The sequence below is a fragment of the Scyliorhinus canicula genome, chromosome 25 (assembly GCF_902713615.1).
Source record: "Scyliorhinus canicula chromosome 25, sScyCan1.1, whole genome shotgun sequence".
Classification (NCBI taxonomy): Eukaryota; Metazoa; Chordata; class Chondrichthyes; order Carcharhiniformes; family Scyliorhinidae; genus Scyliorhinus; species Scyliorhinus canicula.
This window is the reverse complement of record NC_052170.1, coordinates 9,313,443-9,599,858: the sequence shown is the minus strand read 5'-3', so window position 1 is coordinate 9,599,858 and position 286,416 is coordinate 9,313,443. Positions and strand designations below refer to the sequence as shown.

Here is a 286,416-nt window from a genome sequence, read left to right as displayed (position 1 = left end):
TAAGAAGAATGATGATGAAATATGCAGTTAACATAACTGGATATCAACAAGCTAATCTGTCCTACCCTCTACCTACACGCACACAAAACAGACAAATTTGGGGGGGGGGGGGAAATAATATTGCCAGTTATTAAAGTTTGACCCAGTCGCAGTTTTTCTGTGTTGTTGATACAGGTGTAGTGAGCTCGCTTTTCGAGCTACTTTATGTTAAGAATAGGGTGAAGGGGTAACATGGTGGCGCAGTGGATAGCATTGCTGCCTCACGGCGCCGAGGTCCTAGGTTCGATCCCGGCTCTGGGGCACTGTCCATGTGGAGTTTGCACATTCTCCCTGTGTTTGCGTGGGTTTCACCCCCACAATGTGCAGGGTGGGTGGATTGGTCACACTAAATTGCCCCTTGGACAAAAATGAATTGGGTAACTAAAATTATTTAAAAAAAAAGAATAGGGTGCGAGAGTAGCACTGCAGGGGAGACTTGTAACTACTTATGGATGTTAATCCTCTGAATGTCTTCCTCTCTTATTCCTTCTAAATTCCAATTGTGTCATTCTACATACTCTTCATCCTTGCGATATTGAAATCAACACTTGCCATGTCATCTCTTCCTCTAATTCTTTCATGTGACCTCAGAACTGTGTGGGACTCATAATTCTTAATCTCCCCTTCCACCTTTAACCTAGAGACTTTATAAACTCTATTTTGACATTGCCTAACCTCTACGTCTTGATCAACCTTGTCGCTTTTCGTCTTATCTGTGGTGGTCTGCACTGTGAGCCTTGACCTCTGGCGTTGCTTATTAATAATTTAAAGGAAAGAAAATCAAATCTGTTGTAAAAGACCACCAAGGAAAAATGGCCTTTAGCAGGTTAATCTCGAAAGTTTTAAAATGCAAACTTTTTTATATTTAAAAAAAAAACATTTGTGGGGGTGGAGGGGAAGTAATAAGATTGAAGGTCAAAGGATAATTCTTTGCTTCAACTGGTTCTTGACGATTTTCTCACAGCATGCTTACTGATTAAAGTCTCTGGTTTACAGCCGGTAATGGTCTTCCTGCAGAGCCATTCATTCCCGGACCCAGCAGGTTAGAAAATTTCGTACTCGCTGGCAGCTGGCTTTCTCGAGAGGAGCTTGATTTCTTATCAAAATGGGTCTTCCGTTTGAGGTTAGGTTTAGACCTATATCTTTCTGTACAATTTATTTCACACCTACTTCCAGCTCGTGGTTTGACTTCAAACCTTGAGAGAATGACACCCAGTTTTGCTAAAGAGATAGTCAGCAACCACAGTGGGGAGGATTATAGAATTTACAGTGCAGAAGGAGGCCATTCGGCCCATCGAGTTTGCACCGGCTCCTGGAAAGAGCACCCTACCCAAGGTCAACACCTCCACCCTATCCCCATCACCCAGTAACCCCACCCAACACTAAGGGCAATTTATCATGTCCAATCCACCTAACCTGCACATCTTTTGACTGTGGGAGGAAACCCACGCACACACGGGGAGGATGTGCAGACTCCGCACAGACAGTGACCCAAGCCGGAATCTAACCTGGGACCCTGGAGCTGTGAAGCAATTGTGCTATCCACAATACTACCGTGCTGCCCTCTTAGTTGGATCTTTATTGAGAGAATTAGTTAGATTCCTCCATCCAGGCGGCAGAATCAAAGGAGAAACCAAACTGGAACCTCATGACTCTAAAAACATTACAGTGGGATCAGCGTCAATCAACGCCCTTTACCAGGCAGGGCACAGCCCTTCTGGCCACCAGCCAAATCAATCAACCAGAGCATCATTGATGTCAGCCCTGCTGTAATTACCAGCCTAAAACAGCACAGCCTTCTGGATCTTCCTGTTTGAATTAAAGGTAAAGGCTGCTTTGCCTTCAAGCCACAGGCCCATTAAACATCCATGGATCTAAAATGCAGCGGCTAAAATAAAGAAGTACAAACCGGAAGGACTCTTGCACCATACATACTCATTCCAGGGATCCATGTCAGTTATAGCATCCTTGGCTGGCATCAACTAACTCAACGTGGACCAGAGGTCTGTCACTGCGACTCAGCACCGTGTTTGCCCATGTAAGCTATTGGACTGTTCATGGGATCAGTAATAATGTGCTGACTTCTCAAAGCCTGAGTTTTCTGCAGTTAAAAGCGGACGTGGCCAGGCTTGCCAATTTTAGCCAAGCCTAACTCTCGTGTGGAAGCACCAATTCTCGACTAGTGACTATTGGTTGACGTACTGTGGACGCCGTCTCGACAGTAAGCATGCTGTTCTCTCTGAGGAATAACCTCCGGGAGGTTACATATGAACCTTGCCCTTCGCCCGAGATGTGCAGATCCTGAGGTTAAAAAATCACCACCAGTCAGCTCTCTCTCTCTCTCTCTCTCTCTCCCCCCCCCCCCCTTCAAAGGGGAAGGTAGCCTATGGTCATCTGGGACTATGGCGACTTTACCTTGCCTTGCCTTTTCTCTACAAGGAGGAATTGCTGTCCCTTCCAGGGGGTCTGGGAGGGCAACAGTATGATGCAGGTGACTTGGATACCAGTCACCACAACATTGTCTGTTAATTGCTTCCTTGTGTCCAGGCACAGGAGCTAGACAGTTGAGCTACCTTGCCCTCTGCGTGCCCACCGTTCGATGGTCCTGTGGGTTGTGATGGTGGCCAACGTCCACTTGTGCCAGCTGGGGTGAGGGGAAGAGGTGGTTACAGCAGCAATCCGAATTGTATTGGAATCGAGGACTGGAAAATCTCACACTACTGCGGGGGGGGGGGTCTGTTCACAACTGGGTATCCATGCAAGTGTTATGGTTTCTTTATAAAATATTGAATCGACACGGCTGATAACTGTGCCAGTATTTCAGACCAAGAAGTTTTAATAAAGCATATCGCAGGGAATTGGAACAAGTCCCTTCGAGAGGTTGTCCCCCAGGATTTCCAGGCACCGTTGCAAGAGCAGCATGTGGTGAGTAGGAATTCGCTGGATGCTGCACTGTATTAAATCACTCGTCCAAGTTAGGTTTTTTTTTGAGTGCTGCTTTGCTTTACCAGCCAAAAGTCTTTCTAATCCTGTGACAAAACACATTTTTTTTTTTTTTTTTTCTTTTCTTTTTTTTTTTTTTTTGTCACAAAACACATTTTTACATGCAACTCTTGACTGCTGCCATTGTGCCCAGCGGTCAGGGGATGAGACTTGCTGACTTAACGTGCGTGGAAACTGGTCAAAAAGCACTTGTTTGGAGCAAACCAAATTTGCCAGGTGTTCACCAGGCCCGTGCCAGTGTTGAGAGTAGGTGCGGAGAATTGCGACCCTGGAGATTATTCCAAATATGATGGGGTTGAGATGAGAGGAAGGATTTTGAGGTGCTCCGTTGCAAGAGAGATTTGGGGGGGGGGGGGGGGTCCTCGTGCGTGAGTCACAAAAGCTAGCAAGCAGGTCCAGCAGATGATGTCTCGAGTCTTGATCACTCTTGTCAAAGTCATCCAGACCCTTGACTTTAGCTCCGCTCTCCCCAGATGCTGTCAGACCTACTGAGGTTATCCAACATTTTCTCTTTTCGTTTCAGATTCCAGCACCCGCAGTAATTTGCTTTTATACAATTTTTAGATTTGAATCTGGCGGTGGGTGACACAGTTGCACAGTGGTTGGCACTGCTGCCTCACAGCGCCAGAGACCCGGGTTCAATTCCGGCCTCAGGTGACTGTATGGAGTTTGCACTTTCTCCCCGTGTCTGCCTGGGTTTCCACCGTGTGATCCGGTTTCCCCCTAGGTTAGGTAGATTGGCCATGATAAATTGCCCCTTAGCGTCCAAAAGGTTGGGTGGGGTTGTGGGGATAGGTTGGAGGTGTAGGCTTATGTAGGGTGCTCTTTCCAAGGGCCGGTGCAGGCTTGATGGGCCGAATAGCCTCCTTCACTGTAAATTCTACGATTCTAGTTGGAATGCTGGAAAGGTGAAATTTGGTGGGTAAATCTATCTGATCATCATTCCTGCGAAACGGCTTGGGATTTCTTAGCTATGTTAGAGGAGCTACACAAATACAAGTTGCAGAATGTCCTTATCTTTGACTTCTCGCCATTATATTCACAAACGTGTTGGCAAAATGTGCACGCACATACATAACATATATGATTACTTATTGTCTCCTGTTATATCAGGAAATACATTGAGGATTCGAAATGCCACGAGTAAACTTGACCAACTTGTTGACATTATCAGTTTCAAGAAGCCAGCTGGGTGGCGATGGCAGCTGATGCCATTGACATGAGTTTGGTTGGTGTGACTGACGGGATGAGGATGTTGCTGTTTCGAGCCCTCCGTGGTGAAGCCATCCCTCCTGTCCCTGTTTCAGAAATCACGTCTCCAGCGGCAGATGCAAGGCCTCCTCTTCAGTGATTTGGACCCCTTCCTGATTCTGCAGGGGGTGCAAAGGCGTTTCACGTGTGATGCACTTCAGCTCATCGCCGGTCTCGGTGCTGTGCTGCTGCCTTGGGCCAAATAAGCAATCTGCGGGGAAAGCGTGAGAAGGAAGACAACTTAAAGTGGATGTGATTTCTACCATTTAAAATTATACGTTGATCCCGTGCAGGTTGAGCATCCCTTCTCCGAAAAATTCCAAAATCCGCACTTCCTTCGGAGCGCCGACATGTCGTCACGAGTGGGAAATCCCACAAGGCAATATATCGCATCCAGTGGCTCCTCCTTGTCAACTCTACTAGTCACTGCTGCTGGGGCAACATTCTGGAACTGATCTCTTTTTTTTTCTTTTTTAAAAAATTTAGATCACCCAATTATTTTTTCCAAATCAGGGGCAATTTAGCGTGGCCAGTTCACCTACTCTACACATCTTTGGGTTGTGGGGGCGAAACCCACGCAGACACGGGGAGAATGTGCAAACTCCACACGGACAGTGACCCAGAGCCGGGATCGAACCCAGGACCTCAGCGCCGTGAGGCAGCTGTGCTAACCACTAGGCCACCTGGAACTGATCTCTAACAGCACTGTGGGTGTTCCTACACCTCAAGGACTGCAGCGGTTCAAGAAGGCAGCTCACCACCACCTTCTGAAAGGCAACTAGGGATGGGCAATAAATGCTGGCCTAACCAGCGACGCCCACATCACGTAAATACATTTTTAAAAATAAATATTTTATTGAGGTATTTTTTGGTATAACAACACAATAAACAATGTATATGAAACTATACACAGTTCAAAAGCCGTCTCCCTCCCTTACAGGTCCCACCTTTGTTAACTCCCTACTCTAATATAAACTAACCCCCACCCCCTCCAGACGATTAACTTTCCGCAAAAAAGTCGACGAACGGTTGTCACCTCCGGGCGAACAATAACAGTGACCCTCTCAAGGCGAACTTGATTTTCTCCAAACAGAGAATGTCCGATAGGCAGGTCTCCGACTTCGGGGGCTTTGAGTCCCTCCAAGCTAATAGTATCCATCTCCGGGCTACCAGGGAAGCAAAGGCCAAAACGTCTGCCTCTTTCTCCTCCTGGGTTCCTGGGTCTTCTGACACCCTGAAAATCGCCACCCTTGTTTTTAACACCGTGGACATGACATTGCAAACCCCTGCCAAAATCCCCTAAGCTTCGGACATGTCCAGAGCCTGTGGACATGGTTCGCTGGTCCTCCCGCACATTTTGCACATCTGTCTTCCATCCCAAAGAATCTGCTCATCTGGGCCACTGTCTGTGAGCCCGGTGAATGACCTTAAATTGTATCAGGCTGAGCCTGGCACATGTTGCGGATGCGTTGACTCTACTCAATGCGTCTGCCCATAGACCATCCTCAATCTCTCCTCCCAGCTCCTCCTCCTATTTGCGCTTTAGCTCCTCAGTCTTCAGCTCCCCCGAGCCCATAAGTTCCTTGTAAATGTCCGAGATGCTCCCGTCTCTGACCCATCCTCTGGAAACTACCCTGTCCTGAATCCCCCTTAGCGGTATGAGCGGGAAGTTTGACACCTATTTACATAGGAAGTCCCGCACCTGCAGATACCTGAATTTGTTTCCCGTCGCCAACCCAAACTTCTCCTCCAGTGCCCTCATACTCGGAAAGCTCCCCTCTATAAACATATCCCCCATCCTCTCAATCCCTGCTCTCCACCATATCCGGAACCCCCCAGCCATACTGGGGGCAAACCGGTGATTATTACAGATTGGGGACCAGACCGATGTTCCCTCCGCTCCCACATGTCTCCTCCATTGCCCCCAGTCTCTCAGGGCCGCCACCACCACGGGGCTGGTGGAGTGCCATGCCGGCGGGAACGGCAGAGGCGCAGTTACCAACGCCCCCAGACTGGTGCCCTTGAATGAAGCCGCCTCCATATGCTCCCATGCCGATCCCTCCCCCACCACCCACTTCCTGATCATGGCTATATTCGCCGCCCAGTAATAGTTACTAAATTTGGCAGCGCCAGCCTGCCCTCTCCCCAACTCCGCTCAAGCGTTACCTTCCTTACCCGCGGGGTCTTGCCCGCCCAAACAAAGCCAGAGATCACTTTGTTGACCCGTTTAAAAAAGGACCGCGGAATAAAGATGGGGAGACATTGAAACCCGAACAGGAATCTCGGGAGGACCATCATCTTCACTGTCTGCACCCTCCCAGCTAATGAGAACGGGAGTGCGTCCCATCTCCGAAAATCGTCCTTCATTTGGTCTACTAGTCGGGCCAGATTTAATTTATGCAGCTGGTCCCATTCCCGCTCCACTTGAATGCCCAGGTACCTAAAGCTTCTCCCTACTAATCTAAACGGCAGCTCCCCCAATCGCCTCTCCTGTCCCCTCGCCTGGACCACAAACATCTCACTTATTCCCTAGATTTAGCTTATACTCCAAAAACCGGCCAAATTCCCCTTGAATCCTCACGATTTCTTCCATCCCCTCTAATGGGTACAATACATACAGAAGCAGGTTGTGCAGTCTAAAATAGTCCAATGTTGTCCTATTCGTCCGTACGCTTGCCACAGGAGCCTGATACAGCAGCATGACCCAGTCAATAAAGCCTCGGCCAAATCCGAACCGTCCCAGTACCTCCCACAGATAATCCCATTCTACCCGATCAAAAGCCTTTTCTGCATCCATTGTGATCACTACCTCCAACTCCCTACCTTCCAGGGCATCATGGTCACATTTAACAACCTGGAAATACATTTTTATAAAACCCTCAAAGAATTCCAGTGGATTTGTCAAGCATGATTTCCCCTTCATAAATCTATGCTGGCTCTGCCTGATCCTGCCGCTATTTTCTAAGTGCTCTGCTATAAAATCTTAAATAACGGATTCTAGAATTTTACCCACTACCGACATCAGGGCAAAATTCTCCGACCTCCAGCAGGGTCGGAGAATCGCCCGGGACCCCGAAAATCCCGCCCCCACCATGGCAAAAAATCTCCGGAACCCGGGAATTGGCGGGGGCGGGAAACGCGCCACACCGAGCGGCGAGCCCCCTGCGGCGATTCTCCGGCCCGCGATGGGCCGACGTCCCGCTGCTGGGAGGCCTCTCCCGCCGCCGAGGTTTGAACCACCTCTAGTGGCGGCGGGATCGGCGCCGCGAGCGGGCCCCTGGGGCCCTGGAGGGTGCGCGGGTAGATCGGACCCCGGGGGGTGCCCCCACGGTGGCCAGGCCCGCCATCGGTGCCCACCGATCGGCGAGCAGGCCAGTGCGGTGGGGGCACTCTTCCCATGGCGGACGTGGAAGAGAATCCCCCAGCGCGCATGCGCCGATGGTGATGTCAGCGGCAGCTGCCGTAACCACCGGCGCATGCGCAAACCGGCGAAGGCCTTTCGGCCAGCCCGGGCGTCAAAGGCCGCTGGTGCCGGTTTTGGCGCCAGTCGGCGTGGTGCCAACCGCTCCGGCACGTGCCTAGCCCCTCAATGTGAGGGCTTGGCCCCCAAAGGTGCAGAGAATTCCGCACCTTTGGGGAGGCCCGACGCTGGAGCGGTTGGCACCACTCTGCTACGCCGGGACCCCCCGCCCCGCAGGGGAGAATCCCGCCCCAGGTCTATAATTCCCTGCTTTCTCTCGACCCCCCTTTTTCAATAGTGGGTTACATTAGCCACCCTCCAATCTGCAGGAACTATTCCTGAGTCTATAGAATCCTGGAAGATGACCACCAATTCATCCCATAGTTCTAGAGCCACTTACATCTGGGATCCAGATTATCAGGCCCAGGGATTTATCAGCCTTCAATCCTATCAATTTCCCCAACACCATTTCTTCACTAATAATGATCTCCTTCAGTTCCTCCCTCTCACTAAAGCTGGAGTCCCCTGACATTTCTGGTATCTGATTTGTGAAGACAGAACCAAAGTATGTATTTAGTTGCTCGGCCATTTCTTTGTCCCTGTTTCCGACTGCAAGGGACCTTCACCAATCTTTCTCTCTTCACGTGCCTATAGAAACTTTTATAGTCCGTTTTTATGTTCCCTGCAAGCTTACTCTCTGTGGTAGTCGCTACTAACTGTATTAGATGTATATTAGATGTAGTACGATAAGACTCCTGTATTAGAGGTACATGGGCGTCGTATAAATGTGTGTGCTCGCCCGAGCTGCTCCCATTCTAGCAGCAGCTACAAGAGGCCACACATCTTTGCTCAATAAAGCCTCGATTATTCACTACTCTCGTCTTTGTAGTAATTGATTGTGCATCACTCTCGGACTCTTCTTTTCCCTGTCTTAATCAATCCCTTGGACCTTCTTTCCTGATTTCTAAACTGCTCCCAATCCTCACACATGGTTTTTCTTGGCCAATTCGCATGCATCTTCCTTGGATCTATTTCCCTTGTAAGCCATGGATTAGCCACATTTTCCCATTTTACTTTTGTGCGAGACAGGAATAAACAATTGCTGCTTTGCCTATCCACTGTCATCCCTTGAAGTAATGTTTCCCAATCTATCATAGCCAACTTGTGCCTCATGCCACCGTAGTTTCCTTTATTAAGATTCGCGACCCTGGTCTCTGAATCAATATCTTGTCTCTGTCTCAGTTCCCCAGTTATTTGAAAGTTTTTGTTTGAAATTAGGGGGCAAAATTGCATTTCTATAGCGGCTTTAACACCCCTAAAATGTCCTAAAACACTTCACCCACAATTTGCAAAATGGGTATTAATTATGTTAAAACAAAAGATGAGTAACCAATTGGCGTCAAACACCGTCTTTGCAAACTGCAATGAGAGAAATTATTATTTATTCTGGTCTGCTGGTTGAGCGATAAATGGTGGGCTGGAAATTGGAAGAGTTACTTGTTCATCATTGAACTGGGCCATGGCGGGTTGGTCTAACCTTGCATCAGTACTGCATTGCAGTGCCAGTTTAGATTCTGTGCTGGATCCATAACTTCTCAAAGCTATGACTGTCATTGACTAAGTCATTTGTAACTTGGCTCCTGGAGCACAGGGCAAGAGAACAGGAGAGGGAGAGGGATGCTCAGCCTCGCGTGACTTCAGGAACGCGGATTTATATATCCCAAAGAGCTGAACATCTAATGAATTGTGATCAACTGTCCTCCAGAATGGCCCAGGAAGCCACGCAGTTGTGGCAATCAGGAATGGGCAACAAAGCTGGTCTTGTCAGCAATGGCCACATCCCATGAAAGAATAAAGAAAAACCTCAATAAATAGGGGCGCCGTCACTGTCTGTGGAGTTTGCACAATCGAGGTTATTCAAGCAGGGAATTGGGCTGCAATCTGAAAAGGAATGGGCAAGGTAACGGGGATAAGGCAGGGGTGTGGGACTAGGTAGAATGCTTTACAGAGAGCCTGTGCACACTGGATGGGCCAAATATCCTCTGCTGCATTGGAAAGATTCTGTGACTCAACTGTCTCTGCTCCATGAGAGAAGCAAGGTGATCCCCGCTGCCAAGTGTCAGATAAAGGTCCCACCAACACCTTGGCCCCCACAACACAAAGATGTGCAGGGTAGGGAGGATTGGCCATGCTAAATTGCCCCTTAACCAGGGGTGGACGACCAGTGCAAAGCCTTTGCCAGCGTCAAAGTCCCAGTTGGCTGGGATCTCCCTTCATCACAGATTGTCGCGGGTGAGACCGGATATTGGATGGTAAAGCCCTAGGAGATCCAGACCTGCTCGCTTGCATCGCAGTTGCATTTTCTAGGCATTGGCAGCAATCGCATCTCAGATTGAAATGCATCAGTTACTGCACAGCACCATTCCCCTGCTCTCCCGCCATCAGAAGTGAGGGTTTTGGGGGCAGCACGGTGACGCAGTGGCTAGCACTGCTGCTTCACGGCGCCGAGGTCCCGGGTTCGACTCCCGGCCCTGGGTCACTGTCCCTGTGGAGTTTGCACATTCTCCCCGTGTCTGCGTGGGTTTCGCCCCCCACAACCCAAAGATGGTGCAGGCTAGGGAGGATTGGCCACGCTAAATTGCCCCTTAATTGGAAAAAAATTGGGTACTCTAAATTTATTTTTTAAAAAGAGATGAACTGGTTCTAAACACTTGATTCTGCTGAGAGATTAGCAAGAGGGGAGAGGGGGGGGGGGTATTCATAGATGTGCGCAGTGCAAACAATACGTTTGCAGATCAAGCGTCAATTCTTTGATCATAACCAACTATGAATGAGAACAGACCCCCCCCCCCCCCCCCCCCCCGACCAATGGTGAGATGATTACGCTGTTGCTTCTTTGAAGCAAGACTTGCACAATATCTGGGAAGCTTTCAGTGCAAATGAGCACAGATTAAGCACAGGTCCAGCAGCTCCTTGATAGCAACGCAGCTCACAGTTAACAGCAGCAGGGTGAGACTGAATAATTCAACTTCAAAGCCTTCGGTCTGTACATGAGGTTGTGATGTACCTTCTTGCATTAATTGGATGTTGAGGTCTTAAAGGTGAGATAACTCAACACAAGGAAGGCATTGATGGTTAAATGCACACGCACACACACACACACACGCACATGCACACACTAGGACCCTCCTCGATCAATCTCTGTCGAGTTGGCTGGTCTCTCCTAAGGTGTTGACCTTAGCCTCCTGGGGCTAGGGATGTGGATCATGTTTCGTGTCTAACGGGCAGCACGGTGGTGCAGTGGTTAGCACTGCTGCCTCACGGCGCCGAGGATCGATCCCGGCTCTGAGTCACTGTCCGTGTGGAGTTTGCACATTCTCCCCCTGTTTGCGTGGGTTTCGCCCCCACAACACAAAGAGGGTAGGTGGATTGGCCACACTAAACTTTTTTAAAAATAAATTTAGAGTACCCAATTCATTTTTTTCCCAATTAGGGGGCAATTTAGCGTGGCCAATCCACCTAACCTGCACATCTTTGGGTTGTGGAGGTGAAACCCACGCAGACACGGGGAGAATGCGCAAACTCCACACGGACAGTGACCCAGGGCCGGGATTCCAACCCGGGTCCTCAGCGCCATAGGCAGCAATGCAAACCACTGCGCCACCGTGCTGTCCATGGCCATGCTAAATTGCCCCTTAATTGGAAAAAATGAATTGCGTACTCTGCATTTATTTAAAAAAAAAATTTTTTTTAATGTTTCATGTTGAACTTAGGGCAGCAATTTAGAACAGGAATGGACCTAAACTATAACGCTCCCCATGGCCAAATAGCCTGCTGATTATTCAAAGGAGTTTGGATGGGGCGAGATCCTGTACAACTGTACCTTGGTGAGACTCATGCCTTCAGGTGGAGAGAGAGAGAGATGATTGGTACTAAATATTGAAGTCTTTCTCAATTGATGGTGTCCTGATTGACCAAACTGCAGTTAAAAGTGATAGCTACAACCTGTTTAAACAAGCCGTCCATTGCTTTCTCTGCCTCTCCCTCTCAAAGTGGCTCCTTGCTCTTAACGCCTTGCAAGTTCCATCTCGGTGTGTTATCCGACTGTGAGAATTTTGTCCTCTTCCGACAACATCTCATTTCCCTGTGGTGAACCTAGCTCGGGAGGTTGAGGGAACTCTATCAAACATCCAGTAGCAGATCAGGCAACCCTAACTGACTGGGCTTGCAAGTCTACAAAGAAGATTTGTTTCTTGAGCAAGGGAATCAAAAACACTGGGTTGCAAGTAGTTAAGTACTTGGATTTTTTTAAAAGCTCCTTGTTATGTCAACATTTATTTTTGCAGTGTATTAACCTTTCGTAGGCAACGGTGATTTAATTTATTCTTGTGGGAGTGGGGGTTGCTGTCAATCACGTTGCTGACCATTTCCTATCCGTCCTTCATTGCCTTTGGAAGGTGAGGGTGGGCCGCTACCTTACAGTCTGTGGAGCGTCAGCACACCCACTTAAGCCCACGCTTTCACCCTATCCCCGTAACGCAGTAACCCCACCTAATCTTTTGGACTCTTAAGGGGCAATTTAGCACAGACAATCCACCTAACCTGCACATCTTTGGACACCAAGGGGCAATTTAGCACGAGCAATCCACCTAACCTGCGCATCTTTGGACTGCGGGAGGAAACCGGAGCACCCGGAGGAAACCCACGCAGACACGGGGAGAACGTGCAGACTCCGCACAGACAGTCACCCGAGGCCGGAATTGAACCCGGGTCCCTGGCGCTGTGAGGCAGCACACAGCCTCAGAAACATTCTGTCTATGTCTACCCAGACCTCTCAGTATCCTGTAAGTTTCAATAAGATCCCCCCCCCCACTCTCTTCCTTCTAACCTCCAATCAACTAAAATCTCATCCCACCTCTCTGGCAGTGCAGCTGTCTCACAACCCGAAATAGGACTGTAAATTGTGCAGAAGTAGAGTGGTGGAAAAAAAAGTTAACTAGGCTCCTGACTGCTCTTTGACCTCAGCCCTATGGGTTCGACCTGCGACATTCAGTTGAAAGACCCACTCTGCAATATAAACCGCGGAAAGAAACCCGCGACTCGTAACAGCGGAGACCTCACCTGCCACCTCGTGCGTAAGATCTTTGATGAGATGCCCCACGATGGCATAAGCCACTGCCACCACCACGAGGGCAGCCATGAGTAGGTAGAGCACGGCTTTGGGCAAGGGGATCAGCTCCCTCTGAGGTGGTTTATAGTCGCTGTAGAGCACATGGCTGGAGGAGAGCGAGTATTGAAACGCGTGGCCCAGCGCGTCTGTGAAGTTGGTAGCGTTGCCCGCCAGCAGAGTCGATTCTTGGTCCATAGCTGCAGATTTGTCGAGGAGTCAATTGAAGTCAAACAAAAAAAAAGGCTACGTTGTGTTAAAATGCGACCACGGGAAAGGATTTCCAGATGCGAAGGGTGCTGTTGATCTTGTTCTACGAGGTGGAGATCAGTGCACTGTTTGCTTGAATTCTGCTTTGCTTTATAGAACATAGAACAGTACAGCACAGAACTTTGCACGCTTGAGAAAAATGAAAAGCAGAAACCCACTCCCCCTCCCCTCCTCTCCTCTAGGCATACTCAGATTCCAGGTCCCCGAGTCTCTTTAAAAGGAGCCTCCGTTCTGAGCTATCTGCCGTTTGGGAATATTGAACTGGCAGTTTCGACAGCCGGCTGCACAATGACTGAACTCTCCTCAAGACACGCCAGAGCTGACTCCTTCAGCAGTTCCCTCCCCGGCTCCCGGTGCCAGTCGATGAGCTTATTCATGTGCTCACCCAGGCTGTATGCATCCCGACACTTCAATTGGCTGCCGACCCAGCCAATCATCAAGCACGGGTGGTCCTTTTTAATTCTTTGGGTTTTATCCAAGCAGAAGAGAAATACAAAATAAGATCAGGAGAAATAGAGGAGACGACAGGGAGATAGCTGGAAGACCCGAGAGCAGCTAGGAAGAGAAAATAAAGGGTTAAGTGGTGATTATAAATAGGAACCCGGGTGTCATAAATAGAAAGTGGGGGAAAGAAATGAAATGAAAATCGCTTATTGTCACAAGTAGGCTTCAAATGAAGTTACTGTGAAAAGCCCCTAGCCGCCACATCCCGGCACCTGTTCGGGGAGGCTGGTACGGGAATTGAACCGTGCTGCTGGCCTGCCTCGGTCTGCTTTCAAAGCCAGCGATTAACGAGGCAAGCAGAAAGAGACAAGGAAATAATCAGAAGAAGCTAACAATGCAAATTAAAGTTTCTTCTGTCCTCCTCCAGCTTCATTTTCTGAGACTTGTGCTTCAAGTGTGCCCCTAAATGGGCAGCACGGTAGCACAGTGGTTAGCACTGTGGCTTCACAGCGCCAGGGTCCCAGATTGGATTCCCGGCTTGGGTCACTGACTGTGCGGAGTCTGCACGTTCTCCCCGTGTCCGCGTGGGTTTCCTCCGGGGGCTCCGGTTTCCTCCCACAAGCCCCGAAAGACGTGCTTGTTAGGTGAATTGGACATTCTGAATTCTCCCTCTGTGTACCCGAACAGGTGCCGGAGTGTGGCGACTAGGGGCTTTTCACCGTAACTTCATTGCAGTGTTAATGTAAGCCGACTTGTGACACTAATAAAGATTATTATTGATTATAAGCCTCACTCCAGCTGACTCCCCACTGCACAGCTGAGGGAATGCTGCATTGTTAGACCGAAATATAAACCGGGGCTCTGCGTGCTCAAGAGGGAGGTAACACAACCCACTGCACAATTCAAAGGTGTGTTGGCCAGCGTTTATTATTCATCCACCAAGGCAGGCAAACTGAGGATGCAGATCCCGTTCTCCCCTAGCTTCTCCTGAAGCTGAAAGAAGAGAAAACATCCGTTAATATGGACCAAAGCATCATCAGGCCACCGCAGACTGCTTCACGTCTGGCAAAATATTTTTCAAATGGTGCCACTGCTCTGGTGCAGCATCTAGTTTGCGCACAGTAGAGGTAAGCGGCAGGTTCATCTGTTTACAGCGGAGTTAGTTGCAGGGAGGAATGTTGGCCGGGACTTGAGGAGAACTCCCTGTTCCTTCTTGTTTTTTAATTTTTTTAAAATTTAGTGTCCCCAATTCATTTTTTCCAGTTAAGGGGCAATTTAGCGTGGCCAATCCACCTACCCTGCACATCTTTGGGTTGTGGGGGCGAGACCCACGCAGACACGGGGAGAATGTGCAAACTCCACCAAAATCGGCGGGGTGGGGGGGGGGGGGCATCTTGGAAAAATTTTCCAACGCTTGTGTAGAGCAATGTTTCCTCATTTCACTCCTGAAAGGATTGATCCTGGGTGCATGGAATCCATGGCTTAGCCCTCTCCACCCCTCCTTTGACCATATACCTGACCTCCCCGGGCTGAGGTTAGTACACTGCCCTGGCACAAGATGCCATACTACTGAATGCTCCAGATGTGATTTGACCAGTCAAGGTTCTTCTTGACTGACTTAAGCTCTTCCAATTTTGCATTACCGTTGGCCATTTATATCTATTAATTACAGTGCGCTGACTAGTTAAGCGCCCTCGAAAATAACTTCACACAGACATGCCACCTCAACCTGAACAAATACACGTTTCTTTATTGCCAACATAGTTCAGATTCGCTTACTCAGCACTTTGTTGAGAATGGGCAGCTCCCATGAGGTCGAGTATTGTCGCACAACAGGATTGACGGTGGCACATTTCCTATCGTAGTTACGGTTAGCAGCTGATGGTCTTACCAATTATTCTGATGTCTCCAGGAGGTGAAATAAATACCAGAAGCATAGCAAGGAATCTAGTCCTGGAATGGACACCAAAGCAGATTCTGCTGATGCTGATGTCGCTCGGGCTTTAAGAGGGATGTCTTAGGTGTCTCCAGGGTATCTGTCCACTGTCACGGAGGGCACAAAAGTGACACCGATGCAGTGGGATGGGGGGAGAGGGGGAGGGAGGGGGGGCTGTTCTTCTGATGTTGAGGTTTGTTGAGGCTCAGACATTAGGATTAATTTAGGAAGCAGCCAGTTGCTATGACGGGAAGATGGTGACGGTTGGTAATCTGGACGGATGTGATCCATTGGGGTTGAAAAAGGTCCTTCAGCTTTATCCAAAACTATCTTGAACAGATGCTACACAGCGTGCTTGCCAGCTGACTACCCTCCACACGACCTCGATGGCTGCTGTGAGGTAAATATTAGACGTGGCGGGGTTGGGGGGGGAAGAGATGACACTTTAGATGTTGGGATTAAGGCAGTCGGTCCTGGTATGTGATGATATTTAAGGGATTATGGAGCCAAAACGGGTGGATGGAGTTGGGATGTACATCAGCCACACTGGATGCATGGATGAATTACCATCTCCTGTCCCGATATTCCCGTTATTCTTTTGGCACCTAGGGGCGCCATATCTGACAGCGAACACTTTGTCTCTAGGGTGGAGAGGTATTTAAAATTCTGATACTGACAGATGAGCCGAGATTTCACACAGTTAGTGAAGACGACAAGGGATCTTACGATGCCAGCCTTTCAGTCAGGGGTCAAAGGTTGAGTATTTGGCCACCTCATTGAAACTTCCTTTCATTTTGAAGACTCTCTGGCAGGACTTATCTTAGTTACCCGTTAACTTTGCCTTCATGCTCCGAGATTTCCAGCAAGTCACTGATCTGTCGTAGCAGCAGCGTGAGGGTGGGGGTAAACAGATTCTCTTTCAGTTTGTACAGCAGGAAGATGCTGACGCATTCGGGCACAGATCTGCGTGACGGGCAAGGCGAGAGGTCGATCTGTTCAGACTCCACAGGGAGTGGAACCTGATAAAAGGGAAACCCACCAGGCCTCTCCTGTTGGTGAGATTGATAACCATACTACGCATTCTGCTTCATGTTATCCTTTTACAGTATATAGTATCGCTGGAGTGCACAAGCAATCAGATAGTCGCCCAGATGTCTACACGTCACCCGTGATAGATCTCGGCTCTTGTTGTATTGTCATCTCAAAAGACTCAAATTGAAAGAATGGTCATCTCTCTCTGCCATTAATCCAGTAATCGTCATCAGCTTAAAAGGGATGGAGGGGTGTGGGTGGTGGGTTCAGTAAGAATTTGTTGCTGTGCCTCAAAGTGTTGGGAACTAGAACATGAAGTTAGTCAAACCCCATGTTGCAATGGTGTCACACTCTTCCATTTCCTTTTTGCAAGTGATTGGTCATTAATTAGCAGCTAAACCTTTTTGTTTTGTCTAATATCGGCAGGTCGAAGGTCATTCGACGGTGCAGGCCCATTCCGTAAGAGAAGCTCGGTGAAAAACTATCCCAAATCCGCTTCACGTCGGGCATTCCTGACGCCCTAATGGTGCGAATGCCCGCAGGGTTTGGTGGGTTCTGAGTGCTTGTTCCCGCAGGCGCAAACTCCCGGCTGTGCCTCAGCACACGTTTTGGCCCCAGACGGTTTTGGGTTCCCGCAGCTGCAGAAAGATTCCTTTGCATTTGGACACGCGGCGGCTTTTGCGTTCCTGTCATTGTTGTCTCTTGGTTCCTTCCACTTGCATCCCCCGGAATCGGCGGGCTTTGATTGGGAGCTCCTGTCGTTGCTCGCTCCCGCTGATGAACTGTTGCAGGTACAGACTTTCTCTTCCGGTTCCTTTTGTTTGTTGCAGGTGCTGGAATCTGCCGGCTTTGCCTTTTCCTGTTCGGTGTTTGATTTGCCGCACGTGTCGTCAGCCTTTTTCTCTTCTGACTTTGGCTTTGCGCCACTGTCTTTCCTTTTCTCCTTGTCTGATTTTGCGTCTGTGCAAGCACTCTCTAGGGGTTTATCGTGTTCTTCATCTGCTGCTTTTCCTTTCTCCTCCTTCGATTTCGGTTTCTCGCAGCCGTCGTCCGCCTTTTTGGCTTTTTCTTTCTCCTCTTTCTCCTTCTCCTCTTTCGATTTCGGTTTCTCACAGCCGTCGTCCGCCTTTTTGGCTTTTTCTTTCTCCTCTTTCTCCTTCTCCTCTTGCGATTTTGGTTTTTCACATTCCTCCGCCTTTTTGGCTTTTTCTTTCTCCTCTTTCTCCTTCTCCTCTTGCGATTTTGGTTTTTCACATTCCTCCGCCTTTTTGGCTTTTTCTTTCTCCTCTTTCTCCTTCTCCTCTTGCGATTTTGGTTTCTCGCATTCCTCCGTCTCTTTGGCCTTTTCTTTCTCCTCTTTCTCCTTCTCCTCTTCCGATTTTGGCTTTTCGCAGCTTTCCCCCTCCGCCGGTGCCTCCTCTTTCTTCGCCTCCGCCGGTGCCTCCTCTTTCTTCGCCTCCGCCGGTGCCTCCTCTTTCTTCGCCTCTGCGGGTGCCTCCTCTTTCTTCTCCTCCGCGGGTGCTTCCTCTTTCTTCTCCTCCGCCGGTGCCTCCTCTTTCTTTTGCTCCTCAGGTGGTGCTTCCTCCTTTGGGGTTGCCGCAGGTGGTGTTGCTTCCTTGGCTTCCGCGGGTGGTGCCTCCTCCGCGGGTGGTGCCTCTTCCGCGGGTGGTGCCTCTTCCGCGGGTGGCGCCTCTTCCGCGGGTGGCGCCTCCTCCGCAGGTGGTGCCTCTTCCGCGGGTGGTGCCTCTTCCTCGGGTGGTGCCTCTTCCGCGGGTGGTGCCTCTTCCGCGGGTGGTGCCTCTTCTTCAGGTGGTGCCTCTTCCTCGGGTGGTGCCTCCTCCGGGGCTTCCTCGGGTGGTGCCTCCTCCGGGGCTTCCTCGGGTGGTGCCTCCTCTGGATTCTCCCCTTCCTCAGGGGCTGGAGCCTGCTCGTCGTCCATTTCCACAGGAGCTGGTTGGCCTACAGCTGACACAGGTCTTCATGTGTAAACATGGTCAGTGGGTGCTGGCAACTGGATGGACCCTGGGACATCACAATGAAGCTTAGCCCTTTTGTCACCTGATGCACACCTTGTTCTGACTGCAACAGGCAGTCACAGGCCTGAAGGGGAGGGCTGGGGAGAAATTGATGTTACTCCTCCAATTTACAGATGCTGAGGCCTGTTTTAATGCCCCTTCCTGTCACCCCGCTGAGAGTTGCTCGAAGCACCAAAGTAAGGGCTAGAAACTGGAACCCTCCTGAGCTCACTAGGTGATGCTTATTACATCGGTGAAGCGTCACACACAACTTTGTTGCTGGTTCCTTAGCAACCTTCTCTCTCTCAGCACTCTGTTTCTGAAGCATATTTACAGGTTAATGCCACACACGGCATCCCGACAGTAACGAAAGAGGCCATTCGGCCCATCGAGTCGGCACCGACCCCGCGAAAGACCGCCCCCCCCCCCCCCCTACCCAGGCACTATTCCCCACCCTGTAACCTCACCCTGAGGAGCATCTCCAATTCACCTAACCTGCACACCTTTGAACTGTGGGAGGAAACCGGAGCACCCGGAGGAAACCCACGCAGACATGGGGGTGGGGGGGGGGGGGGGGGGGTGGAATGTGCAAACTCCACACAGACAGTCACCCGAGGTGGGAAACAAACCCGGGTCCCCGGCGCTGTGAGGCAGCGGTGTTAACCACTGCGTCGCTGTGCCGCCCACATAACTAACTACTGTCTTCTGACTTTGTCATTATTGCTTTCCCTACGTTTTTGTGGATGACCGGTCCTTGCACGTGTAGAGCCACCTGTTGTGCTTTCTAACCTGGCTGTGTGATTGCACACCAGGCCTGCCTTACCACAGTACGGGCAAGATCGAATTGTCTGATTCATACTGAGGCCGTTCAGTCAGTCTGGCTTGTCTTTTGTCCTTTGCTACCTATAGTTCTTGAAGACAACTATGCTGCCTGCTTGAGAGTGCTCCCCAGGCAAGTATTTCTTGTGCTTGTTCACTACAGTCTGCAGTGACCTTAATCTCAGCCTACGACACAGGCAGTAATCCAGGTTTAAGTTGCGTATACATGACCACCGTAGGGACGTTATCATCAATTGGACATACTACATGTCTACTCCATCTGAGCTGGGTTCTGATAGTGAGTGCTTCAATTCCATGCATTTCTGCACTCTAAAGTATTGGGTGTTTTGACCTCGCTGACCATGATATTCTCATGCGGAACCTGCCCAACTGCTTAATACGACTGAATAAGTAGCCCATGCCTCTCTAACTCTAGTCCTAAATGGCCTATTCCGTATCCTCATGGCTGTGATCCCTGGTTCTGGGCTCCCCCACCATCGGGAACGTTCTTCCTGTATCTCCCTTATGAAATGAAAATGAAAATCGCTTATTGTCACGAGTAGGCTTCAATGAAGTTACTGGGAAAAGCCCCTAGTCGCCACATTCCGGCGCCTGTCCGGGGAGGCTGGTAAGGGAATCGAACCGTGCTGGTGGCCTGCTTTAAAAGCCAGCGATTTAGCCCGCTGAGCTAAACCAGCCGCTAGTCCTCTTAGAATTTTAGCGGTTTCTATAAGATACCCCCCCCCCCCCCCCCCCCTCCAATTCATTCTCCTGAACTCCAGCAAATATAATCCTTTAACTTGGGGCTGGATTCTTCCGCCCCGCCCACCACAAGACGGCCATGGGCGAGACACGGAAAATGGAAAAGTCCATTGACCTCGGGCTGGATTCTCCGGTCGTCAGGCGGACTCCGCTGGAGAATCCCACCCTTGATCTCTCGCTCTCTCAAGGGAGAGAAAAGAGCTAACGTTTCGAGTCCAGGTGACCCTTTGTCAAAGCTCTGACATAGTTTTCCTCATCTCCGCCTTATATGGGCGACCCTCTTATTTCAATCCCCTTATTTCAATCATTGTATTCCATTTGCCAGCTCTTTGTCCACTCACTTAACCTGTATGTCGTTCTGTAGCCTCTTTGTGTCCTCTTCACAACTTACTTTCTTTTTTTTTTAACAAACATTTTGCTGAGGTATTTCTTTGGCATTGTAACAGCAACAAAATCAACAATGTACATAACAAGGAAAATATAAACATAGTGCAAATACTGCCTCCCTCTCCCACAGGTCCTACCACTGCTTAGCCCCCTAATCTACGCTAACCTAACCCCCCCCACCCCCCGCGCCTTCTGCTGACGATTAATTCTCTGCGAGGAAGTCGACGAATGGTTGCCACCTCCGGGCGAACCCTAACAATGACCCTCTCACGGCGAACTTAATTTTCTCCAGGCAGAGGAAGCCAGCCATGTCCGATAGCCAGGTCTCCGATTTCGGGGGCTTTGAGTCCCTCCATGCGAGTAATATGCACTTCCAGGCTACCAGGGAAGCAAAGGCCAGAACATCGGCCTCTTTCTCCTCCTGGATTCCCGGATCCTGCGACACCCCATAAAACTCCACCTCCGGACTCGTTGCCACCCTCGTGTTTGATACCGTGGACATGGCGTCGGCAAACCCCTGCCAAAACCCCCTCAGCTTTGGACATGCCCAAAACACATGGACATGGTTCACTGCCCCCCGCTGCCCACCCCCCCCCTGCACACTTTGCATCCTCCACCCCAAAGAATCTGCTCACAACTTACTTTCTAACCTATCTGTGTGTCGTCAGCAAATTTGGCGACCATCCGATCCATCCCTTCATCCAAAGATCTATAGATGGTCAAATTAAACTTGATGGGGTTAATCGCTTGGCTTCAAACCAACTTCACATCAATAGCATCTTTTACTTCAGTAACTGGGGCCAAGAGGAAACGCGATGCCTCCACACATCTCTGCAATTCTCTTTTCCCATTGCCACTCGCGCACTATCCTCTTGCCTCATTCATGAACTCGCAGATTGTGAGGTCAAACTATGTTTCTAAAGATTAAAGGCTGATATTGAGAAATTTATTTGAATAACAATAATAATCTTTATTATTGTCACAAGTAGGCTTACATTATTAACACTGCAATAACGTAACTGTGAAAAGCCCCTAGTCACCACACTCCGGCGCCTGTTCGGGTACACGGAGGAAGAATTCAGAATCTCCAAATCACCTAACAGCACGTCTTTCGGGACTTGTGAGAGGAAACCGGAGCACCCGGAGGAAACCCACGCAGACACGGGGAGGACGTGCAGACTCCGCACAGACGGTGACCCAAGCCGGGAATCGAACCTGGGACCCTGGCGCTGGGAAACAACAGTGCTAACCACTGTGCTAGCCTTTATCTTTGGTGGGTCAGTCCAAGATACCCTTAAAATTAACATTAGAGCCAGACTGTTAAGAGGTGTTGTCAGGAAGCATTTTGTTACACACAGGGCCGTTGAAATCTGGAACTGTCATGATATGCAAACATGCAACCAATGAACACTCAGAATAGGACACAACCAATGGGCAGTTAGGACACTCAGAGGTGGCATGACATAAATACTATAAAAGGAATGAGGCACTCTCACCCGGCCTCTTTCCACAGACAGACATCTAGCGAGTTAGACAGAGTTGATCAGCAGCATCACACCCCAGCACGTGGCTTAGAGCAAGCTGGCACAGTTAGACTGAGTTACTACAGTTAGATTAGCAGAGAGTCAACCTCATTTGAGAACTGTGTTAATAGTTCAATAAACGCATTGAACTCATTCTGGAGCATCCTTTAGTTAAGACTGCATCAAGTAGCAGCCTGTGTTATCCCGTACCAGCCTCCCCGAACAGGTGCCGGAATGTGGCAACTAGGGGCTTTTCACAGTAACTTCATTTGAAGCCTACTTGTGACAATAAGTGTTATCTGAAGCAGCAGAACACAACAGGAAAGCTATTCACAGCCACACCCAAAAGATGTGCAGGGTAGGTGGATTGGCCACATTAAATTGTCCCTTAATTGGGAAAAAAATAATAATTGGGTACTCTAAATTTTAAAAAAAAGTCTGGAATTATTGTTTCGCCCCCCCACAGGTGCTGACCGACCTGTTGAGCACTTGCTGCATTTTCTCTTTCGCCTTCCGGAGACTGCTCAATTCGAACTTGAGCGACCTGTCTGTCGGTGCTGCGCTTTTTACACTCTTCTGGCCTCAACCTTCACTTTGTAACAACTTCAGGTCGTTATTGCTGCTTCCAGGCTGGTGATAATTCTGCATTTACACTTTCCCCGGATGCATCTGTTGTCTGTTTACTTGTCCCATTGCCACCCTCCTTTATCTTGCATCATCATTACTTTTGTCATTTAATCCCTCCTGTCCTTCACCCCATAACAGACCTTCCCCTTTTGTCCTTCCTTCCCCCTTTACCCCAACTTGAAGAGCTGTTGAATCTCTTGTTCCGACAAATGATGAGACGTTAACTCTGTCTTTCTCCCGTTCTTCTACTACTGGGCCTGCTGAGGGGTTTTATCTCAGATTTCCGGCAATCACAGCATCGCCCTCTCGGTACTTTTCATCCTAATTCTCCTGGGTTTATGAGGTTGGGTTAACCCTCCCTCGCAAGCCGCTCCAAATTGTGCCCTGTAATTTGTGCGAGGCATTGTTTATGAACTTTGTATCCCAATGAAGATTAAGACCCCAAAAACAATTGGAAGGAGTTAGAGCTCTAAGCCCTTGGCTCCCCCTGTAGATGTGCCACAAGTTGTTTGGTCCTGAGCTTGATGGATCAGAAGTTCTCAGCTTGCACTGAAGCCATGTTGGCACCTGGAGGGGGCTACATTTGACCTTTCACCCCATGAGCTAGGGAGGGCAACTTCAAAAGATGGAGGAGCAGAAGTAGGCCATTCGGCCCATCAGGTCTGTTCCGCCATTCAATGAGATCATGGCTGATCTGATATGGTAATCCCCAACTCCGCCTTAACCCCGTTACCCTCGATTCCCTCACTGATTCAAAATCTGTCTAACTCAGCCTTGAACATACTTAACGACCCGGCCTCTACCGCTCTCTGCGGTAAAGAATTCCACAGATTCACTCCCCTCTGTGAGAAGAAATTCCTCCTCATCTCTGTTTTAAATGGGCGATCCTTTACTCTGAGATTACAGGGCAGCACGGTGGTGCAGTGGGTTAGCACTGCTGCCTCACGGCGCCGAGGTCCCAGGTTCAATCCTGGTCCCGGGTCGCTGTCCGTGCGGAGTTTGCACATTCTCCCCGTGTTTGCGTGGGTTTCGCCCCCACAACACGAAGATGTGCGGGGTGGGCGGATTGGCCACACTAAATTGCCCCTTAATTGGAAAAAAAGAATTGGACACTCTAAAATAAAAAAAAATACTCTGAGATTACACCATCTACTCCTAGACTCTCCCACAAGGGGAAACAACCTCTCAGCATTGACCCTGTCAACCCCCCTGAGAATCCGATATGTCTCAATAAGGTTGCCTCTCGTTCTTCTAACCTCCAATGAGCACAGGCCCAACCCACTCAACCTCTCCTCATAAGAAAATCCCTCCATACCCGGGAGCAACCCATTGAACCTTCTCTGCACAGCCTCTGATGCTAGTATATCTTTCCTTAGATCAGGGGACCAAAATTGTTCACGGTATTCCAGGTGAGGTCTAACTAGTGCCTTGTATAGTTTTAGGAGGATTTCCCTATTTTTATACTCCATTCCCTTTGAAGTAAAGGCCAAAATTCCATTTGCCTTTCCTGTCACCTGCTGAACTTGCAGGCTAGCTTTTTGTGATTTGTCCTCGAGGACCCTCGAATCCCTCAGTACTGCAGCTTTCTGCAGTTTTTCTCCATTTACATAACATTCAGCTCCTTTATTCTTTCTACGAAAGTGCATAACTTTACCCAGTGTCGGTGAGGGGTAGGCATTGATGGCATCAAGGAGGGAATCGAGCTTGGTGGTCAAAGAACCAGTCAAGGGGCAGCACGGTGGCACAGTGGTTAGCACAGCGGCCTCACGGCGCTGAGGTCCCAGGTTCAATCCCGGTCCCGGGTCACTGTCCCTGTGGAGTTTGTACATTCACCCCGTGTTTGTGTGGGTTTCGCCCCCCCACAACCCAAAAACGTGCAAGCTAGGTGGATTGGCCACTCTAAATTGCCCCTTAATTGGAAAAAATGATTGGGGACACTAAATTTAAAAAAAACAGTCAAAACCTCCAGTCAGAAAATGGGCACTTGTCACGGTCAAGGGTGCCTTGGAAAGGAAACAAACCATAGGATTCCCACTCCAGGGGCGAAATTCTCCCCTACCCGGCGGGGCGGGGGTCCCGGCGTAGCGGAGTGGCGCCAACCACTCCGGCGTCGGGCCTCCCCAAATGTGCGGAATTCTCGCACCTTTAGGGGCTAGGCCCGCGCCGGAGTGGCTCCCGCTCCGCCGACTGGCGCCAACGGCCTCTGGTGCTACGCCAATCGGCGTCGGGGCTGGCTGAAAGGCCTTCGCTGGTCGGCATGAATCCATGCATGCGCCGGAGCATCAGCAGCCGCTGACGTCACCACTGGCGCATGCGCGGTGAAGGGGGTCTCTTCTGCCTCCGCCATGGTGAAGGCCGTGGCGGCGGCGGCGGAAGAAAAAGAGTGCCCGCACGGCACAGGCCCGCCCGCCAATCGGAGAATTCCGCCCCAGAGATTTGAGCATAGAAAAATGTCAACCAAGGCGCTCCAGTGCAACACTGTTGGAGGTGCCAGTTTTTGGGTGAAACAGTGAACTGAGGCCCTCTCAGTTGGAGTAGAAGATCCCTTGAGAGTATTTTGAAGGAGAGTAGGGAGTCCTTCTCCCGTGACTTGGCCAAAGCTTATCCCTCAGTCAACATCACGAAAAACAGACTATCTGATCATTGTTGTTTTGTGGGAGGTTGCTGTGTGCAAATTGGCGCTGGGATTCACACATAACAGTGACTCCACTTTTATAAAGTACCTCGTTAGCTGTGAAGTGTGTCGGAAAATCTCAAGGATGTGTAAGATGCTAGATAAATGCACATCTTTCTTTCTTCGTCTTCAGGACTGAGAAAGAGAAAAACATGCCTTTTTTTTAAAAGGATGATGTTTCATTTAATATAAATTTAGAGAACCCAATTATTTTTTTTCCAATTAAGGGGCAATTTAGCGTGGCCAATCCACATCTTTGGGTTGTGGGGGCGAGACCCACGCAGACACGGGGAGAATGTGCAAACTGCAGACGGTCAGTGACCCGGGACCGGGATCGAACCCGGGACCTCGGCGATGTGAAACAGCAGTGCTAACCACTGTGCCTCCGTGCCGCCCTAAAGGATGGTATAATTGTCCTCAAGGGCAATTAGGGATGGGCATTAAAAAGCTGACCCAGCCAGCTATGCCCACGTCCCATGAACGAATAAAAAAAAAATCTGAATTTGATCCGCAAAGGATTGAGCTGAATATATCACAACTCACTACCGATGACGCCCACATTGTCGAATATCTCATCCCCCCCCCCCCCCCCCCCCCCCCCCACCAGTGGCTCGATGCTGCAGTTGCAACAGCTGCCAGAATTGGCACACCCATTCAAGCAGAATTGTTCCGGAAGCTTCCATCTAGCAACATGACACAAGATCTTCGCAGACTATTGATTAGCAGAGGAGAGCGAAGGAGAAAAATCATACACCTTTTATTTCTGTGGCACCTCATGCTGTAAGCGTAAAAAACTTGGTTACATTGTAAAGGAGGGATGGAACAACTGAAGCTTTTTAAATGGTGAAATTTAAATACGCCATATGAAATTTAAGAGCCGGAACCATTGAGAGCAAGTTGGGGTTGAGCATGAATTTTCCAATCTCCGGATAGCAAACAGGATAAAAAAATCCAGCCTGGTTTCTTAATTTCTTCCTACCTCGCAGAAGAAGCATATGAAGAGTGGGGCAGTTTGCAATTGCAACATTGAGATGAAACAGTTTGGGCTCCAACATCGCTGGAGTTCAGAAGAATAAGAGGGGATCTGATCGAGGGATATAAAATACTAAAAGGGATTGATAAAGTAGATGTAGACCAAGCGTTGCCCCTTGTGGGGCAATCTAGAACAAGAGGTCACAGATAAAGGGGTAGCACAGTGGTTAGCACAGTTGCTTCACGGCTCCAGGGTCCCAGGTTCGATTCCCGGCTTGGGTCACTGTCTGTGCGGAGTCTGCACTCTCCCCGTGTCTGCGTGGGTTTCCTCCGGGTGCTCCGGTTTCCTCCCACAGTCCAAAGATGAGCAGGTTAGGTGGATTGGCCATGTTATGTTGCCCTTAGTATCCACAAAGTTTGGGTGGGGTTACTGTGTTATGGGGATAGGGTGGAGGTGTGGGCTTGGGTGGGGTGCTCTTTCCAAGGGCCGGTGCAGACTCAATGGGCCAAATGTCCTCCTTCTGCACTGTAAACTTGATGATTCTAGAAGCTTCCCCCAATTCTGTGTTACTTCCCCTCTATTCCTTTCTATGATTCGATATAGGCTGAGAGGCAGTAGATTTTTTATCTGAGGAAGCACTAATTCTCGCAAAGGGTGGTGAATGTGTCGATCTCATAGAGTAATGGAGTCCGAACCATTAAATGATATCAAGAGGGAGATGAATATATTTCTGATTTTAAAAACGGACTAAAGGGATAAGGGGAACAAGTGGGGATGTGGAATTGAGACCAGGAAGAGATCAGCAATGATCTGATTGAATGGCGGATCAGGCTCGAAGGGCTGGATTAGGTACTTCAGCTCCTAAATCCTATATTCCTATGTAGACGGAGCCGCGTATGGATGCATTGTGGAGACGGCCAGATCACAAAATTGCCTTTTATTTAACCTGATGGGTAGGTGCGCCTGACGGGTGTTCATGTTGATATGATTTTCATTGACATGTTTAACGAGATAAATGGTCTGACAATATTAAACTTTTTTTAAATATAAATTTAGAGGACCCAATTAATTTTTTCCAATTAAGGGCCAATTTAGCTTCGGCAATCCACCTGCTCTGCACATCTTTGGGTTGTGGGGGGTGAAACCCACGCAAACATGGGGAGAATGTGCAAACTCCACACGGACAGTGACCCAGAGCCGGGATCGAACCTGGGACCTCGGCGCCGTGAGGCAGCAGGGCTAACCCACTGCCCTCGACAATATTAATTGAAGCAATCACTTTTTCAAAATGATTTATTCAGGGTCAGTACCTATTGCCCTTGAGAAGATGGGTGGCGAGCTGCCTTCTTGAACCTTGAACCTTTGAGTCTGGAGTCACATGTTGGCTTGACTAGGTGAAAATTGGCAGGCTTCCTTCCCCAGTAACATGATTGGCAAAACCATAGTTTCAGGGTCACCACTACTGATGCTGGTTTTCATTCCAGATTTAATTAATTGAATTTAAATTCCCCGACTGGCATAGTTAGACTTGAACTCACATCTCCAGATAGACTAGGTTTTGAGATTGATAGGTCCAATAATATATAAGGACCATTCCTTATGACTCTTGTCACATGAGATAAGTTGAGATGAATAAACTTGCTGAGCTCACGGGACAGATATTTCTTCATGCTGTCAATGGATCTCAAGTGGCACTGCTCAAGACGGGCTGTAGGACAAGGTGTAAATTCAGTTCATGTAATATAGAGAGGAAGGCGCCAAAGGCGGCGAGCACACCTGGGATTTGGCACAAGTCAGGACTGCGATGGAATACGCGACACTTTCCTGGATGAGTGCAGCTCCAAACAAACTCAAGAAGCTGGACACCATCCAGCACAGAGCAGCCGTTTGATCGACACCCCATCCAGCACAGTGGCAGCAATGTGTACCATCTACAAGATGCACTGGCGTACACCTAGATGTACATAGCATCACCAATCTGTCCTGGTCCACCCACGTCAACGCTAGGACCAAGAAAGCACAACAGCGCCAGATACTTACTCAGGAAACTTAGGAAATTTGGCATGTGCACATTGACTCTTACCAATTTTTACAGATGCACCATATAAAGCATCCTATCTGGCTGCATCGCAGCCTGGTATGGCAACTGTTCGACCCAAGGCCCTAGGAAACTACAGAGAGTCATGAACACAGCCCAATCCATCAAGCGAACCCGCCTCCCATCCAATGACTCTGTCTACACCTCCCGCTGCCTGGGGAAACCAGGCAGCATAATCAAAGACCCCTCCCACCCGGGTTATTCTCTCTTCCAACCTCTTCCATCGGGCAGAAGATACATAGTCTGAGAACACGCACGAACAGATTCAAAAACAGCTTCTTTTTTTTTTAAATTTAGAGTACCCAATTAATTTTTTCCAATTAAGGGGCAATTTAGCGTGTTCAATCCACCTACCATGCACATCTTTGGGTTGTGGGGGTGAAACCCACGCAAACACGGGGAGAATGTGCAAACTCCACACGGACAGTGACCCAGAGCCGGGATTGAACCTGGGACCTCAGCGCCGTGAGACTGCAGTGCTAACCCACTGAGCCACCGTGCTGCCCCAAAAACAGCTTCTTCCCCGCTGTTACCAGACTTCTGAATGATCTCTCATGGACTGAACTGATCTCTCTATGCATCTTTTCTACCGTTGCAGCTCATTTTCCATATGCATCACCCAATGTCTATATTCATGAATTACATTGTGTATTTATCGTATGTCCTATGCTTTTCATGTATGGAACGATCTGCTTGGACTGTACACAGAACAATACTTTTTACTGTACCTTGGTACACGAGACACTAAATCTAAGTCAAATCACTGCAGCAATTCCTTTGTTGGCACCTTCAAAACTCGCAACCTCTACTGCCTGGAAGGACAAGGGCTGCAGACGCATGGGAGCCTCACCATCTGCAAGCTCCCCTCCATGCCACAGACCATCCTGACTTGGAACTATCTCGCTGTTCCTTCACTGTTGCCGCATCGCAAACCTGGAGCACTGATAGCACAGTGGGTACACCTGCACCAGGTGGACTGCAGCGGTTCAAGAAAGCAGCTCGCCACCACCTTTTCAAGGGCAATTAGGGATGGACAGTCAATATTTGCTTAGCCAACGAAACCCACATCCCATAAATGAATTGAAGAAACGATTTTGTAGACAATCAATGGATGGATACATGGACAAGTGGATACATGTCAATGTCTTCCTGAAAGTGTAATATGAAAAATACCCCTGCACATATTTCAGTGAGTTCTTATGGTCAGTGATTGAGACGTTAAACTAAGGACCTGTTTGCCCTTTCAAGTGGATGTGAAAGATCCCATGGCACTATTTATAAGACAGGGCAGTTATTCCATGTCCGAACCAATATTCATCCCTTAGTCAGTATCTCAAAGACGCCTTATCTGTCATGATCACATTGCCATTTATAGGAGCTAGCTGTTTGCAAATCGGTGGCTTAATTCCCTCCTTTACAACAGTAACCAATAAAGCACTTACGCAAAAACCGTAGATACAGCCCTGAGAGGGTCGGTACAAGGGTTCTTTAGGCGGTGGCAGCCTTTTCTCGACTTTCTGGCTCAACGATAGGGTACGGGGACAGCAGCAGCAGCAACCCGGGGAGGGAAAAGGGGAGGGAAAAGGGGGGGGCCGACAATGACTATGTTTGTTTATTTAATTTTAATATTTTTTAAGTTCTTTTGTTGTTCATTAGGGTTGGGGGGGTGGGGGGATGTGATACATGCGCCGATACGGTCTGGGGGTGTCACAGTTATTATGGGTTATTTTGTTGCATTTCATTGTTTGTCGTTATGTTTTATATTTTCTGTAAAAAATTCCAATAAAAATTATATTAAAAAAAAACCGTAGATACTGCAGATGCTGCAACCTGAAATACTGTAAGAACAAGAACAGCTGGCAAAAACTCAGCGGGTCAGGCAGTGCCTGTGGTTCTTAGTTAACATCTCAGCTGCATGACCTTTCTTCTCGCCGAGGGTGGTGAATTTTTGGAACTCGCTACCCTATGGTGCGGTGGAGTCCAAATTACTAAATGGTTTCAAGAGAGAGATAGGTATATTTTTAATTTAAAAAAAAAGAACGGGTTAAAGGGATATGGGGAACAGGTGGGGAGGTGGCTTTGAGACCAGGAAGAGATCAGGCATGATCCGATTGAATGGCGGAGCAGGCTGAAGGGGCTGGATTGCCTATTTCTGCTCCTACTTCCTATGTCCTATCATTAGAACCCCTGTTCTGATAAAAGGTGGAGCCCTAACACTCTTGCCCCCACCCCCTGCCCCCAACACAGATGCTGCCTGAGCTGCTGAGCATTTGCAGCTTTTAAAAAAAATCTTATTCCAATGGGGGTGCTTTATTTTGGGAGGCACTGTGGTCCTAAACAGGTGCTAGCTACCTGGAGGCATTTTTAAAAACAAATCTGGCAGGGTGCAGGTGATGCCATTTCATTACTTTATTGAGTGCAAAAATAAAATAAAGGGGAGGGAAGACAGGACCTTCCCATCTGGAATATTGCCCACCCTCCCAGAGCTGGCTAACACTGCACTCACTCCAGGGCTGTGGGTTGCAACTTTGCCTGGGCTCCACGTGGCGTGGCTGCGCGCCAGGGTGTCTGACGTCACAGAGGGCGGTCACGTGAGGGGCGGGGCCCCGTCGCTAAAGGGGGGCGGGGAGAGATGCGGCCCTTAGCAACGGGCCTGGGCAGCCAGAGGCAGCGGGCCAGAGCCTCACTAACCCGCCCACTAACCATTCCTATGCACACATTAGCTTATATAAATTAGGCAGAAGGTAAGGCGCCAATGCAAATGGTTTCAGTGTCGTGCAATGGCAGTTACCTGCTGTGAATTGCATTTCAATAACTGAATAAAAGAAAAATAACTCCTTATCTGATAACCAGCACAGTGTATCTGCAGGGTGGCTCAGTGCAGGGGCCTTGTCAGGGTCAAGGAGGTCTCTGCAGGTTTATATGGTCAAAACTGGCCCAGGACATATCACTGGATTGTTCCCAGGCAGGAAAATGCACAACCCCCCCTCAATTTGTCTCCCCCTGCCTCGTGGCGGGTGCTGTCTCAAGGGTAAACCAGCGCCAAGCATGTGCCACCCCCCTGAGATGGATGGGCAAGGGTGGGATCCTCGCCCATCCCCACACCACCTTAGCGGCTAGGGAGCTGCCTTGCGGCAAAGTTATCCGCGGCCGCTGGCAAGCAAGTCAGAGCTCTGCTTGACGTTTCTACCTCTGCAGGTCTTCAGGGCGGTACGGTAGCACAGTGGTTAGCACTGTTGCTTCACAGCACCAGGGTCCCGGGTTTGATTCCTGGCTTGGGTCGCTGTCTGTGCGGAGTTGGCACGTTCTCCCCGTGTCTGCGTGGGTTTCCTCCGGGTGCTCCGGTTTCCTCCCACAAGTCCCGAAGACGTGCTTGTTAGGTGAATTGGACATTCTGAATTCTCCCTCTGTGTACCCGAACAGGCGCCGGAATGTAGCGACGCGGGGCTTTTCACAGTAACTTCATTGCAGTGTCAATGTAAGACTACTTGTGACAAAGGTTCTTATTATTAAAAGAAGAGAGTGGAGGCAGTGGTTAGCACTGCTGCCTCACAGCGCTGAGGTCCCGGTTTCCATCCCGGCTCTGCGCCACTGTCCGTGTGGAGTTTGCACATTCTCCCCGTGTTTGCATGGGTTTCGCCCTGACACCCCAAAGATGTGCAGGGAGGTGGATTGGCCACGCTAAATTGCCCCTTGATTGGAAAAAATGAATTGGGTACTCTAAATTTATTTTTAAAAAAAGAGAATGGCATATTGGTCGGCATTGCTGCTTCACAGCAAAATGGACCCGTGTTCAGTTCCGGCCTTGGGTCACTGCGTGAAGTTTGCCCGTTTTCCCCCTTGTCTGCGCGGGTTTCCTCCGGGTGCCCCGGTTTTCTCCCACAGTCTAAACATGTGCAAGTTAGGTGGATTGTCCATGCTAAAACTGCTCCTTGGTGTCCCGTACCAGCCTCCCCAAACAGGCGCCGGAATGTGGCGACTAGGGGCTTTTCACAGTAACTTCATTTGAAGCCTACTTGTGACAATAAGCGAATTTTCATTTCAAAAGATGTGTAGGTTAGATTAAGGGTTAATGGGATAGAATGGGGCATGACTCACTTTCAGAGGGTCAGTGCAGACTTGATGGGCCGAATGGCTTCCTTCTGCACTGTAGGGGATTCTATGAAATTCAGACAGGGCTACCGATCAATCGTCAGTTGTATTCTGGAATGCTGAAAATCCCCTCCAGCCTGTTCTTCCATTGAGCTATCGGCTGGTCTGATCTGTGTCCCAGTTCCATATAACAGCCTATATCCCATATCTTTAATATTTTTGGATGAACAGTAACTTATCAGTCACAGATCTGGCATTAATTGCTGTTTATGGCAGAAAGTTCCGCCACCCTTTGTGTGCAGAGGTGTTCCCTTGTTTCGCTCCTAAACTAGGGACACAATTATAGGACTACAGTATTGAGTTTGTCACAGAGCGCTGGTTTGGTTCAAAGTTTCCACTGCCCCCAGTTGAGCTGCAAAGCAAACAAATGTAAATTATGAATGAAGTACTGCTCCTAGAATCATATAGCACAGAGCAGAGGCCATACAGCTGATTGTTCCTGATGCATGGCTCTTTGAAAGAACAATCCAAGTTGGACTCTTCATTTACCCTTCCCCATAGTGGTGATATAGAATTGTATATCCAGGGCGCAGTGGTTAGCACTGCTGTCTCACAACACTGAGGACCCGGGTTCGAATCCTGTCCCTGGGCCACTGTCCGTGTGAAGTTTGTGCATTCTCCCCTGTCTGCGTCGGTCTCACCCCCACAACCCAAAAAGATGTGCAGTGTCGGTGGATTGGCCACGCTAAATTGCCCCTTAATTGAAAAAAAAACAATTTAAAAATAATTTTATATCCTGTGACTGACAGGCTCACTTGTTCTGATTTGAGGTGTTGGACCTTGATTGCTTCTCTGCTAAATCATCTGATTTATGGTCCCCTACTAATCAGTATGGACGCCAGTAAAATACTGTGGATGCTGGAATTTTACAATAAAAAGAAAAATTCTGGAAACACTCAGCAGGTTAGGATAGAGGAGCTGAGTTAATATTTCAGGCTATGACATTTCATCAGGATTGAGAGTTGGGAATGGAATTGGGTGAAGGCTTAGACTGATTCCTGGAATGGTGGGACTGATGTATGAGGAGACATTGAGTGAGTTATATTCGTTGCAATGAGGGGGATCTCGCAGAAACCTATAAGGTTCTAACAGGACTGGACAGGGTAGATGCAAATGTTCCCGGTGGTGGGGTGAGTCCAGAACCAGAGGCCACTGTCTAAGCATACATAGAATTTACAGTGCAGAAGGAGGCCATTCGGCCCATCGAGTCTGCACCGGCTGGAAAGAGCACCCTATCCAAGGTCAACCCTATCTCCACCCTCCACTACCTCCACCCTATCCCCATAACCCAGTAACCCCACCCAACACTAAAGGCAATTTTGGACACTAAGGGGCAATTTATCATGGCCAATCCACCTAACCTGCACATCTTTGGACTGTGGGAGGAAACCGGAGCACCCGGAGGAAACCCACGCACACACGGGGAGGATGTGCAGACTCCGCACAGACAGTGACCCAGCGGGAAATTGAACCTGAGACCCTGGAGCACGGACAGTGACCCAGCGGGGAATCGAACCTGGGACCCTGGAGCTGTAAAGCGATTGTGCTATCCACAATGCTACCGTGCTGCCCCAATACGGGGTAAACCATTTAGGACTGAGATGAGGAGAAATCTCTTCACTCAGAGGGTAGTGAACCTGTGGAATTCTCTATCAAAGGAAGCTGTTGAGGCCAAAACATTGAATGTTTTCTCTTTGTTTTGCAATAAAGTTAAAGTACCCAATTATTGTTTTTTCCAGTTAAAGGGCAATTTAGCATGGCCAATTCACCTCATAGAACATAGAGAAAAACAGCATAGAACAGGCCCGTCGGCCCACAATGTTGTGCCGAACGTTTGACCTAGGTTAATCATAGATTATCATAGAATTTTGGACACTAAGGGCAATTTATCATGGCCAATCCACCCAACCTGCACATCTTTGGACTGTGGGAGGAAACCAGAGCACCCAGAGGAAACCCACGCACACACGGGGAGGATGTGCAGACTCCACAGAGACAGTGACCCAAGCTAGAATCGAACCTGGGACCCTGGAGCTGTGAAGCAATTGTGCTTGTGACCTCAGCTGCACAACTTTGGGTTTGTGGGGGTGAGACCCACGCAGTCACAGGGAGAATGCGTAAACTCCACACGGACAGTGACCCAGAGCCGGAATCGAACCCAGGTCCTCCACGCTGTGAAGCAGCAGTGCTAACCCACTGCGCCACCCCAACACTGAATGCTTTCAAGAAGGAGTTGGATATAGCTCTTGGGGCGAAAGGGATCAAAGGATATGGGGAACAAGTGGGAACTGTTTACTGAGTGAGATGATGAGCCACAATCATAATGAATGACGGAGCAGGCTCGAAGGGCTGAATGGCCTCTTCCTGCCCCTATTTTCTATGTTTCTATTGATGTGAGCTGTTAGAATCCTGCTTCTTGTTTTAGATCATGATGTCGGACAAGGATCATGACAGTGAGCAAAAGCTGGCAAGTGTCAATGAAAGCACACCAAAAACTAGTGGCTACAGGAAGAATCTCTACGCAGAGTTGGATTCAAGGTGAGGGAGAATGGAGTTGTTATTTTTCGTGGGAGAACGGAAGGCCCACAATGCAGTTATTTATCAATGGTGCTGGAACATTTGCTTTTGGTAGTTTGGGTGCAGTTTGTGAGCCACTTGGGTCTAGGTTTTCCACTTGAGTTACACCTGGGTGTGTCTGAAGGACACAAAGGCAAGCCTAGATGCCAGGAAAGTATACTAGTCGGTGTAGCAATGGGCGGCTGGGGAGCCTTATAAAATTTAAATAGCCATAAAGCTTATGCAATAGCCCTGAGATCGATCAGTTGCTTGTAGTGTTCCAATTTAAAAAATAAATAAATTGAGAGTACCCAATTAATTTTTTCCAATTAAGGGCAATTTAGTGTGGCCAATCCACCTATCCTGCACATCTTTGGGTCGTGGGGGTGAAACCCACGCAAACATGGGGAGAATGTGCAAACTCCACACGGACTGTGACCCAGAGCCAAGAGTTCCAATTTTTAATGTTTGCTACTTTAAAAAATATACACTTTAGAAGGCAGCAAAGAGGTAGTGAATTCTGCCGAGGTGATTGTAGCACAGTGGTTAACACTGTCACTTCACAGCGCCAGGGTCCCAGATTCGATTCCCACTTGGGTCACTGTCTGTGCTGAGTCTACACGTTCTCCCTGTGTCTGCGTGGGTTTCCTCCGGGTGCTCCGGTTTCCTCCCACAAGTCCCAAAAGATGTGCTGTTAGGTATTTTGGGCATTCTGAATTGTCCCTCTGTGTACCCAAACAGGCGCCGGAATGTGGCGACTGGGAACTTTTCACAGTAACTTCATTGCAATGTTAATGTTAGCCTACGTGTGACAATGGGCAGCATGGTCGCATAGTGGTTAGCACTATGGCTTCACAGCGCCATGTTCGATTCCTGGTTTGGGTCACTGTCTCTGCGGAGTCTGCACGTTCTCCCTGTGTCTGCGTGGGTTTCCTCCGGGTGCTCCGGTTTCCTCCCACCAGTCCCGAAAGAGGTGCTAATAGGTAATTTGGTCATTCTGACTGTGTACCTCAGTCTGTGTACACAGTCTGTGTACCCAAACAGGCGCCGGAATGTGGCGACTAGGGGCTTTTCACAGTAATTTCATTGCAGTGTATTCACAAGTATGCCTACTTGTGACAGTAAAGATTAGTATTATTAGAGATTATTATTATTTCTTTCTTGCTTCCTGTTTTGGGGGATATTAAGAGAAGGAAAGGAGATTAAAGCTTAATGAAGATTGGCATAATTTACTGGAATAAAACACTTATCATATAGGGCTATATTTTTCCTTTGATACGTAATATAGAAAAAGCAGATATGAGCTGCCTATAAAATATTAGAGGGAAGATTTACTTACAAAGGACTGAAAAGGTTTTGTTAAAGAGCAATAATGAGTAAGGTGTGTAGTTGTCCCTGAAAGGGGATGCAGTTAGGAGATAAACCAAAGATGGTCCCATTCTTCCATTAAACAGCAGAGTTACTTTGGCCAAGTTTAAACTCTGAGTACAGCTAATGCTTAACTCTATAATCAGTCACTTCGTAGTACATAACTTGAATATTGCTGAAAAAAGAGATGTTTTGAAACGTTTTGTCTTGTACGCATCAGGATAGACACAAGAATATCAAATATCAAAGGGAACAACAATTTATACTGAATCAGAAAAGAGTGCTGACTGGTTGGCAAGTGAACTCTGATTGGCAGAGATGTTGCCACGGAGAATGTACCAGGAAACATTCCACACACTGCACTGTTCTCAGCTAAACAAAACCTGGGGGAATAGCCATTCCTTGGTCACTAAAATGTCCATCATTTTAGGCATAGTACAATAAGTAAAGTTTGCTTATGCTACTCCCCCAATCGATGACCATTTGGAATATGGAGCTCTTTCAATATCCAGAGCTCTGGATTGGCATCTCATCCACCATCAAATGGACTGCAGCGGTTCAAGAAGGTGGCTGGTGTGGATGGGAAATAAACGCTGGTCTAGATGCCCACATTGCATGAATGCATAAAAAGAAAATGGAGTGTCTGAGATACTGAGACGAATGTGTGTAAGAGACCGGTGATTAATGCACAGTAATTCAGTGTTTTTGATGTGCACAGTATCTTAACTTGCATGATTCCAGTGTTGAATAAATAATCAAATTACTTCCTATGGTCTAGAAAGATGCCCAATGATTGAGAATGTATCAATGCTTATTGCATTCCATATTAAACTTATTTGTCATTTTAATGGACATGTCACCCTTGCATTTAAGGGGTGTTTAAGAAATAGAAGACTATGCAGCTAGAAATAGATGAAAAAGGGTAGTAGAAGGCTAATATGGATCAAGAAAACTAGCATGCAGTCTTTGGATAGAATGGCCTGTTAATAATTCAATGTGGTCTGTCTTCTGCAAAGCACGCAGCAGTTCCAGCAGGAAAGAGTTCTGCCTCTACTTCCACTGGGAAGACTCAAGTCTCCAGACGTCACATCATGTGTGTACCCTTGCATCAACTATTGGCTTGTGTTAGATTGCACACGGGTGTAGCCTACAATCTTGGTGCCATGTGTGTTTCAGACTTGTGTTCTGCTGGGACCATTCAAATTTCAATCATCCAGAAAAGGGTCTTCCTACCAGGAGTCGGATTCCAGAATGGGAAACAAAGGAACTGTGAGAATCTACCTCAGAGTGATCGCAATGGTAACCCTTGCCATTCCCCGGGTTAGATTGTCCATTAAGTGCATTAGCCTGAGCTTGGTGACACAGTGGTTTATGAAGCGCTCTCTCATACACAGTGGGTGTTAATGACCGATGACCATAAGAGATGGGAGCAGAAGTAGGCCATTCAGCCCCTCGGGTTTGCTCCGCCATTCATTGAGATCATGACTGATGATCAATGATAGAACAAGTCACGTTGGTCGAGCTGCTTTAACCTTCCCTCTTCCTATGGATCTTGACCACTGATGTTTGGGAATATTCTTGGCTACCACATTGAACCAAATAAACAGGTTAGACTTTATGCAGTTTGGCTGGTGATTCAGTCCATCTAGTCCAAGGTAATAGAGTCATGGATGTTTACAGCATGGAAACAGGCCCTTCGGCCCAGCTTGTCCATGCCGTCCAGTTTCTATCACTAAGCTAGACCCACTTGCCTGCATTTGGCCCATATCCCTCTATACCCACCCTGCCCATGTAACTGTCTAACTGCTTTTTAAAGGACAAAATTGAACCCGCCTCTGGCAGCCCGTTCCAGATGCTCACCACCCTGTGTGAAGAAATTTCCACTCTGGTCTCTTTTGTATCGCTCCCCTCTCACCTTAAAACCTATGCCCTCTAGTTCTAAACTCCTCTACCTTTGGGAAAATATGTCGACTATCTACCTTATCTATGCTCCTCATTATTTATAATGCTATAAGATCACCCCTAAGTCTCCGATGCGCCAGGGAAAAAAGTCCCAGCCTATCCAGCCTCTCCTTCTAACTCAGACCATCAAGTCCTGGTAGCAGTCCTGGTAAATCTCTTCTGCACTCTTTCTAGTTTAACAATATCCTTCCTACAATAGGGTGACCAGATTGAACACAGTATTCCATGTGTGGTCTTACCAATGTCTTTTACAACTTCAACAAGACGTCCGAACTCCTGTATTCAATATTCTGACCAATAAAACTTAGCCCCTTTATTTGTAGTTTTGATTAAATTGCTCCTCTTTTTTTACGGGGACTTCCTGGGTGACTTAAACTTCTTGTGATTCCTTTTTTATTCATTCATAGGATGTGAGGGCGGTGGCTGGGTCAGCATTTATTGTCCATCCCTAATTGCCATCAAACGGAACAGCTTGCTAGGCCATTTCAGAGGGCATTTACAGAATCAGAGTCATTGCTGTGGGTCTGGAGTCACATGTAGGCCAGACCGGGTAAGGACGGCAGATTTCCTTCCCTAAAGGACATTCGTGTATCAGATGGGTTTTTATGACAATCGGCAATGGTTTTGTGGTCAACATTAGACTTTTAATCTTTGTTGGATCGATTCTTTAGTCTTTTATTGGATTTAATTATACCATCTACCATGGTGGGACCATCCCCACACCCACTTATGCGACCACTCCCCCCCCCTTTTTATTCACAGAGAACAAGAACTAAAGATGATGGCTCGAGGTGCCTTTATACAGTCCTAAGAGGCGATAATCCCTTCTCTAAAAGGTCAGATGGTGTAACCGTCTCCTATACTGTAGTTGGAAGGTTTAGGGCATAACTATGCTGTGCCAACCTTCATTTTAATCATGATTTAACTACAGGTATTATGGCCACCGGCCGATCTGTGATTTATTTTATTATTGTGTTTTATTTTCTCCAGTAACAGAGCAGAATCCAGCAGTTTAGTTGATGAAGTAACGGCAAGCTCCGATTTTCAGGATTCCACACTTGATTTCAGTAGCGAGCCCCCAAACTGCTTTGCAGCATCAGATTCCAGTGTCGACGCGCTATGTGAACGAACGAAACTGCTGGTTAACGAAATAAACAAAAGTAGGATAAAGGACCACAAGTTGATGAGCAACTTTAAGGACACTCTTATTCTAAAGGTATTTATACATTTCTGAAGCCAACCAGCCGCTGAAAAGCTCTAATTTATGTAAGGCAGCTTTTTGCGTGAAGAATGCTGTGTGTTTGTGAGTCAAGGCAATTATTTATTTCACAGGACTTTACTCTTCATGCAATCCTGTAGCTCCTGTAAAGAACAGCCGAGGTTACCCACCAGCCGCTGCTCTTGGGTGTCACATGTAGCAAAGGTGTGAACGTGTGAACGAAGGGATTACCGTGCATGGTAATTTACCGATATACAGCATTGTGGTTAGGAGTCTGTGTAGCAGTCTGTTCAATTCCAATTCAGACCAATGCTGAGTTTGTTAATCTTAGCCGTCGCGGAAGCTGCAGTTTGCCTCCGTATTCCTAGCTGAGGAAGGGTCGGCTAAATCTGCCTCGAAATCATGGCCCTTCTGGGAAGTTTTTTTTTTCTCCTTTTTAAAATAAATTTAGAATACCCAATTTTTTTTTTCCAATTAAGGGGCAATTTAGTGTGGTCAATCTACCTACCCTGCACATCTTTAGGTTGTGGGGGTGAAAGCCACGCAGGCACGGGGAGAATGTGTAAACACCACACGGACAGTGACCCAGAGCCGGGATCGAACCTGGGACCTCAGTGCCGTGAGGCAGCAGGGCTAACCCACTGTGCCATCGTGCTGTCCCCTTCTGGGAAGTTAGTGTGCAATTGCCGGGTGGAAAGTGGATTGGCATCAAGCTTGATGATGGCCGCTCATTCACTATCAAGACCCACATGTCAAAGGTGGCACGGTGGCACAGTGGTCAGCACTGCTGCCTCGCGGCACCGAGGACCCAGGTTCGGTCCTGACCCTGGGTAACTGGCCTGATGGAGTTTGTACATTCTCCTCGTGTCTGCATGGGTCTTACCTTCACAACTCACAAAGATGTGCAGGGTAGGTGGATTGGACACACTAAATTGCCCTTTAATTGGAAAAAAAAATTGAATACTCTAAATTGATATTTAAAAAGACCTGCATATAAAGACTTGCCACACGAGTGGATGGGATTGGAATAGAATCGCAGAATCCCTACAGTGCAGAAGGAGGTATTCAGTCCATAGGGTCTGCACCGACCCTTGGAAAGAGCCCCTGACCTCGGCCCATGCCCTTACCCGATCCCCAAAAATTTGGATGATAAGGGGCAATTTACCAAGGTCTATCTACCTAACCTGCACATCTTTGGACTGTGGAAGAAAACCAGAGCACCCGGAGGGAACCCACGCACACACAGGGAGAACGTACAAACTCCACACAGACAGCCAGAATTGAACCTGGGTCTCTGGCGTTGTGGAGCAGCAGTGCTAACCACTGTGCTTAATGGTTGACGCAGTCACGGTGGGCCGAAGGGCCTCTCTCTGTGCTCTATGACTATAACTCCATGAGTAGGCACAAAAAGATGGCTGACAGTGATAACACCAACGCCCTTCTGGGAAGTTAGCGTGCAATTGCCGGGTGGAAAGTGGATTGGCATCATGCGTGATGATGGATGATGTTGGCTGTGAGAACCTGGGAGAAAATTGGAGAAAGGATATATAACATTTTACCGTTTTTAAGGTTTCAGAATTCTCAAAGAAGATAGAAGAAGGGTTGTTTGAAATCTACAGCAATGAGAACAAATTGATTGAGGACACTCTGCAGGAGCTGCTGGGCATCCTGGATAAGATCAGGTGTTTAGAGTCAGAACTTAAACTGACCTGCAGTGCCATGGCGACAGTCTACAAGGACATGTGTACCCAGCCGGAAGTATAAGTATTATTGTACGACATAATGGGCTCTGCAGATTACGTATTCACATCTTTTCTCTTCTTTTTTTAAAAAAGAGTTCAATTTGTATGTATAAAAAGAAGCAATTGCCGATAGATTTCTTGACGGCCAGTTGGTTTTCTATCAATTAATGGATTTTTATTTTTATGCAATGCATTATAGTTATGATTTGGACCACAAACTCCGCAAATATCCTGGGTCGATTTTAGCCTACTCAAAACCCATCTGTTTGCACGGGGTTAAACTTGGGCCTCTCCCCCAGTGCCTGGATGTAACTATATTTAACGAGCAGTCACTCAGTGTGGAATTATACAACAGTTTCTGCCTGGCAGATGTTCCTGTACTAACAATTGTAAAATAAATTCTTGTTTGGAAACAACATTAGAGGGTGTTGCATTTAATAAAAGAGATACAAAGGCATCGTTATCTTAACACTGTGTGCGGTGGAATGGCTGACGCACTTTCAGAGTCACGATTCTCACACAGCCTGGTCCCAATCTTGACCATGTCCTCAAGGAGTTGCAGGCAAATAGGTGGCAGCAACCCCAACACTCACTCTTACACATACACCATAAACCGCAGGCACATAGTAACTTGAGGCTTAAAAGGGAGGTTACACATTTAAAAATATTTAGTAACGATTATAAATCCTGTTGTGTAACCTCCTTTAAATTAATGATGGTTGTATTAAGAGTTTTACAGTTTCTCATGACCACTAGGTAGTACAGAAATTTAGAAGAACTTGTCAGGATAAATGCAAGAATGCCAAATTTCAAACATTTACACCAATTTAAACTGCAGGAGAAAAGGGTGTTAGTTGATTGGCTCATTGACCCTGATTTTTAAAAAAAATTAATTCATGGGATGTAGGCCTGGTAAGCAAGGCCAGCATTTGTTGCCCTTGAACTGAGTGGCATTTTTTAAAGAGTCAACCGCATTGGTGTGGACCTGGAATCACATGTAGACCAGACGAGGTAAGGACAGCAGATTCCCTTCCCTACAGGGCATTAGCGAACCAGGTGGGTTTTTTATGACAATCTTTGGACTTTTAATTCCAGATTTGTTTTATTGAATTCAAATTTCACCATCTGCTGAGGTGGGATTCGAACCTGGGTCTCTGGATTACTAGTGCAGCGACAATACCACTACACCACCACCTCCAAGGTGTTGCCATGGAGAAAACTATAGTCTCCCCAAACCTCGGATAATTAAAAAGAGGCGCAAGATCCAGAACATATTTGTTTTCATAGAATGAGACAAGTGCGTGAGAATATATTTCACGTCCAGCGAGCTTAAATGAACCTGGTTATGACCGATTGTCCAAAATTAGTAATTAGCGTTGTAGTAAAATATAGTTCGGAGTTACCTTGGTGGGTTGATCTCCATGCATGTGATAGAAACACACATCATGCAAGACCTCTAGAATATCCTTATTTCTTTTTATAATCTTTATTGTCACAAGCAGGCTTACACTGCAATGAAGCTACTGTGAAATGCCCCTAGTCACCATACTCCGGTACCAACGGGGAGAACGTACAAACAAACAGTAATCCCAGTAGATTTTTCTTTTCGTTGCCCTTTTCTCTTCCATTTTCATTCAGTCATGTTATGTTTTGAAAATGAAAATCACTTATTGTCATGATTAGGCTTCAATGAAGTTACTGTGAAAAGCCCCTAGTCGCCATGTTCCGGCGCCTGTTCGGGGAGGCTGTTACGGGAATCGAACCGTGCTGCTGGCCTGCCTTGGTCTGCTTTCAAAGCCAGCGATTTAGCCCAGTGTGCGCAGCATGGTGGCACAGTGGTTAGCCTGCTGCCTCACGGCGCTGAGGTCCCAGGCTCGATCCCGGCTCTGGGTCACTGTCTGTGTGGAGTTTGCACATTCTCCTCGTGTTTGCGTGGGTTTCGCCCCCACAACCCAAAGATGCCCAAAGGGCAGCACGGTAGCATTGTGGATAGCACAATTGCTTCACAGCTCCAGGATCCCAGGTTTTATTCCGGCTTGGGTCACTGTCTGTGTGGAGTCTGCACATCCTCCCCGTGTGTGCGTGAGTTTCCTCCGGGTGGTCCAGTTTCCTCCCGCAGTCCAAAGATGTGCAGGTTAGGTGGATTGGCTATGCTAAATTGCCCTTAGTGTCCAAAATTGCCCTTAGTGTTGGGTGGGGTTATTGGGTTATGGGGATAGGGTGGAGGTGTTGACCTTGGGTAGGGTGCTCTTTCCAGGAGTTGGTGCAGACTCGATGGGCCGAATGGCCTCCTTCTGCACTGTAAATTCTATGATAATCTATGTGCGGGGTAGGTGGATTGGCCACACTAAATTGCCCCTTAATTGGAACAAATGAATTGGGTACTCTAAATTTATTTTAAAAATTAATGTTCTCTAGCAGTTAAAGTGTTGTGCATGATAGGAGGACCATTGCAAACCGGGCAATGGATTTAACGTTGCATTGCAATGATAAACATCATGGGTGACTTAAGTGTCCAGTTTCTAAACCTGCTAGCATCACCCAGTGGCGATGGTTGGGTACTACATAAGCGAACTGGTAATTGTCAGAATATTGTAGTGCCCAGTAACAAGCCATTCAACCCAGCTAGCCTGTGACAGTATTTATACTCCGCACAAGCCTCCCCCCCGGCCTATTTCATCCAATCATGCGCTAAACTATTATCTGTAAAATATTAACTTTGGCAGAAGTAAGGGCAGCACGGTGGCGCAGTGGGTTAGCCCTGCTGCCTCACAGCAGCGAGGTCCCAGGTTTGATCCCGGCTCTGGGTCACTGTCCGTGTGGAGTTTGCACATTCTCCCCGTGTCTGCGTGGGTTTCGCCCCCACAACCCAAAGGTGTGCAGGGTAGGTCAATTGGCCACATTAAATTGCCCCTTAATTGGAGAAAATGAATTGGGCATTCTAAATTTATTTAAAAAAAACTTTGGCAGAAGTGAATTGAAGTGCTGTCCTTGGGTTAAAGTCGAAACAGGTCGCAGCGCTCACTAATTGTCTCAAAGTCTGACTGCGTGTAGATTAGATTAAGAGCTGTGCGCTCCAGGTCCACCAGTCTTCTATTATTTATATTTGTAGACCCTCGCATAGGGTGTACCTTACAGCATTGAACTCCTCCCCCCCCCCCCCTCCCCTCCTCCCTTCCCACTCCCCCCTCCACTGTTGAGTTACAAGTCCTCCTTGTATTGACACGGGGACGCAGAACAGAAGCTTGCTCAGTCTGGCTTTGGCATAAACCCAAGAGCTCACAGTCTTCTCACCTTGCCTGCAAGAAATGCAAATCCCAGATGGACGGAGGAGGAAATGGAGGTATGTTGTATTGTCAAACAGTGACTCTTATGAAATGACTTCTTTTCTTCATAAAGTAGCATTCTGAGAGTCTACGCAAGCCCACATGGCTCTGTCCCCTTGGAGCAGGTGCAACATTCTTTGAATTTAAAATGATTTTGTTTTAAAAGAATCGTTAAATCAGCTGGTTTCAGTTATAATAATCCTGTTATATATATTTTCCCCAGAGCCACTCGTTACTTAGGAAACTGGCCATGTTGCAGATAGAATCTACAGTGCAGGAGGCGGCCATTCGGCCTAATCGAGTCCGCACCGGCCCTTGGGAAGAGCACCCCACCTAAGCCCCACACCTCCACCCTATACCCCTAACCCAGTAACCCCACCCAACCGTTTTGGACACCGAGGGCAATTTATCGTGGCCAACCCACCTAACCGGCACATCTTTGGACTGTGGGAGAAAACTGGAGCACCCGGAGGAAACCTACGCAGACACGGGGAGAACGTGCAGACTCCGCACAGACAGTGACCCGAGCCAGGAATCGTACCTGGGACCCTGGAGCTGTGAGGCAATGTGCTAACCACTGTGCTACAGTGCTGCATATATTGTTGCTGCCGGTTGATGAAGGAAGACCTGCTGGACATCTATATTTGAGACCACCAGGTTTTAAACTTTGGATCGGAGAAGCAAATCATGCTATTGGATGATCAACATTGTACGGTTGAGTTGTATTAAACCCATCTTATCGAGGTAAAAGATAAAACACTATGCAATGGTTGGCATCCAAGTCAGATTTGAAAATAACTAGTAAATAACCCCCTTTTTAAAAAACCGATATCCCCTCCACCCCGCATTTAACCCAACTCTATACTTTGTTTCTTTCTCCTCAGCATCTACTCTTGGTCCTTTTCTTACCTGGGTCGTTTAGCTACACGGGTTGTCACAATGCACCTTTGATGCTGTCATTCCACAAGGCAACAGCTCTGATAGTGACACATCTCTCTCAAGCACGCAGGGTGGGAACTTCTGGTCCCACCAACAACGCCCCCCCCCCCCAAGCCGCGGTATTCCCCGGGCGCAAAATTATCAGGCCCTGGGGTTTTATCAGTATTCAATCCCATCAATTTCCCCAACACCACTTCCCTTCTCAGTTTCCCTCTCTCGCTAAATCCGGTGTTCTTCCACATTTCTGGAATGTTATTTGTGCCGTCCCTTACGGTTTGTGAATAACCGAAGTGTGTATTTCGTTGACCAGCCATTTCTTTGTTTCCAATCACAAATTCCCCCGTTCTCACCCAATCAGCCGTTTCCACTTGCCCTGCGTCACTTTCAAAACCTGTCGTTCCTTCGAGAGCTCCAAACTAGCACTCTGCTCTCAGCTTCACTCTTTCTTGCATTCCTTTATCCACCCCGCTCTGCTCTTTTTCGCTCGGTCGCTCCTTTATCCATCCAGCTCTACTCTCAGTCTCACTCTTGCCCCTTTATCCTCCCGACTCCGCTCTCCAACTTTATCCTAAAGAACAAAGGAAAGTTCAGCACAGGAACATGCCCTCGGCCCTCCAAGCCTGTGCCGACCATACTGCCCGTCTAAACTAAAATTTTCTACACTTCCGGGGTCCGTATCCCTCTATTTTCATCCTATTCATGTATTTGTCAAGATGCCCCTCAAATGTCACTATCGTCCCTGCTTCCACCACGTCCTCTGGAGGTGAGTTCCAGGCACTTTGTTTATTTTCTAAACTTATTTCCCCTTAACTTGCTTAAATTTTATTTCCCTATGGCTAATGTTCCTTACTGAAATTCAAGGAGCTCCTTCTTTATAATTGAGGTTTCTTTTATAGTTAAAGTAAAACACAATCCTGAACAGCAGCTTCTGACCAACCAAATACCTTACTATTTTACTGTGATATCACTCCTGGATTTCTTTTTCCAATTCATCCTGCTGCCATTGTACATGGCTGGCTGTCTCCACTCCCAGAAAGTAAAAACCTATCGATCTCAGCTTTGAAGATGTTCAAGCACTCGGCCGCCATAGCTTCCAGGTCCTGCTTGTCCAGGCCCCCACCGCTCGCCTTTCTGAGGAAAGGTAGAAAATGAAAGGATGACCTCATTCCCTCCGTCACCAAACTCCCTCCGTCACCAAACTCCCAATTTACGCACTCTACTGTTGTCCTCTGGAGCACTCCAGTGCAGACACCAGCACGTAAGAGGGCCTGCTTTTATACTCTCTGAATCCCAGGGGTGAATTCTCTGCCTCCACAGCCGCATGTTCCTCAGCCTGTACTGTCAACGGACTACTCCCCGCCCGCAGCCAGCGAATGAGATTTCCCATTGTGGCCACACCACACGACCGGGAAACCCATGGGTGGGGGTGTGCTGCCAGCGGAATGGAGAATTCCACTGACGGAGAATTCATCCCCTAGTCTCTGACAACCTGAAGCAATTATCTAATTAACTAGATGTAGCTGCAGGCAGAGACTGTATAAACGTTGTTTTAAAACTGGCCTAAAGCTCACATTCTTCCAACCCAAACGACTTTTAGTTAATTACTAAATCAAATAGACTGTAGATAGAAATTTACCCTTAAATGTCCTCAAACTCAAACTTTAAAAAAAATTAGTGTACCACATCTTTGTTTTCCAATTAAGGGGCAATTTAGCGTGGCCAATCCACCCACCCTGAACATCTTTGGGTTGTGGGGGCGAAACCCACACAGACACGGGGAGAATGTGAAAACTCCACACCGACAGTGACCCAGAGCCGGGATTGAACGTGGAACCTCGGCGCCGTGAGGCAGCAGTGCTAACCACTACGCCATCGTACTGCCCTACCAAACTCTTAACTTACGCACTCTACTGCAGCCCAAAGCAGAACTCTGGTGATAACTTTAATATCCAGAAATCTATCAATCTCTAAATACACTAATTGTCTGAGAATTCTCTGAAGATAAAGAATTCCAGAGTCACCACCCAGTGACTAAAGGAATTCCTCCTCATCGCAGTATTAAATAGCTTGCCACTTATCCTGAATCTCTGGTTCTGGACCCTGCAGGCAAGGGAAGCATCCTTCCTACCCTGTTGAGCCCTGCAACAATTTTTTGCATTTCAATGAGCCCACCTCTAATTCTTCTAAAATCTAGAGAATGTAGGCTCAGTCTCCTCAATCTTTCCTCATCGAACAATCCCACTAACGCTAGATTAAGTCTGATGAATCTTGGTTGCACTTCCTCTATGACAGGCCTACGAGGTGAGAATGACCGCCGTTGGCATCAAGGTAGCATTTGACGGGGCAGCACGGTGGCGCAGTGGTTAGCATTGCTGCCTCACGGCGCCGAGGTCCCAGGTTCGATCCCAGCTCTGGGTCCATCCTGTGCTTGTACTCTAAATTTTAAAAAAAGGTAGCATTTGACCGAGTACGGGGTCATGAAACCTTAGCAAAACCAGAGTCAGCGGGAATCTGGAAAACACTCTGCTGGTTGTAGTCATACCTCGTACAAAGGAAGACGGTTGTGGTTGTTGGAGATCAATCATTTCAGCTCCAGGTCATCACTGCAGGAGTTCCTCGGGGTGGTGCCCTAGGGCCTACCATCCTTCAGCTGCTTCATCAATGACCTCCCCTCCAACACAAGGTCAGAAATGGGGGTGTTCACGGATGATTGCACAACGTTCAGCACCATTTACGACTCCTCAGATACTGGACAGTATCTAGGATTAGGCTGACAAGTGGCAAGTTACATTCACGCCACACAAGTGCCAGGCCTTGACCATCTCCGACAAGAGCAGACGGCCCCCGCGGTTGGATGGACGAGCCATGCAAAGCATCGCAGATATCGGCAACATCTTACGCTCCAGTTGGCAGCCAATGGTGATCTGCCTCTCCTGAAAAAAAGGGGAACGTACCACATAATTGGGACAAAGTGTAGCGGTTAAAACAAATAGATTTATTTGCAAGAAGCTGTGAGATACAGTGTGTGATGTTGAGAAAATAAAAATAGAATCAGTCTGCAATAAGTCAGTAGATCCTCTTTATTTCATGTACTGTGTAATAGCCAGCAGCACCTTTGTTGACCTTCATGGTGTCATGCCGTACGTGGGGAGGCCCACTATGTGGGAGGCCACCTGAACCCCATGGAGATCACATCAGTAGTCAGGGTTCTTTCTCCTCTATGTTCATCAGCTGACACTGTTTCTCTCCCATTTACTACAACAATCTCCCAGTCCACCCCGCCCACACGTGCCGCACCTCCAGCCAACCGTACAAATTTCTGATTGCGGCCAGCAGGCGAGACACCCGACTGCAAGTTACGCCCACACCTTACGAATTGAAGAGGGGGAAGGAACCGAAAGAAGTGGTTTTCGGGGCAGAAATGTCCGGGGGGGGGGGGGGGGGGGGGGGGGGGGGGGGGGGGGGGGGTGGGGGGGGGGGGGGGGGCGTGGAGGCCAACAGGAGAACAAAGCTTCAAAGAAAACACAATGAACACTCCAAGTCCGCACGAAGAACCCTCATTGTTCACTTCTCCAGATTGCCACAAATGACCAAGAATTAGTGTTTCTCTTTGTTTCTTGAGGGAGTGGGGGGAAAGAAAAACAAAAAGCTGAAGTGGCAAAATCCAAAAAGTGCTAATCCACAGACTCAGCATCAGGAGACAGCACGTTGAACTCGCGTTTGAAATGTATCATGCATGACAAGATTTGCAAAAGGAAATTTACTTTAGAAATACGCGCAAACAGCCTTTTGTTTGTTAGGTTCTTTACAAACAACACTTTTTTTCTCTTGAAAGTCAGTGTGGGCAAGCGTCTTCTGAAGGAAGCTGGCACCATCTGCCATCCTACACCGTGAGTGAATGGTAGGGCACGGGCTTAGCACCAACATAGAGTCAGCTTTCATTCATAGTGGGAGGTGGGAACACCAAATGAGTGAAGCACCCCCTGATTCCGTGCGGAAGGGAAATTAATGAGTTGCCAACTTAGAAGCATGCTGGGAAATGCTTGACTATAGTTCAACACTGCTTTTGAATGAAAATAAGTAGGTCAGATACATAAACAAAATACTGCTCAATATTCTGGTCTCGGCCTTATTATGATAACCCATTGTCCTCCGAAAGGTAACAAAATGTGTACTCGAGTTGTTTTCAGCCAAGGGCACTAACATACGTCCTACGTATTTCAGCTTACGTTACTTTCCAAGGTCTATTTAATATAAACATGGCTGTTTACTTCAAGCTGTTATTTAAGACGATAAAAATATGCTTCCTTCAATCGAATCTCAGAGTGCCGTGCCCTGGCTTCGCAGCTGGAACCCTCTCTCTCCGCAAATATATTTGTGTAAATAAATTGCCTTAAATCGAACCTCGAGGAATTTGTCTTTATTATAACTTCCGCGACATTCCGCAAACACAAAGCTCCGCGTAGCTTCTGTGCACCTGGGAAAATGGCCTCAGGCTTGTCCTGTGCGCCTGGCAGCTGAACGCAGAAGGGGTTTTGAGCAGGTTGGGTGACTCACAAACGTTCTCGGCGACCAAGAGCCACGTGGTGGAAGCCCGCTTTTTGTTGTTGGATAAAACGGAACCCAAGCGTCGACCCCAAAGCGTCAACTCCCTCGAGGTACGGGTCTCGCCAGTCGGGCAGCCATTCGGCCAGCTTTATTTCACGTGGCAGAAAAGTTTGCCCTTTTTCCTTTCGTCGCCAAGGGGCCTTCCTCAGCTAGAAACCTATTGTGATGCCAAAAGGGTCTCCCGAGGACTGCCACTCCGAAGCTCCCACGGGCAGTTTCTGTTTGCGACGTCTACTCTTTAGTCTCGTTGCAGAGACACTACCAACCCCCTTTGTCCACCCCGAGTCAGGAACAAGGACCTCGCGGGAGGTCACCCCCAGTGCCAAAAATTCCAGTCACTAACGCACAAACCTAGTGTTGAAATACTGAAGCAGTCTGGCTCAACAGCAGCGCCCTGGAGCGCTCGAGGGCCTGACTCGTTCTATTATTGGAAAAGCTGCCCCTGATTTACAAGAGGAGATTCTGTAACTTTTAACAGGGCTTTGTTTGGGGGGGGGGGGGGGTTGTTGAGTAGTGTTATTGTGATTTTCCCTGCAAGCTCCCCCCCCCCCCCCCCCCTCCCTAGCTTTACTTATGGGCTCCAAAAGCAGGGAACAGTAGCCAATGACAGGCCAGATTTATTACGTGGGAGAACAGGATTCCTTGAGGCAGAGGAAAGGGGCAGAATCACCGTCTCAACTCTGTGTAGAGACTAGGGACTTGCAAAAGATGCTCACCCTATCACCTCGTAAGCGTGTGCATGGTCAGGAGTGCTAGGGTAAACAGCAAAGAACCAATGTAATTTAAAAAAATAAAAATTTAGAGTACCCAATTAATTTTTTACAATTAAGGGGCAATTTAGCGTGGCCAATCCACCTAACCTGCACATCTTTGGGTTGTGGGGGCGAAACCCACGCAAACACAGGGATAATGTGCAAACTCCACATGGACAGTGACCCAGAGCCGGGATCGAACCTGGGACCTCGGCGCCGTGAGGCAGCAATGCTAACCACTGCGCCACCGTGCTGCCCTAGAACCAATGTAATTAATAACTCGTGGCTGAGGGCCTACCACGGTTTAAGGCACAGACAAGAAGGGGCAGGAATATTCCAGCTTCTGGCTGATGTAGTGTGAATCCTTCCTCGGACCAGTTAAATTCTGGGAGTCGCTGCCCACAAATACACGGCTTTCCGTACACGGAAACCTTAAAATTAATTCATTCAAGTTATCCATTTGCAATGAAAGGGTCCCGACGAAGGAGAAGGCCCCCCCCCCAAAAAAAAGGATAAGGTTTTGAAAGACTCTCAAGCGGAAAATATGAAATTCTTTAAATCTTGTCCTCTCGCCCTGTTGAGTTGTTGATTGAGAAGCACAAATTAGATTCAAGTGAAGCACTTGGAAACGGATGAGGAAATAAATACGGGGAAAGAGGAAACGGCAGCGAGATCAGTCCTTCGTTGCTCGATCAAAGATCCAAGACAAACAACGGATCTAATGGCTGCCTCCTCCCTATGATCATTATCCCGCAACACTTTGGTATCTGTGCCTGTACAGTTAATAAAAGTTCCCATAAAATAATCGTTAAAATGTAACTTATAAAGTAAAGGAAATGTTGGGAGATGAAATTTTCTCTTTTTTTTTTGTAAAGAAAAGAGGAAGAGTCCAGATCTGGAACGCACCCCCCGAATAGGGTGGCAGTACCTTTCAAAACGATATTTGGATATACATTTCTAAAGGGAGAAAGTGACAGAGCTGTGGAGAAAGAGCAGGATTACTCGTGTAGCTCTTCCAGGAATGGGGCACCGGCCTGAAGGGCCTCCATCTGTGCCGTGTGATTGCATAATTAGGAAAACGGGGGGGGGGGGTTCTGAAAGCGGAGCGGCCTCGGTACTCGAGGGAGGCCAAATTATTCAAAACGCTGGCTGAGCCACGGGCTGACGTGCAATTTGGTTCAAAACAGACTTAACTATGAAATCGACAAAGTGCTGATCTCCGGGAGTCACGCCGCCGCCCAAGCGGGGACTATTCCTGGACGGTGAAGGATTGCAAGCCCGTGATGGCCTTTCCAAGGATCAGCGCATGGATGTCGTGAGTGCCTGAGGAATGAGAAAGAAAAAAGGCAGCGAACATTAGGCTCAAATAGAACGCAGATATCTCAAAAACATTCCATCCTTTATTAAAGAACTCTCTCCTCAATGGTCATTGAACTAGCCATCAGTGTAAATCGGAGTCTTCCATCGGGATTGGATCTGGATTTTTGTTTATCGTCACGTGTACCGAGGTACAGTGAAAAGTATTTTTCTGCAAGCAGCACAACAGATCATTTAGTACATGAAAAGAAAAGGAAAAAAAGGGTCTTTAGACCACGAGACAAAGAAGCAGATGTAGGCCACTTGGCCCATCGAGTCTGTTCCACCATTCAACGAGATCATGGCTGATCTAATATAATCCTCTGCTCCACTCTCACGCCTTAGCCCCATTATCCTCGATTGCCTTATTGATTAGAGATCTGTCTATCTGAACGGATTAAGAGGAGTTGAGTGACCTCCCTCCTTGTGTAGATTATCACCCGTCTGCAGTGATAGCTGGTGAATGCTGGAGATAAGCGAGGCTTGTCAGGCTGCACAGCAATTTGCTACCAGGGGGAAAACAAATACTCACCACTCATTGTATGGCGGGCAGTCACACCTTCAGACGCACGAGAGCCATGCCCATACTTACATTATGATCATACAGTCACCCGGTGTGTTCTGGCAACACCATAGGAGAAAGGGAGAGAAGGAATACAAACAGGACAATGTCTGGACCACCTCCTATTGTAAGCTTTGTGCTGTGCTGCTCGCTCACGGCATGGTAGCATAGTGGTTAGCACTGTTGCTTCACAGCTCCAGGGTCCCAGGTTGGATTCCCGGCTTGGGTCACTGTCTGTGCGGAGTCTGCACATTCTCTGCGTGGGTTTCCTCTGGGTGCTCCGGTTTCCTCCCACAAGTACCGAAAGACGTGCTTGTTAGGTGAATTGGACATTTGACTTCTCCCTCTGTGTACCCGAACAGGCGCCGGAATGTGGCGACTAGGGGATTGTCACAGTAACGTCATTGCGGTGTTAATGTAAGCCTATTTGTGACAAAAGATTATTTAAAAAAAGTACTTGACTGTTGCTGAAGAGAGGAGGGACAAGTTTGCTGAGGATTTCTTGTCAATCAGGACAAAACGCAAAGAATGCCAAATAACAAACAATCTCGACAGTCTGTGAAATGGTCTTACTGTAGGTATGGGCATAGCATTCATTTAAAAAATAAATTTAGAGTAATCAATTCTTCCCCCCCCCCCCCCCCCCAATTAAGGAGCAATTTAGCGTGGCCAATCCACCTACCCTGCACATCTTTGGTTTGTGGGTGGGCGAGACCTACAGAAACACGGGGAGAATGTGCAAACTCCACACGGACAGTGACACGGGACCGAACCTCGGACCTCAGCGCCGTGCTAACTATTGCTCCACAGTGTCGTCCCAGGCTTAGCATTTATGCACAAAATCGAAGGTGCGTTTGCCATACGGTGTGGGTGGCACGGTGGCAGTGGTAATTGCTGCTGCCTCAAAGCTCCAGGGACCCGCGTTCAATTCCAGCCTTTGGTGTCTGGCTGTTTGGAGTCTGCACGTTCTCCGTGTCTGCGTGGATTTCCTCCGTGTGCTTCGGTTTCCTCCCATAGTCCAAACATGTACAGCTTAGGTGGATTGACCATGCTGAAAATTGCCCCTTAGTGACCAAAGGTGGGGTTACAAAGATAGGGTGGGGGATTGGGCCGAGGTAAGGTGCTCTTTAGTAGTGTCAGTGCAGACTCGATGGGCTGAATGACCTCCTTCTGCATTTTAGGGATCCTATGATGATTCAAAAGTTATAGACGTACAATGGGTGTGTTTTTTTCCCCCAGATAGAATTGGGTTGCAGCCTCACTCCAGCATTCACAATTATGGGTCTAGTTTATTAATGCTATCGTGCAGTAATGACACAAGAGGGCCATTCAGCCCATTTTAAATCTACCCAGGAAGGCCTTGCATTTCCTCCCTCACTATCACCACAGTGTAGTTCGGAATTGTTGTTTCCATTACATTGTGGGATGTGAGGAAAAACCTTTTTCCCCCCCAGAGGGTGGTGACGGTCTGGAACGCACTGCCTGGGAGGGTGGTAGAGGCGGGTTGCCCCACATAGTGGGGGGAAAAAAATACCTTGGCCCATCAAGGCTATGGGCCAAATGCTGGCAAATGGGATTAGGCAGGCAGGTCCGGTGTTTTCATGTGGCGGTGCAGACTCGATGGGCCGAAGGGCCTCTTCTGCACTGTGTATTTCTGTGATTATTCTCTTTGGATCATGGCTGCATGGTCTTTTCATTCAATCAATCCACAACTCTAATCTTAACAAAAAGTAAGTATTAATCTCAAGTGTTGAAATTTTCTATCGTCAACCCCTTCCTTGCCAGCTTCAACAACATTTTAGGGGAGAGGGTTTCAGATTTCTACGACCCTTGGTCTGAGGTAGTCCATCGTGACATTACCCTGACCCCGTCTAGCTCTAATTTTAAAGTTATATCCGCCCCCCCCTTGACTTCCCCAGCAGAGCCAATATTTATAGAGCCGTGAAGAAGGCTTATAGTGAGTTACCGTTTATTAACAGGGGGCTTGAGTTTAAGAGCCGCGGGGTTATGCTGCAACTATACATGACCCCGGTGAGACCACATTTGGAGTATTGTGTGCAGTTCTGGTCACCTCATTATAGGAAGGATGTGGAAGCATTGGAAAGGTTGCAAAGGAGATTTACCAGGATGCTGCCTGGATTGGAGGATAGGTCTTATGAGGAAAGGTTGAGGGAGCTAGGGCTTTTCTCATTGGAGCGGAGGAGGATGAGGGGTGACTTAATAGGAGGTTTATAAGATGATGAGGGGGATAGATAGAGTGGGCGTTCAGAGACTATTTCCTTGGGTGGATGTAGCTGTTACAAGGGGGCATAACTATAAGGTTCGGGGTGGGGTGGGGGGGGGGGGGGGGGGGGGGGGGGGGGGGGGGGGGGGGGGGGGGGGGGGGGGGGGGGGAAGATATAGGAGGGATGTCCGAGGTAGGTTCTTTACTCAGAGAGTGGTTAGGGTGTGGAATGGACTGCCTGCTGTGATAGTGGAGTCGGACACTTTAGGAACTTTCAAGCAGTTATTGGATAGGCACATGGAGCACACCAGAATGACAGGGAGTGGGATAGCTCGATCTTGGTTTTGGACAATGCTCGGCACAACATCGAGGGCCGAAGGGCCTGTTCTGTGCTGTACTGTTCTATGTTCTTGGCCCACCAGGTCAAATCCTTTACTCATCCCAACCAACAGATGGCGAGCAGGAGTTGAAAGCGGAGAAACCCGTCTCGCTCGGAGTGACGTTGCTCACCTTCATACGTGTTTACAGATTCCAGATTCATGACGTGCCGAATTACGTGGTATTCATCACAAATCCCGTTCCCGCCCAGAATGTCGCGTGCTTGCCGGGCGATATCCAGAGCCTTGCCACAGGAATTTCGCTTCAGCATAGAGATCATTTCAGGAGCCGCCCTACAAACGAACACACACACATATATTTTTAAAAGAAAGAACATTACTTGGGACATCCCACTGGGTCGTGGTCTAATCTTGGTTACGGTGACAGAGTTCCTCTTCCTGCAGATATCGTGCCCCCAACGGGGTGCTGGCACCCATGGACTTCCATTGGATTGGCCCATGGTTGGCAAAGTAATGCAGGAAGTCTTCCATATCTTGCTGCCTGCCTTCAGGCGTATCGGAGGGATCTATCGGCTGATAATCAGCCCGTTTGACCGCGTTACGAACACAACTTGCGTGGACACCAAGTACCGAAGCAAGAGGAGAAATAAATTGGGGAGTGTGGAGTGAGGCACTACGCAGGGCAAACGCAACCTCCTCGCGTGCGAGGATGAGCCTGATACAATTCAAGGTGGTGCGCAGGGTGCACATGACTCGGGTGAGAATGAGTGGGTTCTTCCAGGGAGTGGCAGACGAGTGCGAGAAGTGTGGGTGGGGGAAAACCAGCAAACTGCGCACACTTGTTCTGGGGTTGTGAGAAGTTGGAGAGATACTGGGCGGGAGTGTTTGCGACGCTAACCAAGATTTGTGGGGGAGGAGGTTGAGCTGGACCGTACGGTGGCGACATTCAGGGTATCAGACAAGCAGGCAGCACGGTGGCACAGTGGTTAGCATTGCTGCCTACGGCGCTGAGGACCCGGGTTCGAATCCCGGCCCTGGGTCACTGTCCGTGTGGAGTTTGCACATTCTCCCCGTGTCTGTGTGGGTTTCACCCCCACAACCCAAAGATGTGCAGGGTAGGTGGATTGGCCGCGCTAAATTGCCCCTTAATTGGAAAAAATAATTGGGTACTCTAAAATTATTTTTAAAAAAAGGATATCAGAGAAGCTGGAGCCGACGGAGGGGAGGAAGCCGACGGAGGGGAGGGAGCCGGCGGAGGGGAGGGAGCCGGCGGAGGGGAGGGAGCCGGCGGAGGGGAGGGAGCCGGCGGAGGGGAGGGAGCCGGCGGAGGGGAGGGAGCCGGCGGAGGGGAGGGAGCCGGCGGAGGGGAGGGAGCCGGCGGAGGGGAGGGAGCCGACGGAGGGGAGGAAGCCGACGGAGGGGAGGGAGCCGACGGAGGGGAGGGAGCCGACGGAGGGGAGGAAGCCGACGGAGGGGAGGAAGCCGGCGTTGTGGCCTTCGTGTCTCTGGTTGCCCGGCGAAGGTTCTTGTTGGAATGTCGGTCGGCAACCCCGTTGGGGGTGGCGGCCCGGCTGGGAGGCTTGTACGACTTTGTCGGGAAAAGATCAAATATGAAAGGAGGGGTTCAGCGGAGGGCTGCGAGGCGAGGTAGGGGATGTTCTTGGCCGTGTTTTAGGAGCTGTTCGACCCTGGGTGGGGGGGGTTAAAATGGGGGAAGACCTGTACAAACGGTTGATTTGTGATGAGGGAGCAAGTTCCCTGGATTGTTCATGTTTGGTAACTGTTTGAATGCGTTTGGAATAAAATACATTTTTTAAAAAAAAAAGTCCCGAAGCTGGACTTGGACCCAGATCTTCCGGCCCGGAATTACGGACGCTACTCGCTGCTCCACAAGACCCCCCTCGATACAACAGTTATTAGCAATTGCAATTGATACACACTTATTTTCCTCCTTTAATCGCCCCAGCTGGATGCAGGCATGAAGGCCCAGGGTGATCTCCGTCGACATGTCCGCCAATTTCTTCTGGATGAGTTGGTTTCGAGCCAGTGGGACCCCAAACTGAATCCTGAAAGGAAGGGGTGGAAGAGACGACACTCAGCTCAAGGCAAATAAAGGCACTTCACGTTCCAACGGGGAGGCATACATACTTCCCAATTGCGTTAAGCCTTAAACATTCCGTACTCCTCTTGGTCTCCACATGCATCAGCTGGGATTTAGCAATGCCCAACATGGGGTTTTCTCAACTTTGGCTTTTTCCATCCACTTTGCCTGGATTGAGGCAAATGCAACTGTTTCTCTCCACAGTGCGAGTGAAGCTACTCTGTACGAAGCAAACAGAAGCTGCCCCTCCCTCTGTGGAAGGGTTTGGAGACGTCTATTTCTGCATGCAACAGACTTGAACAAAAGACGAGTAAATTCAGCCAGGGAGACAGACTGCACTGTTGCCTAGCAAGGCCGCTCTGTAAACAGGCCAATTAGGTGACTGCAAGAGCAGGCGGTGCTAACTCTTTTCATCTTCCACAAGAAGTGCCAAGTTTTTGGGCAGATTGGCGGTGGAAAGGGTTAGTCAGTTAAGGAGGTCATAGCTTCATACAGCACAGAAAGAGGCTCTTCGGCCCATCAGGTCTGTGCTGGCCATTAAGCACCCATCTATTCTATTTTCCAAAACTTGGTCCGTAGCCACTTCCGAGTGCTCATCTTAAATGTTGTCGGGGTTTCCGCCTCTACCACCCTTTCAAGCAGCGAGTTCCAGATTCCCACCACCCTCTAGGTGGAAATGTTTTTCCTCAAGCCCCCTCGAAACCCCCTTCCCCTTACCTTAGATCTATGTCCCCTGGTTATTGACCACTCTGCTCAGGGGAAAAGCTTCTTCCTATCTACCCTAGGGCTGTCCCTCATAATTTTGTACGCCTCGATCAAGTCCCTCTCCTCAGCCTTCTCTGCTCCGAGGAAGTCAACCGCAGCCTCTCTATGTAGCTGAGGCGTCCCGGCCCCAGGCAACATCCTAGTGAATCTCCTCTGCAACGCCCCCTCCAGTGCTCCACCAGTGGCTGCTTATACGGAGTGACATTGGCAGAGCTATCTACGACTGTCAAATGAGTGCCTGCTTTTGGCATATTAAAAAAAACTCCAAGAGCAGCAGGGTGGCCTAGTGGTTAGCACTGCTGCCTCACGGCGCTGAGGTCCCAGGTTCGATCCCGGCCCTGGGTCACTGTCCGTGCGGAGTTTGCACATTCTCCCCGTGTTTGCGTGGGTGTCGCCCCCCACAACCCAAAGATGTGCAGGTTAGGTTGATTGGCCACGCTAAATTGCCTCTTAATTGGAAAAAATAACTGGGTAATCTAAATTTTTTTTTAAACTCCAAAATAGCTGAGTCATTTAGATCAGGAACAGTTCAGGTTTGATTGGCAGATGCAGTTGGGTGATTAAATCCAGACGGTGTCACATTACTTTGAAGTTGAGCCCCACCAAAGAATAACAATGTTGACTGCGTTGGGCCAAACTAAATAATCCTACTTAAGTCAGTTGCTGGTTGCAAAACATGAGTTTTCTGAAAAGAAAGACAGGGTTTGCCGAAGTTTTTCCATCTTATACTCACCAGGAGAAACACAAGAACCCCAAATCGGTCAGATCATCTGAAATTTGGCATTCTTGCGTTTGCCCTGATGGGAGCAAGACGACTTCAGCAACACGTCTCTCCTTCCAGCCATTCTACTTAAGATCAGCCCCACAAGGGATGTTCCCAGTTAGCGGTGAACGGATTGTGGGCGATTTCCCATCGCTCATTGCTCTCATGTTTTCATGGCCTCTGGTGACTTTCACTCCTCTTCAAAATTGCAGCAAGTACAGAAATTCCTCAAACGTCATCACTACAGGTGCTGCAGATGCCCCATGGAAAGGGGGGAGATGACATTCCCAGTCACTATTGGGTGCTGGATCAGGGCAGTATTGGAGTCAGCGGTGTTGACCGCTGTCGTCAAGATAGCCTGCTGCCCATTATAATCAAGGTTCTCAAATCCTAGCCATTGGTCAACCAATGCCTGTGGAAACCATTCCCAGTTGGGGAGAAGCCAAACTGAAGGTATGTCCTGCTATAAGACTGTGGGTGTAGTCACTCCTGAATGAGGTTTGTAGCACTTCCTCCTCTCTCTCCCCCACGCCCTCCTCTCTCTCTCTCCCCCCACGCCCTCCTCTCTCTCTCTCCCCCCACGCCCTCCTCTCTCTCTCTCACCCCCACGCCCTCCTCTCTCTCTCTCCCCCCACGCCCTCCTCTCTCTCTCTCCCCCCACGCCCTCCTCTCTCTCTCTCTCTCCCCCCACGCCCTCCTCTCTCTCTCTCTCTCCCCCCACGCCCTCCTCTCTCTCTCTCTCTCCCCCCACGCCCTCCTCTCTCCTCTCTCTCCCCCCACGCCCTCCTCTCTCTCTCTCTCTCCCCCCCCACGCCCTCCTCTCTCTCTCTCTCTCCCCCCCGCCCTCCTCTCCTCTCTCTCTCCCCCCCACGCCCTCCTCTCTCTCTCTCTCTCTCTCCCCCCACGCCCTCCTCTCTCTCTCTCTCTCTCTCTCCTCTCCCCCCACGCCCTCCTCTCTCTCTCTCTCTCTCTCCTCTCCCCCACCTCTCTCTCCTCTCCTCTCTCCCCCCCTTCTCTCCACCTCCTCCTCCTCCCCCTCGCTGCCCCCTCCTCTCTCTCTCCTCCTCTCCTCCTCCCCTCTCTCCCCCCCCCCCTCCTCTCTCCTCTCCCTCCTCTCTCTCCCCCCCGCCCTCCTCTCTCTCCCCTCTCTCTCTCCCTCCCCCCACGCCCTCCTCTCTCTCTCTCTCTCTCCCCCTCCTCCCTCCTCCTCTCTCTCTCCCCCCACCCCTCCCTCCTCTCTCTCTCTCTCTCCTCTCCCCCCACGCCCTCCCTCCTCTCTCTCTCTCTCCTCTCTCCCCCCCACGCCCTCCTCCTCTCTCTCTCCCCTCTCTCTCCCCCCCCGCCCCCTCCTCTCTCCCTCTCTCTCTCCCTCCCCTCTCCTCTCTCCCCTCTCTTCCTCTCCCCCCCCCCCCCCCCTCCTCCTCTCTCTCTCTCCTCTCTCCCCCCACGCCCTCCTCTCTCTCTCTCTCCCCCCACGCCCTCCTCTCTCATCTCATCTCTCACCCCACGCCCTCCTCTCTCTCTCTCCCCCCACGCCCCTCCTCTCGCTCTCTCTCGCCCCCAAGGCGCCTCCTCTCTCTCTCTCCCCCCACGCCCGACTCTCTCTCTCGCCCCCCACCGCCCTCCTCTCTCTCTCATCCCCCCACGCCTCCTCTCGCTCTCTCCCCCCCGCGCCCTCCTCTCTCTCTCTCCCCCCACGCCCTCCTCTCTCTCTCTCCCCCCCACGCCCTCCCTCTCTCTCTCCCCCAACGCCCTCCTCTCTCTCTCTCCCCCACGCCCTCCTCTCTCTCTCTCCCCCCACCCCTCCTCTCTCTCTCTCCCCCCACGCCCTCCTCTCTCTCTCTCCCCCCACGCCCTCCTCTCTCTCTCTCCCCCCACGCCCTCCTCTCTCTCTCTCCCCCCCGCCCTCCTCTCTCTCCCCCTCCCCCCACGCCCTCCTCTCTCTCTCTCCCCCCACGCCCTCCTCTCTCTCTCTCCCCCCACGCCCTCCTCTCTCTCTCTCCCCCACGCCCTCCTCTCTCTCTCTCTCCCCCCACGCCCTCCTCTCTCTCTCTCCCCCCCCACGCCCTCCCTCTCTCTCTCCCCCCACGCCCTCCTCTCTCTCTCTCCCCCCACGCCCTCCTCTCTCTCTCTCCCCCCACCCCTCCTCTCTCTCTCTCCCCCCACGCCCTCCTCTCTCTCTCTCCCCCCACGCCCTCCTCTCTCTCTCTCCCCCCCCCCTCCTCTCTCTCTCTCCCCCCACGCCCTCCTCTCTCTCTCCCCCCCCCCACGCCCTCCTCTCTCTCTCTCCCCCCACGCCCTCCTCTCTCTCTCTCCCCCCACGCCCTCCTCTCTCTCTCTCTCCCCCCACGCCCTCCTCTCTCTCTCTCCCCCCACGCCCTCCTCTCTCTCTCTCCCCCCACGCCCTCCTCTCTCTCTCCCCCCCCCACGCCCCTCCTCTCTCTCTCTCCCCCCACGCCCTCCTCTCTTCTCTCTCCCCCCACGCCCTCCTCTCTCTCTCTCCCCCCACGCCCTCCTCTCTCTCCTCGTTCCCCCCACGCCCTCCTCTCTCCTTCTCTCTCCCCCCCGCCCTCCTCTCTCTCTCTCCCCCACCCCCTCCTCTCTCTCTCTCCCCCCACGCCCTCCTCGTCTCTCTCTCCCGCCACCCAACGCCCCATCCCTCTCTCTCTCTCCCCCCACGCCCTCCTCTCTCTCTCATCCCCCCACGCCCTCCTCTCTCTCTCTCCCCCCACGCCCTCCTCTCGCTTCTCTCCCCCCACGCCCTCCTCTCTCTCTATCCCCCCACGCCCTCCTCTCTCTCATCTCCCCCCCCCGCCCCCCTCTCTCTCTCCCCCCCCGCCCGCCTCCTCTCTCTCTCCCCCCACGCCCTCCTCTCTCTCTCTCCCCCCCACGCCCTCCTCTCTCTCTCTCCCCCCACGCCCTCCTCTCTCTCTCTCCCCCCACGCCTCCCTCTCTCTCTCTCCCCCCCACGCCCTCCTCTCTCTCTCTCCCCCCACGCCCTCCTCTCTCTCTCTCCCCCCACGCCCTCCTCTCTCTCTCTCCCCCCACGCCCTCCTCTCTCTCTCTCCCCCCACTCCTCCTCTCTCTCTCTCCCCCCACGCCCTCCTCTCTCTCTCATCCCCCCACGGCCCTCCTCTCTCTCTCTCCCCCCACAGCCCTCATCTCTCTTCCCCCCTCGCCCTCCTCTCTCTCTCCCCCACGCCCTCCTCTCTCTCTCCCCCACGCCCTCCTCTCTCTCTCCCCCCCGCCCTCCTCCTCTCCCCCCCCCCTCCCCCCCTCTCACCTTCCCCCCTCTCTCCCCACCACCCGCCCCCCTCTCTCTCCCCACCCCCGCCCTCCTCTCACCCCCCAGCCCCCCTCTCTCTCCCCACCCCCGCCCTCCTCTCACCCCCCACCCCGCCCTCCTCTCTCTCCTCCCGCACCCTCCCCCCCCGGCACTCCTCTCTCCCCCTCCACCAGCGACTATTCTTCAAGCACCTAGAGCAATGGACTGTGGAATTTTATAGAAAACTATTTTGATCCAAACTCCTGCGACTGTTCATTGTCGCATCCCCCCCCTCACCTGTCCAAAGCGTACTGCCTGGCTGTTTCCAGACAGAACTCTGCCGCTCCCAGGGCTCCCCAGGCAATTCCAAATCGAGCATTGTTCAAGCAACCAAACGGACCCTGGGTCAGAGAGAAAGGATAAAAATGCACAAGTATTAGAACATGGCTGTATTCTGGGGGGAACCGAGGAAAATTGGAGTCCAAGACATTTGAAGTCTGTCACGCTGGAGAAAGGGAAAGTCATGGCTCCAATCCCCATGTGGCATTTGTAAAAGGTGAAGAGCGACCCTCAAGGGTCTGAAGCCATCCCAGTGATCAACACCGACAAAAGCCATTTTTGAAGTGCGACCACTGTTCCACTGTTTGCGATTAGCAAGTTCCCACAAACAGCAATTTGAATATGCCAACTTTATTTCGGGGTTAGGGGAGAGATGTTAATTGGCCAGGACAATTGGGGAGAAAATCCTTTGCACTCTGCGAAATAATGCGGTGGGATCTTCAACGTGGGAGAGCAGAGTCTCGGTTCCACGTCTCATCCTTCCAAGCAAGACCCTGACCAGGATCGAGGACTTTTGAAATTGTTCCCAAAGCAGAACCCATTGTTACAGGGGAGAACCCATGTCCCCATTCCATATACCGTGATTTAGAGAGTTTTTAAAAAATGAATTTAAGAGTACCCAATTCTATTTTTCTCCCCCAATTAAGGGGCAATTTAGCATGGCCAATCCAAGGGTGTGCAGTCCAAAGATGTGCAGGTTAGGTGGACTGGCCATGCTAAATTGCCCTTAGCGTCCCAAGACGTGCATGTTAGGTGGGGTAACTGGGTTGCGGGGTTAGGTTGGAAGTGTGGGCTTAAATCGGGTGCTCTTTCCAAGGGCCGGTGCAGACTCGATGGGCCAAACGGCCTCCTTCTGCACTGTAAATTCTATAAGGATGACGGGAGGGGTCTCTACTTGGGGCAATTTTCAGCGGTCAACTTTGACCTTTAGTGGGTCAGAAATTAAGCCAGCAAACACATAGCAAATCATAAGAAAGTGGGTTTGGGGGAGTCTTCAGTCAACAGTATAACATAATGTTCTGATAAGGAGCACATTCTGTTCTTTTTGGGTCTTTCTGCTAATTCTGTTACTAATGAAATTAGAAGGACGCTCAACGTACCCAGTTTTAAGAGAAAATAATTGAAAAAGGTGAGAAGCAACTGATTACCCTCTCTCGTGACATTTTTGCTCTATCAGACAGTACTACATGATGAACGTGGGAATTTCAGATGTATCGTATTGTAGGTATTTGGCGCAGTAACCTGGGTTAGTGTGTGAGACTGCTGCAGTCACGTTTCAAAGGAAATCCCAGTTTGAAAGATAGCAAAGCTTTCGGGTGCCAGGGGTGCAATTAAGCCGTCGTAAAAAGCTTGGGCTAATGCAGTTTTGTTTGGATTAAGGGGGATTCTCTGTGGAATGAATTAGGTTTCAGCCTGGTAAGATGATGGAGCCAAGGGATCAGACATGTTGCAGAAAAAGGTCAGTGGAGTTCTAGATGGAGCTGTGAACAGACGTCAAGCCGCTTGCTCTCACTGCAGTTCAGTTAAGAGATTAACAGTCTTTCCAAGCAGTGCAGACTTGTCCCGAGAACAAGGGGGAGCTAAACAAGCTGAGAATCATCTCCTGAAGACAGACAGCCAGAGTTTCTGCTTGGTTCTGACAGTCCTTTCTTTAAAGCAGAGTCAAACGATCGCTCTTTATTAAAAGAACATCTCTGCATTCCTTTGGTAATGGTATCTAAGTGGGTTGAGCCCCAAGATGGTAATTTGTGCAGTTTGATTGGGAATAAAGATAGCAGTTAAGGGTAGTGGATTCACTATATTGTTTAATTTTTTGTATTTAAAAAATAAATAAATTTAGAGTACCCAATTCATTTTTTCCAATTAAGGGGCAATTTAGCGTGGCCAATCCACCCAGCCTACACATCTTTGGGTTGTGGGGGCGAAACCCACGCAAACACGGGGAGAATGTGCAAACTCCACACGGACAGTGACCCAGAGCCGGGATCGAACCTGGGACCTCAGCGCCGTGAGGCTACAGGGCTAACCCACTGAGCCACCGTGCTGCCCTCGATTAGCATTGTTTAAGGGGTAATTGTAAGCTATTTATCTGATGTGAAGTTAAAGCTATCTTAATTGTGTGTGTGCGTAAAATAAAGTTTGTTTCTGTGAAATCACTTCTGGAGTGAGGTATCCTCACAAAATTAAAATAACATATTAGTGTTTCTGCCCAGTATCCTAGTCACGGTCAGGGTCTGGTCTGGGATGGTAATAATGAGTAATCACACAACTTCAATGCCTTCATTTTTTTTTTCTTTTTAAATGATGGTACAAACTTACTGAGAGACCCGCTGCGTTGGGCAGCAGGTTTTCTGTAGGCACCTCTACGTCCTCCATCAGAATCATCCCCGTCAAAGAGGCTCGCAGCGAGAACTTCCCTTCGATTTTTGGCGTGGCCAGCCCCTTCATTCCCCTCTCCAGAATAAAGCCCCGCACCTTCCCGTCTTCACACCTCGCCCAGACCACACAGATGTCGGCCATCGGAGAGTTCGTGATCCTAGTCGCAGAATCGGGTTCACATTATTCGGCACGAAAAACGTCCATCAGCGACATTCCAAAGTGAGCTCCCCCCCCCCTCCCCCTCCTCCCACCCCTCCTTCCACGCCTCCCCCCACCCTCCCCTCCCCAGAATGCCTCAGTGCAGGAAATAAATCGTATGTCCAGCTTTAATCGCCAGTCTGTGTGATGAATGGTTCTCAGCCAGGACACGTTTTTGGGGATACGAATAACCCCAGAGGTCACAGGCGAAGAGGAGAAGCCGGGAAAATCCGACATTCCTGGTCCTGGTCACCCCTGTGACTGGACGTGGAAAGTGTGTTAATGGATCGGACACCCAAGGAACAATACATTAACAACTTTCCGGGACAGCATGCAGCACAGTGGTTAGCACTGGCACTGCGGCGCTGAGGATCCGGGTTCGAATCCTGGCCCTGGGTCACACTGTCCATGTGGAGTTTGCACATTCTCCCCGTGTCTGCGTGGGTTTCACCCCCACAACCCAAAGATGTGCAGGTCAGGTGGATTGGCCACGCTAAATTGCCCCTTAATGGGGGAAAAAAATAATTGGGTACTCTAAATTTAAAAAAAAAATACATGAATAACCTTCCTCCATCTACCCCCCTTCACAACTTCAGGAGCACCTTCACAGCCAAAGAAGTACTGTGAAGTTTAGTGGCTGTCGTAATGTGGGACTCGGGCACAGCAAGCTCCCACAAACAGCAACGTGGAAAAACGACCAGGTAATCTGTGTTTCAGTGATGTGGGTGGAGGGATAAATATTGGTGAAACCACCCCTCGGAAAGAAACTTTAAAAATTTATTCAAAAGAAACAAAAAAAAATACTTCTGGCAGTGCCCTCCAAACCCGTGACCTCCGCCAACTAGGAGACGACGAGCGGGGGGCAGCAAAGGCATGGGAACACCACCACGTCCAAGCCACACACCATTCCAATTTGGAAATATATCGGCTGTTCTTTCACTGTCTCTGGGTCAAAATCCTGGAACTCCCTAACAGCACGGTGGGTGTACCTACACCACATGGATTGCAGCGGTTGAAGGAGGCAGCTCACCACCGCCACCTTAAGGGCAACTAAGGAGGGGCAATAAATGCTGGTCTGGCACACATCCCATTAAAGAATAAAGAAAGGAAATTGGAAATCTCAAACGAAAACAAAGTGCTGGAAATGACAGGTCCGGCAGCATCCGAGGAGAGAGACACACAAGAGTTAACTTTGAGTCGAATATGCTGTTGCTGTGAGTAAACTATACACAAAACAACAGATGAATAACAGTATGATCGTGCACAAGCAACCTCTCTGCAGCTTCCTCCAGCCAGTCTGAGGGGTCACCTGACTCTTAACACTCACTTATATACTAATGAGACTCCTAGTGGTCAATTGGTGAATTACAACACAACCATGATACAACACAACCATGATACCACTTTGGGGAGTAAGGTTGTGCACAGACACAATTCCTAGTAGAGGTTACTGAATAGCGATTATCGCAGTAACCCCACCCAATCAGCACATCCCTGAAACTAAGGGGCATTTTACCATGGCCAATCCACCTAACCTGCACACCTTTGGACTATGAGAGGAAACCGGAGCACCCGGAGGAAACCCACGCAGACACGGGTAGAACATGCAAACTCTACACATTCACCAGAGGTCAGAATCGAACCCGGGTCCCTGGCGCAGTGAGACCGTGGTGTTAACCACTGCGCCACCTTAATAATGTTTCAGAATATAGCTTAGAACTATTGTTCCCGTTGGCCATAGTATGGGAGAAAATATATATTTTTTAAGCTTTCATGACATTAAATATCTTTTAAGTCTTAAGTCTATGTTTGGTCAAGATTGCTCCTGTGTTATGGATTGCTCCTGCCTCCATCTAGGATATTTCACAGTACCTAATATAATAATAATCGCTTATTGTCACAAGTAGGCTTCAATGAAGTTACTGTGAAAAGCTCCTGGTCGCCACATTCCGGCGCCTGTTCGGGAAGGAAGAACTTCATGCGGCAGGGTGGAAGCAGTGGTTAGCACTGCTGCCTCATGGCGCCGAGGACCCAGGTTTGATCCTGGCCCCGAGTCACTGTCTGTGTGGAGTTTGCACACACTCCCAGTGTCTGCGTGGGCCTCACCCCCACAACCCAAAGATGTGTAGGGTAGGTGGATTGGCCACATTAAACTGCCCCTTATAAAAAAAAAGTTTAAACTGTTATCTGTCCAAGTGTATGATAGAATAATTCAGCACAGAAAAAGAGGCCATTCCGTCCATTGTGTTGGCTTTTGGTAGAGCTCTACAATTGCTCCCACCCCTTCGGCCCTGTAAATCTTCCATTTCAAATACAATTGAATCTGTTGTGACCAGCCTCCCAGACACCCTCCCTCTCATTTCCGCTACTTTTGCCAGTTAAATTTGCTTGTAGACACTATCTAACTTTATCTCAGTCAGCTGACTTCATTCGTTTGAACACCTATCAGATTTCATCTTGGTCTCTTTCATACTCTAGCGAGAACAAACCCAAGTCCCTGATCCCTAGGATTACCTTGGTAAATCTCCACTGCATCGCTCTTTAGGGCCTTCACATCCTGCCTAAATTGCTGAGCTATAGCTGGGGCCTAATAAGTGATTAAGGCTTCAGTGCAACGACTGTCCTCCCCAGACTTTTGTTTGTCTTTCAGTGCCGCCCCATCTTCAACCCAAAGTCCTTTTTTAAGCAGGTGATTAGGATCATAACGGGCTTTGTCTGGGCGAATAAGGAGATCGCTGTTGGGTCACAGTCGGGGGGTTGGCGCTGCTGAACTTTCGCAACTACTATTGGGCGGCCAATATAGCTATGATTAGGAAGTGGGCTATGGGGGGGGGGGGGGGAGCAGCTGGAGGCGGTGTCATGTAAAGCTACTAGTCTGGGAGCTTTGATAACGGCTCCTTTGCCGTTCTCGCCGACCCGTTACTCCACAAGTCCGGTGGTGGTGGCGACGGTACAAGAAGATGGAGGGATCAATGGTGCGTAAATGGGTGATGGAGGGGGGAGGGGCGCTGTGGAAAAGAATGGAGATGGCGTTATGTAGAGGTACGAGCCTGGGTGCCATGGTAACGGCGCCGTTGCCGCTCTCCCCTAAGAGGTTTACCACAAGCCCGGTGGTGGTGGTGACCCTAAGAATCTGGGGACAGTGGAGACGGCATCGGGGAGGAAACAGGGGGCTCGATGGAGGCTCCACTGGGTGGCAACCATCGGTTCATCCCAGGGAACAGGGATGGGGGATTCAGGGGGTGGCAAAGGGCGGGCATCAGCAAATTGAGGGACCTGTTTATTGGCGGGAGGTTTGCGGGCCTGGGGGAACTGGAAGATAAATTTGGGCTTCCCCAAGGGAACATGTTCAGATACTTGCAGGTAAAGGCGTTTGCTAGGCGACAGGTAGAGGGATTCCCTTTGCTGCCCTCGCAGGGGACGATGGACAGAGTGCTTTCGGGGGTGTGGGCCGGAGAGGGGAAGGTGTCTGACATTTATAAGGTAATGCAGGAGGTGGAGGAGTCGTCAGTGGAGGAGCTGAAGGCTAAATGGGAGGGGAACTTGGGGAGCAGATAGAGGACGGGACTTGGGCGGATGCCTTGGAGAGAGTCAACTCTTCCTCCTCATGTGCGAGGCTTAGTCTCATCCAATTTAAGGTGCTGCACCGGGCCCACATGTCCGGGACTAGGATGAGTAGGTTCTTCGGGGGTGAGGACAGGTGCACCAGATGTTCGGGGAGTCCTGCGAACCACGCCCATATGTTCTGGGCATGCCCGGCACTGGATGAATTCTGGAAGGGGGTGGCGGGGATGGTGTCGAGGGTGGTTGGATCCAGGGTCAAACCGGGCTGGGGACTCGCGATTTTTGGAGTTGCAGTGGAGCCGGGAGTGCAGGAGGCGAAAGAGGCTGGTGTCCTGGCCTTTGTGTCCCTAGTAGCCCGGCGGAGGATCTTGCTGCAGTGGAAGGATGCGAGGCCCCCAAGTGTGGAGACCTGCGTCAATGACATGGCGGGATTTATAAAATTGAAGAGGGTCAAATTTGCCCTGAGAGGATCAGTGCAAGGGTTCTATAAATGGTGGCAGCCTTTTCCGGACTTCCTGGCTCAAAGATAGGTAACTTGGTCAATAACAGCAGCAAAGGTGCTAGAGGACAAATTTAATCTGCCGCCAGGAAACGCCTTTTCATATCTGCAAGTACGAGCCTTCCTGAAAAAACCTTTCCGACGCTGCCACCACCGAGGATACTGGACAGGGTGGTCTCCGGCACCTGGGTGGGGGAGGGGAAGGTGTCGGATATCTACCAGGAACTACAGGAGGTGGAGGAAACCCTGGTGGAGGAGCTCAAGGGCAAGTGGGAGGAGGAGCTAGGTGAGGAGTTGGAAGCGGGTCTGTGGGCAGAGGTCCTGGGCAGGGTTAATTCCTCCTCATCATGTGCCAGGTTCAGTCTAATTCAATTTAAGGAGGCCCACCGGGCACATTTGGCGGCAGCGAGAACGAGCAAGTTTTTTTGGGTAGAAGACAGTTGTATGAGGTGCAAGGGCAGCCCTGCAAACCATGCCCACATGTTTTGGACATGCCCAGAGCTTAGAGTGTTCTGGCAAGGGTTCGCGAGGGCAATGTCCAAGGTGCTTAACACACGGGTGGTGCTGAGTCTAGAGATAGCGATTGGACTGTCAGAAGACCCGGGAGTTCAGGGGGCGAAAGAGGCCGACGTCTTGGCCTTTGCCTCCCTAGTAGCCCTGAGACGGATTTTATTCATGTGGAGGGACTCAAAGCCCCCCCGAGTGTAGAGACTTGGGTTACCGACATGGCTGGGTTTCTCAGCCTCGAGAAAATAAAGTTTGCCTTAAGAGGGTCTACGCCAGGGTTCTCTCGGAGGTCATGATGTGGAGATGCCGGCGTTGGACTGGGGTGAGCACAGTAAGAGGTCTTACAACACCAGGTTACAGTCCAACAGGTTTGTTTCAAACACGAGCTTTCGGAGCACTGCTCAGAGGTGGCAGCCGTTCGTCGACTTTCTCGGGGAAAATTAAAATGTCAGCAGCAGCAGCAATCCGTGGGGGTGGGGTGAGTGCTTCATTGGGATGGTGTGGGAAGACTGGGTCGCGTGGGGTAATGTCTATTTAATTGTTATTGTATATTCTCTTTTTGTACTACGTTAATGTTCACTCTAGTTTGTTTTGTTATTATTTTTTTTTTAAAATTTAGATTACCCAATTATTTTTTCCAATTAAGGGGCAATTTAGCGTGGCCAATCCACCTACTCTGCACATTTTTGGGTTGTGGGGGCGAAACCCACGCAGACACGGGGAGAATGTGCAAACTCCACACGGACAGTGACCCAGAGCCGGGATCGAACCTGGGACCTCAGCGCCGTGAGGCGGTTATGCTAACCACTTGGCCACCGTGCTGCCCTTGTTTTGTTATTATGGTTACTACTGTTTTATTATGAAAAATTCTGCAAAACCTTAATAAAAATACGTTTTTATTTAAAAGGGTTCAGCGCAACATACTGGCTGCATAGTGCCCTCAAGGATTCCCCCCGGTGTACATACCAAGTCTTCGATCCATTCAGTGTGTAGGTGTTACTGCTTGGGTTGAACCTGGCCTTGGTGTCCATGCTCGAAGGGTCGCTCCCGTGATTGGGCTCCGTGAGACCGAAGCAGCCCAGGATCTCCCCTTTGGCTGTGAGGACACAAAGGGACGGAATCAGCTCACCTTGCAGCAAGCTGCAGCAACGGCGCTGGATACAGGGGACAGACGTGGTCACTGACCTAGCTTCGGGAGGTACTTCAGCTTCTGCGTTTCTGTCCCGTAGGCAGCGATCGGATGCATCACCAGCGAGGACTGGACGCTCATTACTGACCGGTAGCTGCTGTCCACTCGCTCCACTTCCCGTGCAATTAGTCCGTAAGACACATACGAGGTTCCAGCACACCCATAGCCTGGAGGCATAGCAACATTGAATGTTTACGCATCCAATTCCTTTACTCAAAGCAGCAAGAATCAGAGCAAGTCAAATAAAGAGAGGAAAACGAACAGCAAAACACAGAAGAAGCCAGATGGTTATAACTTCTGTAGCAACCCATTAGGGTTAAATTGTTCTAAAGATAGGAGGTTTGTCTGAAGAGTGTGTTACCTTTAATCGTTGATCCCAATACACCCAATTCTCCCATCTCGTGCAGAATCTCACGATGAAACACTAGGAAGATTTAAAACATTAGAAATTGTTACAGTGCAGAAAGGGGCCGTTCGGCCCATCGTATACGTCGAAACTAGATCAGAAGAGAAGAAAAACTCACTCGCATACAAACTAAATGTAAATAAATTAGAATACGAGTTGCGTTGCAAGTATCTTTCGCCTGACAGTCTGCCACTCAGGCCATGGGGTAAGGACATCACCTGGTAGGCCAGTGGTGGGCAACCTGCGGCCCATCTGGGGCCCGCGAGACATTTTGTTGACCGTTACCCAGGCGCAGGGTCGCCATATTCCACGGATTTCAGTCCATACAGTTTTGTTCCTGGTTTGACTGAAGTGATTCCCACGGAAGGCGAGGGTGAGTGAAGTGAGGAGCGAGCTGATTGCTCACGACATTGACTGTGAGAGCCGTGCGCACCCTCAGCGTCCAAAGTGTAAGTATTTCTTTTTATCATTTGAAGCTGATGACAGTTTTATTTACATATAAATGATTATCCATTTTCTATAACTCATTGCAAAATATTTGGTGCGTATTAGGTTAGGTCAGGTTAGGTGGATTGGCCATGATAAATTGCCCCTAATGACCAAAAAAGGTGAGGGGTTATTGGGTAACGGGGATAGGGTGGAAGTGAGGGCTTAAATGGGTCGGTGCAGACTCGATGGGCTAAATGGCCTCCTTCTGCACTGTATGTTCTATGTATTAAATGTATTTAATCTTATCCATGGGGCCACGGTTAGTGAACAATCCCAATTTCAATCTTGCGACCCACTGAGATGAAGGAGGGTCACTCGTGCGGCCCACTCACTGGCCCAGGCTGCACACTCACTGGCCCAGGCTGCACACTCACTGGCCCAGGCTGCACACTCACTGGCCCACGTTGCCCACTCACTGGCCCACGTTGCCCACTCACTGGCCCACGTTGCCCACTCACTGGCCCACGTTGCCCACTCACTGGCCCACGTTGCCCACTCACTGGCCCACGTTGCCCACTCACTGGCCCACGTTGCCCACTCACTGGCCCACGTTGCCCACTCACTGGCCCACGTTGCCCACTCACTGGCCCACGTTGCCCACTCACTACAGTAGATCATTTGATTCAATCCCAGTCCGTGTGGAATTAACTAATCTCAGCCAGGCATCCGTGACTGTTACAACCGGCGCAAACTTCTCACATGTGAGCTGAGGGAACAGGGCGACAGGACAACTCATCCAAACCTTGAGAATCACAAACAGCCGAAAATAAATATAAATAGATGTCCCACCTAACCCCCCTACGCCCATTTGTTACCCCAAGCACCATTTATACATTTTTTCCTTATTTACTATTAACAAAATCCTTCACAGTTTTCAACAATTAAATCTCCCCTTAACCTTCTCTGCTTGCATGCAGGTTCGAGATTTTGCCAGAAAGGAGATACAGAGCTTCCCAGCAGAGCCGGCATCCACATTGCTGGAGGTGCTGACGACAGGGGGACTGGAGAAGAGGGTAGTATTGTGGGCTTATGGGGGGAGAAGGCACAACTAGAAGGGATCAAGGCAAAGTGGAAGAGTTGGGAGAGGGTATGGAGGAGGGTGTGAGGTGTTCCGGAGGGTGAATGCCTCCACCTAGTGTGCGAGGTTGGGGCGGATACAGCTGAAGGTGGTGCACAGAGCGCACCTTACAAGGATGAGCCGGCTCTTTGAGGGGGTAGAAGATGTGTGTGAACGTTGCGGGGGGGGGGGGGGGGGGCGCAGACCACGTTCATATGTTTTGGTCCTGTCCAAAGCTGGAGGATTACTGGAAGGAGGTGTTTAGGGTAATCTCCAAAGTGGTGCATCTGAAACTGGACCCGGGCCCTCGGGAGGCCATATTCAGGGTGTTGGACCAGCCGGAGTTGGAAACGGGCGCGGAGGCGGATGTTGTAGCCTTCGCCTCGTTGATCGCCCGAAGGCGGATCCTGTTGGGATGGAGATCAACCTCTCCACCCTGTGCCCTGGCAGGGGTGGGGAGACCTGCTGGAATGCTTAACGCTTGACAAGGTCAAATTCGAACTGAGGGGAAGGATGGAGGAGTTCTACAATTCATGGACGTTATTCATTATGCACTTTCGAGAATTGGATCACACCCTCTCAGCATCTACCCTGTCAAACCCCTTAAGAATCCTATCAATGAGATCACCTCTCATTCTTCTAAATTCCAATAAGGCCCAACCTGTTTGACCTTTGCTCATAAGACAATCCCTTCGCGGGGGTCATCCTAGTGAACCTTCTCTGAACTGCCTCCAATGAAATAACATATTTCCTTAAATAAGGGGATCAAAACTGCTCACGGTGCGGTACTGCTCAAGACGAATCACCCCTGGTAATATTTCCATCTGATCTGGAATATACAGGAGGACTTTGGCACATGACGCGAAAGGAATAATTTACCGCTAATTAATCACTAGCCTGCTGGGCGGGTACCGTACCTTCATTGCGGTTGGCCAGGAGAATCCTTGGCATCAGCTTCGATTGGCAATAGGTGCGGAAAGTGTCTCTGATCATTATTTCTTCCTCGGTGAGCTGGCCCTCCAGATTCAAGGGATCCCGCCAATCAAACTGGACCTTCGGCGCTGTGGCGGGTGGGTGGGGGGAGGGGGTAATGAGAAATGATCCGACTTAGTAAGGTAAAATCCAAACAAACAAAGATTGTAACATGGGATGGACATTAATGGCGGGGTTAATTACCCCATTAGAATGCTATTTTTAGAAATATTTTCCAATTAAGGGGAAATTTAGCACGGCCAATCCACCTACTCTGCACATCTTTGGGTTGTGGGGGTGAAACCCACGCAAACACGGGGAGAATGTGCAAACTCCACACGGACAGTGCCCGGGGGCCGGGATCGAACCCGGGAACTCAGCGCCGTGAGACTGCTACGCCACCGCGCTGCGCCTCGAATGCTTTTCTTACAATCTTGGTTAACTTCTATTATCTGCACCATGTTAACCCACTTAAGCCGCTGTTCAATTACAAGCTAACCTAGGGCAGCACGGTGGCGCAGTGGTTAGCATTGCTACCGCATGGTGCCGGGGTCCCAGGTTCGAATCCCGAATCTGGGTCCTGTCCATGTGGGGTTTGCACATTCTCCCCGTGTTTGCGTGGGTTTTGCCCCCACAACCCAAAGATGTGCAGGGTAGGTGAATTGGCCATGCTAAATTTTAATTGGAAAAAAAGAATTGGGTACTCTAAATTAAAAAAAATATATATTTTTTAAAAATAACCAGAAATGTAACGTTCTAGAGAATAGTTTGCAGTAAAATATTAAACTGCAACATCCACAAAGATCCTCCGCGCTGTGCAATGAAGCATCAAGTCACACAACTTACGCTTTGAAATTTTCTGCTCTTCGAATTTTTCATCTTTCTCTGTAAGAGGGGGATAAAAAAGTGGTTTGAACAGTGTCTGCGAGGAATTCTTAGCCTTGCTAGCAGCTGGGGAGGTCTGTGTTGCTCTTGGACCACCTTGGTGAAGCTAGATATTTCCCAGGACTTGCTTTGGGATTCCAGTTAGATAGAATCAGAGAAAGGCCGTGCGATGTTAGAATCAGAGAAAGGCCGTGCGATGTTAGAATCAGAGAAAGGCCGTGCGATGTTAGAATCAGAGAAAGGCCGTGCGATGTTAGAATCAGAGAAAGGCCGTGCGATGTTAGAATCGGAGAAAGGCCGTGCGATGTTAGAATCAGAGAAAGGCCGTGCGATGTTAGAATCAGAGAAAGGCCGTGCGATGTTAGAATCAGAGAAAGGCCGTGCGTTTGCTTTGGGATGTGTGCATTTTTATTGCCCCTCAAGGTGGAGGAGGTGGTGATGAGCCGCTGCAGGCCCCAGGTATACCCACAGAACAGTCAGACAGGGAAAATCCAGGATTTTGAAGTCCGGGAAACCAGGCTAATCGTATTTCCAACACTCATCCTATGACTTACGGCAGACCCGAAACTGCCTCCCTTGCTAAATACGACAAAGACAGGCACAGGGGGACAATGGTTAGCATTCGAGGACCCGGGTTCGTTTGGAGTTTGCACATTCTCCCCTGCGCAGGTCTCACCCCCCACAACCCAAAGATGTGCAGGGTAGGTGGATTGGCCAGTCTAAATCGCCCCTTAATTGGAAAAAAATAATTGGGTACTGTAAATTTATTTAAAAAAAGGAAAAAAAAACAATGGCAAAGACACGTTTTGACAAAGAATTGGTCAAATACTACTTGAAATGAAAATCGCTTATTGTCACGAGTAGGCTTCAATGAAGTTACTATGAAAAGCCCCTAGTCGCCACATTCCGGCGCTTGTCCGGGGAGGCTGGTACGGGAATCGAACCGTGCTGCTGGCCTGCCTTGGTCTGCTTTAAAAGCCAGCGATTTAGCCCAATGAGCTAAACCAGCCCCATCATAGTGGCATCCTAATCATTGATAGGAGAGCGATGTGCAACAAGATACCTCAGGTGTGGTCGCGCCAAGGCCCTGTATAATTGCAGTAGATCATTCCTGCTCCTGTACTCGAATCCTTTCCCAATGAAGGCCAATGTACCATTTGCCATCTTCACCGCCTGCTGTACTTGCAAAGCAGTGACTGGAGTATGAGGACACCCAAGTCTCATTAATCACCTTCTCTCCATAGGACCAGAGAATTCCTATGGCAAAGGAGGCCATTCAGCCCATCGAGTCTGCACTGACCCTCTAAAAGAGTACCCTACCTAGGCCCACCCCGACCTATCCCCGTAACGCCACCTAACCTGCACAATCTCTCAATCCATAGCCATTCAGATAATAATCTACCTTCCTGTTTCTGCTACCAAAGTGGATAACCTCGCATTTATCTAAATCATACTGCAGCGGCCTATTCTTTTGGCCACTCACTCAGCCTGTCCAAATTGCACTGAAGCATCTCTGCATCCTCCTCACAGCTCCCCTTCCCCCCCAGCTTTGTGTCATCCCTAACTTTGGAGATATTACATTTAGTTCCTTCGCCCAAAATCATTCATCTATATTGTAAATAGCTGAGGTCCTAGCACTGACCCCTGCAGTACCCCACTAGTCACTGTCTACTACTTGGAAAAATACTCATTTATTCCTACTCTTGGTTTCCTGTCTGCCAACCAGTTTTCTATCCTTCTCAATACACTCTCCTTAATCCCATGTGTTCTAATTTCTTACGTGGGACTTTGTCAAAAGCCGTCCGAAAGCCCAAATAACTACATCCACTGGCTCCCCTCTACCAGTTACATCCATGAAGAATTCCTCTAGATTTGTCAAGCATGATTTCCTTTTCGTAAATCCATACGGACTCTGTCCAATCCTGCCATTATTTTCCAGGCTCTTGCGATTAAATCTTTTATAATGGACTCCAGCATTTTCCCCACTTCCGACGTCAGGCTGACTGCTCTACAATTCCCTGTTTTCTCTCTACCTCCCTTTTTAAATAGTGGGGTTACATCAGCTACCCTCCAATCTCCAATTTCCCGTACCAGCCTCCCCGAACAGGCGCCGGAACGTGGCAACTAGGGGCTTTTCACAGTAACTTCATTTGAAGCCTACTAGTGACAATAAGCGATTTTCATTTCATTTTTCATTTCATCTGTAGGGACTCTTCCAGAGCCATAGAATCTTAGTGGGTGCATTGGTGGTCACCTTCCATTTCTCGGGCCACTTCCTCAAGTACGCTAGGATATAGATCATCAGGACCCAGGGATTTACCAGCCTTCAATCCCATCAATTTTCCCAACACCATTTCCCAGCTAATACAAATTTCCTTCAGTTCCTCCCTCGCACTAAACCCCAAATTCCCCAACATTTCTGGTACATTATTTGCGTCCTCCGTTATGAAGACAGAACCAAAGTATGTATGTATTTGGCTGTCAGCCATTTCTTTATACCCCATTATAAATCCCCGATTCTGACTGTAGGTTTCTGACTGCATCTTCAATCCTTTTTCTCTTCCCATACCTACAATCGATGACGGTTTAAGGCAATCATCACTGAGATTAGCTTTATTATATCGACAAGCTTCCAACTCTAGTTATTAATTAATTGGATCTGGGGGAGGGGGCTCGAGGCCAACAGCATGCGTTCAATTCCCGTACCAGCTGAGGTTATTCAGTTTTTAATATAAATTTAGAGTACCCAATTCATTTTTTCCAATTTAGGGGCAATTTATTGAGGCCAATTCACCTAGCTTGCACATCTTTGGGTTGTGGGGGCGAAACCCACGCAGACACGGGGAGAATGTGCAAACTCCACACGGACAGTGACCCAGAGCCGGGATCGAACCTGGGACCTCTGTGCCGTGAGGCAGCAGGGCTAACCCACTGTGCCACCCACATATTCATGAAGACTCCCCCCCCTTCTCAACCTTGCCCCTCACTTGAGGTGTGGTCACCCTCAGGTTAAGATATCATCAGTCAGCTCTCCCCCTAAAACGGGGAAAGCAGCCTATGGTCATCCGAGACTATGGCGACTTTAATTTAACTTAATAGGATTTAAACCCATGGTGGGATTTGAACCCATGGCCCCATATTACTTCTGGATTACTTCTCCAGGGGCACTACCACCACACCGCCTTCCACTGTAGATAATATAGCATACAAATGATTATTCCACTTTAGTCGAGGCCTGTGTGGAAGAACAAATCCCAGGATGTCTGCCCCCTCCCTCACTCGCCCCAAAGTTACACAACAGGATCTAAGAATAAACGCCCTCGCCGCCTCTGCGGGGCGGCACTATAAATAGGTGTTGGGTGACATTAAAAGGCCGTCTACCTTGGAAGGCTTTCGCCGTCCCCTGTGTCCTGAAAGAGCCGACGGCTGCCGTCCGCCTGGCGGTGCTCAGGAGGCTCCGAGCCGCTTGCCTCAAGGCCATGAGCCGATCGAGCAGGTCCAAGGGCACCCTTGCCAGCACCTCCTCCGCGGGGTCTAGGTGTTGTCCCTCTGCAGGCCAGCACCTGGGGACTGCTGCAATAAACGGAGTGGGTTTTATTTTAAAACTCCCAAAAAAGGCCTTTTCCGAATGGAGGTGCTTCCCGCAGGTAACAGGACCATCACCTGGCGGCTGGAAGCAATGTGAAACTGGCACAGAACTCGCTACTATGTGTTCCACCGGGGCTGACGTCACAATCAGTGACTGGCAACCACTGTAGCCAATGTCTGTCTGAACGTTCCAAACACACTGAAGGCAGCCAGTCCCCTGCCTGCTTTTGCAACCTGCCCTAGTCTAGTAAAGGATGAAGTCTAATTGGTCAGTGAGGAGGGTGGGGAACATTGATCCTCAAGAATGCTGCTGATTGTTTTATTTGGGGGGGGGGTGGGAACATATCCTTCAGGGGAGGTCAGCGGCTCTTTAAAAGTTTTAAAACTTGTTTTAAAAGCACAATTTGAAATACTTGCACAAGTACATTGCTGCGGATGCTGAAACCCGAGGCAGAAATGCTGGGCAATATCAGCAGCAGGTCCGGCAGTCAGGAGAGAGAACGTTTGGAGTTTGGAAGCAAGACTCCGGGCTCGATTTAGCGGAAATGAAACAGAGTCCCGTGCCCAGCGCCTGCTTTCCCCAGCGCTGGCAAAATGCCACCTTGGCACCATGGCACTGGAGTCTGTCGCCCTGGCAGGGCCCCCTGCCAGTGCCACCCAGGCACCCTACCCTGGCAGTGGAAGGTGGCCCTGCCATATTGGCAGTGCCAAGGTGAGCAAGTGGCATCAAAAGTGCCAGAGTGCCACCCCACCCGACTGATGGCCTCCGACCGCCTGGGAGGAGACCCAACCCCCCACCCCCACCCCCAAGTGCCATTCCGTCTGGTCCCGATTATGGAGACCAGTGCTAAACCGTGCTCGGCTGGAGTGTTCACAGCGAGGGGGTTCGATCCTAGGCGCGGGTTAGATTGGGTGAGTGCATTTTCAACTGTGCCTAACACAGCAGTTAGATCTTGCCAGGTGTGGCAAGCCGGATAAATCCCAGCAAGAAGTTTACCAGCCGCGTCGTGTCCCGAGGATGGGCGCGGCCGTCAGATTTTGCCTTCTTTGGCAAAGCCTTTGTGACAAAGAGTCATCCAGACTCAAAGTAGGGTGATCATTGCTCGGCACAACATCGAGGGCCGAAGGGCCTGTTCTGTGCTGTACTGTTCTATGTTCTAAAACCTGAGAGCTCCCACAGAATACTGACAGACATGCTGAGCCTGTCCGGTATTTTCTGTTTCCGAATATGTGCAATCGACAACATGTGGTTAAAGTTACACAATGTCACCAAGGAGCGATGGTCGAACAAAATTTCACGCCAATGCCACCTCAGTGATGACCAAAAAGAATAATAATAATAATTGCTTATTGTCACAAGCGAGCTTCAATGAAGTTACTGTGAAAAGCCCCTAGTCAAGCTTGGTCAAGGGAGGTATAGGTTTCTGAGGGGAAACGGGAGGTGGGAGAGGATTAGAGAGTATATTCCAGAGTTTAGGATCTTGGCGGGGTTCCCTTTCAGCGAGTGATTTTAAAATCAGGAATGGCCCAGGAGGCCAGGATCGGAGGAACATTGAGATTGTGCAGCTTTTTGGGTCGGAAGAGGCCACAGATAGAGGGAAATGTTCCTCATGTACGGGTTTTGAAAATATGGATGGGAAGTTTTAATTAGAGGCAGTGTTTAATTACTGGCCCCGCTTATAAAGAGGAAAACAAAGGCAGCACGGTGGCGCAGTGGGTTAGCCCTGCAGCCTCACGGCGCCGAGGTCCCAGGTTCGATCCCGGCTCTGGGTCACTGTCCGTGTGGATGTTTGCACATTCTCCCCGTTTCTGCGTGGGTGTCGCCCCCACAACCCAAAAGATGTGCAGAGTAGGTGGATTGGCCACGCTAAATTTCCCCTTAATTGAAAAAAATGAATTGGGTACACTAAATTTATAAAAAAAAGAGGAAAACAAATCTTTCTGACACCTGCAGATGGTGAGCGGAAAAATTTGTGTTGTTGAAATTAACCCCCTCCTGTCCGTAATGATGTAGATTCTGATAGATGCAAAGTAATTTCATTACAATATTGGAAATGAAGCACAAATTTATTTAACAAATTAAGTTACACATATCTGTTGCATGGAAAATGCTATAGAAATTACAAATAGTTTTATTTTTATATGGGTTACAAACCATTTATTATCCCCTGGGATAGATCACCCGGTCATGGATGTACCTAACAATTGTGTTCGGGCACCACGGTAGCATAGTAATTAGCATAATTGCTTCACAGCTCCAGGGTCCCGGGTTCGATTCCCAGCTTGGGTCACTGTCTGTGCGGAGTCTGCACGTTCTCCCCGTGTCTGTGTGGGTTTCCTCTGGGTGCTCCGGTTTCCCCTCTCAGTCCAAAGATGTGCAGGTTAGGTGGACTGCCATGCTAAATTGCCCTTAGCGTCCAAAATTGCCCTTAGTGTTGGGTGGGGTTACTGAGATATGGGGACAGGGTGCAGGTGTGCGGTTGGGTAGGGTGCTCTTTCCAAGAGCTGGTGCAGACTCGATGGGCCGAATGGCCTCCTTCTGCACTGTAAATTCTATGAAAACAGCAGTAAAATGAATTTAACAAGACACAATAGGAAGCGAGGTCGAGCAACAGGTCGAAATCAAGCCTAGAGACAGCAGTAGTCAGTATTCAAAAGGCCCCAATGTGTAGATGCTCCTCTCCCAGTAATAGGTTTAGAAGGCAGTTTAGATAAGAATCAGATGTGAGTACCTTATGAAAAGAAACAGATCATAGACGATTTTGAAGATCAATGAGGCGTACATATGTTAATATCTAGAGTCAAGGAAGTTGATAGGGGCAGACAGCCAAATACACAGAAGGCATAAAATCAAAGAGGAACAATGGTATAATTAGCCGGACTTTCAGAAGCCAGGGAGGCCAGTTAACATCCCGCAAACTCAGGAAGCAGACAAGCCAGTTTCCAGCCACCATGCCTGAAGGACAAGTTTGACAGCTCACTGCTTCAAATGTCAACAAAATGCCAAGGCAGTGTCGATAACCTTCATAAAGGCAGTTTAAATATCTTTGGTGGACCAGGAAAAGACGTTTCCTAAACGTGATTATCATCCCTGTATTGTGTGGTAATTTATAAGGTGGTAATTTAATCTGGATGTTGTTCAACGACACGGGGAAGTCTTACGTAGTTCAGGTATTGTCGATATATTTTGGAATAATGGGTACATTCTCCATAAACTGTTTAGTAATCCCTGTTCGTGTTCATGTGTATTTGTCTTTACTTTAATAATTGCTGCACGATGACAGGGCTAATTATTCTCACTGGGGTTTCACTTGATTCCTCAACCCCACAGGCCAATTCTCCGAGTTGGGATACCCTCAAAGATAACATCACTGTGCTTTGTAACAGAATATTGGGGGCTCGAGTCCAGGATTGTAAAAAGATTAATTCCTTGGGTGTAGATAATTTTCACTTTTGAACTGTAACGAGACTGAGAAATGAGTGGAACCAATTAAAAATGGGTTGTTTTTGCTGGTTAGTCTCGCTCTTTTATTGAGTAACTTAGGTTAACTGTTTTGTATGATTTTGTTTATTATGGAAAATTTTTAATAAAAGTATATATTTTTTTAAGTCGACTCGAAATGTGAACTCTGATTTTCTCCCCTCCATAGATGCTGCCAGACCTGCTGAGTTTTCTCACCGTCTTTTGTTTTTTATTTCATTGTAAAGGCTATGGATTTTGTTATTTTGTGCTAACGAAACATGCAAGGCAGAAATTCCTGGCATCAACATTCCCTTAGGAATGTGCAAAGTGCATTTTTCAATCATCACCAGCCTTCTAGTGCTTCCCTGCTGGTAACAGTCTTTGTTGGAGTTTCGCCGCTTGCCCGGGAGTTTGGTGTCACTGCCTGGTTGCCGTCCCCAGACCTCTCTGGGGCTGGCGAGGTGGTGCTGGCTTGGACTGCGCAGGCACGCTTGCCCAGTGCTCGAAGCAGTGACGCCACCTCGGGGCACAAAGCATGGACCTCCCACACGATGATGTCGGACACAGCCTGGCACATCACAGCAACCTCCTTCAGTGGTTCGAGGCTGCCCAGACCATTGTCTCCGACGTTGACTGCCCGAATCCTGGTCAGAACAATATCCGAGAGGCTCCGGGGCGCTGGGCAGCTTTGGCTGTTGAGGGTTGCCTGTAGCAAAGCCTGGTATGTCAGCAGTGCCTCCTCTGCAATTAAAAAGAACCAGGGATTTCAGCGCAGGATAGCCATCACCACTGCCTTTGCCTTTTTCCTCCATATTATGAGGCTGCATCTCCTCCCTTACACTTTAGCAGTTGGATATGGATCAGCAAATATCAAAAAGAAACACTATGCCCACTCATTGTTTCGTCAACAGCAAAGATGGTTAAACAGATGAATATCCATTCCGAATTAGACAGCAGAAGACATTCTGATGATTCACAATTGTTTTATCGTCTACCCCAGTTCAGTATAAACACCGGTTTCCTCCCTGCCCTTCTGGATCCTCGCCCTGTCCAGGAGCAACTCCCCCGGTGGGGGAAAACCCAGCTCTTAAGTACAAGCTTCTAAGGGCTCTCGATACACTGTGAAGGCTTACTCTTAAAGGGGCGAGCATTTCTAACAGGGTCAAAGGCGTGGGACGATGATAGGCTTGTCCTGTGAGGAGGGATTGAGTAGAATGGGTCAATATCTCGTCGAGATTAGGTGGCGATCTCATTGAAGTGGAGGGACTGGCAGGGAGGGGTGCTGTTTCTGCTGGCTGGGGACCTGGTAGGGGCAGCATCTGGATAAGGAAATCACCATTCGGGCCTGAGATAAGGAGAAATTCTTCATTCTGGGGGTTGTAAATACGAGGAACACTCCTCCCCAAATGTCGCTGATCAGTCAGTGAGTATATTGTAGGTGGAGATCGATTATTTCGACATTAAGGGATACGGGGATAGGTCGGGAAAGTTGAGTTCAGAGATGTGCCATGACCCCACTGAATAATGGAACAGGTTTGAGGAGCTGAATGTCCTGTACCTGCTTCCAAACCTTTGCTCATGACGTAAATTTCAGGATGCAAGTTTCTTGCTGTGGGAAAGGATACAGCAGAAAATCTGATCATTTATTTCTACTGGGCTAAGTGCTAGAAAATGGAATTAGAATAGTTAGGTGGTTGTTTCTGACTGGCACAGATGAGATGGACCAGTGGGCTTTTTCTGTGCTGTAGACTTCGATGATTCTACAAACGTCAGGTAGATGGTATTTGAAAATGTGTGAATATAAGTACCGTTAATAATGCAAAGTACTTTATTTAAAGAAAAATCTACCAACTATAGAACCATAGAAACGCTACAGTACAGAACAACACCATTTGGTCCATCATGACTACACGGACCCTCTGAAAGAGCACCCTACCTCGGCCCACTCCCTCGCCCTCTCCCCGTAACCACATCTCACCTGATTATCTTTGAACACTAAGGGGCAATTTATCATGGCCAAGCCACTTAACCTGCACATCTTTGGACTGTGGGAGGAAATCGGAGCACCCGGAGGAAACCCACGCAGACACGGGGAGAACGTGCAGACTCCGCACAGTCACCCGAGGTCGGAATTGAACCTGGGACTGCTGTGAGGCAGCAGTGCTAACTGCCGTGCCACCGTGCTGCCCCCAATGTGACAGATTGACACAGGCCACATGTTTTATTTCACTCAAGTGGTCTTGGAGTCAGCTGTGACTCACTGATGAGGCTCTTGTTTGAGTCAACAGGTTGTGGGTTCAAGTCCTGCCTTAGGCACGATCTAGGTAACACTTCACTTGCGACACTGCTTTGTCACAGGTGCCACCTTTTGGATAAGATGGTATGTCGAAGCCCTGTCTGTCCTCCCAGGCGAACCGGAGAGATCCACAAAGCTATTTGAAGATGGGTGGGGGAGTTCTCCCAATATTCATCCTTTAATCAATATCGTTAATTGGATTTTCAAGTGGCCACAGTCCTGATTGTGCGGCCTTCCTGTGTGCAAGTCAGCTGCTGTGTACAAAGGAGCTAAATCAATGCAACTCTTTCTATCAAAGTGGACAACAAACGAATAGTGGGCTGCACAACTGCATCTCCTGCTGGTCAACTGTGCTGCAGGATTCAGAGAGAGTGGATTTCTGGAGCAGGCCAGCCTTCGGCCCTCCTGCTGGGCAGAGTGACCCAGAGAATAAAATAACAGAACAAGTTTTGCTGTAAAGGAGAGAATTCTTGTCAAAACTTTTCATCTTGCACTCATCAGGACAACCCACGCGAATTTCACAGGGCCCTGTTCTTAGCAGACAGGAAGAACATGTGCGCACATTGCACCCGTTACGGCTAAACAAAATAAGTGACAGCCATTCGCTGGTTCATTCCTCAGGGCAATGCCTTGACCAATCAGAGTCAAGCTGCCCCGTCTACATTTCAAACCATGCTTGGCAGTTGACTGTCAGTCACCATCAACTGGTGCATACTCCATGGCCAATCACCTCGACCAATCAGTGCTCTCTTCTCAAACAGTATAAATTGTTGTTACCTTTGGCATTCCTGCGGGCTGTCCAGATGGGTGCAAGGTGAAAAGCGTGCTACCAAACGATTATAAAAGAATGAGAAAAATAGCTACCTAAAACTTTGGGCTGCGTGTTGAGTATGTCAGCTGGTCCACTGGTTGATCCGTTTGATTTAATGCCTCTCATGGTTTCATTTGTTAGGAGTGCCTGAGCACAAAGAGAAATCCCATTTAAAACACAACTTCTCTGTACATTGAATTAAAACTTCCATAACCAAATGGTGTCTATGTACCAATATCTATGGGAGTCCCACCATCGACAGCATTTACACTGTGACCCTTTATCGTGATTCATGACTTTGTTTTAGAAGAAGATTACTTTTCCACAGTGAAAGTTTTATTCCAAGATGCTGGACTTATGATTCTCTCCAACAAGAGAGAATCTACCCATTGCCCCTTGACATTCAATGGCAACACCATCACCGAATCATAGATCATAGAATTTACAGTGCAGAAGGAGGCCATTCAGCCCATCGAGTCTGCACCAACTCTTGGAAAGAGCACCCTAACCAAGTTCAACACCTCCACCCTATCCCAATAATCCAGTAACCCCACCCAACACTAAGGGCAATTTTGGACATTAAGGGCAATTTATCATGGCCAATCCACCTAACCTGCACATCTTTGGACTGTGGGAGGAAACCAGAGCACCCGGAGGAAACCCACGCACACACGGGGAGGATGTGCAGACTCCGCACAGACAGTGACCCAAGCCGGAATCGAACCTGGGACCCTGGAGCTGTGAAGCAATTGAGCTATCCACAATGCTACCGTGCTGCCCCTCTATCCCCCACTATCAACATCTTGGGGGGCTACCATTAACCAGAAACTGAACTAGACTAGCCAAATAAATACTGTGGCAGGACGGCACGGTGGCGCAGTGGTTAGCACTGCTGTGTCACGGCGCCGAGGACCCGGGTTCGATCCCAGCCCCAGATCAACGTCCATGTGGAGTTTGGACATTCTCCCCGTGTCTGCGTGGGTCTCACCCCCACAACCCGAAGATGTGCAGGGTAGGTGGATTGGCCACGCTAAATTGCCCCTTAATTGAAAAAAAAAAGAATTGGGTACTCTAAATTTATTTTAAAAAATAAATAAAGTGATACTGTTGCTCCAAGAGCAGGTCAAAGGGCTAGGAATCCCGTGGCGAGTAACTCACCTCCTGACTCCCCAAAGCCAGTTCACCATCTGCAAGGTACAGCATAATGGAATACTCTCCATTTACCTGGATGAGCGCAGCTCCAACAACAGTCAAGAAGCTCGACACAATCGAGGACAAAGCAGCCCCGCTTGATTGGCGCCCCTTCCACAAACATTCACCACCGACAAACAGTGGCAGCTCTGTATACTATCTACAGGATGCACTGCAGTAACTCACCAAGGTTCCTTAGACAGCACCTTCCAAATCCACGACCACTACCATCTAGAAGGACAAGAGCAGTAGATACCTGGGAACCCCACCACCTGAAGGTTCCCCTCCAAGTCACTCACCACCCTGACCTGGAAATATATCGGCCGTTCCTTCACTGTCACTGGGTCAAAATGCTGGCACTCCCTCCCTTACACCACTGTGGGTATAGTTACACCTCAGGGACTGCAGCAGCTCACCACCACCTTCTGAAGGGCAATTTCTAATACCGGTGAGCAATAAATAGTGGCGATGAGTTTCTAAAAAACTTGTGCTGCCATAACCTGTGGGCAAACTGCTGGAAAATGGTAGTGTTGTCAAATGTTTGTTGATCGGCTTGGGCACAACGGGCCAAATGGCCTCCTTCTGCACTGTAATTAACTATGAATCTAAAAAAAAAAACCACAGGAGGACATTTAGTTTTACAAGATGATCTGCCCAGAGCATACTTTGCAATAATCACAGCTACACTTGCCTTTGACAAGACACGGGACTCATTCTGGTGAACAGCGTGGGGCTTCATTTTAATGCTGCTGTGCTGGGGAAAGAGCTGCACTTGCTCATCTGAAGATTTCAGTACCAAGGGGATCCCGGACGGCAACACTAGCCATCGTCAGGAGAGGAGAGAAAACTGGGCAAACCAATTGAACGGTGATGGAATTGACCCACTTATCGAACACACAGCGTTCCTTGACTGAGATTAATTTTCCAATTAGCGCCTGCAAATCTCCTTCTTGTGAAAAGGACACTGACCTGGATGGTTTCATTGAGTCCATTGAGGTGGCGAAGTTGAGCTGCCGCGCTGTTCAACATTCGCCAGCATGCTGGCAAAATGTCATAGTGCTGACCAATCAGACACTTGACCGCTGCTAACCTAAGCCAATGAAAAGGTTGATTAGAGCCCCGTAGAAGCGGGGTAACAGAGAATTGAATCACGTCTGCAACGCAGCGATGGGTCCTATGGCCCAAGTAGCCAATGCTGATGCTTATGGTAGGCACAAGCCTCCCTCTCCACTTTTTTTTTTTCCCCGGAAGGAGTGAAAAGAGATTGACAGTACTGGTTCTTGGAATGAGAAACTTCAGTTGTGAGAATAGATTGGAGAGGTTGGGACTGTTCTCCTTGGAGAGAAGGAAGCTGAGAGGAGATAGACAGGGGGAAACTTTTCGAGGGGGCAGCGGATAATTATCTGCGGAGAAGGAAAATGCAAGGCTGTGGGGAAAGGGTAGAGGAGTGGACTGGCTGAGTAACGCTTACAAAGAGACAGCATGAACACGATGGGCCAAAGAGGCTCGTCTGTACTGTTAGCGATCTATGATTCTGCGCAACACGCAATCATTGTTGTCACGAGGACCCTGCTCACTAATGCAAGGTGTATCCGTGGTGTTTGTAACGCCTTTGTGCAACTTTAAACTTGAAAAAACTTTGGATGTACCTATGATGGAAGCAAATTGTGAATGGCACACATTAACATAAAGTTTTAGTACAATACAGTTCAAATGTCCCGGACGCTGTCTTTGCGGGACATTGTTCAGTCTGATTGTTTGGAAACATTTTCTCGTTCCTGCGGACTGATTTTATCAACATTATTCAATTTCTAATTCATCAACACAGCATTAACAGCATTAAGAGCTCTTAATATTAAAAAAGAACACGAATTGTGCTTCAATAATCCATTTATAGTTTTACATGTGCACAAAAGTATTGAAGTTTAAAGTTGCAGAAGGACTTTACAAACTCCCTGCACGATTGGCGGGGTGGTGCTGGAAGAAGGGGTCCTGAAAATCCCTGCTCAAACGTGCAGACACACGTGTACATGCACATACACACGGACATAAACATGCACAAGCAGACACACAGATACACGCGCACACACATGGATACATGCTCATATGCATGCGCACACACACACGCGTGCACACACACACGGTCACATCCAAACACACACACATATGCACACACATGCACACAAGAAACACACAGATGTTTCATGCACACACACGCGCAATCATGTATGCATACACGTGCACACACCCACACACTCCCAGAATCCTAAAGGTAACCAAGGCTAGTTTTCGCAACCTGGCTCCAGAGACCAGCTAAACAATCCGCACCCTCCTTCCACCCCCCCCCCCCCCCCCCCCAACCCCCTCACCCACCTTCGAAAGGCAATCGTTCAATGGTTGGCGCACATTTCTAGAATTGGCACAAGGCAGCAGATACGGACCTGTAGGCACTCAGAAGATCTTCCTTCAAGAAACTCTCGAGAATTTGCGGATCCAACGTGGCATTTGCTTTTTGCTGGTTTGTCTCACTGAAAGGATTTCCAGCTGGACCTGGGACACAGCACATTCCAATGTCACAAGTTCACGGAAACGCTCAAAACCCTTGACACATTTTTATGGACAATTAAAATGATTGCTATCACGATAACTTTCAGGCCATTCAGCCCATTGCACCTGTGCTGGTTCTCTGGAGGATCACTCCACTTTGTCGCGTGGCCCTTAAAGATTTTCTTTGTTGCCCTCCCCACTATTTCTGGTAGGGCATTGTTCTGTGCTGTTCGGCATTACAAGCCAGCTGTTTAGCCCAGTGTGCTAAACCAGCCCCCTATTCGGTCCCTTTGAGCCTGCCCCTCGGTCTAATGAGGTCGTGGCTGATCTGATTGTGGCCTCAACTCCACAGTTCCGCCGTCAACACCCAACTTGGGTGTAACAAAGGCGGGCGGCAGGGAGAGCCTCCATTCCAACCTCTTCCATCGCCATTTTGGTATTGCCATGGCCAACCCACAGGTTGCCTGCCGGCCAACCAATCGAACCGACTTCCTCCAAAGCGGGTTGCTAAGATTCACTTGAAGAGTCTGGCTCTTCCTTTCTAAAACAAGACCTGGGAACACAGTGTCCTGACAAGAAGGCCGCTTCTTAAAGGCACATTCCGATTATGGGTCCAGGGACCAAAAAAATAATGAAAATGAAAGAAAAGAAATGGGAACAAAGGAAATAAATAGGAAGGACTCTTACCGAGGTATTGCGTGGAAGCTTGAATGCACATGGTGATCCAAGGCAGAGGGATATCGAAAGGAGAGCCTGAAACCTTGGAGCTGGATTCTCGGTGAAGACATCCAAGAGAAAGTATTTTTTGGGAGAAGATTCCAAGGTGTGTTCTTTGACAGCAGAGATTGGAAACCCTTGTGTGGAAGGCAGAGTTCCGGTGATGCTAACAGTGTGACAAACATCTGGGGGGGAGGAGCGGGGGGGGGTAATTGACGAAAGATCCACAGAAGTTATTTTGGGTGGCGTTTGCCACTTGGTTTCAGAGTATCAGGCGCCTGGGCACATTTTGCCTGTTGGACTGTGTACTTACTGCGAACATTAGAGGATAAGCTAGATTTAAAAAAAATAACTTGTGATATCTTTACTTATCTGTAAAGGCATAGCTGGGGTGAAGGAGTAATGTGTTATAGTTAAACATTTCTTGTTTAATGAATGTTTTATTCTTTTGTTAAAAGTTCATCAGCATACTCCCGTGACTCTGTTCAGTAGCTGCCCCCATGTATCTGAACAAAAAGTTAAAGTTATGATCTATCAAGCCAGGTTCCACCCTGGGATCTGACTGGTTCAGTAGTAGCATCGGCTGGCAACGTAACACTAACTTTATTTTTTGTGGTCAAAGTCCTCTGTAATCGTGCAGGAAGGTCCCAGGATTGTTTCTCAGTCTCCGTTATGTTAGCTCATTTTTGCCAGGCAGGGCTGCCACATTCAGCTTCATTACTGCTCCTTCCTCCTAAAGGGCACTAGTTCTTACTAGGATAGAGTTTGAATACTGCTGCGAAGAGAGAGATATGTTGCCTCTGGTTTTTGATCGTGCATTCTTCAGAAGAATTCCAAATTTCTTTCTTTTTAAGTTTAGAGTACCCAATTATTTTTTTTCCTATTTGAAGTTTGGTATTCTTGCATTTGTCCTGAGCAAGGCAAAAAGCTTTGGAAACATGTCTCTTTTCATCAATATTCAAGTTCTGTCCTACCAAGCCCCCTGTTTATGATAGAACCCCAGCAACTCTCTCAATGCTTCACTATTGCTGCTGTTCTTCCTGTATGAAATTGCATGGTGAGGGTCAGAGGAACAGGAGTGGGCGTTCAGTCCACTTGGAGGAAGCAGTGAGGGTGACAAGGGCACAGGGTGTAGACTTTGATGTCCATCATCAAGAGTGGCTCAGTAATACCAGCACAGACTGAGCAGGCCAGGTCCTAAAGGATATAGATCCTAGACTGGGACTATGGCAGGTGGTGAGGGAACCAAGAGGGAAAAACATACTCAACCTCATTCTCACTAACCCGCCTGCCACAGATGCAACTGTTCATGGCAGTATTGGTAGTAGTGGCCATCACACATTCACTCCCTCCACCACTGAATTTACAGTGCAGAAGGAGGCCATTCGGCCCATCGAGTCTGCACCGGCTCTTGGAAAGAGCACCCTACCCAAGGTTAACACCTCCACCCTATCCCCATAACCCAGTAACCCCACCCAACACTAAGGGCAATTTTGGACACTAAGGGCAATTTATCATGTCCAATCCACCTAACCTGCACATCTTTGGACTGTGGGAGGAAACCGGAGCACCCGGAGGAAACCCACGCACACACGGGGAGGATGTGCAGACTCCGCACAGACAGTGACCCAAGACGGAATCGAACCTGGGACCCTGGAGCTGTGAAGCGATTGTGCTATCCACAATGCTACCGTGCTGCCCAAGATGCAGTGCAGGGACCCACCAAAGTTCCTCCTGGGAACTCCACCACCTGGAGGTTCCCCTATCCAAGTCACTCCATCGTAACCTGGAAATATATTGCAGTTCCTTAACAGTTCCTTGCTGTCAAAATTCTGGAATTCCCTCCTGAACAGCACTGTGGGTGAACCTACTCCTCAGGGGCTGCGGTGGTTCAAGAAGGCAGCTCACCACCACCTTCGGAAGGGCAACTAAGGATGGACAATGATTGCTGGACTAGCCAGTGATGCCCATATTCTGTAAAACTGAACAAAAAAAAAATACAAGCCTTGTCTAAGGAAATCAAACATTCCCTCCCTCCACCATCGACGTGCAGTGGCAGCCGTGTGGACCATCTACAAGATGCACTGCAGCAACTCTCCAAGGCTCCTTAGGCAGCACCTTCCAAACCCACGACTGCTACCATCTAGAAGGACGAGAGAACCATCTCGGAGAAGAGCTGCAGATACCTGGGATACACTGACATCACCTGGAGGTTCCCCTCCAAGTCACTCACCATCCCGTATTGGAAATATACCGGCCATTTCTTCACTGTCACGGGCTCAAATTCCTGGGATTCCCTCCCTAACAGCATTATGGGTGTATCTACACCTCAGGGGCTGCAGGGGTTCAAGAGTACAGCTCACCACCACCTACTCAAGGGTAATAAATGTTGGCCTAGCCAGTGAAGTCCACATCCCGTCAATGATTTAAAAAAAAAATCCTCATAATTTCACTCCACACAGTGAGTGCTGGCACATTATTTGGTATCGCAGACTGGCATCCACGCACAAGACGGCTGGCAGGGAGTGGCCACTCAATATCTCAGCAGCTCCCAGCTTTGAATGCAAGTCTGGGCCTGCATTGAAATGACTCCACGTGGCCACGTTGCAGAGGAAATGCAACCAGGCGTGGCATTTCTGGGCACCTAGGAGACGGGTGACTCGATTAGAGTTCCCACACCTCAGCTGCCACGGGACAACCCTTAGCGGAAATGGTCCACCGTGCGAGCGCCAGGATTAGTCTCGGCTGCGGTGCCCCCCCCCACCCCCCCCCTCTCGCTTGCAACCCTCAGTTCACATGCGGCAACGTGGGGTGAGAAACTTGGAAGATGGAACTGGCAAGGGAGAGAGAGAGAGAAAGAGAGAGAGAACAAATTTTAGAGTACCCAATTATTTTTTTCCCCCCCAGTTAAGGAGCAATTTAGCACGGCCAATCCACCCACCCTGCCCATCTTTTTTTTAAATTTTATTTTTCTTTATAAATTTAGAGTACCCAATTAATTTTTTTCGAATTAAGGGCAATTTAGCGTGGCCAACCACCTACCCAGCACATCTTTGGGTCGTGAAGGTGAAACCCACGCAGACCCGGGGAGAATGTGCAAACTCCACACGGACAGTGACCCAGAGCCGGGATCGAACCTGGGACCTCGGCGCCGTGAGGCAGCAGTGCTAACCCACTGCGCTGCTGTGCTGCCCTCACCCTGCACGGCTTTGGGTGGTGGGGGGGGGGGGGGGGGGGGGGGGCGAGACCCACGCAGACCCGGGGAGAATGTGCAAACTCCACACGGACAGTGACCCAGAGCCGGGATCGAACCTGGGTCCTAGGCGCCGTGAGGCAGCAGTGCTAACCCACTGTGCCGCCGTGCTGCCCTCACCCTGCACGGCTTTGGGTGGTGGTGGGGGGGGGGGGGGGGGGCGAGACCCACGCCGACACGGGGAGAATGTGCAAACTCCACACGGACTAGAGAGAGATAACAGACAAAACGCACACGGCACTTCTCTCACTTTACTAGATAAATTGGACCATTTAGAAATCTGTTTGACTTTGAAGCAGGGGCACGGGGTGGTTTTTAAGAATCGAGGCAATCTCTCGAGAGGTAGTCGGGGCTTTCTGGTTGGGTGGTTTTGCCGGGCGCTGGTGGAATGCCTCCGTTGCTGCATCTTGAGGAGCCTCATCGACACGATTCATTATGGAACATGGCCCTCCTGCATTCATGCTCAATTCTGTCCAGTTTGATCGCGATGTCCGAAGGTACCTCGGGGATGGCCATGCGGAGGAGCTTTTGGATCCCCAAGAAGCCATGTTCTACTGCCACTGCCAGTAAGAAATAGTGGAGGTCAGGGAGGCTGGCAAAGAGTTGCCTGAATTCCGGGGAGAGGCTGATAAGTCCACAATTGGTGATAATGGCCAGGCTGGTGAGGTATTCAAAAGCCATTTGCCAGGCTCCAATATTGGCAGATGGGACTGGGAATTGCCTCTGTAAAACCCTGCTGAATCGCATGCTTTCTAACTTAATCCCCAACAGGTTGTTGAGGAAACTAAAGGAGCCAGCGAGCGGGTAGGCGCTGGAGAAAAGGGTCACGTAGCCAAACTTAATGAACAGCTCCAGATATTCCTCCAGCAGGTCTTCCGATGAGTCCGTCAGGCTGCCTTCCATTTCTATCCGCTGGGCTCCAACTTTGGCTGTGAACGGAAGCATCTTGTTCAACTTGATTTGCATCTTCCAGTAAGGCAGCATGGTGTCAAAGAACTGCACCATAACCTGGTGCACCAGGAGCTGAGCAGACAGCAAGTCTGCGAGCTGCTTCATGTCTCTCAGGTAGAAGGCAAAGTAATAGTGAATGGCAAAGTTGTTGAGCAGGTAGAAGACAAGGACCTTGGCCAACAGATAGTTCTCATGGGTGGAAACTAAGCGATGGTTCTCCCTTTCTGTCAAGTATTTGGCCAAGACTAGATACACCTTGTTCAGCAGCTCCACAACAACACAGTAGATAAGTACGGGGACATATGTATACAGGAGGCTCCGAACAGATTCCTCCTTTATATCATTCTCTTTCGCACTTCTATCCGCATCAAGGAATATTACGATGAGCAAAAAAGTGACCAACAAGCATCCAATTAAGAATGGCATCGACTTCATCATTATCTTGAAGGAGCGCTGCTGGTCATACAAGAAAAAGTCATTGGCGTCTTCCGTGTGGCTTAAACCTAGCTTGTCCTCAAAGCCAGCCCTGACCCTGTCAAAGCTCTCCATGTGCCGAAGGGTCCCCCACCTGAACGTCAGCTCTGCACTGCGACGTTTCCAGCCCTCGAGGAACACAGTGGACCAAACGATATTGTACAGGGCACAGAGGACACAGCCACCAGAATCATTCATGTTTGTGATGTAGAAGATCAGCTCCAATAGGGTGCGTAAGGCAAGACCCCATGTGAAGTAGCCAAGGAAACCAAAGTACAAGGCGATTGATTCACCAAAATAGTTTCTCAAAACTTGAACGGGTTGGCTAATGAGGTAAGTGTGTTTCTTCCATTGTTCTTTCAGTAGCTCCAGTTCTTCTCGATTGTGCATAGGGTACATCCTCATCAGAAGCTTAGCTCCCCACAGCTCCAGGAAGATGGGTTTCCCCCGGTACATTTTGATGCTGGGCTCACCAGGAAGGTGCTCGTCGTCCTTCACCTGGAGGTTGTCCAGCAAGAACTTGATGATGTACAGCATTTCGGCCGTGGTCAGCAGCTGGGCCTCCGCTTCCCGGAAGTTGGCCCTGTCCTTGAAACTGAACGGCCTGAAGTTCCCGTCCCTGTACACCTTCACCAGCGCGGCCTCCTCTGCTCCACGCAGCAGCCTTTCCAGAGTGGCTCCAATCAGCAGGATCACCTTGCTCATTGACCGCTCGACCATTTTGACCTTCAGCTCCGCCCCGCCCAATGACTTCAGTGTCTCGATGCGAGATGTCAGCCACTCTACTGTCTCCTGCTTTATCCGTGGGGCAAGGTCCAGGACAACCAAGGCCAGGGGGAAAGGAGCACTGCTTTTAGCATTATCCTCCATCAATCGAGGTAATTATCACAGTTGCCGACCCAATCACTTCCCTATTTGTAAGTATCCGGATGTCCCTTTATTTGAAGGAAACAAAACCACCTCTCGTGCAAAAAAAGAGGAAGTCACATTTTTCTATATGTTCCGTGCAGCTTGAATTCCTTTATACCTAGCTTTAGTGAACATTGCAGTTCAGTTGTACTGCATTTGATTTGGGTCTGAGTGAAGATACTGGAAGAGTGAGGGCTGTGCAGACATTAGCTGATAAGCTTTGTGATGTCGGCGGACATGTCATGGGGCAACAAGCACTTTGCTTTTCATCGGAAACAATTTCAGTGTAAATATTGCAGCATCTTCGCAACTTCCCCACTTCCCTCCCACACCCTCAGCCATTCCTTTTCTCCCTGGGCTAACCCCTTTATTTGTGATACCAGGACAGAATGGGGGGAGGGGGGGGGGGGGGGGGGGGAGAGAGGTTGGACAAAGACAGAATGGTATGGAAAAGGAGGCCCCGCCCTCCAATTTTAATTGACGTCATCAATCTCAGTCAATAATAAGTTCAATCGAGAATTCGAGAGAATCTGCACAGGTTCGTTATTGCACAGTGGGCGGCCACTCAGCCGTCGTGTCTTCGTGACGCTCCGATCAGACAACTCTTCTTAGTGCCATTCCTCCCTGCCTTCTCCCCGTCACCCTCAACATTCCTCCTTTTTACCCAAGTCGAATTTCCTGTTGCTGCAGAGTGTCATTTGGGCAGCACGGGTAGCACAAGTGGATAGCAATGTGGCTTCACAGCTCCAGGGTCCTAGGTTCGATTCCCCGCTGGGTCACTGTCTGTGCGGAGTCTGCACGTTCTCCCTGTCTGCGCGTGGGTTTCCTCCGGGAGCTCCGGTTTCCTCCCACAGTCCAAAGGCGTGCAGGTTAGGTGGGATGGCCATGATAAATTGCCCTTAGTGACCAAAAAGGTTAGGAGGGGTTATTGGGTTACGGGGATAGGGTGGAAGTGAGGGCTTAAGTGGGTCGGTGCAGACTCGATGGGCCTAATGGCCTCCTTCTGCACTGTATGTTCTATGTTCCTCCTACTTGTGCATGAAGATCTTTGACTATGTTCTATTTTGAGTACAGAGTGTTCTTATAAGCCTTTCTCCTGTCTGATTGTTTTGCTGGCATCCGTTGAGGGTTCTGAGCTTTGATGGGCTTTTCAGTCTGCAAGAGGGTGAGCTATAAACAAGACCTGTTTTACCAGAGCTCCTGTTTTCACAGTTATTACTGTTAATGCCGTTCCGCTGAGTTAATGTTACTGTCAAACTATTTATCTCCCGAGATTCCTATTTGTATTTCAGTGTCTCCCCATCTTTATTCCACGGTCCTTTTTTAAGCGGGTCAACAGAGTGATCACGGGCTTCGTCTGGGCGGGCAAGACCCCACGGGTAAGGAAGGTAATGCTTGAGCGGAGTCGAGGAGCGGGCGGGCTGGCGCTGCCAAATTTTAGCAACTATTACTGGGCGGCTAATATAGCCATGATCAGGAAGTGGGTGGTGGGGGAGGGATCGGCATGGGTGTGTATGGAGGCGGCTTCATGTAAGGGCACCAGTCTGGGGATGTTGGTAATTACGCCTCTGCTGTTCCCGCCGGCACAGTACTCCACCAGCCCCGTGGTGGTGGCGGCCCTGAGAGTTTGGGGCCAGAGGAGGCGGCATGTGGGAGCAAAGGGAGCATCGGTCTGGGCCCCAATTTGTGATAATCACCGGTTTGCCCCGGGAAGTATGGACGGGGGGTTCCGGATATGGTGGAGAGCAGGGATTGAGAGGATGGGGGATAGGTTTATAGAGGGGAGCTTTCCGAGTATGAGGGCGCTGGAGGAGAAGTTTGGGTTGGCGACGGGGAAACAAATTCAGGTATATGCAGGTGCGGGACTTCCTGCGTAAATAGGTGTCAACCTTCCCGCTCCTACCGCTAAGGGGGATTCAGGACAGGGTAGTTTCCAGAGGGTAGGAGAAGGGAGCGTCTCTGACATTTACAAGGAACTTATGGGGTCAGAGGAGACGCAGACCGAGGAGCTAAAGCGTAAGTAGGAGGAGGAGCTGGGAGAAGGGATAGAGGATGGTCTATGGGCGGACGCGTTGAGTAGAGTCAACGCGTCCGCAACATGTGCCAGGCTCAGCCTGATACAATTCAAGGTTGTTCATCGGGCTCAGACAGTGGCCCGGATAAGCTGATTCTTTGGGATGGAGGATAGGGGCGCAAAATGTGCGGGAGGACCGGCGAACCATGTCCACATGTGGGGGGAGTAGTTTAGATTAGAGAAGGGGGTCAATAAGGGTGGGACCTGTCTAGAGGTAAATAGCTTTTGCACTTTGTTTATGGTTTTATGTATATTGTTTATTTTGTTGTTGTTACTGTACCAAATATACCTCAATAAAATGTTTATTTAAAAAAAACCTTTTTTTAATATAAAAAGGTTCCCCTTCTTTGAAGCAACGCATTCAACTACCTTAGAACATGGAACAGTACAGCACAGAACAGGCCCTTCGGCCCTCGATGTTGTGCCGAGCAATGATCACCCTACTCAAACCCACATGTCCACCCTATACCCGTAACCCAACAACTCCCCCCCTTAACCTTACTATTAGGACACTACGGGCAATTTAGCATGGCCAATCCACCTAACCCGCACATCTTTGGACTGTGGGAGGAAACCGGAGCACCCGGAGGAAACCCACGCACACACGGGGAGGACATGCAGACTCCACACAGGCAGTGACCCAGCCGGGAATCGAACCTGGGACCCTGGAGCTGTGAAGCATTTATGCTAACCACCATGCTCTTACAAGGCAGCACGGTAGCACAGTGGTTAGCACTGTTGCTTCACAGCGCCAGGGTCCCGGGTTCGATTCCCGGCTGGGGTCACTGTCTGGGCGGAGTCAGCACGTTCTCCCCGTGTCTGCGTGGGTTTCCTCCGGGCGCTCCGGTTTCCTCTCACATGTCCTGAAAGACGTGCCTGTTAGGCGAATTGGACATTCTGAATTCTCCCTCTGTGTACCCGAACAGGCGCCAGAATAAACAAAGAACAAAGAAAAGTACAGCACAGGAACAGGCCCTTCGGCCCTTCAAGCCTGTGCCGACCATGCTGCCTGTCTAAACTAAAATCTTCTCCATTTCCTGGGTTCGTATCCCTCTATTCCCATCCTATTCATGTATTTGTCAAGATGCCCCTTAAATGTCACTATCGTCCCTGCTTCCATCACCTCCTCTGGCAGTGATTTCCAGGTACCCACTACCCTCTGTGTAAAAAACATGCCTCGTACATCTCCTCTAAACCTTGCCCCTCGCATCTTAAACCTATGCCCCCGAGTAATTGACCCCTCTACCCTGGGGAAAAGCCTCTGACTATCCACTCTGTATATGCCCCTCATAATTTTGTAGACCTCTATCTGGTCGCCCCTCAACCTCTGTCGTTCCAGTGAGAACAAACCGAGTTTATTCAAGCGTTCCTCATAGCTAATGCCCTCCATACCAGGCAACGTCCTGGTAAATCTCTCCTGCCCGCTCTCTAAAGCCTCCACATCCTTCTGGTAGTGTGGCGACCAGAATTGAACACTATATTCCAAGTGTGGCCTAACTAAGGTTCGATACAGCTGCAACATAAGACCATAAGACATAGGAGTGGAAGTAAGGCCATTCGGCCCATCGAGTCCACTCCGCCATTCAATCATGGCTGATGGGCATTTCAACTCCACCTACCAGCCCCGTAGCCCTTAATTCCTCGCGACATCAAGAATTTATCTATCTCTGCCTTGAAGCCATTTAGCGTCCCGGCCTCCACTGCACTCCGCGGCAATGAATTCCACAGGCCCACCACTCTCTGGCTGAAGAAATGTCTCCGCATTTCTGTTCTGAATTTACCCCCTCTAATTCTAAGGCTGTGCCCACGGGTCCTCGTCTCCTCGCCTAACGGAAACAGTTTCTTTGCGTCCACCCTTTCTAAGCCATGTATTATCTTGTAAGTTTCTATTAGATCTCCCCTTAACCTTCTAAACTCCAATGAATACAATCCCAGGATCCTCAGCCGTTCATCATATGTTAGACCCGCCATTCCAGGGATCATCCGTGTGAATCTCCGCTGGACACGCTCCAGTGCCAGTATGTCCTTCCTGAGATGTGGGGCCCAAAACTGGACACAGTACTCCAAATGGGGCCTAACCAGAGCTTTATAAAGGCTCAGTAGCACATCGCTGCTTTTATATTCCAACCCTCTTGAGATAAATGACAACATTGCATTCGCTTTCTTAATCACAGATTCAACCTGCATGTTTACCTTTAGGGAATCCTCGACTAGCACTCCCAGATCCCTTTGTACTTTGGCATTATGAATTTTCTCACCGTTTAGAAAGTAGTCTATGCTTGGATTCTTTTTTCCAAAGTGCAAGACCTCACATTTTCTCACGTTGAATTGCATCAGCCATTTCCTGCACCACTCTCCCAAACTGTCTAGATCCTTCTGCAGCCTCCCCACTTCCTCAGCACTACCTGCCTGACCACCTAACTTTGTATCATCGGCAAACTTCGCTAGAATGCCCCCAGTCCCTTCATCCAGATCATTAATATATATGGTGAACAGCTGCGGCCCCAACACTGAAACCTGTGGGACACCGCTGGTCACCGGCTGCCATTCCGAAAAAGAACCTTTTATCCCAACTCTCTGCCTTCTGTCAGACAGCCAATCCTCAACCCATGCCAGTAGCTCACCTCGAACACCATGGGCCCTCACCTTACTCAGCAGCCTCCTGTGTGGCACCTTATCAAAGGCCTTTTGGAAATCCAGATAGACCACATCCACTGGGTTTCCCTGGTCTAACCTACTTGTCACCTCCTCAAAGAATTCTAACAGGTTCGTCAGGCACGACCTCCCCTTACTAAATCCATGTTGACTTGTTCTAATCCGACCCTGCTCTTCCAAGAATTTAGAAATCTCATCCTTAACGATCGATTCTAGAATTTTACCAACAACCGAGGTTAGGCTAATTGGCCTATAATTTTCCATCTTTTGTCTTGATCCTTTCTTGAACAAGGGGGTTACAACAGCGATCTTCCAATCGTTCAGGACTTTCCCTGACTCCAGTGATTTTTGAAAGATCTCAACCAACGCTTCCGCTATTTCTTCAGCCACCTCCCTCAGAACTCTAGGGTGTAGCCCATCGGGGCCAGGAGATTTGTCAATTTTAAGACCTTTTAGCTTTTTTAGCACCATCTCTTTTGTAATGGCAACCATACTCAACTCAGCCCCCTGACCCTCTATAATTTTTGGGATATTACTCATGTCTTCCACTGTGAAGACAGACGCAAAGTACTTATTAGGTTCTCCAGCCATTTCCTCGTCTCCCATCACTAGCCTTCCGGAATCAGTTTGAACATGACTTGCCAATTCTTATACTCAATGCCCCAGTCAATGAAGGCAAGCATGCCGTATGCCTTCTTGACTACCTTCTCCACCTGTGTTGCCCCTTTCAGTGACCTGTGGACCTAGATCTCTCTGACTGTCAATGCTCTTGGGGGTTCCACCATTCACTGTATATTCCCTACCAGCATTAGACCTTCCAAAATGCATTACGTCACATTTGTCCGGATTAAACTCCATCTGCCACCTCTCCTCCCAAGCCTCCAAACGATCTAAATCCTGCTGTGTCCTCTGACAATCCTCATCGCTATCCGCAATTCCACCTACCTTTGTGTCGTCTGCAAACTTACTAATCAGACCAGTTACATTTTCCTCCAAATCATTTATATATACTACGAACAGCAAAGGTCCCAGCACTGATCCCTGCGGAACACCACTAGTCACAGCCCTCCAATCAGAAAAGCACCCTTCCATTGCTACTCTCTGCCTTCTATGACCTAGCCAGTTCTGTATCATCTTGCCAGCTCACCCCTGATCACATGTGACTTCACCTTTTGTACCAGTCTGCCATGAGGGACTTTGTCAAAGGCCTTACTGAAGTCCATATAGATAACATCCACTGCCCTATCTGCATCAATCATCTTTGTGACCTCTTCGAAAAACTCTGTCAAGCTAGTGAAACACGACCTCCCCTTCACAAAACTGTGCTGCTTCTCGCTAATACGTCCATTTGCTTCCAAATGGGAGTAGATCCTGTCTCGAAGAATTCTCTCCAGTAATTTCCCTACCACTGACATCAGGCTCACCGGCCTGTAGTTCCTTGGATTATCCTTGCTACCCTTCTTAAACAAAGGAACAACATTGGCTATTCTCCAGTCCTCCGAGACATCACCTGAAGACAGTGAGGATCCAATGATTTCTGTCAAGGCCTCAGCAATTTCCTCTCTAGCCTCCTTCAGTATTCTGGGGTATCCCATCAGGCCCTGGGGACTTATCTACCTTAATATTTTTCAAGACGCCCAACACCTCATCTTTTTGGATCTCAATGTGACCCAGGCTATCTACACACCCTTCTCCATACTCAACATTCACCAATTCCTTCTCTTTGGTGAATACTGATACAAAGTATTCATTTAGTACCTCACCCATTTCCTCTGGCTCCACACATAGATTCCTTTGCCTGTCCTTCAGTGGGCCAACCCTTTCCTTGGCTACCCTCTTGCTTTTTATGTACGTGTAAAAAGCCTTGGGATTTTCCTTAACCCTATTTGCCAATGACTTTTTGTGACCCATTCTAGCCCTCCTGACTCCTTGCTTAAGTTCCTTCCTACTTTCCTTATATTCCACACGGGCTTCGTCTGTTCCCAGCCTTCTAGCCCTGACAAATGCCTCCTTTTTCTTTTTGACGAGGCCTACAATATCTCTCGTTATCCAAGGTTCCCGAAATTTGCCGTATTTATCCTTCTTCCGCACAGGAACATGCCGGTCCTGAATTCCTTTCAACTGACATTTGAAAGCCTCCCACATGTCAGATGTTGATTTACCCTCAAACATCCGCCCCCAATCTAGGTTCTTCAGTTCCCGCCTAATATTGTTCCCCCAATTTAGCACATTCATTCTAGGACCACTCTTATCCTTGTCCACCAGCACTGTAAAACTTACTGAATTGTGGTCACTGTTCCCAAAATGCTCCCCTACTGAAACTTCTACCACCTGGCCGGGCTCATTCCCCAATATCAGGTCCAGTACAGCCCCTTCCCTAATTGGACTACCTACATATTTTTTTAAGAAGCCCTCCTGGATGCTCCTTACAAACTCTGCCCCGTCTAAGCCCCTAGCACTAAGCGAGTCCCAGTCACTATTGTGGAAGTTAAAGTTTCCCATCACAACAACCCTGTTGCTTTTACTCCTTTCCAAAATCTGTCTACCTATCTGCTACCTATCTATCTCCCGCTGGCTGTTGGGAGGCCTGTAGTAAACCCCCAACATTGTGACTGCACCCTTCTTATTCCTGATCTCTATCCATGTAGCCTCCCTCCCACCTGAAACATCTAAATCCTGGAACGTTTAGCTGCCAATCCTGTCCTTCCCTCAACCTGGTCTCTGTAATGGCAACAACATCATAGTTCCAAGTACTAATTCAAGCTCTAAGTTCATCTGCCTGACCCGTAATACTTCTTGCATTAAAACATATGCACTTCAGGCCACCAGACCCGTTGTGTTCAGCAACATCTCCCTGTCTGCTCTGCCTCAGAGCCATACTGGCCCTATTCCCTAGTTCTCCCTCAATGCTTTCACCTTCTGACCTATTGCTCCGGTACCCACCCCCCCCCCCCCCCCCACCCCCGCAATACTAATTTAAACCCCCCCATGTGACACTAGCAAACCTCGCGGCCAGGTTATTTATGCCTGTCCAGTTTAGATGCAACCCGTCCTTCTTATACAGGTCACACCTGCCCCGGAAGAGCTCCCAGTGGTCCAGATAACGGAAACCCTCCCTCCTTCACCAGCTGTTTAGTCACGTGTTTAGCTGCTCTATCTTCCTATTTCTAGCCTCACTGGCACGTGGCACACGGAGTAATCCCGAGATTATAACCCGAGAGGTCCTGTCTTTTAACTTTCTGCCTAGCACCCTGAACTCCTGCTGCAGGACCTCATGCCCCTTCCTGCCTATGTCATTAGTACCAATATGTACAACGACCTCTGCCTGTTTGCCCTCCCCCATCAGAATGCCCGCTACCCGTTCAGAGACATCCTGGACCCTGGCACCAGGGAGGCAACATACCATCCTGGAGTCTCTTTCACGTCCACAGAAGCACGTATCTGTGCCCCTGACTATAGAGTCCCCATGACTATTGCTCTTCTGCGCTTTGACCCTCCCTGCTGAACATCAGAGCCAGCCGTGGTGCCATTGCTCTGGCTGCTGATGTTTTCCCCTGATAGGCTATTGCCCCCAACAGTATCCAAAGCGGTATACCTGTTTGAGAGGGGGACAACCACAGGGGATTCCTGCACTGACTGCCTGCCCCTTCTGGTGGTCACCCATCTCTCTACCTGCACCTTGGGTGTGACCGTATCTCTATAACTCCTATCTATGATGCTTTCCACCACCTGCATGCTCCTAGGTGCATCCAATTGCTGCTCCAACCGAACCACACGGTCGGTGAGGAGCTGCCATTGGTTACACTTGCTGCAGATGTAGTCGACCGGAACGCTAGAAGCGTCACAGATCTGCCACATCTCACAGTTGGAGATCTGCACCCCGCTGAGTGACATTTAAGCACTAATTAATTCATTTAAAATAAACAATTGAATTATTGTTAGATTGAGTTACAACTAACTATATGGCCCTGACGTTGGGTGATTTTTCCTGTAAAATTAAATGCTAAATACCGATGACTGCCCTCAGGTTTAGTTACTCCGCTATCTAATTAATCAATTAGATTTGTTTTGCAATATTTTTTTTTCCAAATTGAACAGATTCCCAACCAGCCAATCAGGTCACAGCTTTACTGTGATGTCACTTCAGTCCCCCCCCACACAATTTGAAAAGGTAATAAATGTGGTGACGAGGGGATTTTCACAGTAACTTCATTGCAGTGTTATATGTAAGCCTACTTGTGACAATAATAAAGATTATTATTATCAAGTTGCCACACCTTTCAAATGTCTCAATTGAACCTGTTTCACTCTCAGGCAGTGTATTCCAGACACTAACCACTGACTGTGTGAAACCGTTTATCCTCGTCTTGTCGCCATTGCTTCTTTTGTTGTACGTGGTGAATATAGGAATTCCAGATATATTGTATTATATGAATTTGGTGCAGTGTGGGTTAAATGCTTGGGTTAGTGTGTGTGACTGCTGCAGTCATGTTTTTAAAAATCCTGGTTTGAAAGGCAGCAGGCTTTTTGGCGACAGAGGTTTAACTAAAGCATCGTAAAAGTTGGGCAAATGGAATTTTGTTCATATAACGAGGGTCCCCGGGGAGTGGTTGATTCGAGACATTGTGTTTAGCTCAGTAAGATGTAATTAATAATGGGAGGAGCCAGGCACTGAAGCGGTCAAGTGTTGGGATTTCAGTTTTGAAATTTAGTTTTAGATTGGGATGTGGACAGACAAGCAGCTTCTTTGAAAGTAGTGAGTTTTGATCGGTGAACCAGAGCAGTTTCTCTCAAGACAGTCAGTTAAAAATGTGTCTGTGAACAGGGCAGGAGCAGCTTCTCAAAGGCTGGCAGGTCAAAGAGCAGTTTGAGACAAGCAAGAATCAGCGAGCTAGGTCCTGGAGGATATCTCTTTCTCAAAGCAGGATATCCGAGACATCTCTATTAAGCAAGAATTCCTGGGTCTGTGAACTGTATTTTGAAGTGCATTTTGACCTGATACGGGTGTTGTTTGAGTGGAGACAAAGATATGAGTTAGGAATTGTTGTTTAATTGTATTGTTAAGCATTGTTTAACTGGTAATTGTCTTTATGATATTAAAATTAGTAATACTTTGTGAGTAATAACGTTTGTTTCAATATACCATTTACCTATTTGTGCGTGGAATCACTCCTGGAGCGAAATATCCTTTCCTCACAGTCTTACAGATTAAATAAAATATTAGGGTTTCTGGCTGGTATTGTAATAAAATTATGTGCAATTTTTTGCCCTCTTGTTCTTGATCCTCACACCATCTGCTCTGTCCTGATCCCTCATGACTTTGATCACCTCGATCAAATCTCCTCTCTACCTTCTCTTCTCCAAGGAAAACAGTCCCAACTTCTCCAATCTATCCACGTGACCAAAGTCCCTCGTCCCCGGAACCATCCTCGTGAATCTTTTCCGCACTCCCTCTAATGCCCTCGCTCAAAACCATCTTTACCCAGAGAGCTGTCAGAGAGTGGAACTCGTGATCACAGGGAATAGTTGAAACAGTTAAAAAATAAAAAATAATCTTTATTGTCACGAGTAGGCTTACATTAACACGGCAATAAAGTTACTGTGAAAATCCCCCAGTCGCCACACTCCAGCGCCTGTTCGGGTACATACACGGAGGGAGAATTCAGAATGGCCAATTCACCTAACAAGCACGTCTTTCGGGACTTGTGGGAGGAAACCGGAGCACCCGGGGGAAACCCACACAGACATGGGGAGAACGTGCAGACTCCACACAGGCAGTGACCCAAGCGGGAATCGAACTCGGGACCCTGGCGCCGAATGCAACAGTGGAAATAACCCGAGAATCGCTGATGCTGCAATCTCAGTTTTTCTTTTCTTTTTTTAAAATAAATTTAGAGTACCCAATTAGTTTTCCAATTAAGGGGCAATTTAGCGTGGCCAATCTACCTATCCTGCACATCTTTGGGTTGTGGGGGATGAAACCCACACAGACATGGGGAGAATGTGCAAACTCCACACAGACAGTGACCCAGGGCCGGGATTCGAACCTGGGACCTCAGCGCCATAGGCAGCAATGCTAACCATTGTGCCACTGTGCAGCCCCCGTTGCAATCTCAGTTGACGTTATAACTGGACGGGATGTGGCCAACGAACAAGCGGAAGAATAACCGGGTGGCCAAGAATCAGGGGAAACTGGACGGGAATCGGGGGAAGGTAGCCGGGGGGGGGGGGCTACAGGTTCGTTATGGGGGTTTGTTCTCATGGTTTTATGCTTATTTCTTTTTCTTGTTAATTTATTGTTTTTGTATTGGAGGGGAGGGGTTACTGTTTTTCTCTGTTGTGATAAAATTTGTTGTTGAAAACTTGAATAAAAATTATTCCAAAAAAAAGGGAAGGACAAAGCAGCAAGCGACAGTCTGATGGCAAGCTAAGGCCCAAAACCAAATTGTAAATAAATGCCTATAAACATGTGCCTCGGCCATATTGGGGAATGTAAAATATGTATGCCGGTTAAAGGGGGTGACCACAGTTGTTATTATGAAGATGCTTGCCTGTAAATATACATGTTAATTTTTGCGTGTTTTTTTTCTAATAATTTGTCATTTGTTGGATATAAAAGATGAAAACTCAATAAAAAACATTTCCAAAAAAAAAATAACTGGATGGGATGATCCCATAATGGAACCCTGACTCAAAAGACTAGCTTTATTTTTTTTTAGAAAACATGGATAAACAGAGTCACAGGGCTACCAATTAGCTTTTAACAACAAAAACACTATCTATTAAACATGAAAAGTTTGACGATCATGCAATATTCCTTCACTCCCACCTACCTCCACAAATGTACACAGATTTCATGGATAACACAAGTTCCAAAATATTTTATGTTAAAATGTTCTCAGTCGACACACAGTCCCTTTAAACCCACAGGCTGACTGTGATCAGACAGCCCCCTCCCCCGCCCCACTCTGAAACCAAGTGGCAGATGCAACATAATCAATCTTCTGTGGATTTCCTCCCAAACACCCCCCCCCCCCCCCCCCCCCCCCCCCGGATAATTGTCACACAAATGTTTCCAACTCCTCTCAAATAGACGCGCTTTAAAATCTCCTTCTCCACCAATGCTTTCTCTCAGTTGCTTTCATCAAAGATCCACCTCCAGGTCTTCCAACAATCCTTCCAAACAAGGTTTCCTCTCCATTATTTAAGCAAGGAACTGCCTCCAGGTTTTCCTAATCTCCTTTCAGAATAGTTTTGATTTGAATTGCTACATGCAAAATTCTACACAAACCCAGGTACTCGGTTCCCGACAGAATACTATTGCTTCAAAAATGAAAATAAGGACACCAAACCTTGCGATTGCTTCAGAAATGTGGCTTGTCTGCAGCTAACCTCATCAGCTCTACTCTTTCCATGGCGAACTTGATTTTCCATGAACAGTATCCTGTTCCAAAGGCAGTTCCTTTTTACGTTAATACCCCTGGAGCTTCTTTTCCATTCCTGGGTTTGTAGAACTAACGGTCCTTCATATCCTCTGGAACTTGCTTTTGTGAACTTTACTCCATTGCATGGCTTTTCTGCTTCTACCAGAGCTGAGAAGTGTTCACTCCCTCGCTTCCTAGCCCCCAATTGCTAGATGTTCAATTAAAACTACACGCAAAAAGCCTTCCCAGCCTAAAGGTGCCCCTGGTTGCTAAGCAACAGCTCATTATTTCTCCAACCTCATGTTTACCTTTCATGTCGTAAACTCTCTCAGCACCACGGGAACACAGTCTGGACTGAAACCCACCCCCAACACATGCAAAACACCTTTGTTCAACATGAATCTAATTGGAGGTTTCCTCTTCTTACAGAGAAACACTAAATTAAACCCACTTAAATTTAGACCTTTTATCTAGTATTTAACAATACAAAACATAGATCACTTGAAGCTACCTCTGTTTTGCGGACACTGATCTCTTGCACGTGTGGACAATAGCCTGCCCATTGCCAGTGACTTTGGACATTTGACCTGCGAGAGAGTGACAGGGAGATAGGGAATGGGCGCAAGGTGGCCCCACAGCCAGCGTGTCCCCCAGAACCCCGGGCCCTGGTGAAACCCCAGTGGAGGTGGGCACAAACTGAACGCCATGTTCAGCCTGCCCCACATTCCTTTTTTTTTAAAACTTTTTAAAAAAAATTTAGAGTACCCAATTAATTTTTTCCAATTAAGCGGCAAATTTAGCCTGCCCAATCCACCTACCCTGCACATCTTTTGGGTTGTGGGGGCGAAACCCACGCAGACACGGGGAGAACGTGCAAACTCTGCACGGACAGTGACCCAGAGCCGGGATCGAACCTGGGACCTCGGCTCCGTGAGGCAGCAGGGCTAACCCATTGCGCCTCCATGCTGCCCCTGCCCCATATTCCTGAAGCTCGGCGCATCTTCCCTGCCCTCCCCCAGCAGCCACGTGGCCGTCTGGGAAAGGCAAAGAATAAAAAAAATCCAGGAAAAGGAACTCGAGAGAAGAAGGAAAAACCGAAATGCAGAGTCTGTCCACAGCAAAGTTTAAATATAATTAAGGAAGACTTACGTTTTCGGCAGGACTTTACCAAACCTCCGGCTGACTCAAAACAGCTCGAGGCACTTTTGAACTGTAGCCACTGTTGTAATTTAGGAAACGTAGCAGCCAATTTGTGCAGATCAAGATCCTACAAACAGCCACCTCCAGATCATCAGTTTATTTTTGTGATGGTGATTGATAAATATTGGCCAGGACGCTGGGCATCATTCCTCTGCTTCACTTCAACATAGTGCCATGTGACCTTGTACAGATGTAACGTAGAAGGCTTCTCGTGTCTCGGGATGCACGAGGCAGAGGCAGGTAACGCACATCATGTTTCTAACAGCTTAATAGGTCATTAGCCTGAAGGCTGAGGCTATTTAACTGGAGAGGCGCCACTCTGCGTCAAGCATGGCTGACCAGAAACTATTACCACCTCCCATTGCCGTGTGTCAGAAGGCTTTGTGGGTTGTTTGGCTGCTTTCCTCAGTGACCAAGTCCTTGGAGGGGGGACACGAGCCCAGATCTTCTGCCTCGAGAGGCAAAGAGACTGCCCACTGCGTCACAAGACCCGCCGACAGGTCAGTAGTCTCACCTGTAAGATGGCACCTCCAACTGTGCAGCAACCCGTCAGTACAGCGCTGCAGTATCTGCCCTGATCCGAGTGCTTAGGCCCTGGAGCGGGACTTGAACCCAGAGCCTTGTGACTCCGATGCGAGCGACCGACCAAGTGAGCCCCCAGGTGACATCCATTTAATTCTACGGTATTCTCAGCCTTATCCCATTGACAGAGACAGTGCAGTGTCCCCTCCCAGCGACTCACCTGCTCGCTGGCGGTGAAACACCGCAGTCTCCTTGGAAAGGAAGACGTCTTGGTAAATAGCGATGGGGTTGTGCTGGGGAAAACACAGCCAGCTTTCCACTTGGTCCTCAAAATAGTACAGCACAAAATACTTCACGATGGGGAAGTACTGTTGTGACGGGCCAGCAGAGGAATGGAGCACCTGTACAGGAAACAGACACCAGTTAACTCAGAACCCAACCAATCTGCAAACCCAGACCCTCGCTTACCCGGAGGGAAACCCACCACACTTCCTGACAGCATAGCGATCCATTTTACAAATGAGCTTTCCCAGCACACTCTCTCTTGCACCAGGAGTGCGTACCAAGAATTCCGGAGTGAAAATCGGTCATCCCCAATTGTTCAGCACAGGGCTAAATCGCTGGCTTTTAAAGCAGACCAAGGCAGGCCAACAGCACGGTTTGATTCCCGTACCAGCCTCCCCGAACAGGCGCTGGAATGTGGCGACTAGGGGCTTTTCACAGTAACTTCATTTGAAGCCGACTTGTGACAATAAGCGATTTTCATTTTTCATTTTCATTAAAACCACAGGACCATGAAATGAATTAAACATCCACCTCCTCCACCACCGACTCACAGGGCAGACGTGTGTACCATCTACAAGATGCACTTGCAGTTTAGCACAGCTGCCTCATGGCGCCGAGGTCCCAGGTTCGATCCCGGCTTTGGGTCACTTCCATGTGGAGTTTGCACATTCTCCCCGTGTCTGCGTGGGTTTCGCCCCCACAACACAAAGAATGTAGTGTAGGTGGATTGGACATGCTAAATTGCCCCTTAATTGGAAAATTAATTGGGTACTCTAAATTTTAAAAAAAGATAAAAAAAGATGCACTTGCAGCAACTCACTATGGCTACTTCGACAACACCTACCAGACACGTGACCTCTACCACTTTAAATGAAAATGAAATGAAAATCGCTTATTGTCATGAGGAGGCTTCAATGAAGTTACTGTGAAAAGCCCCTTAGAAGAACGAGGGCAGCAGACGCATGGGAACCCCACCACCTGGAGGTTCCCCCTACCCCAAGTCACTCACCACCCTGACGTGGAAATATATTGGCAATTCCTTCACTGTCATAGAAACATAGAACAGTACAGCACAGAACAGGCACTTCGGCCCTCGATGTTGTGCCGAGCAATGATCACCCTACTTAAACCCACATACCCGTAACCCAACAATCCCCCCCCATTAACCTTACACTACGGGCAATTTATCATGGCCAATCCACCTAACCCGCACATCTTTGGACTGTGGGAGGAAACCGGAGCACCCGGAGGAAACCCACGCACACACGGGGAGGACGTGCAGACTCCACACAGACAGTGACCCAGCCGGGAATCGAACCTGGGACCCTGGAGCTGTGAAGCATTGATGCTAACCACCATGCTACCGTGAGGCCCCCAAAATCGTTGGCCAAAATCCTGGAACTCTCTCCCTTACAGCACTGCGGAGGGTATACCTACACCAGATGGGCTGCAGCGGATCATGGACGGCCCGGTGGCACAGTGGGCAGCACTGTTGCTTCACAGCGCCAGGGACCCGGGTTCAATTCTAGCCTTGGGAGACTGACTGTATGGAGTTTGCACGTTCTCCCTGTGTCTGTGAGGGTTTCCTCCGAGTGCCCCAAGGCGATTAAAGAGTTCCCCCTTCTGGCTAAACCAGTCTTTCAGAGAGACGGTGGTGCAGTGGCAATGTCACTGGTCTAGAATCCCAGGATCATGCTCTGGAGACAGGGGTTCAAATCCCACCCTGGCAGTTGGTGGAATGTGAATTAACTCTTTAATTAAAAGCCAGTCTCAGCAATAGTGAAACTTTTGTCGCAAGCCGTAAAAACCCACCTGGCTCATTAATGTCCCCTTTGAGAAAGGAAATCTGCCATCCCAACCTGGTCTGGCCTATAGAACAGTACAGCACAGAACAGGCCCTTCCGCCCTCGATGTGCCAAGCATTGTCCGAAACCAAGATCAAGCTATCCCACTCCCTGTCATTCTGGTGTGCTCCATGTGCCTATCCAATAACAGCTTGAAAGTTCCTAAAGTGTCCGACTCCACTATCACAGCAGGTAGTCCATTCCACACCCTAACCACTCTCTGAGTAAAGAACCTTATAGTTATGCCCCCTTGTAACAGCTACATCCACCCGAGGAAATAGTCTCTGAACGTCCACTCTATCTATCCCTCTCATCATCTTATAAACCTCTATTAAGTCGCGTCTCATCCTCCTTCGCTCCAAAGAGAAAAGCCCTAGCTCCCTCAACCTTTCCACATCAGATCTACCCTCCAATCCAGGCAGCATCCTGGCAAATCTCCTTTGCAACCTTTCCAATGCTTCCTATAATGAGGTGACCAGAACGGCGCACAATACTCAGGGTCCTGTACAGTCGCAGCATAACCCCACGGCTCTTAAACTCAAGCCCCCTGTTAATAAACGCTAACACACTTATAGGCCTTCTTCACAGCTCTATCCACTTTAGTGCCAACCTTCAGAGATCTGTGGACATGAACCCCAAGATCTCTCTGATGCAGCTGAACTGCGTCGCGGCCCGAAGTTAGGGCCGATCCAGGTCACAGGTGAACGGGCATCCTCTAGTGATGGAGATGAACACAGGTGCTACTGTCTCCACTGTAGACCAACAGACATTTTGCTGACTTCGTACAGGGATCTTACCACTAACACTGCAAGACACCAAGGCCTGGTTGGCAACCTATGCAAGCGAACCGCTGAGCATCTTGGGGACCACCGTGTTTCCAGTGACACATGGACAGCAATCGGTCAGGCTACCCTTAGTCGTAATGCAGGGACCGGGACCCAATCTGCTGGGTTACAAGTTTTCCATTTTGATTGGCAATATATTTTCCAGACAGGCACTGGAAACTTATATGACATCCTGAGCAAGTACCCTGAGGTATTCCAGGAGGGTCTGGGCAGAATAAAGGGGGCCAAGGCTCGTATATACCCAGAGGCTCAAACCAGAAATTTCTGGGCAAGACCTGTTACCTACGCCATTCTCGCCAAGGTTGATAGAGCTGCAGAGCCTGAAGGAATGTGGTTGACTCTTAACTGCCCTCTGAAATGGCCTCGCAAGGCACTCACTTCAAGGGCAATTAGGTATGGAGCAAAAAAAATACTGGTTTTGCCAGTGATGTCACCATTCCATGAAAGGATGATGAGAAGGGGGAAATTTTCTGCAATATGTTACAAGCAGCCATGATACACGGGAGGAGTGACATTCTTATGCCATTGCGTAGAATGACCAATTGCCACTTGACCACCTTTCTTCCTTCAAAACAACGAGTTTGCATTTCTGTAGTGCCTCCATGACCTCGGGATGTTCCCAGAGCACATTACACTAAGTCTTTTTGATGTATGATCACTGTCATTAGGTAGGGTACACAGCAGCCAGGTTATGCACAGGTAGAACATAGAACATAGAACAGTACAGCACAGTACAGGCCCTTCGGCCCACGATGTTGTGCCGACCACTTATCCCAATCTAAGATCAATCTAACCTACACCCCTTCAATTTACTGCTGTCCATGTGCCTGTCTAAGAGTCGCTTAAATGTCCCTAATGACTCTGACTCCACCACCTCTGCTGGCAGTGCATTCCACACACCCACCACTCTCTGTGTAAAGAACCGACCTCTGACATCTCCCTTATTCCTTCCTCCAATCACCTTAAAATTATGCCCCCCTCGTGACAGCCATTTCCACTCTGGGGAAAAGTCTCTGGTTATCTATGCCTCTCATCACCTTGTACACTTCTATCAAGTCACCTCTCTGCCTTTTTCGCTCCTGTGAGAAAAGCCCTCGCTCCCTCAACCTTTCTTCATAAGACATGCCCTCCAGTCCAGGCAGCATCCTGGTAAATCTCCTTTGCACCCTCTCCACAGCATCCACATCCTTCCTATAATGATGTGGAGATGCCGGCGTTGGACTGGGGTGAGCACAGTAAGAAGTCTTACAACACCAGGTTCCTATAATGAGGCATATGAGGTAGCTGGGCATATGTTGTGTAGCTGTGCCCTGCTTCCCATACTCTGGGAGAAACTTGTTGCTCTCAGGACCACCATGCTTACCTTCAAGTATGTTTGGTTCCCATTGGCCGAGCTTTCCACGAAAGCCTCGATGAAGGCCGATGGGTAGGTCAGGATGTTGTGTGCGCTCCAACGCTGACTCTCTGAAAGCCACACCGTGAACATCAATGCTCCCTTCAGTTGCTGCTGTAACTCCATCAGGTGTCGCTGCACTGGGGAGGAATGCAGAGCCGTGACGGTCAGCTAAATCCAGGAGATCTCACAACAGCGGTGATCATTACAAGCCACTTCCAAGAGCACCCCCCCCCACCACCACAGCCAGGAATTTCCATGAGGGGGAGTCTCCCACTGCAATCTTAGTGGGAGATTGACAGAGAGTCCCGCAAAAGTGATGGAGCAGGTGCATTTTGGTGTGGGTGGGAGAATTCGCTAGCTAGGCAATCATTTGTTGCCCATCCCTCGTTGCCCTTGGGATAGTGGTGGTAAGCCATGGCAGCGGAAACAATAAATACAGTTAGCAAACTCCCTGTGTTTGCTAATTATATTTAAAAGTGGATTTCGACCCGAGATGGGTTTTGCTTGACTGGAGATAAAAAAGATAGCAGTTAAAGTGTTTAGTTTTATTGTTTGACTGGTAATTGTAAGTTATTTCTTGTATGATGTTAAAGTTAGTTTAATACTGTATTGATAATCAAGTTTGTTTTGATATATCATACCCCCTATTTGTGCCTGGAGTCTCTCCTGAAGCAAAGTATCCTTTCCTCACAGCCTTACAAATTAAACAGAATATTGGGGTTTCTGTCCGGTATCCGAGCACACGTTAGGGCCGGGTACGGCATCATAATAGTCGCCAAATAGGAAATGTTCAGCGGGAGCTTCAAACCCGCTGCTCCGCATTGGGCCGGTATCCCATAGGTCCCTGGACGGGAATGCTGTAAGCCATTGCAGTGCCCTTTTTATGTTATTTTAATAAAGGGTTTGATGCTGGAAAACTTGCCTTGGCAAAGTTTTTTTTTTTTTTTTATAAATTTAGATTAGCCAATTATTTTTTCCAATTAAGGGGCAATTTAGCGCGGCCAATCCACCTACTCTGCACATTTTTGGGTTGTGGGGGCGAAACCCACGCAGACACGGGGAGAACGTGCAAACTCCACACGGACAGTGACCCAGAGCCGGGATCGAACCTGGGACCTCAGCGCCGTGAGGCGGTTATGCTAACCACTAGGCCACCGTGCTGCCCTGCCTTGGCAAAGTTAATGCAGAATCCCAGACCCCAGAAAGGAAACATGGAATGCCGCTTATTAACTAATTATTTCTGCGACTTGGAAAAATGTGAGGAAAGAGATGAAATCCGATGAGGAAAGAGGGTCAGTCTAGTTGCAACTTGACCTAATAACAAAGCATTATTAAACTTTAAAACACATAAGAAAGGCAACAGAAAGAACCATTTATAATTAACTACAATAATGGTTACATAATTGAGCAGACAATATGCTCAAATTACACTCCCCCCCCATCTAAATCTATCTACTTTCCTAAACTCCGAGAATACACCTCCCCAAAACAACATCCCATACATTTGAATACTATGAGCCAAATGCAGAAAATAAATGGGTCATTTAATACAGACAAAACTTTAACCTGGGACCTCTATGGTCGACTTGAAGGCATGGGGCATTCATCCCACTGAATCATCAGGTGACTATCATGTTCCTCTCTATTGGTGGAAGGTCCTTACCTATTTGAGCATAAATCTGAAGTGCTTCTCTGTCACATCCTGACGGGCCTTTCAAATAGTAGAACTCGGTCAGTTCCAGAGCATCAAGGAACGGACTTAATGAACCAAACCAGGTGACTGAAGAGTTCACCCCCAGACCAGTCGCCACCTATGAGAATGGGCATTAAGAAACATCATTAAAGTATGGCAGGACCAGTTGGAATGATTATTTAGCATGAACCAAAATCTGGGTCTCCTCGTGCCCTGTCCAGGTGGCCCATTGGGAGAATGATCCGACATCATGTTACGTCTGGAGTCATAGAACATAGAACATAGAACAGTACAGCACAGAACAGGCCCTTCGGCCCTCAATGTTGTGCCGAGCCATGATCACCCCACTCAAACCCACGCATCCACCCTATACCCGTAACCGAACAACCCCCCCCCTTAACCTTACTTTTATTAGGACACTACGGGCAATTTAGCATGGCCAATCCACCTAACCCGCACATCTTTGGACTGTGGGAGGAAACCGGAGCACCCGGAGGAAACCCACGCACACAGGGGGAGGACGTGCAGACTCCACACAGACAGTGACCCAGCCGGGAATCGAACCTGGGACCCTGGAGCTGTGAAGCATTTATGCTAACCACCATGCTACCCTGCTGCCCCATAGAATCCCTACGGTGCAGAAGGTGGCCATTTGGCCCATCAAGTCTTCCCCAACCCTCCGAAAGAGCACCCTACCTAGGCCCAATCTCCCAGCCTATTCCCGGAACACTATCTAACCTTTGGACACTAAGGGGCAATTTAGCACGGTCAATCCACCTAACTTGCACATCTTTGGACTGTGGGAGGAAACCGGAGCACCCGGAGGGAACCCACGCAAACTCCACACAGATAGTGACCCGAGGCCGGAATCGACCCAAAGATGTTCCGTTTAGGTCCCTGGCCTTGTGAGGCAGCAGTGCTAACCACTGTGCCACCTTGATGCCCTTTGCTTTAGTTCATTAGCAACCCCTGCCAGTGGGTTATAAACATTACCAAACATTACCAACATCAACAGCTACTTGCATTTATATCGCTCCTTCAATGCAATAAAAAACCCCGGGCACTTTGCTCGAGTGTTCTCAGACTTAAAAAAAAAGACATTTAGATTACCCAATTATATTTTTCCAATGAAGGGGCAATTTAGCGTGGCCAATCCACCTAACCTGCATATCTTTGGGTTGTGGGGGCGAAACCCACGCAGACACAGGGAGAATGTGCAAAATCCACACAGACAGTGACCCAGAGCCGGGATCGAACCTGGGACCTCAGCGCCGTGAGGCAGCTGTGCTAACCACTAGGCCACCGTCTTTGTGACCCCTTTAAGGTGACAGAAACGAATGGAATCCTTGGAAGCACGACTACAGAAATTGCCCAGCGATGGTTCGCGAAGGGACAAATTGCAGTCATCTTCGTTTCTGTTTCCTTCGACAATGGGGACATTCTGTGGATTGCTTCAGCTGAAGATAAAATGCAGACAGCTAAGCTGATTTGCGCGCACGGCTGCCTTGGGTTCAAGGCCCACTACCACTAGCGGGTAAGGGTCTCCTCCCTCGTTGGAATACAATGCGCCACCGAGAGCCACAGAATTCTAAGGTTAACCTTCCCAGTAGTACCTTGAAGCCTTGATATCGATGGGGGTTGTCCTTAATTCCCATCAAAGTAATTAGCCCGAGTACTGTCTGAAAAGTGTTTGGATTCAGTGGATGTAAGGCACTCTTCAACCCAAACACCTCCAAGCCTGGAACCTGGAAGACGTGGTTCTCGCAATCAACAAGTTGTGATGTCAGTTGAAGCGACTGACGGATAATTTCCTCATCTGTCATCCGCCAAAGGTCCATCCTGTTAGGAGAGCCAATAATATAAGACGTTAGAATCAATAAACAACATCCTCGCTTGGGGCATCTTGAGATGTGCCTGGAATATCTGCAATACAGCGTTAGTCTTTACATTCGTAATGTTTTGGAGAGGGCGCTGCGTTGTCTTCAGAATGAATTGTTAAACCAAGGTGATGTCTTGCCCTGTCAAGTTTAAGCAAAAGATCCGATGACACGATTCAGAGATGAGCAAGGGAATTCTATGCAGTGTCTCGGACAATAATCATCTCTCAGCCAACAGCAATTAAAGTAAAATATTTGGTCACTTATCACTTCATTATTTGATATATCTTAGAAAAAATATCATGAAAAAATGATAATTGTATAGAACTGTAAGGATTAATGTTATTCCCAAATCAACCACTAGAGGGAGCTAGATGCAGAACTATATAAGGCATCGATCCTAAGCCTTGAGGAGAACGCTAGAAGACAGACTGTAAGAAAGATAGTGTGAGTGAGAGCAGATCATAGTTATTGTATTGGTGTCGAGATTAGTAATAGATGAGTGTAGATTGTATGTTTATTATCAACTGTTTATTATATAGGAGTAAATGTCGAATCCAATTAAGTAGTGTAAATAAATCTTGAGCTTTTTCAATATAAAAGCTAGTTGTGGTCTTTGTGAACACTACACCAACCATCCTCGGATTAGAAACACAAAGGACGCCACAATACTGCATCCCTAATTTGGCATGGAATAGTTCCTGGAGCGAAGGATCATTTCCGACGCAGTTTAAAAAAGAATTGTTGTCTGGCGAAGATCCTGGCTACCAGGATAGAGGATTGTGTGCCAGAGGTAATTCATGAAGATCAGACAGGGTTTGTCAAGGGGCGGCAGCTCAACACGAATGTGCGGAGACTGCTCAATGTTATCATGATGCCGGCAGTGGAGGGGGAGGCGGAGATAGTGGTGGCGCTGGATGCAGAGAAGGCGTTTGATAGAGTTGAGTGGGGGTACCTATGGGAGGTGCTGGAGAGGTTTGGATTTGGGGAGGGATTCATCAAATGGGTGAGGCTGCTTTACGCAGCGCCGATGGCAAGTGTAGTCACAAATGGAAGGAGATCGGAGTATTTTAGGCTTTATCGTGGGACCAGGCAGGGGTGTCCCCTGTCCCCCCTGCTCTTTGCACTGGCGATTGAACCGCTGGCCATGGCGTTGAGGAAGTCAGGGAAGTGGAGGGGTCTGGTGCGGGGGGGGGAGGAGCACCGGGTATCGCTGTATGCAGACGACCTGCTGTTATATGTGGCGGACCCAGAGGGGGGAATGCCGGGGGTGATGGAACTGTTAGCGGAATTTGGGGGCTTCTCGGGCTATAAGCTGAACTTAGGAAAGAGCGAGGTATTTGTAGTGCACCCGGGAGATCAGGAGGAGGGAATTGGGAGGCTCCCCTTCAGGAGGGCAGTGAAGAGTTTCAGGTACCTGGGGGTGCAGGTGGCCAGGAGTTGGGGGGCTCTTCATAAGCTTAACTTCACCAGACTAGTGGAACAGATGGAGGAGGAATTTAAAAGGTGGGACATGGTGCCGCTATCGCTGGCGGGCAGAGTGCAATCCGTCAAAATGACGGTTCTCCCGAGGTTCTTGTTCCTCTTCCAGTGCTTGCCCATCTTTATCCCTAGGGCCTTTTTTAAAAGGGTGACCAGCAGCATCATGGGATTTGTTTGGGCGCATGGCACCCCGAGGGTGAAGAGGGTCTTCTTGGAGCGGAGTAGGGATGGGGGGGGGCTGGCGTTGCCCAACCTCTCGGGGTATTACTGGGCGGCCAACGTGTCGATGGTGCGTAAGTGGGTGATGGAGGGGGAGGGGGCAGCATGGAAACGGATGGAGAGAGCGTCCTGTGGGGATACAAGCCTGGGGGCCCTGGTAACGGCGCCGTGGCCGCTCCCTCCCACGAGGTATACCACGAGTCCGGTGGTGGCGGCTACCCTCAAGATTTGGGGGCAGTGGAGGCGACATAGGGGAGAAGTGGGGGGCTCGATGGAGGCACCGTTAAGGGGGAACCATAGGTTCGTCCCGGGGAACATGGATGGGGGATTTCGGGGATGGTATAGAGCGGGCATTAGACAGCTGAAGGACCTGTTTATCGACGGAAGGTTTGCGAGCCTGGGGGAGTTGGAAGAGAAATTTGGGCTCCCGCCGGGAAACATGTTTAGATATCTGCAGGTAAAGGCATTTGCTAGACGGCAGGTGGAGGGATTCCCTGCGCTCCCCGCGAAGGGGGTGAGTGACAGGGTGCTCTCGGGGGTCTGGGTCGGGGAGGGGAAGATATCCGATATCTACAAGCTTATGCAGGAGAAGGAAGAGGCGTCAGTAGAGGAGCTGAAAACGAAGTGGGAGGGGGAACTGGGGGAACAGATCGAAGACGGGACATGGGCTGATGCCCTGGAGAGGGTAAATTCTTCCTCCTCGTGTGCGCGGCTTAGCCTCATCCAATTCAAGGTGCTGCATAGGGCCCACATGACTGGGACGAGGATGAATAGGTTCTTTGGGGGTGAAGATAGGTGTGCCAGGTGCTCGGGGAGTCCAGCGAACCATGCCTATATGTTCTGGGCATGCCCGGCATTGGAGGAGTTCTGGAAGGGGGTGGCGAGGACGGTGTCAAGGGTGGTGGGATCCAGGGTCAAGCCAGGATGGGGACTCGCGATCTTTGGGGTTGGGGTAGAGCCGGGAGTGCAGGAGGCGAAAGAGGCCGGTGTGCTGGCCTTTGCGTCCCTAGTAGCCCGGCGAAGGATTTTGCTACAGTGGAAGGACGCGAGGCCCCCAAGCGTGGAGACCTGGATCAATGACATGGCGGGCTTTATTAAGCTTGAGAAGGTTAAATTCGCCCTGAGAGGATCGGTGCAAGGGTTCTTTAAACGGTGGCAACCTTTCCTCGACTTTCTGGCTCAACGATAGGGTACTGGGACAGTAGCAGCAGCAACCCGGGGGGGGGGGGGGGGGGGGGGGGGGGTTGGGGGGGTTGGGGGGGGGGGGGGTTGGGGGGTTGGGGGGGTGGGGGGGAGGGGGGGGCGGGGCGTTGATTATGTTAGCTTATTTTATTTAAATTTGATTTATCTAATTTTAATTTATGGTTAAGTTCTCTTGTTTGGGGGGGGGTGGGGGAATGTGATACATGTGATGTTACGGTATGGGGGGAATTGTGGGTGTTATGGGGCTGTTAGTTGCATATTACTGCTTTTTGCTATACTTTTTGTTATATTTTCTGCAAAAAATTCCAATAAAAAAAAAAAAAAAAGAATTGTTGTGGTCTCGTCCGGTTTCCTCATATGAATTAGGATTTGGTCCGCGATCGGAATACATGCTAATTTTTAAATCTCCACGGTTTAATTTTTACCAAATGGGTTTTTCAGACTTTATCAGCCTAAGATTAAATGCACAGAAGCCACCGTCGTTACTCATATCTTACCTAAGGGAAGCCTTTATGAATTCCGAAGCTACGATCGGATATGGATTTGGCGGCAGAGGCGATTCCAACAGGATTTCCTGCAGACACTGCCCCCAGTGCCAATCCAGCCGGCAGTCCACACAGTACTACAAGGGACAGGAGAGAAGTGGATCGATCAGTCTTTCGGTATCTTACCAGTAAGGAAACTCCACCGGGCTTGCAAATTGTAGGAGTTGGTTTCCTCTGCTCTCCGCCTTCAGCCTTGCTCAGTGGTCTGAGTCACAAGGCTGTGGGCTGGAGAGACAGAAATCTAAGCTGAAACCCCGGTGCAGGGCTGAGTGTCTGCAGCAGTGTCACAGGGGCCGCCTTTTGAGTGACGCTAAAGTCAGTCGCTAAAGCAGTGGATGCTAAAGGCTCAATGGAACCATTTCGAAGAAGACGGGATGGGACGGGAGAGTTCTCCCTGGGGTCCTGGCCCATAGTCACCCCTTAGCCAAAGTTACATTCCCGTACCAGCCTCCCCGAACGGGCGCCAGAATGTGGCGACTAGGGGCTTTTCACAGTAACTTCATTTGTGGCAATAAGCGATTTTCATTTCATTTTTCACATTGTTGTGTGTGGGAGCTTGCTGTGCACAAAATGGCTGCTGTCGTATCTCTACAGGGTCTCCAACTCCAAATTAATTGACTGTAAAACGCTTTGAGACACGGTGGCACAGTGGTTAGCACCGCTGCCTCACAGCTCCACGGAGCCAGGTTCAATTCCGGCCTCGGGTGACTGTCTGTGTGGAGTCTGCACGTTCTCCCCGTGTGTGCGTGGGTTTCCTCCGGGTGCTCCGGTTTCCTCCCACAGTCCAAAGATGTGCAGGTTAGGTGGATTGGCCATGATAAATTGCTCCTTAGTGTCAAAAAAGGTTAGGTGGGGGTTACTGGGTTATGGGCATAGGGTGGAGGCGTGGACTTCAGTAGGGTGCTCTTCCCAAGGGCCGGTGCAGACCCGATGGGCTGAATGGCCTCCTTCTGCACTGTAAATTCTATGAGACATCTTGTGGTTGTGATAAATGTGACATAAATGCAAACCTTTTTTTCTTCCACCATGGTTTTGAAAATGAATGAATATGAAAATTGCTTATTGTCACAAGTAGGCTTCAAATGAAGTTACTGTGAAAAGCCCCTAGTCACCACATTCCGGTTCGGGGAGGCTGGTACGGGAATTGAACCGTGCTGCTGGCCTGCCTTGGTCTGCTTTCAAAGCCAGCGATTTAGCCCAGTGTGCTAAACCAGCCCCTTGGCCTTTGCTAAGCAAACAATAAACATTTCTGGGGGCCGGTTTAGCTTAGTATGAGATGGAGTGAGGCTTACAGCGTGGGTTCAATCCCCGTACCGGCTGAGTTTATTCATGAAGGCAGCGCGGTAGCATTGTGGATAGCACAATCGCTTCACAGATCCAGGGTCCCAGGTTCGATTCCGGCTTGGGTCACTGTCTGTGCGGAGTCTGCACATCCTCCCCGTGTGTGCGTGGGTTTCCTCCGGGTGCTCCAGTTTCCTCCCACGGTCCAAAGATGTGCAAGTTAGGTGGATTGGACATGATAAATTGCCCTTAGTGTCCAAAATTGCCCTTAGTGTTGGGTGGGGTTACTGGGTTATGGGGATAGGGTGGAGGTGTTAACCTTGGGTAGGGTGCTCTTTCCAGGAGCCGGTGCAGACTCGATGGGCCAAATGGCCTCCTTCTGCACTGTAAATTCTCAACCCTCAGGTTAAACCACCACCAGTCAGCTCTCCCACCCCCCTCAAAGGGGAAAGCAGCGTATGGTCATCTGGGACTATGGTGACTTTACCTTACTTAAACATTTCTACCTATGTATCATATGGAAGGATATAACTATCCCAGAGTAAATCAATGCTAAAATTATTCTGATTTTCTTTTGGGTGTTACATATTAATGGAAATTGTACTGGCTTTTAAACTTGTCGGAACTTTAGCAATAAAAATTATCTGCTTTGTCATTCAGTAAAATCTCGGCTAATCTGTGCGGAAACTCCATTTACCTGCCTTACCCTATAGCCTGTTGATGCACCATCGATTGCACGTGAGGCGAGTGATTTACCAATGTCAGGCTTTAATTAACTAGAACACAGCCTGGCGATCGTCTACAGTGGAAAGGGACGATCGTCAGGCTTCTGAGCATTTATACCTCGTTGATAGAGGCGTGGTTAACTCATCCTCTCGGCCAATCGGTCGAGAGGCACATGACCGACCAGGGCCAATGGTAAGCCGACGTTCTGGCCCAATGGCAGACGAGTATGCAGATCATATCATCACACCTGTGGTTATCTAGCCGAACAAAAACCAATCAACCAAAGTCTTAAAAGTCCAAAGATGTGCAGGTTAGGTGGATTGGCCATGCTAAATTGCCCCGAGGTGGGGTTACGGGGATAGCATGGGGGACCCTCCCTCTCTTTCAGAGGGTTGGTGCAGACTCAATGGGCCGAATGGCCTCCTTCTGCACCGTGGGGATTCTGTGATTCTATGAAATGCTTCATTTAATCCCCTGCATCCACAGCCTCCTGAATCAAAATTTCAGGGTTTCACTTACCTCTGATTTCAACCCTCAAGCCCCCAAGCCCTAATCAGACAGACCATATTCCGGCCAGGTCCGTGGTGGGATTCTCTGTTGCCCGACACCGTAAATGTGACCGCCGATCGGGCGGAGAATGGATTCCCGGGGCCGGAATCGTGGCCGGCACCGGTTTGACACCGGTCCGTCACCTTGAAAATGCCGTCATCGTGACACGTTGGCGCGTCATCGACCAGCCCACCCATGATGCTCCACTCCCGATGGGCCAAGATCCCAATGGCGCGGGACACGCGTGGTCTCAGCCGGCATGCCGGCTGCGGACTTTGTCCAGTGCTGTCACACTCAGCCGGGAACCATGCCGTTGGCCGGGGTGGGGGGGGGGGGGTGGGGGCTTCTGCTCAGGCTGGGGGACTGATTGGAGGGGTGGCCAGGGGGTGGGCTGCGGGGTCACGGTTGGTTAGGTTTCGCACACGGCCGGCGCCGTGTTGTATAGCGCGACCAGTGCGGATCGTCAGCCGTGCGCATGCGCAGCCCGGGAACGGCTGAGCCATTTTCGGCGCGGTCGGCAGGAATTTCACCTGGCGCCGACCCCTCACTGGTACCGGAGTCGGTGGGGGGCTGACGCCTATTTTCATGTCGTGAAACCCGGCCGGATTCTCCGTTTGAGCCGGCACTTAGCCGCAGAAACGGAGAATCTCGGCGCCAGTGTTTCAAGTATTTTTTGCTCTTGTCTGGCCGGACATTTGCCCCCGCTTGAAGCTCCTCAAATATGATGCTTAGGCAGCGGCTTACCTTTGTGAGGACGGCATCCATTTGACCGAGTCCAGGAATGTTCACACGAGAAGCACTTTCAGCCACATTAATGGCCCCTTCCCTGTCGTACGGAAGCCCTGCTGTGTCACGGGGAGAATATTTACTGTTGCCAGTGATCTGTAGTTCAAAATAGAAGAGATTATAGTATTGTCAGGATATAGATGCCAACATTGGGGAAACAGGGGGGAGTTGGGGGTAGGCACTGCTCTCCCAGGGTGAACATTTACTAGGCAGAGGACAGATATTAATTCCAGTCCCTCCTTACCTGATTGTCCGCTGGGTTTGTTGTGCGGAAAGTGATTTCTGCTTGTCTCTTCATGTTGGTCAGCGCTGGGACCCAGGGCAGCGAATCCTCCACTGACTGAATCAGCAGCACAGTCCCATACCACAACATCTAAAAGGAGACACACGCTCTGCATTAATGGAGCAATCCTCTCTACCCTACACTGGCCACTCGCTGTGAATTGAGGAGATTAAGCATGGGAAGAGAGGCCATTCTGCTCGTTGCATAAATGTTGTTGCTAGCTCTTCAGCCAGATCTGTTTGAATCCCATTTACCCTGTACCTTATTTGCATTTAGTTCCCTTTTAAATTAAGCCGAAGTGTCATTCTCAATAGCCAGTTGCGGTGAATCACTTCCTGTCCTAATGACTCTCGGTATGAAAATATTTCCGACTCTTCAGCTGATTCACTTGCCAGTGGAAACTATTGTCCTTTCATCGATTTGAAAGCTCTCTCTTCGGCCCAATGTTAACACAGAACACACAGTGCCGCAGGAGAGGCCATTCGGCCCCTCAAGTCTGCACCGACTCACTTAGGCCCTCACCTCCACCCTATCCCCATAACCCAATAACCCCTTCTAACCCTTTTGGTCACTAAGGGCAATTTATCACGGCCATTCCACCTAACCTACACGTCTTTGTACTGTGGGAGGAAACCGGAGCACCCGGAGGAAACCCACGCACACACGGGGAGAACGTGCAGATTCTGCACAGACAGTGACCCAGCGGGGAATCGAACCTGGGATCCTGGCGCTGTGAAGCCACAGTGCTAACCACTGTGCTACCCTGCTGCCGTTCTCTGTGCCCTTAACCTTCTCTGTTCCACTGCCGAAAACCTCCGCTGACCCAGCTGTGGGATTGCTCACATTTTATCTTGTGCCCCCAATACGCATAATGACCGCAGAAATTTAGCGTTATCACAGCAGGGGCAGGCGGCCGGACGGGATGTCCGTTTGATGGTGTATCGAAAAGGCTTTGACAATGTAGCACTTCCTCAGTACTGCATTGTAAAATGCCAACCCAGAACCAGGCTTGATTTGTGGGCAGTCCTTGGTTTCTGAGCTCGTGGCCATTTTGAAGCTGGCTCGAAAATGCCTGACGGGCGGCATGGTGGCACAGTGGTTAGCACTGCCGCCTCATAGCGCCAGGGAACCCGGATCCGATTCCAGCCGCGGGTGACTGTCTTTGCGAAGTCTGCACGGTCTCCCATTGTCAGCGTGTGTTTCCTCCGGATGCTCCGGTTCCCTCCCACAAGTCCAAAGATGTGCGGGTTAGGTGGATTGGCCGCGCTAAATTGCCCCTTAGTGTCCAAAGATGTACAGTTTAGACCGGTGTTCTTGATGCGCTAACAATTGCACACAGAAACACCAAACAGCACAAAAGAGGCTTTATTACCGTGAGATGCTATTCCCTCCTCCCTGTGGGCGGAGCTAGCCGGCAGGGGCTTACCGACAAACTATGCAGGGGCTTACCGACAAAGCTGTAATAGCAGGTACTATTGTACATCCCCTAATAGAGGCACACACATATATATATAGTGGTATTACCACAGTTCTTCAAACTTTTTTTCCGGAGACCCATCTTTACCAAACAGCCAACCTTTGCGACCCACGCCGGCCGACCTTCGCGACCCACGCCGACCGACTTTCGCGACCCACGCCGGCCGACCTTCGCGACCCACGCTGGCCGACTTTCGCAACCCACGCCGGCCGACCTGCGCGACCCACCATTTTCTCTTACCTTGTTTGCTGCTGACAAAAATGGAGGAAATGGCTTTGGGTCCCTTTGGCCCTCGTACACGCTCCTCCAATGGAACCTGTTGGATGAAGGTGAAGCCTTCCCGTGTCGGAAAGTATGGAGTCTCCATCTGTCCATTTTTCTTTCCCGGTAAAATTTTATCAAATAAAACCGCCCCCCCCGAACTTGTTAAAAAAAATGAATAAAATAAATGAAAACAATAAAAATTAAATGAATAAAATAAATGAATAAAATGAATAAAACCTCCTCGATCTTGTAAAACAAAAATTATTATTATTCACCCGCCCACCCTGCCCTATCTCCGTAGTCTAAACCAGGCATTGTCAAACTCGGGGGTACGCGCCGATGATCTGGCACGCATGCGCAGTGCGGCCGCATTTTTTTTAACATGTTCGCTTGCAGTCGGCGTTATTAAGAGCCGGGTGTTGCGCGCAGATTTGCGCGATCGGGAACGCCGCAACGGACTGTTCCGCTACCCTTCCGACACCCGCCCCCGACCGACCTTGGGTCGCACCCCCGAGTTTGACAATGCCTGGTTTAGACTACGGGGATAGGGCTGGGTGGGCGGGTGAATAATAATAATAATAATTGCGTATTGTCACACGTAGGCTTCAATGAAGTTACTGTGAAAAGCCCCTGGAAGTAAAACGTTTGGAGAGTGGGTGCAGACTCGATGGGACAAATGGCCTCCTTCTGCACTGTAGAGATTCTATGGCAGAGGCATGGTGGGCCGAATGGCCTCCTTCAGTGCTATTCCGTTCCAGGAGGACCATGGGAGAAAAAAAAATCCACTTCCTATCAACCTGAGTTGGAATGAACCAAATAGCCAAACAGGCAAAATTCGCCCAGTGTTGACCTACCTCACTGCACCGCTCAGGAAATCCCCAGACTCGCCCAAAAGTGTATCGAATTGAAAATCATTTCACGGGATGTGGGCGTTGCTGGCAATTCAAGCATTTATTGTCCATGCCCTTGATCTGAGTGGTTCGCTCGGCCATTTCAAAGGCGGAGTTAAGAGTCAAGCAGATTGCTGTGGGCCTGGAGTGGCGTGGAGGTCAGACCAGGTAAGGACGGCAGATTTCCTTCCCGACGGGGACGTGAGTGAACCAGATGGGGTCGGATGACAATCGGCAACAATCGGCATGACTGGCCAGCTTTCAATTCCTGATTGTTATTCCACCAGCTGCCTTGGTAAGATTTGAACCTGTGTCGCCAGAACATTAGCTTGGGCTTCTGCATGACTAATCAGGGGGCATTACCACTGCGCTGCCATTTTCCTCAAACGGGCATGTTTCTGCAAATACACTGTAGGAGCAGAAATACTCCAGTAGCACGGAAATAACTCCCGTAATTGTTCACAAGTCGAACACCTGGTTGATGATGCTTGAAGACATTGTCATAATATACACCATAATATACATGGTGCAGACACACACTGATGGACACACACAGGGACCAATCAACATGTACAAACACCGCAGCCAATCACCAGTTAGAATACACCCACTATAAAGGCAGAGGGCACCATGGTTCCCGCTCATTCTGGGTGCTGCCTCTGAGTGTAACAAGAACTCATCCAGCCCAGCACAGACTCACACCACGTGCTGAGAGAATCAACTGGTTCGGACAAGGCTTAGGTCTCTAGTTTAAGTTAGCATCATTTAGACCCACAGTCATCGTGTGTTAGTTAGTTAGAAGTAGTTAATAAAATTGAGTTGAGCCTTCGTCAGTGTTGGAAGTGTCTGTTCATCTCTCAAGTCTACACTAGCCAACACTTCAGACATGACTGTGACTGAAATCAGTGATTTAAAACTCGAGAGCAATAGAAGGGCATGTGGCAGCCTCCACGCTTAACGTGGTTTAAGCGGTGCCTAAGGTGATGGTAAATAGTTAGCGTCCTTTGCAAGTACAGCCGGACGCCCGTGAGAAGCAAGGGCGGTGTAATCGCTTGGCAACCGTATCACTTTAACTCTGCCTACCTTTCTGAACTGGTCCAGTAGTTTGCTGTGGGGTTTTTCAGATAAACCGTCCAATGCCAACTCCAACCCCTTCCTCAAAGCTTTGCTGAGAATCACGAAATCAGACGAGACGGTCCGATAATCGAATCTCAGAAAATCCGAAATCAGTTTGTGGATTTTTCCAGCCAGGATTGGATAGATCTCGCCACGTTGGACCTGGAACAGTGTGATGTACCATCAATTGTACGCAAGGCGAGTGATTTACCAAAGTCAAAGGCCCAATTTACACACCGTCTCAGTGAGAGCTGCTCCCAACGGTGGAGAATCTGGGATTAAGTTAATTATTCTGTTCTGTTTCTCAGCACGAACCACTTTCACTGATATCGCGCCTTTCACACAATCAAACCAGGAGTTTAAGAGGCTGTAGTTGATAGATTATTAAAAATAAATTTAGAGTACCCAATTCATTTTTTCCAATTAAGGGGCAATTTAGCCTGGCCAATCCACCTACCCTGTACATCTTTGGGTTGTGGGGGCAAAGCCCATGCAAACACGGGGAGAATGTGCAAACTCCACACGGACAGTGACCTGGCCCGGGATGGAACCTGGGTCTTCAGTGCCGTGAGACAGCTATGCTAACCCACTGCGCCACCCTGCCGCCCTGTGTCTGATAGATTCTTGATTGACAAAGGACTCACAGGGTTATCTCCTTAGGCTGTCCACCTTGGCCGAGACTGAGGAGTCTGTGGTGATAGGTAGACTATCATCTGTATTTAATAAGAGCAGATCATCATCATCTGTATGTGCATCATAAGTTATATGTTTTATTGTTCTAGCATCCGACCAGCAGGTGGTGCAATATGCAGGCACGTGACCCGGACGCACCATGTGTTCCAGGACAAGGTGTTAGTGAGGAGTTCCTAGCAGTCGCATACAAGAATAGCTTTGCAGTATCTTAGTGCAAGTTAGTGTTAGACCATTATTTCCAACTGTATTAATCTTAGACATTATAGTAATCCTTTAGAGTAGTGTTAGTAATAAATAGTTTTGTTGTAAAACAAAGTCTGATGTTCTTTGTTAACATTACCACATCAAGATTCAAAGTCAGCATAATCAAAGAAGATTGCAGAGTCCAGTGCACAACCTCCAGTCCCTGTCACAGGCGGGCAGACGGTGGTTGGAGGAACGGGTGGGTGGGGGAACCAGGGTTGCCATGCGGTCCCTTCACTGCCGACGACCTCCCCCCCCACAACCCCCTGGCTGGATGGCCTTGAACCAGGGATTCCCCGGTCTTCGGTGGAGATGTTGCACTTTTGCAAGGGAGCTTTGAGGGTGCCCTTGAAGTGTGTCCGCAGCCCACCTGCGGCTCGCCTGCCATCTTGGAGGTCTGAGTAGAGCACCTGTTTCGGGAGCCTCATGCCAGGCATTGGGTCGATGTGGCCCGACCAGCAGAGCTGATCAAGTGTGGTCCAAGGTATCTGCTGCCCTTGTCCATCGAGATGGTCGTGATTGTGGGTTTGGAAGGTGCCTTGCTGAGCTTCTGCCTGCATCTTGTAGATGGTACACACGGCCGCCACTGTGCGTCAGTGGTGGAGGAGGGAGGAAGTGGATGTTTGTGGAACAATGCCAATCAAGTTGGCGGCTTTGCTGTGGATTGTGCGAAGTGCGAAGCCTCTCGAGTGTTGTTGGAGCTGCACTCATCCAGGTGCGTGGGGAGTATTCCATCGCACTCCTGACTTGTGCCTTGCAGATAGTGGACAGGCGTCGGGGTGTCAGGAGGTGAGTTACTCACCACAGGATTCCTAGACTCTGACCTGTGGCTGCTTGTGTAGCCACAGTATCCATAAGGCTAGTCCAGTTCAGTTTCTGATCCATGGTGACCACCAGCATGTTGATGCTGGAGAATCCAGAAATGGTAACTACCCTACTCACTCCCGAGGCTTTGATATGGCTACAGATCTATACGAAATGCGGCGGGATGTCTACTGAGGATCAGTCATGGCTGATTTTGGTTGTCCCCTGTGATGAGGTTGCTGCTCAATACCCAATGTCAAGGGTCCCAAATGAAAATATAACTCATTGAGTGAAGTTGTGGAAGTGGGAACTGTATCCAACCTTGCAACTGCACCCAGTAACAATCAGTGACTTCAGGAGGGGGGGAAATCAAAAAGGCACAGAAAAGGCATTGCATCAATTCCATCAGTGCATCTGGAAAGAACATAAGACCATAAGATATAGAAGCAGAATGAGGCTATTCGGCCCATTGAATCTGCTCCGCCATTAAATCATGGCTGATATGTTTCTCATCCCCATCCTCCCGACTTCTCCCCATAACCCCTGATCCCATTACTGATTAAGAACCTATCTATCTCTGTTTTAAAGACACTCAGCGACTTGGCTGCTGTGATCTGATGTTCTATTAAATTAACATTGTAAGTGCCTTTACCTCTATGTCGTCAGATTCCAGGAGCTTGCAGATGGTTTCGATGAGGTTTAAGATGTTCCACATTTGACAGCCGGAGCCATGCAAGAACCTGTGAAGTTGCACCAAAGCCTGGGGAATATAGGAACGACACATGGGCGATAGCCGCTGAATCTAAATGAGTTTGATTCATTCTGGTAACAATACGTGGGGCTGGATTCTCCGTTTCTGAGGCTAAGTGCGGAGGAATTGTGTTGTTTTACGTGAAAAACATTTGGCACTGCCTCCGCACCGATCCTGCATAAAACCCCCGGCTTCCACGATATAAACAGCCGGAGAATTGCCGAGTCCGTGGCCGCGCATACCCACAGCGACGACCTGCAGCGGTCACGCCTTACAACATGGCACCGGCCGTGCAGGGATCCAGCCTGCCAGATTGTGCCCCCCTGACCCTGGCCACCCCCGACCAGTCCCCCCAGCCCTCATGGAAGCCCCCCCCCCAGGCGGCAGCACCCCCCCCCCCCCCCGACTGTGATGGTGCTGGACACAGTCCGCAGCCGCCGTGCCAGGTCCCCGAACGTTGAGACCACACGTCAACCGCGCGGTCGGGAACTGGGCCCATCGGGGGCGGAGCATCGGGGGCGGGGCATCGGGGCGGAGCATCGGGGGCGGAGCATCGGGGGCGGAGCATCAGGGGCGGGCCTTCAGGTGACGCGTGAAGGTCGTCCAAGTGGCCTGCAGAGTGCGCCGCGGTGACGCCGTGTCAGAGGGGGCATCAAACAGGCACCGCCCCCGATTCCGGCCTTAGGATTCTCCGCCCGATCACCGACTGCGATTGGCCCAGCCAATCTCTCACCTGACCAACATTACTGAACAGCAGACGATCTGGTCAGATGGCTGCCACATTTCTTATGTTACAACAGCGATTACACTTCAAAACCTATTTTGTTGGCTGTGAGACACTTTGGAATTTCTTGAGGCTGTGAAATAAATGCACATGTCCCCTTTTCGTTTCGACAAATACCGGGGAGCGGGTCATCCCATCGACTGCCTCTTACCTCCTGTTGGCCTCGATCTGTGTCTGTCATCTGAGGCTCGCCTTCCTGATTCCCAGCATTTCCCAGCTCCGTGAGGATGATCAGTACGGAGAGGTAAGTGATGTTGAATGCTCCCGTCATCAAGGGGGTGCGGGCAATTCTCTGCATCATGCTCCCCCTGACAGGCTCCAGGATGGAGCTGGCGTCTGGAGTGTCATCGCCTCGCACTGCGTACTGAAACCCCTGGAGCGGCGCCTTGGGAGGGGGCGAAATGCTTTTCACGGCGACCCTGCTCGTCCGTCCGTCACCCCGAACTATTGGCACAGAAAACACAACTGACAAACCAAGTGAACATTGACTCTGCCCTGTAGGTCAAAGTGCAATCTCCAAGTGCGATTGATGGGAAAGTGGACAGTCATCATCATTCTGGCTGTATGGTGACTCTAAGCAGCTAGGAAATAGAACGATTGACAAAGTATAACAGCGAGGAATGATAATGATACCATGCATAAGAAATCGGGGCAGGAGTCTGCTCCACCATTCAATAAGATCATAGTTGATTTTCTACCTATTCCTCAAAGCCCTTGATTTCCTTCGCATCCAAACTTCTATCAATCTCAGTGTTATTCTGAGCACAGAGAATTCCAAAGACTCACAAAATGTATCCTTATCTCAGTCTTACCCGGAGATTATAACCCAATTTTAGACTCCCCAGCATAGATACAATTGACAGTGAAGAAGGAGGCCATTCGGCCCATCGAGTCTGCACCGTCCCTTGGAAAGAGCACCTTACTTAAACCCACGCCTCCACCTTATCCCTGTAACCCCGGAAACCCACCAAACCTGTTGTACATTAAGGGGCAATTTAACACGGCCAATCCACCTAACCTTCACATCTTTGGACTGTGGGAAGAAACCGGAGCACCCGGAGGAAACCCAGGCAGACACGGGGAGAACGTGCAGACTCTGCACAGACGCCGGAATAGAGACCGGGTCCCTTCTCTCAGCATTTATCCGGTCAAGCCCTGTCCGAATTTTATATGCTTCAATTAGATTATCCTCATTCTTCTCAACTCCAGGCGATATAGACTCATTCTACACAATCTCTCCTCCTAGTACACCCTCTCGTCCTAAGAAGCAGCCCAAACATACACTTGTTTCCCCATCTTTCATACAAAACAGCACTTGGGGTGTATCAACACTTTGATGAAATGCCACGCAAGAGGTTATTGCAGAAAATAAAAGATCATATTATCGGGGGTAATATGAATAGAAGATTGGCGAGCTAACAGGAAGCGGAGAGCAGACATAAATGGGGATTTTCCAGGTTCACAAAATGTAACAAGTAATGTGCCAAAGGGATCAGCGCTGGAATCTCAATTGTTTGCAATTTATATAAATGACCTGGATGAAGGGATTAAAGGTAGGCTTGTTAAATTTGCCGATGACACAAAGATAGGTAGGAACGTAAGTTGTGAAGAGGACATAAGGAGGCTACAAAAGCAACATAGATAGGGTTAAGTGAGTGGGCAAAGATCTGGTAAGTGGGGTATAATGTGGGAAAATTTGATATTATCCATTTTGGCAGAAAGAATAGAAGTGAAGCCTATTGGCTCATAACTTCCGTTCCACAGCGTCGCATTTAGGAGATACCCCAATAACGCGCAGGGGAATCTCTCCAGGAAGTTACCACGTAACGGTTTACCTGGCAATTGCTCAGAAGTGCTAATTTCCTCTGAACAATTGCACTGGGCTGTGAACCATCCGACAGACGGGGTTTAAATTGCAAACTTCAGATGGTGCTGCCATTTTACCCTGATTGTTACTCTGAAAGAGTTAGAGGGGAAAGAAAAAATCACTTCTTTTTTTTTTATAAATTTAGAGTAGCCAATTATTTTTTTCCAATTAAGTGGCAATTTAGCGTGGCCAATCCACCTAACCTGCACATCTTTGGGTTGTGGGGGTGAAACCCACGCAGACATGGGGAGAATGTGCAAACTCCACACAGACAGTGACCCAGGGCCGGGATTCGAACCCGGGTCCTCAGCGCCGCAGTCCCAGTGCTAACCACTGCGCCACATGCTGCCCTGAAAAAATCACTTCTGACTCGAGAGTAACAGTTTAAACACCCAGGGCCAGTCTGACACGGGACATGCACGCGCACGCGCTCACACACACACACACACACACACACACACACACACGACCCTCCCCCAGCAGATCCCCCACACCACACCCATTCCCGACCCCCGACCCAACCACCTCCCACCCTGACCCTCCCGCACCGCTCCCAACCCCAACCTTCCAGTCTCCTCCAACCCGGTCGACCCCCGCCCCCTCTGCATCTCTCCCCCCACTTTCCCGGTCTCCTCCCCCATCATGGTCTCCGCTGAACAGGTTAACATTGTACCCTTGGGCAGCACGGCGGCGCAGTGGGTAGCACTGCTGCCTCACAGCGCCGAGGTCCCGGGTTCGATCCCAGCTCTGGGTCACTGTCCGTGTGGAGTTTGCACATTCTCCCAGTGTTTGCGTGGGTTTCTACCCCACAACCCAAAGATGTGCAGGGTAGGTGGATTGGCCAGGCTAAATTGCCCCTCAATTGAAAAAATGAATTGGGTACTCTAAATTTATAAAGCAAAAGGTTAGGATCGCACCCACTAGAGTTTAGGAGAGTAAGAGACTTGATTGAAACGTACAAGATCCTGAGGAGATTGACAGGGTGGATGCGAATATTATTATTATTTGAATATTTTGAAGGCAGAGATGGATAGATTCTTGGCAAGCGAGGGGGTGGAAGGTTACTGGGGGGGGGGGAAGGTGGGATGCAGATATGAGGTGACTCCGTGATCAGCCGAGATCTTATGAAATGGCAGAGCTTGCTCGAGGGTCCGGATTTCTGCTCTTGCTTCTTGCTCACATGTACTCCACATGGATGGCAGCGGTTCAAGAAGGCAGCTCACTGCCGCCCTCTCATGGGCAATTAGGGAAGGGCAATAAATGCTGGGCCTAGCCAGCGAGGCCCAAATCCTGAGAAAGAACAAACAAGATGTGTCCTACCTGAGGTATGAAAACCAAACTGTACACAATGTTCCAGGTGACGTCTCACTAAAACCCTGTACAAGATTTCCTTTACTCTCGTATTCTCATCCCCTTGCAATACAGGCTAACATTCTATTTGCCTTCCTTTTTTTTTCTTTTTAAAAAATAAATTTAGAGTACCTAATTATTTTTTCCAATTAAGGGGCAATTTAGCGTGGCCAATCCGCCTATCCTGCACATCTTTTGGATTGTGGGGGCGAAACCCACGCAGACACGGGGAGAATGGGCAAACTCCACACGGACAGTGACCCAGAGCCGGGATTCGAACCCAGGTCCTCAGCGCCGTAGCAATTTGCCTTCCTAATGGCTTGCCGTACTATGATGTCAGCTGTCCGCACTTCCTGTACAAGGACACCCAGATCCTTCACCAGCATTTGTGACTGAGGAACACCAGCCCTCTGGGTTAAAGAATTTGGAAGATTCACAAGCCTCTTGCGATGAGGATACATTTCTTGCACTCAGAACCTTGGAACTCTCTAGTCCGGAGGGCTGTGGGTACCAAGTCGTTGAGTGTATTCAACTCTGAAATGGATAGATTTAGGAGAGGAGAGAAATCAGTGGATATGGGATCAGTGTGGGAAAGTGGAGTTGAGGCGGAAGATCAACCATTACCTTAATGATCCTAATTAACTCCTTCTCCTACTACTTATGTTCCCTCTGTTAAATGAACACATTAAAGTTCTGGTGCCTAATACTGCCAACGCTAGCTCCTGGATTTTTAAAAACTCATTCATTGGGGTGCCACAAGTGGTTAGCACGGCTGTCTCACAGCGCCAGGGTCTCGGGTTCGATTCCGGCCTCGGGTCACTGTCTGTGTGGAGTTTACACGTTCTCCCCGTGTCTGAGTGGGTTTCCTCCCACAGTCCAAAAGCTGCGCAGGTTAGGTGGATCGACCACACTAAATTGCCCCTTAGTGTCCAAAGTTGTGCAGGTTAAGGTGGGGTAGGGCAGTGGAGTGGGCCTAGGTAGGGTGCTCTTTCGGAGGGCCGTTGCAGACTCGATGGGCCAAATGGCCTCCTTCTGCACTCTATGGATTCTAGATTTAAAAAATAAATAAATTTAGAATGCCCAATTCTTTTCTTTTTCCAATTAAGGGGCAATTTAGTGTGGCCAACGCACCTGACCTGCACATCTTTGGGTTGTGGGGATGAGACCCACGCAGACACGGACAGTGACCCAGGGCCTGGATTCGAACCTGGATCCTCCGTACCGCAGTCCCAGAGCTAACCACTGCGCCATGTGCCGCCCGACTCTATGGATTCTATGGGTGGAATGTGGGCGTCACTGACCAAACCAGTCCATAATTGTCCTTAAATTGAATGGCTCGCTGGGACATTTCAGAGGACATTTAAGGGTCAACCACATTGCAATGGCTCTGGAGCCCCCTACAGGCCAGACAGGGTAAGGACAGCAGATTTCCTTCCCTGAAGGACATTAGTGAACCAGATGGGTTTTTACGACAATCGACAATGGTTTCATGGACACCATTAAACTTTTCGTTCCAGGTTTTAATTCTGTGGTGGTGCAAATTGAAAATATTCAATAGGTGTGGGGTGCAGGATTAGACTAAATAACGTTGGGAGAGAGTTAGGGTCAGCACAGACCCAGACAGGACACTGAGCAACCTTTTGTAGGGAGGTTCACATGATACAATTATATATTTTTTTAAATTTAAAGTACCCAATTTATTTTTCTTATTAAGGGGCAATTTAGCTTGGCCAATCCACCTAGCCTGCACATCTTTGGGTCGTGGGGGTTGTCTTGTTCTGCTCTTGGCAAAGCTGCTTCCTTGATGTTCACTCTGACAAAGGAAGGTTCAGACGGGGAGATAACTTCAACACGTTTATTAAACTATTTACAATTCTCCTACTCGGGTTTGCCACTACTGTTAATCCTTCTATAGCTACTCAGACTGACGAACCAGTCTGCTACAATCCACGTGGTGGGTGTGATGTTGAATCAACCCTGTGTCTGTACTCACTAAGTGTCTCCACCGGAAAGAGGAAGATCATCTGCGCTGTGTCCTTTATATATGGGTTGGTGTAATGCCCCCCCTGTGGTAGTGTCACCTCTGTGTGTATCGTGAATGCCCATTGGTCGTGTCCTATCTTACTGACCTATTGGTTGAGTGTCTGTGTGTCATGTCTCTGGTGCTCCCTCTAGTGTCTAGCTAGTCTACATGTACTTACATTAACCCCTTGTGTATCTACAGTGATGCATATCACCACAGGGGTGAGACCCACGCAGACACGGGGAGAATGTGCAAACTCCACACGGACAGTGACCCGGGACCGGGTGCGAACCCGGGACCTCGGTGCCGTGAGGCAGCAGGGCTAACGGCTGCGCCGCCGTGCCGCCAGTGACAATTATATTTTGACCCTGTGCAATACCTACATTGATAAGTGGCTCGGGTCCGTGGCTGTTGCAAGTCTTTATCAGTCGCCTGCTCTCTCAGGATAAATATCCGGTAATAGGCTTCCGCATGGGTCCGTTGGAGGAAGACGCTGGAATACAGATGGATTAGTGGATGTTCGGAGAAATCAAAAATCCTGCAGAGGGAGGAAAAGGAATGAGAGATCGGTGTTTTGTTGGGGAGTGGAGGAACCTATGTCACCATTTTCCGTTTTTACTTGCATAGGTTCACCTTTGACTTTAGTCAAAACCACATTTTAATTCAGCATCTCTGCATAATCCTATCTCAAATATATTGAAGAACTTGCACAAGGACACGAGAGCTAGGAGCAGGAGTAGACCATTCGGCCCATCGAGCCTGCTCCGCCATTCAATACAAAGCCTTAAATGTATTCGGCTACAGAGCACCTACAACCCCACCCTGTGTTTTGGATTCTCTGGCCAGCGCAAACAACCTCTCAGTGCCTACCATCTCAAACCCCTGCAGAATTCTGAAGGTTTTAATGAGATCTTTATTCTAAACATGGTAGCACAGCGGTTAGCACTGCTGCTTCACAGCGCCAGGGTCACTGGTCCGATTCCCGGCTTGGGTCACTGACTGTGCGGAGTCTGCACGTTCTCCCCGTGTCTGCGTGGGTTTCCTCCGGGTGCTCCGGTTTCCTCCCACAAGTGCCGAAAGACGTGCTTGGTAGGTGAATTGGACATTCTGAATTCTCCCTCTGTGTACCCGAACAGGCGCCGGAGTGTGGCGACTAGGGGCTTTTCACAATAACTTCATTGCAGTGTTAATGTAAGCCTACTTGTGACAATAACAAAGATTATTATCAGTATTATTAATAATAAATTCCAGAGAATGTAAGCCCAATTTAGTCAGCCTCTGATTATAGGTTGACCCCCTCATCCCAGGGACCTTTTAGCAAATCTTCCTTGCCACCTCCTTCGATGCGAGTATATCTTTTCTTAAACATGGAGACCAAAACTGAACACGGTATTCCAGACATGGTCTCACCAAAACACAATACCATGCAGCAAGCCTTCTTTCTTGTGCTCCAATCCCCTTGGAATAAAGCCAACATTCCTTTCACTGTGGTTAGCACTGCTGCCTCACAGCGCCAGGGAACCGGGTTCAATTCCAGCCTTGGGTGATTGTGTGGAGTTTGCACGTTCTCCCCCGCGTCTGCGTGGGTTTCCTCCGGGTGCTCCGGTTTCCTCCACCAGTCCAAGGATCACAGGTCATAGAGTTCCAACAGCGCAGAAGAAGGACATTTGGCCCATTGAGTCGAAACAGACCCTCTGAAAGAGCACCCCACCTAAGTCCATTCCCCCCCCCTCCCCCCCCCTCCCCCCCCCCCCCCTCCCCCCCCATCCCTGTAACCCATAGCCACACCTAACCTTTTGGAAACTAAAGGGCAATTTAGTACTGCCAATCCACCTAACCTGTGCATCTTTGGACTGTGGGAGGAAACTGGAGCGCCCGGAGGAAATCCACGCAGTCATGGGGAGAACGTGCATACTCCGCACAGTCACACAAGGCCAAAATCGAACCCGGGTCCCTGCCGCTGTGAGGCAGCAGTGTTAACCACTGTGCCATCTTGAGGGTTAGGTGGATTGACGATACTAAATTGCCCCTTAGTGTTCCAAGATGTGCAGGTTAGGTGGGGTTACGGGCATAGGGTAGGGGCGTGGGCCTAGGCAGGGCACTCGTTCAGAGGGTTGGTGCAAGCTCAATGGGCCGAATGGCCTCCTTCTGCACAGTAGGGATTCTATGATTCCATTTGCCTTCCTAATGGCCTTCTGCACTTGCATGCTAACTTACTGCATTCCTTATTGATGCACAATCAATGGACACGAAACGTAGATGAAGTCCGAAACGAAAGGCTTTAATCAGCAAGAAGTGAGCCCGGCTGCAGACGTACAGGAAATGCCCTGGCTGCTGGGGAACATGGGTTCTTATACCCCGCCTCGTAGGTGGAGCTACCTTCCTCTTAGCCAATAGGAATACGGAGAACACGATACTTGGGCCAATGGGCAGCGAGCCCTCTGCACCAATGACAGCTCACATTCCCAGGTACCGTAATACCCCTAGTGATACTACCACACTTATCTCAAGTCCCTTTGAACATTAATACATAGGAGTTTCACACCTTTAAAAAATGTTCTGCTTAAGAGTAACGTGAATAACTTCACGCTTGTCCACGTTATATTCCACCTAACATCTTGTTGCCCACTCAGTTAACCTGTCCGCACCTCTTTGTGTCCTCCCCGCGGCTTACCTGAAGGGGAATTTATCATGGCCAATCCACCTGGCCTGCACATCTTTGGACTGCGGGAGGAAACCGGAGCACCCGGAGGAAACCCACGTGGACACAGGGAGAATGTGCAGACTCCGCACAGACAGTGACCCAAGCCGGGAAACGAACCCGGGACCCTGGTGCTGTGAGGCAGCAGTGCTAACCACAGTGAAAGGAATGTTGGCTTGCTGACAGCTCTGTAGAACCCGCCAATGCCTTAGATGGCAGGCCGCACACCCGTGTCCTTTACCTCTCACTTCCAATAGCCTCAGATGCCTGGACCACACTCAGGCTGTACAGCTTCGCCCCCCTGTGGAAGTCGCCACCAGCGACATTCAGTCGCCATAGACACTCGAGTCGAATGAGCTGCTTTTCCGAGACGGCAGCCAGGACGCTGGTGAAGAAGGCTTTGCCTTGATTCATCACTTCATCCTGAAAAAAAAGGGAGTGGTCCAAAGGGATGAGTAAATCCCGGACTGATCTGAACCGAGACGGCTCTTTTTCCTCTGAGTGACACGATCCGAGACAGCATTTGTTAGACTGAGAAGGATCCGTGTGCCCGGAGACGCACGAGGCAGGCAAAGCGCACGCTCGTTCCACAGCTGCTTTATCCTGGCTGCAGCCAGAGGGGGCGCCACTCCACATCAAACAGAGCTAACCAGGAACCTGTCCCACTTTTACCACCAGCCATTATCAGGATGATAATTAACCTGTTTGGCCGCGTTCTGAGCGCATCTTCCTTGGCCGTCAAGTGGAACTTGAACCCAGAGCTTTTGGCTCAGAGATAGGACACTACCCACAGGGCCCCTAGCGATCAGTGTCGAATTGAGAAAAACACCAATATAGTACCTTTCACTTCCCCAGGACAACCCAAAACTGCTTCCAGCCAATTCAGTTATTTTAGTAATGTAGGATACGCAATTCGCACAAAGCAAGCACACACATTAGCAATGCAGTAATGGTCAGATAATCTCTTTTCTTTTAGGATTATCAATTAAAGGGTAAATATTGGCCAGGACGTCTGATTTGTGAAATAATGTCATATTGTCTTTTACACCCACTGAGAAAGGCCTTTGGGACTTTGGTTTAATATCTCTTACAGCAGATGAGATCTCCAACAATGGTGCTCTCCCTCAGTACTGACCCTCTGACAGTGCAGCACTCCCTCAGTACTGACCCTCTGACAGTGCGGCACTCCCTCAGTACGGACCCTCTGACAGTGTGGCACTCCCTCAGTACTGACCCTCTGATAATGCAGCACTCCCTCAGTACTGACCCTCTGACAGTGCAGCACTCCCTCAGCACTGACCCTCTGACAGTGTGGCACTCCCTCAGTACTGACCCTCTGATAATGCAGCACTCCCTCAGTACTGACCCTCTGACAGTGCAGCACTCCCTCAGTACTGACTCTCACAGTGCAGCACTCCCTCAGTACTGACTCTCACAGTGCAGCACTCCCTCAGTACTGACTCTCACAGTGCAGCACTCCCTCAGTACTGACCCTCTGATAATGCAGCACTCCCTCAGTACTGACCCTCTGACAGTGCGGCACTCCCTCAGTACTGACCCTCTGACAGTGCGGCACTCCCTCGGTACTGACCCTCTGACAGTGCGGCACTCCCTCAGTACTGACCCTCTGACAGTGCAGCATTCCCTCGGTACCGACCCTCTGACAGTGCAGCACTACCTCAGTACTGACCTTCTGACTGTGCGGCACTCCCTCAGTACTGACCCTCTGACTGTGCGGCACTCCCTCAGTACTGACCCTCTGACAGTGCAGCACTCCCTCAGTACTGACCCTCTGACAGTGCAGCGCTCCCTCAGTACTGACCCTCTGACAGTGCGGCACTCCCTCAGTACTGCCCCTCTGACAGTGCGGCACTCCCTCAGTACTGACCCTGTGACAGTGCAGCACTACCTCAGTACTGACCTTCTGACTGTGCGGCACTCCCTCAGTACTGACCCTCTGACAGTGCGGCACTCCCTCAGTACTGACCCCCTGACAGTGCAGCACTCCCTCAGTGCTGACCCTCTGACAGTGCGGCACTCCCTCAGTACTGACCCTCTGACAGTGCAGCGCTCCCTCAGTACTGACCCTCTGACAGTGCAGCGCTCCCTCAGTACTGACCCTCTGACAGTGCAGCACTCCCTCAGTACTGACCCTCTGACAGTACAGCACTCCCTCAGTACTGACCCTCTGAAAGTGCGGCACTCCCTCCGTACTGACCCTCTGACTGTGCGGCACTCCCTCAGTACTGACCCTCTGACTGTGCGGCGCTCCCTCGGTACTGACCCTCTGACTGTGCAGCACTCCCTCAGTACTGACCCTCTGACAGTGCGGCACTCCCTCCGTACTGACCCTCTGACAGTGCGGCACTCCCTCCGTACTGACCCTCTGACAGTGCAGCACTCCCTCAGTACTGACCCTCTGACTGTGCAGCACTCCCTTAGCATTGACCCTCTGACAGGGCGGCACCCCCTCAGTACTGCCCCTCTGAATGTGCAGCACTCCCTCAGTACTGACCCTCTGACAGTGCGGCACTCCCTCAGTACTGACCCTCTGACAGTGCGGCACTCCCTCAGTACTGACCCTCTGACAGTGCGGCACTCCCTCAGTACTGACCCTCTGACAGTGCGGCACTCCCTCAGTACTGACCCTCTGACTGTGCAGCGCTCCCTCAGTACTGCCCCTCTGACAGTGCCGCACTCCCTCAGTATTGACCCTCTGACAGTGCGGCACTCCCTCAGTACTGACCCTCTGACAGTGCGGCACTCCCTCAGTACTGACCCTCTGACAGTGCGGCACTCCCTCAGTACTGACCCTCTGACAGTGCGGCACTCCCTCAGCACTGACACTCTGACAGTGCGGCACTCCCTCAGTACTGACCCTCTGACTGTGCAGCGCTCCCTCAGTACTGACCCTCTGACAGTGCAGCACTCCCTCAGTACTGACCCTCTGACAGTGCAGCGCTCCCTCAGTACTGACCCGCTGACAGTGTCGCACTCCCTCAGTACTGACCCTCTGACAGTGCAGCACTCCCTCAGTACTGACACTCTGACAGTGCAGCACTCCCTCAGTACTGACTCTCACAGTGCGGCACTCCCTCAGTACTGACCCTCTGACAGTGCAGCGCTCCCTCAGTACTGACCCTCTGACAGGGCGGCGCTCCCTCAGCACTGACCCTCTGACAATGCGGCACTCCCTCAGTACTGACCCTCTGACAGTGCAGCACTCCCTCAGTACTGACCCTCTGACAGTGCGGCGCTCCCTCAGCACTGACCCTCTGACAATGCGGCACTCCCTCAGTACTGACCCTCTGACAGTGCAGCACTCCCTCAGTACTGACCCTCTGACAGTGCGGCACTCCCTCAGTACTGACCCTCTGACAGTGCGGCACTCCCTCAGTACTGACCCTCTGACAGTGCAGCGCTCCCTCAGTACTGACCCTCTGACAGTGCAGCACTCCCTCAGTACTGACCCTCTGTCAGTGCAGCACTCCCTCAGTACTGACCCTCTGACAGTGCGGCACTCCCTCAGTACTGACCCTCTGACAGTGCGGCACTCCCTCAGTACTGACACTCTGACAGTGCGGCACTCCCTCAGTACTGACCCTCTGACAGTGCGGCGCTCCCTCAGCACTGACCCTCTGACAGTGCGGCACTCCCTCAGTACTGACACTCTGACTGTGCAGCACTCCCTCAGTACTGACCCTCTGACAGTGCGGCACTCCCTCAGTACTGACTCTCTGACAGTGCGGCACTCCCTCAGTACTGACTCCCTCAGTCACGCAGACACTGTTCTCACCTTGAGGAGGTTGTGCTGGGGTTATGACTTACAAATTGATGATGTCCTGGGGGTGTTTTGCAGTGCAACGCTCCCATTCAGTTTTCCCTTCCTGGAATGGGAATTTTTCCGCTCTCCGGTCAGCACTTACCAGCTCCTGATTAGGTACAGATGGCGAATGGAATTGGAATTCGAGCCTGTGTCTAACCCATTCCGTGGCACTGACGACTCGACTAAACAACTTGCTCTTCCTTCAAATAATCGGCAATGAGTTACTCACCTTGGAGAAGACTTTGTTTTGCCCATTTTTACCAATTGGTACAAGTAATCTGAAACAAATGAATACCAGGCCACTGAGTACATTCTGTATTGGCTGCAAAACCTGCAGGAGGAGCTTTATTCAATACATCAACTTTACATCTCATCAACGTCTGTGGTCTCACAGACACCATGTTACGTTCCCCTTTGCAATAACCCTGCTGTGGTCTCAGACACTCCCAGGCCGGTGGGCAATCAACTCTTGATCTTCTATTAAATGAAGTTTTAAAAATGAGACTCACTGAAGGCTCGAATGGGGGGATTTATGTTGGCAATGGGTTTAGGAGGGAACTCTAAACACCAGGTTTTAAGAGATAAAACCTGCAATCAATGAATATGGTGAGGGGTGGGGGGATACTGAGAATTTAGAATCAGAGGACTAAAGCCTATGGTGAAGTGTTGGCTAGTGTAGACTTGAGAGATGAACAGACACTTCCAACACTGATGAAGGCTCAACTCAATTTTATTAACTACTTCTAACTAACTAACACACGAGGACTGTGGGTCTAAATCAGGGGTGGGCAAACTTTTCCGTGCAAGGGCCACATTCAGAAATTCACAATTTTAAAGGGCCGCATAGTATATTCAGTAAAATAATTAATATTTAAAATGGCCAAAATAAAAGGTTTTTAAAGAAAAAAAAAGCAATTAATTTTTATTAATTAATATGTTAAAGTAGAAACTTTACATGAAACACATTTATTTGAAAAACAAAGTAACTCAGTTTAAAGAAAAAAAAGCAATTAATTTTTACTAATTAATATTTTAAAGTAGAAACTTCACATGAAACACATGTCGTGCCAAGCAATGATCACCCTTCTCAAGTCAACGTATCCACCCTATACCAGTAACCCAACAGCCCCCCCCCCCCAATTAACCTTAAAAAATGTTTTAAAAAAATTTTTTTTTTTTAATGACTTAGAACATAGAACATAGAACAGTACAGCACAGAACAGGCCCTTCGGCCCTCGATGTTGTGCCGAACAATGATCACCCCACTTAAACCCACGTAACCCGCATACCCATAACCCAACAATCCCCCCATTAACCTTACACTACGGGCAATTTAGCGCGGCCAATCCACCTAACCCGCACATCTTTGGACTGTGGGAGGAAACCGGAGCACCCGGAGGAAACCCACGCACACACGGGGAGGACGTGCAGACTCCACACAGACAGTGACCCAGCCGGGAATCGAACCTGGGACCCTGGAGCTGTGAAGCATTGATGCTAACCACCATGCTACCGTGAGGCCCCAATCTTGGTGGGCCGCATAAAGACCTTTGGCGGGCCGCATGCGGCCCGCGGGCCGTAGTTTGCCCACCCCTGGTCTAAATGATGCTAACTTAAACTAGAGACCTAACCCTTGTCCGAACCAGTTGATTCTCTCAGCACGTGGTGTGAGTCTGTGCTGGGCTGGATGAGTTCTTGTTACACTCAGAGGCAGCACCCAGAATGAGCAGAAACCATGGTGCCCTCTGCCTTTATAGTGTATGTATTCTAACTGGTAATTGGCTGCGGTGTTTGTACATGTTGACTGGTCCCTGTGTGTGTCCATCAGTGTGTGTCTGCACCATGATATACTGGTGTATATTATAACATATGGGATGACCATAAGACAGAGGAGCAGAATTAGGCCACTTGGCCCATCGAGTCTGCTCCACCATTCAATCATGGCTGAATTTTTTCTCATCCCCATTCTCCCCATAACCCCTGACCCCCTTATTAATCAAGAACCTATCTATCTCTGTCTTAAAGACACTCCAGTGATTTGGCCTCCACAGCCTTCTGCGGCAAAGAGTTCCACAGATTCACCACCCTCTGGCTGAAGAAATTCCTCCTCATCTCAGTTTTAAAGGATCGTCCTTTTAGTCTGAGATGGTGTCCTCTGCTTCTAGTTTTTCCTGTTAGTGGAAACATCCCCTCCACATCAATTCTATCCAGGCATCGCAGTAGCCTATTAGTTTCAATAAGAACCCCCCCCCCCCCAATCATGGGCGGCATGTGGCACAGTGGTTAGCACTGCTGCCTACGATGCCGAGGACCCAGGTTTGAATCCAGCCCTGGGTCACTGTCCATGTGGAGTTTGCCCATTCTCCCTGTGTCTGCGTGGGTTTCACCCCCACAACCCAAAGATGTGCAGGGTAGGTGGATTGGCCACGCTAAATTGCCCATTAATTGGAAAAAATGAATTGGGTACTCTAAATTTAAAAAAAAATTAAATTTAAAAAAAATCCCCCCCCCCCCATCCTTCTAAACTCCAATGAGTATAGACCCACAGTCCTCATCCGTTGCGATGTAGGACTAACCATAAGGGGAGAAGGCCCAAGGATCCTTGATGAGAACCTACCTTCCGGACTGCTTTTAGTTAAATAAATTACTTCTGGACTCCCATTTGTAACTTCCAATTGTACAAATTAACACCGGCGTTCCCTGTATTTCTCCCAATATGGAGAAGTGATACCGTCCCTATAGTCGAGCATTTTTAAAGTCTTAAGAACCAGCTTGATTTAACTGAAAGGGTGCGGGGATATTGGACAGATTGAAGTGGATACGGGACAAAAAAGTTATGAATGGGCCAAGTTGGAAAAACCGAAAGTTGCAAAGCAAAAGAGAGAGAGAAAGATAAACAGACTGCTTTCCTCCATCTCCCCAGAATGTCTGAGTTTCCACTACTCCCGACTGAGGAGTGCACCGAGTCTGCTCAAGATCCACAGCTGCTTGCAGGATAGATATAGCACTGCTGCCCCACGGCACCAAGGTCCCAGGTTCGATCCCCTAGTTTCAAACACCCGACTGGCCGAGCCACCCTGGCTTGTATTTAAAGCCCGATTGTTTGGGTGAAAGAGCGGATTGCCAACCGGTGAGGCACCAACAGACCTCGACAAGGTTATTGTTTCGCTTGTCGTCTTCATTGTCCATCTCCCTCACTCCTAATCTGACCACCTCGAGCCTGGGCTCGCTTCTCTAGCCCCAGTGAAACAGGAGGAACGGCGTCATTTTCCCACAGGGCAACTTCCCAACCTTCCAGTCCAACAGCAAGTTGAACAATTTCAGATGGCAAGCACCACTCCCCCAATCCTTTCAGTCAGCGGTGGCATGGATTCCGCGATTACCACTACACCTCCTCCGGACACAAAACCAGGAAATGCTGGACAATCCCAGCAGGTCTGACGGCATCTGTGGAGAGAGAAGGGAGCTCACGTTTCGAGTCTGGGTCACTCTTTGTCAAAGCTCCAGACACATTGTTTGTTACCAGACCCATTACCGTGATGCCTCACACCATCTTTCCATCCATAATTTAATCACTCCTACTTTCCCGTGTTTTGGAAAAAGAGGCTACGCAAAGCAAAGCTCCTGGAAAACGGGCACGGGGAAGACCCAAGATGGCCTGGATGGATAATATCAGAACTTGGACTGGCCTCCATCTCTCTCTCTAACTCTATCGGACGGGCAAGCAGGGCAGTGGAGAACAGAAATCAGTGGAAAAAGATTCTCCATAGTGTGGACAACCCTCGGAATGAGCATAGACGAAAGACAGACAACCGGCGGGATTCTCCCAGCCCTGCGCCAGGCCGGAGACTCCCCGCGAACGGCCGTGCCGCCCGACGCTGGCATGCGATTCTCCGCAGTGCGGAGATGCGGCACCACTGGCACCGTTGTGGTTGGCGCGGCGCCGGTCGTGGGCCGCACTACGCGGCCGGCCCACCGATTCTCCGGCCCGGGTGTGCCGAGCGGCCGTAGGAAAAGAGCCTGATGCGTTAAGTGAGTTAGTTTAACGTTGACTGCAACTGGATGCAGCAAAATGAGAAACAGGCTTCCGACACAGGAGATGGTCCAACACTGTTTCATTGAACCTGCTGATTGCTGTACATAATCTGCTGTGGGTTGACACTCTATTAACCTAACTGAAAACCTCCTATTGGCTTGACCAGACTAGCTCTCTACCACATGGTGATGATGCTCACTGGCTTGTGCTCTCTAACTATCTCAGTAGCTGTGTCCTGTGAGAGAGGGCGAGCCTTAATGCCCTGTGGGCTTTATAGTGGTGGTGTCCTGTCTGGTGATTGGTTGTTCTGTGTCGTGTGTGTTCATTGGTTATCCTGTGTGTCAATCGCTGCCGGTCTGCATCTCATTATATACATGCGTGGATATTATGACAGAGCCGAGTCCCGCCGGCGCCGTTCTAAGCTGCTCTGGGCTGGCTGGACCTCGGCGTGTAAGGGTCGGGTGGCGGCCTGTGGGGGGTCCTACCCTGGGGGGGGGGGGCCTCCGATGTGGCCTGGCCCGCGATCGGGGCCCACCGATCGGTGGGCACACCTCTGTGGCTGTGGGCCTCCTTTCCTACGCGCCGGCCCCTGTAGTCCAGCGCCATGTTGCGTCAGGGCCGGCGCGTTGAAGGAGGCCACTGCGCATGTCCTCGTTGGCGCCGGCGCCACTGCACATGCGCGGATCCCGTGGCGCCAATGGGGATCCAAGACAGAATAGTCTCTAGAGGAGAAGGAGGAGAGGGTAGCGTCTCGGATATTTACAAGATGCTCATGAAGGTGGAAGAGTCCCAGTCGGAACTGAAACTCAAATGGGAGGAGGAGCTTGGCTGGGAGATGGAGGACGGGCTGTGGGCAGAAGCCCTGAGTAGGGTAAACTCAACCTCAACATGTGCCAGGCTCGGCCTGATTCAATTTAAGGGCGTTCACCCACATGACGGTAGCTCGGGGTAGAGGATAAGTTCGCTAGGTGCGCGGGAGGACCAGCCTACCACGTTCACATGTTTTGGGCATGTCCTAAGCTTCGGGGGTACTGGGAGGGATTTGCGAGGACCATGTCCCGGGTGCTAAAAACAAGGGTGGTGATGAGTCCAGAGGTGGCAATTTTTGTGGTTTCGGAAGACCCGGGAGTATAGGAGGAGAAAGAGGCCGATGTTCTGGCCTTTGCTTCCCTGATAGCCCGGCGACGAATACTGCTGGCATGGAGGGACTCAAAACCCCCGAAGACCGACTGTGGCTTTTGGACATGTCAAGTTTTCTGGGTATGGAAAAAATTAAGTTCGCCTTGAGGGGATCTGTATTGGGGTTTGCCCGAAGGTGGCAACCATTCATCGACTTCTTCGCGGGAGAGTGAACGTCAGCGGGTAGTGTCTATGGGAGAGGAGCGGGCTTGTGCAGTATAGTTTGATTGAAGTATTGATTTTACGTTGATGTTTGCACATTTTTGCTTTTTTTTTGTTATCTGTAACTGTTTACAATGCCGAAAAATACCTCAATAAAATTGTTTGGTAAAAAAAAGACAGGCAGACTCAAGCCCAGTTCCGCCTCTTTATGTGTATAATGCCTAGTGGCCAGAGGTAGAGAGAGATAGCTCAGCGTGCATGTGTAGTTATTCACCGTTAATTCTTATTCAATCTTGTTTATTTAATATCGAGTATAAGTAGTGGAGAGAGAACAAACTCACAGTTTATGTGTTAAAGTTACTCAATGAATTATTTGATTTAATTGGAAGAGTACGAGTTAATCAACATCGAGTAAGAGATCATCTTGGTCAGAAGCAAATGAGTAACATATATAACACAAGGCAATGTAGCGCCTTCTTTTTATCTCATCCCTGATTCTGCAGTTGCTTAAAATCTGTTGCATCCCTAATATTTTCCAGTTTTGAAGAAAGGTTTTCAACCGGAAACGTTAACTCTGTTTTTCTCTCACTTGACAGATGCAGCAAAATTATTTTGTGCAGTGAGTGTCGCTGGCAATGCCCGCGTGTGTTGTTGCATTCCTAATTGCCCTTGAACTGAATGGGCATTTCAGAGTAAATCACACGTGGGTCTATAGTGACATGGAGCCCAGACCAGGTAAGGCTGCACATTTACTGGTCAACTAGAAGGTTCTGTTTTTACAATACGCAGCAGCACGGTAGCACAGTGGTTAGCACAGTTGCTTCACAGCTCCAGGGTCCCAGGTTCAATTCCCGGCTTGAGTCACTGTCTGTGCGGGAGTGTGCATGTTCTCCCCGCGTCTGCGTGGGTTTCCTCCGGGTGCTCCGGTTTCCTCCCACACGTCCAAAGGTGTACAGGTTAGGTGGATTGGACGTGCTAAATTGCCCCTTAGTGTCCCAAAAGGTGGGATGGGGTTACTGGGATAGGGTGGAGGTGTGGGCTTGGGTAGGGTGCTCTTTCCAAGGGCTGGTACAGACTCGATGGGACGAATGGCCTCCTTCCGCACTGCAAATTTTATGATTCTAGTTTCATGGTTACCATTACTGAGACTAGCTTTCAATTCCAGATATTATTAATTGAATTAAAATTCAAAGGTGGGATTTGACCCTCCCCTTTCCCCGGAGCAGTAGACTGGACGGTCAGACTATTCGAAGATGGCGCCGGAGAATGGCGACTCTCTGCGAGCTCTCCCAAACAGATCCTCTTTTTACATCTCTTATAACCGTACTAATCTTTTAAAATTTAATTCTATCAGTAACATTATCATTCACCTCTCTCTTTTATCTTCTCTTTGCAGGTTTGAAGATCAACCCAGGCCAGTGGAGTGGGCCTTTTGACCCGACTTGACCTGACCTGGCTGCACTCCTGATGACCCGACCCGACCTGGAAGCTGATGAGGCCCGAACAGGAAGTGCGGCCCCGACCTCGATTTGGACCCGGACCTCGGAGCGCCCGACCCGGCCTAGGCACCGACGCCAGCCCTGGACCGCACGATCACCTGATTCGTGTACTAAATGATCTGTTGAGCTGCTTGCAGAAAAATACTTTTCACTGTACCTCGGTACATGTGACAATAAACAATATCCATCCAGATTACAAGTCCAGCGACGTTGCCGCTGTGCCATCATCTGCCCAGGATTCCCTGCATTATTCCAGCATATTGGCTTGCCCAATTCCCAATCCCATTCCCCTTTTCTGGGAGTTACCTGAAGACAGCATGCCTCTGCTGTTGGACCATCCTCATGATATCGTTCCTGAGACATTCTGCGTAGAGGGATATGGCTCTCTGGTAGTTTGGACCGATGATGACATAAATGAGGAGAATATCGACAGACGGAGGGATGTCATAGAAAGTCCCTGTAAATATGCTCGGGCCTGTGAGAGCGGACAGCACCTGGATCTAAGAGTGACACAGCAATGTATTCAAAGTGTCTTCATTTACATGCAAACCCATCCAACATTCTTAATAGGCTTCAAAACGGGTCTAAAGACCCAGATTACAAAGTTTACAGGATGGCCAAAATCAGAACGTGGACCGGCCTCTCTCTCAATGGGATGGGCAATGATGGCAACCACTCCATAGCCTTCTGGATCCCTCTCATTCTACCCCCCCCCCCCCCCCCCCCCCCCCCCGCACCCCCTCAACCTCTAGACCTCCTCCAGCCTGGCAATTCCCACTGATGCCTGCACTCCTCAATCTGGCCTCGTGCACATCCCCGATTTCCATCTGCTCCACCCTTGGCAGCTGCGCCTAAACTCTGAAATTCCCTCTGCCTAACCCTCCGCCTCTGTCACACTCACATGAGGCCCAGGATCGCCACTGCATCCCAGGCCACAGGTAGATGATGGCGGGTGGAGAGGGGGGGGTCAGCAAAGGTGAATCCCTCAGTGGGCGTTTGAACCAGGGACCTTCCCCTGGGTGCCTGTTGGCAACCCCACATGGCGATATCCCGTGTGCTGCTGGGCTAATACCGACAGCAGTGCAATAAGGCCATTGAGTGGGCACTAATTACCCCGGCTGGCTGTGGGTCAGGAAGGTCATCCATGGGCTTTCCCACTGACTTAATTGGGGTGGAGGCAGGGAGGAGGTGGAGACCCCACCCACCACCTGATTAAATGCCCACGCCCCCCCCCCCCCACCCCCCCACTAAACATGCCACAGGAGAGGGGCATTAAATTCGGCCCTATGTAAATGCAGGTTGTTGTTGACGTTATGGCGGTCGATCAGGAGAACATTATGGAAATTCTCTCGCTGTAAGGCTTGAGTCACTATTCCCAATGATTTGCATAGGCCTCAGACTGAGGTGGATCCAGATATTCTGGGATGGCGCCCAGGAAGACCTATTTTCAAACATACAGACTCAAGACCTATTGAGCATTAACAGAATCCATTGGACAAGTTTAACGGAACAATCTCCAGCTAATAATAATAATCTTTATTCATGTCACAAGCAGGCTTACATTAACACTGCAATGAAGTTACTGTGAAAAGCCCCTCGTCGCCACATTCCGGCGCCTGTTCGGGTACACAGAGGGAGAATTCAGAATGTCCAATTCACCTAACAAGCACGTCTTTCGGGACTTGTGGGAGGAAACCGGAGCACCCGGAGGAAACCCACGCAGACACGGGGAGAACGTGCCGACTCCGCACAGACAGTGACCCAAGCCGGGAATCGAACCCGGGTTCCTGGCTGTTAGTGAACTGAATTGTTCTAAAGGAATAAGTAGAATGAAAATTCCTACATTTCTCAACCCCCAGGACATCCCAAAGTTTCACACCAATTAAGTATTTTGGAACACACACTCTTGCAATGTAGGAATTCCAGCAGGTATATAGCAAGATTCCACGAACAACAATATGATAACGAGCGGACGATCTGTCTTTGTGATGCTGTTAGAGGGAATTGATGCTGGACGGTGAGATGCTATTGACCAGGAAGATCTCCCCTGCTCAGAATTTTAAATAACCCTCGAGTACTTTTACATTCACCCGCTAATTAAGCGGAGAAGGCCTTGGTTTAATGTATTATCTGAAAGAAAGCACCTCAGAGAGTGCAGTAGTCCCTCCTTAACTGCATTTGTTGGTGTTGATGTTTATGCTCGAGTTTCTGGAGTGGGCTTAGAGACAAGAGTGCGAGCCGCTGATCCACAGCCGACTCTGAATCGTGATGGAACAGGACTGCGGGGTCTTCTGAGAGGGAAAAAATAAGACTCACTGTGCAAGCGCTTGTGTGATGTAGAGTAGCAAGGGGAGGTGTAACACTATCCAGAAGCCAGCTGTACTGTTTGACATGAACTGGAGAGACACAGCGCAGGACGCTGGGCAGGCCCCACACGTGGGAAGAGGCGGTGGAACCTGCAAATTCAAATGAGAAGAGAAAATAAACTTGAAGTGGCTGAGAAAAAGAGGCGTGCTGTGTAAGCACTCGTCAAGGCAGATCGCAAGGTTACCAACAGTAAAGGGAGCAACAATTTATATTGCAAGGGAAGAGAGTGCCGATTGGTTTTGCAAGTGATTGGTAGAGATGTTGCCATGGAGAATGCAGCAGGGAGCAGTTAATTGCCAAGCTTTTGCTTAAATTCAAACCTGGCTGGTTGACGCCAGCCTGTCCGTTGCAACCACATTCCCTGAGATCACATGCCCTGTGCTGGAGTTTGAGACAATAGCAACCGAGGAATTGTCAGATGTAAAACCTTCCATCTTCTAGAAGGACAAGGGCAGCAGACGCATGGGAACCCCACCACCTGCAAATTGCCCTCCAGGCCACACGCCATGCTGACTTGGAAATATATTGGCCACTGCTTCGCTGTTGCTGGGTCAACATTTGGAACTCCCAGGGTCAGCAGGGTGGTGCAGTAGGTTAGCCCTGAAGCCTCACGGCGCCGAGGTCCCAGGTTCGATCCCGGCCCTGGGTCACTGTCTGTGTGGAGTTTGCACATTCTCCCCATGATTGCGTGGATTTCACCCCCACAACCCAAAAATGTGCAGGATGGTGAATTGGCCACACTAAATTGCCCCTTAATTGGAAATAATGAATTGGGTACTCTAAATTTATATTTAAAAAAACATTTGGAACTCCCTCCCTAATTGCACAATGTGCGTACCTACACCATATGGACTGCAGTGGTGTAAGAAAGTGGTTCACCACCACCTTCTCAAGGGGCAATTAGGGATGGACAATAAATGCTGGCCTAGCCAGTGACGCCCATACCGTGAGAAATAATTTTGGAGGTCAATATAAGTTGCTTTCTGTCAGCCGAGCTGGTATGAAGGTGTGATATAATGAGGACAACAGATTTACGGTAATTTGGCAAAAGAGGAAAGCGGGAGATGAGAAGTTTTTTTGCCGTGAGCCTTTGTGACTGGGACAGCACTGCCTGAAAGAACAGAAGAAGCAGATTCAACAGCGATGTTCGAAAGGGAAATGAGTAAATATTTGAAGGGGAGAAAATTGCAGAGTTATGGAGAAAGAGCAGGGACACGGGTCCCTGCAAAGAGTTATAATGGGCCGAATGGCCTCCTTCTGTGATGCAAAGTCCTTTGGTTGTACGAACATAGATTTGTTAACGAATCACAGCAAGCAATCTTTATCAATTAGCCTGCAAACTCAAAAAACGATATGAGAAATCGAGGGGCTCTACTCATCATTGTTTCCTGCTTCGCCAGTTGAACAGTGCGCTCTTGAGTGTAGTTCAGTTCGATTCCAATGGCGAACCGATTGAAAAAGAAAAAGACCCATTTGCCATCCCCCTCCCACCACCCCATCGTCCACTCCACCCCCTCCTGAAGGCACTGACTCGTTCACAGATTCCATCGGTGCCTTACCCAAATGCCCTCTCTATGTGCGGGAAGATCTTAGACGTTAGAATGTTAGCAGAGAGAGGATGGAATCAGATGTATATTTTCCAACACAATCACCAGGAGTCATTTTAACTAAGGCCCGTTGATGCGAAATGAGCAATAATGAGTTAACTAAAAATGATAGACCACTGTACATCATCCTCTAGTATTCCATTTGACAGAACTCAGGAGATGAGGAATTCAAGTGCGTTTTTTAAAAAACCTATTCCGTGGGATGTGGGCGTCGCCAGCTGGGCCAGCATTGGTGGCCCATCCCTAACTGCCCTAATTGGGACACCCTGTCAAAGCTTTTTGTCTTGCACCAATCAGGTCAGACGCAAGATTGCCAAATTTCAAAGGTGACTTGCTGGGCTATTTCAGCTGAGGGTCAACCACGTTGCTGTGGGTCTACAGTCACATGTCGGCCAGACCGGGTGAGGGCAGTAGATTTCCTCCCCTAAAGGACATTAGTGAACCAGGTGGGTTTTTACGACAATCGCTGATAGTTGTCGTGGTCGCCATTACCGAGACTCGCTTTACAATTGCAGATTTTATTCACTGAATTTAGGTTCCACCAGCTGCCATGGTGGGAATTGAACCCGTGTGCCCCAGAGGGGTAGCCTGGGTCTCTGGAGTACCAGACCAGTGGCATTACCCGCAATGTCACAGTCAACAGAAAACCTCCCCACCTTGGCTGAGTGTGCAATTCAGTATATGGCAGTGCGGCCAAGTGTCAGCAAGTTGTATGAATGGTGTCACAGTGAGAACAATCTTGTCAGGACTATCTGTTTTCAGTTACTGTACCTGAAATGTACCCGATAGCAGTAGAAAATGTCGGGAAGTTGAGATCGGAAAGGATTCTTTCAGTTGGCACGGAGTTGATTAAACGGAACCTGGAGAGCACAAGTATTTAGATAGTAACACCCGTGTGTGGTAGTACAGCAGTTATTAGAACAAACCAACAACCCAAAAGCCATTGACATGAGTTAACCATTTGGCCTTTTGACAAGATTCCAGAATGCTGTATAGATACGATATGAACCAGGAGCAGGAGTAGGCCACTCGGCCCCTCGAGTCTACTCCACCATTCAACGAGATCATGGCTGATCTGATTGTAACCTCAATCTCACAATCCGACTGACCCCCCCACCCCCCCCACCCCCCACCCCACCCCCCGTCCCCCAGTATCCTTTCCCTAACCCTTGTTAATCAACAATAACATACAACAGTATCTTTTTTAATAGACATTTCAACAAATTGCAGTTGTAGGTAGTCTTGCTCTTACTTACCCAGGCACCCCATTTTTAGTCAGTTTTCAATGTCTTATTAATTACACTGTTAAGGGGTTGTTTAGCTCACTGGGCTAAATCGTTGGCTTTGAAAGCAGACCAAGGCAAGCCAGCAGCACGGTTCGATTCCCGTAACAGCCTCCCCGAACAGGCGCCAGAATGTGGTGACTAGGGGCTTTTCACAGTAACTTCATTTGAAGCCTACTTGTGACAATAAGCGATTTTCATTTCATTTTCATTTTTCATTTTCAATTGCATTGTTTAACAGGCGATGGTTATTTGTATACCTATAATTGGGGATAGCTGGGACACTGGGGTAGGAGCAGTATTGACTGTGAACTAAGTCAATAAACTCTCCCCGGCGAAGAAAACAGCCAGATCTTAGTTTTAATGTCACCAATTGGCGTGGATCCGGTTAATATTAATAGGCCTTGTTCACTGCAGCAAAAGTCCAGCCATGCCTCAATTTTGAAATCCCCATCATTGTCTTTAATACCCTCCAAGGCCTCACCCCTCTCTATCTCTGTAGTCTCCCCCAGCCCTAGAACCCTCCGAGGTCTCTGTGCTCCTTCCGTTCAGGCCTTCGGCACGTTCTCAATTTTCATTGCTCCACCATTGGCGGCTGAGTCTTCAGCTGCCTAGACTCAAAGCTCTTTATGTCCCTGAGTTTAAACCTCATCGCCACTCTCTCTCTCTCTCTCTCCTCCATTAAGTCCTCCATTGAAAAGTATCTCTTTTACCAAATTCTTGGATGTCTAATTGTTATGGCCCAGGGTTTAAAAAATGTATTATGGAGTTCACTGACCTATACATTATTGTTGAATTTGACTAGGATGAGCGCAAGAGCCTTCACTTCAGGAGTGATTCAATTGTCTTCCTGGACACTTTAATCAAAACAAGCTATATTCTAAGAATTTAGTTAACATTTCTATAAACACACAGCAAGACTTTTTATCAATTACAAATGTAAAGATACACCCCCAGCTACAGTAATCTATGTATAACACTTAATGAATTCCCCCTTTTACTGTTCCAATTCAAAAACAAAATCCCATAAACCAAAACCCCTTTTCAACGGCATGGCCCAGCACTCCGCATTCTCACTTGAATAAGACTGGCTTTTCCAGAGATTCTGCCCCCGTCTAACCAGCAGGTTTCACCCCTTCTGCAAAGCAAACTATATTTTTTAAGTTACTAAAGCAGGTAGCTATAATCAAGTTTTTTTCCTGGAACAACTCTTCAAAATGAAAATAGAAAGAAAGGAACATAACACTTCTTTCTCCCCGAGTCCACAGCAGTCAACTCTGAAGGTGAAAGTAAGAAAATCTCACAGCCACAGCTCAGCTCCACCCACCAAATGACATCACTGAAGCCATGTGATAAGGCAAAAAACTTTCTTAAAAGAGACACTCCCATGACATGAAAAATGAAAAAAATGAAATGAAATGAAAATCGCTTATTGTCACGAGTAGGCTTCAATGAACATAGAACAGTACAGTACAGAACAGGCCCTTCGGCCCTCGATGTTGTGCCGAGCAATGATCAACCTACTCAAACCCACATATCCACCCTATACCCATAACCCAACAACCCCCCCCCCTTAACCTTACTTTTTAGGACACTACGGGCAATTTTAGCATGGCCAATCCACATAACCCGCACATCTTTGGACTGTGGGAGGAAACCGGAGCACCCGGAGGAAACCCACGCACACACGGGGAGGACGTGCAGACTCCGCACAGACAGTGACCCAACCGGGAATCGAACCTGGGACCCTGGAGCTGTGAAGCATTTATGCTAACCACCATACTACCATGCTGCCCTTGTTACTGTGAAAAGCCCCTAGTCGCCACATTCCGGCGCCTGTCCGGGGAGGCTGGTACGGGAATTGAACCGTGCTGCTGGCCTGCTTGGTCTGCTTTATAAGCCAGCGATTTAGCCTTGTGAGCTAAACCAGCCCCTACATTAATCTCATATCTCAATCTTTACACGGCTCGGTATCAAATTTTGGTTCATAATTGCTCCCGTGAAGCATCTTGGGACATTTTACTGCATTAAGAGCGCTACACAAATGCAGGCTGTTGTTGCTGCTTACCGTTCTGACCGCTGTTGGAGGCGACGGACAAAGCCCATGTATGGGTTGCTTGGCAGCTCTGCTCTGTTCAGCAGCTCGACGCACAGCTCCTCCATGCTTCTCTGAAGCCCCGTGGCGTCCAGGTACTTCCACAACGCGTTCAGTCTCCGAGCTAAATTCGGGTCGCTGGACTGAGGGGCTTTGGGCCTCGCCAGCAGGCGTCCTGACATTTCCTCTGTTGAAACGTTCAGACCGGAAAATACTTTGAGCAGCTTTTTAAAAATTGGATTGGATTTGTCTATTGTCACGTGTACCGAGGTACAGTGAAAAGTATTTTTCTGCAAGCAGCTCAACAGATCATTCAGTATATGGAAGAAAAGGGAATTAAACACAATTCAAGAAAACACAAGAAAATACATAATAGGGCAACACAAGATATACAATGTAATGACATAAGCACTAGCATCAGTGGAAGCCATGTGATAAGGCTGTAGTGTTAATGAGGTCAGTCAATAAATAAGAGGGTAATTTAGGAGTCTGGTGACGGTGGGGAAGTGATTGCGCGAGTCTATGGGCAACACGGTGACGCAGTGGTTAGCATTGCTGCCTCACGGCGTCGAGGTCCCGGGTTCGATCCCGGCCCCGGGTCACTGTCCGTGTGGAGTTTGCACATTCTCCCCGTGTTTGCGTGAGTCTATGGGCAACACGGTGGCACAGTGGTTAGCACCGCTGCCTACGGCGCTGAGGACCCGGGTTCGAATCCCGGCCCTGGGTCACTGTCCGTGTGGAGTTTGCACATTCTCCCCGTGCCTGCGTGGGTTTCACCCCCACAACCCAAAGATGTGCAGGGTAGGAGGATTGGCCAGGCTAAATTGCCCCTTAATTGGAGAAAAATAATTGGCGACTCTAAATTTCTAAAAAAAAAATGTTTGCGTGAGTCTCACCACCACAACTCAAAGATGTACAGGGTAGGTGGATTGGCCACGCTAATTGCCCCTTAATTGTAAAAAATGAATTGGGTAAATAAATGTGTTCACTTTTTCCCTTTTAAGAAGAAATCTGCCACCCTTGCCTGGTCTGGCCTACATGTGGTTCCAGGGGCAATGCGGTTGACTCTCAATTTCCCTCTGAAGCAGACTAGCGAGTCACTGTTCAGTTAGGTGGAGGTTAGATAGATGTGCAGGTTAGGTGGATTGGCCATCCTAAAATTGCCCCTTAGTGTCCAGGGCTATGCAGGTTAGGCTGGGTTACGGAGATGGGGCAGGGGAGAGGGCCTTGATTGGGTGCCCTTTCAGTGGGTCGGTGTAGACCCGATGGGCCAACTAGCTTTCTTCTGCACTGTAAGGATTCTAGTCAATGGCTAACATGGGCCGAAGGGCCACTTGCCATGTTCAGGAGTCGAGGGCTCGGGGACACGACCTAAAAATTAGAGTCAGACCCTTCAGGATTGAAATTCAAAAACATTCCTACACAGAGAGGGTGGTACGTTGCAACCCCTTCCACAAATGGATATTGGTGCCAATTGTTCATTGTAAATCTGAGATTGACAGAATTTTTTGGAACTAAAGTGGTCACGTGATGACGCGGCTACTTAAATGAAACGAAAATGAGAAATGAAAATCGCTTATGGCCACGAGTAGGCTTCAATGAAGTTACTGTGAAAAGCCCCTAGTCTCCACATTCCGCCGCCTGTCCGGGGAGGCTGGTACGGGAATTGAACCGTGCTGCTGGCCTGCCTTGGTCTGCTTTCAAAGCCAGCGATTTAGGCCAGTGTGCTAAACCAGACCCTCAGGCCCTAAAGGGTCAGGTGACGGAAATGCGGTAGTTCTCTCCGGAGCCTGGGCTGAATAGAAGTGTTTAAGAGCTGCTCGGATGACTCAATAAACTACTGTCCTTATCAATTTGCCAGTCATTGGAACCCCCTCATTGCCCTCAGCACTTCTACAAAAGGTATTAATAATAATAATCTTTATTAGTGTCACAAGTAGGCTTACATTAATACTGCAATGAAGTTACTGTGAAAAGCCCCTAGTTGCCACATTCCGGCGCCTGTTCGGCTACACGGAGGGAGAATTCAGAATGTCCAATCCACCTAACAAGCACGTCTTTCAGGACTTGTGGGAGGAAACCCACGCAGGGAGAATGTGCAGACTCCGCACAGACAGTGACCCAAGCCGGGAATCGAACCCGGGTCCCTAGCGCTGTGAATCAACAGTGCCAACCACCGTGCTACCGTGCCGCCCAAAAGGAAATGGGACAAAGGTGGGTATATGGAGTTCAGTCACAGATCAGCCATGAGCTCATTCAATGGTGAGGATCAGGCCCGAGGGGCTGAATGGCCTCCTCCTGTTTCAATATTCTTCAGGAAAATTGGTTTACCCAATAAGGCACTGAGCTAGACAGACCAGGAAGACCCCCCTCGATCGAGATCATTAATCTCTGCCATGCTGGAAAGAAGGGGTGTTACAATGGGCCTTAATGCCTATGGGCCAGGAAAGTTGGGGTGAGGTGCGTAATAGGACAATAGGCAGAATGTTCTTGTCCTCTAGTGAGAGTAGGCCTCCGGGTCACCTCGATTGCCAATATCTATTGTCCAGCCACAACACAGGAAGAATGCTCACTTGAGACCAGGCACCTGGTGCCCACGAAACTATACACCCAGCAGGAGTCATAGAAACAAGAGGAGGCCATTCAGCCTTCCCAGCCTGTTCTGTCATTCAAGGAGATCATGGCTGATCTAAATCTTAACTCCAGCGACTTGCCTTGGCCCCACTACTGCTGGAAAAAAAATCTCACATTTAAAATGATGAATTGAGCTCGCTTTCCAATGGCAGAGACTCCGCCCCATGTGTGAACAAGTGTTTCCTAACTTCGCTTCTGAATGGCCTTTAGGTTATACTCCTTGACCCTAGCCCCTGATGGCCTTCAGGTTACATTCTCTTGTCCTTCCTAGAACCTGAAAGGCCTTTAGGTTATACCTCTTAGTTCTATGCCCTGGAAGGCCTTTAGGTTATACCCCTCAGTCCTTGATCCTGAATGGCCTTTAGGTAATACTCCTTTGTCCTAGACTCCTCTCACCCACCTGCCTCCCCCCCCCCCCCCCCCCCCACCCCCACCCCAACCACCACCAACACGAAACATTCCCCTCTGCCCACCAGATCAATTTCTTTCACCATTTTCAGGAGAGGAGGGGAGAAAACTGGGGCTTAAAGGCGTTTATCTGAGTCAAAAGGAGTGTGCACGGCTCCCTAGAATTTGGCAGCGCGTCAAAATAAACTTTCTCTGTCTGCGAAAACATTCCCCTCCAGCTGTGCATTTTACTTGGAATGGGGCCTGACTATTCCCAGCCTTTCAAACTATATGATAAGCTCCTTCGCGCCCAGCGCAACCTCAGGGCCCAATAGCTTACACCAGCTGCCAATATATCAGTGTAATGGCCCGGACTCTGTGGTCAGGCGCCAGTCAAGGCCCTGGAGAAAGCTGCCCACAAGTATCCAGTAATGTCTGTTTCCCCTCTCCCGACGGCAGTTTGAATCTGGCGCCAAGTCAACGGGGCGTCATGGTGAGTGGCAGCAGTGACGTCAACAAGCAGCTGAGGAGCCAATCGCATTGAAGACGTCACACACTAGGAAGTTAACAGCGCTCAAAATACCCTTCATATCAAATTAAAATTTTCCATTGCTTTTAACTTAAAATTTTCAGGTAATGGAACATATAATCACAAGCGGATCAGGATGAAAGCTAAAACAAAGATAAACTTTTGAAAGACCGATGTGTATATTTTAATTTTTTAACTCTATATTTTTCAGGTTTTTTAACAATCAGTAATTTGACAATCAGTAAATATGAAATCAGCTTTTCAGTGTTTAAAAAAAAATAAATTTAAGGTGCCCAATTCCTTTTTTTCCCCCAATTAAGGGGCAATTTTAGCGTGGCCAATCCAGCTACCCTGCACATCTTTGGGTTGTGGGGGTGAGACCCACGCAGACACGGGGAGAATGTGCAAACTCCACACGGACAGTGACCTGGGGCCGGGATTGAACCCGGGTCCTCGGCGACGTGAGGCGGCCGTGCTAACCACTGCGCCGCCGGGCTGTCAGTGTTAATAGTATCCAAGCCGGTTGATGAGACACAGCTCTCCTCACATACAGCCCAGTGTCCCAGATATTGCTTATTTACACCTGATTTTGTCAACAAATATCAATGTTAACTCATTATTATCAAACCGGCCATCCCTTATCGATACTGTTTTAATAATGAAATAAAAATCAACAAACGAAACAAAAATTCAGGGGCAGCAGGGTAGCATGGTGGTTAGCATAAATGCTTCACAGCTCCAGGGTCCCAGGTTCGATTCCCGGCTGGGTCACTGTCTGTGTGGAGTCTGCACGTCCTCCCCCTGTGTGCGTGGGTTTCCTCCGGGTGCTCCGGTTTCCTCCCACAGTCCAAAGATGTGCGGGTTAGGTGGATTGGCCATGCTAAATTGCCCGTAGTGTCCTAATAAAAGTAGGGTTAAGGGGGGGATTGTTGGGTTACGGGTATAGGGTGGATACGTGGGTTTGAGTAGGGTGATCATGGCTCGGCACAACATTGAGGGCCGAAGGGCCTGTTCTGTGCTGTACTGTTCTAAAAAAAAAAAAAAAAATGACAGGGGTAACGTCCCCTGGTGGGGTATTGTAACGAATATAAAACATCAAAAGGAAATTTAACTAATTAAATTGTCATTCACAGGGGTGATGATGTAACCCAAACCCCTGTGGCCCCCATCAGTCGCGGAATGGGTCCCTTATATACTCAAAGACAATTAATACTTGCTTATCTTAATCGTGACAATGTACTTGACATTAATAAACCTTAATGACTTCATTCACGTTCAGGACCAGTAAGTGATTCTAAACTTGGAGCACTGTTTAATGTTTAAAAACACAGTTACGCCTCGTTCAACAAAGCAAAGGGGCCTCACGGTAGCATGGTGTTTAGCATCAATGCTTCACAGCTCCAGGGTCCCAGGTTCGATTCCCGGCTGGGTCACTGTCTGTGCGGAGTCTGCACGTCCTCCCCGTGTGTGCGTGGGTTTCCTCCGGGTGCCCCGGTTTCCTCCCACAGTCCAAAGATGTGCGGGTTAGGTGGATTGGCCATGCTAAATTGCCCGTAGTGTAAGGTTAATGGGGGGGATTGTTGGGTTACGGGTATACGGGTTACGTGGGTTTGAGTAGGGTGATCATTGCTCGGCACAACATCGAGGGCCGAAGGGCCTGTTCTGTGCTGTACTGTTCTAAATTCTAAATTCTAAAAACTTTCACTGTTAGAAGCAGAGGGTGTCAGAAATGCTCAGCCGGTCAGGCAGTATGTGCGAGCGAGAAGGAGAATCAACTTTTGAACATTTTTTTACAGAGGGCCTAACTGTGTAGAAGCTTTCGTCAAGTCATTGATTGCTGGGGAGATGGCAGTCTGTGGCAGCCTCTACATGCAGCCAAAGTTGCTGTCAGTTTTGATGGAATAATGATGGCAAAGACAGGCAGTTTTGCTGCCTTTACCAACGCAATAATGAAATGAAATGAATGAAATTTGCTTATTGTCACAAGTAAGCTTCAAATGAAGTTACTGTGAAAAGCCCCTAGTCGCCACATTCCGGCGCCTGTTCGGGGAGGCTGGTACGGGAATTGAACCGTGCTGCTGGCCTGCCTTGGTCTGCTTTCAAAGCCAGCGATTTAGCCCTGTGCTAAATGAGCTAAATGAGAAATAATAGTACCTGACTGCTTCCATGAGAATGAAGAGTCCACCTAGGGGACAGATTTATGCCTATTCATCGCATGGGATTGTCAGTAGTGGTAAACATCACACATTGTTTGGGGGCATAGTGGTAATGTCACTAGCTGGCTATCCAGAGACTCAGATTAATCCTCTGGGTAGTAAACTCAAATCCCACCATGTAGAATTTAAATTCAATTAATAACCCAGGAATTATAAAGCTAGACTCAGTAATAAAGTGGGGGTCTTGAAATCTCTACAGTGCAGAAGGGGGCCATTCGGCCCATCGACCTCAGCGTTGACCGTCTGAAGGAGCACCCAGTCCTCCCCACGAGCCCACCTAACCTGCACATCTTTGGACTGTGGGAGGAACCCGGAGGAAACCGACGCAGACATGGAGAGAGAACGTGGAAACTCCACACAACCAGTCACCCAAGGCCGGAATCGAACCCGGGTCCCTGGCGCTGTCGTGTTGATCCTACAGCGCAGTGGTAGCAGTCACACCTCTGGACCAGAAGCTCTAGGTTCAGGTCAAATGCCAGGACTTGTTGGCCATGGAAGGAGCGGATCAATGGGGCTGAAAATCAGCTCAGGAATTCTTCCATCACTATTCTCCAAAGGTGCAAAAAAAAAGGGTGGGCGCTGAGTATTTCCAGCACTTCCTGAATCCTCATACAAACTAAACGTGCCTGGATTTTAGATGCAAAATAGTAAAGGTTGTGAGTGTAAGTTATGAACACAGACTCTAGGTGGTGCTGTTTCACAGTTTCCAGTGTTATCAGTCAGGCCGCACGCACAGTGCTGGACAATGAAATGTCTTCAGTGTGTTGATGTTAAGAGATGTTAGTGTCAAACTAGCATTAGAACCTGACCTGACTCCAGAGGAAGGCTGTGCCCTTCAGGTTCTGGCTTAAAGATAATTAAGTGGCTATGATAGACGGCATGGTCGTCAGCACAGCGCCAGGGACCCGGGTTTGATTCCGGCCTCGGATGACTGTCTGTGTGGAGTTTGCACGTTCTCCCCGTGTCTGCGAGGGTTTCCTCCGGGTGCTCCGGTTTCCACAATACAAAGATGTGCAGATCAGGTCCCCTTAAGTGTCCTAGGGAAGATGTGTGGGGATAGGGCGGAGGAGTGGGCCTAGGTAGAATGCTTTTGCGGAGGGAGGGTCAGTGCAGACCCGATGGGCAGAATGGCCTCTTTCTGCGCTGTTGGGATTCTCTGGCGAATGGATTAAAAGAACACACAATTTTCCACCATCCCCATGAAGGCTGTATACATCCCCGCCTTCCCTCTCAGTCAATGGTGGTGGTCCGCAGCGTCAGCTGCCTTGGCTTTGGGAAGGCTGTTACTGCTGCATTTTCTGCAGGAGTAGACAGTGGGCAGAGAAGGTGCGCGATTCGCTGGCCCTTCGTGTTTTTCTTCCTCTGGACCGCCCAAGCTTTTCATTTCTGATCTCCCCTTCCAAACAGCCGGCCCCCAGGGGTCACCGACTGTCTCCCCAGTTGACGGTGTCAATATCCGCCATCTCCCTTTCCCAACTCGCAGGGTGTCCTTGTGGTGGAGGTGTGGGACGCCGAGGAGGTCGTGACCCAGTGACAGATTCACTGGACGGGGAATATGGCACTGTGTCCAACAGGCCATTGTGATGTGTCCAGCGTGTGTCTGTGTATGTGTGTGGGGTGTGGGTGAAGAGAGTCAGCATGCTTTCCAATTTTGTGTGCTGATTTGATTCTCATTTTCACACTGCTGGCTGGCACGATTGCCAAAAAGAGGGGCAAATCTAGGATTCTCTGCTTGTCAGCGCACATGAGCTGAAAATATCTTTCCAAGTCTGTGCTGCAGTATCTTACTTGGTGTCACACATAGTTACGGTAGTCAGTGTTCCTCCAATAGAGGCTTTATTCACAACTGCGCCGTAAGTTCTTCCAATTTTAATAGGATAGAATCCCGACAGTGCATTCAGCCCATCAAGTCCGCAATTAGCCCTCTCCCCCACTCTACCCCCGCAATCCCTCCCAAACTGCACATCTTTTGGACTGCGGGAGGAAACAAGAGCACCCGGAGAAAATTGGTTAGTATGGTAGCATAGAGGTTAACACAGTTGCTTCACAACTCCAGGGTCCCAGGTTCAATTCCCAGCTTGGGTCACTGCCTGTCCGGAGTCTGCACGTGTCTGCATGGGTTTCCTCCGGGTGCTCCGGTTTCCTGCCACAGTCCAAAGATGTGCAGGGTTAGATGGACTGGCCATGCTAAATTGCCCTTAGGTTAGGTGGGGTTACGGGCATAGGGTGGAGGTGTGGGTTTCAGTGGGCTGCTCTTTCCAAGAGCCGGTGCAGACTCGATGGGCCGAACGGCCTCCTTCTGCACTATAAATTCTATGTCTATGAAACCGGCGCAGACATGGGGAGAACGTGCAAGCCCCACGCAGACAGTCACCCAAGGCAGGAATTGAGCCCAGGTCCCTGGCGCTGTGAGGCAGCAGTGCTAACCACTGTGCCACCCTGTTTGAACGGCTTCTACGAACTGTAATCAATAATTTTATGTACCTGGAAAGCATCTTTCACAACCCCAGTTTGTCTCAAAGCGCACTGAAGCTGAAGAAGTTTTTCCCAAGTGCAATCACTGTACATTGGAAGAAACGCAGAGTGCACAGTAAGCTCCCACAAACAGCGACGCCGGTTGCTAATCTATTACCTGGCTCACACCTGACGTCCCAGGGCAATCAACATGCACTTTCCGCTTTGAGAGGAAAGAAAATCATGAGAAACAGACAAACCAGTTGTCTATCTTATTGAAGTTTGCAGACATGGGTCCCCACCAACAGTAGTGAGAGTTGTTTTCGCAGTTTCAATGTGCAAAAAGCTGAGTTTCAGTGGGTTGCGGAGGAGTTTGTTGGTTAATACCAAAATTATTAGGCTGACGCTAGCTAGTCCATTGCTGTTTTGCAACTTTGCTGTCAGTGTTACAGATGCACGCAGCCGCTCTGGTTGAGGTATAAATGCAGCGTAGCCAATGCTATAGTCTGATCCCCTTCCATCCTCATCTTGACACACCTAGAGGGGGTCACTGGGTGTCAAGTGGAAGCCAGACGCTTCCTTGCAAACATGAAGCTAGCCAATTGTCATAAAAACACACCTATTTCTTTTATGTCCTTTCAGGAAGGAAATATACCATCTTTATCGGGTCTGACCTACATGTGACTCAAGATCCACAGCAGCCCCAAAAGGGAAAGAAAAACCAGTCAAATGGAAATCAAGGGTACCAGTAAAACTTGTCCAAGCTAGGCTGGTTCACCTTAAAATACCTTCAGTATTACTGGTGCCAGTATTACTGGAGTTCAACTTTAAGGTATCAAGACTACCTCGGAACGTTTTACTGGTGCCTGTTCGGCTACATTGAGGGAGAATTCAGAATGTCCAATTCACCTGACAGCACGTCTTTCAGGAGGAAACCAGAACACCCTGGCACAAACATGACGGGCCGAAGGGCCTCTTCCTGCGCTGTAAAGTTGGATTTTTAATCATCTTTATTGGCACAAATAGGCTTACATTAACACTACAATGATACTGTGAAAATCCCCGAGTCGCCACATTCCGGCCCCTGTGCGGGTACACGGAGGGAGAATTTAGAATGTCCAATTCACCCAACAGCACGTCTTTCGGGACTTGTGGGAGGAAACCGGAGCACCCGGAGGAAACCCACGCAGACGCGGGGATGAACGTGCAGCCTCCGCACAGACAGTGACCCGAGCCGGGAATCGAACCTGGGACCCTGGCTTTCCCTTCTGCTGAGGGGGTGGCGGGGGAGTGGCTGACTCCACTCAGCCACCCTCACCTCTTCCTCAAGGGCAACTAAGGAGTGGTCGAGGATGGTCAGCGACCACTCGGTGAAGAGGAAGCAGAATTAGCACCGCTGGCACTGCCCCGCTCCCTGGGCTGCATTAAAAAGATCGATTCAGGTCTTGGGGGCGGGGGCTTGAATCCACAACCTTCCGAACGAGAGCTGGACTTAAAAGACAAAAATAACTTTGATGGGAGTGGGCGGAGACCCTGTTTTTTCAACAAACAAATACATGGTCGTCCAAAGCTACTGTTGAGCATGGCGGTCCCCGGAAATTAACATGCAATAACATGGATTATGTACCAATGGAATAGAATGTCATTACAAGCAAATTTATGCATTGTATAACGTACTTACTCCGAAGGCTGAGCGATAAACTACAAGGAGAACTGACCGCACAGATTATTTACCCCCCATTAGTTAATGAGCGTCCTCCACAATGCGTCCCTAGCAACAGCAACAGGAGTGTCAATAACAGGAAGGGAGTGCGGATGCTTAAATACTGAATGGCTGCCCTGGCAATGCCATTCATAAAAGTACAGCTACCACATCCTGGTACAAGAAGGCATTGCTTTGTTTTCAATGTCCCGTAGATTGCACTCGCAGCCAAACAAGGTCTGTGCACGTGAAGGCAAAGTGGCTTCAAGCAAGGTTACTTTGGTCAGGCAGACACTGGGAGTTTCACTGCCCCTGTGAAGCTTCACAAGGAATTGCCTTTGTAACTCCTAACTTCACAGGCACACACCGAATGACATTGAAAAAGCGTGCACGGGTCCCTAAAGGGCTGTGGGTTTGAATACCAGGACACAGAGGAGAGCAAATGCCCCCGAGAAGCTTCACTGGGACACAGCATGGGCACGTCGAAGAATATGGGCGGGGGGGGGGGGGGGGGGGGGGGAAGAGGCGAGAGGCTGGGCAAAAAGGTGGGATCTGAGGTGGCTCTCAAGAGGCAGAGGAGCCTCTCCAGTCACCAGGATGGCCAAGGGTTGGGAGGCAATAGTCATGAGGAGGGAACCGGGACTGTTTCCACTTGGCCAGAGAGAGATTGAACAGAGTTTTAAAACAATTGAAACATTTGGTTATAATGTTGGAGGGGAGGGGGCGGGAGTTCTCCGGCTGGGGGAAGGGAGTGATCAAGGGGCTCTCCGAGAGGGATGTTAGGTAAAGCATCTTTGCACAGTGGGCTATTCAACCAAGAAGGGTCACAGATTGGAATTCCATGTTTGAAACACAAGATTCGTTATGGGTGCATTTAAATATATTCTTTGGATGGGGGGAGATTGGGGCATTCTTCGCTTTGGTAAGGTCTTGGACATGATGGACGGAACGACCTCATCCCGCACTGTAAACATGCGTGGTTTTATGTGGGCAAGTGCAGTTTGCGCTGAATAACAAACTCGTAAACAGGCACGAAATGAATCAGCAGTTGATGTCGTTCCAGTACTGTGGGTTTACGGAGGGGGATGTGGTCAAACCCCCAGTTCCACTGAACAATAGCTTCGAAGAACCGAGAGAAACGTCAATTTGGAAGGGCTGACATCTCCAATGTAAAACTCTCTCTCACGTCCTCGGTTCTGGGGCTTCATTCCTCCCTAATGCCCCCCCCCCCCCCCCCCCCCCAGCCAGTCTGCATTATTTTGGCTCAAATCCTGGAGGCGGGGCTCAAGTCTATATTTTCACGAGCGAACGCCAATAGCAGAAACTACTAGTTTCCAACACACTTAAAATTAGATACAAGTAGCTCAACAACAACATGCAGAGTATCAAGTGTCTCCTTATATTGTACCGGAGTGGTGTCAGTGTGCGATGGAGCCATTGGAAAATGGCATATTTATACCACAAATTGCAGGAAGCAATGCTACTGCCACAGTCTTGGCATTTACTGCCCTCCCCTAACTGCCCTCTATCTCAGAGGGCATTGGAGAGTCAACCACATTGCTGTGGGCCCGGAGTCACATGTGTAGGCCAGACCAGGTAAAGACAGCAGATTTATTTCCCGAAAGGACGTTAGCGAACCTGATGGGTTTTTTAAAACACCACAATTGACAATGGTTTCACCATTAGACTGATATGCCTCTACTCTCTTGCCTAAGCTTCGGTTCCTTTGCTAATCAAACGTCCAGCCAACTGGGTCTCGATTTCCTTCATTTTGGAGTTATTTGAGGGTCTTAACGCCTGATTTACACCACATAGATTTATTATGTGAACCGAAACTTATTCGAATCATCCAGACGCGAAACGTTAGCTCCCTTCTCTCTCCACGGATGCTGGCAGACCTGTTGATATCGTCCAGTATTATGTGTTCTCCTTCCAATTGACACTTGTTCCCCGGCTCATCCCAAACTGCAGGGATATGCTGGGAGTCGTTCAGCACAGAACTGAGAACTGTCCCTTTAACCTGGTTGTAATTATTAGGGGTTGTTATCAATTAACCCAATGGTGTGCGCATCTGAAGCGTCCCTGCCATTTTAACAATCGCAGACTGTAAATAGATGTAAAAATAATGAAAAAAAAATGTTGACTTCCTAACACCACACATTTCAACTCTTACAGATGCTAAAAGTGGCAGTCCCCAAATTAAAGTCGCCACACTCCCAGGTGACCATAGGCTTCTTTCCCCTTTGAGGGAGGGAGCTGACTGGTGGTGATTTAACTTGAGGGTCACCGCATCTCAGGTGAGGGGCAAGGTTGAGAAGAATAACCTCAGCTGGTCCCCAAACAGTGGAGTGTTAAAAGCAAAATACTGCAGATGCTGGAACTCCTAAATAAAAACAGAAAGCCCTGGAAAAACTCAGCAGGCCTGGCAGCATCTGTGGAGAGAGAGGGAAAGAGAAACACAGAAGAGTCACATTGGAAATTTAAGAGTCATATTGGACTGGAAATGTTAACTCTTTGTTTCCCTCGCCATGGGTGCTGCCAGACTTGCCAAGTTTATCCAGCACTTTGTTTTCAATTCAACCTTAAGTTAAAAAAACGAAAACAAGATATTCAGCACAATATGAGGGGAAGGATGCCCAGCAAGTGTCGGTGATTTAATTTCCTTGTGAATTTCAGAAGTGCCTGTATGAGTGCAGACACAAGATCAAAATGGGGACGGGTGATCTTGTGGGATGGGGATGAGGGCTGGATTCACAACCAAACCCTAAGAGACCTATAGAGCTTTTACAGCACGGAAAGAGGCCCTTTGGCCCATCGTGTCTGTGCCGGTCACCAAGCACGTCTTTACTTTCAACCCATTTTCCAGCTCTTGGCCCGTACGTAGGCTGGCGTGCTGTGGCATTCTGAGCCCTCGTCTTAAACATTGCGAAGCGTCCCACCTCTACCAATGATATGGGCGACGGGTGGGGAGGTGGATTTGAGACCGGGAAGAGATCGGCCATGATGTGATTGAATGGCAGAGACGACTCGCATGGGGCTGCTCCTAATTCCTACGTACCACACTTTGAGGCCGCAAGTTCCAGATTCCCACTATCCCCTGGGTGGAAAAGGTTTTCATAGAATTTACAGTGCAGAAGGAGGCCATTCGGCCCATCGAGTCTGCACTGGCCCTTGGAAAGAGCACGTCTGGCAGCATCTGTAGGGAGAGAAAATAGCGAATGTATCGATTCCAGATGACCCTTTGTCAAAGCCAAGGTAATCTGGACTCGAAACGTGATCAAATAATAATTTGATCAGAGATAGTCAACATGGTTTTGTGAAGGGTAGGTCGTGCCTCACAAACCTCATTGAGTTCTTCGAGAAGGTGACCAAACAGGTGGATGAAGGTAAAGCAGTTGATGTGGTGTATATGGATTTCAGTAAAGCATTTGATAAGGTTCCCCACGGTAGGCTATTGCAGAAAATACAGATGCATGGGATTCAGGGTGATTTAGCAGTTTGGATCAGACATTGGCTAGCTGATAGAAGACAAAGAGTGGTGGTTGATGGGAAATGCTCTGACTGGTGTCCAGTTACTAGTGGTGTGCCACAAGGATCTGTTTTGGGGCCGTTGCTGTTTGTCATTTTTATAAATGACCTGGAGGAGGGCGTAGAAGGATGGGTGAGTAAATTTGCAGATGACACTAAAGTCGGTGGAGTTGTGGACAGTGCAGAAGGATGTTACAAGTTACAGAGGGACATAGATAAGCTGCAGAGCTGGGCTGACAGGTGGCAAATGGAGTTTAATGCAGAAAAGTGTGAGGTGATTCATTTTGGAAGGAATAACAGAAAGGCAGAGTACTGGGTTAATGGTAAGATTCTTGGTAGTGTGGACGAGCAGAGAGATCTTGGTGTCCATGTCCATAGATCCCTGAAAGTTGCCACCAGGTTGAGAGGGTTGTTAAGAAGGCATACGGTGTGTTAGCTTTTATTGGTAGAGGAATTGAGTTTCGGAGCCATGAGGTCATGTTGCAGTTGTACAAAACTCTGGTGCGGCCGCATTTGGAGTATTGTGTGCAGTTCTGGTCACAACATTATAGGAAGGATGTGGAAGCATTGGAAAGGGTACAGAGGAGATTTACAAGAATGTTGCCTGGTATGGAGGGAAGATCATATGAGGAAAGGCTGAAGGACTTGAGGCTGTTTTTGTTAGAGAGAAGAAGGTTAAGAGGTGACTTAATAGAGGCATACAAGATGATCAGAGGATTAGATAGGGTGGACAGTGAGAGCCTTTTTCCTCGGATGGTGATGTCCAGCACGAGGGGACATAGCTTTAAATTGAGGGGAGATAGATATAGGACAGATATCAGAGGTAGGTTCTTTACTCAGAGAGTAAGAGAGTAGTAAGGGCGTGGAATGCCCTGCCTGCAACAGTAGTGGACTCGCCAACACTAAACGCATTCAACTGGTCATTGGATAGGCATATGGACGTTAAGGGAATAGTGTAGAGGGACTTTAGAGGGGGTTCACAGGACGGCGCAACATCGTGGGCCGAAGGGCCTGTACTGCTTTTATCCTTGGAAAGATCACCCTACTTAAGCACACACCTCCACCCTATCCGCGTAACCCAGCTAACACTTTCCCCTGACTTTAAATCTATGCCCTCTGGACAGCAAGGTGGCACAATGGTTCGCATCACTGCCCACGGTGCTGAGGTTCGAATCCCGGCCCTGGGTCACTGTCCGTGTGGAGTTTGCACATTCTCCCCGTGTCTGCGTGGGTCTCATCCCCACAACACAAAGGTGCGCAGGGTAGGTGGATTGCCTATGCTAAACTGCCCGTAGTGTCCTAAAAAAATGTAACGTTAGGGGGGGGGGGGGTTGTTGGGTTACGGGTATAGGGTGGATACGTGGGTTTGAGTAGGGTGATCATTGCTCGGCACAACATCGAGAGCCGAAGGGCCTGTTCTCTGCTGTTCTATGTAATTGGGGAAAAAAAATTGGGCACTCTAAATTTAAAAAAGAGAAAAATAAATTCTATGCCCTCTGGTTATGGATCCCTCAGCTGAGGTGGTGGTGGGGTGGGAAAGAATTCCCCTTTGTGATAAAGTGGCCGAATGCGAGTCAGCGAACGATGTTACCGTTGCCCAGTTTGCCGTTGAAGGGGCAACCGGCCCAAAGTAACAAAAACAGACGACGTCACAAAGAGCTGACGTCAGGGGCTTTCGCTACTCACTCGCGGCCTGATTGGCCGGTGCGCCCGGCCTCCGAACGTTGTGTTTCAATTCGCAGCCCCGCCCCCGGCCTGATTGGCGGCGGCGCCTGTCAATCAACCAGCGGTGGGCGGGACCGCCCGGCTGGATAGAGAGAGACAGAGAGTGTCTCTGTGGTCTCCGCAGCGGCAGAATCCAGCTCAGCACCCGGGCAAGGCAGGCAGGTCGGTGGGTCAAAGAAAACACAAGCATGGGCAAAAACGTACTGGACGGGGACAAGCTGACCAAGGCTGCAGTGCGGGGGGACTGGCAGGAGGTGAAGCGTCTGCTGGTCGAGGAGAAGGTGAACGCCAATGCGGTGAATAAATACGACCAAACCGCACTGCAGGTTGGTGCTCCACACACCCCTCTATCAATTCAAACGCCGCTTGCTCACTGTATATCAAGCCTTGCGTTGTGCCCCCCCCCCCCCCCATAAAAGGGGGCTAATAATAATAATGATAAACCCTTTCGGCGTTAAATCGACCTACCCCACCCCTCTGTGTCTGCTGTTGACCATTTCTCAAAATGTGAAAGCTCTGCATGACGGAACGCGCCGAATTACTAATTCCTGATGTGCGTGGACATTGGGAACCTGCTTAAATTTCTCTCTGGGCTTCTTGTTTTTGGGTGTGTGTGTTTGGGGGTGGGGAAGAGAAGTGTCAGCCTGTTAAACCTGCCGCTGATAGCTTTTAACCTGTTCTGGGACAAGGTTGTCAAAGGGTATATTGGGTGCAATTGTTTGGTCTGTGACCCCCCCTCCCCTAACTGAGGCGAGTGGGTGGAGACGGTGGTGGGGGGTTCGTGAATGAAGGGAGAAGTCCTGGGCTGAACCGATGTTGGAAGATCCGCTTTTGAAAAGCCGCTTGACATCTTGTCTGCCTTCCAAAACCTTTGCACATACACCCAAACGTTGTGTACATGTGTGTGTGTGCCTGAAGTGGCAACCTTGGCAGATCGGAGAGGGAGGTGGTAGCGACAGAGACAGAAAAGGATCTGACCGTTTTCGGGGTTTAGGGACGAAATGCACCAAAGCGAAAGGGACAACAACCATTGGAAAGTATGCCACTCACTGCGTTTAGTTTACTACAAGGGCGGAGCCTGAAGTTGGGAATGTCTAGGGCGGACACAGGCAGCTTTGCAGAATGACTATTTATTCAGCTCATTTTAAACCTGTGGTTTCCACAAACCCGCTCATTTAAAAAAGAAAGCAGTAAACGATGGGGTTGAAACTAGAAGCGGGGCACGGGGTCGGAAGGACCATTGTGGGTTTTTTTATTGCCATCCATTCACAGAAAGATTTTCTTCTGCGGCATCCGTGCTGAGTGGTATTTCAGAGCGGCTGCCCGCACCCAGGGCCGGGTGAGCCCAGATGAGATCACAGCCCAGCTCCCAACTCTTCACCTCACCGGGAGATGGTGGGCGAGGGGCACTTGGGCGGGAAGCTGGGGCGATCTGTGCTGCCAATTCCCCCAATCCCGGTGAGATCGGCTACTTCGGAACCTGCCTGTGGGTGTTAAACTATTTGTATCTCTCTCTCTCTCTCTCTCTCCCCCCCCCCCCCCCCCAAACAGAGACACTTTGGTTCATTGATGTGTTTCCATATTTTGGATGGCTACCATTTTATTAAGTGCATCAGCTCTCCTTTTCGATGTTTCCATAGTCTTGGAGGAGTGGGGAGTTGGTGGAGACTATTAGACTATTATTTAACCCCTGGAACCTGTCCTACCATTCAATAGAATCATGGCTGATCTTCTGCTATCTCCATTGCTCAGCTTTTGTCGCTATCCCTTTGGTTAACAAAATCTATCCGTGTCCGTTTTAAAAATAACAATTAAAAAAACTAATTTACAGCACCCAATTCTCTCCCCCCCCCCCCCCCATTAAAGGGGCAATTTAGCACGGCCAATCCACCTACCCTGCTCATCTTTTTTGGGTTGTGGGGGGGGGGGGGGGGGGGGGGTGAGACCCACACAGACACGGAGAATTTGCAAACTCGGCGCGGACAATGACCCAGGGCCGGGATCGAACCTGGGGCCTCGACGCCGTGAGGCAGCAGCAGTGCTAACCACCGCGCCACCGTTCTGCCCTTCCAAATTAACAATTGACGGAGCGAATGCCATTTGCGAGCTCCTAACCTCTATCACCCTTTGCTGGTAGAGTTCGTTCCTGATGCATCATTTCCCAGGCGCAGACAGGAAAGTCGAACTGAGACCACAACCCCTACCGAAGAGCCGAATGACCTACTCCTGTGTTCCTAATTTCACTCCAGAACAGCCTTAATATTGAGGGTATCTTAATGAACCATGTAATATCCGGAGGGGAGTTTGTAGGGTAGAACATAGAACAGTACAGCACAGAACAGGCCCTTCGGCCCTCGATGTTGTGCCGAGCAATGATCACCCCACTCAAACCCACGTATCCACCCTATACCCGTAACCCAACAATCCCCCCCATTAACCTTACACTACGGGCAATTTAGCATGGCCAATCCACCTAACCCGCACATCTTTGGACTGTGGGAGGAAACCGGAGCACCCGGAGGAAACCCACGCACACACAGGGAGGACGTGCGGACTCCACACAGACAGTTACCCAGCCGGGAATCGAACCTGGGACCCTGGAGCTGTGAAGCATTTATGCTAACCACCGTGCTACCATGCTGCCCCCCTGAGGGGGTAGATGATGGGCGAGTGCTTCCACTTATAGGAGAGACTAGGGGATGCAGTTTAAGAAGATCGACCGTTTAAGACGGAGATGAGATTTTCTTTCTCTCGAAGACGGTGTTAGTCTGTGGCATTCTGCTCCCCAGCAAGCACTGGGGGGGGGGGGGGGGGGGGGGGGGGATCATTCTATTTATTCTAGGGAGATTTGGAGAGATTTTGTTTGACAAGGAAGTTGAGGATTAAGGGGGGTGGAGGCCGATGGAAAAGCAGAGTCGAGACCACAACCAGGTCAGCCACAATCTTATTGAATGGCTGAGCAGGCTCAAAGAAATGAGTGGCCGGGTCCTGCTCCCAAGTCCTCCGTTCTGTGCCCAAGCCTCTTATTATAATAATAATCTTTATTTGTGTCAGAAGTAGGCTTACATTGACACTGCAATGAAGCTACTGTGAAAAGCCCCAAGTGGCCACATTCCGGCGCCTGTTCGGGTACTCAGAGGGAGAATTCAGAATGTCCAATCCACCTAACCTGCACGTCTTTCGGGACTTGTGGGAGGAAACCGGAGTACCCGGAGGAAGCCCACACAGACAAAGGGAGAACGTGCAGACTCTGCACAGACAGTGACCCAAGCTGGGAATCGAACCTGGGACTCTGGTGTTGTGAAGCAACAGTGTTAACCACTGTGATACTGTGCAAGTCGTCCAGTCCCCCTTTAACCTTTAACCATATATCAGGCCTCACACTGTGCCTCCCCCCCCCCACCGGGCCGAGATTGTTAGTACACTGTCATCGAGAGGATGCCGTATCATTGACAGTTGTAAGGCACCAAAGTCTAGCCTCCAGAACTAGTCACTGAAAGCCTATCACTGCTGTATAATAGGGGCCGCTTTTAGCTTCTGCAGAGGATTTTGTTTTTGATTCCCAAGTGTCTGAATTCCCGTGCGAGACTTCATTCCGGCCCAGTGCCCCAGGGCCTGTTATGGAGCCAAATGAATAACAATCATGGGGGTAGGTAGTAATTGCGATGTCTGCGTCTCCTTGCAGCTGTGGGAGAGACAGAGAGATACATGATTAGAATGTTTACATTATTCTACAGCTGTGAGACAGACAGAGATCGCCGGGCACACAGAAACATGTCCAGAATCTGATCACAAAAATAAATCAAATTGAATGTATACAAAGATTCCTTCAAAAGTAACAAACCATGGTTGCTAACGTGTGATAGCTTACCACCGACACCTCCCCCTCCCACCCATTTTATTTTCCCCTCTGCTCATTTAAATGGGAAGTAATCTGCCAGTTATAGCCATTTTCCCAGTTCCCTGCTCAATTCCTACAGGAATCCACCATTGAGCTAATCCTTTGGCTGCATCCAATTAGCTTCCGCTCCACAGTGTTGCAATATCAAAACAGAATCCTGTGCTGTGAAGCCCCTGTAGCCCCATCCCCAAGCCACCAAAGCCCACAACTACCCACCCGGCTCGCCAGCCCCTCCCATGCCAATCTCCCCTCCTCACTTCCCCAAACCTCTACCTACAATTGGTGAATCATATCGTTGACCATCTTACTGTGATACTGAAAAGCTGCTGTCCAACTGAGTGGCAGAATATGCTCGAGGGGCAGAACGGCCTACTTCTGTTCCTATGTGTATTCTTCACTTACTCAAATGGTGGGGGATAACAATGCTTGTACAGAGATCACGGAATAGATCGATAAAAGGGTCGCTCATTTATAATTTTCCCAGAAAAATGAAGAAAGTTGTGGAACTCAACCCTCCAAAACACACAGTTACAGATTCCAAAAGTAGTATTTGATTTATTTAGTCTCTGTACATTAGGGACCCAAACATTATACCCACTTTGGAAAAACAGCTCAAAGATAAATCAACACATCCTCTGACTCACTGTGAAAATTGTGACACGAGATCTATTTGTTTAAAATAAAAATAAATTCATTCCATCTTGACCTGCTATGTCCATTTCATCATTCATTTTTGGCAACGTGGGTGTTGCTGGCAAGGCTGGCATTTATTACCCATCCCTAATTGCCCGTGATACTATAGTGTGCGTGGTGAAGGAGTTGGGAGACAGGAAGCATCAGGATTTTAACCCAGTGACGATGAGACTAAGTTGGAATGGCTCTGAATTGGAGGTGATGGAATTGACGTGCACCAGCTATTCTTGCCCTTCACTGTGGTGGAGGTTGTCGGCTTGCGCGACATTGTAGAAGATGCCTTGGTGAGATTTTGCAGTGCCTCCTGTAGACAGCACACTCGATCGATGGCCGGAGGGAGTGATTTCGCTGGAGAATCTCATAAGGCTGGTGAGTCCTTGGTTCAACTCCGTGTGCTAACCCCTGCTTTCTGTGCTCCTCTTTCCAGGTGATGATGCTGGGCAGCACATTGGTCGCAGAGGAACTGCTGAAGAACGGGGCAAAGCCCAATGCTCAGGATAAATGGGGCTTCACTCCGGCACATGACGTGGCCCGGTGCGGTTTCTTGGATACCATGATGGTCCTGACGAAATACAAGGCAGACGTGAACATCAAGGATGCCACAGGCTCTCTCCCCATACACCTGGCTGCGCAAGAGGGCTACTTGGACCTTGTCCAGTACCTGGCTCCAATGTCAAGCATCCTGCACAAGAATTCCAGTGGGCAAACCCCATTGGACCTGGCGAGAGCCTCCAACAGAACTGGAGTAGTGGCTTGGTTAGAGCAGCAATTGCAAGCGATGGAGACCGAAACTCCACACTGATTCACGGCCTGTTCAAAGATGCTGACATTGCTTATACTTTACCTCTCTCAATCCATGGTCTTTGCTATGCTATGAATCCTTCCTTTCCACCGTATTGGACTCCTATTTTGTACTGTTAATTGTGGACTCATTGTATAATGTTCCTTCCCCCCTCCCCACCCCGAAATCACCCCATAGGTCTTGAACCATTGTGGCATCTCCTCCAAAAGCATTTGCTGGCTATCTTACCAAAAGGCTAGCCAAAAATATAAATATGCCACTTACTGACCATTTATATCACCCAATTGTTCAACCTTTTGAAAAGGTGTGGTGTAAAAGAGGTGCTGCACAACTCGCCAGTGTCATTTGAATCGAGGGTGTTTTGCATATATCGCTTTAAGAGCCCTGAGCACGGCCTTTGTGTCCTTTGCACGAAAGCTCCAACGCGCATTACACCAGTGCAGTTCCACAGACTTACTTTGGTGTAACACGAGGAGGACTGCTCTTTTGACGCAGAAGAAGAGTAGTCCACGGAACACCCAGGAGACGTAAATTGGACGTGGGGGTCTGCACTGATTGAGGGGGTCTCCGAGGTAGAAAGGAGCCTGATGTTCAGCCCAGGAGTACCTCATGGAAAACAATGAATGTCTCTTTAAAAAAAAAGAGAGAGAAATCTCCTGGAATGGGGAATTGAAGACCTGGTCATTTTGTTGTTTTAAGTAATATATGTTTACAATGATTTAAAGTACTGTAAAAAAAAAGGCAAGGCAAAATGAGTTCTACTGTACACATTAAGTGGCTTTGTGTTATTTTCTCCCTTTGCCCATACAAGGAAAGAGAGCAGCTAATGTAGCAGTGAATTTGAGTCATTGCTGCTTTATTAATTCTGTATATATTTAAGGGAGTATATTATCAAGCTAATTTATACCTGAAAATTAATTACTCTACGTGCTGAAGGTCTGGCTTTAAATGTCTTTTTCCAAAATGCAAACACTTTTATACCTTTTTTAAAAAAAAATGTGAAATAATTCTAAGTTCTCAATTTGAATGTGGTTCAATTGTAAGACCACTGGCTTTCAGTTTTTGTGGGTTATGTAGGCAACACCTGTGGAATATAATCCACAGAGCACAGCTAAACATTCCGGAAGGCCTGGTACTAAAAAATAGATTTTAACATATTAAATCAGCATAAAGTAGAAAACCTGCTGGTGCTGAACTATACAGGTACTGATTGTTATGCCCTACCCAACTGTACATTGCCATAATGACACTGTCAATGGTCTATTGAGCGATCAGCAGTCCTGCGAATGTGAGGGGTCTTTTGTTCCTCGGCAGCTGCAAATTGGTTGTAGACTTATCCTTTGCTTTGGGGTATTGAATAAGATTTTCTTTAGCACTGGGTTAGTACGCAGTGTCAGTGTCACCTGGGTGTGGTAGCCGAATGCAAATAATTGGATAAGGTAGCTCAGCCAATGGACACCTCTTGTGAAATTTTGGCATTTCAATTTACTTGTCCTAGGCAAACAACACTGAACTAGCAGTATAAGTATGTTTGAGGCTGTCAGTTTCCACCTCGTCAGCATTGCCCAGCCTCTTATTCCCGCCAGCCCTTCAGCTACTGAAGCCCTCATCTATACCTTCTTACCCCTGCACCTGATGCACTTTGTGCACTCCGCCCTCTGTAAATGGGAGGTTATCCAAACTACTTCTGCCCTCTCTCGCACCGAGTCCTATTCCCCTATCCACCCCCCCCCCCCCCCCCCCCCCCCCCCCCCCCGCGTACCCCCGCCGTGCTCGCTGACCTACACTAGCTCCTGGTCAAGTGGCGCCTTGTTTTAAACATTCTTATCCTAATTTTCAAATCCTCCATGACCTTGTCCCTCCCCGACCGCCCATCTCCACCAGCCTAAAACTCCTCTCTAGTATTTGCACTGCTCGGATTGTGATTGCGTCGCCACTGGCGACCACGAATGCAGCTGCCTGGGACCCAAAGCTCTGGCATTCCCTCCCTAACCCTCTTGGTCTCTCTACTTCTCTCCCTTTAAGACCGCTTCTCAAAATATTCCTCTTTGAGAAAGCTTCTGGCCATCTCCCCTAATATCCCCCGCGTGGTTCAGTGTCAAATTCATAACGATCCTGTTAAGCATCCTGGAACACTCCATTTTGCCAAAGGTGCTATTTTGCATAGAAGTGAAGATTACATCTCCCTCAGGATGTACTAGTGAGACAGTAGGCGGAAAGAAAAAATGCTGGAATTATTGAGTCGGTCGTGCGTCATTCATGGGGAAAGGAACAAGAGTTAATGTTTTGGTTTGATGGCTTTGTTGTAGAAAAGTGGCGCTGAAGCTTTGTTCCAATGTTGAAGTGTTTCTGTCTCACATTGATGGTACTCCAATGAGTATGGGAGAGACAAAAGCTGATGAGTTTAAAAAAAAAGTTATTTTACCCATTCAGCTCCTATAGACAAGGGGACTGGGTAACTAGCTCCTCCTTGCAGAGCGAGTGTGTTGTCTTCCGCTGGATTTTGGTTCCGAGGATACTGAAGACCCAGAGGTATACAGACCCGGTGCGAGTAAGGGCAGCAGTAGTTTGGATAACCTCGCGTTTACAGAGGGCGGACGGAGTGCACAAAGTTCAACAGGAAGCAGGCCACAAATGGCTTGACAGTCCATTTGTTGCGGGGGGTGGGAGGTGTGGGGTTGAAATCAAGCATTTTCTGTAATGGCCCCTCAGAAACGAGAGAGAAATATCAAACCAATAATTTAAGAAAGGGAACATAAAAAAAAATACATGTATATTTATTCTTGCTTTCGGTTCCAAAGATTTAATTGAAACTTTGGCTTTTTTCCTTTCCTAGCAGTGATATATCGATAGAAGCAGAATAATGGTACTCTTTGCAGGTTCTTTGTCCATTCTCTCTTCGCCTGACCCCAACTTCTGATTTCCCTCTACTCTTTCCAAGCTTACCTTATCCATATCCTTTGCCCTCAGTTTCCTCCCCATCCGCTGAGCTCCTATTCCAAACTTCTTTGTGTTGCGCCTCCTTCTTTCAGGCCTTTGGTCGGTTCCGATCCTGTCCTTCAGAGCTCCCAGTCTGCCTCTGCACTTCTCTATCCATTTTAACAAGCTTTTTTTTCCTCAAAGCCCATGTCTTTGAGTGAGCCTTTCTCTTTAAAAAAAAAAATAGAGTACCCAGTTTTTTTTTCCCAATTAAGGGCCAATCCACCCTACACTGCACAACTTTTTGGGTTGTTGGGGCGAGACCCACGGAGACAACGGGGAAGATGTGGAAACTCCACATGGGCAGTGACCCGGGGCCCCGGCGGGATCCAACCCGGGTCCTCGGTGCCGTGAGGCAGCAGTGCTAACCACTGTGCCAACGTACTACCCCAAGCAAGCCTTTCTTTACCCGTCCTAATCTCCTTTCCACCTCGACGGTAATTTTAGATTCTTTTGGTGAAGCGCGTGGGTTTTGTTGCCGCGTCGATGCACGTTGTTGTTTGAGAAAGAGTTTGTCGTTTTAACCTGTTTGGGGTTGCCTAGAATACAAAGATATTTTTCTTAAAACAAGAGGCCATTATGTTAAGAATGGTCACATAGGGCCTGGTGCTGGCCAGCAATTTTGGAAACCCATCTCAGTTCGGACTCCGGGCTTCAGGGAAAATGGGGATTAAACTCAGTTTGGGATTGGGGGAGGGATGGGGGGGAATGTTTGAAGACTTTATAGGTTGCTGGATTGCAATTTGGTTGATGTTGCACATAATTATTCTATTTATGATTTGATTTTTTTGTTTGGTGGATATTGTACTTTTTAAACATCCGCAAATAAATTATAAAACATGTTTTTGGAAAATTTTAACATGGACATTGAGCGAGTTGGATTTTCTTTGCTCCACACGGACTACACAGATGTGAAGGTCCAATGTTTACTGCTTGAGGCGATGACACATTGGCGGTACGAATGCGACAATTGATTTCACTACACTAAAGTGAGGGGTGGCGGGAGACAGACAGACACAATCAGCCGGCGTACTTGCTTCTGACTTGCTTACTCTTACTGCATGTACAACTCTCACCTGTGTCGATAAACCAGCTGCAAACAGGATTATGCTGAGTGTATACATAATATGGTTGAACAGACTGCCAACGCCCCACTGTTTAGGCTTATGTGTGAAGAGTGGCCACTTGGGCCCTATCCTTGGATGGTGAGGGTTGTTGCGAGGGATGGGATTAATGAAACCATACCTAGCATATGTTAGCCACCTCTAGAAGGGGGAGAGGGAATATCGGACAGGAAAATTAAAAGAATTCTCACAAATCTTTATTGTTTCAAAACATTGTTGTAATTTGGAGCGATCAACCTGAAAAGGTGCTAGATGCTTATTTTTTACTATAAAAAGGGCAGCTGAACAGGTACTTAAGGATGAGGAAATTGCAGGGTTATCATCCAAAAGTATAGGAGCAAGAGACCATTTAGCCCCTCAAGCCTGTTCTCTCATTCAGTGAAGTTATGGTTGAATTGTGACCTAACTCCATCTATCTGCCCTTGCCCCCTTTCTATTAATACTTTTGGTTAGCAAAAAGCTATCAATATCACTTTTAAATCAAACAAGTTGATCCAGCACCAATTGGTTGCAGAGGAGAGTCCCAAATTTCTCTAAAGTTTGAGTGTGGGACTGAGTACAACAGCTCATTCAAAGAGCGGGCATAGACACCAAGGACCAAACAACCCCTTTCGGTGCTGTAAGTGTCGAGGAATCTATGGAATCGAAGGGAAGAATTTCCATCAATTTGTGGTTAAAAGAAGCTTGTATTCCTCCCAATAAAAAGCTAACCACAATACCACAGCACAATGATTAATCACATTCTTCTAAATTAATGTTGGGGGACGGGGGAGAAGAAAAAAAAAAAATCACTTGCACAAATGCATAAGCTCTTGACCCCAACTGGGGCTCAAGGGGAACAGCAGAAACAGGACACTGGCTCCACGAAGGCATTATTCAAGCCAGTCAGAAGGAATAACAGGAAGACAGAGTACTGGGCTAATGGTAAGGTAGTGTGGACGAGCAGAGAGATCTCGGTGTCTATGTCCATAGATCCCTGAAAGTTGCCACCCAGGTTGAGAGGGTTGTTAAGAAGGCGTACGGTGTGTTAGCCTTTATTGGTAGAGGAATTGAGTTTCAGAGCCATGAGGTCATGTTGCAGTTGTACAAAACTCTGGTGCGGCCGCATTTGGAATATTGCGTGCAATTCTGGTCGCCGCATTATAGGAAGGATGTGGAAGCATTGGAAAGGGTACAGAGGAGATTTACAAGGATGTTGCCTGGCATGGAGGGAAGATCCTATGAGGAATGGCTGAAGGACTTGAGGCTGTTTTCATTAGAGAGCAGAAGGTTAAGAGGTGACTTAATTGAGGCATACAAGATGATCAGAGGATTAGATAGGGTGGACATTGAGAGCCTTTTTCCTCGGATGGTGATGTCCAGCACGAGGGGACATAGCTTTAAATTGAGGGGAGACAGATATAGGACAGATGTCAGAGGTAGGTTCTTTACTCAGAGTAGTAACGGTGTGGAATGCCCTGCCTGCAACAGTAGTGGACTCGCCAACACTAAACGGTCATTGGATAGACATATGGACGATAAGGGAATAGTGTAGAGGGACTTTAGAGGGGTTTCACAGGACGGCGCAACATCGAGGGCCGAAGGGCCTGTACTGCGCTGTAATGTTCTATGTTCTATAGTCCTTGGACAACCTTTCTGTGCCTCCCAGCATGTTAATACAGAACTGCCAAATCAGGATCACAACAGGTAACAGCTATAACAAGAGTAAACATAGAACTAGGGTGTTCCAACATCTTCACAATTATTCTTTCTCAGCATTTTCCTGTGATATAGCAGCAGATGACAATGATAATGAATATATCGCTCGGGGACTATTATTTGGAGGAAGAGGGAATGGGAAGTGCTTATTCTGAATATCAACAATCCTGCCTGCTGCAAAAATTTAATTTTCCTTCATTTATCCATAGAATCCCTACAGTGCAAGGGACCATTCGGCCCATCGAGTCTGCAATGACCCTCTGAAAGAGAATCCTACCTATGCCCAATCTTTCACCCCCGTGCAACCCCACCTAACTACCACATCCCTGAATACTCAGATCAATTTTAACAGGGCCAATCTGCCTAACCTGCACGTCTTTGGACTGTGGGAGGAAACTCGAGCACCCGGAGGAAGCCAGGCGCCAGGAGAACGTACAAACTCCACAGAGAGAGTCACCCAAGGCTCCCAGAACTGAACCCGGGTCCCAGGCGCTGTGAGGCAGCAGTGCTAACCACTGTCACCATCCAGCATTACGACAAAACAACAGTCCCTGCACATTTATCGACACAGTATTAGACAGGACACTACTTAGTTACTTTGAACTAGTTACTGCTGTGCCAAAAAAGGCAATTCACTGAGTACAATCCACTTTTAAGGTAGTTCAACGAGCAAAAGTTTTATTGGTGCTTGCATTTAAAAAAAAAGAAATGCTCTACAATCATAGATCATAGAATTTACAGTGCAGATGGAGGCCATTCAGCCCATCGAGTCTGCATCGGCTCTTGGAAACAGCACCCTACTAAAGCCCATACCTCCAACCTATCCCCACACCTCCACCCTATCCCCGTTACCCCACATCATTTTTGGACACGAAGGGCAATTTAGCATAGCCAACCCACCTAACCTGGACATCTTTGGACTGTGGCAGGAAACCGGAGCACCAGAAGGAAACCTATGCAAACATGGGGACAATGAGCAGACTCAGCACAGACAGTGACCCAAGCCGGGAATCAAACCTTGGACCCTGGAGCTGTGAAGCAACTGTGCTAACCACTGTGCTACCATGCTGCCCCCAATAATAAAGCTTCAATACTGGTGAAAGGTGACCAGTAAGATTAATAGGCAAAATCGCATGGTTAAATTTACCAATCTCTAGAGTGTCCCAGCTCTGTCTCTGACCTCAGCTCCCTTCAAGCACAGCTCTTCACACGGAGAATGCAGTGCACTAAATTACATAGAATGTACAGCACAGCAACAGCACATTGGAGCTCACGGATCTACGCTGGTGTTTATGCTTCACATGAACCTCCTCCCACACCTCTTCATCAAATCAGTGTAACCTTCTCATATCTCCCTCATGCCTTTATCTGGCTTCCACTTAAACGTATCAACGCTATTTGCCTCAATTCCCTTTTCTGGTCGTGAGTTTCACATTCTCACCACTTTGAGTAAAGAGGTTTACCCTACTTCCAGTTGCTTCTGTGCCCCCTTGTTTCATTATAAATTTTCCCCATGATATTTATAATCAAATCAGTCAGTCTTTCAGATAAGATGTTAAACCAAGACCATGTCTTCCTTTCAGGAGGACACAAAAGACCGTACTCTATTATTTCAAAGAAGAGCCGAGACCCCTGGCATCATGGCCAATATTTATCCCTCAATCAACATCACCAAATAGATCATTATCATGTTGCTGTTTGTGGGAGCTTACTGTCTGCAGATCGGCCGTCGTGTTTTCTCCGCAATAAAATTAACTGCTGTCAAAAGTGCTTTGTTGGCTAGAAAGTGCTTTCAGATATCTGATGGTGGAAAAAAGTGCTTTCTAAATGCCCATCTTGCTTTCTTTTCCTACATCAATTTGTCACACAGGTGGAGGGCCAGAAGGAAGGCACGGGATACCAAAACGAGCATGACATCTCCAGGAGCAGGGAACGAGGAAAATAAAGACGGAAGACGGGAGGAGCGGCAGAAGCGGAGGCGAGCGCGAGACGGCAGTGAGACCTGTCCGGGAGAAGCAAGCGACAACAACACGAAACACAGCCAAGTATCGGCCACTGTAATTATCTCCCCGGCACCCGAATGTATATTTGCCTCCCCAATCCCCCCCCCCCCCCCCCCCCCCCCCCCGGCAAACAGTCGCCTACTTATGTGTTGTAAATAATTTTGCCAGCTGTACAGAGCTGCTGCTGTTGAGCTGGTGCACAATACCCTACCAGTTATTTTATTGTATTTTTTATTGTATTTTTACTATGTACTATTATCTTCTCTTTGGTATGTTTGGGTGTGCCCTTCTCTTCTATATATATGTATATATATATGTTTCTCATCCTGTGTACATAACAGTAATTATACCTTGTTCAAAAACCCAATAAAAAACATTTATAAAAAAAAAAATTTGTCACACAGGTAAATTCCACTCTTCCGCTGAAGAGGGACCGCAGCACCTCACCGTTAACTCCTAACTGCCTTCTGAATTGTCAATAACATAACCACATATAACAAATATTGCATAAGATTAATACCAGCTGTTGCAACAATGCTCCAAAAATAGGTTAATTGTAAATTGGGGCATCTTATGGTTGTGTAAGGCACTATACAGGGTGTCACGGTGGCCAGTGGTTAGCACTGCTGCCTCACAGTACGGAGGACCCGGATTCAATCCCGGCCCTGGGTCACTGTCCGTGCGGAGTTTGCACGCTCTGCCTGTCTCTGCGCGGGTCTTGGCCCCACAACCCAGAAAGAGGCGGAGGGTGGGCAGATTGGCCATGCTAAATTGCCGTCCTTAATTGGAAAAATTACAAAGAATATATATTTTTAAAAGTGAAAGGTGCTACACAAATGCAAGTGTCACTCAGTGCAATATTGCGTGCGTAGATGAGCCTTGTTTGCCAGCAACATTCAAATCCCAAGAATGAATAAAGAGATGATGGCCATTGGGCGGCACGGCAGTGAGCACTGCTGCTGCCTCACAGCTCCAGGGACCCAGGTTCAATTCCGGCCTCGGGTGACTGTGCAGAGTTTATACGTTCTCCCCGTGCCTGCGGGGGTTTCCTCCCACATTGCAAAGATGAACGGGGTGGGTGGATTGGCCACGCTAAATTGCCCCTTAATGTCCAGGGATGCAGGGTTGGTGGGGGCAAACATGGGTGGTGGTGGGGTGGGTCGATGGGTGCAGACTTGATGGCTTCTTCTGTACTGCAGGGGATTCTATGGTTATCATAGAATTTACAGTGCAGAAGGAGGCCATTCGGCCCAAGTCTGCACCGGCTCTTGGAAAGAGCACCCTACCCAAGGTTAACACCTCCACCCTATTCCCATAACCCAGTAACCCCACCCAACACTAAGGGTAATTTTGGACACAAAGGGCAATTTAGCATAGCCAATCCACCTAATCTGCACATCTTTGGACTGTGGGAGGAAACCCTCGCAGACACGGGGAGGATGTGCAGACTCCACACAGACAGTGACCCATCCGGGAATCGACGCTGGAGCTGTGAAGCAATTGTGCTATCCACAATGCTACCATGCTGCCCACATGTGATCTATGTGGATGAGCTGCTGATCAGGGGAGGGAAGTAGGGGGGGGGGGACACAATAAGACTGAGCACCTTAAGGAGAGGGCGGGGTGGTCAATAAGAAAAAAAGTGACTATTTTAAAAATGTATAAACTAAATAGAAACATCTGAACCACCTTTGCTGAGGATTGGTGTTTTGAGGTAGCTTACCTTTGAGGGGGTCCACAGTGAAGGAGGAGTCCACTTTCTGGACAACTCCTGCTGCTGCTGCCTGTGGTCAAGGAAGGCCGGGCGGTCACGTGGGCCCCCTTCCGCGGCCTGTGATTGGCGGGCGAGCCGTGGCCTTTGACCTTCCGGCGCTGGGGTCGTGCGGTGTGCATGGCAACGGGCATGGCGGAAGGCCCGCCGCTCACCATCAACCGGCGCTTCGCCGCCAGCTACGACAGGTACCGGCAGAAGGAGGAGCTGCAACGGCGTGAGTGCCCAACCGAGCTCATCGGTTCTTTATTTTTTTCCTCTCCTGTCGGCGAGGGCGCCTGTCCGGGGAAGCGGGCTCTACTTTACAACTTGGAAGGCGGCACGAAGCCTGTTGGAGTAGGCCTCAGGTGGCAACCCCCCCCCCACCCCCACCCAATTCAATGGGACCACTCAAAATATCTCACCTGGAAAGCACTGCAGATCTCGATATCAGGGGGAAAAGAACCTGAATAGTGGAGCTAAATAAGCAAAGTGCGGTGACCATCTATTTTTAAAATAAATTTAGAGTACCCAATTCTCCCCCCCCCCCCCCCCCCCCCCCATAAGGGGTAATTTAGCATGGCTATTCCACCTACCCTGCACATCTTTTTGGGTTGTGGGGGTGAGACCCATGCAAAAGTGGGGCGAATGTGCAAACTCCACACGGGCAGTGACCCAGGGTTGGTGCCGTGAGGCAGCCGTGCTGACCAAGCCACCCTCTATCTAATACAAATTTGCACATCGTAGGATCCCGACAGTGCATGAGGAGGCCATTCGGCCCGTCGAGTCTGCACCGTCCGTCCGAAAGGGAACCCCAACCCAGGCCACCCCCCCCCCCCCCCCCGCAGCCCCACCTCACCTGCACATCGGGCCGCCGGAGGAAACCCACGCAGGCAAGGGGAGAACGTGCGAACACCACGCAGATTGTCGCCCGAGGTCGACATGGAACCCGTGTGCCAGGCACCAGTGCTAACCCCTGCGCCAATATATTTGGAATTGAGTTTATCGTCACGTGTACAGACCAGACAGATCGTTATGGGGGAAAAAAATACAATAGACACACAATGTAATACATAGACACAGATATCGGGTGATACGTACGGAATGTAGTGCTACTCCGTACAGAAAATGTGTGACGAGATCAAATCAGTCCATAAGAGGGTCATTCAGGAGTCTGGTAACAGCGGGGAATAAGCTGATTTTGAATTGTTTGTGCATGTTCTCAGAATTTTGTATCTCTTGCCCGATGGAAGAGGGTATACCAATATATCAGTAAAACCTGTATTAGTGAAATATATTTGTTACTTTTTTTTCCATTTATTCTTTTATGGGATGTTGGCGCACTGGCAAATCTAGGATTTGTTGCCCCCTCTTGATTGTTCTTGAACTGAAAAGCTTGCTAGGCCTTTTCAGAGGGCATATTGAAATCAACCACATTGTTGTGGGTCTGGAGTCACATGTAGGTAGTCACCAGATTTCCTTCCCTAAAAGATGTGGGGAAGACAGTGATTTTGTGGTTGTTACTGGCTTTTAATTCCAGATTTTATCAAGTAAATTTAAATTCCACCAACTGCTATGATGGGATTTGCACCACACCCCCAGAGCATTATTCTAGTTCTATGGATTGCCAGCCCAGTGACATTACTGCTGCGCCATTTATGTGTTACTGATATAGGTGCAAAACATTTGTTTATATCCGATGTGTATACATGGAATATGACAGGAATGCCGCTCCCTCCAACGAGGTATACCACGAGCCCGGTGGTGGCGGCTGCCCTCAAAATTTGGGGGCAGTGGAGGCGGCTCAGGGGGGAGGTGGGGGCCTCGATGGGGTCCCCGATACGGGGGAACCACCAGTTTGTTCCGGGGAGAATTGATGGCGGATTCCTGAGTTGGCACAGGGCAGGTATCAGGAGGTTGGGGGACCTGTTTATAGACGGGAAGTTCGCGAGCCTGGGTGAGCTGGAAGGGAAGTTCGGGCTCCCCCCGGGGAACACCTTTAGGTACATGCAGGTAAGGGCGTTTGTCAGGCGGCAGGTGGCGGAGTTCCGTCTGCTGCCGCCGCGTGGGATCCAGGACAGGGTGCTCTCGGGGTGTGGGTTGGTGTGATGCAGGAGATGGACGAGGCCTCGGTCGAGGAGCTGAAGGGTAAATGGGAGGAGGAGCTGGGTGAGGAGATAGAGGAAGGGACGTGGGCGGACGCCCTGGGGAGGGTGAACTCCTCCTCTTCTTGTGCGAGGCTTGGCCTCATATAGGGCTCACATGACCGGGACAAGGATGAGCCGGTTCTTTGGGAGCGAGGACTCAGGGAGCCCAGCAAATCATGCCCATATGTTCTGGGCATGCCCAGCGCTGGGGGAATTTTGGAAGGGCGTAGCAAGGACGCTGCCGAGGGTGGTAGGATCCAGGGTCGATCCGGGCTGGGGGCTCGCAATATTTGGGGTGGCGGTGGAGCCGGGAGTGCAGGAGGCGAAAGAGGCCGGTATTCTGGCCTTTGCGTCTCTAGTAGCCTGGCGGAGGATTCTTCTTCAGTGAGGCCCCAAAGCATGGAGGCCTGGGTCAACGATATGGCAGGGTTTATTAGATTAGAGAAGGTGAAATTTGCCCTAAGGGGGTCGGTGCAGGGGTTTTTCAGGAGGTGGCAACCATTTCTGTATTTCCTGGCAGAACGATAGGAGAAGGCCAGTAACAGCAGCAACCCAGGGGAGGGGGGAGAGGGGGAAGGAGGGAAGGAGGGAGGGAGGGAGGGAAGGAGGGAAGGGGGGAGGGGGGAAGGAGGGGAAGGAGGGGAGGGGGGAGGGGGGAAGGAGGGGAAGGAGGGAGGGGGGGGGAGGGGAAGGGGGGAGGTAGGGGGGAAGGGGGAGGGAGGGGGGAAAGGGGGAGGGAGGGGGGAAGGGGGAGGGAGGGGGGGAAGGGGGAGGGAAGGGGGGAAGGAGGGAGGGGGAGGGGGGGAGTCGTTTCTTTGTTTTGGACTGAAGGGACGTGCATAGATGTTCTGTCCTAATGATGGGCGCTATTTGTTTCTTCTTTTGTGTATACACAGGGGGGGGGGGTTGTTTTGTGGGAATGACGGGTGTTCATTTATCTCTTCCTTTGAGTATGCACGGGGGGGGGGGGGGTGTTCTTTCTGTTCTTTGTAATTTTTTTCTTTTTGATATTTTGTGAAAATTTGAATAAAAATTATTTAAAAAAAAAGAAATATGACAGGAAAGGTTTATTGGCTAATTTTGTACATGTTAAATATGTTTTCCTCTCATAAATCATAAAATCATAGACTTTACAGTGCAGAAGGAGGCCATTCGGCCCATCAGGTCTGCACTGGCCCTTGGAAAGAGCACCCCACTTAAGCCCCAATTACACCTCTCATGTTTCTCTTCGATTTTCAGTGAAGGATCGTTACGGAGATGGGGCAGATGACGAAGAGACGTCCAGCTCTGAATCTGATGATGAGAGTGAAGTGGTAAGTATTCAAAACTTGTTTTAGCCTCACTAGCTTACCAACAAATTTATATGCAAGGGTTTAAAAAGTGAAAATTTCAGCAACAGCACCGGTAGGGTTCTTGGCAATGTGGAGGAGCAGAGAGATCTTGGGGTCTATGTTCATAGATCTTTGAAAGTTGCCACTCAAGTGGATAGAGCTGTGAATAAGGCCTATGGTGTGCTAGCGTTCATTAGCAGAGGGATTGAATTTAAGAGCCGTGAGGTGATGATGCAGCTGTACAAAACCTTGGTACGGCCACATTTGGAGTACTGTGTGTGGTTCTGGTCACCTCATTTCAGGAAGGATGTGGAAGCTTTGGAAAAGGTGCAAAGGAGATTTACCAGGATGTTGCCTGGAATGGAGAGTAGGTCTCACGAGGAAAGTTTGAAGGTGCTAGGCCTTTTCTCATTAGAACGGAGAAGGATGAGGGGCGACTTGATAGAGGTTTATAAGATGATCAGGGGAATAGATAGAGTAGGCAGTCAGAGACTTTTTCCTTGGGTGGAACAAACCATTACAAGGGGACATAAATTTAAGGTGAATGGTGGAAGATATAGAGGGGATGTCAGAGGTAGATTCTTTACCCAGAGAGTAGTGGGGGCATGGAATGTACTGCCTGTGGAAGTAGTTGAGTCGGAAACATTAGGCACCTTCAAGCAGCTATTGGATAGGTACATGGATTACGGTAGAATGCTGGGGTGTAGATTAATTTGTTCTTAATCCAGGACAAAAGTTCGGCACAACATCGTGGGCCGAAGGGCCTGTTCTGTGCTATATTTTTCTATGGTCTAATGTTTCATTGAGGAACTTGAGTCAGACCTGATGGCTGCTTTTCCAGGTTTTTCTGTGTCATTCCTTATTTCTTGGATTTTGGATGAAATGCCAGATTTAGTTATAATTTTGAGGGGTGTTGGGGGGGGGGGGGGGGGGGGGGGTTGGAGGTAACAGTACAACACAGAATCTGTTTCCCTTTGATCCTACAGAAAAGATAGTACCTGTCGATATTTTTGAAGTGAGATGCTGAAGACTAGCAGGTCTTAAGAAAAAGGTCAATCATATTCTTGGATGTCCTTGAGTGCTTTACATACCAATACATTACTTAAAGGGTGCTGTTGTCAAGGTTAATGGGGCACAGATTTTGCAGGTCACGAGATGCTACATCCAACAGAAATTGAATGATCAGTTGATCTATTTTAGGTAGCTCAGGGAAGAAGATCAAGGAATAGGAAAGTGCAAAATTCGAAAAAAAGGCTTTCTGGCTAGTCCCAAGAAGGAATAGCTCCCAATTACCAATCCCTCAAATGGATCGAGAATGAGGGAACACAGTTTAAGAATAAAAGGTATCACTTTTAAGACTTAGAATTCTATCCCCCAGAAAGTAGTTGAGGCTGGTCATTGAATTTATTCAAGGTTATGTGAGGCAGATTTTTTACACCTGTTCCTAAGTACTATGTTCCTTGAACAAAATGTTCCATGTGTCTGGAGTAGGTGGTAGCGGAGGGGAGATGGGAGGAATGGGTAAGGTGAGGGGGGGGGTAGCGTTTGATGCAAGGTAAAGAAGGAGAACTGCTTGGTCTTCAAATAGTACCATGGAGCTAGTTAGTATCCGTGAACAGACAAATAAGGACCCAGCACCTAGTCCCGATCACCCGTCACTCTTGCGCTCGCATACATCGATCTCTGATCTGACGATAATTTATATTTAAATTCTCACCTTTATTTTCAAGTTCCTGCATGGCATTGTCCATCCCGTTCTCGAACTTCCTCCAGCCCCGCAAACCTCTAAAATCTCCAATTCCCCGGCCTGTTGCTCATCCCTGATGGGATGGATGAGGGAGAGAGAGAACCAGCGGCCTCCCATTTATGATGGAGATGAGATTTTCTCCTTCTTTCAAAGGGGCATTAGTCTGTGGCATTCTCTTCCCCAGTATTTTTAAAGCTGAGTTGGATAGATTCTTGATTGACAAATAAGTCAAAATGGTCATAGAGGGTAGGCATGGCAGTAGAGTTGAGGCCGCAATCAGATTAGCCATGATCTAATGAAATGGTGGAATGGGCTGGGCTGGCCAAATGACCTACTCACTTGTATGTTTGTATGTACTTTTGATATCTCCTTGATTGTCAGCTTTGCCTTAGTTACCTCTGCCTTAAGCTCTGTAATTCCTCCCTTAAATTACTCTGCCTCTCTATCTCATTTACGACACTCCTTAAAACCTACCTTTTGACCAAACACTTGCCCATCTTCCCTCGTACCTTCTTATGCTACAGTGAGAGTTTGGTGACTGAGGGAGTTAGGTGAGGAGGGAGTAAGGTGCTCCTGACATTTAATTTCATATATTTATCAAAGAGCGTGAAGGGAGCCAGGAGTTTAGAGTACAGCTGACTGGAAGTAGAGTCGGAGGGCGGAGGTCCAGTTGGTCCACGGGGCAGCTAATTCTGTAAAGTAAGAGGGGATGGAGGCTAGGGCAGTTGCATGCTCCTCCTGTAGGATGTGGGTGGTGAGGGATACCACCGGTGTCCCCGCTGACTATACCTGCGGGAAGTGCACCCAACTCCAGCTCCTCAGAGACCGTGTTAAGGTACTGGAGCTGGAGCTGGATGAACTTCGGATCATCCGGGAGGCAGAGGGGGTCATAGAGAAGAGTTACAGGGAGGTAGCCACACCAAAGGTACTGGACAAGAGTAGTTGGGTTACAGTCAGGGGAAAGAAAACTAACAGGCAGACAGTGCAGGGATCCCTCGTGGCCATTCCCCTTCAAAACAAGTATACCGTTTTGGATGCTGTTGGGGGGGATGACCTACCGGGGGAAGGCCCCAGCGGCCAGGTCTCTGGCACTGAGTCTGGCTCTGGGGCTCAGAAGGGAAGGGGGGAGCATAGAAAAGCAATAGTAATAGGAGATTCAATGGTTAGGGGAATAGATAGGAGATTCTGTGGTCGCGAGCGAGACTCCCGAAAGGTATGTTGCCTCCCGGGTGCCAGGGCCAGGGATGTCTCTGATCGTGTCTTCAGGATCCTGAAGGGGGAGGGTGAGCAGCCAGAAGTCGTGGTGCACATTGGTACCAACGATGTAGGTAGGAAAAAGGGTGTGGAGGTAATAAACAAGTTTAGGGAGTTAGGCTGGAAGTTAAGGGCCAGGACAGACAGAGTTGTCATCTCTGGTTTGTTGCCGGTGCCACGTGATAGCGAGGCTAGGAATAGGGAGAGAGTGCAGTTGAACACGTGGCTGCAGGAATGGTGTAGGAGGGAGGGCTTCAGGTATTTGGATAATTGGAGCGCATTCTGGGGAAGGTGGGACCTGTACAAGCAGGACGGGTTGCATCTGAACCAGAGGGGCACCAATATCCTGGGGGGGAGGTTTTCTAGTACTCTTCGGGAGGGTTTAAACTAATTTGGCAGGGGAATGGGAACCGGATCTGTAGTCCAGCAACTAAGGTAGACGATAGTCAGGACGCCAAAGCACGTAGTGATGCAGTGGGGAAGGTAACAATGACAAAGGAGAGTACTTGCAGGCAAGGAGATGGGTTGAAGTGTGTATACTTTAATGCAAGAAGCATCAGGAATAAGGTGGGTGAACTTAATGCATGGATCGGTACTTGGGACTACGATGTGGTGGCCATCACGGAAACTTGGATAGAAGAGGGGCAGAAATGGTTGTTGGAGGTCCCTGGTTATAGATGTTTCAACAAGATTAGGGAGGATGGTAAAAGAGGTGGGGGGGTGGCATTGTTAATTAGAGATAGTATAACAGCTGCAGAAAGACAGTTCGAGGGGGATCTGCCTACTGAGGTAATATGGGTTGAAGTTAGAAATAGGAAAGGAGCAGTCACCTTGTTGGGAGTGTTCTATAGGCCCCCCAATAGCAGCAGAGATGTGGAGGAACAGATTGGGAAACAGATTCTGGAAAGGTGCAGAAGTCACAGGGTAGTAGTCATGGGCGACTTCAACTTCCCAAACATTGAGTGGAAACTCTTTAGATCAAATAGTTTGGATGGGGTAGTGTTTGTGCAGTGTGTCCAGGAAGCTTTTCTAACACAGTATGTAGATTGTCCGACCAGAGGGGAGGCCATATTGGATTTAGTACTTGGTAATGAACCAGGGCAGGTGATAGATTTGTTAGTGGGGGAGCATTTTGGAGGTAGTGACCACAATTCTGTGACCTTCACTTTAGTAATGGAGAGGGATAGGTGCGAGCAACAGGGCAAGGTTTATAATTGGGGGAAGGGTAAATACAATGCTGTCAGACAAGAATTGAAGTGCAGAAGTTGGGAACATAGGCTGTCAGGGAAGGACACAAGTGAAATATGGAACTTGTTCAAGGATCAGGTACTGCGTGTCTTTGATATGTATGTCCCTGTCAGGCAGGGAAGAGATGGTCGAGTGAGGGAACCATGGTTGACAAGAGAGGTTGAATGTCTTGTTAAGAGGAAGAAGGAGACTTATGTAAGGCTGAAGAAACAAGGTTCAGACAGGGCGCTGGAGGGATACAAGATAGCCAGGAGGGAACTGAAGAAAGGGATTAGGAGAGCTAAGAGAGGGCATGAAAAATCTTTGGCGGGTAGGATCAAGGAAAACCCCAAGGCCTTTTACACATACGTGAGAAATATGAGAATGACTAGAGTGAGAGTAGGTCCGATTAAGGACAGTAGCGGGAGATTGTGTATTGAGTCTGAAGAGATAGGAGAGGTCTTGAACAAGTATTTTTCTTCAGTATTTACAAATGAGAGGGGCCATATTGTTGGAGAGGACAGCGTGAAGCAGACTGATAAGCTTGAGGAGATACTTGTCAGGAAGGAAGATGTGTTGCGCGTTTTGAAAAACTTGAGGATAGACAAGTCCCCCGGGCCTGACGGGATATATCCAAGGATTCTATGGGAAGCAAGAAATGAAATTGCAGAGCCGTTGGCAATGATCTTTTCGTCCTCGCTGTCAACAGGGGTGGTACCAGAGGATTGGAGAGTGGCGAATGTTGTGCCCCTGTTCAAAAAAGGGAATAGGGATAACCCTGGGAATTACAGGCCAGTTAGTCTTACTTCGGTGGTAGGCAAAGTAATGGAAAGGGTACTGAGGGATAGGATTTCTGAGCATCTGGAAAGGCATTGCTTGATTAGGGATAGTCAGCACGGATTTGTGAGGGGTAGGTCTTGCCTTACAAGTCTTATTGAATTCTTTGAGGAGGTGACCAAGCATGTGGATGAAGGTAAAGCAGTGGATGTAGTGTACATGGATTTTAGTAAGGCATTTGATAAGGTTCCCCATGGTAGGCTTATGCAGAAAGTAAGGAGGCATGGGATAGTGGGAAATTTGGCCAGTTGGATAACAAACTGGCTAACCGATAGAAGACAGAGAGTTGTGGTGGATGGCAAATATTCAGCCTGGAGCCCAGTTATCAGTGGCGTACCGCAGGGATCAGTTCTGGGTCCTCTGCTGTTTGTGATTTTCATTAACGACTTGGATGAGGGAGTTGAAGGGTGGGTCAGTAAATTTGCAGATGATACGAAGATTGGCGGAGTTGTGGATAGTGAGGAGGGCTGTTGTCGGCTTCAAAGAGACATAGATAGAATGCAGAGCTGGGCTGAGAAGTGGCAGATGGAGTTTAACCCTGACAAGTGTGAGGTTGTCCATTTTGGAAGGACAAATCTGAATGCGGAATACAGGGTTAATGGTAGGGTTCTTGGCAATGTGGAGGAGCAGAGAGATCTTGGGGTCTATGTTCATTGTTCTTTGAAAGTTGCCACTCAAGTGGATAGAGCTGTGAAGAAGGGCTATGGTGTGCTAGCGTTCATTAGCAGAGGGATTGAATTTAAGAGCCGTGAGGTGATGATGCAGCTGTACAAAACCTTGGTCAGGCCACATTTGGAGTACTGTGTGCAGTTCTGGTCACCTCATTTTAGGAAGGATGTGGAAGCTTTGGAAAAGGTGCAGAGGAGATTTACCAGGATGTTGCCTGGAATGGAGAGTAGGTCATACGAGGAAAGATTGAGGGTGCTGGGCCTTTTCTCATTGGAACGGAGAAGGATGAGGGGCGACTTGATAGAGGTTTATAAGATGATCAGGGGAATAGATAGAGTAGATAGTCAGAGACTTTTTCCCCGGGTGGAACACACCATTACAAGGGGACATAAATTTAAGATAAATGGTGGAAGATATAGAGGGGATGTCAGAGGTAGGTTCTTTACCCAGAGAGTAGTGGGGGCATGGAATGCACTGCCTGTGGTAGTAGTTGAGTCGGAAAATTTATGGACCTTCAAACGGCTATTGGATAGGTACTTGGATTAGGGTAGAATAAGGGAGTGTAGGTTAACTTCTTAAGGGCAGCACGGTAGCATTGTGGATAGCACAATTGCTTCACAGCTCCAGGGTCCCAAGTTCGATTTCGACTTGGGTCACTGTCTGTGTGGAGTCTGCACATCCTCCCCGTGACTGCGTGGGTTTCCTCCGGGTACTCCGGTTTCCTCCCACAGTCCAAAGATGTGCAGGTTGGGTGGATTGGCCATGACAAATTGTCCAAAATTCTATGATTAACCTAGGACAAAAGTTCGGCGCAACATCGTGGGCCGAAGGGCCTGTTCTGTGCTGTATTTCTCTATCTCTATCTATCTCTATGTGGCTCAGTTTCAGATGCTTTTTGTTTGATAACGCCCCTGTGAAACACCTTGGGAAGTTTCACTGTGTGAAGAATTTGTTTTATATGGTGTGGTTGTTCTCTCCTTCAACAATGTAGCACTCCCTCAGCTCTATACAGAAGCATCTGCCTATTTTATACGGCCAAATACTGGAGCGGGTGATGAACCTATGAGTTGACTGAGATTTAAAAAACAAAAAAATTCCAATTAAGGGCAATTTAGCGAGGCCAATCCATCTACACGGGGAGAATGTGCAAACTCCACATGGACAGTGACCCGGAGCCGGGATCGAACCCGGGTCCTCGGCGTCGTGAGGCAGCAGTGCTAGCCACCGTGCCACCCCTGATTGAGATTCATGAGCAATTGCAACTGAGTCAAGTTTCCACTGGCTTGGTCAGAGTGATCTCTGACAGACATCAGACCGGTAAAGAATTTTTCACATGTTCAGTTGGTGAATGGAACTATTTGGGGGGTAGCTTTTGAGATACCTATTAACGAAAGGAATGTGAAGTCCATGCCTAACCTCATTTTGGCAATAAAAAGTGACCGAGTTGGCCAGTCAGCAAGCCAAGCTGTCTGCCAGTAGCACAAATCCTCAAATGTCCTTTACTGGGCACTTCTATCAGCTTGTGTCTTCAATTCAGCCCATACCACAGGATCTTTCCCAAAGAGGTGCTTATCCTGTCAACTAAAAGTCAAAAAATTTTTTTTAGCGTACCCAATTATTTTTTTTCCCAATTAAGGGGACAATTTAGCGTGGCCAATCCATCTAACTAGCACATCTTTTTGGGTTGTGGGTGAAACCCACAGGGCAGCACGGGTAGCACAAGTGGCTAGCACTGTGGCTTCACAGCGCCAGGATCCCAGGTTCAATTCCCCACTGGGCCACTGCCTGTGCAGAGTCTGCACGTTCTCCCCGTGTCTGCGTGGATTTCCTTCGGGTGCTCCGGTTTCCTCCCACAGTCCAAAGACGTGCAGGTTAGGTGGATTGGCCATGATAAATTGCCCTTAGTGACCAAAAAAGTTAGGAGGGGTTATTGGGTTGCGGAGATAGGGTGGAAGTGAGGGCTTAAATGGGCCGGTGCAGACACGATGGGCCGAATGGCCTCCTTTTGCACTTTATGTTCTATGTTATGTTCAGACACGGGGCGAATGTGCAAACTCCACAGGGACAGTGACCCAGGGCCGGGATTCAAACCCGGGTCCTCGGCGCCGCAGTCCCAGTGCTAACCACTGCGCCACCGTGCCGCCCTTTGTCACCTAAAATTGACAAAGTACGATTGGGCAAATAACTTCGACTAAAATTCGGGAGAGTGTTGCTTTTCCTGCCAACCGAACAACCCGCATACAAAATAATTCTCAAATTGCAAGTTTCAAAGCCAGGTTGTTTTGGCACTGAGATGGTACCGGTTTTGGAATGCAGGTCAAATCGCATACGTCTGACCACTAATTGGGTTCCTCTGTGCCTCTTTAAAAGGAAACTGACCCCAAACTGGATGCAGACTTCTACAGGACCTTATCACTATTGAAGAAGAAGGATCCAAAAATCTACCAAAAGGATGTGCAGTTTTACACAGTGGAAGGTAGGTGCTGTTGCGGTTTGACTGGTGGCTAGTATCTCTGTGGTTAATTGGGCTGATCAATGTTGAATGCCTAATTGTTGGTATTTCTCTCTCTCGCTCCCCCCCCCCCCCCCCCCCCCCCCCCCCCACCCTCTGCCCCCAACATGCTGAGTATCAGGTTAGCGGTGGCAATGTTTCCTCTCTCCCAATGTCCCTATCTCCCACATACTCTGTTTGAGGATCTTTAAAGGCACGGCTCTTTAAGGTACTGTTGTACCTTCGCACCTGTGGTCGTTGACCTACATTGACTTCTGGGCAACCAATGCGTCAGCTATAAAATTTGAATCCCATTTTAAAATTCCAGTGCGGCCTTGCTCTTCTCTATCAGGCCACTTGGCATCCCTTTGCTCCACCACTCATAGAGGCCCTAAAATTTAGAATTTCCTCCCTAACCGTCTTTATTTTTCTATGTTAAATGCACTATGTTATTATGTCGTTTATGATATTTTACCATTGTTGAGGACAGAAAAAAATAAGTTATGTAGTGTAACTTATATAGAGTATTACGCAGTCTTTTACTGTGAACCTCGTTGGTACATCACATGCTTTGTAATGCAGCCACTGTTGTAGCGTGTGCAAACAGAACACCCAATTAGTACACAGCAAGATCCCACAAAACCGTAATAAGGTAGATGACCAGATATTCTATTTTGCTGTTGTTGGCTGAGGGATAAATATCTGTTTGGACACTGGGCCCTGTTCTTTGTCGAGTTACTTCATGAGTCTATTTACACATCCCTATGAGATGGGACCTTGTTGAAACGTCTGATCCAAAAGATGCTGCCAATTAGGCGCTCCCTCAATACTTATGCGGAAGTGTCATCCCAGATTATGTACTGCTGAAGTGGGGCCTGAGCCCGTAGCTCTCACTTCTGAGAGAGTGCTATCACTGAGCTATGCCAGATGATTTGTGGAATCTGTAGAAGTGATGGTTATCTAGCCACTTAAATATCAAACTAAGAATCACTATAATGTTTCCCTACACCTGTATGTGGTTACCAAATTTGAGTATCACTGGTAAGCAAGTGCCAGAAATATTTGGTTGAGCTATGCACCTGGTTACATTTATCCAACAACAGAAAATGCCAGAGGCGCCCAACAGGTTCATCCACATCTAAAAAAAGAGTGACATGCAAGCCTCAGGCGACCTGGGCTGCTTTGTTCTGATATAGTCTCCACCCAAAATATTAACCTGTCTTTCTCTCTTCAACAACCACAGCCAGACTGGTTGTGCAGTTCAAATGTTTTCTTTCCGCTTCAGATTTCCAGTATGGTTTCATTTTATGAATATTTGGCATCAAGTTGGCCTGGGGGTGGGTGAGCAGGCACAACAGGTGGAAAAGTGATGCAGCTACTAAAGTGTACCTCTCCCAAACCTTTTTATTAGCAGAATCCAACAAAGAAAGCGATGAGGGGAGGGCTGCAAATAAAAGGAAAAAGGAGAAGCCGATGTATCTGAAAGATTATGAAAGGAAGGTCATTCTTGAAAAGGAGGGGTAAGTCGTACTTGGCGAACATTTGGGGTTGGTTTAGCTCACTCGGCTAAATCGCTGGCTTTTAAAGCAGACCAAGCAGGCCAGCAGCACGGTTCGATTCCCGTACCAGCCTCCCCGGACAGGCGCCGGAATGTGGCGACTAGGGGCTTTTCACAGTAACTTCATTGAAGCCTACTCGTGACAATAAGCGATTTTCATTTCATTTTCATTTCAAGGAATGTCAGAACTAGAGCTTATTTTCTGCATTAAAATCCATTTTGGTCCAGCTACCGTCTTGCCTCAATTTAGGGCGGCACGGTGGTGCAGTGGTTAGCACTGCTGCATCACTGCGCTGAGGACCCGGGTTCGATCCCAGCTCTGGGTCACTGTCCATGTGGAGTTTGCATATTCTCCCCCTGTCTGCGTGGGTCTCATCCCCACAACCCAAAGAGATGTGCAGAGTAGGTGGATTGGCCACAATAAATGGCCCCTTAATTGGAAAAAAAATTGGGTACTCTAAATTTATTTTTATTCATATTATATATTATAAACTTGCTTCAATTTAATTCACATCTGTGGCTAATATTTGAAGCCTCTTTTAGTTGAGAAAACCATCCTTTGATGAGAAGCTGACATCTGCTTATCCCTAATAATCAATAAAATAAGTAAAAATGCGTTCGAAAGCCATGCATTCCCATCATTTTGTTTGAAAGCTGTACCTTATGGGGGTGGTGCTCTAGTTTTCATGTTAGTCGAAGAATTTCACCCATCCTTTGCCAGTCTATCCGAGGAACGAGTCTCCCACTTGGAAGAGGAGTCAAAAGTTTGAATAACCCAAGTAGTGCAAACTACTCCAGTAAGCAAGGCGCCACCAACGGATGTCAATTTTCACCATTATCTTTGTGTAAGAGTTGTATAACCTGGGCATTTTTTTATTTCTTGCCCTAAATGCATTTACCTTTCTTACAAAGGAAATACGAAGATGAAGAGAGTGATGAAGAGGAATCTAGAGTTAAAATTGAGGTAGGAATGCTGCAAGTTTTATTTCTGTGTTTGGGTCGCTAGAAATGGCCTGTGTTGTGGGAGACGGGATTGTGTGTGTACCTTTTGTGTGTTGGTTTATGAATTTGGTTTGGGTTTTCTCACTCTAGTGTGACCACGGGGAGGGGAGAGATATTCTGGTTGCCAATTTGAAATTATCAGTGGTTTCCAAAGATTTAGTACGATTGAGCGTTCAAATTAGCCAGCTACCGGAGATTGTTATCTTTGAGCATGATTCTGAGTTGAGCCTGCGGAGCTGCTGATGCCTCATGTCAAGTGACTGCCCATCACAAAGTCTGACTGCGTAGTGTAGTTTTGGAAAGCTGTAGTGAAAAAGGATTGATTTTTCCCTGCCTGATTTTACAACTCTCTCCCCTCCTTTCTCAGAGGGACTAGCTGAACCTGCCATTATGTAACACCCTTAACACAGTAAAACGTAAGCTGTAAAGCATATGAATGAGCAAAGGTGGCCCCCTTGCCTCGTCCCCAAGTAACTGTTCCTCATCTGTGAATGACCCAGACAGAACCCGACCCTCTTTTAGCCTGTCACACATGTACCTTCCAACAAGGGTTGCTGGACAGCAGTCACGAGACGACTCTGACGAATCTAATTTTCCACTTTATAGCCAAGGTCACTTACAGCTTTTCAATTGCTACCTTGCTGAAATCAGCCAATTCAGCACAGACGTACAGCCGAGCCATTGCCGCATTGCACGGAGTCATACCTTTACCCACTAGGCCGTCATGGAAGCCCATTTGTTTGATAAAACAAGGTTTGGTGTTTTGAAAAGTCAGAATACTTTTCACTGAATATGCCCAGTAATGTTTCCCTCAGCTTTCAATGTTGTAGGCACCCGAAGAAGCCTCTGTGGACTATTATTCTAAAAGGTGTCTGCAAATCAGGCTGCAAAAATCCTTGGCGTTTGTGATGGTGACAGATGTGGTTTGGTCTTGTTTCAGAGAGCAGCATCCCCCAGTTATGTGGAGGAACAGAAACAGCTGCGGGAAAAGTGAGTATATGGGAGCTAGTCTTTGCGATAAGCTCGAATGCAGCCTAGAACGTTCCCAGTTCATCCATCTAATTGCTTTTTCCAGTCTCAAGAAGCTTCCTTTTAACCTTACTTGTTTTTACCACTGGACACAGTCCGTGGCTTCCAAGCTGGGTTTCCGACTGCTCAGACCACATATCAACCACATGGTCAGGAACTCAGCCCATCAGGGGCGGAGCATCGGGGGAGGGCCTTCCGATGACGTGCCAATGACGTTCCAACGGCGTGCGGCGTGCAAAGCCATTTCGGAGGGGGTGGAAACTTGAAAACCGGTGTGAAACTGGCGCCTCCCCGGATTTGGGCGTCAGAAGGGATTCGTTGCCCGATTGCCAATTATGATATCGGCGTCTGGCAGTGGAGAATCCCGCCCATGTTATTTCTAACTTTACAGGAGATTAATCGTAACTATGCTGACGGTATGAAATGGGAGCTCATATCATCTAGGCATGACCCTTCGAGCTGGCAAGGGCCGTAACTCCCATCTACCCCATGGCCTGTGCAGGATTCGGAGATCAGAGGGAAAAGATTTCTCGCTAACCTGCTAGGTCTCTCACCTTCCTTGAAAATAAACTTTGTAACGTATTTTGCATGGCTTTACTTATTGACTAATGTGTGCTTTTCGTAGTTTTCGTAAGTTCGTTGCAAACAGCGACGAGGACAGCGATGATGGTGGCTTCCTGAAACCGCGGGTGAAATCCAAAGAGGAGAAGGTGAGTATTTTTAAAAATCCTCATTTCCTGGTCTGTCTGCAACAATGCCTGTGTGGGGAGAGTGACAAGACTGGGACAAATACTGTGGTTGTTGGAAATGGGATGGACAATAAATGCTGGCCTAGCCAGCGATGCCCACATCCCATAATTTTTTTTTAAAATCTGAAAATACTGGAAATACTCAGCAGGTCTGGCAACATCTACAGAGAGAGTTAATGTTTTGAGTTGAGTATGAAGATGACTCAAACGTCAACTCCGTTTCTCTCCCCGCGGATGCTGCCACACCTGTTGAGTATTTCCTGCATTTCAGTTTTCATTTCACATTTCACAGTTGCCTGAACTCTCCATGCAAAACGAGTAACAATTCCACAGCAACATGTGTAGAAATACGTGAGATATGTCATGTTCTGTCCCATCAGTATGTAACATTGCAAAGAGGTGTTGGTTGGGAGGATGGGGAAATACTGGAATGAGTGGAAAACAAACAATCCTTTTTGTTCATTCATTCTTTTAAAATAAATTTAGAGTACCCCGATTATTTTTTCCAATTAAGGGGCAATTTAGCATGGCCAATCCACCGACCCTGCACATCTTTTGGGTTGTGGGGGCGAAACCCATGCAGACATGGGAAGAATGTGCAAACTCCACACAGACAGTGACCCAGGGCCGGGATTCGAACCCGGGTCCTCCGCGCCGTAGGCAGCAATGCTAACCACTGTGCCACCGTGCTGCCTCAGCACACAACCTTCAGTATTCCAGTCGCATGGGTTTTGGGGTCAGTGCTGATGTCGGTTAGTTCGCAACCTTGACTCTGCTCACCCGTGTTGTTTACAATCTGGCGGTCTGGATTTTATGGGGTATACCTGAGGACTGGCCGGGCTAGAAACCTTTCAAGAGAGAAAATCTTGTATGTATATTTGTTCCAGGGATGTGGGTGCCGCTGACTGGGCCACCATTTATTGCCCATCCCTAATTGCCCTTGAACTGAGTGTTTTGCTTGGCCATTTCAGAGGGCATCTTAAGATTCAATCACAGGGTAGGCAGTGGCATTGTGGTATTGCTGCTGGACTTGTAATCCAGAGACCCAGAGTAATGCTCTGGGGACCCGGGTTCAAATCCCACCATGCCAGATGGTGAAACTTAATTCCATAAAAATCTGGAATTAAACATCAGATGACCATGAAACCATTGTCGATTGTCGTAAAAACCCATTTAGTTCACTAATGTCCTTTAGGGAAGGAAATGTCATCCTTGCCTGGTCTGGCTTACATGTGACTCCAGACCCACCGATCAATGTGGTTGACTCTTAAATCCCTTCTGGGTTGGGCAATAAATGCTGGCTTAGCCCATATCCCATGAACAAATTTTAAAAAAAAACATTGCTGTGGGTAAGGATGGCAGATTTCCTTCCCTGAAGGGCAGTCGTGAGTCAGATTTTTACTGCAATCGACAATGGTTTCATGTTCATCATTAGACTTTCAATTCCAGTTTTTATTGGATTTAAATTTCATCATCTGCTGAGGTAGGATTCGAAACCAAGACCCCAGGGTATTAACCTGGGTCTCTGGATTACTAGTCCAGTGAAAATATCATTTCCCCACCACCTCCCCGTAATGAACATTGTTTTACTTTCAACTCATTTTTAACGAGAGCTGTTGCTTCAAAAAAATACCGTGAGCTTCAACTCTCTTTTTACTTTCCTGTTTCCACATTTCCATTTCCTCCCATGCCATACAGTAGATAAGGTTGTGAATCGTGTCCATCATTGCTGAAAAGAGTGAGAGGCTGTTAAAGTTTCTCATCTTGATGTCATCAGGATAGATGAAAGAGTGCCAAATTTCATAGGGAACAACAATTTGGACTGCTCGGGAAAAGGCGTGCTGATTGGTTGGCAAGCCTCAGATCTGTCCTGCTGAAGGACAGATCTGAGGCGTTCAAGGCAGACGACCCTGACCCATACAAGAAATCCAGGTACGACCTCCGCAAAGCCATCCGAGATGCCAAGAGAGAATATCAAACCAAGCTAGAGTCACAGACAGACACTCGGCGGTTGTGGCAAGGACTAAACAACATAACGGGCTAGAAAGAGAAGCCGAGCAGTATCTCTGGCAGCAGCGCACCCTTCCCCGATGAACTCAATGCATTCTATGCTCGGTTCGAGCAGGTAACCAACAATCCGCTGTCGAGTGACCCAGCAGCCCATAATTCACCCATACCCATCATCACAGTTTCCAAAGTCAGATCGGCCTTCCTGAAAGTGAACCCGCGGAAGGCGACGGGCCCGGACGGGATCTCTGGTCGCGCACTCCGAGCCTGCGCGGACCAGCTGGCAGAGGTATTCACAGACATCTTTAACCTGTCCCTACTCCACTCCGAGGTTCCCACCTGCTTCAAGAAGACCACCATCATATCAGTACCAAAGAAGAACCAGGCAACGTGCCTCAACGACTACCGTCTGGTAGCCCTGACTTCAGTCGTAATGAAGTGCTTCGAGAGGCTGATCATGAAACGCATCACCTCCATACTCCCAGAACGCCTTGATCCACTTCAATTTGCATACCACTGCAACCGTCCACATCAGGCGCCATTTCCCTGGCCCTACACTCATCCCTAGAGCATCTCGAAAACAAGGACTCCTACATCAGACTCCTATTTATTGACTACAGCTCCGCCTTCAACACCATAATCCCAGCCAAGCTCATATCAAAGCTCCAAAACTTAGGGCTTGGCTCTCCACTCTGCAACTGGATCCTCGATTTTCCGACCAACAGACCACAATCAGTAAGAATGAACACCAACACCTCCTCCACAATAGTCCTCAATATCGGGGGCCCACAAGGCTGCGTACTTAGCCCCCTACTCTACTCCCTGTACACGCACGACAGCGTGGCAAAACTTGGTTCCATCTCCATCTACAGGTTTGCTGACGATACGACCATAGTGGGCCTGATCTCGAATAACGACGAGTCAGAATACAGGAGGATAGATAGAGAACCTAGTGGAGTGGTGTAACGACACCAATCTCTCCCTCAATGCAGGCAAAACTAAAGAGCTGGTCATTGACTTGAGGAAGCAAAGTACTGTACACACCCCTGTCAGCATCAATGGGGCCGAGGTGAAGATGGTAGCAGTTTCAAATTCCATGGGGTGCACATCTCCAAAATCTGTCCTGGTCCACTCACGTCGACGCTATCACCAAGAAAGCACAACAGCGCCTATACTTCCTCAGGAAACTAAGGAAATTCGGCATGTCCACATTAACCCGTACCAACTTTTACAGATGCACTATAGAAAGCATCATATCGGGCTGCATCACCGCCTGGTATGGCAACTGCTTGGCCCAGGACCGCAAGGAACTTCAGAGAGTCGTGAATACCGCCCAGTCCATCACACGAACCTGCCTCCCATCCATGGACTCCATCTACACCTCCCGCTGCCGGGGGAAAGCGGGCAGCATAATCAAGGATCCCTCCCACCCGGCGTACTCACTTTTCCAACTTCTTCCACGGGCAGATTCAGAAGTCTGAGAACACGGACGAACAGACTCAAAAACAGCTTCTTCCCCACTGTCACCAGACTCCTAAATAACCCTCTTATTGACTGACCTCATTAACACTACACCTTGTATGCTTCATGCGATGCCGGTGCTTATGTAGTTACATTGTATATCTTGTGTTGCCCTATTATGTATTTTCTTTTATTCCCTTTTCTTCCTATGTACTTAATGATCTGTTGAGCTGCTTGAGAAAAATACTTTTCACTGTACCTCGGTACACGTGACAAACAAATCCAATCCAATCCAAGTCGGCGGTGAGTGGTCAGGACGTTGCCATGGTGAATGTACCAGGAAGTTAACTGTCCTCCGCGCTTTTGTGTCTTCATAAAAAGATGCAGTGTCTGGACCTATTCCTTTTGCTTTCAGAGGGCAGGTCCCCACATTGCTCGTTTCCGGCAAGTGTAACTGAGCCTCACTGATATTCTTAAATTGGTTGTTACTGTAATTTCTCGTACAGTCGGGTTTGTTCAGCGAGTGCTGTCCAATCGCAGAATCCCATCAAACACTAGACATGTTCTGAGTTTCACAGGTAGTTTGAGTAGTCAGTACTTTGTCTGTTGCGAACAGCTGAAGGGGCCTGCTATTTGATATGATAGGCCTTTGTACCTGGCATCACGCCAGCACTGAAATTCGCATACCATATTACTCGTTTTGTGGTAGACAGAGCGTCTTTTGTGGTTTGGCACCAGCATCCTGTTATGGAAAACTCCACTTGTGTTGCCACTGCACAGTCGTGGTCAAATCTTTGAGAGTTTGCACATTCTCCCCATGTCTGTCTTGGGTCTCACCCCTTCAAGCCAAAGATGTGCAGGGTAGGTGGATTTGCCACACTAAATTCCCCCTTAATTAGAAAAAATTGTGAAATTCTTGCATGCAGCTGTAGATTCAGATTAGCAAACATGTCATCTGTGTATCGGAAATATGCAGGGGGTAGGAGATTAGGGGTCATTCTATCAAAAACGCATTTCTTGTGGAACCCAACGGAAATGTTAACGTAAACAATAATGATCATCATTGTTCCACTTTGACAGGAAAAAGAAGAAGAATCCTACATTAACTGGCTGAAAGGGCAAAATGATTTAAAAGAAAAGGAGAAATTGCAAGACATGGTGAGTACTCTCCATTCAGTTGCCATTAACTTGATATGAGCAGGCATGAGATCTCTGTGCCGATGTATAATCTGCCTTATTTATGTTTTCTAACTTTGAAAATGAATGCTCCAATCTTCGCTTGCCTCTTGTAGATGATAGAAAGGCTTTTGGGAGTCACGGGGTGAGTTCCTTGCTGTAGAATACCCAGTCTCTGATCTGGTCTTGTGGACCATGCGCAAGGGCTGGCACGGTGGCACAGTGTTTAGCACTGCTGCTTCATGGCACCGAGGACCCGGATTCGATCCCAGGTCACTGTCTGTCTGGAGTTTGCACATTCTCCATGTGTCTGCGTGGGTCTCACCCCAACAACCCAAAGATGTGCCGGGTAGATAGATTTGCCACACTAAATTTCCCCTTAATTAGAAAAAAAGAATTGGGTACTTTAAATTTATTTTTAAAAATAAATAAATACAATCAGGTACATGCACATATCTAGCTGGACGTTCGCACAAAGAATGGCCACTGTAATCGCTGGTGCCAAAGTCAGTGTCTCAAGGAATGGAGGAAGTTAATGTTTAAAAAATAAACCCTCTCTTAAAGTTTCATGTAGCAATCCAGCAACCTCACTTGCATAAAGTTGTGCATAGCTGCATAAAGCTCAGAGGCGTTTTATAATTACCCTGCACAGACCTAAAATAATATCAGAGATTAGATCTATAATTTTCTGCACTTTGAATGCTTTGATGCACAGGAGTTTTCAGCCCCGAGAGGGCTTTCCATTGTTGACCATGCATTTGCTAACACCACCAGGTTTTGCATTTCCCTTGTGTTTTAATAACAAGAGAATTGGCTTTGGTCAAAACAATGGATCTCTTTATGTCAGCAAGTGTCATTGGCACACCAGTTGAATGTATTACCAGGCAAGGAAGGGTTTCACCAATGCTCAAGCCAAATTCTAATTCTGAAATGGCCCCACAAGTGACTTTGACAGATGTTTATTTTAAGTTAGTGTGTTTTTTTTCAATTTGCAGTGCCCAATTCTTTCTTTTTCCAATTAAGTGGCAATTTAGCGTGGCCAATCCATCTACCCTGCACATCTTTGAGTTGTGGGGGTGAGACCCAAGCAGACACAGGGAGAATGTGCAAACTCCACACGGGCAGTGACCCGGGGCCGGGATCGAACCAGGGTCCTCGGCGCTGTGAGGCACCAGTGCTAACCACTGTGTCAACGTGCCACCCTCATTAAAGTCAGCGTTAAAGCAACTATATTATTATATTTCAAACCAAGAGTGTTCAAAGTGTAGCCCATGGACCAGATAAAGCCTTTCAGTGAAGGGCTTACCCTGTATATGTACTGGTATCAAATGAGTTGTCCAAAGTAACTCTTTGCCTTTTGCTTCTGTTAAGCTGTTTGGGTTGTTTATTTGCATTACAAGAGTCATATGAATGGTGTTAATCAGCACATGGTGATTTTTATCAGTGGCTTTTACGATTTGTTTCCTCGTTTTAATCTAAACCTTATTTTACAAACACCCGTTCCTTGTCAAAAAGTGCCTTATTGCCTATCTCTAGGATTTCTCTGTTTAGCACTGGATGGCACAATGGTGACGCAAGGGTAGTGACAGTCAGTGTTCTGCTGTTGTTTAGACCCATTTGGAGACTCGCATATTTGTGAATATTTCAGGCCATATTGACAGCATGTCACACTGCGCATTTTAAACGTATAGAATTGATCATAGATGTTGTCCCTTCACTTGCAGTATTACTTAACTCCTATGTGCTGCGGTGGGAAAGTGCTCATGAAGTGAGGGCAACCCCAGTCGCCAGGCCCGTTAGTAACCTGCTTCGAATTGCATTGATCTCAGTCGGAGTATTCCCCTACACAATGCCTATTGAGAAAAGTTCCCGTCTCCTCAGAAAATCACTTCCTTTTTAAAAAAATATTTTTATTCAAACCAGGGGCATACATGTACATAAACACACAATCAGTCAAAAACAATCCCCACAGCTTTTTCTCCCCTTAATCCCACCCCCCCCCCCCCCCACTTAATCCAAACCCCCCCCCCCCAGAAATCACCGTCTAATGTTGGCACACATTCTTTATACAAAGAGAAAGTGCATTGAGATAAATAATGGCTTGAAATGTAATCTTGCGTAAATCTAGTTAGCGTCAGATTATATTGTCACGTTATATGATCGCTGGATGATGAGACTGCTGCAGTGCTCTGACCTGAGGATTTGGTGGCTCCTCAACGGGATGGTGTTGCATCTTTGCCTGAAGTTTCCCTCCCTTTGAAGGAGGTGCCTCGCCTGTGGTGCTCTCACTTTCTCAAGACAGCATAATGTAGAAGCATAGGATTCCAACGGTGCAAAAGGAGGCCATTAAGTTTGCACCGACCCTCTGAAAGAGGACCTGCTGAGACCCACTCCTCCACCCTATCCCCATAACCCCACCTAACCAACACATCTTTGGATGCAAAGGGGCAATTTATGAAAATCGCTTATTGTCACAAGTAGGCTTCAAATGAAGTTACTCTGAAAAGCCCCTAGTCGCCACATTCCGGCACCTGTTCGGGGAGGCTGGTACGGGAATTGAACCCACGCTGCTGGCCTGTCTTGATCTGCTTTCAGAGCCAGTGATTTAGCTGTGTGCTAAACCAGCCCCATTTAGCATGGCCAATCCACCTAACCTGCACATCTTGGGACTGTGGGAGGAAACCCACGCACACACGGGGAGGAAGTGCAAACTCCACACAGACAGTCACCCGAGGCCGGAATTGAACCCGGGTCCCTGACGCTGTGAGGCAGCAGTGCCAAGCGCTGTTGATTGGGGAACCCAGAATGATAATGTGTTAAGTCTTATTTCCCAGCTCTGCAGAACCACTGTGGCATCTTGTTAAGTGTTTGGGAATTGCTAGACGTATTCCAAATATACTCCCTTACTGATTCTCAATTTGTGGTGATGCAGGGCTATCTGAGCGATTACTGGATGATCCTCAGTTGGAAGAGGGGAGAAGTTTCTGCGGGATTATATCCTCAATAAGAGTTACCTTGATGAAGAAGAAGAGGGGTAAGATATATTTGAAGTGCCAGTGTTCAAATTCTTTCACGTTTCCATCGTTTTCTTTTGATGCTTGAGTAATTTGAAAATAAGTTCCTCCTTCTGATTCTCTGAACTCATTTGTGGTAAAATTGTGATAACAGTGCGGGACCGCGGTCTCAAGGTGGTTATCTGAAATGATTTAATAGCATTAGTGCCCCAGAAAGATGAACTATGGACACAATCAGCTGCTTCATTGCACAATCCACGTTTAGCTATTTGAAATTGAATATCGGCAGTGGCATGTTCGTTGAGTGCTTTATCAATTTATATTGCACGTTATTTATAAGATAGAGCTCAATAATGCTTATTCAGGGGCTACTTTGGCGAAAAAAGGCATTGAGTGTACTTGTAAATTTGGCAATGCGTAACTGTAGCAATTGTTTAATATTCCTTGCATTTATATAACAGTAACTAGCCATTAATCCAATGAAACGTCCATGGTCTTTCACATGCATTAGAAAGTAAAATATGACCAAGCCACTTCAGGACATATTAGGTCGAATGACCAAAAGCTTGGTTAAAGAGGTACGTTTTAACGATTGTCTTCATTTTGCTCCTTTGAAAGGACGATGCTAATGGGATGTTAATTATATTGTCCAGCTACACGGGTGAAGGGCATTGTTGACGTACTTTGAGTACATATAAATAGGGGACACACTGGGTGAGAGGAGAGCTGCCTGATTGAGTAAAGTCAATAAACTCAAGTGAAGAAAAGCTGCGTGTCTTGGATTCTGTTGGCAACCGAGGTCTGTAGCGAGGGTGTACCAAGAGCTTTGAGCCGAGGCCACCAATGGAGGAACAGTAAGAATTGGGGATACGTAAGGGGACAGAATTTGAGGCGTACAAAGATTGCAGGTGGTAGGGGGGACGCTGTGGGGTTAGAGGGGATTACAGAGGTAGCAAGGAGTGAGGTCATGGGGGGATTTTTTCCCTTTATTCTTTCATGGGACGTGAGTGGCGCAGGCAAATCCAGTGTTTCTTACCTATCCCTAATTGCCCTTGAACTGAGTGGCTTTCTAAGAGTCATGGCGGCACAGTGGTTAGCACTGCTGACTCACCTCCAGGGTCCCGGGTTCAACTCCAGCCCCGGGTGACTGTCTGTGTGGAGTTTGCACTTTCTCCTCATATTTCCCTGGGGCTCACCTATAGAACCCCAAGATGTGCAGGGTGGGTGGGTTGTGGGGGTGAGCCCCAGGCAAACACGGGGAGAATGTGCAAACACCACATTGTCAGTGACCCGGGGCCGGGATCGAACCAGGATCTACGGCACTGTGAGGCAGCAGTGCTAACCACCGTGCCACCCCTGCTGTGTACTGTTCTGTGTTGTTTGTTAGATGTCTTCAGTATATATGTAATTGTTGGGACGTCTCTTTTGATTTTATCTGATTTGATTTATTTATGGTCACGTGTACCGAGGTAGAGTAAAAAGTATTGTTCTGTGTACAGTCCAGACAGATCATTCCATACATGAAAACATAGAACACATGATAAATGCATAAACATAAGACATCGGGTGAAGCACACGGATTATGGTGCTACAAATGTAGAGAAGATGCGTAGAAAGATCAGTTCAGTCCATAAGAGGGTCATTCGGGAGTCTAATAACCGCTGGGAAGAAGCTGTTTTTGAATCTATTGGTCCGCATTCTCAAACTTCTATACCGTCTGCCGATGGAAGAGGTTCGAACAGAGAATAATCGGGTGGGAGGGATCTTTGATTATGCTGTCTGCTTTCCCAAGGCAGCGGGAGGTATAGACAGAGTCAATGGATGGGAGGCGGGAATGTATGTTTAATTGTAGGGGGGGTTGTATGTTTAATTGTAGGGGTGGGGCTCATTGGAATGTGTGTATAATTGATGGAGGGTTGTCTCTGAGAATGTGTGTATAATTGTAGGGGGGGGACTCTGCGATTGTGTGTATAATTGTAGGGTGCTCCTCACAGTGTGTATCATTGCTTCTCGATTTTTAAAATAATGTTTGAAATCAAGTAACCTAGATGTGAGTATCTTGTGAATAAATGTTGTTGCTGTATAACTGAGCTTTATCTGTGATGCCCTTCACAGCTGAATAGCATGTTGCACATGAGAAATGGCCATTTGGTTAGGTATAAGGTGGCATACGAATCCTATGGAACCTTTTTCAACAACATTCGGCACATAGATATGGGGTGGTGCCAAATAGAGAATTAAACTTCTCTGTCTTTTAAAATGTGGTTCCCATAAGGCCTCCATTTTCCCCTCTTTTCCTCATCTCTTTCCCCCTGCCCCTGCCAAAACAAAACTCCCCTTCATCTTTACAAGGGAAAACGTAAGCCACCATTTAAATGGAAGTTCAGGGGGAAATAAGCTTAAAACTGGAGCTGGGGTGTTCAGGCTGCGCACAGTCCAGTAGCAATCTGGAACTTTCTACTGCCCCCAAAAGCTGTGGAGGCAGGGGCGCACGTCTGGGATGGCGCAGTGGTCAGCGTTGCTGCCTCACCCGGGTCACTGTCCGTGTGGAGTTTGCACATTCTCCCCGTGTCTGCGTGGGTCTCTTCCCCAACAACCCAAAAAGATGTGCTGGTTAGGTGGATTGGCCACGCAAAATTGCTCCTTAATTGGGAAAAAAAAATTGTGTTCTCTAAATTTTTTTTTTTTTAAAAAGAACATTTCAAGTCTGACTTAGATGGGTTTTTTTGTTGGTGTAGAGGGTTATGGGTTGGCTGGAGTTGAAGTGCTCGCCGGCCATGATCTATGTGAATGGAGGAAGGGCTCAAGGGGCCGAATGGTGGTCTTCCCTGTTCCTACGGCCCGGCGAATTGGGTTCCTGCAGGTTCCCTGAGTGTGGAACCTCGGTGAACCTGTTACGTGTCAAGGTTAGGGCACTGACAGGTCAGCCACCTGGGGCAAAGGATGTGCGTGACCTTGATACAGTGTTGCCTGAGGGAGTAACAACCATTTACTGAGCCCAGCCACTTGCACTTTCTGGGCTGAAAGCGGGTTGGCTGCTCCGACGTGACTTGTAGCGAGTTGCTGCCTGTTTCGAAACCTGTTTGACTAATCTCTGTGGTGAGTCACCCACAGCCTGGGCCAATTGAATGCAACTTGAGAATGAGCGGGAATTATGAAATCGGCTGTCTCTTTTTCTTTCGGAAGAAAGCAAAAATTACGAAATTGCCTTTTCCCCTCCCTGCTTAACCCAGGTCAAGGGGAGGGTTTGTGAACCATTTCACTCATTGCTGCTATTGAATGGCTGATTGGCCAGTTCCAAAGATTTATCTTGGGTCGTGTCCAATGAAATATTAGCTGGCGGCAGGCGGGATATTTGAAACTGCTATTCTAAGAATTAAAACAGTACATTTCTCCCTCCAAAAAAAACGGCGTTAACGTTAACCCAGGTCAAGGGGAGGTTTTGGAGTCCTCCGTGTCGCGATTCAATTGCCAATTCCAAACATGTATCTTCTCAGAAGACTTGGCCAATTAAATATAAGATGGCAATGCGCAGAAGTGATGAAACTGCTATTTTTAAAACGGAAAAACAGGGGTGAAGAGAGTAGAAATGTCCTATTTTGACCTTTTCCAATGTCCTTCCCATAACCCCTGCCGTTGTGAAGTGGGGAGTAGCTCATGCAGGCGAACCGCTCTGGTATTACACCCCTCCAGCCCTTGGAAATTTCTGGGCCCCTTCAGATCTGGCCTCGCGAACACCCCAAATTTGCTCCATCGTTCATGGTTGTGTCTTTTGCCGCCAAGCCCTTAAGTCCTGGATTCCCTTCCCAAACCTACCTGTCTCTACTTCTCTCTCCATCTTTTGATCCAAGCTTTTGGTCACCTGTCCACAATGGCTCCACATGTGAATCTCTGTCAAATATTGTTTGATAAATCATAGTGTCCCGATAGTGCAAAAGGAAGCCATTCGGCCCATCAGGCCTGCACCGACCCTCTGAAAGAGCCCAACCCTGCACATTCTCTCCCCCCCCCCCCCCCCCCCCCCCCCCCTCCCCCCACGCCGCATAAGCTCCAAGGTGGGAATCGGACCCGGGTCCCTGGTGAGGTATCAGTGCTAACCACTGTGCTGCCATGCCGCCCCATGATTTGCCTCAACTACTCCCTGTAGATAACAAGCTCCATGTTCTCGCCACTCTCTGTTGATTAATTAAAATGATTAATTAGTTTATGGGACATGAGCGTCGCTGGCTGGACCAGCATTTGTTACCCGTCCCTAATTGCCCTTGAGAAGGTGATGGTGAGCTACCTTCTTGAACGGCTGCAATCCTTGTGTTATTGGAACAGCTGTTGGGGAAGGAGTTCAAAGATTTTGACCCAGTGACAGTGAAGGCAAGGCAATGTAGCTCCGTCAGGGGTGAGGGGAGGCAGGCAGGCTTGGAGTTGGCGGGGGTGTTCCCATGTATCTGGTACTCTTGCCCTTCTGAATTCCCTTTTTCATGGTGACTACCTTAAACTGATGGTCTCTATTTCTGTTCTTTCCCCTTTCTCTCCATACCAGCGAGATGCACAGGTGGAGATCTGAATGGGGTACTTACAGCCTTGTTCCTGACCCAGCATGGGCAACACGGTAGCACTGTGGTTAGCACAGTTGCTTCACAGCTCCAGGGCTCCAGGTTCGATTCCCGGCTTGGGTCACTGTCTGTCTGGAGTCTGCACGTTCTCCCCGTGTCTGCCTGGGTTTCCTCCGGGTGCTCCGGTTTCCTCCCACAGTCCAAAGATGTGCAGGTTAGGTGGATTGGCCATGATAAATTGCCCTTAGTGTCCAAAAAGGTTAAGTGGGGTTACTGGGTTACGGGGATAGGGTGGAGGCGTGGGCTTGAGTAGGGTGCTCTTTCCAAGGGCCGGTGCAGACTTGAAGGGCTGAATGGCCTCTTTCTGCACTGTTGATTCTATGATACAGTTCAGGGTAACCTTTGAGGGAAAAATGTAATTTATTTTTAATGGCAGCTTCAGAGTTCCTGCTGATTGCTGGCACATAAACTGCAGATGGAGACGAGGCCGGGATTGTCAGTGATGCCCTTCATGATTCATTAGTCAGTTTTTTGGCCGACGCCCTAGTAGCCATTTGGTTGCGAAAATAGTAGATTGCCAGTGCAAATAAAGCTGCATCAGCAGACGTAGATGCCTTCAATACAGGAGCAGAAAAAAATGTAAGATTTTAAAAATCCAAGATCATGTATTGAGTCAAGACTGAGAATTATCTTCAGATTTTGTGGGGTTATGCGATAATTGGACCAGTACACCCAGACAAAATTTGACCTCTGTGCTAACGTCATATTGAGCTCTGCTGTAAATGCCCTGCATTGTGAACCGATATCCTGCCAATAAATAAATTTAAGTCTATAAGCAGAGGGTCTTCCTCGCTCTATCCCAACAGGTTTGGTTAAGGAGCAATTGTCACATTAAATGCGCCCTGCACTGCACCAGTTTTGCCAATTAAACGAAAAAAGGATTCTCTCGTCCCTGAATGCCATTGACGTGTAATGTTGGACTAGGAACTGCTCCGAGGCTGCCCCACTTCACTTCACTTAGGATGCTTGCTGCTTCAGAGGGAGAGATTCAAGCCAAGTGTTCACGTGTAATCTGCAACAATCAAAATCTTCCCTCGTCTCCCTTCTCCTCTTTTCCAAATGTGTCTTTAAACATGTACGCAGCTAGCTTCTGCGGTTCAGCTGAACTGCTGTTACTCGGCTTTTGGCCCATCGGTAGCTGACCCAGATCTTGAGGGGAAGAAAGAGAAAGATACCCATGTGTGTTTGCTCACACACTCGTGTTTGTGTTCACACGTTTAATAATTGGATTTCTTCCATTGTAGCACCGCAGGCATTTTCGGGAAGCTCCCTCCATTTTAGACAGGTTGATGCAAGCTCATTGTTTGTTTCCTGTTCCCTTGTTTTGATTTCGGAAGAATTCCTACTTATGATGAGATTGTTCAGGATGAAGTGGAGGACTCTGAAGATGATGGGGAGCAGTTTCTGAGGAAGCAGGAAGACTTTGAAAGAAAATATAACTTCAGATTTGAAGAACCCGATGCAGAGCTTGTAAGCAGATACCTGTTTGTCTATGGATACCATTTCACCACTCGCTTTATGGGTCTCAATTTACCAACAGCTGTTCTTTTATTTATAGGTTTAAGTAAAGTCCCAAGTTCACTGCTCGCTCTGCTGAGCTAGCTGCAAAAAAAACATCCTGATCCTGGGTACTGGAAGGGGCTCTAAAGTTGAGCTCAGCACCCCCCTGGTAGAGGCTTGCGGGGGAAGGTGGGGGGGCGGGGGGGGAAGAAGGATTCTGGCCCCTGATCACTTTCCGGTGGTGACCCTTTCCCAAGACCGAGGTTGAGAGAGGACAGGATCGGGTTCAGCTACAAGCTGAGCATCCAACGCTATAGGCTTCCACGTGAGGCCCCCCCCTCTCTCCCCTCCCCTCCCCTCCAGGAGTGAGAGGTATTACCCAGCTGCCTTCTACCACTCTATACACATGCCCTAAGGAATGTAGTAATCGATGGAGATGGCGAAGGGAGACAAAAAGCAAAATAATGGCTTAATTCATATATGTGACTTCCAGGAAAGGTGGCAGAGTGCTACCGACAGACCGTGGGGAGTAGGTGATAGGTTTGCCCATGTGATGTCGATGACATGGGAAAAGATGTAAGGAATGGAATAGGCGGTGAGAGGGAGCCATAAATACCCACTTTTGTTATGAAAATAGAACAGGAATGTCAATATTCCAAACATGTAAGCTTGCTCCACAGAACTCCCTGGTGGATAGAACTTGCAGCACCATTGCACAAGGTGGCCATTCAACTCATTGTGCCTGTTCCAGCCCTTTGTATGGCTATATTGTCCCTAGTCCTCAAATTTTTCCCAGAAAACTGTAGTTGCAGAAAATTCGATGCGACTCACAGCGTGTATATTTTGCAGGAATAAGTTAGATTTGGTGTGGGGTATTGAATTTCCTTTAATTCTATTCAGCATTTGTTTCCTGGACAGTAAGAGCCCCCTTTGCAAATGAAATGAAAATTGCTTATTGTCACGAGTAGGCTTCAATGAAGTTACTGTGAAAAGCCCCTAGTCGCCACATTCTGGCGCCTGTCTGGGGAGGCTGGTACGGGAATCGAACCGTGCTGCTGGCCTGCTTGGTCTGCTTTAAAAGCCAGCGATTTAGCCCAGTGTGCTAAACTAGCCCCAAATAAAGGGCTACGTCATTTTTCTGCTCTGATCCTTACCTGCACAGACCTGCGGCAAGGCAGCGGTGAAAGGCTGGTATCATCCAGCTGCACTCCTGGAACTCTAGTGGTTTTCTGATTCTCAAAAAATAATCATGGGCTTTGGGGCCCCCAACGCATTGATGCATGCCTTCCTTTTTTTAAAGATAAAATCTTATCCAAGAACTGTTGCAACCTCAGTCCGAGCAAAGGATGACAGGAGGAAGCGCAAAAGAGAAGGAATCAAAGAAAGGAAGAAAAAAGTAAGTGTTTTTCCAACTGTTTTCACTTGATTTATAATTCCAATTAAGGCTGTGTATGCGTTTGGAATATTTCGCCACAAATTGTCGACCGATTGTACTGAACATGTGTTTAAACCCAATTTGTGTGTCGTGCACTTTAACCTCACAGTAGTCTTGGCCACCCCCTCTGTAACAAAAAAAAATGCAGTCCTCCAGACCCACCCCCACACTGTAAAGTTCAAACTTGCCTCCCACTGTTTAAAAAAAAACACAGCCCTCCACACCCCCCCATTCCCACAGTCCACTCCCTCAGCTATACAGTGGACCACCACAGAGGGGTAAATAGTTCTGCGCCCACAATTCAGCACTTCAGCACAATTCTTCCATTAACGGGTCTGTGAAATCGCTAAGCATCCATCGTCAGCAAAGTGATGGAAGGGGTCATCGGCAGTGCAATCAAACAGTACTTGCTTCACAATAACCTGCTCACTGATGCTCAGTTTAGGTTCTGCCAGGGCCACTAAGCTCCTGACCTCATTACAGCCTTGGTTCAAACATGGACTACATGACTGGGTTGAGATGAGAGTGACTGTCCTTGACATCAAAGTGTGGCATCAAGGAGCCCGAGCAAAGCTGGAGTTAATGGAAATCAGGGGGGAAACTCGCCCCTGGTTGGAGTCATACCCGGCACAAAGGAAGATGGTTGTGGTTGTTGAAGGTCAATCATCTCTGCTCCAGGACATCACTGCAGGAGTTCGTCAGGGTAGTGTCCTAGGCCCAACCATCTTCAGCTGCTTCATCAACCTTCCTTCCCTTATAAAGTCAGAGTTGGGATGTTTACTGATGATTGCACAATGTTCATTACCATTCAATACTCCTCAGATACTGAAGCAGTCCATGTCCAAATGCAGCAAGACCTGGACAATATCCAGGCTTGGGCTGACAAGTGGCAGGTAACATTCACACCATACATGTGCCAGGAAATGAGCATCTCCAATAAGAGAGGATCTAACCATCACCACATGACATTCAATGGCATTACCATTGCTGAATCCCCCCACTGTCACCATCTCGAAAGTTATCATTGACCAGAAACTTAACTGGATTCGCCATATAGATATTGTGGGTACAAGAGCAGGTCAGAGGCTCAAAACCCTGCGGTAATTCACCTCCTGACTCTGCAAAACCTGTCAACCATCTACAAGGCACGAGTCAGGAGTGGAATGGAATACTCTCACTTGCCTGGTTGCGTGCAGCTCCAGCAATACTCAAGAAACCAGACACCATCCAGAACAAAACAGGCTGCTTGATTGCAATCCCACCACAAACATTCACTCCCTCCACCACCAACGCACAGTAGCAGCATTGTGCACCTTCTACAAGATGCAGGAACTCACCAAGGCTTCTCAGACAGGACCTTCCTAAGTCATGACATCTACCATCTAGAAGGACAAGGGCAGCAGATACCTGGGAACCCCACCATCTGGAAGTTCCTGTCCAATCCACTCACCATCCTGACTCGGAAATATGTCTCCGTTGCTTCTCTGACGCTGGGTCAAAATCGCCAAACCCCCTCCCTAACAGCACTGTGGGTGTACCTGCATCACATGGACTGCAGCAGTTTGAGAAGGCAGCTTGCCAACTTTGTTGTGCAATTGGGGATGGACAACAAATGCTGGCCTAGCCAGCGACGCCCACATCCTATAAATGAATCTAAACACAGCAGGTAAATTACAGAGTGCTGGTCAGCCCAGCAAAGCTCCGCAAACACTTCTAACTTTGTTTCCTTCTTTGTGAATGGTTCTTTTAGGAGAAGGAAAAGAAGCAAGAGGATCTAAAGCAGTTGAAGAAACTAAAGAGGATTGAGATAATCAACAAGTTGAACCGATTAAAGGAGATAACTGGGAACGAAACTGTGGGCTTCAATGAGCAGCACTTAGAGGAGGACTTTGACCCAGTCAAGCACGACCAGCTCATGCAGGTTTGATACAAGAGACAAACTGAAATCATACTTTGCAGAACCAGTTTTGCCACTTTACAAAAAGAAATCCAGCTTTCCTGACCAGGAAACTTTTTCTCAATTGTTCCTCCTGCAGCAGTGCTTCAATGATGACTATTATGGAGTGGGTGATGAACAGAAGCCACAGTTTGAGAATGACGCAAACTTTGATGGTAAATAATCATCTTTTGGAAATTTGATTGAAAGACATAAATCAAGTACAGCCACATTATGGTCCATATTAAGAAATAGTTAATGTTCCCCAGTGCTTCAGTTAAAATTGGAGCTTCTAATTGTTTAATAAACTGTACTTATTGTTTGATAGACTGCGCTTATAGAACATACAGTGCAGAAGGAGGCCATCCGGCCCATTGAAGCTGCACCAACCCACTTAAGCCCTCACTTCCACCCTATTCCCCTAACCCAATAACCCCTCTTAACCTTTTTGGACACTAAGGGCAATTTAGCATGGCCAATGCACGTAACCTGCACGTCTCTGACTGAGAGAGGAAACCGGAGCACCCGGAGGAAACCCACGCAGACACGGGGAGAACGTGCAGACTCCACACAGACAGTGACCCAGCAGGGAATGGAACCTGGAAGCCTGGCGCTGTGAAGCCACAGTGCTAACCACTACGCTACCGTGATGTCCTAATGTGTATATAAAGGGGATGCAGGTGACACGGGTGCTGGATGAGAAGTGATTGTCGAACACCGTAGAATTGGAATTGAAGAAGTCAAGGCTTGCTTTCCAGCTGTTATTACTGAGATGCCATCAGAGCTAAACAATGGTAGCAGAGGAAAGGTTGTACAAGGAAGTTTTTTAAAAAAAGAATTGCAAACTAAAACTTCTTCGTACAAAAAACTGTATTCTGAATTCCAACCTTGAAGAGTCATTTCAATAAACTTGGAAAACAAATGGCTGAATCCAAGGGTAGAATGTCGAGGTATGACTACCCATCATTCTTTTCTGAGCGTCAACCTATGAACAGTGGAGGAATTAAGTTACCATGTGGACAATGGTTACATCCTTGCCGCCGCCCCCCCCCCAAAAAAAACAAGGAATGGCCCTGGCATTTGTACAAAAGCAAAATAGGATGCAGGGTATTCTCAGAATTGGAGCTGGAGTATTGAACTCAGATGAAGCTTTGGATACAGTATTAACTTTCATGGATAAGATTTACGAAGATTTACTGAAGTGCTTATGAGGCCAGTCAGATTTTGACAAATTTAGAAAGTCAGAGAATACCTCCATAGAAGAGGGGACATTTCTACACCCAAGGAGTGGTGAGCCTGTGGAATTCATTACCACAGGACGTAGCTGAAACATTGAATATCTTCAAGAGGCGGCTAGATATAGCACTTGGGGAGAATGGGATCAAAGGCTATGGGGAGAAAGCAGGATTAGACTATTGAGTTGGATGATCAGCCATGATCGTGATAAATGGCAGAGTAGGCTCGAAGGGCCAAAAGCCTCCTCCTGCTCCTATTTTCTATGTATCTGCAAAAATTCTATCTAGATATTTATTCCTCAATCAGTGCTGCCGTTCAAGTTATTCGGCTGTGCTAAAGTTACAAATATGGACAGGCTTCTGGTTTTGATGGGAGTTAAATTTGCAGAAAGACGCACCCTGTTCGAACAATTGTCAGAGGCTCTGTTTTTAAAAAAAAGTCACCGGGCAAGCATTCCGTCCTGGCAGCATTCATATACAAATAGGCCGATCGACGATACGAAAGGCATAATGTTAATGGGATGGCAAGGTGATCGAGAAACAGGCCGCATGTGTCAACGTTAAAGAACATTTATAACTAAAAATAATGAGGACAAAAACAATTGTGGCAGGAGGAATGAATTAGGAAATTGCAACAGAAATGAGCAGGGTGTGGTCAATCAGTATTTTGGGTGTGATTCAAAATTCCATTCTGCAATAATCTGTCCTAAGAGATATAATAGGGTGTTTGAAACCAAACACAACAGAAGACTCTCCGGAGAAGAGGGTGATATTGACCAAAGAAAAGGCAATGTCTTAGTAAAAAGAAATTTCAATGCAATGATGAATATGCTGGTTGCAGAGTCCTTTATATGTGCTGTAGTAGACAGTGGATGTACGTCCACATTATGTGGAATTGACTGGTTGAAATGTTACCTGGAGTCTAAGTGACAAAAATCGAAACAAGGTTAAGGAATTTGGAAGCTCCACGAGTTTCTGATTTGGAGATGACAATTCCCTGAAATTGTTGAAAAGATTCCTTGTAAAATCGGCGGAAAAAATAATTTTATTAGTACAGATGTCGTATCCAGTGAAATATCTTGACTATTTAGCCGTCCATCAATGAAGAAAGTGAAATTTGACATGGAAAACAACAAGGCCATCATGTTTGGAAAAAGCTGTGGACTTACAATTTACACAGTCTGGACACAATTGTCTTCTATAAATAAATCCTAATTTATCTTGTAAAGAAATCAAGGAAGTATTGTTCGCATCAGAGAACAGGAGTTTAGAAAACAAAAAGTTCATTGTGTTCAGGTTGCATTGGCAATTTGCCCATCCGCCTTCCCAAAGATGAAACATTTTGCGTGATGCGGGTATAAGAGATGAAGAATACAGGGGCAGCACGGTGGCGCTGTGGTTAGCACTGCTGCCTCAAGGCGGCGAGGTCCAAGGTTTGATTCCGGCACTGTCCGTGTGAAGTTTGCACATTCTCCCCGTGTTTGTGTGGGTTTCGCCCCCACAACCCAAAGATGTGCAGGGTAGGTGGATTGGCCTATGCTAAATTGCCTCTTAATTGGAAAAAATGAATTGGGCACTCTGAATTTATTTTAAAAAAGAGATGAAGAATAGAACAGATAAGTGATAGAAAGTTATATAAGTAAGAAATATAGAAGCACATCTTCGCGACCCATAGCGAGTATGCCTTTAGCACGTGTATGGCTTTTGCGAGAGATTTTAATGAAGTTGTGGCAATGGATCTTAAGGTGTGAGAAAAGAAAAGAACATTTTCATTTTACACTTTGTAGACTCGACAACTAGGTTTAACGAATCGATGATTAAACATAGTAAAGAAAATAATTGTGAAAAAAACGGGCCACCAGCAATGTCCTCACTGATGATTGGGGGGGTGGGGGGGGAATTTGCTCACAATGAATTTCAGCATATGTGTGAGAACATGAACGTAATAGTTATGAATACAGAGGCAGAAAGCCCATTTAGTAACTGGGTGTACGAGACAAATCACAGATTAAATGTTCTGTAAAATTTTGGCATATAGGCCAAGTTGTAAATTAACTTTGGTTTTAGCATGGGTTGTCTATGCAAAGAATTCACTACAGATGGCTGGGCTACAATCCATTTCAATTGGTTTTTGGTAGGAATCCCATGTCAGTCATGAATGATCATCCTCCAGCTTAGGAGGGGACTCCGATTATCCCTACCTTTTTTGAGCATTTGAATTCATAGCACGTGGGCAAAGGAGCATCCCTTAAAGTAGAAATCTCAGAGAATTCGGAGAGCTTCAGGGCACAATATATGGCCGTTGGAAACTATTTTCAAACAGGGAGACCTGGCATACTATAAAAGATAAGGGTTTAACGAGTGGAAAGGTCCAGGAAAGGTTACCAGTACAGATGGTAAAACAATCATTCACATGCCGCCTGACACAATGTATTGCGGTTCACCAGAAGTTTGGTATCCAGGATTCAATTGTCAATTTACAGGACTAGCCAGGCCTGATCCATTGCTAAATTACTAAAAATAAAGCCGCATTTTTGAATGTATGGTGAGAAATATGTTAAACGGTTGCATTTCCGAGTCACTCAAAAGAAATGGGCTGTTTGCCCGGACTCTTGTTTACAGTTCTCGGCCTTGTTTTCTCCTCATCCCTGCCATTGTACTTGATGCACTGCCCTGTGACTCTGTCTCTGTGATATAAAGTTGTCAACAGTTTAATTACAGTGAAGTTTTATTCGTGAAGTGGCACTCAATACAGAGATTTTATCTTGCATTGACTGGACTATTGCCCTTCTGCACATTGTTACAGTTTTCATTTGTGCAATCTGTGACAGAAGAGTGCTGTCGGCGTGATTACTGTAACATTCCCAACGTCTTCTGACATGGAGCTGGCAGGAGCCCACGGAGGGAACACTCCCTCGCACCTTTCAGCACACTTTATATAGCACACAGCTGTGCCACACAGGCAAGAGATTCCTCGGATCAACCTCTGCCCTATTCCAACTTCAGCTAATCTCAAATTGGACGATAACGAAGCACTACAGTTACTTAGCAAAGATTTCCATTCCTGATTGCTGGTTGAGTACCTCCTGCTAGAAAAGTGTGTGTTTGTCTGTGGACATTGGATGAAAACACTATAAGGCCCTAATGGTTAAATAATTGTCAAGTTCGGAGAGCCGCTGTTTAATCAATCTTCTTGGCAAAGAAGAGCACGTAGGATGAACCTTGAGCACCAAACGCACAGAATGCATTATTTGTATACTTTTTAGAAAAGGTAACATCACTTAATTGCGATTCTTATTTACTTTTCTATCAGATGAGTGGAATTGGGACACATGGACAGGAAAGGAAGATGACTACGCTGAGGGCGAGGGAGAAGAACAGTGGCAGCCAGAAAGTTATGACCCACATTGTGATGATCTGGATTTTATTGTAAGCTGCGCTTTATTTGAATTCCTTTATGGTGAATTAACTTTGCTACAAAATTACATTTACTTTGTAGAAATTTCCCACCCTACGCGTGGGATTCTCTGGCCCTTCCCACAGGAGGGAGCTTCCGGACCTGCTGAAGTTGACACCAGCGATAGAACTGCCGAGCTATGCGAATTGCCATTGACTTTGGCGGTGGTACCCTACGATCCTGCCGGCAGCCAATAGCTCGCCACCTCGACTGTGGGAAGTCCCGCCGTGGCAGGGAGGTGGGGCCTGAGCTGTGTACTTGAGCGTCTTCCGAAGTGCACACCTCAATCCGTGTGTGACTTAGGGTAGCACAGTGGCACACTACTTAGCACTGCTGCCTCACGGCGCCGATGACCCGGGTTCAATCCTGGCTCCGGATAACTATCCGTGTGGCATTTGCACATTCTCCCTGTGTCTGTGTGGGTCTTACTCGCAGGGTAGGTGGATTGGCCACGCTAAATTGCCCCTTAATTGGAAATAAAAAGAATTGGGTACTCACAATTTATTTTTAAAAATCAATGTGTGACTTTGCCGCTGATTTTTCATTTTCGGGTAGGTGTCGGGTTTGAAGTGTGTGAGGAGTATGGGTACGGGGACAAGCCTCGGTTTGCCAACACAGCAGTCCAGCTCCTAATATTGTTTAAAAGCTCCCTAAACCTCACCCGTCACCCCCCCCCCACCCCACCCACTTTCTATGCTGCCTCAGATCGTCCATGCCACCTCCATGTCTTCTGTAAGTCACCCAGAATCCACTATGTCCAGTTGACTGAAACCACACAATAACAATGGAAACTATTTCAAAATCATTGGGGGGGAAAACTCAATCCTCTACGAGTTTAATAAAACCCTAAATTCAAACCAAATGTCACAGATATTGGTTAAAAAAAACTACTTGCAGTATAAAAATTCATTTTTTTCCAATTAAGGGGCAATTTAGCGTGGCCAATCCACCTACCCTGCACATCTTTGGGTTGTGGGGGCGAAACACACGCAAACACGGGTTGAATGTGTAAACTCCACATGGACAGTGACCCAGAGCTGGGATCAAACCTGGGACCTCGGCGCCATGAGGCAGCAGGGCTAACCCACTGTGCCACCGTGCTGCCTGCAGTATAAAAAAAAATAACTGTGCTCCTCTATAAGTGCGTATCAGCTTTGTAAACAAACGCATGTAGACTTTTGAAACCTAGTCAAGCATTCAGTGGCTGTCGTATTGGATAGGCACATGGAGCACACCAGAATGACAGGGAGTGGGATAGCTTGATCTTGGTTTCGGACAAAGCTTGGCACAGCATCGAGGGCCGAAGGGCCTGTTCTGTGCTTTACTGTTCTATAACAATAGCTTCCAGCTAAATTGTGTGACACAATGAACTGACACAACTGAATGGTGTCCCATTTTCCTTTCAAAGCAGACTGCCTATCCGTCAATGGAGGGGAGCAGATGCAGAGATTTATTTCAACTTTATAAAGCAGTGTGTTTTTATAATCCGCCAGACCTGTTGGTGAATTCAAATCGCAGCGCCAGAGATGACAGCAGAGGCTGACGAGACTTTTTTTAAACACATTTTTAATGCATTATGGCACATTTTTCAGTGAAAATTGCCTTCATGCGTGTCAACACAATGGTGGCCAATGTAACAGACAACTTGTATTTTGCAGGAAAGATCCAAATGAAGCATCAGTGCAAAACGCATTCACATTACATTACAGTATTCTTAGAGACATTTGAAGGTTTCAAATCATTTTAGAATGTTTCCCAACTCCTTAACACACGTCCCCCAGTGGCCGCAAACTCTCAAGATGGTACTTTTTTTTTTACATCTTCCAAAACACAGCAGCAGCAATCGAAGAGTGTGTGTGGGCTATTACGATCCCAGACCAGACCCCGACAGTGGCTCAGATGCGGGATCGAAATCCCAATATTTTAGTTTATTTTGTAAGTCTATGCGGAAAGAACGATTTGCTCCAGGAGCGATTGCATGAAAAAATAGTCGTTGGTATTTTCAGACAACTTTATTATGACTACAATATTAAACTCTTCAACTTCACACCCAAAAAGAACAGCTTACAATTGCTCCTTAATACCACCGCTCAATTGGGCAGCACGGAGGCACAGCACCGTGTTTAGCATTGCTGCCTCACGGCGCCAAGGACCCAGGTTCGATCCTGGCTCAGGGTCACTGTCCGTGTGGAGTTTGCACATTCTACCTGTGTCTGCGTGGGTTTCCCCCTCACAGCCCGAAGATGTGCAGGGTAGGTGGATTGGTCGCGCTAAATTGCCCTTAATTGGAAAAAATGAATTGGGTACTATAAATTTTTTTTTAAAACACCACCACTCAAATTACCCATTAAACAACAAGAAAAGAAACATGCAGCTCTCAATACATTTTACAAATTAGCAGGACATAGAGTAATACTTGCTTTGCAGAACAGTATTGGGCCCTGGTTAGAACCCCTGCAGACTCTGGCTGAATGTCTTCAATAGCTGCTTCAACTGGGTTGTTTCAGCCTCTTCCTTGTCTTCAGACAAGACTGCTCTGCTTTAAATATTATCTTTTTGCTAAACTATCCTACTGAGAAAGAAAACCGCCTTTCGTCGTGGACTCTGGTAGCCAAATCAGACTTCTTCAAAAGCTTTCTCAAAATGTCTCTCTTCACTGTCCGTGTGGAGTTTGCACATTCTCCCCGTGTCTGCGTGGGTTTCGCCCCCACAACCCAAAAATGTGCAGAGTAGGTGGATTGGCCATGCTAAATTGCCCCTTAATTGGAAAAAATAATTGGGTAATCTAAATTTTTTTTTAAAAAATGTCTCTCTTAGCTCCACCCAGTAATGACATCGCCCCAAGCTGCAAAACAAATGAACTTTCCAGGGACCGAAAGCACATTAATTCCCCAGGGACTGTCCCCAGTCCAAACACAGTGCGTTAGCCTAGATTGAAAAACACATTCCTCTTGGTCATTTTCACCTTCTGGCTCCTAAAAGCACCCAGGCCTTTAAAAAAAAAAAAATCATGGCCACGAAAGTCAAACACGCTCGAACCCCAAGCATTTAATTGCCCAATACTCCTAAAATCGTCCAGTCGTCACAGGGCGTAGATTCAATTTTCCTGTGGAGAGGGATGCTGATCGCGGAAGGTGTGTATGCACGTTCATTTCGTGCCCACGGCCTTCCTGACCATAAATGGGGTGCAGTCAGGAAGACAGGAAAATTGTTTTTCCAGTCAAAAAAAAGTTTCATGTTTTGCGACTCAATTCACACCCCTAATAAGGAAATGAAAATCTGGCCCGAGATGTTCGAAATCCCAAATGTAGTTACCATACAAACACGGCATCGTATTGCATTCATGTGTGTACCATTGTTACACGGGTATTCTTCAACCATTTAAAATAATTCTTCTGAACTTGGGCCGCTTGCAAATCTACAGTTGTTTGTGCTGCTCAAAAAGGCACCCGTCCCGATGATTGGCTGATGGGAAGCTGAGGGAGATGTTCGTTATTTTTAATCCCTACTTCTCCCTTCCTGTGCTGAAGGTTCTGACCCTTGCTGAGTTACAGATCCGTCAATGTCACCAGGCTGCGGCTACCTTGCCCAACAGGCTGGTCTCCCTGTGTGAGTGACGGCTATGCGCACCTGATGCTGGCACACCTGGTTTCTAGTGGCGATGCCACACAGGCAGGGCAGTCCCCAGATCATAGAAGCCCTTTGGTTCAATCCCTGTCCTGTGTCCTGTTAACACGAATTGACCTGTTTGCTTCATTATCTGGGATTGCTCAGAGTAACTGTTACCTGTGAAATCACGCAGAGCTTGAATCCATGCCTTTTGGAGGAGATGGGGGGGGGGGGGGGGGGGATGTTGGGAGAGGAGGGACTGTAGAGTGTCATAGTATTTGCTTTTTTTCTCTCCTGCTCCGTCACGATGCACACTGACCACAGTGTAGGCACTGAAAGGTCATTGTTTCCCCAACAGATGGATGCAGATTATGATCCTGATCAACAACCCATCTCCTCGAAGAAGAAAAAGAAGCAAGAGGCACCACTCATGGGCAAGAAAAGACGGAAGTCGAAATTTGCAGAGGCGATTAGCAAGTCTAAGCCAACTTTTGATCCCAGTAAGTGTCTCTGCCATGCAGTCAGATTCTTCATCTACACTACTCATGGTAGCTCAGCTCTCTGAGACCCATCAATGAATGAACAATCTGAACCATGGAGATGATGTTGCTCATGTTGATGTGGGATAGAATGGAGGGAGCTTTCCACTGGCTATGCCACATCTCACCTAGAAGCCTAGAAGTGTTTGATGCTGACCTCCAGTGACTGAGTTTATTTATGACACATTGATTCACCCTGATTCACCTCGTTGAACAAACGAGCTAACCTCAACAATGCTGAGAGCTGGGCTGCATGCTTGGTTGCCCTTCCCATCCCATGTACATGTATATTTCTTGCAGTGTCCTGTCATTTGGTGCAGGGCAGTGGCGTAGTGGCATTGTCGCTGGACTAGTAATCCAGAGTCATGATCTGGGGACCAGGGTCAAATCCCGCCATGGTAGATGGTGAAACTTGAATTCAATATTAAAAACAAAATCTGGAATTAGAAATCTAAAGCTGAACATGAAACCATTGTCTATTGTCGTAAAAACCCATCTGGTTCACTAATGTCCTTTAGGGAAGGAAATCTGCCGTGCTTACCCGGTCTGGCCTACATGTGACTCCAGAGCCACAGCAATGTGGTTGACTCTTAAATGCTGCCCGGGATGGGCAATAAATACCGGCCCCACCAGCGACGCCCACATCCCATGAACAAATTTTTTAAAAAAGTTTTCTTTTCCTTTTCAATGCGGTGAGAATGTGGAATGCAATGCCATATTCAGGGCAGCACGGTAGCATGGTGGTTAGCATAAATGCTTCACAGCTCCAGGGTCCCAGGTTTGGTCCCGGCTGGGTCACTGTCTGTGCGGAGTCTGCACGTCCTCCCCGTGTGTGCGTGGGTTTCCTCCGGGTGCTCCGGTTTCCTCCCGCAGTCCAAAGATGTGCAGGTTAGGTTGATTGGCCATGCTAAATTGCCCGTAGTGTCCTAAAAAGTAAGGTTAAGGAGGGGGGGGGGGGGGGGGTGTGTTGTTGGGTGGATACGTGGGTTTGAGTAGGGTGATCATTTGCTCGGCACAACATCGAGGGCCGAAGGGCCTGTTCTGTGCTGTACTGTTCTATATTCTATATGTAGTGGTTGAATCTGAAAGTTTTGATGTTTACATGAGGGAAAAGGGTGTGGAGATATACACAGCAGGGTAGAAAAAAAGGAAGATCAAATTGGGAGGAAGCTGACATGCAACGTAAACCCTGGAATTGATTCGGGACTTAACTGCATAATTTATTTTTAAATTGTGCTTCACGTGACTAGTCTTATTTGAGGGGAGGAGATATGTTGTGGGCATGGCTCATTTTAAATGTACGTGTGGTGGCAGGTAACAATTAACCTTTATCGAGTTTAATGCTTTTACTAGATTATTTTTTTATTATAGAGGACAAGACCTTTGAACAGTACCTGGATGAATACTACCAGCTGGATTATGAAGATATCATCGATGACTTGCCCTGCAGGTTCAAGTACAGGCAGGTGTTGCCAAATGACTTTGGTCTCCGTGCAGACGAGGTATGTTCGTACTTTTCTTGCAGATAAACCCCATAGCCCTCCAGAGTCTGAATGAATAAAACCATTGCACAATCTGCGTGACGCTATTTAGACCTGATGGTGCCAAGCTTCAGTCACCATAGCCTGGTGTTCGTATAGTACTATCGAGTCCGTAGGGTGGGTAAGCAAGGTGGGTATAGAACTGGGAAGATAGCAAAAGCATAGTTGGTGAGGAATTATTTAGTGAAACTTTTGAAGGCTGGTGCTAAAATGTTTCTGGGAGTGGATTCCATCAAGACCAGCACACCTTGTGATGGTGAATTGATGAAGGTCCTCGCTACTGTTTTTTCTTTGCCCTTCCATTGGTGCCCTTCCTTCGGTTACCTCGGCTCTAAATTCTGAAAATCTCTGCCTCGGTCTCTTCCTTCAAGACTCTCCTCAAAATCTACGTCAAGTGTTTAAAAATGTGTTGCCCATCCCACTTTTCCACCCCACTTCCCCCTGCTGACCGAATATTTCTTTATATGGCTCGGTGTCAAATTTTGTCCTTGAACTTAGTGACTTGTGAGGCCATTTCAGGGGGTTGTTAAGGATGGCAGATATCCTTCCCTAAAGGCAACCAGATGGGTTACTGCAACAATCAGTGATGGTTGTCATGGGTCATGACAATTTAATTCCAGTTCGAACCCACGTCCCCAGAACATTAGCCTGGGCCTCTGGATTACTCATCCAGTGACACTGCTCCTATGCCAGTGTTACATTGTGTACTTGGTGTTGCCCTATTATGTATTTTCTTTTCATGTACTAAATTATCTGTTTGAGCTGTAGGCAGAAAAATAGTTTTCACTGTACCTCAGTACACGTGACAATAAACAAATCCAATCCCATCCAATGCCAGTCTCCCCCCTGTTGTCCTAACATTTCTTTATATGGCACGGTGTCAAATTTTGTTGGCTAACGCTCCTGTGGACATTTTACTACATCAAAGACTGTATATGCAATTTGGTTGTGCTGCTTGTGAGCAGGAACTGGTTTTAGGGAGGCACTGATGAAGACTTCAGAACAGTGTCACTTCTTTTCTCTTCAGTGAGTAGTGCATGGCCATGGACAATTGTTGAGGTGACTTTTTAATATGCACTTCATCCTTGAGTTAGATTAACCCAGTGATTAGATTATTTCTGAACGTGCCGCCCTTTAAGTTTTGTTGAACCAACATGGTAAGAATGGAGTGGCTGTGCTACTGAACTAGGAGCCCAGTGTGTCCATATTGCCAGTATGGCAAATTATGGAGTCAATAAGAATGGTAATTCTGTGAGCTGGTGCAGAAAAATTGCCACAAGAGCTATGGGACTGTTATTAAAAGAATTCACTGCAGGTAACGGAACATGCCACCTTTCCCAGGTTTAGCCTGTATATGGTTCCCATCCCGCACTGTGATTGACATTAAGTACCCTCCGAGGCGGGCAGGTTAACTCCTCAAATGCTATAGCCGTCGCTATGAAGCAAGCTCCAGCACTCAGTCAGCAGCTGGGGATGGATTCTTGCCAACAAAACCCACATGGGAGGAATGATCGATTCCTCTGTGTGTTGACATTGTCCATACATCTATGACAGTTTCCTCTGCTTCCTGAAGGGTACATGTCATGATTTCACTTAACGCACAGAACTGAGGACATCTCCACCAGCAGATTTGCAATGAGCTTTGTGTGCGAGAGCAGCTTGACAACCCAGCGGTGAAACGTTTTTCTTATTGTTTGCAGATTTTGGCAGCGGATGATAAGGAACTGAATGCTTGGTGTTCGCTAAAGAAAACCTGTCAGTTCAGGTCAGTGAGTAAAAGTGAAACAAGGGCCTGCAGTGCTGCCAGACACGTTCTGTGCCTGGTCGTCTGCAGATTGTGAAATGTACAGTAGAGCAGGCTTGGGTACAGATCCCAAGTCCACAGTCCCAAGTCCTGCAGGAGCGCAAACATTTACCGTTCCTAGGTCTGTTCCTTGGCACGGTTAGGATTTCCCAAACGTGACTTTTTTATTATAGTCGTTGCCTCATTTGTGGGAACATCCATGATTGTGCAATCGAGATTTTGGTAAAAATGTGCTGGCAGACCAGGAAGATCGAAACCTTGATCCCCGGGTTTTGCTGAGTAAGCTGATCTAAGTGAACGTTCACCTGTATGCGTTATGACCCCATTAAAATACATGAATGTACCCAGAAGCATTCAATGGCTTCATAAAATTAGCACGAATGAGTAAACTGTGTGTAAATTAATTGTATAAATGTGTACATATACGGATACATGAGAACCCAATAAAAAGAAAGTTATATTTTAACAGAACTGAGAAGGAAGAGCTTCATGACCTGAAGATTTACAAGCAGAAATCCCAGAACCTGCGGAAAAAACAGCAGATCTTTCAGTCTTTCGCTCAACAGTAAGTGTAATCCACTGACTGTACCAAATGTTGTCAGCAGTCTTCATAATTGCGACAACTAGATTCTAGAAAGGAAGTGGTGGCTTCAACAAGTGTATCGTAATGACTAAGTGTTTGCAGGGTATTTTGACAATAAACTTGCATGTCATTTAGATTTTTAAAAACACACACCTAATATCCAATTTTGCGTTTAGTACTCAGAGGAGTGAGCACTCGCCCAAAATAGCATGCCCTACATTTCATTTATATGTATATTGCTGTTAAAAAGAGACATGCTCTCGAAGCTTTTCATTTTGCACTCATCAGATCAGAATCGCAAGAATACCAAATTTCAAAGTGAGCAGCACAGAGAAAAGGGTGCTGAATGGTTGCCAAGTGGACTCTGGTCGAGGTTGGCATGGAGAATGCACCAGGCAGCAGTTATTCCCAAGCATTTGTTTAAATTCAAACCAGTCAAATCGAATCTGATTGGTCGAGGTTGCCATGGGGAATGCCCCAGTGAAATATTGTCCCCTAAAAACTTTGATTAGTTGAAGAATGTGTAATGCCTGGACATATTATTTCTTGTTGATAGAACACAGGGCCGTGCCTGTGAATATATGTACCTTCTACTGAGCTGAATGACGAGACCAGCTGATAATCTTAAATTAATTTGTAGCACACTTGGGATTGCTGTGTGAGTGCTGCCCAATCACAGAATTACATCTAATGTTGGGCCCTTATGTTCTGTGTTTTGCAAGCACAGGCTTTTAAAAAAAAATAAAAAATTTAGAGTACCCAATTCATTTTTTTCCAATTAAGGGGCAATTTAGCGTGGCCAATCCACCTACCCTGCGCATCTTTGGGTTATGGGGGTGAAACACACGTAAACACGGGGAGAATGTGCAAACACCTCACTGACAGTGACCCAGAGCCGGATTCGAACCTGGGACCTCGGCGTCGTGAGGCAGCAGTGCTAACCACTGCCCCATCGTGCTGCCCTGCAAGCACAGGCTTTTGAGTATGATCCTTAGTCTGTCTGTTGCAAATGGCCAAAGAGATGTACTGTTTGATATGGCCCACTAGTCATTGGGACCCATGGCATATCTGGCATCATTCCAGCAAGGAAATTCATGCACCACATTACTCATTTGTATGGTGGCCAGAACATCCTTTTGGCTTGATGGCACTGTCCTGTTATTGGAAAACACTACTCGTATTGCATAGTAGTAGTGTAAAAAGGCTACTTTTTCATTATTCGAGACAGTTTGCCCTTCCAGGGTAACTTGAGGTAGTCTGAGCATAATTTCAAGACCGAAGGTGACGGCGTCAGACCCATTAATAAGTTTGCACAATATACAGTAAGCAACGATCTGATCAGGGTCATCATTATCCCGCAACATAGATAAAAGGTACAGGAGTGGGCCATTTGTCTCTTTGAGTCTGCTCTAGCATTCGTTATGATCATAGCCCCAAGAGCTCTATCTAACTCCTTGAAAACATACAATGTTTTGTCCTCAACTGCTTTCTGTGGTAGAGAATTCCACAGGCTCACCACTCTCTGGGTGAAGAAGTTTCCTCTCATTCCTGTCCTAAATGGTTTACTCCGTATCCTTAGGCCTCATACATCAGTCCTGACATTCCAGGAATCCTCTATAGCAAGAATATCCTTCCTCATATAAGGAGACCAAAACTGTGCACAATATTCAAGGTGTGGCCTCACCAAGGCCCTGTATAATTGCTGAAAGACACCCTGCTCCTGTACTTGAATCATCTCGCAATGAAAGCCAACATACCATTTGCCTTCTTTACCGCCTGCTGCACCTGCACGCTTACCTTCAGCGACTGGTGCACAAAGACACTCGGGTCTTGTTGGATATTCCCCTCTCTCACTCTATAGCCACTCAGATAATCCGCCCTCCTGTTTTTGCTACCAATATGGATAGCCTCACATTTATCCACATTATTCTGCACCTGCCATGCATTTACCCGCTTAACCAAGTTCTCCAAAATCACACTAAAGCATCTCTGCATCCTCTTCACAGCTCATCCTCCCACCCAACTTTGTCATCTATAAATTTGGAGATATATTTAGCTCCCTCATCTAAATCATTGATATATATTGTGAATAGCTGGGGTCCTAGCACTGATCCCTGCGGTACCTCACTAGTCATTGCCTGACACTTGGAAAAAGATCCGTTTATTCCTACCCTTTGTTTCCTGTCTGTCAACTCAATATAACAATTGGGGACATACCAATGATTGATGGATTGTATATCAAACAACACATCTCTTCAGCTGTTTTCAACAGGCAGAGTACAGACTGTACTCAACCATCCTATACTTGCAAAACTCAGAACGTAGGGTCTAAGGTTAGATGTATTCTGCCATTGAACAGCACTTACATAATACTTAATCTTGAATGTAATAATTGCGCTAAAAACCAATTAATGGGGTATACGAGTTCGCAATGGGGCTCATTATGCATGGTAGAAGCTACATATATTCACACGCAGGGCCCCATCGTCTAATCAAAAATAATGTGTCCAATAATGTGTTGGGCAGCAGTGTAGCATAATGGTTAGCACAGTTGCTTCGCAGCTCCAGTGTCCCAGGTTCGATTCCCGGCTTGGGTCGCTGTCTGTGCGGAGTCTGCACGTTCTCCCTGTGTCTGCGTGGGTTTCCTCCGGGTGCTCCGGTTTCCTGCCACAGTCCAAAGATGGGCAGATTGGCCGTGATAAATTGCTCTTAGTGTCCAAAAAGATAAAGTGAGGTTACTGGGATAGGGTGGAGATGTGGGCTTGGGTAGGGTGCTCTTTCCAAGCACCAGTGCAGACTTGATGGGCTGAATGGTCTCCTTCAGCATTGTAAATTCTATGATCTATGATCAAACATTGAGCCTTTTTTAAACTAAACTAAAGCATGGGGGCCAATGCGAAAAATAAGTGCCGTTAAAACGATAGACAACCAATAGCGTGCTCAAAGGGGCAGCCATGCCAGTTCAAAGGGCATTGTTGCTAACTTTCGAGCTTCTGCCATCGCTGCAGCTGACCAAGTGTACGCCCTGTTTATATGCTGTGCTTTTTTTTTCCACACCCAAGACATTTAAACCTCCTTTTTGAATTGGTTCGATTAAGGATTGATGGATAGGTGTACGAACAAGGGTGGCAGGGTAGCACAGCGGTTAGCACTGTTGCTCACAGCGCCAGGGTCCCGGGTTCAATCCCTGGCTTGGATCACTGTCTGTGGCGGAGTCTGCACGTTCTCCCGTGTCTGCGTGGGTTTCCACCGTGTGCTCCAGCTTCCTCCACAAGTCCCGAAAGATGTGCAGTTAGACGATTTGGACATTCTGAATTCTCCCTCTGTGTACCCGAACAGGCGCCGGGGTGTAGAGACTGGAGGATTTTCACACTAACTTCATTGCAGTGTTAATGTAAGCCTACTTGTGACACTAATAAAGATTATTATTATTAACTGGAAACACACCATTGCTGCTTTGCAGGGAAGACGAATCACAGAGGAGCGAGTCAGCTGCCAAAACCAGGCTTGGGAAGAAGAGAAGGGATAAATTGAAAAAGCCACAACTTGCGGGAGAGGAAGAAGCTGCGGATGTGGCCACTGAGCCAAGCCCAAAGAGAGTGACTTTGGAAGCTGAGAATGCGCAACCGGACCACGAGGAGGGTGAAGATGTCTTGGTGGTCAAACCAAAGGGCAGTACGAATGCAGAAACCCCCGAGGAGGAGGGACCCGGCGAAGGGCAGGAAGAAGAAAACCTCCAGCCCCTCCCATTGCCCACCAAAAAAAATCAGCGCATCTAGTGGGGAAAAGGAAGAAGTTTGCTAAGAAAAATAAGCTCCTCACTTCCCAGGTGCAGTTGGGTGGACATTTGTTTAGTGGCAGGAGACTGAAGGCGTATGGACTAAACCCACGCAAACTGAAATTTAAACAGATAATTAGAGAGCGGAAGAAGAAGGAGAAAAAGAAACAGAAGAAAGACTGATTTTGTACTGAGCGAGATTATTTTATATGATATTATGAAAATGAAACTGGTTTGCTATCACAGGTGGTCCAATAAAACGGCACAATCTTTTATCTCCTATTGTTGATACTTTTTTTTGTATTTGGTGCAATAGGAAAGGATGGAAGAAAATTCATGAATGAGGGGGGGTCACGGGGCCACTGAAGGGTATTTTGTTTTATAGAGTTATTACAACGCAGAGGAAGGCCTTTTGCCCCATCAAGTGCATGCTGGCACTTTGTGGAGCAATAAAATCAGACCCATTCCCCAACTCTCTTCCCCATAGCCCAGGTTTAGTTCCTTGAAGCGCCCATTCAACTTCCTTCCGAGATCATTCGCCGTCTCTGCTTCCGCCACCCTCGTAGACGGCGAGTTCCTGGTGATTATCACTCACTTTGTAACTTCCTCACATTCTCCCTCCCTCACTTGCCCAAACCTTTAAATCCGTGTCTCGCCTCCCCATGATGCTTGTACCAGGAGGGTATTGGGAACCACTTTTCTTTGTTGACCTCAACTACTTCGAAATTGTGCACTATATATTATCGATTCCCTGCTTGGGTCACTTCTGTGCGGAGTCTGCACATTCTCCCCGTGTCTGCGTGGGTTTCCTCCGGGTGCTCCTGTTTCCTCCCACAAATCCCGAAAGACGTGCTGTTAGGTAATTTGGACATTCTGAATTCTCCCTCCGTGTACCCGAACAGACGCCGGAATGTGGCGACGAAGGGCTTTTCACAGTAACCTCATTGCAGTGTTAATGTAAGCCTAGTGACAATAAATATTAAGTAGAAATTTTAAAAAAATATATTTTTATTATTTTTCACATTTTCTCCCAAATTTATACCCACCAACAATAAACAATAATCAGTAACAAATATGCCAATCCCCATATCAATAACAACGATCCCATCCTCCTACCAAACCCCAAACAATAGCCTGCATGTTCACACAAAAAATGACAAAAAGGAATTGGGGATCACCCATGGTCACCATTAATGCACACAGCCCCCCCCCCCCCCCCCCCCCCCAACTAATGTTCGATGTTATCCAGTTCTTGAAATGCATAAGGAATAATGCCCATGAATTGTAGAACCCCTCCATCCTTCCCCTCAGTTCAAACTTAACCTTCTCAAGAGTCAAGAATTCAAACAGGTCCACCCCCGCCACGGCACAGGGTGGAGAGGTTGCTCTCCAACCTATCAGGATCCACCTTCGGGCGATCAATGAGGTGAAGGCTACAACATTGCCTCCGCACCCCTTTCCAACCCCGGCTGGTCCGACACCCCGAATATAGCCTCCCGAGGGCCCGGGTCCAGTTTCACATGCACCACCTTGGAAATTACCCTCCAAACTTTCTTCTAGTAATCCAGACAGGACCAAAGCATATGAACATGATTAACCCCCCCCCTCCCCCCAGCAACGTTCACACACATCTTGTACTCCTTCAAAGAATCGGCTCATCCCGCCCTCGTGAGGTGTGCTCTGTATACCACCTTCAGCTGTATCAGCCCCAACCTCAAGCACGAGGTGGAGGTGTTGACTCTCTGGAGAATTTCACACCAGAACCCCTCTATACCCTCTCCTAACTCTTTCTCCCACTTTGCTTTGATCCCTTCCAGTGGTGCCTTCTTTTCCAAAATAGCTCCGTAAACCGCTGACACTACGCCATTGTCCAGTACCCCTGTCGTCAGCACTCCTCCAGCAATGTGGAGGCCGGCTCCACCAGGAAGCTCTGCATTTAATTTCTGGCAAAATCTCGAACCTGTATGTATCTAAACATTTCCCCCTGCTCCAGCCCATACTTCGCTTCCAGCTCCTTCAATCCTGCAAACCGACCCCTAAGAAACAAATCTTTTAGTGTCTTAATCCCCTTCTCCTCCCATTTCTGAAAATTTCCATCCCACCTCCCTGGCTCAAATCTGTGGTTCCCCCAGATCGGCATTTCCCTTGACCCTGCCCCCAACCTGAAGTGTTGGCAAAACTGCCTCCAAATTCTCAATGAAGCTATTATTACCGGACTCCCTGAGTATTTCCCCGGGGCTATTGGGAGCAGCGCTGTCGCTAGTGCTTAAGTGTAGAAATGTTACAAGTAGTCGTCTGAGAGAACTCTTGGGGAACACTACTGTCTACGCTCCCCAAGTCTGAAAAATAACCATTTACCACATCTCGTGATTTCTGTTCTCGAGTCAATTTTTTTATCCAAGCTGACGCTGACACTCCTTTTCCACAAACCTCAATTTTATTAGCAAGCCTATCATGTGGCACTTGGTCAAGCGTTTGACAACATCCATTCCTTTCCCTTCGTCAGCCTTCTCTGTTACTTCATCAAAAAAACATTAATGTACTGTGCTCCGATTGTGTAACCAATTGCAATCTGGTGACTCTGCAAATTGTGGTACGCTTCGTAATCCAGGAAAAAGTGCCTTCCTTCAAAGGAACATTCTTCCTCGTTGAGGGCTTCAGAATGTTGCAAAGTCACTGGCAGACCAGGTTTGTTTCCTGCGAGTTCTGAAGGCCGATCTTGAGAGTGTAGCTGGCTGATGTTAGAATGGAAAAGATCGGTAAGCTGATTGAGTCTAGCCCTGTCCATTCAAAAAGATGGACGTGAAGCCTTTGTTATGCAGAGGTTTAATTGACGAGGGGAAATTGTGCTTAATTATGTTCCGTGGCATTCGAGGGACCAGTACGCAAGTAAGCTGAAGGAAGGCAAATAGTGCCTTGTGAAACAATGTTTTGGGGCTATTAATTCCACAATGCAAGAATGCCTGGATGAGCGCAGCTCCAACAACACTTGAGAAGCTCAACACCAATCAGGCCAAAGCAGCCTGCTCAATTGCTCCCCCTTCCACAAACATTCACTCCCTCCACCACTGGCAAACTGTGACAGCCAAGTGTACCAGCTATCTGATGCCCTGCAGGAACTCACCAAGTCTCCTTCGTCAGCATCTTCTAAACCCATGACCACTACCATCTCGACGGGCAAGGATGGCAGATACCTAGGAACCCCACCACCTGAGAGGTCTCTCTCCCAGGTCACTCTCCACCCTGACTTGGAAATATGTCGCCATCCCCCCCGCCCCGCCAAACCTACACTTTTAGGATTGTAGCTGTTCAAGAAGACAACTCGAGGGCAACTAGAGACTGGCAATAAATGCTGGCCTAGCCAGTGACGCCCACATTCTGCAATTTAATTTTCAAAATGGTACCTGTGCCCCATCAATATCATTGCCTGCTCGAGTCCAAATTTTGATTAAAGCACTTTCCACAGAAACCGTATAAATTGGAAGTTTATCCCCGCCTCCCCCAAATGCCATTGCTCATCTTACGTAAAAGGTAATGTTAGGCCCTGGGTCACTGTCCGTGTGGAGTTTGCACATTCTCCCCGTGTCTGCGTGGGTTTCGCCCCCACAACCCAAAAATGTGCAGGGTAGGTGGATTGGCCAGGCTAAATGGCCCCTTAATTGGGAAAAAAAATTATTGGGTACTCTAAATAAAAAAATAAAAAAATTTTATTTTTAAAAAGGTAATGTTAGAACATTAGTACAAGTATGAGCACATTGATTTACTAGATTGGTACCTGGAAGGAGCAGGCTGTCTTGTGAGGACGGGTTGGACAGGCTGGGCTTGAGTCCACTGGAGTTTAGAAGAGTGAGGGGGTGACTTGGTTGCACAACACAAATCCTCAATGGTATTGACGAGGTGGGTGCGTGGAAAGAGTGTTTCCTTTTGTGGGTGCGTCTAGAACGAGGGGTCAGTGGTTTAAAATTAGGGGGTCAGCCCTTTTAGGACTGAGACGAGGAGAATTTATTTCTCATAGGGTTGTGCAGCTTTGGAACTCGTGGCCTCGGAAGACGGTGGAGGCGGGGTCAGTGACTGTTTTTAAGGCGGGGGTACATAGATTCCTGTTAGGCATTGGAATCAAAGGTTATTGAGGGGGGGGGGTTAGATAATATATGGAATTTGAAACGCAAACATCAGCCATGATTTTATTGGTAGTCAGGATGTGGAGATGCCGGCATTGGACTGGGGTGGGCAAGTAAGAAGTCTTACAACACCATGTTAAAGTCCAACAGGTTTGTTTTGAATCACTCGCTTTCAGAGCGCAGCTCTTTCACGTGAGTGAAGAAATAGGTTCCACAAACACATATATAGACAAAGTCAATGATGCAAGATGATACTTTGAAGGCGAGTCTTTGCAGGTAGTTAAGTCTTTGCTTCAAGCCAGGACAGTTGTTAGGATTTCGCAAGCACAGACCAGATGCTGGGGGGTGAATGTAGTGCGACATGAACCCACGGTCCCGGTTGGGCCGTACTCATGCATGCGGAACTTGGCTACCGGTTTCTGCTCGGCGATTCTGCGCTGTCGCGCCTCCTGAAGGCCGCCTTGGAGAACGCTTACCCGGAGATCAGAGGCCGAATGCCCTTGACTGCTGAAGTGTTCCCCGACTGGAAGGGAACATTCCTGCCCGGCGATTGTCCCTGACTCAATCGCTGATAAGTATTTGTCATTCTGGCTTAAAGCTCACCTCTGAAATTTATTGTGCGAATGCTCAGCGTGCCTGCAAGAAATTCCACCGTCCTCGGTTTCATTTGGAGTGTTAGCTGGAGAGGGGAAATTTAAACACGTGTCAATCCCCTGTCAAACTCAAAACATTTTGCATGAGGTCTGGTGCTCCACTTGAACGGGTTGTCTTACTCTCTGGGGCCAAAGAGCAGCACTGTATCTGACCTGGTGTAAAGCCAAGAACAAACCATCATCAATGTTTGGAGGGAATGAGTTGAAAGGTCATTCTCAAGTCTGAATGATTTCAAACATTTTAGTCCTGCCTGCTGCCACAGGTAATTCACTTGTCTAATGTTCAGCTGCATCTGCCATGTTTTAGGGCGAGGTTAACGGCTCCGTGACCTCTTGGCAGTTTGTGAATTCCGACTCGGCCATGCACGGACCTCCTTCACCCTCACCCCCAGTCGCGTGTCAGTGCTTCACTCTCACTTCTCTGTGTGAAGGCCAGTGATCTTCCAGTTGGGGAACCCTTCAGCAGTCAAGGGCATTCAGCCTCTGATCTTCGGGTAAGCGTTCTCCAAGGCAGCCTTCAGGACGCACGACAACGCAGATCCGACAGGCTCTTCACCATTGGGTCGGGCGAGGATGCGGGTCCCAAATTCAGCCCAGCCAGAAAAGCGGACCGAGCCGGTGCTGTTGATTTCTTTTTGCAAAAATACACTTTATTCATAAAACATCTGAGAGAGCATTACAAACACTTCAAAATGGCCGTCACACAAAGCGCAATATTAGTCATGTTTTCCACATTCATCATGTTGCACTCTGGGATGCTTCAATATTGTGATGCATGTAATGTCCGCTCTCTCCATTCAACCTGAGTCGTATGGATCGATGGGGTTCTATGGAATAAACTTTCCCTCAGCTCAGTCTTAGACAGTGATCATTCCCCAATGCCCTTTTCCCCAATGCCCCAAGCTTTAGTGCACCTAGTCCTGGCTTTGGATTTTCCAGTCTGCAACACTCGGCCGGGGATAACTCTTTGCACTGGAAGACCAAACTGTCTCGGGCCCACCAAAGCTTCTTTCACTGAGTTGTCGATCCTCCAGCCACAGCTGATATTTGTTTTGATGTGCATCCCTGGGAGTAGCCTGTAGAGAGAGCACCACGGAGCTGCTTGGGATGAACCTAGACACAGCCCACTTCATCTCCATAGAATCCATGGGATTCCTCCAGTGCAGAAGGAGGCCATTCGTCCCATCGAGTCTGTACTGACCCTCCGAAAGGTCATTCTACCAAGCCCACTCACCCACCCTATCCCCTTAACCTCAGGCATCGATCTTGGCCAATCCACCTAACCTGCACAACTTTGGACACTAATGGGCAACCTTTTTGGAGAGAATCTCTTTGATCCATCTTTGTGGTTTCTTGTCCCATCACCATCTCTTGCACTATCATTCCTTCAGTCATTTAACCTCCCCTGCCTTCCACCCTATCACAGTTGTACCACTTTCTTTTACCCCCCTCCCCCACTGCTTCCGTACTCGTTTAGATAGATAGATAGAGAAATACAGCACAGAACAGGCCCTTCGGCCCACGATGTTGCGCTGAACTTTTGTCCTAGGTTAATCATAGAATTTTGGACATTAAGGGCAATTTTTCATGGCCAATCCACCCAACCTGCACATCTTTTGGACTGTGAGAGGAAACCGGAGTACCCGGAGGAAACCCACGCACACATGTGGAGGATGTGCAGACTCCACACAGACAGTGACCCAAGTCGAAATCGAACTTGGGACCCTGGAGCTGTGAAACAATTGTGCTATCCACAATGCTACCGTGCTGCCCTTAAGAAGAAGTTAACCTATACTCCATTATTCTACCCTAATCCATGTATCTATCCAATAACCACTTGAAGGTCCCTAACTTTTCCGACTCAACTACTTCCACAGGCAGTGCATTCCATGCCCCCACCACTCTCTGGGTAAAGAACTACCTCTGACATCCCCTCTATATCTTAAGAACACCACTAGCAGTTATTTTCCTATTTTCTTTTTTTAAATTAATTCATGTGGGCGTCATTGGCTGGGCCAGTATTCATTGCCCATCTTTAATTGCCCCTGAACTGACTGGCTTGCTAGGCCATTTTGGGGGGTCAGTTAAGAGTCAGCTACATTGCTGTGGGCCTGGAGTCACATGTAGGCCAGACAGAATAAGGGCGGCAGATTTCCTGCCCGAAAGGTGAACCAGATGGGTTTTTCCGATAATGGGTTCCTGATCATCATTAGTCTTTTAATTCCAGCCTTTTGTTGAATTCAAATTTCACTATTTGCAGTGGTGGGATTCTTACCCGGCTCCCCAGAGCGTTACCCTGAGTCTCTGGGTTACTAACTCAGTGACAATAACTCCACCGTCTCCTGAAATATGAAGCTCGTGTTTCCTTGCCTGTCAGCTCCCAGACCTGCCCAGTAGTTGCAGAATTTCTTATTCTTATTTCAGATTTTCTCCATAATCCGCAGTATTTTGTTCCTTGAGCTCCAGCCTCTGATCATTTTTTAAAAATGTAAATTTAGAGTACCTAATTTTTTTTCCCAATTAAGGGGCAATTTAGCATGGCCAATCCACCGACCCTGCACATCTTTTTGGGTCGTGGGGGGTGAGACCCGGATCGAAACTGGGTCCTCGGCGCCGTGGGGCAGCGGTGCTAACCACTGCGCCACCGTGCCACCCTACCTGCCTCTGATCATTGTCCCTTGCCACCCCCTCCCCACCCAAGTGGACAGCAAGCAATGGCAAAGATATGGACAAACTCTGATGCCCCTGCGTTTGGAATAGCCTGGGCTTGAACATTTGCGCAAGAGCTCTTCCTTGTTTGAAAAAAGTACAGTGTTAATGCAACTTCCTCATTGTGTAACATCCTTTACAAAGTTTCATAATTTCCCAGCCCCGCATGGATATTTTACGGTCAGCACGATGGCTGTGACCTAGAAGCGCAGCTGCTAATGTTAGAAGTAAATGTAGCAGTAGGCATCTTAAACACAGCACGATCCCTCCCACGTGCAGCAAGCCCCAGATAAATGACCAGCCTATTTGCTGCATTGTGGTGCAACTTGGGGCAGCACACTTTCTGGCCACCCCCAAAAAAAACATCTCAACTTGCATTAGGAAAAAGCTAAACACAGCACAGTCCCAGATCGTTGGGACACGATAAGTGGTCACTAATCCAGCACAGAGTCCTGCATTATGTGAACAATAGAAAATGTTGGAAAGCAAGTTCATTCTCTCAAAGAGCTCACATGGGAAACTAACTTGGTGTTGACGGATACCAGAATAAGGGATTTCAATCTTGCTGATGTGGTGGCCAGCAATCCATCCCACATTTCAGCTTAGAATGCTGTATTTATATTCTCAAACTACCCCTCGCTATTCAATAGGCGTCCACACAAAGGGTGGTGGGAGTGAGGGTCTTGTTTGGAAGGAATAATCTGTGAATGACGCTGCTTCCATTTGGCTCTGATAAATCTGCTCCTTTTTTCAAATACATTTAGACTACCCAATTCATGTTTTCCAATTAAGGGGCAATTTAGCGTGGCCAATCCACCGATCCTGCACATCTTTTGGATTGTGGGGGCGAAACCCACGCAAACACGGGGAGAAGGTGCAAACTCCACACGGACAGTGACCCAGAGCTGGGTTTGAACCTGGGACCTCGGCGCCGTGAGGCAGCAGGGCTAACCCACTGCGCCACCGTGCTGCCCCTGGCCAGCATTTATTGACCATCCCTTAGGGTAGCACAGTGGTTAGCACTGTTGCTTCACAGCAACCAGGGACCCGGGTTCGATTCCCGGCTTGGGTCACTGTCTGTGCGGAGTCTGCACGTTTTCCCCATGTCTGCGTGGCTTTCCTCCGGTTTCCTCCCACATGTCTTGAAAGTCGTGCTGTCAGGTGAATTGGCCATTCTGAATTCCCCCTCAGTATACCCGAACAAAGGCGGCATGTGGCGCTGTGGTTAGCACTGGGACTGTGGCGCTGAGGACCGGGTTCGAATCCCGGCCCTGGGTCGCTGTCCGTGTGGAGTTTGCACTTTGTCCCCGTGTTTGCGTGGGTCTCACCCCCACACCCCAAAGGTGTGCAGGGTAGGCCCACGCTAAATTGCACCTTAATTGGAGAAAAAAATAATTGGGTACTCTAAAATTTAAAAACAAAGTGCTCCCGAATAGGCCCGGAATGTGGAGACTCAGTGATTTTCACAGTAACTACATTGCAGTGTTAATGTAAGCCTACTTATTATAATTGCTCTGAACTGAGTAGGTTGCACAGAACATTTAAGAGTCAACGACATTGCAGTAGCTCTGGACTCACATGTAGGCCAGACTGGACCAAGTAAGGAAGGCAATTTTTCCAATTAAGGGGCAATTTAACATGGCCAATCCACCTACCCGGCACATCTTTGGGTTTTGGGGGCGAAACCCACGCAAACACGGGGAAAATGTGCAAACTCCACACGGACAGTGACCCAGAGCCGGGATCGAACCTGGGACCTCAGCGCCGTTAGGCTGCAGTGCTAACCCACTGCGCCACCGTGCTGCCCACTCATGCACTAAGTTTTATAGAAAACATCTGAAGTTTAGTTAACTGTTACAGAAGCCTTTGGCGGACCTATCCAATTAATTGCATTCCCTTGTTCTTTCCACTTAACGCTGCAAACATTTGCCCTTCTGGTTAGGAATAAGGTTTTACTCCTGACACTCCTAATTCTTATGCCAATTTTTATTTTTTTTCTTTATTCTTTCATGTGACATGTACATTGTTGGCAAGGCCAGCATTTGTTGCTCTTAATAGATTATCATAGAATTTACAGTGCAGAAGGAGGCCATTCGGCCCATCGAGTCTGCACCGGCTCTTGGAAAGAGCACCCTACCCAAGGTCAACACCTCCACCCTATCCCCATAACCCAGTAACCCCACCCAACATTAAGGGCAATTTTGGACACTAAGGGCAATTTATCATGGCCAATCCACCTAACCTGCACATCTTTGGACTGTGGGAGGAAACCGGAGCACCCGGATGAAACCCACGCACACACTGGGAGGATGTGCAGACACCGCACAGACAGTGACCCAAGCCGGAATCGAACCTGGGACCCTGGAGCTGTGAAGCAATTGTGCTATCCACAATGCTACCGTGCTGCCCTAAGTAATTAACCACATTTCTGTGGGTCTCGATTAATTATTTCACAGAACTTGGGAGCTGATGGCTTGGCCAGCACCTGTTTGCCATCCCTAACTACCCTGTAGGTGGATCGCTTGAACTGCTGCAGTCCATGTGGCACAGGAAGACCACAGCGCAGTTAGGGAGGGAGTTCCAGGATTTTGACAGTGGCAGTGATGGAACGGCGATTATGGTTCCAAGTCGGGGTGATGTGTGGCTGGGACAGGAGCAAGTGTTAGTGTTCCATGCATCTTCTGCCCCTCATTGCGGTAGAGGCTGGTTTAGCTCACTGAGCTAAATCGCTGGCTTTTAAAGCAGACCAAGCAGGCCAGCAGCACGGTTCGATTCCCGTACCAGCCTCCCCGGACAGGCGCCGGAATGTGGCGACTAGGGGCTTTTCACAGTAACTTCATTGAAGCCTACTCGTGACAATAAGCGATTTTCATTTTTCATTTCATTTTCAGGTGTTGAAGGGTCCAGAGCCACGTGGAGGCCAAACCCAGTGGAGGGGCCAGATTTCCTTCCCGAAAGGTCATTCAAGAATCGGACGGGTCCTTGCAACACCCGATGGTCACTATAACTGAGACTGGCTTTATATTTCGGATTTATTCACCAAATTCAAATTCCACCGGTTGCATTGATGGGATATGAACCTGCGACGCCTAGGGCAGCATGGTGGCACAGTGGTTAGCATTGCTGCCTCAGGGCGCCAAGGACCCAGGTTCGATCCCGGCCGCGGGTCACTGTCTGTGTGGAGTTTGCACATTCTCTCCGTGTCTGTGTGGGTCTCAACCCCACAACCCAAAAGATGTGCAGGGTAGGTGGATTGGCCATGCTAAATTGATTTGATTTTGATTTGATTTATTGTCACGTGTACCGAGATACAGTGAAAAGTATTTTTCTGCAGCCAAGGGAACGTACACAGTCCGTACATAGTAGACAAAAAAGAATAATCGACAGTCCATTGACAAATGGTACATTGGCAAACAGTGGTGACAGTGCGGAACAAGGGGCAACACAAAGCAAATACATGAGGAAGAGCAGCATTGGGCCGCGTAAAGTGTTCTGGAACTTCCCGTACCAGCCTCCCCAAACAGGCGCCGGAATGTGGCGACTAGGGACTTTTCACAGTAACTTCCTTTGAAGCCTACTTGTGACAATAAGCGATTTTCATTTTCATTTCTTACAGGGAACAGATCAGCCCGAGGGGGAGTCGTTGAGGAGTCTGGTAGTTGTGGGGAAGAAATTGGTCCTTCAATTGGAAAAAATAATTGCATACTCTAAATATTTTTTTTAAAAGACATTACCATCTCCCCCCCCCCCTCCCGCCCCCATATGCAAATATGTGTCAGTGCCATAAGCAGAGTGACAGCCTGGTCTCCCTCACTGCAATGGGCACAGTATTGAACCAGGCACAAGCCCACTGTTGCCAATTGAGGACATCACCAACGACCAGGCCACGCCCTGACTTGGTCTCGCCTTTCCCCGCCTCTGATTGGCCGGGCCGACGACGGCCCGTGAATGGCTGGCGTCACTGTCAATCTGACGTCCTCCCGCACCCCCTCCCCCGCACCCCCCCCCTTGCTCCTCCCAGTCCGGCCCCGCCCCACTTTGCGAGACCAGCCCAGCCCGTCCATCAAACGCACCGAGCAAGTTCGGGTGTACCCAGGCGTCTACCGCCCCGCCCTCCCGTCCTTCCAGCCAACCCTGACTTTCGACCCGCCCCCTTCCGCGGCAGCCTCCAACCGGCGATTGGTCCGAGCCCGACGTCCGTCAAATCAGCCGTCAGGTTAGTGAGAGAGGTCGGGGAGGGAAGATGGCGGAGGAGGGCCGCGCGAGCTGGCCGTCCGAACCGATGCGGCAAAAAAAACAAATAGTGATCACGGCACGTGTGTGTTTCTAAACAAAACAAAAAAATATATATATATGTTTATTTATATTTTTTAAAAAATATGGGCAACTGCTTCAAGTCGCAGGCGGGCGACGACGTGTCGCTGCTGAATGACTCGGCCGTTGGCGGCGGTTCCCCGGAGCCGGGCCCGGGTTTGCTGCTCGCGCTGCCGCCGCCCGCAGCGCTGCACCAGGTCAGTCGGGCCGCGGGGGTTAACAATAAGAGCCTTTTGCATTGATATAGCGCCTGTCGCCTCCTCCTCCCTTTTGCACCCGGCGAAATGCATTTTAAATTGTTGGGTGGGGAGGGTAGAAAACAAACCCTTTTTGCATTTGTGTAGTGCCTTTTGCTGCCTCCCATTGCACCCAGTGCAAGGTTTTTTGTTGGAGCCTTGCTAAATAGAACATAGAACAGTACAGCACAGAACAGGCCCTTCGGCCCTCGATCTTGTGCCGAGCATTGTCCGAAACCAAGATCGAGCTATCCCACTCCCTGTCATTCTGGTGTCCTCCATGGGCCTATCCAGTAACCGCTTGAAAGTTCCTAAAGTGTCCGACTCCATTATCAGGCAGCAGGCAATCCATTCCACACCCTAACCACTCTCTGAGTAAATAACCTACCTCCGACATCCCTCCTATATCTCCCACCCTGAATCTTATAGTTATGCCCCCTTGTAACAGCTACATCCACCCGAGGAAATAGTCTCTGAACGTCCACTCTATCTATCCCCCTCATCATCTTATAAACCTCTATTAAGTCGCCTCTCATACTCCTCTGCTCCAAAGAGAAAAGCCCTAGCTCCCTCAACCTTTCCTCATAAGACCTATCCTGCAAACCAGGCAGCATCCTGGTAAATCTCCTTTGCAACCTTTCCAATGCTTCCACATCCTTCCTATAATGAGGTGACCAGAACTGCACACAATACTCCAAATGTGGTCTCACCAGAGTCATGTATAATTGCAGCATAACCCCGTGGCTCTTAAACTCGAGCCCCCTGTTAATAAACGGTAACTCACTATAAGCCTTCTTCACGGCTCTGTCCGGCAACCTTCAGAGATCTGCGTGCAGTTCTGGTCACCACATTATAGGAAGGATGTGGAAGCTTTGGAAAGGGTTCAGAGGAGATTTACTAGGATGTTGCCTGGTATGGAGGGAAGGTCTTACGAGGAAAGGCTCAGGGAATTGAGGTTGTTTTCGTTAGAGAGGAGAAGGCTGAGAGGTGACTTAATAGAGACATATAAGATAGTCAGAGGGTTAGATAGGGTGGACAGTGAGAGTCTTTTTCCTCGGATGGTGATGACCAACACGAGGGGACATAGCTTTAAATTGAGGGGTGAGAGATATAGGACAGATGTCAGAGGCAGTTTCTTTACTCAGAGAGTAGTCGGGGTGTGGAACGCCCTGCCTGCAATAGTAGTAGACTCGCCAACTTTAAGGGCATTTAAGTGGTCACTGGATAGACATATGGATGAAAATGGAATAGTGTAGGTCAGATAGGCTTCAGATGGTTTCACAGGTCGGCGCAACATCGAGGGCCGAAGGGCCCGTACTGCGCTGTAGTGTTCTATGTTCTATGTTCTATCTGTGGATATAAACCCCAAGATCTCTCTGTTCCTCCACATTCCTCAGAACCCTGTCATTGACCCTGTAATCCCCATTCAATTTTTTTCTACCAAAATGAATCACCTCGCACTTATCAGGGTTAAACTCCATCTGCCATTTTTCGGCCCAGCTCTGCATCCTATCAATGTCTCTTTGTAGCCTACAACAGCCCTCCACCTCATCCACTACTCCACCAATCTTGGTGTCATCAGCAAATTTACTGACCCACCCTTCAGCCCCCTCCTCCAAGTCATTGATAAAAATCACAAATAGCAGAGGACCCAGCACTGATCCCTGTGGTACACCGCTGGTAACTGGTCTCTAGTCTGAAAATTTTTCATCCACCACCTCTGTCTTCTATGTGATAGCCAGTTACTAATCCAATTGACCAAATTTCCCTCTGTCCCACACCTCCTTATTTTCTTCATGAGCCGACCATGGGGAACCTTCTCAAACGCCTTACTAAAAGGAGACGGACTGGAGCTATCTGTGATACGCTTCTCAGTCCAGTAAGCGCAAAAGAAGAGAGCAATCACTTCCCGTGGAAATGTGTCCCAGTGGGAGTCTGTGATTTCAGCAGTTTGAGCATTTCTAAAACAATATTTCAGTTACACTTGAGTATTATTTGGGTTTTCTAAGTGTGTTCAAGGTTTATAATTTGTTTTTATTTTATCAAATTCGGCAGCCGCCATCCAGAGCTGGTCTCCGTCATGGTGACTTTGAAACTATGGTTGTTGTCATTAAAAACCTGTCTGCTTCACTAAGGGAAGGAAATCTTCCATCCTTACCTGATCCGGCCTACATGCGACTCCAGGCTCGCAAGTTAGGCCTGGCAAACAGTTCGGTTCGAAGGCTATTAGGAACGGCTCTGCCAATGTTACCCACATCTCCAGAAAGATTTTCTCAAAAAGGGTTGATGCAGAGAAACGTTCTGCTGGTGCGAAACACCAATTCAGTCCGGTATTTAAGCATCAACCAAACTTGCTCGTTCCCCTCTTCGAGTCCATTTGGTGTAACTTTTTATTCCTTCCGCCATCAGGTGCTTACCAACTTTCTCTTCAAACGCACCTGTTGATTAAACGTGTGTGTGAGGGAAATGGGAGTTTTGAGAATGACGTTAAACAATGTTGTTGAGACTGCGCAAGTAGAACTTTAACCTGGACCTGTCCCAGCTACTACCAGATCTGTGAATGCTGTGGAACGAATGAGAGTGGGGGGAGTTTAAAACACGATGATGTTCCTTTGGGATTTTATTTTCGATGTTTGGGAAGACATTCGATGCCCCCCAGCTGGACAGCCCATGAACGGGAGGCTTTGGAGGTGAAGCAACACATATAAAGGGCCACAGTTACGGGGTGAGGTCTGAAAGGTTGGAGCAGAGCCATGGTGATGGGGCATTGCAACCTTGGGTACAGCGATGGGCTGTGAATAGAGCTTGGGGGCTACGCGTGCCACTGCTGCAATAACATTGTCCAAAAAAACGGTGAGGAAATATAGTCTCCTGACCTAAGGGGAAGATGTTGTTTCTGCACTATAGAACATTGAAACTCTGGAGCCTCTAATACTGACCACCGTGTGGCTTTTCTTTTGCAGACAGGATTGCTACAATAACAGCAGGTTTATAGAAGACCAGAGAGTCGAGACAGGAAAAGCCAGTGGAGGCCAGAGAGCGCGCAACACACAGAAAGAAAAGAGAGAGAGAGGGGGAAAAAAGCCACCAGCTTAGTAAAGAGAAAGGGAAACCGCGCAACATGGCTGAGAGTAAGAAAGAGAGGATCAGAATTCGGGAGGAACACAAAGGGAAAAGGGCTCACAGAGAACACAGCACAGTAAGTGAGAAATAAGCCATTTGACTGGTGGACTTACTGAAACCACTATCAGTGGGCGGCTTCAGTACTTGAAAATACTACCAAAACCTTTTTATGAAAAGCTTTTAACAAGGTGAAACTCGATGTGGTGTGTATTTGTGCGCACAAGAGGGAATGTGGTGCCTGTGGGTTTGTTACTCGGGAGTTGTTATTCGTGATCACTGAATCCACAGTGGCTGTTAAAATAACTACTCAGGCACATGGACAATTGGCTGACCTGAATCTGTGATTTTCAAATCGGGTGGCCAGGAGATTTGGTCTCCCGGCCTCTCTGGGTTGGATGTAGGTGGCGGGAGTTACCTGAGATTCCTGCTCCTCATCCCTCTCGAGTTTTGTGCAGGATGTTGTTCGGAATGCCATGCCTGAAAGTGCGGTGGATCCCGTTCCGATAGTGGCCTTCAAAAGGGAATTGGATAAATAGCTTGAAGGAGGAAAAAAATTGCAGGGAGCTGGAGAAAGTACAAGAGAATGGGCCCTAACTGGACTGCACTCAGAAAGAGCCAACACACGCTCCGTGTCTGAATGGCCTCGTGTTCTGTAATATTCAGAAATTTGGATTTCTGTGGGATGGCACAGCAGGTCACCTTGCCAAGTGGGCTCCACAGACCAGCTTCTTGCTGCCCTGAATGCTGTTGGCTGCTGCGCATTCTCTGCCCTGTTTGCACTAAGCATGTTGTGAGTTAATTAACATGTTAACATGCAGATGGTTACTGAACACTGAAAGCAACTTTGACTCTTTGCTTCAGTGTTGTTGTCTGTAGTCTGAATCTTATCTGCTTCATAGGCAGGGATCGTCATTCATTCAGGGGATGTGGGCGTCGTTGGCTAGGCCCACATTTATTGCCCTTGAGTAGGTGGTGATGCGCTGCCTTCTTGATCTGCTGCACTCCGTGTCATTAGTTTTTGCAGCATAGGAAGAGGCCCTTCGGCCCATCCTGTCCACGCTGGCCATCAAGCACTATTTACTTTAATCCTGTTTTCCAGCACTTGATCCGTAGCCTTGTATGCTCTGGCGTTTCAAGTGCTCATCTAAGTACTTCTTAAATGCTGCGAGGGTCCTTGCCTCAACCATCCTTTCAGGCAATGAGTATCAGATTCCCACCCTCTCGGTGAAAAGGTTTTTCCTCAAATTCCCTCTCAACCTCCTGGTCCTTACTGTAAATCTATGCCCCCTGGTTATTGACACCTCTACTAAGAGGAAAAGGTCCTTCCTATCCACCCTATCTATGCCCCTCAATTGTATACACCTCAACCAGGTCGTGTTGATACACCTTTAGTGCTGTTAGGGGGGGATGGGAGTGGTTGAGAGAATTGAAAGGTGCAATGCTTTACATGTTAGTTCTTAAACATAGGTTCTAATCCTGCCTCAAGGTTTGGCCAATTTTAATTTTAAGGGATATGTGACCCATAGCAAATGCTGATTCCGATGGACACTGGACTAATTCCTCCCCTTTTCCAAGTCTATCTGTTGCCATCATTTGTCTCCTCCAGTCTCTTTCCCCTCCAAATTCAGATACTTTATTCAATTAGAGGCACACGGTCTTCTTCATCCACTCGGAGTAAGTCGGGGCCTCGGTTTACTGTCTCACCTGAAATGCAGCACCTCTGACAGTGCGGCATTCCCCCAAGAGCTGCGCTGGGAGCATTAGTCAAGATTATTAGAATAATCTTTATTATTGTCAGAAGGAGGCTTACATTAACACTGCAATGAAGTTACTGTGAAAAGCCCCTAGTTGCCACATTCCAACGCCTGTTCGGGTACACAGAGGGAGAATTCAGAATGTCCAATTCACCTAACAGCACGTCTCTCGGGACTTGTGGGAGGAAACTGGAGCACCCGGAGGAAACCCTCGCAGACGCGGGGAGAATGTGCAGACTCCGCACAGACAGTGATCCAAGCCGGGAATCGAACCCAGGTCCCTGACCCAGGTCCCAACCATGCTAATCACAATGCTATTGTGCCGCTCATCATGTGCTGATGTTTCTGGAGTGGGTCTTGAACTCTTGACTCTGATTCCGAGGCGGTAGTGCTACCTAGTGAGTCACAGCTGCGCACTCGACCAGCTTTAAAGCCTGGCTTTGTGAGGTACTGAAACTGGGTGGGGTGGGGGGGAAAAGCAGAGAATTACTTAAGAATAGGATCTCAAAAGCACCATTTACTCAGAGCAGTACCCAGCACAAAGATGTCACAATCCAGTTGCCTCATGTCGTAAGCTATCTGAGTGCTGTAACCAGAGCTTTGAACAGCTGAGAGACATGCACAATATATGATGGACGAGTGGTGTAAGGAAAGCAATGACTTCACTGCAAGTGGCTTTGATGTGCCTCTTTCATTCCGAGTCTGTTAATTAAATGTGCATTCTCTGCAGCCGAGCACTTTATTTTTCTTTTAAAAAGTGGCCTGGTTAACATAGTTGAGTAATTTAATAGGCCTATTAAAACACCACTTTTAGCCATACTGCTGAACTTACTAACTCTGATCTCTGAGTTCTGTCTTCTGGAGTAAACGCTCCTGCCATTTATAGCCCCCTTTGCCGAATGCTCCCTGGAGTACAGTTGCATCACCACCAGTGGAGATCTCCATGTCCTGCGAATTGAGTGCTAGCAGACTGTGCCTGCTGTACAGAGTATTTTTAAAAATTATTTCACGGGTCATAGGCTTCACCGCCAAGGCCAGCATTTTTATTGCCCGTCCCTAATTGACCTTGAGACGGTGGTGGTGAGCTGCCCCCTTGAAATGCTGCAGTCCTTGTGCTCTATTGTGCTGTCGCAGAGGGAGGTCCAGTATTTTGACCTGGTGATGTGTGGCTCAGAGGGGAACATGCGGGTGGTGGTGTTCCCATGTGTCTGCTACTCTTGTCCTTCTAGGTGGTAAAGGTCAGGGGTTTGGAAGGTGCTGCCGAAGGACCCTTGGTGAGTCCCTGCACTGCATCTTGTAGATCAGTGTTTTTCAACCCCCCCCCCCCCCCCCCCCCCCCCCAAAAGACCCACTCTTAACCACGCCGTCCGATCTTCGCCACCCACCATTATCACTTACCTGCTTGGTCCTCACACTCTCACTTGCTTTGTCATTCAATGTTACATTTCTGTAAGGACTTCAGCTGATGATTCAAGTTCTTGCTGGATCCTGTGGAGGAAAGAAAATCAAGAGGTTTGTCATCTAACTTGCCATGCTTAGTCTTCAAATGCCTTTGAAATTTTGAGCGTTTTGAACTTTCATTTTCCAGTACTTCCCTGTATATAGCACCCATGGGCTTTGCATCCTGATTTTCATTCCCGGATTTTCATCCGGGGCTGGTTTAGCTCACTGAGCTAAATCGCTGGCTTTTAAAGCAGACCAAGGTAGGCCAGCAGCATGGTTCAATTTCTGTACCAGCCTCCCTGGACAGGCGCCGGAATGTGGCGACTAGGGGCGTTTCACAGTAACTTCATTGAAGCCTACTTGTGACAATAAGCGATTTTCATTTCATTTCATTGGCACAATTAACAAAACCAAACCTCAAGAAATCATCTTTGTACTGCTTTGTTTGTGATTTCTCTACCCCCCACCCCTCCGGGCGAGAGAGAGAGAGAGGGGGGGGGGGGGGGGGGGGGGGGCTGTGTTGTCCAGCATAGAGCTCAGCCCCTCGAACGCTGCAGCCATTTGGGGATTAACCGTGGCCGGCATTTTTAAAAGCTGGCTGCAGCCATTGGGTGGTACTTCCCGCGATCGGGAATGCTGCAAACAATTGCTCCGCGACGGTACACACTGCTGCTACTGTGTGTCCGTGGTGGAGGAAATTAATGTTGGGAATCTTATTGCATAGCAGAGTGATCACTCCCTAACACCTGAATTTTATGCGTTTCAGGAGCAAGTGCAAATTCCAGTTTATCACCCAACGCCCAGTCAGACCTGCCTGGCAAGTCAGCTGACGGAGGAAGAACAGATCCGAATCGCGCAGAGGCTCGGCCTGATCCAGCACCTTCCCAAAGGCACCTTTGACTTTGGCGGCAAGGACAGCCAAAACAAGAAAATCAAGGAGTGAGTATGAGCGCGTTGGGAAGGGAGCGGGAGACAGCATGGCAGGGAGCTGGGTACTATAGTTCTGCTTTCCTAAGGTAGGCTGCTAGAGTGAATAGGCATAAACTGTTTTCATTGGCAGGAGAGTCGGTGACCCAGATTTTAAATAATTGGCAAAATGGTCCAGCGGGGAGACTTGGGGAACTTCCTTTACACGGCAATTTGTCATGGCCTGGAATACACTGCCTTTTAATGGGGTTATACTTTTGCAGGTCTGTGTGTGTGTTGGGGGAGGGGGTGGGAACAGGCACGTGGGCACTAACTAGATAGCTCTTTCAGAGAGCTGGCAGAAGCACGATGGGCAGAATGGCCATCCGTTCTGCATGGGTCACATGAGCCGATTATTAAGAGCTTATGAGTATTTCCTGATGACACAGGGGGTTGATTCTCTTCCCAGTCTGATACTGAGCAATGCAGACTGAGTAGGTCCCAAGTTCGATGCCCACTTTTGTACCTGATTTCAGTGGGGAGGGTGGGGTTCTTTAATTGGACCCTGAGATAGGGAGGCGCCGGTCATCTGAGGTTTCTGCCCTGTTCAGTATTCATAAGTGTTGGGTGAGGACAGTCTCCTGTTTTTGTTGCAATGCCCTTTGTGATCAGTCAAACAACCTGCCGATTATCGAATGTCCAGACTGGCGAGTGAGGAGCAGTGACTTTGCCATGTGCGGTAGAGTGCAAATCTGTGGTCATGTGAACGGGGAAGCAATAAATTTTATAAGCCAGTGATTGCTGTATCCTGTTGCTTCTGTTTATCAGGATTAATCTTGTGTCGTATGAATAACGTCAAGTGTGCGGAAATGGATAAAATCGAAACACTGAATTGTCTGATACATTAAGCAAGGATTTTTGTTTACTTGTTAGTGTTTTCCCCTCCTGACTGTTCCTGAGGTGAACCTTCCCCCCCCCCCCCCCCTTGTCCCAGTGATCATTATTCATGGGCATGTGAACAGAGTGAGTTTATATATGTTATATTTCACATTTCTGCCTATACTGTAACTAGTGTTTTGGATAAATCAAAAACAGGCCAGAGTGTGGCAATGCTCTTTCTGGTCTCCACTCTTCATTGTTGGCATCCCATTTACCTAGCACAGGTGCTAGCCTAGAAATTCAGCTTCACTGTACCTTGACTGGTTTGGTTGCTAAAAGGCCTGGCTGGGGTACCGGGCAGGGGAGTGCACTTTGTTACAAGTAACTTCAGGATAAATTCAAAATGTTCAATCGTACAATGCAGAAGGAAGCTGTTGGTCATCGCTCTTTTGTCAACACTTGAGTCACACCCTCTTTGATCTGGTGGCATAGTGGGTAGCACTGTTGCTCCACAGTGCCAGGGTCCCAGGTTTGTTTCCCGACTTGGGTCACTGTCTGTGTGGAGTCTGCACATTCTCCCTGTGTCTGCATGGATTTCCTCCGGGTGCTCCGGTTTCCTCCCACAAGTCCTGAAAGACGTGCTGTTAGATGAATTGGGCATTCTAAATTCTACCTCCGTCTATTTGAACAGGCGCTGGAATGTGGCGACTAGGGGATTTTCACAGTAACTTAATTGCAGTGTCAATATAAGCCTCCTTGTGACACTAATAAAGATTATTATTATCATCTCTACCCATAGCCCTCTACCCATTTTTCCTTTTCAACTACATTCAGTTCGCTTTTGAAAGTTACTTTTGAATCTGTTTCCATCGGTCTTTTGAGTAGTGCATTCCAGATCAGAACGCAGGGGGTAAAACAATGCTCCTCAACTCCCTCTATTCCTCCTTACGCCCCCGCTCTTAAGGGGAACAACAGAAGCCCCTTCACCCCCATCCCTGGTACCATTTCAGTAAATCTCCTAGTGGCCCTCTTCAAGGCCTCAACATCCTCACTAATGTAAATTGGGCGCAGTACTGATTTTATAAAGGTTCACCATAACTTTCTAAATTTAGCATCTGTATTCGCTCTGTTGTCTTTTTATAAATTTAAAGTTCCCAATTCATTTTTTTCCAATTCATGGGCAACTTAGCATGACTAATCCACCTACCCCTGCACATCTTTGGGTTGTGGGGGCGAAACCCACGGAGACACGGGAGAATGTGCAAACTCCACCCGGACAGTAACCCGAGGCCGGGGTCGAACCTGGGACCTTGGCGCCTTGAGGCAGCAGGGCTAATCACTGTGCACCGTGCTGCCCTTATTCGCTCTGTTTAAAAAAAAAAAATTTGAACCATCCTTCCTTCGTTGCCATTTCTGCCATCTTCAAGAATGTGTGCGTGACTCCCCAAGGTCTCCCTGTGCCTTTGCTGATCCTTTATCACATTGTACCATTTAACCCTGTGCTTTGTTTCCCCCTGCTAGGTGTGTGATCTGTATGATGGACTTTGATTCTGGCGATCAGATCCGGTTTCTGCCATGTATGCACATATACCACGTGGACTGCATTGACGAGTGGCTCATGAGGTCCTTCACGTGTCCTTCGTGTATGGAACCTGTAGACGCAGCTTTGCTCTCGTCCTACGAGACCAACTGACTTAATCCGGCCTCGCCGAGCCTCACCGCACTTTGAATGTCTTGCTGCCAAAAGGGGGAAAGAAATGAGGGGGGTGGGTGGGGGGAGGGGAAGGGGAGGGGGGGGGGGGGGGGGAGAAATGGGGGAGGGGTCGGGTGGGGGAAGAAAAGAATCGTGCACTCACTCAGACCAAAGAAATATCCTGTCATCTCACCAAATGAACCATAGCTTTTAGGTGTGTACCAGGCGCATTTTTCCAACTGGAAAAGCAGTCAATTGGCCAAATCTTCTACTTAACACTAACTGGCTAAAAGGGAAGTGATTAAAACCAAAGTGGAGGCAGTAGTCCCACTGTAACAGCACAAAAGGTGTTTTGGATTTTGCTTTCTGTACACATGCAGTATTAGCCACCCTGCTCCCAGCTACACACACACAACGGTGTCACTAACTGGGAGACCTGGGCAAAGACTTCCTTGTACGTTTTTTGGCTTTTACTCTTTGTTGTTGTTCTCTTGAGATGCTGCCTCACGCTGGATCTCGGCAGGTGATGGTAGCTCCCTTGGGCCACATCAAGGGACCCATGCTTCCTGCTCGTCTAATGAAATGGGCCACAGGTTTGGGATTGGAAATGGTCACGCTTAGCGATGATTCTGCCGTGGAAACAGGGGACAAGTTAAGTCTCGGCCCCTTCCACCTTAACTTAGCAGTGTCCCTTGAGAGATTGTTGGCAGGTTATTCAACCATTGTGTGGAGGGAAGAGAGAGAGAGAGAAATAAGGTGCATCTTTTGCTTGAAATTTGTTCATGGGATATGGGCGTCGCTGGCTAGGCCAAGCATTTATTGCCCGTCCCTCATTGCCCTTGAGAAGGTGGTGGTGAGCTGCCTTCTTGAACCGTTGCAGCCCCTGAGATGTAGGTTGGGGAGGGAGTTCCGGGAGTTAGTCCTAGCGACAGTGAAGCAATGGCGATATATTTCCACATCGGGATGGTGTGTGGCTGGGAGAAGGAGCTTAAAGCTGGTGATTGTTCCTGCGCGCGTGCACCTTTTGTTCCTCAGCTGACCCTCACTTGTTCAGCAGCCGCTTGACAGGCTGGAATTCGGACCGTCCGAGGTGCTCAAGAAGATGGTACCAACTGTCTGTGCATCCAAAGTCCACTGCTGAGATTAGCCAGCTCAGTGCTGCAGCAGGGGGCAAGTGAGTGTCAAACACCACCTAGTCCACAGTGGTTAGCATTGTTGCCTACGGCGCTGAGGACCCGGGTTCGAATCCCGGCCCTGGGTCACTGTCCGTGTGGAGTTGGCACATTCTCCCCGTGTCTGCGTGGGTTTCGCCCCCACAACCCAAAAGATGGGCAGGCTAGGTGGAATGGCCACGCTAAATTGCCCCTTAATTGGAAAAAAATAATTGGGTAATCTAAATTTATATAAAAAAAAACAGCACCACCTAGTCTGAGGCCACCATGTGATGGGTTTGATAAGTGAGACAGCACAATGGGTTAGTATTTTTTAACCGCTGATTTACAAAGTCTGCTGGGTCCCGTGGTGGATGCGGATGTCAACCGTGCAACTGTCAGCCTTGCTGCTGAATCCTGTTTCCTGCCAGCTGGACACGAGGTGCTGCGAGGAGCCCAAAGGGGTGTTGGGGAGGGACGGGTGCATTGCCGAGGTCAGCCTGGGAGGGGAGCGAAGGTATTTCTTAGCAGCAGGCTGCCGAACATCAGAGAGCTGGTGAAGTCCTGCCAGCCAGCAATAATTTGCGGAATGAGACGAGGTCCCGCAGTCTTTGCGAGGGATTGACTAGAAAAACTTCCACTCAATCTCACAGCACTTTACTTTTCTTGAAATTTAGTGCAATCTAATGAACCAAAAAAAATGAATAGTTGAATAGAATAATCAAATTTTACAGTGTGGATGGAGGCCATTGGGTCCTTCTGCCTGTGTTGACTCATTGATGGACCTGATCATTTAGTTCAACTTCCCCACAGTGTTTTTTTTTTCTTCCCCCCTTTACATATTTATAAGTAATAGATTGTTTTGTATACCATTTAAAGTGTTCAAATGCCCTCCATGGAGCTGTTGAATCTAGTGCCTTTGTAACTCGGTGCTATCTGTAAATCTGTTTCCCCAATGCTGGGCTGTCCAAGGATGATTGCTGCTTTCCTTCTGCACACTCATGTTGTCTACCTTCAGGCACGAGGTTGGACAGTGGCTCCAGCGGGTTACTTGACCATGGATTGGGCCCCATCCTGCCCTTCACTGAAGTGCACTGCCAGGGAGAGGGTGATTGGATTGTGATCCATTGGCAGTGTGTCCCAACCAGGTGTTGCCAAGCCAGGAGGTATCAGCACATCACTCCATCCTCATAGGACCCTGGCTCCCCACGCCCAGTGGAAAGCAAGGTGGGGATGTGTTACAGTTCATCCAGAGAATCGGAGTTGCTTTGGCAACCTTCACTTTTACATGTATTTCGGAGCTATAGATAATGATGGTGGAGGCTCCAACTTTCTTTCCAATGCATGGCTGCCGAGGAAGCTCTCCCACCCTTGTCATCTGTCATTGGCGTGTGTTGGAAGGATACTTGACCGCATTATGTACGGACCTTCTTTGCCAATCAAGTCCTGGGGGTAGACTTGAACATGTAACCATGTTGTAGAGGCAGGGATGATACCCACTGCGCCACAAAACCACCCATAATCATAGAATCCCTGCATTGCAGAAGGAGGCCATTCAGCCCATCGAGTCTGCACCGCCCTCTGACAGAACGCCCGCCCTATTCCCATAACCCACCTAACCTATTTGTTTGACACTTAAGGGGCAATTTAACATGGCCAATTCACTTAACCTGCACATATCTGGACTGTGGGAGGAAACCAGAGCACCTGGAGGAAACCCACGCAGACACTGGGTGAAAGTGCAAAGTCCATACAGTCACCCGAGGCCAGAATTGAACCCATTGTCCTGGCACTGTGAGGCAGCAGTGCTGATCACTGCTCCACCGTGCTGCCCACACAAGTCCTTGACAGCCAGTCAAGAATCATCCAACAAACAGCTTATTCCCCCACCTCCAATATTTTTACAACTAATGAGAAATGGTTCATATAAAATAAACCTTTTTTTAAATAAACATACGTGATCTTCCTTTCCTCCGGGTTGCAGCAGTTTTCTGGTGACTAACCTTTCGTTTCTGGAGACTGTCGCAGTGTTCAGAAAGGTCGACAGTGTTAATCTCAGTGGAGAACCATTGGCCCTGTACAGACGGATGATTGAAGCCAGAAACTTGCTGGTCTGTCTGGCCCTGCAGCCTGGGGCAGCCGGATTTATTTACAGTCTCGGCCTGAGTCACCAACTCTTGAGGATGTTTCCAACTTGCCTGGGGATTCCGAGACTAGATAGAGAGTTGTTTAAAAATTAGAGCTAGACCTCGGCAGGAATGAAGTTGGGAAACACACACAGAGAATAGTGGAAGTTTGGACATTCTGAATTCTCCGAACAGGTGCCGGAGTGTGGCGACTAGGGGCGTTTCACAGTAACTTCATTGCAGTGTTAATGTAAGCCTTCTTGTAACACTAATAAAGAATATTATTAGAGGTAGGTGTGTACTCGCTACTGAGGTATATTGGCGACCTCAGGACCCCAACCATGTTTTTAAAAAAAAGAAAAATCAGTGTGAGGGTGGGGCAGAGCCCAATAAAATTCAGCCTGTGGTGCCCCTCACCCCTTTATTTAATTTCAGCACTCCCAACACATCCCTCAACTGAGATCAGCTTATTCAGTACCAACCGATAGTGAACTCTATGACTTTCTGATCTCTGGCTGAGTGTTAAAGCTGGTGATGCCTTTGTCTAATGGGATTTGGGGTAGGGGGGTTGGGGGGGTAGAGAAAGAGATTTGGGGCCTTGGAAGTGCTCTTTAACCCGTGCACTGTCCCATATCTTGTCGCAGACTGAAATGTCTCTAGGGTTGCACTATAACGTGATTAAAGTTTATAGCTGTTTGGGGGTCTTGCTATATACTCGGTGTGAGTAAATTATTGGCTTCTAAGCATCATTTGATAGTCTTGTTTAGCTGAGAGTGGCCTTTAATTTTACCCCGGTAATTTGGAGGGAGCAGTACTGGATTGACTCGCCTGTTGCACAGGGAGAATGATGCCTGGGCTGTTACCTGGAGAGAGGGAGGAGCGTTAAAAGAGAGACTTGTCTGGAACTGGCCTTCCAGATAGTGTGACTGGAGTCCACCTGGGCCAGGTGCAATATTTCAGGACTTGAAGCGGTTTAGCAAATTGGATATCAGATCTGCCCCGGAAAGCTTGTTGCAGGCCTGGTGGCAGTTCGCATTATAAATGTGGGCATAGGGATTTAGAATGGAAACCTGAATGTGAGGACACAAAGGTGTCTTGAAAGCAGGGACTGGATTATGTGTGTGTGTGCTTCAACGCTTCCCACTTTCTAACTCCCCTTTTATTTGTAAATGGGACTTGGAGTTTGCAATGTGACAGGAGTTCCACTTGTACATGTGTACCTGGGATGTTATATGAATGGTAAGCAGGGGGCCTCCATTCTCGGAGGCTGGTTTTCACCCTTGCCTGGGAATTGGCAGCAGTGAGCGACCAATTATGTGATTACAATTCCGGGTGAGAAATATGTTGGGTGCAAACACTTGAAAGTGCTTTTATGGTCTATCGTGCACACTGGAAAAAAAGACAGGTTTTGGCAGCCCATGGGGTGGTGATCTTGATGCGGGTGCTAAGGGAAGTTAAGCTGTCAGCCACCCCATGTTTCTGTGGATCTGACCGTGAAGTAAAAGGTCAGTGATTCACAGGTTTCTCTCTCTTCTCCACTCCCCACCCCACCCACATAGAGAGGGAGGTGACCGGGGGGGGGGGGGGGGGTACCTGAGAAATGCAAAAGTAGCATGTTCAGTGACATAAATAGATTGGATATTGTCTGCACTTTGTTTGGGTTGCAGTCAGCGACTTTCCGCTGACACTCTCGCATGGGCAGCTTAACCCTGAGTACGCCAGGCTGGCGGCTGCATTTAGGGGTTAGTCCCCAAGAAATGGCAATTTGTGAGTAAAGACAGGGCTTCCCCCGTTTGTGTTCCAGATCCTCATCAACCTCTGGGTGTTGAGGCTTTTCCTCAAATCCCGATCTACTGCTTTCCTAATTTTTGTACATCTCAATTAGCAGCCTTCTCTGCTTTAAGGAGAACAATCCCAGCCTAACCAGCCTCTTCATAGCTGAAACACTCCAGCACAGGCAGCATCCTGGTGAATCTCTTCTTAGACGACTATTGTTTGCACCACCATGGGTAGAGATATCCTGGATCTATTTTTGAGCGTGAAGAGCCTTGTTCTTTATTTGACATAATGGACAGAGCAAAATATGTGTACACAGCCCTTTGCTTCTGACAAGCGCCAAGATCCCCACTGACTGATATCTTAGATCCTCAGCCATGGGCAACCGATGTTCCCATTATTTATTTTTATAACTCTGATCAACCTAAACACATTTCAGTCAAGATGTTGCAATCCAAAACTGCCCAATACTCTATTTTGAGTAAAATAATATCTTTTGTTAGTTTATACTAGCTGCTGGTAATATAAATCATGTAAAAGTATGTGTATATTTTTAATAAAAAAATAAAGTAACTACATATTTGATTTCTGCGAGGTCTGTGGTGTTATTGTGCTGGGGCTGTTGGATGTAAACTATGCTTAGAGATGTGTGTTCCTTCTACTGCCTTTCTTTGGCACTTTCTGGATGAGTTCAGCCCTGACAACACTCGAGAAGCTTGAGTGCATCCAGGACAAAGCAAACCTCTTTGATTAGGTACCCCAAACACCACCTTAAATAGTCAGTGCATCCACCATCGACATCACCATGGCTGCAATGTGTTCCATGCACTGCAGCAGCTCGCCAAGGTACCTTCCACGGCACCTCTGCAGTCCAAGCGGTGTAAATTCTCCACTGTTGTTGGATTGGGGCTGGTTTAGCACAGTGGGCTGAATCGCTGCCTTGTAATGCAGAACAATGCCAGCAGCACGGTTCAATTCCCGTACCAGCCTCCCCAAACAGACGGTGGAATGTACCGACTAGGGGCTTTTCAAAGTAATGTCTTTGAAGCCTACTTGTGACAATAAGCGATTATTATTATTAATACTATTATTTTGACCCAGCAATGCCAAAGGAACTTGTATATTTCAAAGTCACGATTGTGTGTGAAGGAGCAGCACGGTGGTGCAGTGGTTAGCATTGCTGCCTCATGGCGCTGAGGTCGCAGGTTTGACCCCGGATCTGGGTCACTGTACGTGTGGAGTTTGCACATTCTCCCTGTATTTGCGTGGGTTTCACCCCCACAACCCAAAGATGTGCAGGGTAACTGGATTGGCCATGTTAAATTGCCCCTTAATTGGAAAATATTAATTGGGTACTCTAAATTTATTTTTAATAAATGATTGTGTGACTTGGTGGTGTTCCCATATGGCTTTGTTCAATGGTTCAAGTGGGCAGCTCACCACCACCATCTGAAGGTCAATTAGGGACATGCAATAAATACTAGCATCAGCAGCAGCCCATGAATTATTTTTTTTAAAAATCTCTACCTGGTTACCCTGGTCTTGATTAAAGCAACATGCTGTTTTTCCCAGCCCTACTCCATGGTCACCGAGACCAGTTACAGTTACTCCACTAGAACCCCAACTGTGGTAAAGTGGCACGGCAGCTCTCAAAACAGGGACTTTCTGACCCTGACCTGAACTCTTATGTTTTTTATATGTTTACCATTTAAGGATTGCTTGCACTATATGATTTTCAAAAAAATTATTTTTCTTTTTGAAATTTGTGATAGCCAACCCACCTACCCTGCACATCTTTGGGTTATTGGGGTGAGACCCATGCAGACACGGGGAGAATGTCAAATGGGTTGTCAGATTCTATAATGGCCAGGATTGAACCTGGGTCCTCGGCGCAATGCTTGCACTGCACGTCAGTTCAGACACCAAATATCATCTATAAGACACTCCCAGGCCATGTTAAATGTGGAATCATGCTGCCTCTGCAATGAGATACAGGGGAGATAGCAGGGAGTAGGTGTAGTTTTTGCAAAGCTCTTGAACAAAACAATGTATTGACAAGGACAGAATGGATCCAATAGCTCTTGATTTCCATTTCCCAATCTCCCATGTTGATGTTGGCAGTAAGTTAGCATAGTGGTTGTTACCTACCTAGCAATCTAGTTTGCAGCATTAATGATCTGCGGACAAAAGTCCCCTCCCACAAAAGACATTAGTGAGCCAGGTACATTTTTAAAAAAAAATTACAGTACCCAATTATTTTTTTCCAATTAAGGGGCAATCCACCTACCCTGAACATCTTTGGGTTGTGGGGGTGAAACCCATGCAGACATGGGTTACGTTGTGGGAGTTACATGGTCACAATTGATAGACCTCTGGATTATTAGTCTAATAACATACCTTTCAAAAGCTAACAAAAAAACATAAGGATTTTGCCCCCTCTTCTACTCTCCAATTAGATTTCCTGGTATATGTTCTGCTTCCATTTAAGCTGTTTCCTTACACCTGGGACTATCTGTAATTATATTTAGTTGTGTCATGACAGGGAGATGTGGTTGAGTCACATGGTCCCATTCAGACTTAACCTTATTAGGGAATACATTAGGTAATTTGCCCAAGATCCATTGTCATTTGGGCAACCTTGTTTGACAAACCATTATCTCATTATGAGGGGTAGGCCATCTAGCCCCTCAGGCCTGCTCCGCCATTCAATGAGATCATGGCTGATCTTTTGTGGACTCAGCTCCACCTTCCGGCCTGAACACCATAACCCTTAATCCCTAAAAAAACTATATCTCTATCTTAAAAATATTTAATGAAGGAGCCTCAACTGCTTCACTGGGCAAGGAATTCCATAGATTCACAACCCTTTGGGTGAAGAACTTCCTCCTAAACTCAGTCCTAAATCTCCTTCCCCTTATTTTGAGGCTATGCCCCCTAGTTTTGCTTTCACCCTCAGTGGAAACAACCTGCCTTCATCTATCCTATCTATTCCCTTCATAATTTTCTATGTTTCTATAAGATCCCCCCTCATCCTTCTAAATTCCAACGAGTACAGTCCCAGTCTACTCAACCTCTCGTAATCCAACATTAACCTAGTGAATCTCCTCTGCACCCTCCAGTGCCAGTACGTCCTTTCTCGGGTAAGGAGACCAAAACTGAACACAATACTCCAGATGTGGCCTCACTAACACCTTATACAATTGCAGCATAACCTCCCTAGTCTTAAACTCCATCCCTCTAGCAATGAAGGACAAAATTCCATTTGCCGCTTTAATCACCTGTTGCACCTGTAAACCAACTTTTTGCGACTCATGAACTAACTAGAGTCTGACAACCCATTTGTACGCAAAATGGCATAGCTCTAGTCTTTTGTGTAAACGGGAGTTGGCAATCAAACCCACGTTTCAGTTGAGTTCCGGTCCAGACATCCCAGAGGAGGACCTTTGTTTGAAGGGCTGGGCAGAACTTAGAGAGGCAGAATCGATTTTGGAACAGGCAAGAGAAAAGGATGTGAGCAGCCACGAGGCAGGTGTTACAATCTGCTACACAGAGAAGGCTGTGGAAGTCACCCAGAGAGGTCATGAAGGAAACTGTTCCTTGGGCAACATGGGTTGCAATGGTTAGCACTGCTGCCTCAGAGCACCGAGGTCCCAGGTTTGACAGTGACCCGCTCTGGGTAACTGTCCGTGTGGAGTTTGCACATTCTCCCCGTGTTTACGTGGGTTTTGCCCCCACAACCCAAAAATGTGCAGGTTAGGTGGATTGGCCACCTAAATTGCCCCCTAATTGGAAAAAAAAATGAATTGGATACTCTTTTAAAAAAAAAAATTTTTAATGAAGGAACCTGTTCCAGATTACAGGCTTTCAAAAACGGTTCAAAAGGAACTTGATTTACAGCAGAGAATTGCTTCAAAAATACAAGTATCATCTTTGCCTATCTATGTAAGTGGAATGAGAGCTGATTGTTTAAGTAGTTTCTTCATATATATTCTATTTGAAAGACTGTTGACCATTAAGTCCAAAGTAATATTTAATTATGTAGAGATGTCATGTTGCTGGTTGGGTGTTACAGTGATGGGACTGAGTGATTGGAGCTGTACAGATGGTCTGTCAGTGCAAGGGGAGATTCATTGGACTGGTGATCGGATAGTGCAAGGGGAGATCCATTATTAACACATCACAAGTGCAAAAGTTCACAACTTCTGCAAGATCATTCAGAAGAGGGTATGAGTGACAAGCAGCAGTTTGCCAGATCGGAGATGTCGCTCATTACCACCTTATTCAGGACCATAACAGATGGTGCTGTACTGCTCCCTTAATGAATACAATCATTGGCAATGCAATGGTTAACAATGGGAACCTCTTTAAAAATGATACATTGTTACAGCTACTCTCAACCAAGATGCAGATCATTCTTGTGCGATTTTGATACCCCACACTCTTAGCTGCATTAAGGAGGGCAGTACTGTAGCCTTATTAGGAGTCTAACCGGATACTGATGCAGTGGTAAGTGGACACAGTAACACAAAAATTTATTTACAACATTTTTATTTAGTATCAGCAAAGATGGGCAAAAAAAAGGTTGTGTTCGGCACCTGAAGAATAGTTCTTTAAGAGCTGTGGACAATGTAACGGTGGCAGGTGGAAATGAGCAGGTTGGAGCGCAATCTAAATTCAATCAATAGGCTACCCTAATTTATATTGTAAGTACGGGTCGATGAGCTATGCTACTCCGGAATTTCAGCTATCACTCAACAAATAGTGAATAGTACGAAACGAGAATGAAGACAACATAGCTAATTGATCTTGCATGCTTTCATTGTGCACATCACTGGGCTTTCAATACAATATGTAACACACACAACCAATTTAACTCAGTTGGCTGGACAGCTGGTGATGCAGAGGGAGGCTAACAAGACTGGGATCAATTCCCATAACAGCTGAGGTTTAAAAAAAAAATTAGAGTCTCCAATTCAGGGGCAATGTAGCGTGGCCGATCCACCTATCCTGTACACCTTTAGGTTGTGGGGCTGAGACACAAGCAGACATGGGGACAGTGACCCGGGGCCGGGATCGAACACAGGTCCTCACAACATGAGGCAGCAGTGCTACGGTTGTCTAGGACTTTACTTACCATACCACAGTACACACTAACATAGGCTTCTTGGTCTTTGCTGAATTACCTTTGTGGTATAGGGGTGGAAGGATTCCTATGCCAATTATCAGCCCGTTGAACTGTGTTGAATGCTCCTTCCGTGACCAACAAGTCCTGGCGCTGCACTCAAACGTGGAGCTTCTGGTCCAGCGGTAGGGATGCTACCACTGCACCACAGGCCTCCTTAGTTACTTCAAGGCCACTAACTTCCTCGGTGGACTTATCCATGTTGATATTACAAAGCCCCTGTTTCACCCAACCTTCCTCACTGGGGCTGGGTGAGACAGGAACAGTGAAGCGTGTCCCTGGCTGCACCGGAGTAACTGGGGTGCAGGGAAGAAAGGAATGTCCCTTTTTTTACAGCATTAGGATCAGTCCGGAGTGTGTGTGGGGGGCTCATGTTTGCGGGTTGTCCCATGCGAGGTTGGGTCTAGGTGTTTAAATAGTTACTCAAATTAGAAGTGACCCACCTCTTTCAAAGTAACCATCAGGGTAAAACTGGCAGGACCATCAGAAGTTGCTTATTTCAGACAGTTCCCAGCCCAGTACAATTGTCCAGAGGAAGTTGGCACCTCCTGGAGGGATTCCCCAGTTCATCATTAGGGTACCCCCCTAAATGCGACACCAAGTTATGGGTTATGATCAGGATTATTCTACATTCAACCATAGTTTTCTTGTGTGGACAGACCAAAACAGCAAAGTTAGCTGCTTCCCCTGCTAATTCTTGGTTTGTTGTAGCTATGCGGATAACACCCAAGGTCTTACCACTTGTTAGCAGGACTCACAGGAGAGGGGTCAGCAGCTGTAACACCTGTTTGATTTCCCCCTTCCCTAGCTCAGACACACTGCCATCAACCTCAGAGCATGATTGCTCTTTGCTGGGATGTGGGTGTCACTGGTAATGTTGCCCATCTCTAATTGCTCTTTGAGGAAGTGAAGAGTCAACTTCTTTTGTGGGTCCAGTCACATGCAAGCCAGACCAAATAAGGGTGGCAGATTTCCTTCCCTAGATGGGTTTTTACTGACAATCAATGACAGTTTCAGGATCACTGTTACTGAGACTAGCTTTCAATGCTGGATTTTATTATTAACTGAATTTAAGTTGCCAGGGTGGGATTCAAACATCTCTGGAGCACAAACCTGGGTCTTTGGTTTACTAATATTGCCGCTACACCATCGTCTCTCTATATATAACTTGGTGCAATCAATTTCCAGGGATAAAATGCAAGGCTGAGTTCCATTATCAGCTCCTGCTTGCAATGAACTCAACTTTAATTCCTCCTCAAAAACAAAACTGTTGGCACACTTAATAGCAGAGCAAAAAAATGCACCATTCCAATAGCGAAATTAGATCCATTAAATAGTGGCCTATACCTCTGAAAACTATTTGTGGTTAAGGCAGAAGAGCACAAGCTGTACAATATTGTCATTGTTTTAAAAGCTCTTGTCAGTTTTACAGCAGTGACCCTTCGGCCCATTGAGTCTGTGCCAGCCATCAAGCACCTATCTATCCCAATTCCATTTTCCAGCACTATCTACGGATCAAGTATACACTTGCATTTCAAGTGCTCATCTAAATACTTAACTGTTGTGAGGTTTCCCACCTCTACCACCCTTTCAGGCAGTGAGTTGCTGATTCCCACCACCCTCTGGCTAAAAAGGTATTTCCACAAATACCCTCTAATTCTCCTGCCCATTACTGCAAATCTATGCCTCCTGGTTATTGACCCTCAACTCAGGGAAACTTTCTTCCTATCTATGACCATCATAATTTATACACCTCAATCAGGTCCCCCCCCCCCCCCCCCTCCCCCCTCCCAAGGCCTTCTCTACTCCAAGGAGAACAACCCCAGCTGAATCAGCCTCTCGATAGCAGAAATGCTTCAGCTCAGGCAGTATCCTGGAGAATCTCCTCTGCCCTTTTCTAGTGCAATCAGATCCGTCCTATCATGTTGCGACAGAACTGCACACAGTACTCTAGCTATGGCCTAACAACCATTTTATATAACTCCATCATAACCATCCTGCTCTTGCATTCTATGCTTCGGTTAATAAAAGCAAGTATCCCCTATGCCTTAATCACCTTATCCACCTGTTGCCTTTAGGGACTTATGGACATGCACCCCAAGATCCCTTTGTACTTCCTAGCATCCTGCCATTCACCATGTATTCCCTCACCTTGTTCATCCTCCCAAAATGTATCACCTTGTACTTTTGCCATTAAATTCAATTCACTACTGCCTATCTGACCAGACTGTTTATATCACCCTGTAATGCAAGGCTTTCCTCCTCGCTATTTACTATGAGGTTTACTATCATTTGTGCCTCGAGGCAGTATGCTCAATATACCATGCAGGGGAGGGGGAAATTTATTCTTTCATCAAGTTGTCGTTTATCTTGATGCATAAACCGCTCTGTAAAAAGAAAATGGGGGGGGGGGGGTTTATTCCAACATCAAAATTAGGTAACCTATTCTAAATGGATTTGCATTAAGCATCAATTTAGTTTTCAAAATGCAGCAGTGTGCTGGTGGTCCACTGATACAGATAAAACATCCAAAAAATGTGCCACTTAAGCATGAAGTAAACATGTACAAGTCAGTCAACATTTGTGCAGTGGTGAGGGGTCTTTGCAGATTGGAAAATGCTTCCAAATTTCAGATTTCCAGGCAGAAGAATCCAGCATTAAAGAACTGGCTTTTAGTTTATTCTTTTTTTTAAAAAAAAGACTGTTTTGCATGCAAAACATATAGCATGTGTCATTGATACATCAGATACTAGACATATACACCAATTGCTATGTGACAACTGTCAGTTGCTTTGTATATTGTAGGCAAGTAGTATTGGATTGTAGAAGGCAAAGTATAAATATCAGTAAAAATCCAGTCGCCAAACAAATGAACCAGGGTACTGGCAATTCATTTTACCTTTCAGTCAAAAAACAAATGAGTGTTCCAGAACATTCCTACCCCCCTCAAACTTGGTTAAGGATCTTTTCTAGTCATACAGTGACATATATTGAAGACTTGGCAGTAATGTTGAGCAGAGTTAACATAATGTTACATTCTGGAAGAAAATGTTCAAGAATGGCATAATATTCAAAGGACTGTTCGGGGTGAGAGACCTCTGTAGCCTCTGTAGATCACAAGAAAGGGAAAACATCTTTAATTATCTATCAGCAGATTGGGGTACCAGCACCAAATAGAATCCCTTGTACCAAAATTCAAATTAGTCACCAGTGAGTGTGAACGATAGTTTGAATTCTTCACGACCATTGGCTTGCTCAAGATTTCACTTGTGTAAAACTGTGTTGGCTCTGGATAAAGGGAGGTTTGAATTTATTCCATGGCTGATGTTTCCATGATACATTTCACATTTGATTCACCACCTTACCAGCCAAAGGGCCCAAGTGTTAAAGCCGCGAAGAGATTGAGAATCAGTTCACCAAAGTTTTGGCCTTCCTAAATGTCCACGCACAAGGAGAAATGTGAAAACCGGCATTCTCAGGATATCCAGCATGGCCAAAATAGTTTCGGAGTTGTCCAATTATTACAAACAAACGACCAGAATCCCTCATCAATTCAGTTCAATTAACCACAGCTATTTGCACATAATTAGGAAATTCAGATTCAATTCCCATCCCACACAAATTGCTTTTTTAAAAAACTATTCCCACGTGAATTAACAGAGTGCCATTAACCCTCAGAACATTCTAAATTGATTCACAGACAATTTGCAAAATGGAAAGCCCCTTTAAGCAAGAGATAATTGATCAAATAACTCATATCCAACAGATTGGACCGAACATCACAGCTCTGGTGCCATGGGATCCTGCATTCTGATCCGCTAAGACAGGGCTTCAGAAGCTCAACATCTCATCCAAAAGATAGCACCTCCAACAGTGCAGCACTTCCTCAATCCAGACTGACAACTCGGTGCAGCTTTATGTGCTCAAGTCTCTGGAGTGAGGCTTTAGCCGACAACTTGACCCAGAGCTAAAAGTGTCACCCATTGGTTTTAGACTGACAATGTTGAAAACTTGGTCCTGCTTCCACTGGCTTGATTGCAACACCCTCCAGTAACTCTCCCAAACTGCTATTCACAAATCAGCCCAGATGGCAAGTAGTAGGTTATTTGAGTATCCCACACAATCTGTGAACCCCACACACAAAATAAGAGTGGGAACTGTGCCAGATTTCCCCCTCCCTAACCCAGGACGAGCTGAAGGAAACTGCTGTGCTCTCACCTGGCCAGGATGAGCTAATTCAGCAAAGTCACAGGATCGGTAACATGGCTCACCTACTCATTGCTAAACTGTTTACGGGTTGAATTAAGTGGTTTCATTTGATAATGGGTGCTTTTTTCATTGTTGGTCCCTTTACTTCAAAGTTTCAAAAACAAAAAGCATAAAACCTTTTAAAACAAAATTGTTGAGGCAGCAGGGCGGCGTAGTGGTTAGCACTGCTGCATCACGGCTCGAAGACTCGGGTTTGATCCCAGCCCTGGGTCACTGTCCGTGTGGGGTTTGCACATTCTCCCCGTGTCTGCGTGGATTTCACCCTCACAAACCAAAAAGATGTGCAAGGTAGGTGGATTGACCACGCTACATTGCCCCTTAATTGGAAAAAAATGGGTACTCTAAATTTATTTTAAAAAAAAAACAAAATTGTTAGTGCTCCCCTCCCACTAAAGAGTGACAACTCTTGTAGTGGCAGGTTCCTAGAAACACTAGCAATACTCCAACATATCATCTGAGTGACTATTCTTCATGTGAGAGCATACAGCAAGGCCTGGCCACTTCCATTGTTAAGGAGTAAAAGTAAGATTAAAAAAAAAAGAAAAAACAAAGTAAAACATGGAAGTGATTAGAGTCGGACGTCTGGGGAAATGAGATGTGAATTCACCCATCAGTGGAAAACAAGTATTTTACAAAATGTGGTTAGAGAAAACAATGGGTGGTAACTTCAAGGTAGAGATAAGGAAATGGGCCCATACTGCCAAAAGCCAACTCTACTGGATGGATATCAAAGGGAAACAGTCTAAATATAGAACTAGCTAAAGACAAAGCGAGTGAGAGAGGGAGCGACATCAGAACCGCAGCACGTTGCAGATACAGGACAGGATTCTCCGACTGTTCATGGCAGTGGGATTCTCTGGTCCCGTTGCAGTGAATGTGAGATTTGGCTGAGTGCCCAATCCTCCGTCCTCGCTGGCAGCGGTAGTGGGGCAGACTCACAACAGAGAATCCTGACCAGTCTCCTGAAAGCAGCAGCCATTTTCCACCTTCGCGGAATTTGAAGATTTCCCAGATGTGGCCACCATAACCTGGCTGTGGTAGTTATTTTCTGGATTTACCCGATAGTTACTTAATATTGGATGTGGTTTAGGAAAAAGGGTGTCTCAGTTCACCTAATGTAGTTGCATGTGTATAGTCATCAGTCTACTTAAGTGTCATAGTGTATTATAGTCTTTCTTGTGTGTTTTTGTTTCACTTTTAAGTAAATAAATATTCTTTATTAATTGTTCACACGACTGGACTGTTCCTCACTGGGTTGTACACCGTCCCTCATGTAATACCAGAATAAACACATACGCCACTATGAAACGGTGTTCCACGATACCCTTCTGGGTTTTGGGATATCCACGCATTTAACATCAGTGTAGTTTGTAACATCATGTAAATGTTTTGCTAATGTTCTCAGTAAACATCGAAATGCATGAATCTCTCAGTGGAGGAAGTTAAGACTATGATCAGGAGCAGGCGCCCTGGATGGTTTTCTTGGCTTCCCAGCCCCATACCAACCAATACTGTACACCGGGAATCAGTTAAAACACAGACCAAAATGGACTTTCTTGCTTGCATGGTTCAGTCCCCATCGAGTTATCCTACTTCTAATGTCAGATACCTTAAACAGCAGCATATTGAAGAGAGATGAATGACAATTCAATCCCCTAATCAGTCAGTATCCATTATACCCCCCCCCCCACACCCCAATCTCACCCATACAAACCAATATGAACTACACTGACAAGACACGGGGCCCGTAAGAGGAAACTATCAGATGGGTTACAAGGTGCCTGGGAATACCTCACATCCTCAAGCAATTGGCCAAAAAACGTACTACTGAAAATCTGGGACAAACAAAGGCACAGCCAGAAAGACTGAACATAGAGGAATCAATTAAATAGCAGTCAAAATACTAATATGTTAAATGCAAGGAAACATCTAATATACTACAATCCAGTTCTAATCTATTGTATCTATTATTTCCCCCATTTAATTTCCATCTCACCACATCCAAAGATCTATAGGTCCAGCAGATATTATAGATATATCCTATGCAAATCAGTCCTATGATTTCTAACAGTCCTATGGAGATCCAGCAGGAACCTGAACTGCACTTCAGGATAAAATGAGAGTTCTGCCTTGTTGAAAATAGACAGGAATTGTAGAGCAGGCTTCTTTGCAATTTGTAAAATACAACCACCGTCGGACTTCTTTTCCTCTTCACCCCCCCCCTCCAGCTATTGCCAGTGGTATGCAGTCACTACCATGGCTCAGGGGTTCTACCAAGACAACTCTTCTGTTTTCCCCCCATCACACCTCTCGGTAACCTGGTAATGGAGGAGGAAGTGCTCTGGTTACTCCTCTGGTAAATCATGAACAGCTTTCCAGCAACTCATTCTATCTTAACTTGAGCAGTCACGCAGACCATTCCAGCATCAGTAGGCTTTGGATGCTGCCACACTCACAGGCTTTGTGGTCAATAAACGGGAAAGGGAAACTCAAGCATCAGACAAGAAGCAATATCCTCACTAGCACTGCTGGAAGATGAGCAATACCAACAAGGTGAAAAGCCAGCTGCGTCGATTGTAATAAGAGCTTTGTATTAATGTTCCGTGGAATACATTTGAGGTAGTTTTGCGAACTTGAAAAACATTTCCTAGTCCTGCCCCATTTGCTGTGGTCACTTTAGACACCTGTCGTGTCCATACTGCCCATTCACACTGTTAATTCTGTCAGGGCTGTCCCACTCGTCAGCTGTCCCATCAGAAAACTCACTCGAGAGGTACAGCCAGTGGTCACATTTGCAGCTTTGTCCCTCAGCCCCAGGTGAAGGCCAGTCAAAATCACCGATCTCCAGCGTTAGAGCTATCGCCCAGCAGACCACAAGTACCAATACTGCCCCTTACAGTTCAAGTCTCAATGTAATACTTCTGATCAAAAACATAATGCCTCACCAGCAACGATCAGGCACTGGGAGTCTCCCAATGCAGAAGCGCATGGAGGCGCCTGACCAGTCAGAGATCAGCTGTTCCCTACGTTTTAGCTGGCTCGGCAACACACTTGCCAAGAGTCCAGCAGAATATACAATATTGTATACAAGTTTCAAAAATTGGCTACGGTTTTGTAGCTAATAACTGGAGGCACAAAAGAGCAAATATGCATGGAGTTTTTTTTTTTTACTGACAATTGGAGCTATATCGTGCATGTTATAAAAAATAAAGATTAAAAGTGTCTGGAAACCATGTTCTATGTTGAAAACAGGAAGTGGGACATAACTATCGGGAAACTGTACACAAAATCACACTTTGAAAGTGGGCAGGATTTCAATGTTGAAAATGAAACAATGCATTGGATTTTTGTTTGCAAACCACAAATCCAAATAAATATATATTTCAGGCGGTCAAAAAAAAATCTCATACTGGCTGTACAGTGTGGGCAATGGGTGGAGGACTTGGATCTTAACTATTGTAAAATATAATACAGTTCTTGGCTGCAAGAGCGCTGAAATGTGGCTATTTAACAAGAGGCCGGGTTTTGTCGTCGTCACTGCACTGATGTGCTTTGTACTTCTTCACCTCTGCCATGTATTTGGCCCATGCGTCTCCTCCACGCGCCTCAGCCTGGAAAGAGAATGAAAAAGAAACACAGCTAGATTGAACTGTGCATTTAACAGAAGCAGCATTGAGGCAATTGCAGAACTCCAATTTAGTACCAAATAAAAGGATCTGGATTCTAAACCAGCTACAATGCCAGAAGGGATTTGCTGGCTGTTTAATAAACCACTGTTATGGTTTTGTCTTCCTCGTTTTCCCTGACGACTGACGTGGTACAGTCGTGATTCCACATGTTGTCTTTGGCACCTCATCCAAGGAGGTGTTCCTGAGCCTACCTTGGGAAGATCAAAAGGTACTCAAGAGTGGAGCACCAATAGTTGATCTGTCCTCACACAGGGGTGCCTAAATTAACAGCAATAATACTTGGCTGAGATCGAGAAACTCATCAGGAAATGGACAGAAGGAAAGCATCCACCAGTTTTAAATATGGTCAAGTGCCTTAAATACTTATTATGGTTTGAATGCTACACTGGTGAGCGGATTTAATTATGGAGCACTGGACTGTAGGGAGGATGTCAAAGCCTTCGTGAGGTTGTAGCAGAGACTCACTAAAAATGATTCCTGGTCTGGGAGACTTGGTTATGTGCATAGAGTGGAGAAGTTGGATTGTTAAGAGAACATTGGATAGGGGTGTTTAAAATCTTGAATGGTTTCAACAAGAGTCAATGAGGAGAAACTTTCCACTGGAAATGGACCAGTAACTAGAGGAAAAACATTTAAGGAGTTTAGCAAAAATATTAGGGGTGACATGGAAACGCTTTTGCTACAATTTGGAATGCATTACTTAGAAGAGCTGGTGGAAGCAAATTCAACATATTTTTAGATGGGAGTTGGGGTTAACTACTTGAAGGGGGAAATTTTGCCACGTTATAGGGAAAAGGCAGAATAGTGGGACTAGTTGGATACGAGCATACATTCGAATCTACAAAATCGGAGCAGAAGTAGACCATTTGGCCCCTCAAGCCCTTGTTGCCATTCAAGATCATGGCTGATCCCTTTCCGATTCCACGTTCCCATCTACCCCCGATAACCTTCGATTCCCTTGCCTAGATAGCTCTACCAAAGAACCAATACAAGCACAAAAGGTCGGGCGTCATTCTAGAAAATGAAAATAGTTAAGTCAACACAAAGATTGCACACAGCTTAGTGACCATAACATTTAGCGAAAGGGTCTCTTCAGAGGCTGCACAGATTGTCTCCCCTTTTAAATGATAACATGCAAGGGAAGAGACTAGCTGACTCCCATCAAGGTGAATACAGTCATGCTTTGACAAAAAACAGTACAAATGGACACAAATTTAAGACATTCCAGGGTAGACTGCACACAGAGAGCATCATGTCAAAAAGCTACTGAATCTTACCTCTTCCTCAGCCTTGTGTTTCTTGGCTACCATTCCAGTCTTGAGGGCTAGCTTTGCCCCACCTCGCCGCTTTCCCACCTGGGGTAAGGGACAGAAGACTGCAACCATTACACGAGCTCTTGGAGCTGCAATGTCAATGCTGCCCACTATGTAATAAAACAGGGATCCTGAAATTAGACCTCATTCCACAACAGAATGCATCGCCCACATCAATGTCTCAACACATTTCTAACATACAGTACACAATAATGTGAACAGAGGCAGGCAAAAGAAGGCAAAAGTGACAGTACGGGTGTTTCTATCAACCACCAAGAGCTCATCTGATCTTTTCAGCATTGAATTAGTCAGCTATTTAATGTGAATACTTGCAAGCCCATCTTGAAGAACGAGGTTGCAAATTGAATTTTTTGTTGGATTTTCAATCTTTCTCTGGGATAAGAATTAAAACAGATCAGGTGGCATCACCCACATACTCATTATGGATAAAGCAATGTTGTAAATCAGGTTTCCAATTACAATTTGACATAAACGCTTCAGTTCAGGGATCTCCAGGTTTGATCAGTTTACAAACGAATACTTCTTGGCTCCTGCACTATTTCTGCCCTGTTTTATTGAGCAGGGAACACACAATTAAAATCATGAAGAGCAAACTCTGAATTAATAATGAAAGCTCTCATCTCCAGATTCCAACTCAGTTACTGGCCATCCCCAGCTGTTCATTTCAGATTTCCTGTTATTTTTTTGACACGACAGCACGTCACCTCATGTCTCTTCACCTTACAGAAAGGAAAACACTGACATTTAGAAAGTAACGATATGACCAACTAACTGAAGCCATGCTCATTAAAAGGGACACCTTAAACGCGTTTTGCAAACTGCTGCAAGCTACGTGAGCATCAAAGGACTTGCAGATCAAATGCGCCATTTGAGTCACTGCTTCATCATAAACAGCACCAGTGACATTTCCAATAATATCAAGTTTTAATGCTCTAAATGAGATCCATTTGTATACTGGAATCCAATTCCATTGAGCAATAAACTACCCAAGTCTGGACATTCGCGGGCTGGAACAATAATAATAAACCTGTTATTATTTATTTATTTTAATTTAGAGTAACAAATTCTATAATTTTCCCAATTAAGGGACAATTTAGCGTGGCCAGTTCACCTAGCCTGCACATCTTTGGGTTGTGGAGTGAGACCCACAAACACGGGGAAAATGTGCAAACTACATACGGACAGTGACACAGAGCTTGGATCAAACCCGGAACTGGTGCTGCCCCAGTCTGTTACTATTTTAACAAGAACTATTCACTTGTTTTGTATCCTCATGGCTACCATAGAAGCTAACATAGCCGCATGGATAGCTATGATGTTCCAGTCTTTTTTTCTTTAAATTTAGAGCACCCAATTATTTTTTCCAATTAAGGGGCAATTTAGCATGGCCGATCCACCTATCCTGCACATCTTTGGGTTGTGGGGGTGAAACCCACGCAGTCACGGGGAGAATGATGATGTTCCAGTCTTTAGCGTAATCTACCCATTACAGATGCTTGTACCAGTCTTATCAGATACATTCTCGCATTCCCAAGTCTATCTAATAAGCAAGTCTTTGGGCTCTGTCCAGCTGACATCACAGACACTGTAATATTTTGAGTGAATTAAGACCACATCATTAAATAAAGGTAATCCTGTTTTCCCGTAATTAATGCAGACAAAACAAACTGAATACTATTACATCATCCCGCCCCTGTTTGTGAAAAAGACAATGATGTGTTAGTGCTCAGGAACAAACGACATATGGCATCAGACCACATCACCTGGCTTATAATAGGTCCAAAATTATTTCCACATTCATATTATAGTGAAGAGAATGTCTTGCAGCTGTAAAATACACAAGGGGACGGAGACACTAACATATTGCTATCTTTAGTTATCAGCAGTAATTTTCCAGTTTTTATTTTTTTGTAAAATATAGAACTGAAAATATACACAACCAGATCGAGCAATATTAGTTGATCTTTCTGATCTGAAAACATTTTGCAGTAGTTGCATGATTCAGTAGCTGGGGCAAGAGAGCCAGTTTGCATTATGTAAATATCTGGAGCTAGTACATCGACATTGCTCTCCTATAATGCGAACTCAGGAAAAAGGACCCAAGAAATGAAATGCTTATTCTAGCACAGGAGAATCCTGTTTTGTGACATAAAAAATACTGAAGATTAATTGTCCGTCATCATAATATAAGCCAAAATTCCTGGGGATAAAATTGTTAACAGCCTGAATGTATACAGTTCTACTCCAGGTAAACTTTGGAAGGAATCTTTTGACCCAAGATTTAAATCATAGCACCGTACCATATCAAATCAGAATTGGGACAAAACTAACCATTTGACTATTGAATGAGTTCCACCATTCTTGGAACTCCCGTCTTAACAGCTCCGTGGCTGTACTACACCACATGGGTGGTCGCAGTTTAACGTGGCAGCTCAGCACCACCTTCAAGGGCAATGGGGATGGGCAACAAGTGCTGGCCTAACCTGTGACATCCACATACCACGAAAAATATGGGGAAGAAAAGGTCTGCCCGTACAAGATTTTCAGTGATAACTTTTAATCTTTAACTGATGACAGTTCATCTGCTCCAGACACTAATAACCGTGATATTGCTGCTCACTCTCAAAGTCATTGACTGTCCAGGGAGTCGGACACTGCCTGCATGAAATAAAGTGAAGGGAAGAAAAAGAGCTGCATTCAAATTAAGCTTGCTTCATGTGTAAAGTGGTTGTGACCCAAACTGAAGTTAAAAATGTTTTTTTCCAATTAAGGGACAATTTAGCATGGTCAATCCACCCACGCTGCATAACTTTGGGTTGTGGGGCTGAGATCCGCGCAGACACTGGGTGAATGTGCAAACGCCGCATTCTGAACCCAGGTCCTCGGCGCCGTGAGGCAGCAGCAATGCACCACCCAAACTGAGGTTAAACTGTGCTGTGTAAATTGGGCATTGAAGCTTGAACTTGGTCCAAACCAAAACAAGGATTTTGAGTTTATGGGGGAAACATACATGTCTTCGTTTCTTTGCAACAATGTTTGAATTATTGTATTAAAACTTAGCGCTGGGGACGGAAACATTTTACATTTCAGGCTGTCGGGTGTCAGCATCAAGCACTCCCAGGGACATGCACTTGAAAAATAAAGCTCCCCGTAGCCTTATCTAATCTCAGCTCAAAGATCAGAAGACATTCAACGGCACTGGTATGACATCGTTCCATTTCGCACGCCAGCCTTTCAGAGTCAGATTGCCAATTAGGAACTGGACTGAGACTGCCCTAACTTATTCTCCATAGGATCCTTAACATCCAGCAGGTGGGATTTTACCCCACCAGTATGGGCCAGATTTGAATCCATACTGGACCATTCAATCCACTCGACCACTCACAATTAAAGTATTTTCTACAGCAGATACATTTTAGGAAGCCACGCATAGATTTCTACTTAAACAAAAGGACTATTTTAACCAGTAAGCTAGTTAGGTCAAACATGCAGCTTTATAATGAGTGATTAACCTTTTAAAAAAAAATATAGATTTAAAGTGCCCAATTCCTTTTGTTTCCAAATTAAGGGGCAATTTAGCATGGCCAATCTGCCTACGCTGCACATCTTTTTTAGTTTGTGGGGGTGAGACCCACACAGACAGTGAGAATGTGCAAACTCCACACGCAGTGACCCGAAGCCGGGATTGAACTCTAATCACAGTGACAACTGTACCAGAAGCATCAGAAAGCATCCCACGGAACAACGTGGTTACCAGCTACTCTACTGGTAAAATGTAAAAGTTTTATACAGCATTGTCAACATTCTCCAAATATTTAAAACACAATAGCTTTAACATATTATGGGGCATAGAGTGGTTGGGAGGGGAGGAGCATGCATTGAAAGACAACCATACAGCAAATACTGAAGGGCAATTTGACAACATTGTGGAGTTACATTCCACCGATATGGAGCCTCACTCAATGTTCCTTGATGGTGAGAGAAGCAGCAATGGGATTTAGGCTTCCACGTATACAAACCACTAAAAGCTGGTGCACAGGAAAAGAAAAACATAATTTTGGCTTTTACTTTATGGGTGCTGGAATTCAGAAGTGAGGAAGTGGTGCTTAAAGGGTAGACCGATTGCATGAACTTGGCTTGTATTTCTATGAAGTTTGATGGGTTATCTAATCCAGGAAAGAGACACAGAAACAATTTCCTCTATTGCAGAAATCCAGACCAAGAGGACACAATCTTAAAATCAAAGCTAGGCCATTTAGGAGTGAAGTCAGGAAGCATTTTATGCCCCCCCCCCCCCCCCCAATCCCCCTACACAAAAGAATAGTGGAAGTCTCCAACTCTCCCATAAAAGGCCACGGATGCCATGTTAATTGAAATTTTCAAGACCGGGTCCGAAAGTTTTGTTCGACAAGTTTGTCGAGGGATATGGAGCCACGGCAGGGAAATGGAGCAGAGGTTCAGATTAGCCTTCCTATAACTAAATGGTGGAACAGGTTCAATAGGCAGACTAACCTACTCTTGTTCTGGGGCTGGTTTAGCACACTGGGCGAAATAGCTGGCTTTTAAAGAAGACCAAGGTAGGCCAGCAGCACGGATTCAATTCCCATACCAGCCTCCCCGAACAGGCACTGGAATGTAGCGAATAGGGGCTTTTCACAGTAACTTCATTGAAGCCTACTTGTGACAATAAGTAATTTTAATTTTCATTTCTTAAGTTGACTGGGTAGATGCCGAGAAAATAGTCTCAGAGCAAAGGGTCAACCACTTAGTGATGAAATTAGGAAAGTCTTCTTCACTGGGAATCGTTAAAAGTTATCTAACGCAGACGGCAGTGGCTGCTTCATCATTGAACACATTCACAAAAATCCAATGGATTTTTGGGTACCAAATGAATTAAGAGATATCAGATCCCAACACCAACTTAGGGCAGGGGAAGGGTAGTGGAAAACTATTGTGATGTTTATCAGAACACATTAGAAAAAGTCCTCACATTGAATGGGAGTACATCAAGACAATTTAAACATCAGTATCGAAAATTTAAAAAAAAATATTGGAAATGCAGTTCAAGGGGAAAAAGGACTATGTATTTTTTAATCCTTTATTTTTGGGATCCTTGCTATGGTGTAGTGCCCAGAAATGTGTCTCGATTTATAAATTCCAGGATCAATGATGCTTTTGAAAACAGCTTCAGCTTGTCCTGTTGCCTTCAAAGATGCGTGCATGTGAATGGTCAGCTTTTACTTTTCCTGCAACCCCATAAAAAACAGGTTACTTCATTTACATTGTCCTCTCCTTACCCATTAAACACGAGGTTTGATATTTATCTGAAAGACAGTGTAGCATTGAGGTATCAGCCTTGAATAGGTGCACAAGTCTCAAAGTGGGGTTCAAAGTCCCAAGCTCCTGATTCAACAGAGTGCACGAGCAACAGCTGGCACACTGCCAATCATAAAGTCATAGTTTTCATAGCACGTACAGAGGCCCTTCCCGTCCACACTGGCCGTCAAGCACCTATCTATTCGAATCTCATTTTCCAACACTTGGCCCGTTGTCTTGTAAGGCATTTCTAGTGCTGATCTAAATACTCCTTAAATGTTGTGAGCATTCCCGTCCCTGCCACTTTCAAGCAGGGAGTTCCAGATTCCCACCATCTTCTGAATGAAAAAGATTTTCCTCAAATACCCTCTTAACCTCCTGCTCCTTACCGTAAATCTATGACCCTTGGTGAATGACCCTTCAACGGAGAGGAAAAGCTCCTTCCTATCCACCCTCTCTATGCCCCTCATTTTATACACCTCAATCAGGTACCCCCTCAGCCTTCTCTGCTGCAGGTAAAACTACCCCAGCCTAGCCAACCTCTCTTCATAGCTGAAACATTCCATCCTGGTGAATCTCCTGTGCACCCTCTCTAGTGCACTCACTTGCTTCCTTTTAGTGGGGAGACCAGAATTACACACACTACTCCAGCAGTGGCCTAACCAGCGTTTTATACATCATCTTCCAATCCTAAAATACCTAGTGTAGCAGGCCATTCGGCCCATCGAGTCCACGCCGACCCCCTGTAACCCCATAACCCACACCCATTGGACATTAAGGGACAATTTAGAGTGGCCAGCCCACCGAACCTGCACATCTTTTGGATGGACCGCCCCACCAAAGCCCCGCTCTTTAACCAGGGGGCAAACGGAGAGCAAAATCCCTCGCTCTTACAATATTCATCACGCTTTTCTTCCTGTCGCTCTGGGTCTCAGCATTTTGCTCCTGGCCAGCGGCCACACTCCTCTTGCCTCCATTGTCCACATCCCCGCCGCTCGGCGCGGCTGCCCCGTCGCCCCTCAGCCTCTTCTCCTCCTCCTCCATCTTCTTCTTGAAAAGCGCCATGAAACTGCCGTCGTTGGCGAAGGCGTTCACCCCTTTGCTCTCCGGGCCGCCGCCGCCGCCATCCGTCTCCGAGCTTCCAGAAACTTCGCGGCTCCTCCGCCTGTCCGCCATCTTGGGAAGGGGAGGGGGTGGGGGTGAGGGGAGGGAGAGGCCGCCGAGGCTGCTGGGAGTCAGCCACCTCAATAAAATCTATTTTTTGTTTTCGGAGCGAGGTGAAAGGGAGGCTAAAGAAGTCAATCCAATTGATTATTTGCAAAAGAAAAACTCCGATATGTTCGGCCTAAAAAAAAACCGGTCGCGCGTTGTTTCTCTGGAGGAGGGGGGGGGGAGGGGAGTTGGCCAACTGACAAGCGCAAGGCATGACGGATCTTCAAACGGAACCGGGTCAAAAATAGATTTTAAACCGCGGGAGGCCGGCAGCGTTTCGATTTTACAGACGGCCCGCGGCGGAAAGGTTTTATTTTAAAGCCGTTCTTTGAGCGGGGGTCGCGGGCCGGCCAATCGGGAGGCGAGTCGCTCAGGAGCTCTGAGCCAATCAGCGTTGAGGATGGAGGAAGGTGGTGGCGGCGGCGCTGCCGGGAGCTGAAGTGAAGTCAGCCCGGCTGCACCTTCGGCGCCGGAAGCCCGATGTTTCAGGGCCGCCTTGTGCTGCTTTCTTTCTTATTTTCTCCTCCTCCCCGCGGATGTCGATCGATCGATCGATAGATAAATAAATAAATAGAAAGTTCAACCCTTAACCCCACTGGGGGTGGATCACGTGATTGTGTCGGCAGATGGCGGCGGCGGCGGCCATGGACGAGGAGTTCGAGGATGCCATCGACGTGGAGCCCCTGGAGCCCACCCTGACCAACATCATCGAACAGAGGTCCCTCAAGTGGATCTTTGTGGGTGGGAAAGGCGGGGTGGGTAAAACCACCTGCAGGTAAAAGCAGGGAGGGAGTTACCCCCACGTTTTAAACCCCCCCCCCCCCCCCCCCCCGGCCAGTGGTATTGCATTCAAGGGACACGTTGGCCAACCCGAAGACTTAAACTTGGCATTTTTTTAAAAATCGCATATGCAAGCATGACAACCCTCAGTTAATTTCTGTTCTATTTAGTTGATTGGCCCTATAATACATCATACAGTGACAAAATCAGACCAACGAACCCAGGAGGTGGACTTGACGTTAATGCTGGATCTAGATTTGTGTCAAAATGACGAGCCAGTCCGCGATTCTTGACATTTCAGACCAGGGAGGACGCTTTCTTTTAAATGTCAGGTTGAACGTGGGGAATGAGAGCAGACTTACACCCACACGTCTGCCCTTGTGCCTGCTCTGCCCTTCGGTTTGATCATTTGGGTTTATTGTCACGCGTACTAAGATACAGTGAAAAGTATTTTCAGTCCAGAAAGATCATTCCATACATGAGAAGCATAGGACATACGATAAGTACACAAAGTGTAGGCATCGGGTGAAGCATACCGAGTGTAGTGCTACTCAGTAGAAAAGATGCATGCTGAGATCAGTTCAGTCCATAAGAGGGTCATTCAAAAGTCTGGTAACAGTGGGGAAGACGCTGTTTTTAAACCTGTTTGTGCGTGTTCTCAGACTTTTGTATCTCTTGCCCGATCAAAGAGGTTGGTAGAGAGAATAACCTGGGTAGGGGGTGCCTTTGATTATGCTGCCTTATTTCCCAAGGCAGTGGGAGGTGTAGACAGAGCCAACTTGTGTGATGGACTGGGCTGTGTTCACAACACTCTATAGTTTATTGTGGTCT

The 286,416-nt window shown here is 48.0% G+C and overlaps 9 protein-coding genes across 12 annotated transcripts in view; 5 read left to right on the top strand and 4 right to left on the bottom strand.

The window, feature by feature from the left end:
* Positions 1 to 31,108: 31,108 nt before the first annotated feature.
* Positions 31,109 to 41,897, top strand: LOC119956982 (synaptonemal complex central element protein 2-like). Its single transcript, XM_038784557.1, has 4 exons — positions 31,109 to 31,224; positions 35,058 to 35,170; positions 39,509 to 39,734; positions 41,307 to 41,897. The coding sequence occupies exons 2-4, from the start codon at positions 35,061 to 35,063 to the stop codon at positions 41,499 to 41,501; spliced, it is 531 nt and encodes a 176-aa protein (XP_038640485.1). The 5' UTR covers positions 31,109 to 31,224; positions 35,058 to 35,060; the 3' UTR covers positions 41,502 to 41,897.
* An 8,252-nt stretch (positions 41,898 to 50,149) lies between these two features.
* Positions 50,150 to 78,706, bottom strand: LOC119957065 (glutaryl-CoA dehydrogenase, mitochondrial-like). 2 transcript variants are annotated; one of them, XM_038784697.1, is made up of 11 exons: positions 78,344 to 78,705; positions 74,924 to 74,962; positions 74,023 to 74,166; positions 71,515 to 71,577; positions 71,150 to 71,320; positions 70,931 to 71,060; positions 65,137 to 65,353; positions 62,776 to 62,879; positions 57,525 to 57,650; positions 55,757 to 55,917; positions 50,150 to 52,427 (listed from the first exon to the last, which is right to left on the bottom strand). In XM_038784697.1, the coding sequence occupies exons 1-11, from the start codon at positions 78,441 to 78,443 to the stop codon at positions 52,354 to 52,356; spliced, it is 1,329 nt and encodes a 442-aa protein (XP_038640625.1). In that variant the 5' UTR covers positions 78,444 to 78,705; the 3' UTR covers positions 50,150 to 52,353. The 2 variants fall into 2 exon arrangements, with proteins under 2 accessions (XP_038640625.1, XP_038640626.1); XM_038784698.1 differs by lacking the exon at positions 74,924 to 74,962 and having other exon boundaries at positions 78,344 to 78,706.
* Positions 78,707 to 81,078: 2,372 nt separating this feature from the next.
* On the bottom strand, positions 81,079 to 130,291 carry LOC119957235. Its single transcript, XM_038785078.1, has 13 exons — positions 130,191 to 130,291; positions 127,766 to 127,960; positions 124,013 to 124,141; positions 123,727 to 123,864; positions 120,379 to 120,503; positions 116,714 to 116,939; positions 115,071 to 115,218; positions 113,375 to 113,544; positions 109,258 to 109,438; positions 88,753 to 88,861; positions 87,281 to 87,401; positions 85,174 to 85,267; positions 81,079 to 82,754 (listed from the first exon to the last, which is right to left on the bottom strand). Exons 1-13 carry the CDS (start codon positions 130,251 to 130,253, stop codon positions 82,357 to 82,359), a joined length of 2,097 nt encoding a protein of 698 aa, XP_038641006.1. The 5' UTR covers positions 130,254 to 130,291; the 3' UTR covers positions 81,079 to 82,356.
* Positions 130,292 to 131,092: 801 nt separating this feature from the next.
* On the bottom strand, positions 131,093 to 187,215 carry LOC119957002. Its single transcript, XM_038784584.1, has 9 exons — positions 187,167 to 187,215; positions 157,042 to 157,255; positions 154,462 to 154,550; positions 152,033 to 152,172; positions 150,023 to 150,216; positions 143,070 to 143,118; positions 139,256 to 139,437; positions 136,697 to 136,851; positions 131,093 to 131,517 (listed from the first exon to the last, which is right to left on the bottom strand). The coding sequence occupies exons 2-9, from the start codon at positions 157,248 to 157,250 to the stop codon at positions 131,093 to 131,095; spliced, it is 1,443 nt and encodes a 480-aa protein (XP_038640512.1). The 5' UTR covers positions 157,251 to 157,255; positions 187,167 to 187,215.
* On the top strand, positions 172,318 to 179,326 carry LOC119957034 (cyclin-dependent kinase 4 inhibitor D-like). Its single transcript, XM_038784622.1, has 2 exons — positions 172,318 to 172,569; positions 177,265 to 179,326. The coding sequence occupies exons 1-2, from the start codon at positions 172,432 to 172,434 to the stop codon at positions 177,637 to 177,639; spliced, it is 513 nt and encodes a 170-aa protein (XP_038640550.1). The 5' UTR covers positions 172,318 to 172,431; the 3' UTR covers positions 177,640 to 179,326.
* A 71-nt stretch (positions 187,216 to 187,286) lies between the features above and the next one.
* On the top strand, positions 187,287 to 237,199 carry kri1 (KRI1 homolog). The gene is given in 22 exon segments (XM_038784621.1): positions 187,287 to 187,431; positions 190,580 to 190,653; positions 198,776 to 198,881; positions 200,308 to 200,416; positions 201,367 to 201,418; positions 202,397 to 202,446; positions 203,111 to 203,195; positions 207,783 to 207,860; positions 210,811 to 210,829; positions 210,832 to 210,849; positions 210,852 to 210,912; positions 216,840 to 216,972; positions 218,303 to 218,398; positions 220,188 to 220,358; positions 220,474 to 220,549; positions 224,922 to 225,037; positions 229,033 to 229,174; positions 230,585 to 230,715; positions 232,455 to 232,519; positions 233,028 to 233,123; positions 236,605 to 236,875; positions 236,878 to 237,199. Coding segments are annotated over 22 exon segments (2,271 nt in total). The 5' UTR covers positions 187,287 to 187,334; the 3' UTR covers positions 237,103 to 237,199.
* Positions 237,200 to 248,413: 11,214 nt separating this feature from the next.
* Positions 248,414 to 258,818, top strand: LOC119957209 (RING finger protein 11-like). Of its 3 annotated transcripts, none has more exons than XM_038785030.1 (4): positions 248,414 to 248,618; positions 251,916 to 252,151; positions 256,039 to 256,211; positions 258,579 to 258,818. In XM_038785030.1, the coding sequence occupies exons 2-4, from the start codon at positions 252,074 to 252,076 to the stop codon at positions 258,748 to 258,750; spliced, it is 423 nt and encodes a 140-aa protein (XP_038640958.1). In that variant the 5' UTR covers positions 248,414 to 248,618; positions 251,916 to 252,073; the 3' UTR covers positions 258,751 to 258,818. The 3 variants fall into 3 exon arrangements, with proteins under 3 accessions (XP_038640958.1, XP_038640957.1, XP_038640959.1); XM_038785031.1 differs by lacking the exon at positions 248,414 to 248,618 and adding an exon at positions 248,823 to 248,913; XM_038785029.1 differs by lacking the exons at positions 248,414 to 248,618; positions 251,916 to 252,151 and adding an exon at positions 248,625 to 248,913.
* Positions 258,819 to 275,828: 17,010 nt separating this feature from the next.
* trir (telomerase RNA component interacting RNase) lies at positions 275,829 to 284,811 on the bottom strand. The gene is made up of 3 exons (XM_038784922.1): positions 284,488 to 284,811; positions 278,221 to 278,298; positions 275,829 to 276,865 (listed from the first exon to the last, which is right to left on the bottom strand). Exons 1-3 carry the CDS (start codon positions 284,767 to 284,769, stop codon positions 276,758 to 276,760), a joined length of 468 nt encoding a protein of 155 aa, XP_038640850.1. The 5' UTR covers positions 284,770 to 284,811; the 3' UTR covers positions 275,829 to 276,757.
* Positions 284,812 to 285,206: 395 nt separating this feature from the next.
* The window catches only part of get3 (guided entry of tail-anchored proteins factor 3, ATPase), a 14,611-nt gene continuing 13,401 nt past the window's right edge, over positions 285,207 to 286,416 (top strand). Inside the window, exon 1 of the mRNA XM_038784921.1 lies at positions 285,207 to 285,580. Within this exon, the coding sequence (XP_038640849.1) occupies positions 285,432 to 285,580 (149 nt within the window). The 5' untranslated portion in view covers positions 285,207 to 285,431. The remainder of the gene's footprint in view (positions 285,581 to 286,416) is intronic.

Excerpts from the sequence above, each read along its gene's own strand:
- LOC119956982 (XM_038784557.1), top strand. The coding sequence starts at position 35,061 with ATGATGTCGGACAAGGATCATGACAGTGAGCAAAAGCTGGCAAGTGTC. Across the intron at positions 35,171-39,508 it reads TACGCAGAGTTGGATTCAAG|TAACAGAGCAGAATCCAGCA; the intron begins GTGAGGGAGAAT and ends TATTTTCTCCAG. Across the intron at positions 39,735-41,306 it reads AGGACACTCTTATTCTAAAG|GTTTCAGAATTCTCAAAGAA; the intron begins GTATTTATACAT and ends ACCGTTTTTAAG.
- LOC119957065 (XM_038784697.1), bottom strand. The coding sequence starts at position 78,443 with ATGGCCTTGAGGCAAGCGGCTCGGAGCCTCCTGAGCACCGCCAGGCGG. Across the intron at positions 62,880-65,136 it reads CCAACGCAGCGGGTCTCTCA|GGTCCGTTTGGTTGCTTGAA; the intron begins GTAAGTTTGTAC and ends TCTCTGACCCAG. Across the intron at positions 57,651-62,775 it reads AGGCAGTACGCTTTGGACAG|GATTCAGTTTGGGGTCCCAC; the intron begins GTGAGGGGGGGG and ends CCTTCCTTTCAG.
- LOC119957235 (XM_038785078.1), bottom strand. The coding sequence starts at position 130,253 with ATGTGGAACATCTTAAACCTCATCGAAACCATCTGCAAGCTCCTGGAA. Across the intron at positions 123,865-124,012 it reads CAAACCCAGCGGACAATCAG|ATCACTGGCAACAGTAAATA; the intron begins GTAAGGAGGGAC and ends TTTGAACTACAG. Across the intron at positions 88,862-109,257 it reads GTTTCACCGCCAGCGAGCAG|GTCCAGCTGGAAATCCTTTC; the intron begins GTGAGTCGCTGG and ends GCTGTGTCCCAG.
- LOC119957002 (XM_038784584.1), bottom strand. The coding sequence starts at position 157,250 with ATGTCAGGACGCCTGCTGGCGAGGCCCAAAGCCCCTCAGTCCAGCGAC. Across the intron at positions 154,551-157,041 it reads CTCCAACAGCGGTCAGAACG|GTTCCGTTTAATCAACTCCG; the intron begins GTAAGCAGCAAC and ends TGTGCTCTCCAG. Across the intron at positions 139,438-143,069 it reads AAAACAAAGTCTTCTCCAAG|GATGAAGTGATGAATCAAGG; the intron begins GTGAGTAACTCA and ends CTTTTTTTTCAG.
- LOC119957034 (XM_038784622.1), top strand. The coding sequence starts at position 172,432 with ATGGGCAAAAACGTACTGGACGGGGACAAGCTGACCAAGGCTGCAGTG. Across the intron at positions 172,570-177,264 it reads ACGACCAAACCGCACTGCAG|GTGATGATGCTGGGCAGCAC; the intron begins GTTGGTGCTCCA and ends TCCTCTTTCCAG.
- LOC119957209 (XM_038785029.1), top strand. The coding sequence starts at position 248,782 with ATGGGCAACTGCTTCAAGTCGCAGGCGGGCGACGACGTGTCGCTGCTG. Across the intron at positions 248,914-256,038 it reads CGCCCGCAGCGCTGCACCAG|GAGCAAGTGCAAATTCCAGT; the intron begins GTCAGTCGGGCC and ends TATGCGTTTCAG. Across the intron at positions 256,212-258,578 it reads CAAAACAAGAAAATCAAGGA|GTGTGTGATCTGTATGATGG; the intron begins GTGAGTATGAGC and ends TCCCCCTGCTAG.
- trir (XM_038784922.1), bottom strand. The coding sequence starts at position 284,769 with ATGGCGGACAGGCGGAGGAGCCGCGAAGTTTCTGGAAGCTCGGAGACG. Across the intron at positions 278,299-284,487 it reads AGAAAAGCGTGATGAATATT|GTGGGAAAGCGGCGAGGTGG; the intron begins GTAAGAGCGAGG and ends CCCTTACCCCAG. Across the intron at positions 276,866-278,220 it reads AACACAAGGCTGAGGAAGAG|GCTGAGGCGCGTGGAGGAGA; the intron begins GTAAGATTCAGT and ends TTCTCTTTCCAG.